Source organism: Leptodactylus fuscus, chromosome 3 (assembly GCF_031893055.1).
Source record: "Leptodactylus fuscus isolate aLepFus1 chromosome 3, aLepFus1.hap2, whole genome shotgun sequence".
Lineage (NCBI taxonomy): Eukaryota > Metazoa > Chordata > Amphibia > Anura > Leptodactylidae > Leptodactylus > Leptodactylus fuscus.
In genome coordinates, this window is record NC_134267.1 from 135,306,432 (window position 1) to 135,594,789 (window position 288,358).

At 41.4% G+C, this 288,358-nt stretch overlaps 1 protein-coding gene across 1 annotated transcript; it reads left to right on the forward strand.

Annotated features, from left to right (window-relative positions):
- The first annotated feature begins 24,759 nt into the window (after positions 1 to 24,759).
- Positions 24,760 to 209,152, forward strand: COL21A1 (collagen type XXI alpha 1 chain). Its single transcript, XM_075268396.1, has 30 exons — positions 24,760 to 24,893; positions 68,137 to 68,245; positions 75,422 to 75,973; positions 124,425 to 124,593; positions 125,695 to 125,911; positions 127,107 to 127,280; positions 139,011 to 139,088; positions 141,721 to 141,729; positions 142,039 to 142,122; positions 147,740 to 147,802; positions 157,623 to 157,676; positions 160,039 to 160,092; positions 163,355 to 163,408; positions 164,217 to 164,270; positions 169,983 to 170,036; positions 170,133 to 170,186; positions 170,993 to 171,046; positions 171,624 to 171,668; positions 171,856 to 171,909; positions 173,539 to 173,592; positions 174,820 to 174,873; positions 183,038 to 183,109; positions 185,511 to 185,546; positions 186,902 to 186,946; positions 202,377 to 202,409; positions 203,560 to 203,706; positions 204,419 to 204,473; positions 205,873 to 206,073; positions 208,251 to 208,328; positions 208,538 to 209,152. The coding sequence occupies exons 2-30, from the start codon at positions 68,158 to 68,160 to the stop codon at positions 208,723 to 208,725; spliced, it is 2,874 nt and encodes a 957-aa protein (XP_075124497.1). The 5' UTR covers positions 24,760 to 24,893; positions 68,137 to 68,157; the 3' UTR covers positions 208,726 to 209,152.
- Positions 209,153 to 288,358: the final 79,206 nt, after the last annotated feature.

A 288,358-nucleotide genomic window follows, 5' to 3' on the forward strand; every position in this document is an offset into this window, starting at 1 on the left:
ACAGTTCCACACGCCGTAGGATTAGATACGCGCCTCATCACACAATACCACACAGGGGAGGATTAGATACGCACATCTGCACATAGTTCCACACAGCAGAGGATTAGATAAGCACGTCTGCACACAGTACCACATGCCGTAGGATTAAATACGCATATCAGCACACAGTTCCACACACCAGAGGATTAGATAAGCACGTCTGCACACAGTACCACACGCCATAGGATTAGATACACGCGTCTACACACAGTTCTCCACGCCATAGGATTAGATACGTGCCTCTTCACACAATACCACACAGGGGAGGATTAGATACATGCCTCTGCACACAGTACCACATGCCAGATAATTAGATACGCGTCTCAGCACACAGTACCACACGCCGGAGAATTAGATACACCTGTCTGCACACAGTACCACATGCCAGAGGATTAGATACGCGCGTCTGCACATAGTGCCACATGCCATAAGATTAGATATGCATGTCTGCACACAGTTTCACTTACCGGAGGATTAGATACGTGCCTCTTCACACAGTACCACATGGGGAGGATTAGATACACACATCTGCACACAGTACCACACGCCGGAGGATTAGATACACACATCTGCACACAGTGCCACACCAACAAGGATTAGATACTTGCGTCTAAACACAGTACTACACGGGGAAGGATTAGATACTGCTTTACTCCAGGTATCCATAACAACTGATCACAGGTTTTTCACTGATATCCAAAATGAGATACACATAATCACATGACGCTTATGGACATACACACTAACCACATACAAAATACACCAGTGCAAAATTGGACATTTCTTATGGGGCCACTACACAAACATAAAATGTAATATACCCGTGCGAAGCCGGGTCCTCCCTCTAGTATATATATATAATCTGTTTCCATGTAAATAAGACCTACCCCCAAATTAAGTCTTGCATGGTGTTTTTTTTTTAATTTTGGTGTATGCTAGAAATAAAAGCCCTAGTTTCAGTTCATTAAAAATAGTGTCCAGGCAGCTATACATATAGAAAAAGTAAATAGCATACAGAAGGACAGATACAGTAGACCTTTCATCAAGGAAAGCCGACAGCCCCAAAAAGAACTGGACATTGACTTTAAGTTCTCTACAACAATAAGGGTTGACTACCAGTAATGTCAGGCTCTCACACACTGATCAGGTAGTCCCCACTCCTAAGTGTTGTGGCTACTTTCAGTTACTAGGAGGAGCCAATCGCAAGACGTTGATGCAGTGGAAAGTGGTAGTTCACTTCAGCAAGTTGAGATACACCCCATCTTTGACACATAACATGAAGCTCCTAGGCCCCAATGCAAAATTTACAAAGGCACCTTCACTTACTGTGTACTGTCTATAATACTATACTTCTATAAAACTTGTAGAGTGAACTTTTGGCGCTCTTAGGCTTCAGGGCCCAGTAATTTTTACCCTCTATCGCTACGCCCCTTGCTTTTGCTGAGCAGATGCCTGCCAGACCATGAATTATCCCCTCCACTCCCCACTAGTGCTATCACTGAGAGGCAGCGGCAGCCAATACAGTTTCTACCATATTACTAACCATTTAATTTTTCATCCACAGCAAACAAACAGGCAGTAGTTCCATTACAGATGCCCTAACCCCTGATCCCATTAACCTAGGAGGCAGCAGATTGGACCATTGTCACGAACTGGCCCAATTGGCTGTGGGTGTAGTGCCTTGTCCAGTCTCCAGTGTAATGTCAAATGCTCATCCCTATTTAAAATCTTTCTTTAAAATAATACCAGATTTGTTGGTACACCCATACATTTTGGAACCCTTATAAAAGCCATTGCTTATTTTGATAGCACCATGTTTAAAAACACCCAGAGGCACCCAAAAAGGGAAACATTTTTCGACTGTTTTTAATTTGAAAAAGCATTGACAAATATAAGATTGTAGTGTGTTGTGAAACAGGCTGTTTGTTACCACTGATTATCATCTGTTACCCATACCTGCATATGTTTCTGTCACTGTGACATTATTAAGTCTGACTTTGTGTTAAAGAACTACAGTAGACTGGGGATAGAAAACTGAAGATGACTTGAGGAACATTAATTCTTATTATTTATTGTTCTATTACAATTATATTACTTAGAGACATTTTAATTTGTGGTACAGGATTGGTAATGTATAAAGATGATAATTCCTATAGATAAAAATACACAGACTGTATATGCGACTTTGTAGCAAGCATGCCTAAAAATTCCACATGGTGGCAGAATCAGACCAGCGAAGTGAAGCAAATGTGAAACCTCTATTTAGTTATAGTTTAAATTATTACAAATGTCCACTGCATTTTGCTTAGTATCAGTTACTTTAAATGAGACCGGTTAAATGATTTTATATATATATATATATATATATATATATATATATATATATATATATATATATATATATATATATATATATATATACTGTATATTGCTCAAAAAAATAAAGGGAACACTCAAATAACACATCCTACATCTGAATGAATGAAATATTCTCATTGAATACTTTTTTCTGTACAAAGTTGAGTGTGATGACAACAAAATCACACAAAAATCATCAATGGAGATCTAGTTTATTAACCAATGGAGGCCTGGATTTGGAGTCACCCCGAAAATTAAAGTGGAAACCACACTACAGGCTGATCCAACTTTGATGTAATGTCCTTAAAATATGTAAAAATGAGGCTCAGTAGTGTGTGTGGCCTCCACGTGCCTGTATGACCTCCCTACAACGCCTGGGCATGCTCCTGATGAAGTTGCAGATGGTCTCCTGAGGGATCTCCTCCCAGACCTGGACTAAAGCATCTGTCAACTCCTGGATAGTCTGTTATGCAACGTGACACGCTGGAGGTGCTACCAGGAGATAGGCCAGTACACCAGAAGTAGCGCAATATCCTGGGTAATATTTTTTTTTCTACGATTGACTGTGGACATGCACCTTCAGGGTGTTCATCAATACTGATTATATAATTTTTGGATTTATTCTGCTTGGGTTATGTCCTAACTAGAAATAATATTTACAATGGCCAATAATAAAAGTGATGTACTGTCCAGAGAGAGATAACATCTGCTTAGCCCTGGAAAGATAGATATGGATACATTCTTTGACAGTTTGTCATAATTTTTCCAGATAATTTTTAGTTGTCATACTTCTATTTGTATGTTTGGCTGGTCCCTGAACAATTTTATCCTAGAACTGAAAATATCATTTCATACTCTTTGCAATTACAGTACATTTCCAACAATTATTGCATATCTATCACATTATACAAATTGTACAATAGAAGTAGGACCTGTAACAGGAGTGTAGTGGAGTCAGGTCAACCCAGGGAACCTCCTAGCACTTTTGCAATGGTCCTCCTCTGTCACCCACATAAAGGGACACACCTTAGACCTCATATTCACCCGCCTCTGCTCCATATGCAGCCTCTCTAACTCTCCGTCCACGCTCTCTGACCACAACCTGCTGACATTTTCTGCCCTCTCCTTTGTTAATCGACCCCCCCAACCCCTAAACCAACACGCCCCCGAAGGAACCTTAACCGCCTTGACATCTGCACACCCTCAGGCTCTCTCCTACCACTCGCTGACACATCCTCACTCCAGGATGCCGCTGCTGCCTTCTACACAGTCCAGTCGTATTAATGTGACCACCGCCTACTTTTGACGTCAATTTTAAATAACCAATCGCAGAAGGCATGTATCATCAGCCATCTGGGTGCACTCATCATTGTGGAAGGCATCTATCCTTGTGGACCATGTTCACCCCTACATGCAAATTGTTTTTCCTCAGGATGATGGCATCTACCAGCAGGACAATGCGACGTGTCATAAAGCTCGCAGTGCACATGCATGGTTTGAGGAGCAGCAGGAGGAGTTTACCGTACTCCCTTGGCCAGCAAATTCCCCGGACTTGAACCGAATCAGGAATCTATGGGACTAACTCGATCGGGTTGTTTGCGCCATGGATGCTCAACCGCATAACCTAGTGCAGCTGGCCACGGTACTGGAGTCGGCATGGCTCAACATCCCAGTAAACATCATCACAACATCCCCTCTCTTCCTGCACGTCTCGCATTAATGCGACTGGACTGTGTATAACACCACCATTACTTCAGCCCTTGAGTCTGTGCACCTCTTCACAAACATCAGAGCTCGACCAACTAACAGGCAACCCTGGCACACCGACCTGACTAAAAAACTGAGACATGCCTCGCGGCTTACAGAATGTCTCTGGAAGAAAAGCCACTCCCAGGAAGACTTCACCAGTTATAAAGAGGCAGTACTTACATACACTCACCTCTGCTAAGCAGATGAATCTCAGCACACTCATATCTGCCCTATCTTGCAACCCCAAACAGCGATTCACTACCTTCAACTCCCTGCTTTGTCCTCCTGTGCCCCCCCTCTGACATCACTTATCTCAGCTGATGACTTTGCCTCTTATTTCAAAACTAAAATTGGCACAGAGACAGTCTCACCCTACACCCCCAGCAACCACTCTACCCAACTGCTCACTGCTCCTCATCCTTAACCTGTATCTCTACCGTCACTGATAAAAAGCTCTCCACCATAATCTCTAAATCCCACCTCACCTCCTGAATGTTTGACCCGATCGATTCACATCTCATACCCAAACTCACCAAAGTCATCACCCCAGCCCTAACCCATCTCTTCAACCTATCCTTAACCAATGGAGCCTTTCCTTCCACCTTTAAACATGCCAGTGTCACTTCTATACTTAAGAAACTGTCCCTCAAGCCGTCCTCTCCAGCCAACTATCGTTCCATCTCACTGCTCCCATACACCTCAAAACTACTTGAGCAACACATCCACTCCAAACTATCCTTCTATCTCTTTTTCAACCTGCTCCTTGACCGACTTCAGCCAGGCTTCAGACCCCGTCACTCCACTGAAACTGCCCTAACCAAAGTCTCTAATGACCTTTTAACTGCCAAAGCCAAACATCATTACTCGGTCCTCTTCCTCCTTGACCTCTCCTCTGCCTTTGACACAGTTGACCACTCCCTCTTGTTAGAAACTCTCTCATCCCTTGGTATCTCAGACCTGTCCCTTTACTGGATCTCCTCACACCTCACCGACCGCACATTCAGCGTCTCCCACTTGCATGCCACCTCCTTACTGCACCCTCTCTCTGTAAGTGTCCCCAAGGCTCCATCCTAGGACCCCTCCTGTTCTCCATTTACACCCTTGGCCTAGGCCAACTCACAGAATCCCATGATTTTCAATACCATTGCTATGCTGATGACACCCAAATATACCACTGTGGACCAGACATTAGCTCTCTGTTGGGCAGAGTTCCAAATTGTTTAGCGGCCGTAGCCTCCTTTCTCTCCTCCTGCTTTCTCAAACTCAACATGGAGAAAATGGAGTTCATCATCTTTGCCCCACCCCGTATGGTCCCTCTACCTGACCCATCTATCAAAGTTAATGGAACCACACTTATCCTTGTCCCATGTATCCGATGCCTTAGGATAACCCTGGACTCCGACCTATCCTTCAAGTCACATGTTCAAACCCTCAGCACTTCCTGCCACCTCCAACTCAAGAACATCCATCGAATCCGCTCCTTCCTCACCCCAGAAACTACTACGATGCTAATCCATGCCCTCATAATCTCCCGCTTAGATTACTGCAACACTCCTCTCCATGGACCGCCAGCAAACACCCTCACCCCCTCCAATCCACCTAAAACTGTGCTGCTTGCTTAATTCACCTTGCCCCCGTTCTTCATCGGCTGCTCCCCTCTGCCAATCTCTTCACTGGCTACCCATTGCCCAGCGAATTGAGTTCAAGTTACTAACGCTGACATACAAAGCCATCCACAACCTGTTCCCTCCATATATCTCTGACCTAATCTCCCGCTATCTGCCCATACGTAAACTCAGATTCTCCAAAGACCCCCTACTCCGCTGTAATCTCATCCACTCCTCACACAACCATCTCCAAGATTTCTCCTGTGCATCACCCATACTCTGGAACTCCTTACCAAGACACATTAGATTGACCCCCACAATCACAGGCTTCAAGAAGGCCCTGAAGACTCACCTATTCAGGAAGGCCTACAACCTCCAATAACACTATCACCACACCGCCATCTGAACTGTCTCTTCCTCTCCTTCTGTCTCTACCCCCCTTCCCTCATAGATTGTAAGCCCTTGCGGGCAGGGCCCTCTGTCCCACTGTGCCAGTTGGTCATTGTTAGTATTATATCTGTTAGTGTATATTGTGTACTGTATGTAAACCCCCAAATGTAAGGCACCATGGAATTAATGGTGCTATATAAATAAATAAAAATAAATAATAATAATAATAATAATAATAATAATAACCCTTAGGAGTAAAGTTGATGACAAAAATTGGTCAGGTGTACTTTGTTTTTCACATGACTTTATAAATGGTATGTGTATGTCTATCTATAAAGCAAAAACATATGTAAATAATGTGTTATTCATTTCTACAGCAAAGACAGAAAACGATAAGCACTTTTCTCCATATTACATATGTCTTTAAAATCCAAGATAGCCCATTTTGCAGCCTTAGAAACCATGAGTCATTAAGGATAAATGTCTGCCAATTTTGCTCGTTGTCTGTGGACATTAGTCTTAAAGTGTTGCCAAAGATTTCCTTTTGGACTACAGTCAGGAGTCTGAGTCGGCCTTTCAAGGACATACATTTATTTCTTGATATGTCTACTATTATTTATTTATATTTATTACATTATGTGCAATATATAGTTCTATTCCTAATGGTCTTTATAGGTCATTGATTAAACAAAATTCAACTCATTTTGTATAGGTCTACAAGAAATCACATTCTGCACTCAGTATAGATAACATGCATGTGAACTTGTAACTGAATTATTTTCATTGTATACTTTAGACAAAAAAATCAAAACAGGCATGTACTGTAGTTTGCATTGAAATAACCCAAAAATGATTATGATAGACCCCTTCAAGTGATAGTATAGGTTTTAATTTTCATGGTGTAATCTTTTGGACACTACAGTACCTGGGACTTATTATTAGGATAGAAATTCATCTTAGCGGGGTATTTTTAGATCATATGGTGGGTAGTCTATACCTGTACATGAGAGCAGAACAACTGAGAAACGGTTTCAATTCAGGACCAACATAAATAAGACTACAGTTTAGTTCTTATTTTGAGATTGGACAGCATTATTTTAATTATTTCAGCCGCAATGGGGTAACTTATCAATCCCCCTAAGTCACTTTTCTGTCGTACAGGGATGATATTGTTGTGCACATTTACTGCAAGGCCCTTTCTTGTGCTAAGTGTTTGCAACAACCTCCGTTCTGTGTCTCTTGCCGCATTGTGCAAGTATGAGTAGAGTGTGGTGGGCTAGGACAAGAATACCTTAACCCGAGATATTCATTATAATTCATGTCAGTTTTCTGATGTGAGTTACAATGGAAATCTATGCCAGTTTTATCATTGATGCTTTAATCAGATCCAATTGCGCGGGACCAAACTTGACTTTTTGGATTTTGTCTACGTCAGAATCCCAGCACCTATTTGCTTGGGCTTTTGATCGCTCCAATAAGGACTGCTATTGTTGAGTTGTTATTAACGTCCTCAATAAATCATTTATGTCCTGCACCTGTCTTGTCCTTTATTAACACAGGCGCACGAAATGCTAGTTTTATAAAATTTGCCCTTTTGTATTTCTTTTCACAACACACTATTTTTACAATAAAATGGAAGTTGTCTCATGAAAACAGACTCTAAACATATGCCCCATTTGGTCACATGGACAACATAAAGGAGGTCCCTCAAATTAGGACCCTCTCTATTAGTCAGACTGGATAGTCATTCTGTATAATAAGGTATAAGTTTTGATCTTTAAAAGGTATATATCAGCATTTTTAATTCATTAAAACCAGATTTTCCTCTGTTCCTCTGTTAACAGAACTTTAGAGCATGTCATGGCCATATGTAGCAATAGACAGAAGCAGACTTATTGAGGTCTATGGGAAAAGAAATCATAAACTTTTGAAATACATTATGAATCGAAATAGAGCAAATTACATTCATGTAAAGCTAAAGCTTCTAAAGCATGCAGAATAAATATTTTAATAGATGGGGATCTTCCAGTAACAGTTTAGTATTAGTGAAAGAGGACCAAGGGCTTGGCCCACAGGTTCAGCAGGTACACGATGCCACACAGACACACGCAGTGTTTTAATTCCCAGGACAAAGTTTACTGAATAAGTCACAGAAAAGAGATCTGGGAAAATATGAAACAAGGTATAAACAGATAAGAAATACAAACTAATATGAACAGAATATTGCAGCAAACACTATACTCCTAGTTCCCACAGTTACTAACAGGTAACAGATACAAGTCCTTTAAGCACATGGTTCTCCTGGATCGGTCCCTCGTTGGGGTGCACCCTAAGTATTGCGCAATACTATTTGTAATCCACAGGGAAATGGTGTCTTCACTTAAAAGTCCAGTTATATCCTATGCTCCAGCTCTCCACTTAACAGACAGTCCAATTTCTCAGATGATAAGGTGTCAGTTTAAGAGTCCCTTATATATCACCATGTGGAACACGTGGACGCGACCAAGCCGTACTTACAAGTCCTTGAGGCCTTTCTCTCATATAGTCTCCTTTACCTTCTGAGCCTCAGAGCTTTCCAGACTCAGTCCCAAAAGTAGAAGCACAAACTCAGACTCAGTCCACAGCCAGCATGGCAGTTCTTCCATCCAGCACAGCACAGGCTGCCATCCAGCATGTTAGGTCTCCATCCAGCACAATTCAGGTCTCCACTCCCCTCAGCACATCGCCTCCTGCTGCTGCCAGGACCCTTCTTCACACAGCCCTCACTTCCTGTTTCCTGGTAAGGGATGATGCAGATGACTATCTCCAGTTTGTAGGAGTCCAAAATGTCCCAGTAATTACCTCTAATCAGACTTTGCATCCTAGAACAATATTTACATTCACAATAATGAATTGCATTAATTCACTATGGGCATTTATCAATTGGCTGCCACCTACTGACCAAAGTTAGTTACTGACTGTTTACTACATCACACCCTTACATTAGCATTCATTTAGTATTAATACTAACATTGTTATTGTGCTCAGTCTCAATATGGTCCAAATGTAAGCAGTGTTTCAGTTACCTACTTGCAGGTTGAAAGTGATTGCTTAAGCCCAAGCTTCTTTTTTTTTTTTTTTTTTTAATGTAGATTGTGAGCCCCATATAGGAATCACAATGTACATTTCTTTCCTATCAGTAGCATACCTCCCAACCGTCCCGATTTCCGCGGGACAGTCACGATTTGGGTGACATGTCCCGCGGTCCCGGTTGGAGTGAGGTATGTCCCGATTTCAACTCAGATCTGCGTCCTCTGCAGATCTGAGTTGAACACATATGCGGCTGAAGCAAGGAGCTGACACAGGTCAGCTCCTCGCTTCGCCGCTGCGCTCCTCTCTCGCTGACACATGCGGCTGAAGGAAGGAGCTGACACAGGTCAGCTCCTCGCTTCGCCGCTGCGTGTCTCTCTCACTGACACATATGCGGGTGAAGCGAGGAGCTGACCTGTGTCAGCTCCTCGCTTCGCCGCTGCCGCCGGCTACTGGCTTGTGTCACATCGCGTCTACAAGCCAGGAACCGGTGTCAGCTCCTTCCTTCAGCTGCATGTGTCAGCGAGAGAGGTGCGCAGAGAGCGGCGAGGGAGCGGAGGAGAAGGTAAGTTTAATGTGGAGGTGGAACGTGAATCTGGGGGCAGATGAAGGAGAGGATGGCATGACACTGGGGGCAGAGATGGAGAGGACGGCATGACACTGGGGGCAGATGAAGGAGGGGACGGCATGACACTGGGGGCAGAGATGGAGAGGACGGCATGACACTGGGGGCAGATGAAGGAGGGGACGGCATGACACTGGGGGCAGAGATGTGGGGACATGAATCTGGGGGCAGAGATGGAGAGGACATGAATCAAGGGGCAGAGATGGGGGACATGAATCTGGGGGCAGAGATGGGGGACATGAATCTGAGGGCAGAGATGGGGGGATATGAATCTGGGGGAAGAGATGGAGGGACATGAATCTGGGGGCAAAGATGGAGGGGACATGAATCTGGGGGCAAAGATGGAGGGACATGAATCTGGGGTCAAAGATGGAGGGACATGAATCTGGGGGGAGAGATGGGGGGACATGAATCTGAGGGCAGAGATGGGGGACATGAATCTGGGGGCAGAGATGGGGGACATGAATCTGGGGGCAGAGATGGAGGGGGGATATGAATCTGGGGGGACATGAATCTGGGGGCAGAAATGTAGGGACATGAATCTGGGGGCAGAGATGGAGGGAACATGAAACTGGGGGCAGAGATGTGGGGATATGAAACTGGGGGCAGATGAAGGGTGTATATGAAACTTGGGGAGATATAGAGGGGGGACATAAAATTTACGGGTGACTGTAGGAGGATTATACTGTGTGCGGGCACATGAAAAATTAATGAGTGGGCGGAGTCAACACAAAAGTGGGTGGGGCTAAATTTGCCGCGGCGCACCGCAAATTTTGTCCCTCTTTCAGTTCTTCAAAAGTTGGGAGGTATGCAGTAGGTCTGTGGAATATGGGAGGAAGTCCATGCAAACACAGGGAGAACATACAAACTCCTTGCACATGTTGTTCCTGGCAGGATTCGAACCCAGGACTCCAGTGCTGCAAGGCTGTAGTGCTAACCACTGAACGGCCATGTTGCCCCTCAGCTTAGAAGTTTCAAAAAAAATAAAAAAATGAAAGTTCTAAAACACTCCTTTCCCTAGAATACATAAAAAAGTAGAAAATTACAGTAAAACACATACAAATTAGGTATCCCTGTGTCTGAAAGTGCCCGGTCTACTGAATATAGGGTATCTGCAGTGCTCCTCTTCCGTTGGAAAGGGGTTAATAGGAGCACTGCAGATACCCTATATTCAGCCAGACTGAATTCCAAGTGGGGGAAAAAAAAAAACAGTCCTCAAGCTCAGGGAATGGGCAGACAGACAACCAAAACAAACCCTCCCCCAGCACCTGACAACTACTAGCTCTCTGAACAAGACCTAACAGACAGGTGGGGTGAGAGCTGAAAAAGGCTAGGGACTGGGATACTAGAGGTGGTCACCCCTAACGAAAGAATAGGTGCAGCTGCAAACAGTAACAACTAGGATGGGATGTGCTAGCGAACAAACAGGCGCAGCACAACCATAAACATACAACAGGAATTGAGGAGAGGAAACGTGGAATAGTGAGGAAAGGGTATCACAGGACAGGGGCAACATAAACCTGAAGCCCTAAACAAAAACTCACTAATACCAAAACAGTGACAGGCAACCAGAAATGCAGGACAGGGGTTGACCAGAGATGTTGAGGGTAAAACAGACTCTCACACAAGACAAAACTCACACCACTTCCCAGACAAATACCACCAGAAAACACACAACAATTTTATAAAACAACTCAGATCCTGACAGTACCGTGGGGCAATTACGTAAACCATAGTACAAATTTTAGAAATTGGTCCAAGAGGCCTAAAAATTATGGTAATTTGTTAATCTGTCTTTCTTCGTGAGGGATGGTGTCAGGTTGAAAGGCATTTATTGTTCTATGTAAAATACACTGTATATGTAGGTATTGCTCCAAGATTTCAGCAGTATGTCCTTCCTCACCAACACCAATCTTTGCATTAGCTTTTCTCCTATTACCTCACTTTCCAGCTGCCAAACACAACCAGCCACATTTGGTGCATAACCTTTTGCAACAGGAAGAAGTTTGAAATGCAATGTCTAAAATGTTTGGAACTTTTGACTTTCAGGGTCCATATCTCACCATCCACTACAGCTTCTCACATGAAACTACAATCATTTTATGGACAACCATCTTGGCGATCTCATACATAAATTTGACTTGCAGCTATTTAGCGTATGATTAGTTATGCAGATTCTTGTCATGTAACTGCATTGTTACTGTTTTGCTCCTGATGGCGGAAAATCTTTTTCTTCTTGTATACTACAGATTACATCCTATTCTCACATTCCCTAATTGCTCAGTGTGTTATTAGGTTAATTCCCAAGTGAGTGGTCATTGTTTCAAATTGAGGATCAGAAAAAGATTTCTCACAAAAAGAGAAACAGCATAATCCAAATGCATAATGTAAGAGGGATTGGAAGAATTCAAAATGAAGTCCATCCATTCAGATGCTAAGAGATGAGCATCAAGGCAAAATATCACAAACACAGCGGTGGAGGTGGCTAATAAGCATCATAATAGTGAGATCACAGAAGTCCATGCATGTACTGTGTAACGCATGTTACACAAGTCTTGAAATGTGGCCTGAAAAAAGGTGAAGAAGCCTCAACCTCAGCATTGTCATAAGAAGCGTCAGCTTCAGTTTGCAAAAATGTATTATAAGTGAAAATGGGTGATTTGGAGCGATGGGGTGAAAGTCAATAGATTGGGTCTGGAAGAAAGGGGGCCTAACTTATTAAGAAATTGATGGAACTGTCATGTTTGGTGGAGGAAGCCAGATGATATAGGATTGTTTCATAACCAAAGACATTGGATACTTGACCAGGATCTCAATGCTGAGGTATATATTAGTATCCTACAAGACCAGTTACCTTGTACTCTTGCAACCAGAGAATCAGTGGGATCAGTGGCAGCTTTCTGTCCTACTTGGAGCAGCTATAAAAAAGCTAAGTATTAAGCGAGTGTGGGAGCTTGCGAGTGTGGTTTGTTCCTAAGTGTGGTTTGGTCTAAGTGTGACTTAATATTAAGTGACTTTAGATTCAGGGACTTTACAGGGAAAACCCTTCTATTTTTTTATTTGAATTTGTGTGTTTTGCTGTAATATTCCCCATCAGGTAAGATGAGCTCCATACTTACCAATGCTGTCCAGTGTGCATCTTGCAACATGTATGCTCTGCTTGAGCAGCCGCTTGAGGGGGCATACTGTTGTGAAAGATGCAATCACATTGCACATTTGGAAGCCCAGATCATGGATCTAAATGGGCGAATTGAAACACTGCGATCCATTGGTAACTTGGAAAGGAGTTTGATGCTCACAGAGCAACATCTCATTGGGGCAAGTGCAGATGGGGATGGTAGCATGGAGGTGCAGGAACTTGAGGCAGCTAGCTGGGTGACAGTTAGAAACCAGCGGGGTAGAGGGAAGAGTGCCAGGGAGGTTAGTCCTGAACTGGCACACCCCAATAAGTTTGCTAAATTGGCAGATGAGGGGGATGTTAGTACAGGGGTAACATTGCTGCAGCATGATACTTCCTCTGAAAGCCAGGGGAATGTCTGCTCCAGTAAGAAGGGGGATAGGAGCGCAGAGAAGACTAGACAGGTGCTGGTAGTGGGAGATTCAATTATTAGGGGAACAGATAGGGCAATCTATTACAAAGACCGGGATCGTCGTACGGTGTGTTGCCTTCCTGGCGCTCGAGTTCGACATATCTCAGATCGGGTTGACAGATTACTGGGTGGGGCTGGTGTGGATCCAGCGGTCATGGTGCACGTTGGCACAAATGACAAAGTTAGCGGTAGGTGGAAGGTCCTTAAAAATGATTTCAGGGATTTAGGGAGCAAGTTGAAGGCAAGGACCTCCAGGGTAGTATTCTCAGAAATACTGCCTGTTCCACGAGCCACACAGGAAAGGCAGCGGGAGATTAGGGAGGTAAACAAGTGGCTCAAGAGTTGGTGTAGGAAGGAGGGGTTTGGGTTCCTGGAGAACTGGGCCGACTTTGCTGTGGGCTACAGGTTCTATGCTAGGGACGGGCTGCATCTCAATGGGGAGGGTGCAGCTGTGCTGGGGGAGAAGATGGCTAGACGGTTGGAGGAGTGTTTAAACTAGGTACTGGGGGGGAGGGTAACAGATGTAGAGGGCAAGATAGTGTAGAAATGGAAAGAGGGCTAGATACTGTAACTGGGGGTGGAGCAGGGGGTCGGGTTAGAGCAGTCAGTAGGCAGTGGAAGAGTAGGGAAGATAAATCTATGAAATGTATGTATACAAATGCCCGAAGTCTTACTAACAAGATGGAGGAACTAGAAGTGATGATGTTGGAAGACAATTATGACACGGTGGGGGTAAGTGAGACATGGCTGGACTCTAGCTATGACTGGGCTGTAACTATACAAGGGTACAGTATGTTTAGAAAGGAGCGTACAAATAAGAAAGGGGGAGGGGTTTGCTTATACGTAAAAACCGGCCTTAAGCCAGTCCTGCGTGAGGACATCTGGGAGGAAAATGATTATGTGGAGTCCTTATGGGTGGAGATTATGGGGGGAACAAAAAATAATAAAATACTGATAGGGGTTTGTTATAAATCTCCAAATATAATGGAAGAAGCTGAAAATATACTAGTAAAACAAATAGATGAGGCCGCAAAGCATAATAAAGTCATTATTATGGGGGATTTCAACTACCCTGATATCAACTGGGAGGCAGAAACCTGCAGATCCAACAAAGGGAACAGGTTCTTGTCAGTAATAAAAGACAATTACCTATCGCAACTAGTGCAGGACCCAACAAGAGGCGAGGCACTTTTAGACCTAATTTTAACAAATGAACCTGACACACTGTCAAAAGTGGAGGTTGGGGGACATCTGGGTAATAGTGACCATAACATAATAAGTTTTCTTGTACACATTAAGAAGACGTTCATTAGAGGGGGTACAAAAACACTAAACTTCAGGAAGGCAAATTTTAACCAGAGGTCTGAGAGAGGCTGAGAGAGGTCACCCTCTACGTATGGAGGAGAGAAGGTTTCACCAGAAACATAGAAGGGGATTCTTCACAGTAAGAACAACGAGGCTCTGGAACTCTCTGCCCCAGGAAGTGGTGATGGCGGATTCATTAAACAAGTTCAAAGTGGGCCTGGATGCCTTTCTTGAAGAGAAAAATATAATGGGTTATGGTCTCTAGATTTTAAGGACACATTGATCCAGGGTTTTATACTGACTGCCAGATTTGGAGTCGGGAATTTTTTCCCCTGAAATAGGGCAATTGGCATGAGCCTCATGGGTTTTTTTTGCCTTCCCCTGGATCAACACTGTAGGGTATTGTAGGGTTATAGGTTGGACTTGATGGACTAATGTCTTTATCCAACCTCATCTACTATGTAACTATGTAACTATGGATATAAAAATGACAACATAGTGTTCCAGAAGGGCAACAACCCGAAGCATGTGTCAAGGTTAACGAAGAAATGGTTCAATGACAAAGAAGTAGAGGTGCTCGATTAGTCCCCAGGCTTCAACCCAATCTTACACTTGTGGATAAAGTTGAATAAAAAGCTGTATTCGTACCCAAGTGAGTCAACCAATATGCACCACGATTGGGAACTTGTAGAAGAGACCTGGGATCAGAATTCGGTCAAGACATGCTTGAGTTTGATCAAGAGCATGCCGAGAAGGCAATGTTTAAAGACAAAGGTGGATTTACAAAATAATAAAAATTAAATTATTTTTTTTAGGATAAAAACAGTAACAATGCAGTAACATGACAATCTGCAAAACTAATCATTTGCAAGTCAAATTTATGTATGAGATAGCCAAGATAGTTGTCTATAAAATGGTGGTACTCACAAACTCAAAGCTGTAGTGGATGATGAGTTATGGAGCATGAAAGTCAAAAAGTCAAAAGTTCAAAAAATTGCTAGCCTTTGCTCACCAGTGTATATCTTGGTGTACAAACACTTATCTGAGGTTTCAGGTTAAGATCCCATAAAAATGTCCTGATGAACCCACTTATCCCCTTGGCATGGATCACCTGTCTGAGCCATTGGGCTTATTTTTACTCCACTAGACCCCATGAAAAGGTTTTGTCATTAGCTTTAAACCATAAAACAGAGAAATAGAACAGACATTTCTGTGAGTTTTGGTTCTCAGGAAAAGATTTGCTAAAATATATGGTAGATTTTGTGGTTAAATTAAAGTTAGCCGCACAATTATTTGAACCAATGAGTCACTGGACAGTTTGTGACATGTCGGCGGCCAGGACAAAAAATGTCATCGTATTGGAACAACTTCTTTCGTATGGTTTTAATGGGAAGAGATGCCTACATTAAAGATGGCATTCATTTCAACACTTTTTTGGATTAGATTTTATGAGGGAAGTAGTGTGGCTGTTGGAAAATTTTGGAATCTTTTCCATGTTTAAGTGTTCTCACATGTCTTACTTACACAACTGCTGTTTCTGGTAGATCTGACAGAGTACAATATAAACCACAGCTGAACTGTCTAAAGTATATTATGTTCTGTTTCAGAAGAATATGCCCACCAAGCTATTTATATTGATTTTCACTAGAATAAAGGAAAATAAAACAGAATAAGCATCTTGACGGGACTTGGTCAGCAGTTTTGTCTCAAGTAACAGTAAACAAGATTTATGACATAATAGGTATACAGGGGGAATTATAGGGAGTAAGAGGAGATATAAAGTATAACCATTTACAGTAAGTACTTCTTACTACATGGGTATTCAATGATGACTTAGTCTAAATATGAAAAATGTCAGCGACATATAATCGGTAAGTTTATAACCTTATGCTCTTGACATTGAATAAAGGAAAGGATTTCTACTTTTTCAATGTTGTTTTGTTTGCAGAGCACTGCATGCAAATGGCATTGTGTCCTCGGATCAGATGTTCCATTTATTTTTATCAATAACATTGAATCCCATTATTTTTTTTATCCCTTTTCAAAACAAATTAACAGGTTTTTTTTTTTTCTTACCCTGGCTTATTACCCCTGACCTTGTCTCTGCTGTGCTATATTTGCTACTTTGGTATTCACCCTTGTACAGTCCTATGAAAAAGTTTGGGTACCCCTATTAATCTTAATCATTTTTAGTTCTAAATATTTTGGTGTTTGCAACAGCCATTTCAGTTTGATATATCTAATAACTGATGGACACAGTAATATTTCAGGATTGAAATGAGGTTTATTGTACTAACAGAAAATGCGCAATATGCATTAAACCAAAATTTGACCGATGCAAAAGTATGGGCACCTCAACAGAAAAGTGACATTAATATTTAGTAGATCCTCCTTTTGCAAAGATAACAGCCTCTAGTCGCTTCCTGTAGCTTTTAATCAGTTCCTGGATCCTGGATGAAGGTATTTTGGACCATTTCTTTCTACAAAACAATTCAAGTTCAGTTAAGTTTGATGGTCGCCGAACATGGACAGCCCGCTCTCAAATGATCTGAAAACAAAGATTGTTCAACATAGTTGTTCAGGGGAAGGATACAAAACGTTGTCTCAGAGATTTAACCTGTCAGTTTCCACTGTGAGGAACATAGTAAGGAGATGGAAGACCACAGGGACAGTTCTTGTTAAGCCCAGAAGTGGCAGGCCAAGAAAAATATCAGAAAGGCAGAGAAGAAGAATGGTGAGAACAGTCAAGGACAATCCACAGACCACCTCCAAAGAGCTGCAGCATCATCTTGCTGCAGATGGTGTCACTGTGCATCAGTCAGCAATACAGCGCACTTTGCACAAGGAGAAGCTGTATGGGAGAGTGATGAGAAAGAAGCCGTTTCTGCACGTACGCCACAAATAGAGTTGCCTGAGGTATGCAAAAGCACATTTGGAGAAACCAACTTCATTTTGGAAACAAAGATTGAGTTGTTTGGTTATAAAAAAAAGCGTTATGCATGGCGTCCAAAAAGAAACAGCATTCCAAGAAAAACACTTGCTACCCACTGTAAAATTTGGTGGAGGTTCCATCATGCTTTGGGGCTGTGTGGCCAATGCCGGCACCAGGAATCTTGTTAAAGTTGAGGGTCGCATGGATTCCACTCAGTATCAGCAGATTCTTGAGAATAATGTTCAAGAATCAGTGACGAAGTTGAAGTTACGCCGGGGATGGATATTTCAGCAAGACAATGATCCAAAACACTGCTCCAAATCGACTCAGGCATTCATGCAGAGGAACAATTACAATGTTCTGGAATGGCCATCCCAGTCCCCAGACCTGAATATCATTGAACATCTGTGGGATGATGTGAAGCGGGCTGTCCATGCTCGGCGACCATCAAACTGAACTGAACTTGAATTGTTTGTCCAAAATACCTTTATCCAGGATCCAGGAACTGATTAAAAGCTACAGGAAGCGACTAGAGGCTGTTATCTTTGCAAAAGGAGGATCTACTAAATATTAATGTCACTTTTCTGTTGAGGTGCCCATACTTTTGCACCGGTCAAATTTTGGTTTAATGCATATTGCGCATTTTCTGTTAGTACAATAAACCTCATTTCAATCCTGAAATATTACTGTGTCCATCAGTTATTAGATATATCAAACTGAAATGGCTGTTGCAAATACCAAAATATTTAGAACTAAAAATGATTAAGATTAATAGGGGTACCCAAACTTTTTCATAGGACTGTATGTACCACCATAAATAAGCAGAAAACAATATGATAAGCACAAAGGAAGAGACAGTGGATGATAGGAGTTAATAGATGTTAAGCATAACTTTATATGTGTTCCATATTTAGTGTATTTAAAATTAGGCAAGATCTAGTCAACCTTACAACTGGGTAGATAAGAGTGGTGATGGTGCACTATTATTGTTCACCATATTAAGTTAGGGATAATAAACAACTCAGGCTATGTTCACATCTGTGTAGTGTCTCAGTGTGTCGAATAATGCTGTACCAAAAAGTCTTGCAAGTCCAACTTTTTCATCCAGCAGTTTAAGTTTAAAAGAACGGATACTCAATGGATTCCATTATAATTAATGGGGTCCATCAGGCTCCGTATGTGATCGCTGTTGTGGCAGTCTGCCTATCCATTGTTACGGTCCTGTTATGGACCAGAACAAAGGACAGAGAGACGCTAGTGTGAACTTAGCGTCAGCTAATCACTGAAAATTCTTGTTGTATCCATTTTCCCAGGTTTAACCTGGTATGAGTTAGAATGGAAATGCCTTGCATTGGTCTCCATTATGGTGTAGGGATGTGCAGCTGAGTTATGGCCTCTTCAGAAATCACTGAGCCAGCTGGAGCCTTTATTAAGACTGGAAAAAGATATGCCCCATTGATTTTAATGTGTTTATTCAAGTGAACATTTTTTTAATGGTCTATTTTAACCCACCATCAAAAAATAGGACACATCCTATTTTTGTCCATTTTCACAGATACCTCAATAGACTTAAGGGATCAGTGAAAAAAGATGTCACATAAATGCAAAAAAGGTGTGAAAAAAACAGACAGTTTGTTTTTAAACAGCAATTTTCTTAGAATGTCATGTGAATGTAGCTTTAGACACTGCAGGCTTGTTTAGCCCACAGCCACATTTTCACAATTTAGGTGGACTTTGAACCACCTACTAACTCATATTACACTGGCTACTCATCCTCCCTTTCACACTGCAGATACTGTTCCATCACTATCAACAGGAGAAAATAAAGGTCTATAGTACTTCAAATCTTATTCTCTACTACAAGGAGGTAACTAGCAAAAACTGGGCCCCATAGCAAACATTTGACCCCAACACAGTATAAAACCCCATTTATACATCCTATAATGTCCCAAACTGATCTCCACACAGAATAATATCCCATTCGACCCCTCCACACAGTATAATGTTCCATAGTGGCCTTTCCACATAGTCTAATAGTGGCTCCTCCACACAGTATAATGTCCCACAGCTGCCTCTCCACACAGTATAATGTTCCATAGTGGCCCCTGTACACAGTAAAATGTTACATAATGGTTCCCCCACACCGTAAAATGTCCCATTAGGGCCCCTCCACACCATATATAATCCCATAGTGGCCCCCTCACATAGTATAACTTCTCATAGTGGCCCCTCAACACTGTAAAATGTCCCATAGCAGTACCTCCACACGGTAAAACATCCCATAACCACCCCTCCACACAATATGATGTCACATAGTATCCTCTCTACTGAGTATAATGTCCCATAGTGGTCTCCACACTGTATAAACTCCCATAGCGGCCTCTCCACACAGTATAATGTCCCATAGTGGCCTCTCCACACAGTATAATGTCCCATAGAGACCTCTCCACACAGTATAATGTCAAATAGTGGCTCCTCCATACAGTATAATGTCCCATAGAGACCTCTCCACACAGTACAATGTCCCATAGTGGCCTCTCCACACAGTATAATGTCCCATAGAGACCTCTCCACACAGTATAATGTCCCATAGTGGCCTCTCCACACAGTATAATGTCCCATAGAGACCTCTCCACACAGTATAATGTCCCATAGTGGCCTCTCCACACAGTATAATGTCCCATAGAGACCTCTCCACACAGTATAATGTCAAATAGTGGCTCCTCCATACAGTATAGTGTCCCATAGTGACCTCTCCACACAGTATAATGTCCCATAGTGGCCCTTCCATGCAGTATAATGTCCCATAGTGGCCCCTGCACACAGTATAATGTCCCATAGAGACTCCTGCACACAGTATAATGTCCCATAGAGACTCCTGCCCACAGTATAATGTCCCATAGTGGCCTCTCCACACAGTATAATGTCCCATAGAGACCTCTCCACACAGTATAATGTCCCATAGTGGCCTCTCCACACAGTATAATGTCCCATAGTGGCCTCTCCACACAGTATAATGTCCCATAGTGGCCTCTCCACACAGTATAATGTCCCATAGAGACCTCTCCACACAGTATAATGTCCCATAGTGGCCTCTCCACACAGTATAATGTCCCATAGAGACCTCTCCACACAGCATAATGTCAAATAGTGGCTCCTCCATACAGTATAGTGTCCCATAGTGACCTCTCCACACAGTATAATGTCCCATAGTGGCCCTTCCATGCAGTATAATGTCCCATAGTGGCCCCTGCACACAGTATAATGTCCCATAGAGACTCCTGCACACAGTATAATGTCCCATAGAGACTCCTGCACACAGTATAATGTCCCATAGTGGCCTCTCCACACAGTATAATGTCCCATAGAGACCTCTCCACACAGTATAATGTCCCATAGTGGCCTCTCCACACAGTATAATGTCCCATAGAGACCTCTCCACACAGTATAATGTCCCATAGTGGCCTCTCCACACAGTATAATGTCCCATAGAGACCTCTCCACACAGTATAATGTCCCATAGTGGCCTCTCCACACAGTATAATGTCCCATAGAGACCTCTCCACACAGCATAATGTCAAATAGTGGCTCCTCCATACAGTATAGTGTCCCATAGTGACCTCTCCACACAGTATAATGTCCCATAGTGGCCCTTCCATGCAGTATAATGTCCCATAGTGGCCCCTGCACGCAGTATAATGTCCCATAGAGACTCCTGCACACAGTATAATGTCCCATAGAGACTCCTGCACACAGTATAATGTCCAATAGCGACCTCTCCACATAGTATAATGTCCCATAGTGGCCTCTCCACACAATATAATGTCACATAATATTTCCTCTACAGAGTATAATGTAGTATAATGTATAATGACAGTATAATGTCCCATAACAGCTCCTCCACGCAGTATAAAAGTAGCAGTTTCAGGTTGGATGTATTCATCCTGCATGGAACCGCCAAAAATATATACAAAAAAATCTGCACTCCTTAACAGAAGAGATATCCAATTTCAAATTGGTGCCAGAAGATATCGGAAGATACCATAGTAAATAGTAGCATAATACTTCAGCACTTCAAGTGTTAGGTGTCAACAAACTTTATTCCGTTATAAAAAGACTTGAACACATGACCAAGAATAATAAAACATCACATGGTGCTTGATATTAGTGTCTGGATGTTTCGGTCTCCATGGACCTTTATCTGCATGATATCTGATATAATGTGGTAGGCAAAGAATCGCTGTGTCTCTGGAACTGATAGGCGAACCTCATGAGCTGAGTCCACCAAGGCTTGTGGCCTTACATACCATTCCCTGCTCCTGGCCACCTCTGCTTCCCCTTCTGTCCTCCAGGTGGCTCTGTTCAGTGTCAGTGACATGATATGGGATGCATAGGCCTCCTTGGAGGGCTGAGGAGGAAGCGAACAGGGATCAGTAACTAAATAGGGCCCATTATCTGCTGGGGTACTCCAGCAGGTAACAACCTTTTTAAAAAAAATAATAAAAAAAAAAACAACAGAGGGCCAGCGGATTTGTAGTTTAGCTGCTGCTCCTTTATACGTAAATTAAGTAAGCTAGGGCATGTAATATTCTATTCTTTAATTCTATGTTAGGAATTTGTACGGCAGGTGTAGCTGTGGATGGTCACCAGGGCATATGCCTTAGTACTGGCTGTCAGGAGGGCGCCGTCAAGCAATTTTTATGCATTTAGAAATAAAAAAAAAGTAGTGAACTGAGCCTTTGCCCCATGTAAAGGAAAGTCTAGCTAAATCACTACATAAATAAGTTAAAGAGGACCTTTCACCACTTTTGGGCACATGCAGTGTTATATACTGCTGGAAAGCTGACAGTGCGCCAATCGCGCTGTGCTGTGGAGCGGGGAGGAACGCCCCCTCCCTCTTCTGATAATGCTCGTCTATGGACGAGCTGTGTGAGCAGAGGGAGGGGGGGCGTTCCTCCCCGCTCCACAGCACAGCGCGATAGGCGCCGCGAGGCAGAAGGACGTCTCTGGCTAATGGTCAGAAACGCCCTTCTGACCATAGAGCACTATGGTACTGGCACCGTAAGCTCTGTACACCGGGCACAGATCGGGAAAGCCGACAGTGCGCTGAATTCAGCGCACTGTCAGCTTTCCAGCAGTATATAACACTGCATGTGCCCAAAAGTGGTGAAAGGTCCTCTTTAACTATAAACCTTCCTCCCTTACACTACATAGGGTGCCATAATTTTAGGATAACGTATTTATAAAAGTTATGACATAAATGTATTATCCATATTTGTGTTATGTTAAATCTTATATTTAAGATTTATCGTTAAGTTAAATAAATTTTTCATTCAAGATAAACCCCCCCAAAAAACATAATGCACATTACTGCTATAACTATTAAGTGAGCAGAAAATAATTTATGGGATAATGCAAACATGCAGTAAAATTGTGATATATTTTTCTTAGCAAATAGTGTTAAATATCTGTTGAGTCGACCATGAAGTATCTTTCCTTGTGTTTTGTTGTAGAAATAATTTCCAGATTGTGACTGTCACTTTTGGGAATTTGTGCAGTGCTGCCGTAAACTGCTCATAGGTCATCGGGTACATGGTAAATGAACTAAACAGATTTTAATGGAAAACTTGAATAGGAGAAAAAACATAAAAGTGTACTTTGTGCTTTTTATATTAGATTATAGATAAGTTTAAAGGGGATCTCTAACCAGATTTCATAATATTAACTGCATATCCTTTCACTGTAGAAAATGACACGGTGTCATGCTCTGTACTGCATACCTGTATGATTTGCGTTTGACCTATGAAAGTGTAAGATGTCTATTATACTCATTACTCTAGCTTGCTTTTACTCTGGCGATACTTGGTTAATTCATCAGATTCAATATGTACACTTGACAGCCAGTCAATCACTGTGAATGTGGAACTCTCCATTAGGTCAATCCATTACACAACAAGATGTCTTCACAGCCTCACCACACTTCTTTTTTAGCACGATCCTATACAGACTTGAACTCAACATACTTCATAAGACATTTGAAATAGGAATAAGCATCATACTCTGAAGTTATAAGTTACAGAAGCTGTTTCATTTGACTTTTCAGGTAAGCTGCTATGTATGTGTACATGAGGTGCACCTTTATTTTTGTTCTGCGGTTTTTAGGAGTTTCCTCTTTTTCATGCTGTGTCTATAATTTTCATTCTTCTCTGAGCTGGTGGGTGGAGACTACCTGCATTCCACTGCTCAGAGTGGTACACAGGTCCTCAAATTGGTGAAGGCCCCGTTTACCAAAATACAGTCTGCTATGGGCATACCTCCCAACTGTTCTGGATTCTATGGGACAGTCGCGGATTGTGGGTCCTATCCCATGGTCCCAGTCAATGGGATGTATGACCCGTGTAATCCTGTCAGTCTTGTGTGGGGTATAAATGAAGTGACTGCTGAAAAGAAAACGCCCAGAGAATTGGCAAGTGTCAGTCTATTATAGACTTAGTCGTTAGAGTGAAAATTTAAGGATTTTGTAGTTTTAAAAAGATGTATAGTGACACGGAAAATTAAAAACAAATCAAATAATTATATTTAACATAAAAACTTGGTTTTAAAAACAGGCCATTTACTTGTAACACATTCCCTTTAAGTAGTTTGATGTTAATGCAGAAGGGTGAAAAGGGAGAAAAGTATTGGGCTCTGATATCCTAGCTCAACATCCACCAATGGTGGATTACTTTTTTTTTTTTTTTTTTTACTGTGAGCCCCTCTCATCTATGTACAGGTTACACACATTGATATAGCAGTCTGTAAGCAGGTAATGATGTATATATAGACAACAGAATGAGCTGCTATGGGAATATAGAGTATTTATAAGAATGAACACAAATTGAAAATATAGCTCATACTAGTGTCATGTAAATGAGTGACATTGATCTGATGATATATTATAGGCCAAGTACACCTTGTTTAAGGAATACCAAAAAAGATGGAGGAAAAGGACTGATTTAGAATACCAGCAGATGGTGCACATGAGTCATGTGTACAGTACATTTATTACTATATATATATGAAAATTTAGAATTGGAGGAAGAGAGCAGATCTGCAGAGCAAGCTGAAGGAAAATAAGGGAAAGACAAGCTCATGAAATTAGTGAGGTATAAAACCTCTTCACTTTCTAGGAAAACAGCTGACAGCACTGCCTGACAAGGGGTCCAAGCTGCCTTCTTCCCATAAATCAAGTAAGTAGCTGCAGTTATTAACATAAGATCTTTTAATAAAAGCAAAGTCAATTGCAGTTCAATGAAAGTAAGGAATAGTCTTGGGTTACATTATAACATTCTTATTGCATGCTATTAAAATCCAGCGAACATTTCTTGATGTTTTAGGCATGTCTGAAACCACTTTGCACTGAGTCACAGGCAGAGACTTCAACAAGATGTGCAGTGCAGAAGCTCTTACTTAGTAACCATGTAAAGTATATAGGGTTCTGTGACAGGTGCTACATTTTTCTGTGCTACAATTTTACAGATCTCTCCAGTTCAGATGATATTTATAATGACATTTACATTCAGAAATATTGTCATGACAGCATAAGCACACTTTATTTCTATGTATGGCTATATCTTGGATGGATGAAGTTCCGGTTCCTTTTTGGAATAGGTTACTGAAAGTAGATTTCTGTAATCTGTGCAAACCTGTAAAGGAATAGAAAAGATAACACTATTGTTTTATATCATTTTAAGTTGTTACTTTTAACTTTGCTGCAGTTTTCACATAAAAGTTGTATTTGTCAGCCAAGAGATTTCTTGTTTCTGGTTTGCAACTCTTACATTCTGAGCCAAAATCTGTACTGAAGGCAGGGGACCCCTCTCTCCCTTGTCTGTTCTCCATTACTTCCATGGAAATAACCGTGTATTCTGTTCCTAAACAATTCCACGTAACTTTCCTACAAGCTTTTTCCTGCTGTATGTTAGGACAATGTTGAAAGCTAAATGTAATATATAATCTTGTACATCTGTACAAGCTTGAAATTGTTACATTTGAGCTTTGGTATTGTGAGAAGGTGGGGAAAAATATTTTTTGTCTGAAAATAGTGGGCACCTTTGCAGTGGCATAAGTAATGATCACCTAAATATTTGGTTTACTGTGTTTGCAACTATATAATGAAATATACTATATCTGAATGAGTTGTATAGTAAAAAGGAAATCTGTACTTTAAAAAGTGACTGCAGTAAATCTCCCTCTCCTCATATCATAGCCATAATGGTCCAGGAATCTGATATACAGTATGGGGAGTTGTTTCATAGGATGACCTACTATACCTATGATATAAAGGCAACCATGTGTTCACTAAGGATCTTCTTAAGTAATTATTGATCACCATGATCTGTCCATGTCAAAGTTACACAGGCAGTCTTTTATGTAAAGACCCAACTGAACTGCTCTCTGTGGTCACCTTTCAAAACTCATCTAAGTTATCAACACATAAATCTTTGAGTAGTTTTAGGTCTTTTTCTATGTTACATAAATTATTTTTACATTATATGTTCTCTGTTATTTTCTATGGCATAATTAAATGGTTAGGGTTTTTAAGCATGTCAATGTAGAAATGTGAGTATGAATGAGTGTAAGTACTCTAGTAGACCAAGTAGTCTAAGATGAACATTGAGATGTCTTCTTGTTCTCTGAGCTATAACATTGGGAAGTTAATACAACGTGCCTTCTCGCGAAGCTGCCAGTAGCAGATAAGGGTATGTCTTTCTATTGTAGACTCATGCTACAGCTTCATTCAAATGGAGGGGCTGGACCAGTTATGTCAATACGCAATAGACCACAACTTTGTAAAACACTTTCCAAAGTATGTGGGATAGGCTTCATCTATGAAATGGAATGGGAAGCTGTAACATACAGTAGCTATTGTTGGAACACTTGCGATAACATAAGTATACCATCAGCATTTCTCCCTATGTGAAAATTTCAAGTTTAATTTTATGCTTTGTTTAGCAAGATAAGTAGGTGTAGTTACAAAATCACTGAAAAACATACTAAAAGTAGTACCAATATAGTACGTCACAATTTTATATAACACATGGTATCTAAATAAATGATGGTGCTCAAGATATGTCACCTACGTATTATGTTTAGAATAGATTTACAGTGTTTGCCTTATGTATTTGTTTCTTAAAAGGAACCTATTATACATAAAATGCATTTGAGTCTTCCATGCTACAGGGCATCAAATTTGCCTTATGGCAGTCCCTTGGCTTAATACCATTCAATAAAAACTTATATATGTCTGAACTGAGTTCTCTTAGAACTCTTGGGTACAAACCAAATGGTCCTGAAGCCTTTATCAAGAGGTTTGTGGATAGACATTGGTTATTTGAGAGTAATAAGTCAGATACACAATAAATGATTCATTTTCTCTATAACGTCTGCTTTGGAGTGACAGCTATAAGGCGCCATACACAGAAGATCATTGTTCAGCATCACTAAAACCAATGGGATTGACCTATATGGGAAATGTTGCAAGAATCGTTTCCGGGTGACATTGAGGGGCTTACACACTGCATTACGGACTACATTAATTTCTGTGTGGACAGCACGGTACCAACTAGAAGGGTGAGGTGATTCTCCAATAACAAACCATGGATCAACTCTGAGATTAAAGCTCTTCTGAAGGAGAAAAAGAGAGTCTTTAGATCCAGTTACAAAAAAGGCCTGGGGGAGTGCAAAGACAGTTGAGATGGCTGATCAGGAGGGGAAAGCCAACTACAGGCGGGAGATGAAACTACATATGGGACAAGGGAGGGTCACCAAAGTGTGGAATAGCCTTATATATATGTCCACAAGCAAAAGGCAGGTCTCCAGATAGAAGGAGGCAGAAAGTGGCTTAACAAACTTAATCTATTCTTCAACAGATTTGACTCCGCCCCAACTTTTTCTCCACCAGCATGTCATGCAACCCCTCTCCCCTCACACACCAAGACCCCACCACCATCGACTTGCAGTCAATTGCCATCTGGCTATCTGATCCTCACTGAGTCTCAAGTGTGTAGGGAAATCAAGAGTATTAAAGCAGCCAAGGCTGGAGGACCCAATAGGATAAGCGCAAGAGTCCTTAAAATGTGCAGAGACCAGCTGTGTGGTGTTATTATGCACATGTACAATATGAGTCTAAAACTGGGAGTGGTACCACAACTGTAGAAAACATCTTGTCTGATACTAGTCTAAAAGAAACCTTGTTGGAGTGGACCATCACCTGTCCAACTGGATCTTAGACTACCTCACAAACCAACTTCAGTATATGAGAGCCCGGGGCTGTGTGTCTGACACTGTGATCTGTAGTACAGGGGCACCACAAGGTACAGTTCTTGCCCCTTTTCTCTTCACACTGTACACTGCTGACTTTAGGCACAACTCATCTAGCTGTTACTTAGAGAAGTACTCCAATGACTCTGCAATAGTAGGCCTCATGACTGATGGTGACAATAGGGAATACAGAGACAAACTAGGATTTTGTAGAATGGTGCCAGCGGAACCACCTCAGGATTAAAGCTGGTAAGACCAAGGAGATGGTGGTGGACTTTAGTAAACCGAGCTGTGCTCCAATCCCGATGGAGATCCAAGGGTCATGCATTGAGATAGTCTAGCCCTATAATTCCATGGATGTACTCCTTAATAATAAAATCGACAGGGTTGATCACCTGCAGGCGCTGCACAGAAAGGGTCACAGCAGACTCTACCTGCTCAGGAGGCTAAGGGCCTTTGGAGTCCAGGGGTCACTTCTTAGGGCCTTTTTCAACTCTGTGGTAGCAGGATCTTTTGATATTGGCCAAAGGGTAGAGATATTTTTTTTTTATTTGGATGTAATAAATCAGTGTTTCTCAACCTGTGGAATGTAGGGGCCACGTTTGGTTATTATACCGTGTGGAGGGCCACTATGGAACATTATACTGTAGGGGAGCGGCTATGGGACATTGTACTATGTGTAGGGGGGCACTGATGGAACATTATACTGTATGGGGTTACTTTTGGGACATTATACTATGTGGGTGCCATTATGGGACAGTTGAGGCCTATGGTACCCTTATTCTATCCTGGTGGTAAGTAATGAATGTAGCTTACCTCTCTCTTCTTAAATATCATATGTGGGGGCAGTGAGCGGGCCATCATACTATATGTGTTGGCACTAAGGAACTATTATACAATTACTAACTAAGGCTCCAAACAAAGTCTTATGTTATTGACATTTATAAGTGATAGCTACTTTGGTGGTTCTTGGTTGGGACATTTTGTCACTAGGGGGTACTTTGCTTGAAAAGATTAAGAAACACTGCAGTATAGAGAGTAAAATGTGTGTGTTCTCCAGGAGAGAGAGTCTGTAGTAATACTAGATAATCAACAGTGTCAGAATCTGGGGGGATGGTGTAGTGAGTCTTAGATTTAATAGTTAGAATATTATTACTGACAGTAAATTAGGATTGAACAATTAGATTAGTGCGGTTGGAACTTCTTCAATGGATAGGATTTTCCTCCACTCACACAGATTCACACAAGGGATGTGGAACCTAACACTATACACTTTATGCTGCTGTGGCTGTCCTTCTATTGGTACTGGAGGGAGAGGTGAGACCTTATGAGTGGTAAGCAGGGCAGGCAGTAGGCTGGAATAGTTAGGTTGCGGGGGAAGGGGTGTCCACTGCACAATTCACTAAATAAATGGTTCTCATTTGGAGGGACTTTTTGCCTAAGTCTCTTGTAAAAGTGATGAGAAGCAGAGAGTATGACACACATATACACACGTGAGATTGAAGGGGTTTTCCAAGGAATACAATTTTCTGCAAGGAGGCCAGGGTAGGTGAACTCCCCCCCACCCCAACCCCCACCCCCCCATACTCACTGAACCCTCCAGTTCAGACCTGCTGCTCCCCAGGTCCTGTTCTGGTGGAAGTCCTCGCTGCAGAGGTCAATGAGTTTTAAAGATTTTTTTCTGACTATCTTAATGGTGATAGTCTTGATTAGTTGTCAATGTATATTCTAGTACTTGTCAAAAACCCATCCATGATTTCCTTATTGTGATTGGCTTATTTTCTCATGTATGTAGTGTCCATTAGAGATGAGCGAACACTAAAATGTTCAAGGTTCGAAATTCGATTCGAACAGCCGCTCACTGTTCGAGTGTTCGAATGGGTTTCGAACCCCATTATAGTCTATGGGGAACATAAACTCGTTAAGGGGGAAACCCAAATTCGTGTCTGGAGGGTCACCAAGTCCACTATGACACCCCAGGAAATGATACCAACACCCTGGAATGACACTGGGACAGCAGGGGAAGCATGTCTGGGGGCATAAAAGTCACTTTATTTCATGGAAATCCCTGTCAGTTTGCGATTTTCGCAAGCTAACTTTTCCCCATAGAAATGCATTGGCCAGTGCTGATTGGCCAGAGTACGGAACTCGACCAATCAGCGCTGGCTCTGCTGGAGGAGGCGGAGTCTAAGATCGCTCCACACCAGTCTCCATTCAGGTCCGACCTTAGACTCCGCCTCCTCCGGCAGAGCCAGCGCTGATTGGCCGAAGGCTGGCCAATGCATTCCTATGCGAATGCAGAGACTTAGCAGTGCTGAGTAAGTTTTGCTCAACTACACATCTGATGCACACTCGGCACTGCTACATCAGATGTAGCAATCTGATGTAGCAGAGCCGAGGGTGCACTAGAACCCCTGTGCAAACTCAGTTCACGCTAATAGAATGCATTGGCCAGCGCTGATTGGCCAATGCATTCTATTAGCCCGATGAAGTAGAGCTGAATGTGTGTGCTAAGCACACACATTCAGCACTGCTTCATCACGCCAATACAATGCATTAGCCAGTGCTGATTGGCCAGAGTACGGAATTCGGCCAATCAGCGCTGGCTCTGCTGGAGGAGGCGGAGTCTAAGGTCGGACCTGAATGGAGACTGGTGTGGAGCGATCTTAGACTCCGCCTCCTCCAGCAGAGCCAGCGCTGATTGGCCGAATTCCGTACTCTGGCCAATCAGCGCTGGCCAATGCATTCTATTAGCCCGATGAAGTAGAGCTGAATGTGTGTGCTAAGCACACACATTCAGCACTGCTTCATCACGCCAATACAATGCATTAGCCAGTGCTGATTGGCCAGAGTACGGAATTCGGCCAATCAGCGCTGGCTCTGCTGGAGGAGGCGGAGGCTAAGGTCGGACCTGAATGGAGACTGGTGTGGAGCGATCTTAGACTCCGCCTCCTCCAGCAGAGCCAGCGCTGATTGGCCGAATTCCGTACTCTGGCCAATCAGCGCTGGCCAATGCATTCTATTAGCCCGATGAAGTAGAGCTGAATGTGTGTGCTTAGCACACACATTCAGCTCTACTTCATCGGGCTAATAGAATGCATTGGCCAATCAGCGCTGGCCAATGCATTCTATTAGCTTGATGAAGCAGAGTGTGCACAAGGGTTCAAGTGCACCCTCGGCTCTGATGTAGCAGAGCCGAGGGTGCACAAGGGTTCAAGTGCACCCTCGGCTCTCCTACATCAGAGCCGAGGGTGCGCTTGAACCCTTGTGCAGCCTCAGCTCTGCTACATCAGAGCCGAGGGTGCGCTTGAACCCTTGTGCACACTCTGCTTCATCAAGCTAATAGAATGCATTGGCCAGCACTGATTGGCCAGAGTACGGAATTCGGCCAATCAGCGCTGGCCAATGCATCCCTATGGGAAAAAGTTTATCTCACAAAAATCACAATTACACACCCGATAGAGCCCCAAAAAGTTATTTTTAATAACATTCCCCCCTAAATAAAGGTTATCCCTAGCTATCCCTGCCTGTACAGCTATCCCTGTCTCATAGTCACAAAGTTCACATTCTCATATGACCCGGATTTGAAATCCACTATTCGTCTAAAATGGAGGTCACCTGATTTCGGCAGCCAATGACTTTTTCCAATTTTTTTCAATGCCCCCAGTGTCGTAGTTCCTGTCCCACCTCCCCTGCGCTGTTATTGGTGCAAAAAAGGCGCCAGGGAAGGTGGGAGGGGAATCGAATTTTGGCGCACTTTACCACGCGGTGTTCGATTCGATTCGAACATGGCGAACACCCTGATATCCGATCGAACATGTGTTCGATAGAACACTGTTCGCTCATCTCTAGTGTCCATGCCTGATATATTGTCCAAAATAAGGAAATCAAGTGCCAGTTGATAATTTTAAGAGATGTGTCACTACAAACAAGCAGGGATTTCCCTGGAAATCTTTAGATTATATAAAATGACTTACAAATGACTAAGTTTTTTTTTTACGGTACTTTCCTTTAAGATACTGTAGTTTTCAATTTTTTCTTCCTAATTTAAAAGACTCAGACAAAGGGTGGTGCACATGTAACATTATGAAACACTTAATATGAGAACATGTGTGGAACAATTTTGTAGCACATCAGTTTTAGACACAACACTTTATAACTCTAGGAAAAAATGTTTAATTCTCTACACTTAAGTATACTTTGAAAACTGAAATTACTTTTCATTTTTACTTTTTCATAAATCCTTTACCTGAAATAAAAAAAGTGGAATATAAATGAAAATATTTGTTAGAATTTGACATTTATTTTTATTCAAAGAATTGGTAAATTCATGCAGGTCAGTTCTGAATTTTTTTATTGTTTCAAAGAAATCAAAGAATTTACCTAGATCTTCTGTACTTTTTATGGATGATTAAACAAATTGTAATGTGTTATCTGAATGATCAAAATACACTAGTAATATATATAAAGTAAAAGGAGCTGCGTCTTACCACTTCCTAAGGCTTCGTTAGAGGTGCAAGACCTTGCCTCTGGACTGAAGAGGAAATCAGCTGATGAAGATATAAATGTGAAGAGATGGTCTGCAGACACTCTTGAGCCTTTAACCCCTTCCTGACATGCGCCGTAATGGTACGGCGCATGTCGGGTCTGTAACTATGGCGACCGCCCGGGAGCCGGGCGGCCGCCATAGCCGCCAGGTGTCTACTGCTTTAAGCAGTAGACAACTGGCTCTAATGCCTCCAATCGGTCCCCGGAGGCGCCATTTTCCCGGCGGCGCATGGGCGCCGCCATTTTGGCCGGGATCGCCGGCTCCTGGAGCATGCTCCAGGGCTGACGTCCCGTTGCCATGACAGCCGGGAGCCTTGTACAGGCTCCCAAGTAGCAAAAAAGTCAATGGTACCGCACACTCTAAAATTATATGTGGTGCTAGCGAAAAAAGGTCCTTCGACCCTGCATGCAGGGTTCTTCTGTCCGCTTGAGAAGTCGGACATCTTCACTTGCGGACAGGGAAGGACGGGCACGAAGTGCAAAAGAACGCACCCGATGCCCATTGAAATGAATAACAGGTGTCACGGACACAGCTAGTATCCGCTCCTAATGTCCGTGACAGATTTTGAGCGGACACTAGGAGCGGACACTACCTGTCGGACACCGACGGTAGTGTGAACGCTCCCTAATTAAAAGGTTTATGTAGGGAAAAATAAAGTCTACCAGTGCAATAACGCTTATGCAGGTCCTTGACACGCAGTAGGATTCTGGATGTCCTTATGTTCTTTCTCTGCTGCTCCCCTGTGATGTCACCGATTCTGCTCTTCTCCTTCTGTAATTATATAGATTACAGTGCTTTAGGTGATGGAGAGTCAGTGCCTCAGCATGGGAGGCAGAGGAATGAAAGTTTCTGGCTAACCCCCGCAGTACTCTGCAAATCTAACCTCCATAACCTCTTTAAGCAAAATGAAAGTTATAGGAAGAGTATTATCAATAATATCATAGTTTGCACATATTTAAGAGTCAACAAAAATGGTGCAACTCATTCAATCAAGGTATGTTTGACATTTCCCTCTGATACTTCGTGGCTGTCAAATACTTTACTGTATGTACAACAATGTTTAGAGCAATGTTGATAAGACATAACTCAGCTCAACACCTTATGGCTATATTCTCTTCCAATATACATACGCTGCATGGAAGAAACTGCCAGTATACTAGTAAACACTATCTTCAAAAAAGCAGGGAACTCCGCAAGGTTGACAACATAACTTTATTTCCAGTGTTAAAACATTATATACATCATCTTCCTATGTGTTTCAGACCATTGGCAGGCCCTCATTCAGGGCATAAACCGATCGAGTGGACTGAAGACATAATAGCATACATGTCTGTAGTTCATCATACATGTACATAATTGCTGGTAATTAAATGAGAGACACCAATACCACAATGTAATGCAAGGACATAGGATATAAGAAATCAACAATGAAGACAGAAAATCTATAAGCCCCCCTCGGCTTATACTCGAGTCAAGCAAAAAAAAAAACCCAAAATGTAAAAAAAAATGTAAAATGTAAAATGTAAAAAAAATTACTATGACCAGCTGCAATAGTAATGCATAGAATCTCCCATAAAATAGTAAAAAAAAGAAGCCTTAAAAAAATAAAATAAATAAAAGTTCTAAATCCCTCCTTTCCCTAGAATACATATACAAGTAGAAACTTACTGTGAGACACATACACATTAGGTATCCCTGTGTCTGAAAGTGCCCGGTCTACTAAATATAGGGTATCTGCAGTGCTCCTCTTCCGTCGGGAAGGGGTTAATAGGAGCACTGCAGATACCCTATATTCAGCCAGGCTGAATTACAAGTGGGGAAAGAAAAAACCCAGTCCTCAAGCTCAGTGAAGGATCAGACAGACAAACAAAACACCCCCTCCCCTTTCCCAGCACCCAAAAACTCAGACCATTTTAATTTTTGAAATTTTCCAATAGCTGCAGCATCCCCCCCCCCCCCCCCCCGGCTTATACTCGAGTCAATAAGTTTTCCCAGTTTTTTGTGGTAAAATTAGGGACCTCGGCTAATATTCGGGTCAGCTTATACTCGAGTATATACGGTATATCTTTCTTATAATTCATACCTGCAGGAAAATAACTGTCTACTTGCATAATCCAATAGACATCAAAAGTGAAGAGTGCTCATTTCTAGTTCCCACCACTAGAGATCCAAGTAGCTCTCTCTCTCTATGGACGTGACTATAACCCCTTCCCGCCGTGGCCATTTTTCATTTTTTACTCCCTACCTTCCAAATTTCATAAATTTAAATTTTTCCGTTCACAGTGCCATATTAGGGCTTTACTTTTTTATATTTTAATCTTTAGACTTCCCCTTGGTGCCTGCAACAGTTTTGACCAAGGTGTTGGGGTGTGGGAGGCTGTGGTGGGGTGTTTAATGCCTGTGATCAGTGCCTGCTGTATATTACAGTGGAGATCCAGTGTTTATGGCAGCAGCTCAGCTCCTCAACTGAGTATGGCAGATGTTGATGTATTGGCGCAAACCACAACTGGTGCATTCACACCTATACATTTACACCTTCACACTTAACCTTTGGATGACACTTATTCGACCCTCCGAAACATACATGAAGGGCAAAACTATATTAGCAATAGTTCTGCCATGTTTAGATACAAATTTTCAACCTGGCTCCAGAAGATACACCAGTTCCATAATCTAGTTGAAGACACTAACTGGTTAATAGGCTTATTAGTTTTTTTGTACTTACATTTAACAATTCCTGTCTGTCCTTCAAGTGAGTCTTACTCAAAGCTTTAATTAAAGTATTTTTATTACATCCATGAGTTCTCATTCTATTGCTAATAGTCCTAGCTTGTTTCTCAAAATCTCTCGTTACTACAACTTCTCCCGGCCCTAATGAATTCCCCTCTTAGCAATTTTTGTAAAACATGTTTCGGAATACAACTGGTAGCGTGCAAAATAGAAATGCCAATAGTGGGCATTCTATATAATGATGCTTTCACCTTACCTATTTGTAAATCACCTTTTAGGAGCAAATTCAAGAAAATTATAGTTGTCTTCATTAGTGTTAATATATTCAATGACAGGATCTACTTCCCACTAAATAAGTAGGACATCATCAATGAAACGTTCATTGAATATATGTAGTTCTTCCCTAAAAGACACAAATACGTTTGCTTAAAGGGGAATTCCTATCTACATAATCATATCTATATTTGTAGATAATTAAAAGTTAAGCATTTTTGCAAATATAAGTAGTTACAAATTTTTCCAGAGTTTTAAAGATTTTCTCTAACTATCTTAGTGGTGATAGTCTGTTGTCTTGATCGGTTGTCAATGGATATGACCACAAATGCATATGGAAAATTATTTTACTATCGAACTCATTGTGCACCAAAAAAATCAATTTGCATATGGAGTAGGCATCATGCACATGGCTGCATTACCTCTAGGGTAGAATATAAAATCAAATCAAACAGGCTTTATTGGCATGTCTGAATAGATATTTGGCATTGCCAAAGCTAGTAAAGTGAAGGGGGGGAGGGAGAGCTGGAGTCGAGGGGGAGAGTATGGGGGGGTGGAGTGGGTGATTTGGGGTATAACAGTCCGTGGAGTCTCATCTTCCTCTTAGTTGGTGACAGCTGTATGGGGGGGGGGTGATTTGGGGTATAACAGTCCGTGGGGTCTCATCTTTCTCTTGTTTAGAATATCTCCATAACACAGTGACATACATAGGCCCCATACCTGCTAAACAGAGTGTCAGTCTATTTATGTCTTATTATAAAGCTATTTTGTGCAATGTTGGCATTTATTTGGATAATCTTCCAAATTTGCTTCACTTCACTTTGCTTTCACTACAGATAATGGATGTGAAACACATTGACACATACTGTATAGTTATTGTTGTTTGTGCAAATTCCTTATGCACACTGTGATTTGATGGTTACATGCCAAGAAGACATTGTGCCAATGAAAATGTTTTAATTCACCCTATAAATCATCTTTTTAAGGCTTCAATATCATTTGAATCTCCCTAGTCTGGAGGCTTGAAAATATTTTTCTTTCTTTGAAGCTAGGGTTTATATTTAGATAAGTATTCATATTATAAAAGTTCTTCAACTTCTTTTACTTTGAGGTACAGATTTTATTGCTACAAAATCAAATATAAATGAGTTGCCCCATAAATAATTATAACATGTCACTAATAAAATTAGATGAGTGGAGGAAGGTTCCAACAACTGGTACCTTTACTAAATTTGTAAATTTTGAAAATTTATTGACAGCAGTTCGGAAAGTCCACTAGTCTCCTGCCTATTATGTTAATGGATAATGCAGAGGTGTGATGATCATTACAACAGACCTTCTGCTTTCTTCATTTGCAACATGTACACCATAAATAGAGTTTGCTTTGTACTGGTGGCACCTGGAGAGCAGCAGCTAAGGGGACTTTGAATTCCCCCAAGTTGCTTTCCATTAGCAACAGGATTTAGTTATAAATGGCTATCTATCTTCTATGGTGAGCTCACAAGTAAAAAATATTATAAAATAAAAAAAAATATTGCTATTGCAGTATATGATAAGCATGAAGGCTGGACATTTTAGAACATGCGATCAGCCTTTATTAAAAATACAAAATTGATTAATGTCAACTGCATACAGCACAATCTGGTAGGTATGTCATTAAAAGACTGAATACATTATAAATGTAATCCTGCCTTCAATAGATGGCAAAGTCTTTTATTCTTGGCAGAAATGAGCTTAACAGCAATAATAGAGATAGAATCTTGGTTCTCTGTTACAGAATGGTCTGTGCACAGATGTCAAAGTAAATAGGCCAACTGGTTACAGATGTTGTCAGAGTTATTTTAGCATTTGGCGAGACACTACAAAGATATTAGGTCCTTTTAATTTCAATTGAAGGCAAAAATGAATGGGTGTGAATTTCTAGCATGTTGTGCTATATTGTATATCAAGCTGCATTTTCAAAGAAGAGATTATATAATAAAGCATGTCAGGTAAAAGCTCAAGAAATAAAAGAAATGAAAGATTTATTATTTATTTGTCACTTAGTAAAATCTGTTCTATCTTGTCATTGTATGTCATATTATTGGGCTACTTGTTATTTTCTTACACTATTATGTGAACCATGGACCTTATGTATTAAAATTATTTAATAAAATAGACTATATAGACAGAAATCAAAAAGAGCCTAAGATTAATTTTTTACTCAATTGCTGAATGTGAATGGATTCTTATGACCAGAATTTAACTTGGGCTTGAATGCAAAATTTGTAACAAGGCACTTAAGGAGGTGGCCCAGAGAGAATATGTCTTTAGAAAACATGGATAGGGGGTTAAAAACTAAATGAAGAGACACTTACTTTTCACTGATCCTCCAACCTGCTGCTATTGCAAAACTGTCCAGGTCCCCTCTGGTTTTTACCTCCTGGTGTTTGTGGACACACCAGAAATACCCTGAAATGCCTGCTCAGCCAGTCACCGCCCAAACAATGACCCAATTGTAAGTGGTAAGCATCTCTGTTCCAGGATATCCATGACAACTAGCAGTTATATTAGTCATATATAGTATAGTTCTTTACTATTTACCAGAATAATATGCACCGTCCCAATCCAATCCATTTTATACACAATTGTTAACATCAACTTAAGTGCACAACTCTCCGAACAATTATCTCACTCCTAGAAAATTGAGCATAATTTGAATTACTGGCAGGCCCAGAAATGTGATATATAAACCACCATGTAAATTAAGACAGCTTGATTGCCTTTGTGGTTATTGCTCTGCTCTGTATTTCATATAATCTTTCTCACAGTATTTCCATTCGCCTCAGTAGCTATCCACGTCACCACCTTTGTGCAAAAAGATAGGTTCCAAATTTCAGTACCACAAAAGATTTACACAAAAAGGAATACAAGAATAAAAACGCTTTGTAAAAACCAATATTAACATTACTATATCTATTATAATAGTAATACATTGGGTTAATTTTTTGATTGAAATCCACATGTAATATTTCATTTTTTTCAAACTGTAAAACTAAAGTAGTAATCTGCAGATGTTTATAGTTGGGAGTATTAGTGCCATTATAAAGTACAATTTGTCCCACAGAATAAGTCATTGCATAACTCTGAACAGAAAATTTAAAAATTTATGACTCTTGGAGTGTGGGGAGAAAAAAGCAGAAGCAAAAATTTGCTCAGTCTTTAAGGGGTTAATATAAAAAAAAGATATAGCGTGGTTATATTCCAACTGTTATTTCAAGGGATCCCATCATCAAAACTCAATTTTTTGTCCTTAACACGTAGCAATAGCCTTAAGAAAGGCTATTCTTCTACTACCTTTAGATGTCTTCTCCGTGCCGCTGTTCTATAGAAATCCCAGTTTTTGTCAGTATGCAAATGAATTCTGTCTTCAGGAACGGGCTCTCTTCACCTCTTCTTCCAGCGGTGGCTTCAAACTTCTAGGCCTCAGGCAAAGCTGAGTGTGCATGCCCGCTAGCCACAAGAAAATGGTTGCTTACACAGTATTGTAAGCGGCCATTTTTTTGTGGCCAGCAGGCATGCACAGTCGGCTGCCCAAGGCCTAGAAGTTTGAAGCCACCGCTGGAAGAAGACACGAAGAAGACCTGTTCCTGAAGAAGATGGAAGCAGCGCAGGAGAGTTCTCTTGCAGCATTGGGGACGCTCCCAGTGCTGTTTGAGTCCTGGGGCCCGCCCTCAGTGCTGCGAGATAACTCATTTGCATACTGACGAAAACCGGGATTTCTACCGAACGGCGGCACGGAGAAGACATCTAAAGGTAGGAGAAGAATAGCCTTTCTTAAGGCTATTCCTACGTGTTAGGTACAAAAAATTGAGTTTTAATGATAGGATCCCTTTCATGGAAAAAATAAGGTCTGACAATGGGCCTACCACCTTTTATAAAAAAAAAAGGGGCATCGAGCTGATATGGACCCTAATGTTTAAAATTTTATTATTATTGTATAACATTAATTACTATAACTAGATAACATTATGTCTTTATAGTGAGCATTGTTACTTTGATGTCTCTTTAAGAAGGATTTTTATTACAACTGTTTTTTAACAATAATGTAATGTGAGAACTTTGTTCCAGCTATGTGACTAATAGATGTTAGTTAATGAATTAATTTAAGTATAAGGTAAGGTAGTTTCCACACAGACTTGCACTCTCAGGGGAGTTGTTCCTCACATCCCAGCGATGACACTAGACTCTAAGGCGGGCCCTTCTGACAACGAAGAGATAATCTGTACTGATATCTCCAACCACAGGGCACATATTGGGAATGCGAAAGTGCGCTGAATTCATCCTGCGATGCCACTAGAATGTAATGAAAACCTGTCTGACAGTGGGGAGATATTGGTGCTCATTTTAACAGCTCTGATATCTCCAGCTGCAGGGCGAACACTGGGAAAGCTGTCAGTGAGCTGAAATCAGTGTACTGTGTGTTTTCTAGCAGTATATAATACGGCACATCCATGAGGACATGAAAGGTCCTCTTTAAAGATTAGTGCACTGTTTTCACAGGGAGAAATTTAGATCAAGACAACTTATGCAGGCACATGATGAGGTCGTACTAAGGAGCTTGTCAGCTTACTGCACCATAGATAGGTAGAAAGCAGGGGCGAGTAGCATGGTGTGTCACCCTGGAGCCTCTACACTTATTCATCACTTCAGTTGTGGGATACCAACTTATTTGTGCCATTAATATAAAGTTTACCTGTGAGTGGCAAAGGGCAGCCATATCAAAGGACTATGGAAACTGCTGCAGGAGTGTGAAGTGGAGTGCCACACCAGAGATGTCTAGGAGATAAGGTTGAGCAATCTGGATTGGAAAAGATTGGATTCCGATCAGCGATCGAGTAAATTTCACGATCGCGATTCTGATCCCGATCTTTTCGGGTGGGATCGAGATTGGAGGTTATTTTCCACAATGCTTGGCTACTGGCCAACCATTGTGGGAAAAGCTTAGCACCCATAGGAATGAATGGAAGCGGCCGGCCGCTTAACCCCCTGCATGCCGGCTGTGTCCATTCATTCCTATGGATTTACCACAGCCTGCCACTCTTCTGCTTCGTCCCTGTTTTACTGTATACTCAGCTGAATATATGGTAAAACAGGGATGAAACAGAAGAGTGGCAGGCTGCGGTAAATCACTGTGTGCTGCGCTGCTGTGAGGATGATGAGGCAAGTTCGCTAGTAGATAGATACTACTGTACATTGACTTGTCTATCTACTAGACAAGTCAATGTACAGTAGTATCTATCTACTGGCGAACTCCGCTCAACTTACCTGCACAGAAGTGCTGCCGCTGCCTTCTTCTGGTCCGGTCCTCTCTCCTTCACATGCCTTCAGAGCTCCCTGCACCCCCCCGCCTCCCTAGCCTAGTATTATCAAGATGCTGGGAGAAGGTGGGGCTTGTGGCTTAGGAGAGTGTGGGCGGGTACTGGGAGGGGAGACGTGAGTGATGCACTCATGTCTCCCCGCCCACACTCTCCTAAGCCACAGCAAGCCCCGCCTACTCCCATAATCTCTAACAAAAGCCTAGGGAGGTGGTGGCACTCTGAAGGCCTGTGAAGAAGAGACGAAGACCGGATCGGACCAACAAGAACTGGGAGTGGCAGCAGATCTGTGCAGGTAAGCGGACACCAGTGGGGATTTTTTTTGATCACTACACAGCGTGGAGTCCAGAAATTGAAACAATTTTTGAACTCCATGCTGTGTAGTGAATAGGATCGTTTTTAAAATCCGATCTTCGATTATTAAAAAAATCCCATTGACTTGCATTGGGAATGGAATTTGTATCGGGATCGAGTTCGAATGGAAAATGATTGAAAATCAGATTTTAAAAACGATTCTGAAATTTCAAGATCGGCTCAACCCTACTAGGAGACTATTGGCTGTAAGTCAATAACTATGCCTTGGTGGCTGAGAAATGCAGTTTATAGAGTACACAACAATGGGGAGAGAGAGTATAAACAGTTGAGTTAAGCCAGGGCTGGCTCCATGTTTGTGTGGGCCCTTGTTCAACAGAACCTCAGTGGGCCCCTTTTGGAGCAACTCATGTATACCACAGCAAAAAAACAACAACTGAAAAACAACTGATATTGGTTGTTTTTTTGCTGAGGCAGACCTATTGGCATGGACTGTAATACAGTCCATTCCATACAAGTAGATAGAACCTGTGTAGATGTTGGCTGAAAGTAAATAGGAATTTGAGGTGGACGTCTACCTTAGATTCTTCTTTATTTTCTGCCCCCTGGCTCATGGTGCAGAGCATCAGCATTCTGTTGTGACTTGCCACCGCTTATTAGCCCCAAATGAATGGGGTTTTAAGCAGTGGCCTCCGAGTCTGCACCAAGATTGAGAAGGACACTTTTTCCATCATCTTGCTCCAATAGTTTTCAATATGAGGCAAAATAAGGGAAAAAATCTGGCTCTCATTTGGGGGTGAAATTCACCACAAAATCAGCACCAGATTCTACCATGTGAATAGGCTTGATACTGTTAACAGTTTAATGAACACTTTCATCTGTATTAATGCTCAATGCATGAATCTTGGACTCGAGCCACCCACACCAAAAAGAAAATGTGTATAAAGAGGTTTGCCCATCTCTAGCTTTAAGGTGTGATTACTAGCACTGTGTTGTAAGTTTCAGTAAAGGAGAACAGACATCATATTCAGTGTCTCAAGTATCAGCACCTTGAGAGTAAAGTTCTACAGTCCTCAAATCCTGATGTTAGGTTCAAACTAGCGATCGGATCTCCGTTGTTTGGATCCGCATGGAAACCCGAAAGACGGAGAACCTGTCCACTTAAAAAGTGGTTACCTTGGGATACCTACATCGTAGACTATAATGGTGTCTGCTGGGTGTCCATTGGGTTTCTGCCAGTTTTATACTGAAACCAATGGAGAGAAAAGTCCTCCTTGCTGCACTTTTCTCTCCAATGGAGACTACAATGCAAATGTGAACCTAGTTTGAGTCCCTCTGCTATGTTCAAGTGGGGAGCCACGCCAACACCAGGGGTCACTAGATCCTAATTAGTTAAAGTGACTACTCCCACCAATGCTTTCATACCTAATTTAACATGCAGACAATAGCAGGGATGAGTACAGCTATTTTTTTTTTTTAACTCATTCTAGTCAATGTATTTGTATCTTTAAGCAAAATGTAAAAGTGTCAATGAACATAATCACCCACACCAATATATACACTCATTGTATACCAATTCTGGGGGTGATCCTTTCACCATACTCACTACACACACGGACATTTGACCAAGGTGCAATCATAAAACGTACTCTGCTTTCTTCCAACTCACCCATCACTCCAGGCTACACAGGAGTGAAGCATTTTTACACTCAAGCACCCACACAAAACTGCCACAACTCACCACTTACAGTATGATGTCACACCATGCACAACTAGCACACAACAGGGTTAGCAATATTCAGCCAAAGGACAATCTTACTAAATTTTAGATTTAATATACATAAAAAGGGTACAGTGACTTACAATAAAAAGATGGAATAACAAAGACAAATGCATGCAAACTGTGTCAAATAAAAGTTGATAGCTTACAGACTCGGTGGTTTAAGTCTTGCTTGCTAATTAGATACACACTAATGACATTATCACCTGGAGACTTGTTTTTCCTCGTTATCCTGCACATTATAATTACTGCACAAATTACACTGAGCTTCCTGGATTGCACATTGTAATTACACTGACTGTGTTAACCCATTGAAACAAGCTCCTCAATGACACTGAACTAAATGGGTTAAATCACATATTTTGTATAATACGATATAACATATTTAATGGCATAAAACCTTAGAAATGTAAGGAAATGTTTCAATCACAGAGTAATAAATTTGATTAAGTATTTCAGATGAAATCTAGACATGCAAAATATAAATTTAATGCATATTGCCATATGTGTTGTCTATTATGCCGTATTGTTGTGCATGTGCAAAGCACACTGCCATGTGTTAGGCATGATCTTCTGGAATTAATCTTGTACTGCTTGTTGACAGTCCAACAATAATACTGATAGACAGAAGGCAATGAATTTGTTCCAGGCTTTGTTATCATGTCACAGTGGTGAAAAAAACATACTGGAATAATCCAGCATAGAATAATACATGGAAACAGTTAATTTCGCTTAGAGTCACTGCACCTCATACCAGACAAAGACATCACCTACAACAGTTCTATCAGTATTAGCATCACATTCACTAGGACTGTGTAAAGGGAACCTGTAAGGTGATTTTTCCATTATAAATTGGCCCCATCATGTGCAACATAAAGTAATTCCCTTTCCATTGGTGCCCTCTATAATCTATATGTTGCAAGAATGGAAAATTATGTAGATAATCTGTTTTCCCTTAGTCCAAACAGCAGCACAACAGATGAGGTATTCCTGCCCCTGTGCAGTTTAGGATGGGTGGAAATTTTAATCAGTCAATTAACACTCTCCTATAAGAGGTCCAGAGAACCTTCCCCAGGTTGTCCCCACTCAGGCTTCATAGATCTTTCTAAGGCAGGGGTTATATGAAAAGACCTGAGCCCTCTCTGAGGAGTTACAGAACCTCCCACTTCATCATCTCGGCCCGAAGCACAGACTAGCTTGAGGAGTTTGGACATCTTATGCAAGGAGAAAATAGGTCCTCCTATGTCCTCAGATTCTTCATCTGAAGAAATCTCATCCAGCACCTGAACCTCTCCTCCAGAGGCAAAGGGCAGGAAAGCGGTTCTAACCAGAGATCTGGTGTTGGTGTGAACCCACCCTTACAGGTTCCCTTTAAACTAAAGCATCATAAGTAGAGATGATCGAGTAGTACTCGATCGAGTAGGTATTCGATCGAATACTACGGTATTTGAAATACTCGTACTTGATCGAGTACCACTCGCTATTCCAATGTAAAAGTTCGATGCAGAACCAGCATTGATTGGCCAAATGCTAAACAGTCGGCCAATCAACGCTGGTTCTTCTCCTGCCTTTAGAAGTCTTCTCTTTGCAGCTTCCCTGCGGCATCTTCCATCTCTTCATTCACTCTGCCCAGGCCCGATGCCTGGCAGAGTGAATTCAGAGCCGGAAGATGCCGCGGGGATGCTGCAAGGAGAAGACTTCTCGGAGGATCCAGCCCGACCCTCACTCGTGGACTTGGTAAGTATAATTTGATCGAATGTTGCCTACCCCTGAAACGAGCATTTTCCCCCCATAGACTATAATAGGGTTCGATATTCGATTTGAGTAGTCGAATATTGAGGGCGTACTCGAAACGAATATCGAACCTTGAACATTTTACTGTCCGTTCATCTCTAATCATAAGTAGATACAGTATGGGCAAGCTTCTAAAGGTTCACTTACTTTCGGTAGCTCCCGATTAGTTTTGGATCAAACAATTTTGGATAGAATCAAAAGTGAAATTACTACAATCTGGGGTCTCAATAGAGGGAAGGTGAGTATAAATGTTTACAATTTTTTTCACCTCCCCTGGGCCTCCATCTATTATCCTCTGGGGTCTCTTTAGACCCCAGAGTATAATAATTTATTGCAATGTATGCTGCTGTGACCATTTTAGTATGTCCGAGAAGAATTTCCGATTGTTCAGTTTTGTTAAAAATTTTAAATATTAAGGTCGAACCTGGCTTGGTGAGAATCGGTTCTCTAATTTTGTACATCCTAAAGAAATATATTGTAGAATAGCAACAGACACAGCAATGCAGGTTTTCTCTCTAAAGCAAGCCTGTGTGCATTTGCAACAGCTCACATTGTTTGTAAAAATAACACCAAGGATGATGACTGAAAGTCTGCATTTTTACAAACTGTTCAGAAATTTGTGGACAAGAGACAACCCTGGAGACATATAGGACAACAAAGAAAATAAAAAAGAAACAAACATGACTCTTACAAGTACATACATTCTTTTAACAAGATGTACCTCCTGGGAAGCACTTGGAGGCATTTACATGTACGGAGCTAGGGGCCATTCACACGGAGGAAAATGGTGAGGAATTTGTTGTGGAATTTCAGTGCTGAAAAAAAAGCCTCCCATTGAGTTCAATGGGTTCCTTTTTCTGCTAGCATTGAAGTCAATGGGAGGCTTTTTTTTCAGCACTGAAATTCTACACCAAATTCCTCACCATTTTCCTCTGTGTGAATGGACCCTAAGGGGTACAATATATTTGGGGCTTGGTGAACTGTGCAGCATGCCATAAATCCTCTAGGAGGACAGGTTGAACCCAAGGTAGGTTATGGCTTTTGCCTTAAGGCCTCATTCACATCTATGTTGGTAATCCGTTCGGGGGAGTCCGCTTTTGTAAGCGGTGTACAGTGAAAGCACACGGATCCCCATAAACTATAATGGGGTCTGTGTGCTTGCCGCAAGATCTCCACATGAGTGATGCGGACAGGAAAGGAGAAAAGTAGATTGTGAAGTACTTTCCTATCTGCATGTTCCCTATGGAGATCTCGCGGCAAGCAAATGGACCCCATTATAGTTTATGAGGATCCATGTGCTTTCACTGTACACCGCTTGCAAATGCGTTCGGTAGTCCGTTCGTGGGGGTTCCCATGCAGACTCCTCCGAACGGATTACCGACGCAGATGTGAACGAGGCCTTACTCTGGGAGGCTCCTATGTCCACAGAATGCCTCTTGGTATTTCAAAGGCTCCTGGTGATTGCTAGGCTGCTACCTTTCTCAGTACCTGAGAGCGTTATACCTATATGTTACCTTTCTCAGTTATTCCTACCAGTGGCATAACAAGACACCCATGGCCCCTTCTCACTAAGTGCATAATTATATTGCAAATTATTACCCCCCTCTTCACACTTTCCCTGTGTCAGAGTATGCAAGATGGTAAATTACAACGCACACCTCCTCCATTAACCCCCCCTCACAATAGCAAACATACATGTCAGACCATAGAAAGTTCCTGCCTTCATGGTCATATACATTGGCAGCTAATCAAGACAAAAAATTGGAGGGTTCGAGAAAATCTTTAAAACTCTGCAAAATATGTGATTATTTATGTTTGCAAAATTTTTTAACTTTTAAAGAGGACCTTTCACCACTTTTGGGCACATGCAGTGTTATATACTGCTGGAAAGCTGACAGTGCGCTGAATTCAGCGCACTGTCGGCTTTCCCGATCTGTGCCTGCTGTAAAGAGCTTACGGTGCCGGTACCGTAGTGCTCTATGGTCAGAAGGGCGTTTCTGACCATTAGCCAGGAACGTCCTTCTGCCTCGCGGCGCCTATCGCGCTGTGCTGTGGAGCGGGGAGGAACGCCCCCTCCCTCTCCTGATAATACTCGTCTATGGACGAGCGCTGTGAGCAGAGGGAGGGGGGCGTTCCTCCCGGCTCCACAGTACAGCGCGATAGGCGCCGCGAAGCAGAAGGACGTTCCTGGCTAATGGTCAGAAACGCCCTTCTGACCATAGAGCACTACGGTACCGGCACCGTAAGCTCTTTACAGCGGGCACAGATCAGGAAAGCCGACAGTGCGCTGAATTCAGCGCACTGTCGGCTTTCTGGCAGTATATAACACTGCATGTGCCCAAAAGTGGTGAAAGGTCCTCTTTAATTGTTTGTAAGTTTGAACAATGCTGCAGAATATGTTGGCGCTATATACCGTATATACTCGAGTATAAGTCGACCCGAATATAAGCCGACCCCCCCTAATTTTACCACAAAAAACGGGGAAAACTTATTGACTCGAGTATAAGCCGAGGGGGAAAATGCATGACATTCTGTTTGTGCTCATGTTAATGCTAGCTGGCTTCAGGCTTCACGTGGTCTGGGATATTACCATATAGGCGCAAAGCCTGTGGTAGTAGTAATAGCCTGTTACTGCTAGCACAGGCTTTGTGCTTGTATAAAAAACTACTGTTGTTTAGCTGTCCCCCGGTTCCTACGTTGTTGGCCTCCGCTGTCGTGCTTCCTCAAAGACGTCGGATGTCACATGACCCGGGACACAGGCCGGGTTCATGTGACGTCAGAGACGTCAGACAACTAGGCCTGAGGCCTGCCCGGATCGTGGAGAGGTAAGTAACAGTGTTTTTTTTATGTTTCTTACCTCTCCCGGGCCTCCTATCATTATACCCGGGGGTCTGCAAAGATCCCTAAGTATAATGATAGTGTTTGTGGGACCCGCAGTGTCACTTACAAATCCCGGCCCAGCCAGGATCGGTAAGTAAATAGGGCTCGTAACGGCCTATTAAACGGCCTATTAAAAAAAAAAAAAACAAAAAAAAAACGCACTGGGCCCTCTAATGTTCCGGGCCCTGTGGCAGCCGCTCAGGGGTGAGCCTTCCCCTTTCGCCGCCCGAGGCGAACGACAGAAAGCCGCCCCCCCCCCCCGGAGGAGGGGGGCGGAGCGGAGGGGGCGTGGCTGAACGGAGGGGGCGGGGCTAATCGAAGGGGGGGCTTAACGGCGTTCACAGGCAGAGAGCAGGCACGGAGAGGACCTGCTCTCTGCCTGAGCGTGAGGGGAGGCTGCTGGAGCAGCGCTGCTCCAGGGGCCTCCCCAGTCCACCGCTCGGTGCTAAGCCAGTCCAGGACAGCTTGTCTTGGACTGGCTTAGGTAATCAAAAATGCCGCCCTCCCTGGGGCCCTGACATAGCGCCGCCTGAAGCGCTCGCTTCAGGTCGCCTCATGGGAGGTGCGGCGCTGCAGCCGCTACCACTGCTACCATGATAGTTACGCCACTGTTGCTGTTTCACCTTGATCATGTAGTGGGACTTCCATGCAGTAAAATTTTCCCTTGTACTCTGTCCTGACAGCTTGGGCTGTGACCATGTGGTGGAAGCGCTGCATATAATACCAGGCTGGTTTCCTCCCCTACCTGTAAATATATAAGGCAAGGTGATCTATACTACTGTCAGTAATTTACCGCAATATAGAACAATGGGAACAGCACAAAACTAGTGAAGCTAGTGCCAGCAACATCCACCTGTGCTGTGCAGTGGCAGTGTGGGCCCCTCTTCACCTCTGAATGTTATACCACTGGTATCTCCTGACTATGCACCACGGTGTACGTACAGTATGTACACTACCAACATTTGCATGATAATTTGGAAACTGTCAGACCTTTAGCAGGCCGATCTTTCTCACCAGAGGCCATGGATTTTAAAACACACACTTTATGGAAACACCTCAATTCTCACCTATATAAGCTGTGGTGCATTGCTTCTGGTGTTACAATGTCTACCATGTTTTTGGTTGTTTGTTTCATCTACTATATGACATTGCTGCAATATTGGTTAGACCTCCAGGATATTACTAGATAAATCTAGATAGGCAGGATAAATGACATATCTGACATGTTCTGTTTCCTTCCACATTACAGAAAATCAAAATATGAAATATGAAAATGACATAATGATACATATGATTTTAGTATCCAGGGTATTGTAAGTTGGTTAATAATTTAGGATATTACCTATATATAACAGTGGCTTCAGAGTGATCACCTGACTAATTTTAGGTTTGGTTTTCAGGCTAACCCCTTCATGAGACCTCACTGACATAAATATAAAATGTTTTATACAGTTAATGTTAGTATGCATCTATGCATGACCCTTGACCTTTTGTCACATGGTTTTGTTTTTATGTACAAAGGATCCATATCTGTGACTATTTGTTATGTCAGTGAGGTATGATGAATTAGGAGTTCTACACTGAGAGGCGTCACCTGTTTTCTAACCAATAAAAACCTTAAAACCAAACCTAAAATGTGTCTGGTCAATACTCTGAAACCACTACTAGGAAAGCACGGATATCTGTTTTTTTTTCTGAGATATGGATCTAAGGCTAGAGAGACCTTGAGTAGATACAACCATCTTTACTAGTCACTGTTTCAGAGTCCTTGCTCCTAGTTGCAGATTAAGTTTCAGATTGGGTTTATGAGGGTAGACACTTATAAGTAGCACTGGGAGAAAAAGTTCACTTTTTCCTATTGAACATTACTCTAAAAACTTCTTACTAGCTGCATGTACACAAGATGAATCAGTATCATATTCTGCACAAATTATCCATCAACATTTGAATGAAATGAAACTCTATGGTAGGAGACCCAGGAGCACCCCACTGCTGACACAGAGACAAAAAAAAAGCTAGACTGCAGTTTGTCAAAATGTACAAGAGAAAGCCAAAATCCTTCTGGGGAAATGTCTTGTGGACAGATGAGACCAAGATAGAGATTTTTGGTAAAGCACATCATTCTACTGTTTACCGAGAACGGAATGAGGACTATAAAGAAAAAAAAAACAGTGCCAACAGTCAAATAGGATGAAGGTTCAGAGATGTTTTGGGGTTGTTTTACTGCCTCTTGCACTGGGTGTCTTGACTGTGTGCTAGGCATCATGAAATCTGAAGATTACCAAAGGATTTTGGGTTTCCATGTAGGGCCCAGTGTCAGAAAGATGGATTTGCGTCCTAGGTCATAATCAGGGTAATAATCCCCATAGCACTTGAGAGTTCTTAAATAGCCAGCAATGAGTCCGGATCTAAATTCCATTGAACACCTGTGGAGAGATCTTAAAATTGCTGTTGGGAGAAGGCACCCTTCAAATATGGAAAACCTGAAGCTGTTTGCAAAAGAAGAGCAGTCCAGAATTCCAGTTGAGAGATATAAGAAGCTTATTGATGGTTATAGTAAGCAGTATAATTACAGAATACTTAATTTACTGGAAACATTTTAAGGGTGCAAACACTTAAGGCCATGATTGTATACACTATTCCTATAAATCCTATAATCTGAATTTTGGGTCCAGGGGTAAACATTTTGCAATTAGTATGATTTAAAGGAAGAATAAGTCTAAATTAAGCAGAAAACAGAGACATTTGGGCTATCTTATAATCTACACTGTAACATGCCTTATCAAACAATAACATTTGTATTGTTAGGCAAAACATTTAATGTACTATAAAAGCAAAGAGTATCTGTAATGAAATCATCATGAATGCCCTAGATTTGATGTCACCCCTAGAGGAAACTCCTTATTTTATTTGGTCTCAGGATGTGTTATATTCTTGGTAACACTGAAGCCAATTAGAATTTTCAACATAGAGTACATTCCTGTAATAATATAAAAGGCGTAGAATTACTTTGGCTAATATAAGGCAGGATTTGGTGACTCTTTCTTTGGCATTTTTACTTTTATATTGTATTCTCTTGAGCCAATGACTGCACAGGATTATTTGGATCTACACGTCAGGCAGCTACAATATCTTTTATAGGAGAACTCCTGGCAGCTTCTGCGGACTGACATTCCTTATATGTGTGAGTTTAGTTCAGTGGACATACTGATCGCTCTGATTCTTCCAAGGTTTTCTTTTTCTCTTCCACCCACTCAATAAGTCTGATTATAATATGAATGTTATAAATATTATGACTGCAGATAAAGTGTTTGTTGCCAAGATTTGTCAACTGTATATTTTATAATGTGCTAGAAGATTAATAAATTGCTAAAACCAATATGTAATATATTGATAAAGGTTACAGAATTGGGGTAATTTTGAAATGGCAGTAAAGTCTTCTATTAGCATTATAACAGAAGGCAAATGAATCTGTTTTTATATGATGCCGTTCCATTTTTTTGTCCTAAACACCTGATACCCCACTGATTGCTGTGACATGAAGGATAACACTAGGTTTCTATATGTCCGCTCCCATTCAATTAAAACCAGTTTAACCAATAGGTCAGTTGGTTACATTGGTATCAAGTATTAACCCTTTCACTGCCAAGGACGTAGCTCTACGTCCTCCCAGGGTGTCACTTGTCTAGCCGAGGACGTAGCTGCTACGTCCTTAATTCTAATGCCCGTATCTCTGGTCTCGTTTGGGATATGAAGATAATTTTAGATTCATTTTAAAGATGAGAATCTCATCTTTAAAGTGATACCAAGTTCTTCACGTTAACCCCTACTGTGCCAAAGTGATTCACTGTTGAAAACGCTATTGGGGATTGAGATCTCATTGAAAATCTCAATTCCCGACAGAGTTTTTAACAGCAATTCGCTAAACATCTGCAAGGGCTATTATGAAGATCTTGCTATCATACTAAAGATGAGATTCTCATCTTTAAAATGAATCTAAAATTATCTTCATAGGCCAAACGAGTTCTGAGATACAGGACTTTAAACTGCCCCCCCTCCTGTCTTGGGAAGCATTAGTGAAACAGGAAGGGTGGAGAAGGAGCAGCCTGCAGAGTGCACAGAGACACAGAGACAGAGAAGCATTTTCTCTGTCCCTGTGCAAAACCTGTATGTGACCCCAGGAGGAGGGAAGAAGGGATTCAGTCCCTATTTCCCCCCTCCTGTCAATCAGAGAGCATGATTGTCACATACAAGTATAATGTAATTTCACCCTGATCCTTGCTAGTGGGGTATTCTTATGTAATATCCTCTAAACATAACCAGGAAGTTTATTGGCACTGTGACCCAGACATTTACCATTGTCCAGGTCGCAGTGCCAAAAAAAAGTCGCACCAAACACTTACACAACATATACACAAAATCATAAATATAGTTTACATTTCACCCAGTCCCTGACCTGTCTATACCTTAGCCTTCTAGAGTAAAATACGCCTCTAGCGTTACGCGCTTAAATAATAGTAATAATGATTATCACTAGAGATGAATGTATGGATTGCTAACATTTTAATTGGGGGATGGAAAATAATATTTTTATGTAAAGTCCTATTTAATTTGCATGTACAAAATGGGATGGCGCATTTCTGCGATTATGGCGTTTCTTTAACACCCGTCCCTGTAAATATATACATGTGTGGTATGTATGAACTCCTCACATCTTGCAGTTTTTTAGAAAGAACATTTTGTTTGCAGAAAGGGATTGCTTGAGTCACACTTTAGTGCCAAATTTTATTTTTTGTGCAATTTTTGCTTGCAATCTCTGTTTGCCGCAACGTTGCATGAAGGTGTTTGTATATATGAACTATTAAATTGTGTTTTTATATACGGTATGCTGTGTAATCTGAAAAAAAGTTAGATTTTGGTATCACAGTCAGTTTGCTAGGTGCAGTATATCTTTTTAACATATTAGTTAATAACAGCAAAATCTTGTCTGTCTTCTGTATTCATGTTTTTGAGAGTCTGAGCTCTTGTTGTAGTTGATGTTTGCGGTACATATAGTATATATACACATTGTATACACCATAAGCTATTATTTTATATGTATTTTGTATATGAATCTGAGATTGAACATGAGTTTTAGGTGCAAATATGTGTCTTAGTGCATTTTTTCAAAAATGTTTTGTGTTTGTCACAAAGTTGCATGAAGGTGGATGTGGCTATTGATGACCCATTAAGACAAATGTAATCTTCAGGTTGTCTACTTTCAAAAAATATATAGGGTTTAGGGGTTCACTTGCTTTTCACTGTGTGTAATCCCTACATTTTATAGGATGATACTTTTTTAACATTTCTAGCTTCAAAGCAGATTTTTGTTCCTTCCAGTTCTGGTGATTTTCTGAAGACATGTGCATGCGGGTATAGGCCTTAGTGATATAAATGAACTCTGCACATGTTGAACTCTTATTTTTAGGAGGTTTTGTGCATATAATTTATTGTTTGGTTTCCACTTTTAACAACTAATATACATTTATTTGCATTTTTTCATAAAACATTCACTTTAAATCAAAATTGCATGAAGGTGCCTGTTCATATACAGTAACAAGTGGCATTGAGACAATGCTGCAGGTGTCTACTTTAAGAAAATATATAGGTATGGGGGGTTGGATGCTTTTTTAATGTTGCAATTTAGCTTTGATTTATCCATCTCAAAACTGTGAAAATTGCTCTGGCTACTGGAGGTGCAAAATTTCCAGAGACTCTTGGCAGTGAAAGGGTTTAAAGGGGCTCTATCATTGGGAAATGTCATTTTTAGATAAGCACATCCTTATATAGTCTTTAGAAAGGCTATTCCACACCTACCTTTAGTATGTAAATTGCCTCAACAGATTTATTCATATGCTAATGAGCTTCGGTCCATGCATCGGAAGTGTCTGTGATCACAGTCTACTCAACTAAAAGTTTTCCCTCTGTGGACATTCTGCTTCAATTATACCTATACAGGTGGGGCAACACGGTGGCTCAGTGGTTAGCACTGCAGTGCTGGAGTCCTGGGTTTGAATCCTGCCAGGAACAACATCTACAAGGAGTTTGTATGTTCTCCCCGTGTTTTCATGGATTTCCTCCCATTCTACAAAGACATACTGATAGGGAGAAAAAAAATGTACATTGTGATCCCTATATGGGGCATAATCTACAAAAAAAAGAAAAAGAAAAAGATACCTATACGGAAACCATTTACAACATGTGGGGCTTCAGCCCGAAGTTCTATTTTGGTTTTCTTTTTCACTATATGTTAATTAAAAATAATTAAATAAATAAATAAATACATAATAATAATAATAGCTTTATTTATATACCACCAACATATTGTAGCACTGTAGCACTTTACAAATCAGAGGACACATAAACAGACAATATGAGACATTACAAAGTGACATAGGTATAAACATATTAAAGAGTAGGAGTGAGGGCTTACATTCTATAAGTCATAATTGACTTATACATTTCGTGTAGGTTATTTCAATAAAATGTTACTATAAACAATATTTTGTGAGATTTTTATAAAGGCTTTGTTTTTTCGTTCACACTCTTTATGGTTGAGCCCCACCTGTTATATTTGACCGTCGCTCACAAACTAGAAGTTGCCAAACACTAGCTGAAAGTGTTGCTAGGTTGTTCTGTCAAAGGCTTTTATAGTTTGCAATGCTTAAATGCTCTTCCATATGGTGCAGATGAAAATCAAGCTGTATGTTTTAGTTGTGCAATTTTTACTGAATTATTACTGGTTGACAATATTAGATTCAATGTGGAAAGTACAGACATAATGAACATTTGCTGTTTTTATTGTGGCACTGCAATGTGGTTTTCTATAGCCTACATTCTAGAAAACCATGGCAAAACCAAACATATCAATCTAGATTTACAAAGTACAGTTTTATAAAACTTCTGAAGCTTTTTTAAAGCCAGACCACTGAGGTAGCCAATAACATGGGGCCAATGTATTTTTATTGCACAGGGGCCCTAAACTGCTTGTGCCTGCTTATTATTCAGTCTGTAGATAGCATGCATTTTGGAAGGAAAGGTTGCTAGTATGCTACATGTTGTATAGTATTGCACAGGTACTTTGAGGGGCAGCTATGGAATTGAGAGGGTTACATCTGACATCAGTTACAGTAGCAGTGAGTACAAGCCACAGCTCAGAGGACTAAGCCAGCTACAGGGCAATGAAGACTACAGAGAGCGCAGAAAGGACAGCAACTAAAAGAGCAGTATGATGCCTACAAATAATGTATGATCAAAATCTATCTGAAAGGGCACACTGCTTATAAAAAATGTAGTAAGTGCCACAACCTTTCTAATGAGTTACAATTGACTTACAGTACATAGTCTATTCCTGCACAAGCATTTTAAAGGGGTGTTCACATCTCAGCTATCCAACCAATGTGCCATGTTATGCAAATTCAAGAGTTTTCCTAAATACATATATTAATAGCCCTAGTGATGTAGAGTGGTTTTGTAGCTAAGTTGGGTTCACACCAGCTCTTGGCTTACATTCAGGGTTTCCGTCACTGAATCTGCTTAAAAAAAAAGGAAAGAGAAAAGTTCTGCAAGTCCGCATTTATCCACATTTTTCGGGTTGAAACCGGTCAGAAACACAGCAGACCTCATTATGGTCTATGGGAAAGCCGACACTCAGCATAGTCAGGAAGTGACCGGTTATAGGTGGCAAATTCCAAATCCCCGAGGGAGTGAATATCTGAGAGCCAAGGTCAAATATAATTTCTTAGATACTCATGTATACAGTAGCGTATTGAAACTATGGTACACTTCTTTGTTCTTCATAGGCTGAGCTAATGTCTATAAATGTATAAATCCCAATCTTTAACAGCCTTGGAAGTAATAACCTGGAACATGATTCTTGCTTGTCTAGTTTATGAGGACATTTTTTATATATTTCACTTTGATGTCTTTAGTCTACATCAAACTGTTCCTTTCCATCTGTTTTTTGGGATGAACTTTTAGTACTTGTACTGTATGTGTAATATATTTTCAGAATGCACTTGCAATCTGATTTTATCATGCAAATTAGACAGTGCCAACTACTCTGGGATGTATGTTTATTTTAATTCATTACATGAAGGGAATCTTTATTTATTACTTTGCTGGCTTCTAGAGAAAACTGCTTGTGAGATTTTATTATTTCTCTAAAGGTGTTTATTTTTGGGCCTGCGTCAGTGCTAGGACTCCAAGCTCCTAAGGGGACCCACTTGGTAGTGGCACAGGTTACAGGGCCTGTGGCCAGCTGGAAATGATAGTGGTCGGGGAATGCCTGGTTCCTCGATCGCATATACATATTGCTTATGGAGAGGGGCCTGGTAATCGGCGGGCCCCTTTCCAATAGATGTCAGTCCAGGGAGGTGATTAAAAATAAAAAAAGATACTTATACTCGTGGGCTCAGCATCCACTCCAGAGCTCATCAGGCCCAGTAACTGAAGTTGTTCAACCCAGGCCTCACTGCTGGGGCCTGTGATTGGGCAGTCACGTGGCACAGCTGAGGCCCAATCACAGATCCAAGCAGTGAGGAAGCAGTGCGGAACAGAACCTCAGTTGCAATGCAGAAGAGGAGCAAGGATGAGAGGTGAGATAAGGTGAGTATAAGTGTTTGTTATTTTTAATCACTTCTACTGGACCTTTGATTATTATACTCGGGGGTATGAGGTGAGCGGAGCATATAATACTGTGTAGGGGCCACTGCAGAGCATATAATACTGTGTGTGGGCCACTCTGGAGCACATGATGCTTAATGGGGGCCACACATATAATACTGTGTGGGGCCAAGGCGTGGTATGCAACACAGTGTAGGGGAGTAACTGCCGAGCATATAATACTGTGTGGGGGCCACTGCGGAGCATATAATGCTGTGCGGGGCCACTGCGGAGCATATAATGGTGTGTGGAGGCCACTGTGGAGCACATAATACTGTGTGGGGGCCACCGCGGAGCATTTAATGCTGTGCTGATTCTCAGAGCCTAATGAAAGAGAGAGAAAGAGAGCCTAATGAAAGGGAGAAAAGTCCTGCAAGAAGCAATTTTCTCTCCACATGTTTCATGCGGAAACCTTAGACCCCATTATAGTCTATGGGGTCCTTAGGTAACTGCTTTTTAATGTATGTAGGTTTCTGTTTGGGGGATCCCCAAGCGGACTCCCTGCAGAAACCATAACGCAGATATGAACTGGACCTTAATTAAGTTTCCAATAAAATTTTGCTACTATCATGTTCAGTATTTTGAGTGCTTATTTTACATAAGTTACATTTTGTCAAAGTGAAAACAGAATACAATGAAAGTATAATAATTTGTTAATTTTAAACTTCTATAATAGTGACAAAACTAAATGTAGTGAATTGCAGAGCCAGTCATATAGTATAACATGTTGGAGTCTGCAGCATCATTGTCAGTGTGTTCGCTTGTACTATAATTAGGTTATTGGAAACATTTAAATTCCTTTTTAGAAATAACAATGGACTTTCATGGTGTTCTTGTGCACACTTGTTGGCTTGTATTCAACAGCATCTGCTTTCCAAGGTCCTTGAGCGGCAGGACCACTTGGGTAACTGCTCTTTTTGTCTTGTAAAGCAAATATTTACAGTATGTCTGAGTATTATAACTTTGTTTTTCTACATGTTTCATTTATTCTATTGTGACAGGTGGTATAACAAGGAACAAGAATTCTGTAGTCATAAAACTTTATTCAACTTTTTTGCTCTTGACATATTTGTAGTAATAGTAATACACATCATTTTTTTTAATAGAAATATTTATACTCTACTTTTCAGAGCATATTATGTAAATGGTTAGTTAACAATTCCAAGATGCAATGTTATTAAAAGCTGAAAAAAAAAAGTCAGGTGACATATCAAATTAAAGGGGCTCTATCATTGGGAAAAGTCATTTTTAACTAATCACATCCTTGCATAGCATTTAGAAAGGCTATTCCTTACCTACCTTTAGTATATAAATTGCTTCAGCAGTTTTTGAATAAGTGCATACGCTAATTACACTGGGTGCACAATGCATTGTGCACCCTCTTTGCTATTGTTTCCTATGGGAGTATACAGCACAGGCTGCTGCTGATGACACAGCTTCCTGTTTGCACACACATAGGAGATAATAGGAGAGACGAGTGCTGCTGTGAACTTCCTGTGCTGGCTGGAAGCTCCTTAGCATATGAATAAAAACGGACTTATTCAGAAACCGCTGAGGTGATTTACATACTAAAAGTAGGTAAGGAATAGCCTTTCTAAAAGCTATGCAAGGATGTGATTAGTTAAAAAAGACTTTTGCCAATGATAGAGCCCCTTTAAAGGAATTTTATGTTGCTACTCAAGTGGTTAAACATTATAGCGCACTTACTAAAAACAGTGGACTTCTATTATATCCATACTCTAACATAGGCAGAATCACATTGACAGGCGGCACCTCTATTTTATGTAGTAGCTGGAGGCAGATAACACATCACACCACTGACAATATAAAGGGCAATGGAGACAGCTCAGCTATTCCCCTTTAATGCCCAGTGATCAGGGTCGGACTGGGATGTCTAGGGCCCACCAGTGGAATTGTTTCTAGGGGCCCACCGCCAGGACCCTGCAGATCAGCGGTACCGAGACAGGGCGGTTAAAGGTAATAACATGTTGGGAGCCATGCTACTCACGCACTATACCATGCGCAATACATATACCTACTGCTACAGCCTGTATGGCAAGTGAACAGCATGGCTCCTAGAAATGTTACCATTACCCGTAGCTGAAGTGTCCTGGAAAAGCTGATCTGCAGAGGTCCTGGCTGTTGTATCATCGCAGATGTAATATTGATGGCCTATCCTAAGGACAGACCATCAATATTAGAAAGATGGATACATCCTTTAAAGTGGTTGTCCAGGAATTGGAGCAACTCATGTGGTGGGAGGGAGGTGTAAAATAAAAAAACAAATAAATAAAAAAAGAATACTCATCTGTCCTTAGCGGTTAAACGGTTTTGCGGCGGAGAGCATAAAACGCACACCGCCGCACCCGGTCTGACAGCTTTCTGTCTTCTACATGCAGAAGACGGAAAGCTGAGAACGGACTGCCGAACGCTAGTGTGAACCTAGCGTCAGCCTAAAGCCCCATGTAGCAAGACAAAGCAAAAAGCGCTGCGGGAAAAACCCCGGCGGCAACACATCAGTTTTTCCTGCAGCGCTTATTGCAGAAACTCGGCAGAGGTTTCCTCTGAGGACTTTGTTTCCTTTAGGGTAAGTTCACGCAGGGATTTTTGGTCAGGATTTTGAGGCCGTATCTGCCTCAAAATCCTGACCAAAAATATGGCTCCCATTGAAATCAATAGGAGCCGGTCAGTTCTTTTTTTTCCGGGAGCCGGTTTGTTCCAGCTCCCAGAAAAAGAAGCGTGGTGCTCATTCTTCAGGTCGTTTCGCCTCGCGATTCAGCCTGAAGACACTCCCTCCTCCCATCTAGGCCCATTTATTGGGCCTAATCTGGAGCAGAGTGCGTGACTGGATGCCGGTGCATCCAGTCGCGGCTACCCGATTTTTGGTCCGGAACCTGAGGCGGACCAAAAAACCCCATGTGAACTTAGCCTTATACCTATAGTGAAACTGCAGGTGTTTCTGTAGATATAAGTGACATGCTGCAATTTCCAAAACCGCAACAGTTTTGGAAATTGCAGTGTGTCCGCCGTGTGTGTTTTTCTGCAATGTGTGGATGGGATTGCACTCACTATATACCTACACACTCAGGCCTGGTTCACATCTGCGTTCAGTAATCCATTTGGGGAGTCCGCATGGGGACCCTCCCAAACAGACTACCGAACGCATTAGCAAGTGGTATGCAGTGAAAGCACACATAGACTATAATGGGGTCCATGTGCTTTCCGTGCGGTGTCTGCATACAACATGCGGACAGAAAAGTACTTTACAATCTACTTTCCTGTCCACATGACTCATGCGGACACCGCGTGGAAAGCACACGGACCCCATTATAGTCTATGCGGTCCGCGTACTTTCACTGCACACCGCTTGCTAATGCGTTTGGTAATCCGTTCGGGGGGAAGGGGGAGGGGGTTCCCATGCAGACTCCCCAAACAGATCACCAAACGCAGATGTGAACCAGGCCTTAAACATATACCATATATACTCACAAATATACAATACAATATACACATACAATACTATAGCACATATACATTTATATACATTCATATACCATATAAGTCATATATATACTTGTATGAATACTATATATACACACACACACACATATATACATACACATTATTATAGCATACAGTATATACTCACACATACCTGTATACAAACATACAGTACTCACACAGTATACAAGACACATACTTTACACAAATGTACATATATACATATTAAACATACAGATTTTACAAAGAGTTTACTCACCTATTCCAGCAGCAGTCGGCTCCCTGTCCTCCCCACACGCTGCGATGTAACAGGACTCAGTGTGAGGAGGAGGGGGGAGGGGGAGGAAGTGCGTGTGTGCAGCAGGGAAGATCTCACAGGACAGCAGCTGCAGGCAAGTGAAGGGAGAAGCCATTAGCTGATGCTGAAGAAAGACACGTTGTCCTTCGATGTGTACTTCTTCAGCATCAGCTAATGGGGGCCCCTGTGTGTGGAGGCAGATGCATTGGCCAGGTGCCCTGTTGGGGCCCCTGGCCATCCCGATCGGGCCCCGACCAATGCATCTGCATTGGTAAAAATCAAAACTTTAAGTCAGGGCTCGGGGGCCCACCGGGGGATTCCCCGGTACACCGGTGGGCCAGTCCGAGCCTGCCAGTGATCTTTTCTCAGGTCACAAAGTATTCCTAGAAAACTCTTCTATACAAGCCAATAAATCATTTTGAGATTATAGGTTCCTAAGCGTATCTCTGAATTGCAGATAACATAAGACAGTAGCAGCTCTTAAAAAATGGCTGCCCTCACAATATTATATAGAAAACATAGAAGAAAATCTTTGATTAGGAAATAAAAGTAGATTATAAAATAAATAAATAAGGCTGAGGCCCCACATTGTGGAAACACAGCTTTTTTCGCTGCAGATTTTGTTGCGTTTTTTTGAGGCAAAGCAAAGAATGGTTACAAAAGGGATGGGAAATATATGGAAAGTTCTTATACTTTTCCCGTCTGCTCAATCTACTCCTGGCTTTGGATAAAAAAAAAAAGCAGCAAAATCTGCAACAAAAAAACTGCGTTTCTGCAACGTGGGGCCTCAGCCTAAGTCGCTACGGGCTGGAACTGCCACGCTAAAGCACTGCGGGAACGGCCGCGGCGTGAACACATTGTGGTTCTTCCCGCAGCGCTTTGAACAGAAAGTTCACTGATTTTTCCTCCGTGGACTTTCTGTTACAATTATATCTATAGGAAAGCCGCCGGCGAGAAAACCGTGACAGTTTTGGAACTCGCAGTGTGTCCGCACTGTGATTTTTTTCCGCAAAGTGGACACGGGATTTGCATGAATCCCATGCACTTTGCAAGTACTGTAAAACATGGCAATTTTTCCTGCAGTGTTTCCATCATGGCCAAATCATGGCGTTTCCGGCCCGTGGGGCCCCCGGCCTAAAAGAGGATTTTGTTGATTTTAGAGATAAGTGAAACTCCTGAGATTTATTGCAGGTCTGTTTTGGCAGTTTCAGATGTCAGCTTCATTTTGGTTTGAACAATAATATTCTGAATTGTGTCTGACACTCTGAGGTCTCCTAGAACTGTATCCAACCAATTTCAAGCTCTTAAATGCTAAGGCAGCATTAGTAATGCCAAAGTGACCACAACATATATGGGTATGGGTAAACAGAGTGTAGCTAGTGATAACAAACAGCTTACTTAAACCTGCACTTTAAAATTTAAAAATGATCCAAAAACTATTAACTTTTGGAGGTAGACGCCTCCTGAGATTTGTACACACACTGTGGTAACGGAAAAGGCAATGGCTTTTACAAGCGGTTGAAAAATTATACCGTTTTATACCGTCGTGAATTAATTTTCACAAATGTAACGTTTTCCACATTTGTAATAGACGCACATTAGGTTCATGGCTGTGGATAAAAATACTGTTCCATCATGTAAAGATCAGCAAACTGTAGTTACATAAAGTAGTATAAAAAAAAAAGAAAAATGAAATGGGAAATGGGAATAAACAGGATACTTACTGCTTGCTGCAGTAGATAGTCCAGGGGCACGCTGAAAGTAATATAGTCCAAGTATCCAGAGAGAAAGAAGACAAACAGGTAGCCTGTAGAAGCGCTTGCTGCGTGAAATGGCACGTCACTGCTGCTCACTTTGCCCCTGGTATGCCTGTTTTTATTTGATCCTAATAAAGCAGCAATGAAGTCTGCTTGTGTCCCGCAGTTCATCTTCTTTCTCTGTGGTGTATTTATATAAAGTTTATGTTACATTGTCACTTGGACAGTTTCCTCATCTTTTATCTACCTACTTTTGTAATTCTGCTTTATATAAAAACTGAAAACATACAGCAAATGTAAATCAGTGTGTTAGGCCTGGTTCACATCTGTGTTTGGTAATCCCTTCAGGGAGTCCACATGGGGACCCCTTGAATGGAATACCAAACGCTTTGGCAAGCAAAGAGCTTATGAAAGCACATGGACCCCATAGATTATACGGATCCGTTTGCTTTCTGCGTGGTCTCCGCACGAAACATGCAGACAAAAAAGTACTTCATGATCTACTTTCCTGTCCACATGACTTGTGTGGACACTGCATGGAAAACACATGGACCCATTATAGTCTATAGGGTCGTCTGCTCTCACTTCTCACCACTTGTCAATGCATTAGGTAATCCGTACAGGGGGTCCCTATGCGGACTCCCCAAATGGATTATTGAACACAGTTGTGAACCAGGCCTTAGTCAATTAAGATTATAGTTGCTTAAACCAGCTAGGAGCTGGAAACAGCAATGAAATATAGTGTCATGGTAGGGTAAGACATGGCTCAGGAAAGATATGCCCTTGGATGGAATCAGGAGATGGCAGGAGCTGTAACCAGACATGGACCCAAAACCCGGAGATGCTGGGAACAGGATCCAAGAGCAACCAGGGTTGGAACCAGGAGATAGCAGGAGCAATATCCATGACTAGGCAAGACACACGGACCCCATAGATTATACGGATCCGTTTGCTTTCTGCGTGGTCTCCGCACGAAACATGCAGACAAAAAAGTACTTCATGATCTACTTTCCTGTCCACATGACTCGTGTGGACACTGCATGGAAAACACATGGACCCATTATAGTCTATAGGGTCGTCTGCTCTCACTTCTCACCACTTGTCAATGCATTAGGTAATCCGTACAGGGGGTCTCTATGCGGACTCCCCAAATGGATTATTGAACACAGTTGTGAACCAGGCCTTAGTTAATTAAGATTATAGTTGCTTAAACCAGCTAGGAGCTGGAAACAGCAATGAAATATAGTGTCATGGTAGGGTAAGACATGGCTCAGGAAAGATATGCCCTTGGATGGAATCAGGAGATGGCAGGAGCTGTAACCAGACATGGACCCAAAACCCGGAGATGCTGGGAACAGGATCCAAGAGCAACCAGGGTTGGAACCAGGAGATAGCAGGAGCAATATCCATGACTAGGCAAGACATATCAGGATAGAACAGAGTGCAAGAAGAAAACATTCTTCAAACAAAGGCTAATGGGACAGGCAGGGTTTAAATAGCAAAATCCATCAATAGGATAGCAGGAGTTACCTAGTAATCTATCACAGAAGAGGTTAAATGACTGTTCAATGCTGCACGGTGTGGCTGAAGCATCAGAATATAACAGTCAAAATATGAAAATGCTTTGCTTGATTGAGGCACTCTTCACTATGGAAATTATTCTGTGATCATCCACCACTGTTGTCTTCCATGGGCTTCCAGGTCTTTTTGCATTGAGGAGTTCACCAGTGCTTGCTTGCTTTCTCAGGATGTGCCAAACTGTAGATTTTGCCACTCCTATTACTGTAGCAATTTTTTGTATTTTTTTTTTTTTGTTTGTTTTCACAGCTTAAGGATGGCTTGTTTCACCTGCATGGAGAGCTCCTTTGACCATGTGTTTTCTTTACAACAAAATCTTCCAAATGCAAGCACCACACCTCAAATCAACTCCAGGTCTTTTACCTGCTTAACTGAGAATGAATTATAGAGAAAAAAATACATGGAATTTTTTGAGATCTGTTCACATTGTGCGATGATACATGGTGTCCGCTGCTTCTGTGGTGCTGTGCCTGTGGGGTGGAGTAGCAAAGAGCCTGGGAGCTGGGGCTGGCGGCAGGGGTGTTGCCGGACAACTGGGTTGCTCCCCCTGTGGGTGCTGCATTGCGGTGGTGGTGGTGGCTGTACAGGACCGCACCCAGTAGAGTAGGGACCCACCATAAAGTGGTCGCCATGAAGTGGCTAGTGGGCTTATGCACCTTTATCAGTATTATACTAAGAATCTTGTGCTCATTTTTGTAGATTTTTATGAGAAGCACTAGATCAATGTATAATATTGGGATGTGCAGGCAATGTCTTTTTTCTCCATTGTATTAATTGAAAATGACATAACAAAGGAATTGCCCCCACCTGCCCACAAAACAACCTTTGCGTCAATTGTACAATTACTATTGGTCTCCTTAAAAACAGGGTGGCGCATGTTAAGGAGCTGAAACTCCTAAACCTTTCATTCAATTTTTATATGGATACCCTCAAATGAAAGCTGAAAGTCTGGACTTTATGTCCATGTCCATTATACAACTATAACTTGAATATGTTTCAGTAAACTGTAGCTCTTTTAATACTGCTGTGCTAGAGGTAAAAGGCTATCACTGTACAAAATGAGGTAATAAATCTATTATTATCTGTGTGGGAGCTGGATACAACTATGGATCACCATGTAAACAAATAGTCTGATGAGGTGGTAAGGAGGAGGAAAGCAGCCTAATAAATGGAAAAGGAAACAAAATTCTCTAATGAAATATATTATAGAGTTTCTTATATTCACCTGTACTATTCATTTTTGAAAAGTTGCTTATGACTGGAGGTATGATTTCCCTCATGAGTGACCAGTAGAGATGAGCGAGTAGTGTTCGATCGAGTAGGTGTTCGATTGAATACTATGGTATTCGAAATACTCGTACTCGATCGAACACTACTAGCTGTTCGAAGTTTAAGGTTTGATGCAGAACCAGCATTGATTGGCAGAATGCTATACATTCTTCTCTTACCTTTAGAAGTCTTCTCTGTGCAGCGTCTCCGCGGCGTCTTCCAGCTGGAATTCACTCTGCCTAGGCATCCGGCCTAGGCAGAGCCGACTGCGCAGAGTGAATTCCAGCTGGAAGAAGACGCGGGGATGCTGCACTGGGAGAAGACTTCAAGGAGAATCCAGCCCGACCGTCACTCGTGGACTTGGTAAGGATAATTTTATCAAATTTTGCCTACCCCTGAAACGAGCATTCCCCCCATAGACTATAATGGGGTTCGAAATCCAGTTGAACAGTGAACTAGTTGAACTACTGACCAGCATATTGACTTTCTACATCAATCACTAATGGGCCTTATTCATAGTCTTGGGCCCTATATACACGTTCTTGTGTTGTTTATGGGTCAGTGAAAAACAGAATGGATGGCACATGGATGGTATTCCTATGCTGTCTTTGTTCTCTGTGGACTCATACATTGAACAAGAATAGGAGCTTCTTTGGGTTTTGCAGCCCATGCTAACAGCCCCCTGACCTTACAAATTTACTACATGCAGTTCATGTTAGAAAACACCCAAACCACCCCCTTACATACCTACTTATGTTGGCCTAGTCTTCTTACAGTTTAACCCAACTACAACTTGGGAACACTATTAGATTTTTTTACAAGGCCATCAAAAGATCCCAATCTAACCCTGGCTGAGATCCTGCAACTTGTGTAAGGGGGAGTTCACACGGTGTAAAGCGGCGCGCAATCTGGCACGTATACGTGTGTCAGCAGTTTGCGCGCTCAAAAAGATCCCATTGATTTCAATGGGAGTTACGATCGTATACGGCGCGTAATTTTGCGGCCGCAAAATTAAGGGCGCAAATTACACGCCGTATACGATCGTAACTCCCATTAAAATCAATGGGATCTTTTTTAGCGCGCAAACTGCTGACACGCGTATACGTGCCAGATTGCACGCCAGTTTACTCCGTGTGAATTCAGCCTAAGATGCAGAAAGAAAACACTTCACAGGATCATTGTCATCAGGGCTTTGCTTCCATAGAAGTTGTTTAGCCACAAAGTAATTAGCACAAATTGCTAAGTTGTAGAAAGGATCAATGGCGAGAGTTAGACTATTTAAACCCTAGGCAATCTTTTTAGCATGAGAGTAGCTGTCATGAGGCAACAGCATTTGCAAACCCTCGTTTCTGTGATACATTCTAGGCTCACTGCTGGTTTGCTTCGAATTGCTGTAATACAGAATTTCTAGGAATTTTTGACCAAAGTCCATTTATGCCAAATTGATTTGCTCATCTCTAGTTGCTTTAATTTTGTTAGTAAAAATAAGTAAAAGTTAGTAAAAATCTAGGTGATAACATTCTCTAAAGTGTATATTTTTAGAAGTTTGTAGACCAGGCATTTTCGGACACAGGGATACCTAATGTGTATGTATTTTACAGTAATATTTTTTTTTTACATTTATATACCTTCTAACACCTAAACCCGGCAGCTAAGGCTCAGCTCCTTTGTGTTTGTAAATACCCGACATCCACCTTACTATTATGTTGGGAAGGGGTTAAAATGCAATAAATGGTTCTTATGGAGGGTACTAGGTAATAGGTTGAATCTTATTGTGAAACCATCATATTGGTTTTTGCATGCATTGGCATTCTTGCACAAACCTGGTTAAGGAATGAAAACTATTTCAAGTATCATTAGAATAAATTACAAAAAAATATTTTAACTATTGTAAATATTACAGTGGGGTAGAAAAATGTTCCCTTGGCGAGCTCTGGCACTGTAATGTTAATATTTGCAGGTGAGGCAAAAATAAAATATGGTATTTCTTAATTTGACTTTAAAGTCTGAGACAAGGTTAAGAAATAAGGCTGCTTTCACACGGAGTTAACACTCCGCTCATTCTGAGACGTAAAAACGTGTTTACGTGTCAGAATGAGCAGAGTGTTAACTCCGTGTGAAAGCAGCCTAATAGTTAAAATAAGGATTTTTCTAGTTTTCTAATACATTTCAATATTAGGAGAAGTGATCAAACATAAAAAAGTAGTTCACTCAATTCTCATGGGCTCCAGTACTGGTCTTTGGGCCTCTGTGGAGGCCAGTGTTTTCTCAAGTCTTTGCTAGTTATGCCTCTATATGCAAGGCGTGATATATCAGGCCCTGTATTAACATGTACACTTCAGCTGCATGCCTCTTGAAAACCAGCCTTACACAGTACAAACATGTCAGAATGTACCATACAGAGCTGGAACCAACCTCACAGAAACACCTACATGAATCTATTTGCCCAAAAAGGGTATATGGGCATAGGTTGTCTTGATGAGACTTCCCCTTGTAACAATTACATTTAAAAGAATATATTTTTTATGTTTATTATCCAAAACACATTATATCAGTATGGTTTATTAGTTTATCTAAAACAAAATCCCAAATAAAATAAAAACATTTTTTTTATTCAATATGTATTAATTAGAAGTGGATACTCGTGAATCCCTGCTCAACTAACTCCAACCTAAGCAACTGCTTGGGAGAAACTATCCCCTCAATATAAAATGCCATCAACCACAGTAAAGTTGAAAACATTGACCATATAGCTGATGGAGATTATGTGTCCTGCTATCTATAATTTGTTTAATCTATCTCCTGTAGAAAGCTACTGACTCTAATAAATGGTAACTGTCTGCATTTGTTTTCTGCATAACCATGAGAATAGACCAGGCTGAACTACAGGTGGCATAACATATTTAGGAAACTTAGCGCTATCAGTAGCCAGTAAGTATCTGTTATTCGCTGTGGTTGGGGGCACTGTATTATTGCAGGGATACATATTCGTTCCCCCAAGGTAGATGTAGGTAAGCATCGAGAGCAGTGCCGCACCTCCCATGAGGCGACCTGAAGCGACCGCTTCGGGTGGCGCTGTGCCAGGGCCCCAGGGAGTGCGGCATTTTTGCTGACCTAAGCCAGTCCAGGACAAGCTGTCCTGGACTGGCTTAGGGTCACCGTCACTGAGCAGTGGATTGGGGAGGCCACTGGATCGAGAGAGAGAGTGATAGAACAGAACTCCCTGTTGTAGTTATAATACAAGGAGATTGCAGCTTGATGACTAAATGAAATAACCAGAGGAATGAACCACTGAAAAGAGTGATTCTCTCTTTTTCTTTTATAGAACTGCTATAAAGTAATAAATCATGCTAACTTGCCTTTTTCATTTTTTTTTATCCCTCCTTTAGGTATCAATATTTAGTCCATAGATGGCATGGGTAGCTTACAAGCTTTCAACTATTCTGATACTACTGGTTCGATATTGTGTTTCATCTGAAGATGGTGAAATAAGATCAAGTAAGCAACATTTTTATCCTGGGGCTCTAACATTAAAGTTGTCAATTTTATGTTCCCTTCTCTGCAGTGCAAAATACAAAAGTTATCAAATGTTTAAGCCAAATATTAATAAAACTTGTTAACAGGGCCGGTTTTAGACAAAGTGGGGCCCCAAATGTTGAAATATTGTACCTACTACATAGTCACATACTGTTAATTTGATATCCTGCTCTGCCTACAGGTATTTACAGGGTTGTTCCTAAGAGCGTTAAAGCTGGGACCCATGTTGTGAAAACGGAGCATTTTGGATTCTAGCTAATCCCATCCACACATTGCATCAAAAAAATCTGCAGCAGAAAAGCAAAAATGTCAGTGTATTTGACAATTGCAGCATGTCAATCATACCTACAGAAACGCGGCCATTTTCCATATACGTATAATAGGTACAGAGGGTCTGCAGAAGAAAACTGAGATCGCAATGAAATTTAAATTGAAATGTTTTTGCATAGCTAAACTAGTTGCTTGAATCCTTTAAAAATCAGGTGCACAAGAAGCAAGGCCTATGTCTATCCCTACACACAAAATATTTATATACATAGAAAGTTATCAAATAGAACCATTATACCAGCACTAAATAATGTCACGTCACCCCCTGACCACTATACCAGGACTAAATACTGTGACATTAGCCACTTATCGATATACCAGGACTAAGTGTTCTTACATAATCCACTGACCACTATACCGGGACTAAATACTGTCATGTCACCCCCTCACTGCTATACCAGCACTAAATACTGTCATGTCACCCGCTGACCACTATACCAGGACTAAATACTGTCACATCAGCCACTTACTGCTATAAAAGGACTAAATACTGTCACGTCATTCACTGACTACTATAGCAGGACTAAATACTGTCACGTCAGCCACTTACCGCTATACCAGGACTAAATACTGTCACTTTATCCACTGACTACTTTACCAGGACCAAATACATTCACATCATCCACTTATCTGCTTTTCCATGAAATTTGTCTTCACTGCTCTTTTCTCTGGTGTTTTTTAGCTGTGTTTCACAGCCTAATCATTAAAGGGTTTGCCTAGGAATTACAGGTTTCTGCAAGGAGGCTGGGGGAAGGTGAAAAATAAAACCCACACTCACTTCTCCCTGTCCTCCCACCCCTGGCCGGTCCAGCGATGCCCCAGGGCTTGCTCCAGTGGCAGTCCTCATCACACATAACCACTGAGGTCAATCATCCAACTGAGCAGCCTAAGGAAAGGAAAGTCATTCACCTATGTCACCTGTGATTTCACTCCCATACGTCACCTGTGATGTCCCGAATGCTTTTCATAGGCTGCTGATTGGCCTCAGAAGTCACGTGCGGCGAAGACTTCTGCCAAACCAAGGAGCAGCCATTCCAGACAGCAGTGGGAGACACCGGGGACAGGTGAGTATGTTTTTTTTTCTTTTTTTTTCCTCCTTGCAGAAAACTGTAATTCCTGGACATCCTCCTTTATTAAATCTCCCCTCAGACTTCTCTTCTGCAAACTAAACAATCCCAGTTCTTTTAGCCGCTCCTCATAGGACATGGTTTGCAGACCTTCCACCATTTTGGTTGCTCTTCTCTGGACTTGCTCCAATAAACTATATATATAAAATATATACTATATATAACAAAGATCGGGTGCTGGTGTGAACCCGCCCTCACCATATATCTGCGCTGTAAGGTACATGCACCACAAAGAACCCTACACCTGATCTGGCGGTTCAGAGTAAGACAAAAGCAGACTACTAGAGCAACTGGGAAACTAAGGACCTGGCAACAAAGATTCAGATTAAACTAAACAATTAATAAAGTGATTAATACAATAGTTGGTAGAGGGAGCAATAAAAAACTATAATAAGGAATTAAAGGCCAGGTTACAAGAAGATTCAATATGCTATGGTCTGAATTAACGTATAGCACACACATAACTGGTTATTACAGTGGTGGCAATCTAATGATGGGAGAAAAAAGCTGTAATGAGGGAATTAAAGGCTGTGCTGCATCGTTCTATGGGTCACATGGACCTTACAGCTGGGGACATGGCTAGATATTTTCATATTAAAGAGGACCTGTCATCTCTCCAAACATGTCTGGTTATTAGAGATGAGCGAACACTGTTCGGATCAGCCGATCCGAACAGCACGCTCCCATAGAAATGAATGGGAGCCACTTCCATTCATTTCTATGGGAGCGTGCTGTGAGCGTGGTTATACTTGTTTTTTTTGTTTTGTTTTTTTTTATGTAGATTGTGAGCCCCACATAGAGCTCACAATGTACATTTTTCCCTATCAGTATGTCTTTGGAATATGGGATGGAAATCCATGCAAACACGGGGAGAACATACAAACTCCTTGCAGATGTTTGTTTTTTTTTTTGCCCTTGGCGGGATTCGAACCAAGGACTCCAGCGCTGCAAGGCTGTAGTGCTAATCACTGAGCCACCGTGTGGCCCCTACGTGGTTATACTTGTGCCCATGCACTGGAACATCTTTTCTTATGACTCTGCATTGTGCCATTCATGATGGAAATGCCTCTTGTCAAAGGTGAGTGTCTCTGCAATAGTTTGACATATCAAAAGTAATTGGACAGTTTGAGAATGTTAAGGCACCCCCTAACTGGTAACACCGAGCTGTCAATTGTTAGTGGGAATAACAGAGGAATACAGATTCAGAATCATTATTGTATGAGAATACAGGTCTTTATAAAAGAGAGATATCAGGAGTGACTGTACTTACATATAGTTGGTGTAATTTGACAAGTGTACTTTGTGTACCATTTCACAAAAGCTTCAGAGCTACAGTTCATAATTTTAACTATTGTCATATACATGTGTAAAACCTGAAGAGAACATTCAGAACAGTTAACAAATAGCACAAAAGCCAAGCAAATAATCCAGTATAAACCTCAAAATCACATTCACAGATGTTGTTAAAATGTGAAAAGAGGTGATATGCTTCAGTTTCCCTTGTGAATTGGACACCTTCTTGTTTTTGAGGGTGTGTTATGATTTTATTTTAGGGCACTTCTTTGTCTGGTTAAATGCATTGGCAATAGCTTTTGATGTTTCAGATTACCTTTCTTTCCATTTCAATTTCTCACTGCAGTTCTAGGAACTTAGATTATTAAATAATTCTTGATGGCAGCAAACCTCATTTTTATGAAAGGCTACAAAGACAAGTGAGAAGTGGTTATTCCATTTTATCTGATAATTACAGGTATGTCGCTGAAACTGAATCCCTGTAAGAGATGAACTGGAAAAATATTTCATCAAACACTGAATATCCTTAAAGCGTTGGTTCATTTTGAAAATAGTTCTTAATAAATACAGTAGCTAGTAAAATAAATAGCATACATACATTACTATGGGTCACTTCATAGAAAAACCAAATATCAGTTAGTTGCTACATAGTGTGACTGTGTAATATATATTGCCCTCTAGAGTAGCAATATGGCGGTGTGGTCTGCACTAGAGATGAGCGAACAGTGAATTGTTCAAAGTTCGAAATTCAATTAGAGTAGCCGCTCAATACTCGACTGTTCGATCAAATATCGAACCCCATTATAGTCTACGGGGAAAAATTACTCGTTAAGGGGGAAACCACTATTCAACTCAGGAGGGTCACCAAGTCCACTATGACACCCCAGGAAATGATGCCAACACCCTGAAATGTAACTGGGACAGCAGGGGAAGCATGTCTGGGGGCATCTAACATGCCCAAGTCACTGTATTACGTCGGGATCCCTGTCAGCTTGAGATATGACTTTTTCCCATAGGAATGCATTGACCAGCGTTGATTGGCCAAATGCCATACAGACCGGAGATGCAGCCAAGCTGAGCACACGGCCAGCACTGCTACACCAGAGATGTGAACCCTACTGCACACTCAGCTCTGCTGCATCAGAGATGGGCTGAACCCTGCTGCACACTTGTCAGAAACAGGGCCATTTTGTGGTCCCCTGTTCAGCAGCTAACCTGTGAGTGACTATTGTTGGCCAAATTCAAAAACTAAGTGCTCTCAATGAAATCCCACACCACACAAGGAAAGTTGGTATAAGATTCTCTTTCTTAGTCTGAGCAGTGCACAGAGAGAGAGAGAGAGAGCTTTATTATGCATCAAGGTTTTTATAGCCACATACAGGAAGTAAACAAACAGCAAGTTCTGATTGGTTGGTCAACAGCTCCAGGGCACTACCTTCAGGAAGTGATGTAGCTTCTTGCCGTGTGGCATCTCCAATGCCATTTCCTGTGGGAGTGACTTCCTGTCATTTGATTCTGTGATGTAGTTCCTGTGGGCGTAGCTTCTGAACATGTGACTCTGTGATGTAGTTCCTGTGGGTGTGGCTTCTGAACATGTGACTCTCCACATAGTTGAAAGCTACACCTGAGCACCCCCCAGAGGCCATCTTGTTATGTATCCAGTCTCAAATGTAAATAATTATACTGCATTTAATTTTAAGGATAACAATGTTTTTGCGATCATATATTTACAACCTTCACACACTCAGCTCTGCTGCATCTCAGTTACTACATTTGCACTATTTTATCACATTATTTACTGCCACAGCTGTAATATAAAATGTATGATGTGATGATTAATGATATAGTGTAACAATATTACTTGATAATATGCATTGATATTTGCAGAAAGTACACTGATTAAAAAGATACAAACACCACACACACACACACACACTTACACACACACACACTCAAACACGCACACATAAGCACACACACACACACACACACACACACACAAACACACCCAACAGAAAATAAGACATTGCCACAGGATATTTTACAGTTATACAGGCAGAAGACAGGATTAGGATCTTAGCAACTATATGAAATGAGGTTAGATCCAAAAGTTAAGGAACACAATGTGATAAAATGATCGGCAAATTACTTTGTAAATGTGTGGCAGACATAAATCATGTTTTAATTATTGCTCAGTTTTTTTTTGCCTGTGATAACATTCCTTCTTACCCAACAAAACAAGAATCTTTTTTAATATACTCATGACCTCCAGCAGGTCTGTATATTAAATCTGTGCATTAAACACAGTATAAAGCCTCACACAGACAAGCAGACGCATGATGACTGGATAATAATGAATGTAATGAGGTTACAGCCCAGGCTCATGGGAGCACAGCCCTATACCTGAAAGTAATATTTGATTTAACAAAATGAATATACAAATCAAAGAACATAGGAAAATGATTTATTAGATGACTTAAGAAATCCATTATATGCAATGTTTTATTGCAGAACCACTAAACATATTTTAGCAAATAGTATAAATAATGGACCTTTTCTGAAAAGCACATGAAAAAGTACTTTTTGTCTGTGATTTTGAGTGTTCATATTAATAGCAATGCTGAAATACGAAAGTACTTTCTGCAACCAAGAGAAGCATATCATCAAAAGCCCAGCAGTTCTGGATCATCCACACATGCAAATAATCTATCAGTAACAGAATCCTTTATAGTTACAATCCAGAAGACAGATGACTGGTCTTTCTGCTTTAGGTGCTGTTACACAAATGCGTTTTCTGCTCATGTTAATGCATGCGTTTTTAGAAATTATATAGGTGTTTTAAAATTTTTTGATGAAGAAAAAACAAACAAACATGTGTTAACACTAAGGCTAAAGCCTTACATAGCAAAACACAGCAAAAAAAAAAGCTAAAGAAAAAAATGCAGCAGAAATGCAACACATTTGTTTTTCTGCAATATTTTTCATTGCATTTTTGCTGAGTATTTAACTCTGAGGTCTCTCTGCCATTATTATACGAAGTGAATCCCAACCACAGATTGCAAAAAATATACATGCAGTGGTCAAGCTGCAATTTCCAAAACTATTGTAGTTTTGGAAATCGCAGAAAGTCAGTTATACCTGGCAGTTTTCCTATAGGTATAATGCAAACAGAAAGTTCACACTCTGTGGACATTCTGTGAAAAGCACTGTAGGAAACAGCGAAATGCATTGCCGCCGTGTTTTTTCCTGCAGCACTTTTGTGCTGTGGCCACTACGTGGGGCCTTAGCCTCAAAGTGTTTTCCTTATAAATATCTGTAAATCTTAGATTTAAAGGGACATTCCTGAAATTTAATATTGATGTCATCATTATTAAATCATTATTATCTTGGTGTGAGATTTTCAGAACAGATCTGGTCCCCTAAGCTGGTCAGTGAGGCATCCAGGAGTCAGACCTCCACTGATATGATATTGATGACCTATCCTAAGTGTAGGTGATAAATACTAAAGTCACAGAAAACTATTTAGGTCAGGGCCCCATTGCAGACTCTTTGAAAAGTGCTGCAGAAAAAAAGTGATACATTTCCGCTGAAGTCTTTTCTGCATGGGGTCGGCTGTGCTTGCTATGTGGGGTGTTATCCTAAAGCTAATGCCACATGTTGTGGAAGTACAGCTTTTTCTGCTGTAGATGTTACTGTGATTAGCAGACTGTTGGCCTGCAGACACTGTGGTGGAGATTAGGAGCAGACACAATGGGGAGATTAGGAGTTTACTGTGTACTATACTAGACTTTACTGGGATGATTTCTTGTGGACAGCTTCTTTTGATCATGTATTGGGCTGGATGACCAATGACTTATACTTCTCTGCAGTGTCTTCTTTTGGAGAGTCTGAGATTTCAGTAGCAGCCAGTGAATCTACACTCCAATATGGAGTCGGCTTACTAACTTGTTAGTGTCCTGTAATTCTTATGACTTTCCACATACAAGACATGTGCATTGAGTACGAATCATAACTGTACACTCTATTTCCACGGTCCCTGCCATCTTTTCATGCAACTACTTTTATATACTTCTGGTGAGTTTTCTGGGCTGGAGGAGTATAGGGGCTTAAAGATAAACATAAAATATCTGGGATATCTATACCAGACATATTAGACTTTTTATTCTTAGAGTAAATTGCCTTTTCAGTGTATTGTAAGATTTGTAAATTCCCTATGGTGCCAACTGAACTGAAGGTCCTTACATGTAGGACATGAGTGACACAAACATAGGTGTTTCACAGACTAAGTTTACACTCAGATGAATGTGGTTGAAAACTGTCCATTTTTCAAGCTGTATTTTTATAGTCATTTGGATATGTTTTAATATTGCAATATTTGCTCTTTCAACAGGTTGCAGAACTGCACCAAATGACTTGGTTTTCATACTAGATGGTTCCTGGAGTGTCGGTCCTGAAAATTTTGAAATACTTAAAAAATGGGTTGTTAACATTACAAGCAATTTTGATATTGGACCAAAGTTTACTCAAGTTGGAGTGGTGCAGTATAGTGACTATCCTGTTCTCGAAATCTCTCTTGGCCGCCATGAGTCAAGTGATGATCTCATCAAAAGAATGCAAGCAATTGAATACCTAGGAGGGAACACACGGACTGGAAATGCAATTCAATTTGCAGTAGACAATCTTTTTGCTAGGTCTTTGCGACCACTAACCAAGATTGCCATTGTTTTAACTGATGGCAAATCTCAAGATGATGTTAAATACATTGCAGAGGAAGCAAGAAGGAATAAAATTACACTATTTGCCATTGGTGTAGGCTCAGAAATTGAAGAAAGTGAGCTTAGAGCAATAGCTAATAAGCCATCATCCACATATGTGTTCTATGTTGAAGACTACATTGCAATATCCAGAATACGGGAAATTATGAAGCAAAAACTCTGTGAAGGTAATTTGTTTCGGTTAAAAAAATATTGTAGAGCTCAATGTTTTAATAATAAATTAGTAAGAGCAACTTTTTGTTTATATATAAACTTTTGTATACATAATTAGAATGGAAAGTAGTACATTATATATTATCAAATATTTATTTATGAATATTATTTATTTAGCTTACTTATTCTGCAGCGTTTTATAGACATTGTTAGTTAATGTCCTATATAGGGCTCACAATATAAATTCCCTATCAATATGGCTTTGGCATGTAGGAAGAAAGAGTATCTAAAGGAAACCAATGCAAACACGGGGAGAACATACGAAGTCTTTGCAGATGTTGTCCTTGATCAACTGAGTACTCCAGCGCTACAAAGTTACAGTGTTAACCAATAGGCCATCAAACTGCCCAATAACATATTACTGCTCATCAATTTAAATAATTATCAAACCTATCACTAAAATTGTCACAAATATTACAAAAGATTGGGGCTAGTGACCTAGACCACTTCTCTGGTTGTCAATGTTAATTTTGGGTATTTGGTGACCGAAATGTTATGGTGGTACTCCTGTGTTGTTTAAAAGATCAAGCAAATCTGCATATATACATGTGTTTGGGTATATATATATATATATATATATATATATATATATATATATATATATATATATATATATACATGGCTGCTCTTTATGACATTTAGGTGATTCATTTATGCACAAGAGATGAGAATTATATTTTTTGTTTGCTCTTAAGGGATCTTATCACATTTTAGCCATTTCAGTCAACTTCCACGTCTATTGGATGTGTTTTTAAAACGTATTTGGTGTGGTTTAACTAAACTACCTGCATGGAGCCACCAACTCAACAGCATTAAACCTCTTTATGTGAAATTGAAACAATGATATCACAAATTCTCTTTTAGCTGTATCAACACAAATTCCCACATGCATACTCCAGAATCTCATAGAATTCCTTTTCAGAGGAGTGAAAGCTGTAATAACCTACAAAGATGTTCTGTCTTCACATTTATGTTCAGAGTGGGATGTCCAACAAGCATGTCATGGTTAGCTGTCCACATACTTTTGACCATATAGTATAGTTATATGAGTTTTCTTTCATTAATATATCCACTCTTGTACTTTCAAGTATACCACCAATTATGAAACAACTTTACATATATGCGTAAAGCATAGTGACATAGTAGGTGAAGTTGGATGAAGACTCAGTCTAATCTATAACCCTACAGATTTGATCCAGAGGAGGCAAAAAACCCCAATGAGGCTTATGCCAATCGCTCCATGTCAGAGGAAAAAATTCATTTTCTACTCCAAATCAGTGTAAAACTTTGGATTTTCTTGCCTTTACCAAAAATCTAAAGTCCATAACCTGTAATATTTTTCAGTTCAAGAAAGGCATCCAAACCCTTTTTGGACTTGCACATTTAATTCACTATTACAACATCCTATGACAGTGAGTTCCATAGCCTATGATGCTGGTAAAATGTTCTTACCTGTCACTGACCTAGGAGTAAAGAGATCATTGGAAAGTTCTTCGTGCTGTCCCTTCATGTATTTGTAAACTTTGGTTAGATCTCCTTCTAGATGCTTTTTTCTAAACTGAATTATCCAAAATTTGTTAATCTGTCTCTGTACTCTAATACACTTACCTAGTTATCTTGATCACCCATCTCTGCATTCTCTCTGGTTCAGTTATGTCTTTCTTGTATACTGGAGCGCATAATAGTCTATGTGTGGCTGTACCTGTTATTTCTATAGAGGCATAACTATGTTCTTGTCATGAGTATCTATGACTCTTTTGATGCATCCCATAATTTTATTTGCCAATTAAGTACATAATCATACATTTTATTTCTTCCCAAAACACAAAACCTTACATTTGTCAACACCAAACTTCATTCGCCAAGTCTCCGCCCATGCTTCCAGTTTCCTTAGATCCCCTTGTAATATTCTGCTATCCTCCTCATTTTTTATTACCTTACAAAGTTTAGTGTCATCTGCAAATATGGACACCCTGCTTTGTAAACCCTCTACCAGATCATTAATAAAGATATTAAACAAGAGAGGACCTAATACTGACCCTTGCGGCACCCCACTGGTGACTATGGCCTAGTCTGAATATTTACCATTAAAAAGTACCCTCTCCTTTCACTGAACCAGCTTTGAATCCAAATGCCTATTCTTTCCCCTGTTTCCAACATTCTCATTTTGTATATCAACTTTCTATGTGGTAAAGTATTAAAAGTCTTGGATACACAACGTTCACCGCTTTACCCATGTCCAGTCTGGAACTGATCTTTTCATAGGAACTGATCAGATTAGTGTGACAGGACTGAATCCTCATAAACCTATGCTGAATGGGTGTTATAAAGTTATCTTCATTGAGACACTCTGTTAGAAAGCCTTGAAATATTTTACCTGCTACAGAGGATAGGCTTACCAGCCTGTAGTTTCCAGAATCAGTTTTTGACCCCTTTTTGTATATTAGCACAGCATTTGCTATGTGCCAGTCTTGTGGGACATAGCCTTTACATATAGACTAGACTAGATATTAGATACAGGGGTCTTCCTGTGTTTAATTCCTTCAGGACATGAGGTGAGTATCACCCTGGGATTTGTCTCTTTTGGGTGTTTTAAAACACCTTTGCACTTCCTCCTGACTTAAACATGTGGCATTTAATGGATAATTTCTATTATCTCTAGTCATGTCTCCTGTCAGTGCATTTTCTTGTGTAAACACAGTAGAGAAGAAGGCAATAGATTTCATTTAATAGATTTGCCTTTTCCTCACTCTCCTGCACCATTATAACAGATTATTTTTGAGGGTACTCACAATTTAAGTTTGTTTCCTGTTTAATTCAAGAATATTTTGGGGTTATTTATACTTTCCCTGATATTGAACCTTTTTGTGTCATTCTTTGCCGCCTTCATCTGTAATGCAATCAATAAATGTAAAAAAAATATACAAATATATTATCCTCGAACCACACTCCAGTGATATCTTTTAGAAGGTAGTCTGCTATAGAATAATGCATGGCTTTCTAGGAAACCTAGAGACATTGCCTGAGTATAAAGCCAGATCAGAACATCTCTTTCAAAGGGAAGACAGCTTTTTATTTTTTAGATTATTGCCCCTTATCACTATGAAGCCTCGGACTGGTTTGGCAGGGTGAGAGGTCATCAACATGGGTCAAAAGGGGTCCTTTGCAGGCCACCTGATGATATGTGAAGTTGACAGAGCATGCATACTCTGTGAGGAATTTTAGGAAAGTAATTTGCAATAATCTTTCCTTGCATAGTCCGTTTGGCTATACACACAATAATGTGGCCTGCAAAGTTGATGTCTCTCTAAGGAGATATAACACCCCTTCTGAATATAATGTAAGACACTTTGCAGTATATATTTGTCTGCTTCTCAGGCCTGGTTCACATGTGCGTTCGGTATTCAGTTCGGAGAGTTCGCTAGGGAACCCCTCGAATGGAATACCGAATGCATTGACAAGTGGTGAGCTTATGAAAGCACAAGGACCCCATAGACTATAATGGGGTCTGTGTCTTTTCTGCGCAGTGTCCACATGTAACATGCAGAGAGAAAAGTATTTCATGAACTACTTTCCTCTCCCCATGACTTGTGCGAAAAACACACGGACCCCATTATGGTCAAAAGCTTACTGCTTGCCAATGCATTCGGTATTCCATTTGGGGGGTCCCCAAGCGGACTCACCGAATGTAATGCCAAATGCTGATATGAACCAAGCCTCAGACTGTTTTCCTTCCCCTTCCCTTCAGTCAATGTCTTATCATCACTAATAGAATCTATATGTGGCTTCATGTATAAACGTTTATGGAGGAAGGAAGAAGCTGCTGCTGGTTAGTGATTTATTGTATCACTCTATACCAGGGGTGGGCAATTAATTTTCCCATGGGGCCACATGAGAAATAGTAACGGTTCTAGAGGGCCATGTGCACCATGGCAAATTTAGCTCCACCCACTTCTTAGCTTACTCCGCCCATTCTCAATCATTTTTCCATGTGCCCCGCAAAGTAAAATCCTCCTACAGTCACCCTAACATTATACCCCCCCCACATTATAACGTTTCCCTCCAAATGCCCCGCAGTATTAAGTCCCTCTCCTGGTGCCCCAGTATAGTATAGACAAATGCTGCTGCACACCGTACTGGTGCCCCAGTATAAACTAGCAGAAACTAGAGGGGACTTTAAACTGGGGCAGCTGGAGGGGGACATTAAACTGGTGGAAACTAGAGGCAGACCTGTCCCCTTCCAGCTACGCCCATGGTTTAATATCCTCCTCCAGCTGCCCCAGTTTAATGTCACCCTCCATCTGCCCACTAGTTTAATGTCCCCCCTCCATGTGCATTCAGTTTAACTGCCCCCCTACATCTGCTCCTAGTTCCCCCCTGTTGCTCACACATGCTGTCTCTTCTCTCTTTATCATCCAGCAGCCCCCATTGCCGGCAGCTTTCAGGAAGCACACAGTCCCGTGTGGCTCCACCCACTAACGAGTCATAGCCTATCCTGGTGAAAGGCTGTGATGACATCATCACAGGTCCTTGAAAAAACTTCCACTAGCTATGCGGGTCGCATAGAAGCAGTCAGAGGGCTGGATGTGGCCCCCGTGCTGGACATTGCCCAGGTCTGCTCTATACTGTGGCAGAGGGTTATCGTACTAGACATAGCAGAGCTATAAGAGCTACCTTACCAAATATAACAGCACTACAACTAGTGTGTGCATGTGAATATTCTTCTTCTTTTAGAGGCCTCCTCCTCCGCTCTCAATGGAATTCTATGCTAGAAGTAACTCCAAAAACAGGAAGAGGAAAAAAGTTGATAAGTGGAGAAAAAGTTTATTTAATATTATTATATTACAAAGTTTATTATATTCGTCTGTTCAATCCCGAAAAGTTGTTTTATAAATTGAGGTAAGCTTTTACTTACTTTACTTTTCAAGTAAATATCAGAACTAAGTAAACATTAAAATAATTAAAACCAGGCGGACTGGCATCTCCCCAAGCCTGGCCAGGTGCTGACGCCAGTCCTGAATCCACTATTACAATTGATACAGTTGTTATAGTTTTGTCATCAGTTTTTCTACTATGATGAATAATGTTAGGAGAGCTGAATATATGTGAAAGAGGCCTTACAGTTTTATAAAATTGTTCATGTGTATAAAACACGACACAGACATTTACTTGATGGTCACTGCCATCCTTTGTTCTATTTATCTAAAAGTGTGTTTTTCAGCAGATCTACGGCAAATTGTTTACATTTTACAGTTAGTAAATCTATATAAATCTGCAGCAGTACCATAAAAATGTGTGTTACAAGCATCTGCCATTTTATATACGTGTGCTTTTCTACGTAGCGTGTCTATGTATTAGTGATGTAACCGATTTGTCTGCAGTAATTAATATAATAACTACATTACATACTACAGACTCAACACTTCAAAAAGCAGAGAAGACTTTGTACATTAATCAGTTTCTGCAAATAGTTCCCTATATACTAAAGTCAGTGGATGGATTACATCATATTCCAGAAGTTTTGACCTTGTAGTAAACTATAAAAAGATGGGTCTTCTCTAAGGTTGAAATTTTCCAAGCATATGCACCAAATCATCGAACGTGTTTACCTTTGCAAATATATATACATCTTGTACTCTGTGAAAAAATGTAAAACGATTTAACATGTTACCATTATAGTGGATCAGGTAATATCAGAACAATGCTAATAGATACAGAGGATTAATGCAGTGTATTATGAAAGCAGTACTCTACTTGTACTATGTAGGGTCGCTCAGTGTTATTTCTCATCAGTAATAAGTGATCCCAGGCACTGTAATACAAGTTTATATACTATACCCTGATGTGGAAAAATGCTGCAACGTAAGAATGATTTCAATGTTAGAAGTGTCAATATAATAATTTTTTAGAGACATAGAGGGGTAAATGGAGTGTGGGGGGAAGGGGTACAGGCACAGCATCCATCAGAGTCTGGCTTTAGTTCAAAATGTATGAAGAGATGGCAGCATGGATGAAGGCCATCCTGAACCTTTCACTAAGGCAGTCGAGCTGTACTACCCTTGCACTGAAGGTACTTTGATGACAGATTATCCAACAGCGCAGAGGATTGTATGGGTTACATAACCTTACAGCCTTCTAGCTGGGTCCTAATCACCAACCTTGTCCAACTTCCTCACATCGTACAACCCAGCTTCCCCCCCATGCTATCACAACAAAGAATAGGGCACCAGTCACTAAAAAATGGTAGAAGACATTAAGTAGTCTACTGCAAATACCAAAAGACCATAACTGACACAGGTAGAATAATCTGCTGGCACTCTTTCTGTACTCCTTGTCAGCATGTATGCCCCATTCCAGTTACTTGTAGACAAGGAACTTTTAAGTTTCATGTCTGGCAATATCTAGGGTGGGTGGACCATTGCCTTTACTTCTGAAGTCAACTACCATCCCTTGGCTTTGCTTAAGTATTTGCTATTCACTATTCATGCCACTCCACTCTTGTACAAGAACCTTTCCACCACATTTTGAAACTCCTTGTAATAAGACCAACGACAACAGAATCAGAGAATTTTTGAAAGAAATGGTGTCCTGATTTGTACTGGAAATCAGTGGATACAACAAGGAAAAGGAAGGGAGCCAACATTGTACCTTGCAGAACTCCCCTACGACTGACGAGTATGTCAAAGAAGCATTATCTTGGGTGGGAGCAACGCAGCTTCTCAGGGATGACAGTTCAATCCTCTCAAAGACCTACATATACCTACATACATGTGAGGGCAGAGCAATCAAGTGATAGTTGGTCATTCAGCTGATTGCAGGCTTCTTGGGTATAGAAATTATTCCCAAGTTCTTCTAAGGATGGGTAGTGACTGCAATCTGAGACTCAAATTGAAGATACTCGCCAACGCCTACCGTAGTTGAGCTGCATAGTATCTCAGCACCATGGGGGCTACTCCGTCCAGCCAGGCAGACTTGTTTGCCCTTACACATCGCAGTTCTTCATCAGTCGAGATTATCCATAAATTGCAGCTGTCACCAACATATGTCTTACCCTGATCTGTATAAGTTACCTCCTCATCCACAGTAGATTCACCAAAACAATTGAAAAACATTTAATTATTTGGAAATGCACTTTTAAGTTTAGCAGGGGTTTTAAATCTCTAGTGACCCACAGTTTATTGTTTTAGAAGCATTTAACCCTCTTCAGGGTTCAGGACATGATGTAGTCTGTTAGTCTGTGAAAACTTCAATCACCTCGCCCATTGACATTGGTCTGATCTAGTAGCATTTCCCATAGTTGAGCTTCATCTGCAACCTCAGTGGGCCATGACTTGATTGGCCTGGTCGTAGCAAGACGTTGTACTTACGGATTGAAGATACTATTTCTGAGAGACCTTATTAGTATCTGACTCTTCCTTTAAGGTATTCTTGTGGCCTCTTCCAACCTCATGGTAACATCACAAATCATGGTGTCATTGATGAGAACTAATATCTGGTCTTCTGGGTGAATATACAGTGCCTTGTGAAAGTATTCGGCCCCCTTGAACTTTTCAATCTTTTGCCACAATTCAGGCTTCAAACATAAAGGTATAAAATTTTAATTTGTTGGGGAAGAATCAACAACAAGTGGGACACAGTTGTGAAGTGGAACAAAATTTATTGGATATTTTAAACTTTTTTAACAAAGAAAAAACTGAAAAGTGGGGTGTGCAACATTATTCGGCCCCTTTACTTTTAGTGCAGCAAACTCACTCCGTTCAGTTCAGTGAGGATCTCTGAATGATCCAATGTTGTCCTAAATGACTGATGATGATAAATAGAATCCCCCTGTGTGTAACAAGTCTCCATATAAATGTACCTGCTCTGTGATAGTCTCAGGGTTCTGTTTAAAGTGTAGAGAGAATCATGAAGACCAAGGAACACACCAGGCAGGTCTGAGATACTGTTGTGGAAAAGTTTGAATCCATTCCAAGGAGCACTGTGTAAACAAGCATATTGAAATGGAAGGAGTATCAGACCACTGCAAATCTACGAAGACCCTGCCATCCCATCCCAGTCATACACTTCACAAATCTGATCATATTAATCTAATAATTTTATAATAAAAATCTAAAGAATATTAGATTGTGTATGCTCGAAATGATAGTACCAATGACACCCAAAAAGCCTTAGAGTACAAAATTCTGGGAACACTAAAGTGGGTGTACGGTAAAGTAATTAGAAATGAATAAACCAATTCAGCTCAAACTTAACAAGATTTGACACAAATTTCAAAACCTTCAGCTGCTGTGCAGCTGCTGAAACGGGGAGCTGCCTGTAACTACAGCTTACTACCATCTCTGTCTTCCCAATCACTGTGTACACAGCGCTCAATGAGCTCTGTATACAAAGCTATGAGCGCCGCTCCTCTCTAACCTGACAGTCATGTGATCCGCATGTATCAGAGCTGCTGGGTATAGATCAGCTCTATAATTATGGGCAGTAGCAGTGGCGTAACTACCGAGGTAGCAGCGGCTGCCACCGGTCTCGGGACATTAAGTGGCCTGGTGACAGCTGCACTTTTTTTTTTTTTTAATAGGCTGTTACCAGCCTTTTTTTTTTAAATAGGCCCCATAATGGCCCCGTTACTGTATGTACAGGGGCCATTATGGGGCATAACACTCTGTGCAGGGGCAGGGGCTCCACCATTCCTAGTTACGCCACTGGGCAGTAGACCGTATTCCTCCTGCAACTGGGCTAAATGTACCAGCACCAGTTACAGGGGAAATCAGCTTTCCCCATCAAAGAAAAAGAGACCACATATCCCAAAAGCTCTATTATGATCTTATGAGGACACAATGTAAAAAAACAAAAAACAAAAAATGAGTAGAAGAGTAAAAAAGAAAAATTAAATGAAATAATTAAAAAAATAAATAAAATAATACGTCATAACATGCCCTTTGACGGGTTCTATCCTCACCTCCGACAACACCATAAAAAATAAAAATTACCTTAACAGAGAGGAAAAATTATTTTAAAAAGTTTTTTTAGAAGAACTTTGTGCTATTAAATGAACAAATGAAAAGGGAATAAAGACGTTTTCTCTACTCTTTTGTTTATATTTTCCCAGATATAAAAGAAATTAAACACCTACAAAGATAAAAACAACAAAACAATAAAACTAAAGCCCTATGGGTCACTGAAACAAGATGCAGAAATTACTTGAATAACCCAAATGATAAAAATATTATAGCTTTCAAAACGGAACATGCAAAAAACCCGAAAATGTGTCTGGTCCTAAACCACAAATTGGCCCGATACTGACCTGGTTATACATGGTCTCTTAAGACCCCAGAGTATAAGTGGATGCCCAGGGGAAGTGTGAAAACATAGGTTATACTCTCCAGGGTATTCTTGTGGTGTCTGACTCTTTTTTTAGGGTATTCTTCTGGCTTCTTCCAACTAGACATCATGCACCCTGGGGTCACTGGTGAGGCCTAATCTCAGGCCTGGAGAATGGAATAGGCCTGAAGAGAACCACAAGGGAGCATTGGATGCCACAAGGAAGCCCTGGAAAGGTGAGGAAAGGTAAGTATAATTGTTTTATATTTTTCCACACCTCCCTGGGCATCCACTTATTTTAATTTGTGTTTTGAAGAGGACTGATAGGACATCAACCTTACATTTATGGAGGACTTTAACAAATTGCTTTGCTTGACTACATTAAAGAGAAGAAGTGTATAGACTAGTGAATATCTCTGGCAACTGGCGTTCCAAGTAGATCTTCCAAGTTGCAGCTATCAGGGAAAGTCTGTAAGCAACCAAACTTTCAATGAATAACACTGTAGAAATGGAATTGGGGAATCTATATAGTTTAGGAAAATATGCTCTAAATATTACGTGTTATAACAGAACCAGAAATTACTTGCAAAGGCATGGTGGTGGTAGACTCCCATTTAAATTACAATAAAAGTCACAGCACCTTGCTCTCAAAAGCACTAATGCGTAAATGTTTTCCTTTCCATATTTACATGCATCTGTCATATGGTATTTGTCATCATATTTTACAAAAATATTTTATTTCAATTGAAAGAACAGTATTTCCTCTACCATATGCCAAAAACTTAAATGGGACATAGATGTTTAGTTCCAATTGAGATTGCCAAATATTTCTTTACAAGATTTTTCTTAGAGATTTTCTGAATATATTTGGCACTGATAGTTTTGTACATAAAACATTCTTGACATTTTGAAGTTTTCATTTAATATAACGTAATGTGACACAAAAGAAATTTTATGAGAACTGAGACTTTCCTGAATTGAAGAGATTGATACAAGGAGCCAAGTATGTAAGACAGGTGAAATATTTTCTTTGACTATTTTCTAGTTTACAAAATTTCTGAGATATCAGTAGCTGTTACAAGAATGTTTTAAAAGACTTACACACATGGCAAAGACAAGTGGACAAAATTGTTGGTACCTCTTGTTTAAACTTTTTGCTGCCAAGGGTCTCTGGAAATTTTGCACCTCCAGTAGCCAGAGCAATTTCCACAGTTTTGAGATGGACAAATCAAACCTAAATTGCAACATTAAAAAAGCATCCAACCCCCCCATACCTATATATTTTCTTAAAGTAGACACCTGCAGCATTGTCAGAATGCCACTTGGTACTGTATACGAACAGGCACCTTCATGCAATTTTGATTTAAAGTGAATGTTTTATGAAAAAATGCAAATAAATGTATATTAGTTGTTAAAAGCGGAAACCAAACAAAAAATTAAATGCACCAAACCTCCTAAAAATAAGAGTTCAACATGTGAAGAGTTCATACATATCACTATGGCCTGAACCCGCATGCACGTGTCTTCAGAAAATCGCTAGAACTGGAAGGAACAAAATTCTGCTTTGAAGCTGGAAATGTTAAAAAAGTATCATCCTATAAAATGTAGGGATTACACACCATGAAAAGTAAGTGAACCCCTAAACCCTATATATTTTTTGAAAGTAGACAACCTGAAGATTACAAATGTCTTAATGGGTCATCGATAGCCACATCCACCTTCATGCAACTTTGCGACCAACACAAATAATTTTTTGAAAAAATACGCTAAAACACATATTTGCACCTAAAACTCATGTTCAATCTCACATTCATATACAAAATACTTTTAAAATAATAGCTTATGGTGTATACAATGTGTATATATACTATATGTACCGCAAACATCAACTACAACAAGAGCTCGGACTCCCAAAAACACGAATACAGAAGACGAGCAGGATTTTGCTGTTGTTCACTAACGTGTTAAAAAGCTATACTGCACCTACCAAACTGTGACTGTGATACCAAAATCTAACTTTTTTCAGAGTACACAGAATACCGTATATAAAAACACAATTTAATAGTTTATATATACAACCACCTTCATTCAACTTTGCCGCAAACAGAGATTGCTAGCAAAAATTGTGCAAAAATTCAAATTTGCCACTAAAGTGCGGCTCAAGAAATCCCTTTCTGCAAACATAATGTACTGTCCATAAAACTGCAATATGTGAGGAGTTCATACATACCACACATGTATATATTTACAGGGGCGGGTGTTAAAGAATCGCCAAAATCGCAGAAATGCGCCATCCCATTTTGTGCATGCAAATTAAATAGGACTTTACATAAAGATGTTATTTTCCATCCCCCTATAATAATTTTAGCAATCTATACGTTCATCTCTAGTGATAATCGTTATTACTATTATTTTAGCATGTAACAGACATCACTAGAGACGTATTTTACTGTAGAAAGCTCAGGTATAGACAGGACAGGGATTGGGTGAAATGTAAACTTTATTTGCGACTTTATGTATATGTTGTGTAAGTGTTTGGTGCGACTTTTTTTTTTTTGGCTCTGCGACCTGCCATCCCCTTCCTGCTGTCACATACAAGTTATGCAGAGAGTCAGATCGTTTCTCTGTCTCTCTCTCTCTGCTGCACTGCTCCGTGTCCCTCTTCCTTTCTTGTTAGATCGCAAATTGCTTGCTTAGACAGGAGGGGGGGACACTTTGGAGCTCTATATCTTTGAACTGCATCAACATATCTTGATGCTTTCAATTGCTTTTTAAAGAGGAGAATTCCATCTTTAAAATGATATCAAGAACTCGATGATTGGATGTAAAGTTTTGGAGCAATTCACTGTTGAAATGCTGTCGGGAATTGAGATCTGCAGTTGGATCTCAATGCCAAATAGTGCTTTCAACAGTGAATCACTACAAAACTGTAAGTAAAATCATCAAGTCCCTGGTGTAATTTTAAAGATGAGAGTCTCTTCTTTAAAATGCATTTTAAAGCATCAAGATATGTTGATGCAGTCCAGAGATATCGGCATTAGTAGGGAGGACGTAGTAACTATGTCCTCCGCTACTGAAGTGCCACCTTGGGCGCACGTACAGTGTACGTGCCTGGCAGCGAAAGGGTTAATGAAAGAAAAACCCACAATATTCACAGAAATAAATTAAATCTAACAAAAGAAATAATACATAAAAATTCCATGAAAATGGACAAATGAAACTCAAGCATTGCTTTTCAACTATGATTCAACAGAATTTAAAACAAAATAAAACTCATGAAACAGGCCTGGAAAGAATTGATGGTACCCCTGAAAATAATGTGACCAAAGGGACATATTAAATCTCGGTGCATCCACTAATTGGAATCACAGGTGTCTACAATCTTGTAATCAGTCAGTGAGCCTGTATATAGGGCTACAGATATTCCATGTGCTGTTGGGTGACATGGTGTGTACCACACTCAACATGACCCAGAGGAAGCAAAGGAAAGAGTTCTCTCAGGAGCTTAGAAAGAAAATTTTAGACAAGTATGTTAAAGGTAAAGGTTATAAGACCATCTCCAAGCCGCTTGATGTTCCTGTGACTACAGATGCACATATTATTCAGAGAGTTAAGATCCATTGGACTGTAGCCAACCTCCCTGTACGTGGCCGCAGGACGAAAATTGATGACAAATCAAAGAGATGGATAATATGAATGGTAATAAAATAGCCCAGAAAAACTTCTAAAGCGATTAAAGGTGAACTTCAAGCTCAAGGAACATCAGTGTCAAATTACACCATCCATCGGTGTTTGAGTCAAAGTGAACTTCATGTGCGACGACTAAGGAGGACACCATTGTTGAAAACAAATCCTAAAAAAGCCAGACTGGAATTTGCCAAACTACATGTTGATAAGCCACAAAGCTTCTGGGAGAATGTCCTATGGACAGATGAGACAAAAATCAAACTTTTTGGCAAGGCACATCAGCTCTATGTTCCCAGATGGAAAAGAGAAGCATATCTTGAAAATAACACTAACTACTGTGAAACATGGAGGAAGCTCTGTTATGTTCTGTGGCTGCTTGCTATATATGACACAGGGTGTCTTGAGTCGGTGCAGGGTACAATGAAATCTCAATACTATCAAAGGATTCTAGAGAGAAATATGCTGCCCAGTGTCAGAAAGCTTGGTCTCAGTTGCAAGTAATGGGTCTTGCAACAGGATAATGACCCAAAACACACAGCTAAAAACACCCAAGAATGGCTACGCTGAAGTGGCCTTCTATGAGCCCTGACCTAAATCCTATTGAGCATCTTAGTAAGGAGCTGAAACATGCTGTCTGGAAAAGGCCCCCTTCAAACCCAAGACAACTGGAGCAGTTTGCTCATGAGGAGTGGGCCAAAATACCTGTTGAGAGGTGCAGAAGTCTCATTGACAGTTACAGGAATTGTCTGATTGCAGTGATTGCCTCAAAAGATTGTGCAACAAAATATTAAGTTATAGGAACCATCATTTCTGTCCAGGCCTGTGTCATGAGTTTTATTTTTTTATAAAAAATTCTGCTGAATTGAAAAGCGATGTCTGACTTTCATTTGTTCATTTTCATAGAATTTTTATTTATTATTACTTTTGTCAGATTCAAGTTATTTCTGTGACTATTGTGGATTTTTCTTTCACTAAATGAGGGCTACCAACAATTTTGTCCACATGTACTGTATATGTATATTATTTTTATTGGTCTGCCCATATGCTTTAGGCAAGTGTGAAATAGCCAAAAAACACAGATGCTTTCAAAATAGAAGTGAACAAAATTTACTGAATGAAAAAAAAGGGAAATCAAAGACAAATTAATATTTGGTGTGATCACCCTTTGGCTTTAAAGCATCATCACATTTTCTTTGTACACTTACTCAGTTGTTGAAGGAACTTGGCAAGGCAGTTGTTCCAAATATCTTGGAGAACTACCCAAATGTAGGCTTACCCAAATCCTTCTGTCTCTTCATGAAATCCCAGACAGACGCAATGAAGTTAAGATCAGAGCTTTGCGGGGCTACATCATCACTTTCAGGACTTGATTGAAGATTTCTCTTGTATTCATTCACTTCATTTTGTTAATTGATCAACAATAAACTGTAACCTCTAACAATATAACACTATATTCAACATTCAACCTTCATACAGCACTGTATACGTCTATCTATATGAGGTGATACAAAGTGAACAAATAATGCATTTTCTGTAAAATTATGCAGCATCATTTGTTTTTTGGGTAATAATACAGTTTACTGCAGTATTATTGTATATATTGCTGATGAACGTTTGACTTACAGTTGTTGTTCATGTTTAAGCAATGTTGAAACATCTTTTTGTGATTTTGATGTTGACAGCCATATGGTATGAATGTACTGTATGAAAAGGCAGCACTGTGTAACTAGTAGGGATTGCTGAAATAATTCATTATGAATCTAGGTCAACCCGAAAATTCCAAATTGTTAGGTTATTAATGAAACTGAATAAATGGCAATTCATCTCAGACAAACACATATGGCCACTGCCACATGTATTGTGAAGGAAAAATGAATGTACTATGTACACTTTTAATTATACTTTTTTATCTGTCCCATAAGGGGAAACGTCTCCATATTATTCATTTTACACACGCTTTATATCCGGTTTCTGGTAGGACCTACCTACCCTATATGAAGGCCTATAGCTCATTGTCAGGCGTCCTGGCATTCATGACATACTTCAGAAATCCATGATCTCATTCTAGGGACGAAGGAACGGGAATAAGATAAAAGGCTCCCTTTATCTCTAAACAATTAGATACTGTGATCGCTATTAGAGATGAGCGAACACTAAAATGTTCGAGGTTCGAAATTCGATTCGAACAGCCGCTCACTGTTCGAGTGTTCGAATGGGTTTCGAACCCCATTATAGTCTATGGGGAACATAAACTCGTTAAGGGGGAAACCCAAATTCGTGTCTGGAGGGTCACCAAGTCCACTATGACACCCCAGGAAATGATACCAACACCCTGGAATGACACTGGGACAGCAGGGGAAGCATGTCTGGGGGCATAAAAGTCACTTTATTTCATGGAAATCCCTGTCAGTTTGCGATTTTCGCAAGCTAACTTTTCCCCATAGAAATGCATTGGCCAGTGCTGATTGGCCAGAGTACGGAACTCGACCAATCAGCGCTGGCTCTGCTGGAGGAGGCGGAGTCTAAGATAGCTCCACACCAGTCTCCATTCAGGTCCGACCTTAGACTCCGCCTCCTCCGGCAGAGCCAGCGCTGATTGGCCGAAGGCTGGCCAATGCATTCCTATGCGAATGCAGACTTAGCAGTGCTGAGTCAGTTTTGCTCAACTACACATCTGATGCACACTCGGCACTGCTACATCAGATGTAGCAATCTGATGTAGCAGAGCCGAGGGTGCACTAGAACCCCTGTGCAAACTCAGTTCACGCTAATAGAATGCATTGGCCAGCGCTGATTGGCCAATGCATTCTATTAGCCCGATGAAGTAGAGCTGAATGTGTGTGCTAAGCACACACATTCAGCACTGCTTCATCAAGCCAATACAATGCATTAGCCAGTGCTGATTGGCCAGAGTACGGAATTCGGCCAATCAGCGCTGGCTCTGCTGGAGGAGGCGGAGTCTAAGATCGCTCCACACCAGTCTCCATTCAGGTCCGACCTTAGACTCCGCCTCCTCCGGCAGAGCCAGCGCTGATTGGCCGAAGGCTGGCCAATGCATTCCTATGCGAATGCAGACTTAGCAGTGCTGAGTCAGTTTTGCTCAACTACACATCTGATGCACACTCGGCACTGCTACATCAGATGTAGCAATCTGATGTAGCAGAGCCGAGGGTGCACTAGAACCCCTGTGCAAACTCAGTTCACGCTAATAGAATGCATTGGCCAGCGCTGATTGGCCAATGCATTCTATTAGCCCGATGAAGTAGAGCTGAATGTGTGTGCTAAGCACACACATTCAGCACTGCTTCATCAAGCCAATACAATGCATTAGCCAGTGCTGATTGGCCAGAGTACGGAATTCGGCCAATCAGCGCTGGCCAATGCATTCTATTAGCCCGATGAAGTAGAGCTGAATGTGTGTGCTAAGCACACACATTCAGCACTGCTTCATCAAGCCAATACAATGCATTAGCCAGTGCTGATTGGCCAGAGTACGGAATTCGGCCAATCAGCGCTGGCTCTGCTGGAGGAGGCGGAGTCTAAGGTCGGACCTGAATGGAGACTGGTGTGGAGCGATCTTAGACTCCGCCTCCTCCAGCAGAGCCAGCGCTGATTGGCCGAATTCCGTACTCTGGCCAATCATCACTGGCTAATGCATTGTATTGGCGTGATGAAGCAGTGCTGAATGTGTGTGCTTAGCACACACATTCAGCTCTACTTCATCGGGCTAATAGAATGCATTGGCCAGCGCTGATTGGCCGAATTCCGTACTCTGGCCAATCAGTGCTGGCCAATGCATTCTATTAGCTTGATGAAGCAGAGTGTGCACAAGGGTTCAAGCGCACCCTCGGCTCTGATGTAGCAGAGCCGAGGCTGCACAAGGGTTCAAGCGCACCCTCGGCTCTGATGTAGGAGAGCCGAGGGTGCACTTGAACCCTTGTGCAGCCTCGGCTCTGCTACATCAGAGCCGAGGGTGCGCTTGAACCCTTGTGCACACTCTGCTTCATCAAGCTAATAGAATGCATTGGCCAGCGCTGATTGGCCAATGTATTCTATTAGCCTGATGAAGTAGAGCTGAATGTGTGTGCTAAGCACACACATTCAGCTCTACTTCATCGGGCTAATAGAATGCATTGGCCAGCGCTGATTGGCCAGAGTACGGAACTCGACCAATCAGCGCTGGCTCTGCTGGAGGAGGCGGAGTCTAAGATCGCTCCACACCAGTCTCCATTCAGGTCCGACCTTAGACTCCGCCTCCTCCAGCAGAGCCAGCGCTGATTGGCCGAATTCCGTACTCTGGCCAATCAGCACTGGCTAATGCATTGTATTGGCGTGATGAAGCAGTGCTGAATGTGTGTGCTTAGCACACACATTCAGCTCTACTTCATCGGGCTAATAGAATGCATTGGCCAATCAGCGCTGGCCAATGCATTCTATTAGCGTGAACTGAGTTTGCACAGGGGTTCTAGTGCACCTTCGGCTCTGCTACATCAGATTGCTACATCTGATGTAGCAGTGCCGAGTGTGCATCAGATGTGTAGTTGAGCAAAACTGACTCAGCACTGCTAAGTCTCTGCATTCGCATAGGAATGCATTGGCCAGCCTTCGGCCAATCAGCGCTGGCTCTGCCGGAGGAGGCGGAGTCTAAGGTCGGACCTGAATGGAGACTGGTGTGGAGCGATCTTAGACTCCGCCTCCTCCAGCAGAGCCAGCGCTGATTGGTCGAGTTCCGTACTCTGGCCAATCAGCGCTGGCCAATGCATTCTATTAGCCCGATGAAGTAGAGCTGAATGTGTGTGCTTAGCACACACATTCAGCTCTACTTCATCAGGCTAATAGAATACATTGGCCAATCAGCGCTGGCCAATGCATTCTATTAGCTTGATGAAGCAGAGTGTGCACAAGGGTTCAAGCGCACCCTCGGCTCTGATGTAGCAGAGCTGAGGGTGCACAAGGGTTCAAGTGCACCCTCGGCTCTCCTACATCAGAGCCGAGGGTGCGCTTGAACCCTTGTGCAGCCTCGGCTCTGCTACATCAGAGCCGAGGGTGCGCTTGAACCCTTGTGCACACTCTGCTTCATCAAGCTAATAGAATGCATTGGCCAGCACTGATTGGCCAGAGTACGGAATTCGGCCAATCAGCGCTGGCCAATGCATCCCTATGGGAAAAAGTTTATCTCACAAAAATCACAATTACACACCCGATAGAGCCCCAAAAAGTTATTTTTAATAACATTCCCCCCTAAATAAAGGTTATCCCTAGCTATCCCTGCCTGTACAGCTATCCCTGTCTCATAGTCACAAAGTTCACATTCTCATATGACCCGGATTTGAAATCCACTATTCGTCTAAAATGGAGGTCACCTGATTTCGGCAGCCAATGACTTTTTCCAATTTTTTTCAATGCCCCCAGTGTCGTAGTTCCTGTCCCACCTCCCCTGCGCTGTTATTGGTGCAAAAAAGGCGCCAGGGAAGGTGGGAGGGGAATCGAATTTTGGCGCACTTTACCACGTGGTGTTCGATTCGATTCGAACATGGCGAACACCCTGATATCCGATCGAACATGTGTTCGATAGAACACTGTTCGCTCATCTCTAATCGCTATTAATCATGACATCTAAGGAGTTAAAATGTCAGAATGAGTACTATCTACGACTCTAGCATCAAGAGCCAGGATCTTGTAATATAATTGATCAGGAGTGATATAGCAGCGGTTAACTACTGTATATGCTAAACTTAAAAGTATTGGTACTGAAGGGGTTAATAAAGCAGGAAAATATTATTTAGAAATAAATAATACAATTATTAGACCAGGGGTGTGCACTCTTTTGGCATATTAGGGCCACACTGGAACTAAAAGAGTTGTCTTGGACGTCTCCTTAACAACAAAAGTACTAATGAAAGTGGATCATATTCATGATATGTGTCACCAAATGTGTGAGACACCAAGGTATCCTTAATAGTCAGATAAAATACTTCCCTAATGTAAGGATTGGAGTCAGGGTCAGGCAGTGCAAAGTGATACAGCTGGGAAAGCAACACTGTGCAACTAATCACAAAAGGGGTCGCAGGCCCTGCAGCTATAACTATGCTGTAATATCTGAGATGAGGCAGACCAATGCACTTCCTAATTGAAGTGCGCCTACCACGGCTCCTAACCTTCTATCCGGCGGCTAGGATAAGGGGAGAGGAGGCCCTGAAAGTCCTAGGGACTGGAGTCACGGGGTCACACCTAAACAGAAAGCACAGTGTAAATGCAATGCAAAACAAAAGACTAAACAGCATGGAACCAGGGAGGACCACAAGTCCCAGCAAGACACAGAAGAGAAGGCGAGGTCAGACGAGCAAGAGGTCAAGCCAGGAGATATAATAAAGGTACCGAATCAAAAGACAAGGGATAGTCAAAAATACAAGCCAGGTCTAAATACCAAAAAACATATGGAATACAAACAGACAGGGAATCAGACTGAGCAGGGGGACCAGGAAACACAAAGTGAATGGCTGGCAAGGATCCATGCCTGGGTGGGGACCAAACAGCAGCAGAAAAACACACCTGATGGCTAATGACATGGAGACTGAAAGCAAGGAAAAGATTAACCCTTAATGACCTAAGCACACCCAATAGAACTCCTAACACGTCTCCCAGGGAGACACCGCGCAGCAAGGAGACCGCAGCGACTCCGTATCCTGACACCTAACTTCTAAAAAGCATTGGACACTTGTTGCAATGGTAGGTTGAAATGTAATTCATAACCGCTGCCTCGCCAGATCCCCACGAATACATGAAATGTCTAGTGGTGTAAATTTTACTTGAATTTAACACACCAGCTAAAACCTTAAGTCATTCATCTGTACACATGTGTAGTCACGTGTGCTTATAGTTATACTGTACATACGTCGATCTTAAGTAATATTGTGACACATTATCATGAAAAAACTCACAATGTTTTAAGTCAGTTTATGATTTTGTTTTGAGCCACATTCATAGCCATCCTGGGCTACATGCGGCCCTTGGACTAGACACCCATGTATTAGACAATAGAGAGAAAAGGAACACTACCACATATGCTTACATCCATGGTGTAGAGGGGCCATGCAAAATAAGATGGCAGTAGAATGCTCGGTAATAATAAGTCATTTCAAGATACCATACAGGGGAGAAGAAAAACGCAACACTCATCAGTATTGTCCATCTTTATTCCATCTTGTTAAAAACGGCAGGGAAAAGGTGCATAGAAGTTATGGGATATCTTGAAATTAATTCAAGTATTTTAAGTGTTCTTTTCTAAAGTCAAATAAACTGTTTAAAGCATTTCTCCTTCAAGGTACTTGGAAAACTTTCACGACTGCAAAAATATCTATAGAATGAAAACTGGAACTGGAATGCTAAATATTAACAGAAAACTCTGGCAACATTGATGGTTGAGTTTGAGTGCAGTCAATATCTCAAAGTAGCTAGAATTTAAAGGGGTATTCTTCTGAACATAACCATGTTCTTTCTAGACAATTTAAAGTTAAGCATTTTTGCAAATATAAGTGGCTACAAATTATTCAGATCTTTAAAGAATTTCCTTGACCATATTAGTGGTTGGCAATGCCCATTAATACGACCATAAATGCAGGAACTTTCTATGGTCTGACACTGGTCAGAAATTTCAGCCATGATTTCCTTATTATGTATTGGCTATCAGGCAGGGACATTAAATGCATGAGCAGATGTGTCCAGAATAAGGGAACCATAATTTGTTTTCTGGCAAATGCCAGACTATAGAAATTACTTGTATTTGCAAGTAATCTGTCACCAAGGTGAAGTATATTAGATTAGTAACATGGTTAGGCTCACCTGAATATAATGCCTATTTCTGCACCCATTGGTGAGCTAATAATTTGCTTAACAAAATGCAAATGAGCAGTTTGCGGGCAGCTTTTTTGCTGCAAACTGCTATACCCCACATTATTCAAATACGCCGCTGCAAGAACATAGAGTCAGGTGAGATTTTAACTTAGCTCCTTGCCCTAGTCAGTCAAAGATGGAAGGAGGGCATATTAGAGTGTAAGCCGTGTACCGAGGTGGGCTCCCCAGGATACAGCGAAGTCACGAACAAAGGAAGTGAGTCCAATTCAATTTAACCAAGATAGGACTTTACTTAGTTTAGATAACCTCTTTTTGTCCAAAAGAACACTCCCAGGTATTACATTTACACAGCCTAGAGGCTGGGACCCTGGTGTTATACAGCACGGTGCCCACTAGTGTGGCCTTCAATATACTCCAAGCTTTTACCTACCTGAAGGCTGCGCCTATGCAGCTGCCTGTTACCTGTTATTACCCTATTACACAGGAACAATTCAGTGTGTGTGACACAGGCATCCAGCGGTGTAACACCAGGGTTTACAATCTTATCACAATACTACTAAATTCCCCCCAAACCAAGTACAACTAAGCAAGTATAATAGTTGGTTAGCTTGCAAGCCAAACAGTGTAAAGTTAAACTAAATGTTGCTCCCAGACTTCCTTACAAGTCCCTCTCTGGGAGATATAACTCTGTAGAAATCCTCTGTGACTTAGTCCTTTTACCAGACAGGTAGATAGTTCACCAGTATTGCAGCCTGGGGTGATGATTATACCTAACTAACTAACTACAGGCTTTTTACTCAGTCCCAGCAATATGGTGCAAAACTTGCAGTGTGGTGCGTGCACGCTTACTTCTGTTGGGTACCTTTTAGCCTCTGTTAGCATCAGGGTGAAGAGGAGCTCCTCGGACAGCATGCGGTCTCACTGGCAGTCTCACTTCTCAGCCAAGTCTCTGACAGTAATCTTCTCCTTAGGATGGTGTCTGGACAGACTCTGAAAGTCTCAAATCCTCAGCTATTCTTGCTGTGGCTTCTCCCTCCAAGGACCCTCTCTGCACAGTGATGTCTCCACAGCTCTCTCTTCTCCTCTAGAGTCCAGCACACTCTGACTCAAAATGGCTCCTAGAACCTTCCTCCAATGATCAGGGTCTCCACATCAATCTTCCAGGGGCATGCAGCCTTTTTCCTTTTACTTGTTATCTCGCAACAGCGACCTCTTGTGGTCAAACAACAAAATGTCAGGTTATGAAAACACCAACTCAATTACACATTGCACATTCACTACACAGGGGCTGTTTCACCCTCTTACAAGAGCACTGTGGAGCGTAGCAGTTACAATAAAAAGATATAAAATTTTCCAATATACTTTCTGTATCAATTCCTCATGGTTTTCTAGATCTCGTCTTGCTGTCAATCATTCTGTTACTTCTAGTGGATAAAAGCCTGACCATGGTCATGTGATTTTGTCTGTGAAGTCAAGTCATCAGGGCTGGCATCAGCACCTATCTTACTTGGGCAAGTGTCGGGGTCCAAAGCTCCTGAGGGGTCCCACTTAGCAGTAGTGTAGGGTAAGGGGCCAGCTGGAAATGGCTGGTGCCCCAGACCACCATAATAGTGGTCAGGGAAACCTAGCTCCTCAACTGCTATACATAAGCTAATGGAAAGGGGCCTAGCGATTGCTGGGCCTCTTTCCAATAGATGTCAGCCCAGGGGAGGTGATTAAAAATAATAATAAAAAAAACCCCACTTATACTCACCTGTCCTGCGCTCAGCATTTTCTCTGGAGTTCTGCCAGCTGGTGACTGAAGTCCTGTTCCCTAGGCATCACTGCTGGGAATATATATCATATAGAAAATGCTGAAAAAGGAACAATGGAGTTCCAAAATGCGTTGGTGGTTTTTTAGGGGTTTTTCTTTTTTTGTTATTTCATTTGAAATTATCATGATTTGGTCATTTTTATGATATTTATTAAAAGATAAATTTTATCTACTATCGTAAGAGTTGCCAGACTACACATTTTTCTATATGATATATATTTCCAGCACTTTTGGAGTGAAGTGCAAGCCGTGGACCCCAAAGAGACCTTTTCATCATCAGAGGTGAGCAGGAACAAACCTTGACTTTTTTATACATCACTGCTGGGGCCTGTGATTGAGCCTCAGTGGTCACATAGGGTGCCCTGGCATAATGACGTCATTGTGCCCCACATGACCTTTGAAGCCCCATCACAGGCCCCAGCAGTGAGGAGCAGGACCTCAGTCGCAAGGAAGAAGAGGAGCACGGAAGGAGTGAGGAGGCCCAGGAGAGGTGAGGTAAGGTGAATATAAGGGTTTGTTATTTTTAATCACTTCTCCTGGGCCTATGATAATTATACTCTTGGGTCTGAGGTGACTCTAGAGTATAATAATAACATCTGTTCTGGGGGGAAGGGGGGCTCTTGGGAGAATATAATTGTAACATCTCTGCCTGTTCGGGTCACTGCACCACCCTCTGCTTGCATGCTGCGGCGCAGGAGGCGTGTGCAGTTTGAGAATCTGCTTAAAGTTTTTAGTTGCACTGTGTGAACACGGCTCTAGTCCTTAATTGGATTTGCACCACACCCGTCTTCTGCCAAGGTTGCCTCTGTCCATTAAGTGGTTAATCTGGCCTTGCCCTGTGATTGACAGCTGCCTTTCTGTGAACTCCATGGGCGGGTTCTTCCTCCCTATTTAGCCTTGGTTCCCATTCACACCAGTGCTTGTTATTGCCGTGCGCATACCTGCTCTTACGGTCCCTGTTTGCTTATACTATTATACCTGACCTTTGGCTTTTCTCATTGACTATTCTCTTGACTCCGATTTGGCACTGCATCGCTCTCCTGTTACCGAACCCTGGCTAGCTGACCTCCCTTTGTTGTTGTTCGTCTTGTCTGTGTTTTGTGTTTCAAGTATTCAGGGAGGGATTGTCCTCGTGGTTGTCGCCTATTACCTAGGATAGGGCCTGGCAATAGGAAGGGAAAGCGGGGGGCTTCAGCTTAGGGCTCACTGTCTCTTGTGCCCCTCCCAGGGTTTAACAGTTCTGGGAATTGCTGTCTTAGCAATTCCCTTACAATAATACTTTGTGTGAGCCACTGTGAAATATATAATACTGTGTGTGGGTCACTTTGCAGCATATTATACCACTGTGGGGAATATAAAACTATGTGATGGCCACTGCGGAGCCTATAATACTTTGTGGAGACCACTGTAGAGCCTATAATACTGTGTGGGGGCCACTTCAGAAACTATAATATTGTGTGGGGGCCACTACGTAGCGTATAATACAGCTTGGGACCTCTGCAGAGCCTATAATACTGTGTAAAGGTCACTGCAGAGCCTATAATACTGCACAGAGGCCACTGTGGAGCATATAATACTGCATGGGGGCCACTATGGAGCATATAATACTGTGTGTTGGCCACTGTGGAGCATATAATACTTTGTAGGGGGTCACTGCCACTGCTGTATGGGGGACACTGCAGAGCACATAATGCTGTGTGGGGGACACTGGAGTGCATATAATACTGTGTGGGGGCCACTGTGGACCATATGATACTGTGTGGGGGCCACTGTGGACCATATGATACTGTGTAGGGCCACTGTGGAGTATATTAAACTATGTGGGTACACTGTGGAGTATATTATACTGTGTGGGGCCACTGTGGAGCATATGATACTGTGTGGAGGCCACTGTAGATTGGCAATATTAACAGTGTCAGGCCCTGTTCAAACAGTGGAATCTGGCATTGATTTTGCAGTGGATTTCACACCTAAATCAGCAGCAGATTCCTCTTCATTCTGCCTCCTATTGAAACTAATTCAAGAATTGCTGGATCTTGCCGCAGATTCTGCAGCTGATTCAGAGGCCATGCCTTGAGACTCTCCACTGGTTACCACAAAAAGAAAAAAAGTTACCTGGCGCCCGTATGTAAAAAACCCAGAGAGGGGCTGAAGATAAACAGTTGCAGCTCGTACCCGGACACCAACCAGTGAGGTGGTGGAGGTTAATGAACAAGAAAATAAAAAATAAAAACCCGGGATATCTATAGAGCCCTACTGTGTGACAGTAAAGCAGAAGCCATTGCATGCAAAAGTAAAACCAAATAATTGAGTCTTTATTGATTCCAATTAACAGTAGAAAAATAGGCGAAATGTAAGCTACGCGTTTCGACGCCGAACGGGCGTCTTCCTCAGGCCACTAAAACAATAGTAGTAGAAAATACACAGATCAGCAGATTGCCAAAACTAAAAAATATTACAAATATAAAAACAGTCTATTGTATGTTCAGAGCAGGAAACAAGTTGTAATGTCACAAACATGTTATATACAAAGTTAAAAACTGAGACAGTAGTCTTATCTTACATTCAGTCAATCAAAGGTTTACATGTAGGGTAAGTCTGTAATAGGTTATATCAGAGGATGTTACTCACAGATGTCCTGAACTGTCAGAGCATGGGAATCAGCTAACCTGCGCTCCAGACAGCCAGAACTAAATAGACTACCTGGGCGACGCCTAGGCCACGTGCATCACAGGAAGCGGGCGTTTACAGGTGGATATGATTACGAGGAGGTGTATACGGGTGTGGAGGTGTATACAAGTGAGGAGGTGCGCCATATATATATATATATATATATATATATATATATATATATATATATATACAGACGCTTACATATACATACACATATACATACACACACATACACACGCACACCCACACAAAACCTCACAATTAACGAATGATTATAAGGAGGTGTATACAGGGGTAAAGGTGTATACAGGTGAGGAGGTGCGCCACATACACATACACCTACAGACGCACATATATATACACATATACATATATATATATATATATATATATATATATATATATATATATATACACACACACTCGCGCACACACACAAACACTCATAATTAGCGATGATACTCATCAATGCTTCATATAATGGTGGTCATGTTTTGATAATATTCGAGCATATATATTAAAAATAACATTAGATCATATCACAAAGACATGGCTATGGTTATGTGAAACAATACTAAATAAATTGGATCTATGAATCAAGCAATTTAACTAAGCTAAAAAATACAAGTGTACGCATATATGAACACACACATATAAATAGTGGCATATGACAATAATAAATGCAAGAAGGAGAGACAAAAATGAATTAATTATAAAGGTAGAAAAGGTTGAGTACCAAGGATTAACCTAATACCTAAAGCCCAGATAAGGGGATATGGAGGTCTTCTTTACAAAATAAATGGACTAACAAATGTATGATGCAGGCTTATATATATATACATATATAAAAAAATCGTAATTGATGTTAGAATGAAGATTCCACCACATCATTCAGACCTAGTGGATAAAGGGTGTTCAATTTATAGATCCAATAGGATTCACGTTGTCTAAGTCTTTGAAAACGGTCCGGGATGGAATCAGGTATATGTTCTATGGGCATAATTACTGTGTTGCTAAAATTGCAATTATGCATTACTCTGTAGTGGGCAGATACAGTATGTTTCTGATACCCTTTATTGATGTTAGCCCTATGCCCGTTTACCCTACAATGGAATGGTTGGATGGTGCGTCCAATATATTGGAGATTGCACGGGCATTCGAGTAAATAGATTACATATTTGGTGGTACAGTTAAGTATAGTCTGTATCTGAAATGTTTCTTGGGTTATGTTAGATTTGAATGATATTGCTTTATGGTGTATGTTCTTGCAGCATAAGCACCGGGTGTGTCTGCATTTGTACACTCCTGGTGCTGTTAGGGAAAATGTTATATTCAGAGATTTAGGGTTGCGGAGCCTGCTGGGAGCAAGAATGTTCCGCAAGGTGGTCGACCTTCTGAAGGTGACCCTGGGATGAGTGGGAAGGGCTCAATTGAGGAATGGGTCACTACGCAAGATATTCCAATGTTTGGATAATATTGCTTTGATCTGTTTGTGGTCTGAATTAAAGGTTGTAATGAAGTTATTACATACTTCAGAAGGTGTGTTATTTATCAAATGAGAAGTTTTGTCTTTATTTTTATCAGTAAGACAGGTAGATTGACTTAGCTGCGAAGCCCTCCGGTAAGCGTTATCCACTAGAGGTTTAGGGTATTTTTTCTCCCTGAATCTATATTTGAGAATGTTTGCTTGTTGATGGTATGTGGTGTCAATATCACAGTTTTTTTGCACCCGTTTGAATTGGCTATATGGAATGTTACGCAGCCAAGGGCCGTAATGAGCACTGTTGAATTCTAAATAGCTATTGACATCTACTTTTTTAAAATGAGTGGCCATAGATAGGGTCCCATCTGAAGTGATGGAAATAAGTAGATCAAGGAATTCAATAGTGGTGGTGGAAAACTGATGCGTGAAAGAAAGGCCTAAATTGTTGTCATTAATAGAGATGAGCGAACACTAAAATGTTCGAGGTTCGAAATTCTATTCGAACAGCCGCTCAATGTTCGTGTGTTCGAACGGGTTTCGAACCCCATTATAGTCTATGGGGAACAGATACTCGTTAAGGGGGAAACCCAAATCCGTGTCTGGAGGGTCACCAAGTCCACTATGACACCCCAGGAAATGATGCCAACACCTCTGGAATGACACTGGGACAGCAGGGGAAGCATGTCTGGGGGCATCTAACACACCAAAGACCCTCTATTACCCCAACATCACAGCCTAACAACTACACACTTTACACACTCAATACCACCTCTCTGACAGTAGGAAAACACCTTGAAACATGTGTATTTGGCACTTGCAGTGAGGAGAGCTTGTCACCAGCAGTGAATTTGGCCCTTGTAGTAAGTTGAGGTTGGCACCAACATTTGTTTTGAAAATCAGGGTGGATTGAGCCTCTAACCAGCAGAGTTTGGGCAAATTCATGGTGGAGGGAGCCTCTAAACACCCCAGTTTGGGCAAATTCATGGTGGAGGGAGCCTCTAAAAACCCCAGTTTGGACCAATTCATGGTGGAGGGAGCCTCTAACCAGCCCAGTGTGGGCAAATTCATGGTGGAGGGAGCCTCTAAAAAACCCAGTTTGGACCAATTCATGGTGGAGGGAGCCTCTAACCAGCCCAGTTTGGGCAAATTCATGGTGGAGGGAGCCTCTAAAAAACCCAGTTTGGACCAATTCATGGTGGAGGGAGCCTCTAACCAGCCCAGTTTGGGCAAATTCATGGTGGAGGGAGCCTCTAAAAAACCCAGTTTGGGCAAATTCATGGTGGAGGGAGCCTCTAAACAGCCCAGTTTGGGCAAATTCATGGTGGAGGGAGCCTCTAACCAGCCCAGTTTGGACCAATTAATGGTGGAGGGAGCCTCTAACCAGCCCAGTTTGGGCAAATTCATGGTGGAGGGAGCCTCTAAACAGCCCAGTTTGGACCAATTCATGGTGGAGGGAGCCTCTAAAAAACCCAGTTTGGACCAATTCATGGTGGAGGGAGCCTCTAAACAGCCCAGTTTGGGCAAATTCATGGTGGAGGGAGCCTCTAACCAGCCCAGTTTGGACCAATTCATGGTGGAGGGAGCCTCTAACCAGCCCAGTTTGGGCAAATTCATGGTGGAGGGAGCCTCTAAACAGCCCAGTTTGGACCAATTCATGGTGGAGGGAGCCTCTAAAAAACCCAGTTTGGACCAATTCATGGTGGAGGGAGCCTCTAAACAGCCCAGTTTGGGCAAATTCATGGTGGAGGGAGCCTCTAACCAGCCCAGTTTGGACCAATTAATGGTGGAGGGAGCCTCTAAACAGCCAAGTTTTGGGAAATTCATGGTGGAGGGAGCCTCTAACCAGCCCAGTTTGGACCAATTCATGGTGGAGGGAGCCTCTAAACAGCCCAGTTTGGGCAAATTCATGGTGGAGGGAGCCTCTAACCAGCCCAGTTTGGGCAAATTCATGGTGGAGGGAGCCTCTAACCAGCCCAGTTTGGACCAATTAATGGTGGAGGGAGCCTCTAAACAGCCAAGTTTGGACCAATTCATGGTGGAGGGAGCCTCTAAAAACCCCAGTTTGGACCAATTCATGGTGGAGGGAGCCTCTAACCAGCCCAGTTTGGGCAAATTCATGGTGGAGGGAGCCTCTAAACAGCCCAGTTTGGGCACATTCATGGTGGAGGGAGCCTCTAACCAGCCCAGTTTGGACCAATTAATGGTGGAGGGAGCCGCTAAACAGCCCAGTTTGGACCAATTCATGGTGGAGGGAGCCTCTAAAAACCCCAGTTTGGACCAATTCATGGTGGAGGGAGCCTCTAAAAAACCCAGTTTGGACCAATTCATGGTGGAGGGAGCCTCTAACCAGCCCAGTTTGGACCAATTAATGGTGGAGGGAGCCTCTAACCAGCCCAGTTTGGACCAATTAATGGTGGAGGGAGCCGCTAAACAGCCCAGTTTGGACCAATTCATGGTGGAGGGAGCCTCTAACCAGCCCAGTTTGGACCAATTCATGGTGGAGGGAGCCTCTAACCAGCCCAGTTTGGACCAATTAATGGTGGAGGGAGCCTCTAAACAGCCAAGTTTGGACCAATTCATGGTGGAGGGAGCCTCTAAAAACCCCAGTTTGGACCAATTCATGGTGGAGGGAGCCTCTAACCAGCCCAGTTTGGGCAAATTCATGGTGGAGGGAGCCTCTAAACAGCCCAGTTTGGGCACATTCATGGTGGAGGGAGCCTCTAACCAGCCCAGTTTGGACCAATTAATGGTGGAGGGAGCCTCTAACCAGCCCAGTTTGGACCAATTAATGGTGGAGGGAGCCTCTAAACAGCCAAGTTTGGACCAATTAATGGTGGAGGGAGCCTCTAACCAGCCCAGTTTGGACCAATTAATGGTGGAGGGAGCCTCTAAACAGCCAAGTTTGGACCAATTAATGGTGGAGGGAGCCGCTAAACAGCCCAGTTTGGACCAATTCATGGTGGAGGGAGCCTCTAACCAGCCCAGTTTGGACCAATTAATGGTGGAGGGAGCCTCTAAACAGCCAAGTTTGGACCAATTAATGGTGGAGGGAGCCTCTAACCAGCCCAGTTTGGACCAATTAATGGTGGAGGGAGCCTCTAAACAGCCAAGTTTGGACCAATTAATGGTGGAGGGAGCCGCTAAACAGCCCAGTTTGGACCAATTCATGGTGGAGGGAGCCTCTAAAAACCCCAGTTTGGACCAATTCATGGTGGAGGGAGCCTCTAAACAGCCCAGTTTGGGCAAATTCATGGTGGAGGGAGCCTCTAACCAGCAGAGTTGGTGGAAATCAGGGTGGAGGGAGCCTCTAACCAGCAGAGTTGGGGGAAATCAGGGTGGAGGGAGCCTAGTATTAGCAGAATTGTGCAACGCTTATGGTGGATGAGTATGAGGATGCGGAGGAATTGGAGAGGTTGAGTACAGACATGGAGTTTCATGTTGGGGTGCTTTACACAGGTGGGCACAAAAATGACGGCTCTACCCAGTGGTGGTTCATTTTTATCAAAGTGAGCCGGTCGGCACTCTCAGCTGACAGACGGGTGCGCTTGTCAGTGATGATGCCACCGGCTGCACTGAACACCCTCTCAGATAGGACGCTGGCGGCAGGACAGGACAGCACCTCCAAGGCATATAGGGCAAGTTCAAGCCACAGGTCCAACTTCGACACCCAATACGTGTAGGGTGCAGAGGGGTCGGAGAGGACAGGGCTGTGGTCGGAAAGGTATTCCCGCAACATGCGCCTATACTTCTCACGCCTGGTGACACTAGGACCCTCCGTGGCGGCACTTTGGCGAGGGGGTGCCATCAAGGTGTCCCAGACCTTAGACAGTGTGCCCCTCGTTTGTGTGGACCGGTGAGAACTTGGTTGCCTACTGGAGGAACTGCCCTCCCTGCCGCCAACGTCACATGCTGGAAACATCTCCATCATATTCTGCACCAATTGCCTGTGGCAAGCATTGATGCGATTGGCCCTCCCCTCTACCGGAATAAAAGACGAGATGTTGTTTTTATACCGGGGGTCAAGGATAGCAAAGATCCAGTACTGGTTGTCCTCCATGATTTTGACAATACGCTTGTCGGTTGTAAAGCACCCCAACATGAACTCAGCCATGTCTGCCACAGTGTTAGTTGGCATGACTCCTCTGGCCCCACCGGAAAGTTCAATCTCCATTTCCTCCTCATCCTCCATGTCTACCCATCCGCGCTGCAACAATGGGACGATTCGAAGTTGCCCGGAAGCCTCCTGTATCACCATCACATCATCGGACAACTCTTCTTCCTCCTCCTCCTCCTCCTCCTCCTCCTCCATTAAACGCAGTGAAGCGGACAGATGTGTGGACCTACTCTCCAGCTGTGACGGATCGGATGCTATCCCTAACTCCTCTGTGTGATCTGAGTTATCCCTGATGTCAATCAGGGATTCTCTCAGAACACACAAGAGCGGGATTGTAAGGCTCACCATCGCATCCTCAGAGCTCACCCTCCTTGTGGACTCCTCAAAGACCCGTAGGATGTCACAAAGGTCTCTCATCCATGGCCACTCATGGATGTGAAACTGAGGCAGCTGACTTTGTGGCACCCTAGGGTTTTGTAGCTGGTATTCCATCAAAGGTCTCTGCTGCTCAACCACTCTATTCAACATCTGAAACGTTGAGTTCCAGCATGTGGGGACGTCGCACAAAAGCCGGTGTTGTGGCACATGCAGGCGTTGCTGGAGAGATTTTAAGCTAGCAGCGGCTACTGTCGACTTGCGAAAGTGGGCGCACATGCGCCGCACTTTCACCAGTAGCTCTGGAACATTGGGGTAGCTCTTTAGGAAACGTTGCACCACTAGGTTGAAGACGTGGGCCAGGCATGGAACATGTTGGAGTCCGGCAAGCTCCAGAGCTGCTACCAGGTTCCGGCCGTTATCACAAACGACCATGCCTGGGCCCAGGTGCAGCGGCTCAAACCATATTGCCGTCTCATCGAGGAGGGCATCCCTCACCTCGGAGGCAGTGTGCTGTCTGTCCCCCAAGCTGATCAGCTTCAGCACAGCCTGCTGACGTCTACCAACGCCAGTGCTGCAACGTTTCCAACTCGTAGCTGGGGTCAATCTAACAGCGGAGGAGGAGGCGGTGGCGGAGGAGGAGGCGGTGGCGGAGGAGGAGGCGGTAGAGGAGGAGGAGGAGGGGGGTGTTCTTCTCGTGTCCCTGCCAGGAATGTTAGGCGGGGAGACGAGGTACACCGGGCCAGTTTGGGAAGCAGTCCCAGCCTCAACTACATTCACCCAGTGTGCCGTCAGTGAAATGTAGCGTCCCTGTCCGCATGCACTTGTCCACGCGTCGGTGGTCAAGTGGACCTTTGTGCAAAGCGCGGAACTAAGGGCCCGCCTGATGTTGAGTGACACGTGCTGGTGCAAGGCGGGGACGGCACACCGGGAGAAGTAGTGACGGCTAGGGACGGCATAGCGAGGTGCCGCAGTTGCCATCAGGTCCAGGAAGGCGGGAGTTTCAACAAGCCGGAACGCCAACATCTCCTGGGCCAGCAGTTTAGCGATGTTGGCGTTCAAGGCTTGCGCGTGTGGGTGGTTAGCAGTGTATTTCTGCCGCCGCTCCAATGTCTGAGAGATGGTGGGTTGTTGTAAAGAAACGCCTGATGGTGCCTTTGATGGTGCAGGAGAAGGAGATAAGACAGGACCAGGGGAGGATGAGGTAGAAGTCAACAAAGTGGCGGAGGCAGATGAAGTGGTGTCCTGGCTCGTCCTCTGGAGTGCATCGCCAGCACAGTCAGCAGTGGCAGTGGCAGAGGCAGAGGCAGTGGCAGAGGCAGTGGCAGTGGCGTGAACGGCAGGCGGCCTTTGTCCTGCCGTTGCTGCCTGCCACTGATTCCAGTGCTTGGATTCCAAATGACGGCGCATTGAAGTGGTGGACAGGTTGCTCTTCTCAGAGCCCCTAATCAATTTCGAGAGGCAAATTGTGCAGACAACACTATATCTGTCCTCGGCGCATTCCTTGAAAAAACTCCACACCTTCGAGAAACGTGCCCTCGAGGTGGGAGTTTTTCGGGGCTGGGTACGAACTGGAACATCTTGGGAGATTCCGGGTGTGGCCTGGCTTCGCCTAAGCTGCTGACCTCTGCCTCTGCCTCTAGCTACCCTTTTTGGTGCTGCACCTGCCTCAACATCCACACTACTTTCCCCGCTTGACATCCCCCCTGTCCAGGTCGGGTCAGTGTCCTCATCATCCACCACTTCCTCTTCCAACTCCTGTCTCATCTCCTCCTCCCGCACAATGCGCCGGTCAACTGGATGCCCTGACGGCAACTGCGTCACATCATCGTCGATGAGGGTGGGTTGCTGGTCATCCACCACCAAATCGAACGGAGATGGAGGAGACTCTAGTGTTTGAGCATCTGGACACAGATGCTCCTCTGTTAGGTTCATGGAATCGTGACGTGGAGAGGCAGGTTGAGGGACAATGAAAGGAGCGGAGAACAGCTCTGGGGAGCAGGGACAGTTTGGGTTATTGTTCTGTAAAGCTTCGGAATTTTGGGAGGAAGGAAGACAAGACTGTTGGGTAATAGGAGGAGAGGAGGCAGAGTCTGACTGGCTGCTGGACAATGTGCTGTAAGCGTTCTCTGACAGCCATTGCAAGACCTGTTCCTGGTTCTCGGGCCTACTAAGGTTTGTACCCTGCAGTTTAGTTAATGTGGCAAGCAACCCTGGCACTGTGGAGTGGCGCAATGCTTGCTGCCCCACAGGAGTAGGCACGGGACGCCCTGTGGCTTCACTGCTACCTTGCTCCCCAGAACCATTCCCCCGACCTCGCCCACGGCCTCGTCCACGTCCCTTTCCGGGAGCCTTGCGCATTTTGAATTCCTAGTTAGAAATTGGCACTGTATACCAGTAGTAAAAATTGTGGGTGCACGTAACCCCAATATATTCTTTGAATTACCAGTCAGAAACTGGCACTATATGGCAGTAGCAAGAAATGAGGGTATTTGTATTCCCAATATATTCTTTGAATTCCCAGTCAGACAATGGCACTGTATACCAGTAGTAAAAATTGTGGGTGCACGTAACCCCAATATATTCTTTGAATTCCCAGTCAGACACTGGCACTATATGGCAGTAGCAAGAAATGAGGGTATTTGTATTCCCAATATATTCTTTGAATTCCCAGTCAGACAATGGCACTGTATACCAGTAGTAAAAATTGTGGGTGCACGTAACCACAATATATTCTTTGAATTACCAGTCAGAAACTGGCACTATATGGCAGTAGCAAGAAATGAGGGTATTTGTATTCCCAATATATTCTTTGAATTCCCAGTCAGACAATGGCACTGTATACCAGTAGTAAAAATTGTGGGTGCACGTAACCACAATATATTCTTTGAATTACCAGTCAGAAACTGGCACTATATGGCAGTAGCAAGAAATGAGGGTATTTGTATTCCCAATATATTCTTTGAATTCCCAGTCAGACAATGGCACTGTATACCAGTAGTAAAAATTGTGGGTGCACGTAACCACAATATATTCTTTGAATTACCAGTCAGAAACTGGCACTATATGGCAGTAGCAAGAAATGAGGGTATTTATAACCCCAATATATTCTTTGAATTCCCAGTCAGACAATGGCACTGTATACCAGTAGTAAAAATTGTGGGTGCACGTAACCCCAATATATTCTTTGAATTCCCAGTCAGACACTGGCACTATATGGCAGTAGCAAGAAATGAGGGTATTTGTATTCCCAATATATTCTTTGAATTCCCAGTCAGACAATGGCACTGTATACCAGTAGTAAAAATTGTGGGTGCACGTAACCACAATATATTCTTTGAATTACCAGTCAGAAACTGGCACTATATGGCAGTAGCAAGAAATGAGGGTATTTGTATTCCCAATATATTCTTTGAATTCCCAGTCAGACAATGGCACTGTATACCAGTAGTAAAAATTGTGGGTGCACGTAACCCCAATATATTCTTTGAATTCCCAGTCAGACACTGGCACTATATGGCAGTAGCAAGAAATGAGGGTATTTGTATTCCCAATATATTCTTTGAATTCCCAGTCAGACAATGGCACTGTATACCAGTAGTAAAAATTGTGGGTGCACGTAACCACAATATATTCTTTGAATTACCAGTCAGAAACTGGCACTATATGGCAGTAGCAAGAAATGAGGGTATTTGTATTCCCAATATATTCTTTGAATTCCCAGTCAGACAATGGCACTGTATACCAGTAGTAAAAATTGTGGGTGCACGTAACCACAATATATTCTTTGAATTACCAGTCAGAAACTGGCACTATATGGCAGTAGCAAGAAATGAGGGTATTTATAACCCCAATATATTCTTTGAATTCCCAGTCAGACAATGGCACTGTATACCAGTAGTAAAAATTGTGGGTGCACGTAACCCCAATATATTCTTTGAATTCCCAGTCAGACACTGGCACTATATGGCAGTAGCAAGAAATGAGGGTATTTGTATTCCCAATATATTCTTTGAATTCCCAGTCAGACAATGGCACTGTATACCAGTAGTAAAAATTGTGGGTGCACGTAACCACAATATATTCTTTGAATTACCAGTCAGAAACTGGCACTATATGGCAGTAGCAAGAAATGAGGGTATTTATAACCCCAATATATTCTTTGAATTCCCAGTCAGACAATGGCACTGTATACCAGTAGTAAAAATTGTGGGTGCACGTAACCCCAATATATTCTTTGAATTCCCAGTCAGACACTGGCACTATATGGCAGTAGCAAGAAATGAGGGTATTTGTATTCCCAATATATTCTTTGAATTCCCAGTCAGACAATGGCACTGTATACCAGTAGTAAAAATTGTGGGTGCACGTAACCCCAATATATTCTTTGAATTCCCAGTCAGAAACTGGCACTATATGGCAGTAGCAAGAAATGAGGGTATTTGTATTCCCAATATATTCTTTGAATTCCCAGTCAGACAATGGCACTGTATACCAGTAGTAAAAATTGTGGGTGCACGTAACCCCAATATATTCTTTGAATTCCCAGTCAGACACTGGCACTATATGGCAGTAGCAAGAAATGAGGGTATTTATAACCCCAATATATTCTTTGAATTCCCAGTCAGACAATGGCACTGTATACCAGTAGTAAAAATTGTGGGTGCACGTAACCACAATATATTCTTTGAATTACCAGTCAGAAACTGGCACTATATGGCAGTAGCAAGAAATGAGGGTATTTGTATTCCCAATATATTCTTTGAATTCCCAGTCAGACAATGGCACTGTATACCAGTAGTAAAAATTGTGGGTGCACGTAACCCCAATATATTCTTTGAATTCCCAGTCAGACACTGGCACTATATGGCAGTAGCAAGAAATGAGGGTATTTGTATTCCCAATATATTCTTTGAATTCCCAGTCAGACAATGGCACTGTATACCAGTAGTAAAAATTGTGGGTGCACGTAACCCCAATATATTCTTTGAATTCCCAGTCAGACACTGGCACTATATGGCAGTAGCAAGAAATGAGGGTATTTGTATTCCCAATATATTCTTTGAATTCCCAGTCAGACAATGGCACTGTATACCAGTAGTAAAAATTGTGGGTGCACGTAACCACAATATATTCTTTGAATTACCAGTCAGAAACTGGCACTATATGGCAGTAGCAAGAAATGAGGGTATTTGTATTCCCAATATATTCTTTGAATTCCCAGTCAGACAATGGCACTGTATACCAGTAGTAAAAATTGTGGGTGCACGTAACCACAATATATTCTTTGAATTACCAGTCAGAAACTGGCACTATATGGCAGTAGCAAGAAATGAGGGTATTTATAACCCCAATATATTCTTTGAATTCCCAGTCAGACAATGGCACTGTATACCAGTAGTAAAAATTGTGGGTGCACGTAACCCCAATATATTCTTTGAATTCCCAGTCAGACACTGGCACTATATGGCAGTAGCAAGAAATGAGGGTATTTGTATTCCCAATATATTCTTTGAATTCCCAGTCAGACAATGGCACTGTATACCAGTAGTAAAAATTGTGGGTGCACGTAACCACAATATATTCTTTGAATTACCAGTCAGAAACTGGCACTATATGGCAGTAGCAAAAATAGTGGGTGTATATAGCCCCAATTCTATTGCAGACTTGCAGGGTATTTCTGGGGTGAAGGTGGGGGGGCACACCGTTGGAACGGGTATCGGGGGTATATATCGGGTATACGGGAATACACTGACAGTGTATTCCATTCAGGATCCTGGGAAAGCTGGGTTGCGGCGATTGAGCCCGTCAGTGCCACGTTACACTGACAAGCTTCTCCCTGGAATTTAGCTCTTATAAGAGCTGTTGGTTGTCTTCTCCTTCCTATCCTAGCCTGTCCCTGCCTACCCAGAATCTAAGCCCTAGCTAGCTGGACGGAAACCTCCGTCCTCGGTGAATTGCAAGCTCAGAATGACGCGAACCTGGGCGGCGCTGTTCTTTTAAATTAGAGGTCACATGTTTTCGGCAGCCAATGGGTTTTGCCTACTTTTCTCAACGTCACCGGTGTCGTAGTTCCTGTCCCACCTACCCTGCGCTGTTATTGGAGCAAAAAAGGCGCCAGGGAAGGTGGGAGGGGAATCGAGTAATGGCGCACTTTACCACGCGGTGTTCGATTCGATTCGAACATGCCGAACAGCCTAATATCCGATCGAACATGAGTTCGATAGAACACTGTTCGCTCATCTCTAGTCATTAAGTGTAGAAATGAATTGATGTGCTGATGATTCATCTCCCTTCCAAATGAAGATGAGATCATCGATATATCTCCTAAATAGGGCTATGTGGGTATGAAAGTAATGTGAATGGTAAACATAGGTCTCCTCAAACAGTCCCATAAAGAGGTTTGCGTAGGATGGAGCGAATCCCGTCCCCATGGCACAGCCCCTAGTTTGTCTATATACCTTGTCCTGAAATGAAAAAATATTATGATTCAAAATAAAATCTATACCCGCCAGTATAAACTGTTTTTGGTGTGCAGGCATAGATGGATTGGATGATAAAAAAATGATCAATCTCCACTGGTTAGTCTCATTCATTTAGTCTCATTCATGTATGGATTAGACTGTATTTCATTCCACTCCAGTAGGTCTCCCTCAGCCCCCCCCCCCCCCCCCCCCCAAATTTCAATAGTTTTTCTTTTTTTTTGCTGCGGTGCACATGAGTTACTCTAAAAAGAGCTCACTGGGGCTTTGTTGCCCAAGGGTCCACACAAACATAGAGCCGGCCCTGCAGATGATGGTCTTATCAAAGCATAGCATTGTCGCACGGATGGAATTTTAGCTCCCTGTTGGCCTAAATCTTTTGTTATCTCTGCAACGAGTCATGCCTTCTTTTTTCTCCCTGTGATCCTACACTGTGTCCCAGTGACTACAGTACAAAACGCACTAGGAGGTGAGTAATGCTCTTACATAAATAGTTGCAGGTATCTTTCTCTATGTTATGCTTTGAATTACTGAAATACCCATGACTTGACCCTTTACTGACAAACGTCTACTAGTTATTGCTGATGTGAAGAATGAAAAGCTAACTACCACTGTAGCCTGTTTGTTCTTCCAATGTGCCTTACATTTTAGTTTAGGGGGAGTTGATAACAGTGTAGTTTATATCAAATGAGACATGATTAGAATAAAAAAACGGATCGGGAAAGTATACAGCACTGGCAAGGTCACATAACCATGACTGGATGACTGGAAATGTGCCTTAAAAGTAAATTTGATTCAATATTTTTCATTTTGAAAGGCTCAATAACCCCTTTAATGGTTTGCCATATTGTTTAATTTAACACATAAAAATTTTGCAAATGTATGTGTTATCTGACCTGCGTTACTTAGGGTAAAGAGAGACTGTAGTTTTACTTTGATTGGTTGAGGTTTTTTTTTTTTTAGCTGTAATGTGGACTTCAAAAAACAGAACCAAATATAGCTATTTATGACTCACTACCCTGTTACCACTGCTGGTAGTCAATAAAGACATATTACTGAATGAAGACAATCCACAAGTAAGCCTCCGCTGATTATTATTGAGTTTGGCATGGGAGATATTATTTAATAGAGGCCACTGTTGGAACATTGGACAAGTAATTTAGTTGCTGGATTAAAGTATTCATTATATTGCTGTTTATTTAAGTAAATAAGCTAAAAGGGAGATGGCTTACAACCAATGAGTGTCAACATTTGCTCCGTACAGTGATCCAAAAATTTTGACAACATGAGAATATATCAATGCAATTGTGTAGGAGAGGAAAGTTAATACAAATCCTTAAACACTGCGAAGGCTTGCAATGATTTCTTTGAGTGAAAAATGTGTTGTTTGCTTTTTCCCTAATGTAATAGGTTATCAAGATCCTCCCTTTTCGGAAGCAGTATATGGCAACAGTGTGATCCGTAAAGGTATATTGCACAACCTGGCTTGGTTTGCTGGAACGTGCATGCTGTGTTGGCATAATATGGCTTATTTAATTATGTTTTCTTGATGCAAGTTTGGTACTAAAATATAACTGCAGATTTCATATATTGTATATAGGATGAAAAGTGATTAACTTATAGGCAAGTTTGATTTCTATCTGTAGACCTTTGGCAGATTCAGATACATTTGGTGAAATCTAAGAATCCAATATTTGTGGTAGTCACACACATAAGATTAAAAGCAGATGCTACTAAGATAATTTGTATCTGCCAATGATCTGCAGAGAAGTATCTCATGTGTATTGCCAGCTTAAGGACTCTTGTACATAGAGAAATATGAGCTATTAAATCTGTTTTATATATCGACCGAATTTCCTGGCCTTAACCCAGACCTGCACTGCAATCATCACAGTGATCTATGACACTGGCCTCCCTGTAACTCTAATGTCCCATATTATATATAGCATGGGACTGTACAGGGCTTACTCTGTTGCTTGGAGTCCAGGCCTCCCTGTAACTATGTCCCGCATTACATATAGTACAGGACTGTATGTGGCTTACTCTGTTGTTTGGAGTCCAGGCCTCCTGACTGTTCTTGGGCCTGTAATCCACTGTACAGGAGGTCTTATGTGTAATAGACATCATTCAGCAGACAGCTGCAGATTCCCCATATACATGCTGTAGATGCAGCAAATAGGAATAGGTGCAGGAAAAGTAACCATGTTAGATGTGAAACACTGGTTGTAAGCAATGACCTTTGAAATAAAACTGTACAACCAATACCTGTAGTCAGTGTTTAAGTTTCCTAGTACAGCCATCTCCAGCCAGGTGAAAAATTTAAATGATGAAAGCATCAAATTGTCTTCACTACTGGGTCAATTCAGATGTGGACAATAGGTCTATTTTTAGACATTAACTATAGAAGAACATATAAGATTAAAAAATATTCCTTTTCCTTGACGTACATATACATTGTGTTAATAATATGCCATATGTTTCTAAGATGAGAATAATCATTTAATTAAACTTTCTAAATGATTTTTTAATCAATTTTTAAAATAATATTAGTATGAAATCTGTATAATATTGTACCGTATTTGCATCAAATATAACATGTTAAATAAGCCTCAAGTTATAAAGAAAGCTTCCTATTTGCTTTTACTGGATATTACTCAGCTAGTTGAATTCTATTTTCATTAAAAGGTTGCACAAATATTACTTTTAATGAATATCATAAAAATTCCCTACTATATTTATTTGCATTGCATGGAAATGAGATGTTGCCAGTAATTTTGTAACCAAACCATGCATTGGTAAAATAGGCGCAACATCACATAGCTTATATGGTGAAAAGCTGACTATAAAATTCTGCTTGTGCTTTCAAATGTTTTGAAAAAGAGTAGAAGTAAATGAGCCATCTATATTATTTAATCCTTAAGTACTATCGTGGTGTCTATCATAATGATATGTGTATGATAGTGGTGTATGATAGACACCATGATAGTACTTAAAGGGGCTCTATCACTGGATTTCCGCTATTTTAGATAAACATATGCCTGAATAGACTTTAAAAGGGCTATTCAAGTCCTGCTAATCGTTTGTTAAAAGACACTTGGTTTAATGGATTTCCTTTTAAACGTATATGTAAATGAGCCCTCCGTGCACCGTGGGCGTTCCTGTGCACCCCTCACGTCATACTCTGTTCACACTCTCCTGTCTTGGTTCTTCTATGTAAGTCCCTCCTCCTCCTTTTGATTCACCAGCTCTAACTGTCTCTTCCCTGCTTCTGGAAAAGGACCTGTGATGACGTCATTACTGCCCTGTGATTGGCTTGTCCCTGTGATGACGTCACTACAAGGTCCTTCGTCGTCATCTAAGTAGTGATCTATAGACTGCAGGGGCTGCAGCTCCCTGTGTCTATCATAGCATAGATCTACTGTGCACATGGAGATCTATGATAGACACAGGGAGCTGCAGCCCCTGCTCTGCATAGATCACTACTTAGAAGTTTATCTAAAATAGCGAAAATCCAGTGAAAGAGCTCCTTTAAGGGTTAGAATAGGTTCACATCTACGTTCTGCGTTCATCCCCAAATCGAACCCTAAACCACATACAAAAGAGGTTATGTTAGGAAACCCGTGGACCCCATAGACTAAAATGGGGGCCATGTGATTTCCATTTGGTTTCTGTTTGCAGCTCCTTTCTCTCCACAATTTTCGTGTGGAGAGGGGAATGGAATCCCCAAATGCGGATGTGAATCGAGCCTTAAATGTGGTTCTATGAAGTCAAGTAATAAAATTGATTGCTACAAAATTCACACTTAAGCCGGATCCCCATGGTACAAGCACGCAGCGTTTTGACTAGTGCAGAAAACGTTGCAGCAAAAAACGCTGTGTTTTACATTACCTGCAAAGTGGAGGGGATTCTGGCTATTCATATCGACACATTGCAGAAAAAAGTCTGCACCAGAAATGCTGTGATTTTAAATACAAATCACAGCATGTCAATTATGCCTACGGAAATGCTGGTGTTCTCCGTATAGGTATAATAGAGGCAGAAAGTTTTCCTCTGAGGACTTACTGTAAAAAACGCTACATAAAAAACACAATGTGTTTCTGCTGCAGTCTTTTGTTCAGTGTTTTTTGGCAGCGATTTGCTACGTGGAGCCTTAACTTTAAACTGTATTTTATAATTATGACCCATAATGTATTGTTACTATGCTCCTCAACATGGAATTTGCAACACCAAGAAGGAATATCTTGAAACTGGGGAAGTCACAGGATTGATAGACATTATAATGATATGTAAATATTAAAAAACTGACACAAAATGCTCATAACAACTCAATTTATCTGGTATCAAGTGTGAGTACCACATGCATAAATACACACACTTACACTCCTTTATATGCTATCCATGTGGTTTTAATGGTTGTCTGAGGAATGTCCACTCTGAATATACCTTGACATACAAATAATAAAGCTTACCTTCTGGCAGCTCCCTTTGTAATTGGTGACCAGTGACATCCCAGATGTGCTTGATGGGACAAGTCCAGAGTCACTGCAGGTATCGGTAGCACATTTAGGCCACACAGGCTGCTCACAGTAGCATGAGCAATATATTGCCTAGCGTTGTCCTGTTGAAAAATGACTTCTAGGACATTTAAAAAAAATAAAGTACAAATGGTTCCAAGACAAAATCAATGAAACGATGAGTGGTTAATGTACCTGAAACAAAGAGAAGAGGAGTCCAGCTACTGTATATTTGTCCAACCCCACCCCATAATGGCAGGCGTAGGACAGGGGTGATGTTCCATTGAAAAGGCCTCTTTATGGGGTTCTTCAAATGGCGTCACATGCTAGATTGGTGAGTGTCTGACCACATGGACCAAAATAGTCATCATATCTCATCTTAATATTGGAATCACATTTTAATAATCCTTAATTTATTTTGGATGTTCGGGTTTATAAGTCTAACAGCAAGTTTCTAAATTTACAAGAAAATTTCCTAAACCCATTTTATATGAACCATTTCAGCTTTGAAGGGGTTTTTAAAGGCTTGAATATTAGAAACCCCCACAAATCACCCAATTTTTAAAACTGCACCCTTCAAAATAGAATGGAGAGAAAAAAATCATCAAATTTATATATATATATATATATATATATATATATATATATTTCTTTTTTTTCGCTAAGTTTCATTTAGCCCTAAAATTTATACATTCACAAGGGGTTATAGAAGAAGATGCATCTCACAATTTGTTATGCAATTTCTCTAGGGCGTTGACATACCTGACATATGGATGCAACCTACTGTTTGAGCACACTGCAGGTCCCTGAAGGGAAGGAATTTCACAAGATTTTTTATAAATTACATTTTTTTCCAGACATATGCTATTTCAATGCTCAGTATATTGTGCCCAGCTTGTGAAAGGAGAGACATATACTACACCATGTTGGGTTATACTGTGTACAACAGCTTTTGGAGTTTTTGTCTCTGACACAAGCTGGCCAGAACATATTAGGCAATGAAATGGAAAACTTACAATACAGCTGCTTATTCATTTCTGTAAAATAATTTCATGCAAATCTTGAGAAGTAAATTCCTTGAAGCATGCAGTTTTTTAAATGGGGTCAGAGGATTACACTTCATTCCACTACAGGCATTTCAGGGGCTCCTGGCATTATATTGGTGTCTGAAAACCAAACCTTCTAAATCTGTGCTGTGTGCCCAAACAGCACTTAATATCCACATATATGACATTATTAGTTGGGTTTTCCTGGTTACAACAATGTTGTTTATGTGGGGATAAACTGCTGTTGGGGCACATAGCAAGGCACAGAAAAGATGGAATTTCATTTGGCTTTCAGAGGACAAATTAGATGGCTTTTCGGCACCATGTCACATTTGCAGAGCCTCTGACATGCCAGTAAAGTGGAGCCGCCTGTTAATTGACCCTATTTTGAAAACTTTACCCCTCAAAACATTTATCAAGGAGTACAGTGAGAACTAGTTTTTTTGGATGTGAGTGCACAGCGGATGATGAAAAGTGAATATGTAAGCATGCAAAGTACATTAGGTACACCAAATTCCCCACTATTCTACTAGCTCTTATGATTGGTGAGCAGTTATGGTGTATCCTGATGTATGCTCGCACAGCTTATACATCTGATTTCCTGCCCTAAAGATGTTATGATTTGTGTGGGCTTTTTGTAGTCACATTGCACCAGCTGTAATTTTTTATTTTTCTTGTGATGTGGTCAATTGAAGGCTTGTTTTGTTCAGGATGAGTTGAATTTTTAATAACAATATTTTGGAATGCCTATAACTTAAGACATACATTTTATTAACCATTTCTGGAAGAAGACATTTATAACTTCGAAAGCCACCAGAGAGTATTCAAAGACTAGATATCTTTGGTCCCACACTAGCTGTAGGGGTGGTCCCTGATCAGCAGAGCAAATCCAAGATAGATTTATAGGACAATGGTAAAGTGTAAATCTAAAGGTACATTTACTCCTGCAGATACAGGTCAGGGCTCGTGCAATATTTATACAGGCCAATGTAAAGTGAATGAAGGATAAATGATCTAATGCAGTTATTACTCTTCCATTTACTTGCTGATAAGCTGCATCTTTAATACTGCTTAAGCTATCTTCCACTCAGTGGTCTGAAAGCAGTCATAGCAGCATTCAGTGCTGGGGACACAGATGCTTTTAAAAGGCATTCACATATATGAGTGTCATGTTTTCACTGTTACCCTTATAACCTGGAATTATTGTTGAGTGATTTGTTGACAGACAGTAAAGACAGCAGAAAGAATGGAATAAGAACAAGGAGAAGATACCTGGTAGACTAAGCAGATCAGTATAGCCTACTGAGGAGGCTGATAGGGAATACATCATGTGACTTGTAAAATAACTAAAGTGAATACATTAATAAGTTAGGATAACAAGTCATGAGGTCTAGTTCAATCAGATGCATGTGGCTGAGTACAGTAGTAACATCTAAGGTAGGTTATTGGTACTGATTCAAAAGCGATTCATCAGCGCCTAGCATGTTCATCACAGAGTTGGGTTGGGGGTGGCAAGACTGGACCTCAAGACTGACAAAACAGGTGAGTTGCATGTATGCTACGCACAGACTTTTACTGACAAATGAGCTGATAGTGTGCCAGTGAGTGAGCCCTCTAGAAGTACTGTACCATATTTCTACCTACTTAACTCTTTCAACTTACTTTAGTTTCTGATTGACTAATCTATGCCAGGAATGGGAACTAAATGAGTTAGTTAACTTTGAATATGAGTTTATTTAGTCCTAATCATTAATGAACTACCCATCACCAGCTCCTTGGTAATATACAATGCCCATACATTGTAGTAATGACCTAACACACAGTAAGGTAAAATGAAGATTATGTAGGTAAACAGTGAAATGTAATAGTATTGGTCTTACATTTCTATGGGGCAAATTGATGCCAAAGTGCATGAGCTGCAATTCGTCTATAGTCAACATGACATATACACAGGGTCGGACTGGGGTGACTAGGGCCCACCAGTGGGATTATTTCCAGGGGCCCACCCTACTGCCATATGTAATATCGCCCGTCCAGTTTTTGCCATTATACACGTTTAAAGTGCATTTTCACGCACAATACAGTGTGCAAAACAGCTATGGCTACACTACTACTTCCTTCATGCAACCAAAGATCACAGTGTCCCTTTGGGACTCTTTCACATTAGTGAATGGAGCCGCATTGGGTCCCTCAGGTTGCAATGTGACTCCATTCACTAACATGAGTGAAAGAATCACAGGGCGACATCTTTGGTTGTATGACAGAAGTTATAGTGTAGAGATAGCCTTATGCTAGGTTCACAACAGCGGCAAGCTCTCCGTCATACAGGTCCACAATGGGACCAGAATGACGGAGAGGTGGACTATTAAAATGGCGGTTACACACAGACAGTGGCAGACCTCATTAACATAATGAAGTCCGCCAGGTGTCAGCCATTTTCAGGCAGATAAGGGTATGTTCACACATCAGTATGCCATCCGTCCGTTTGAATTCAGTTTGACACTTCAAAACGGACTGAGGCACATACTGATTGTATACTGACACCTTTTTATGCTGATAGCAAACGCTCTCCGTCCCCTAGAGGACAGATAAGGGGATTAAAAGTAGCAATTGTAACCAGAGTAGAGATCAGTATGTGTATCAGTCCATTTTGAAGTGTCAAACTGAATTCAAACGGACGGATGGCATACTGATGTGTGAACATACCCTAAGTCCTCAGCGTTTCTGAAACTTGGATATTGTTATGCTGGAGCTCTAGAAAAGGGCACCAGCATAACAATAGAGAGGGACATTATCTATGGGGTGGGTGGACTACAACTCTCAACAGTTCCAGGGCATCTGGAGCTGCTGGGAGTTGTAGTAATTGAAAGATTTGGGGGCATCTTTCGATTGTCCACCTCAGACAGCGGGGGGATTGGGGGTGCTAGCAGTACCATTACAATAAATCACAACATTACAATAAATACAATGCAGTAATATTTTGTGCAGTAATACTCACAGGAGACGTCTTCCCACATTTCCCATCTCTTCCCTTTGGACCGCCATGACCACTTCTTCCAGCTGTGACTTGACTCTGTAAAGTTTGAAACACAGACATCTTTGACTCCTCACTTCTCCACACATCCAGACCATATATATATATATATATATATATATATATATATATATATATATATATACAGTAATATATATATATATATACAGTAATATATATATATATATATATATATATATATATATATATATATATATCACAGCAGCCCCTGCAGCCTATATTATGCCCCACAGTGGCACAATAGACTGTGGGGCATAATAGAGGTTGCAGGGGGGCTGCTGTGGGGCATAATAGAGGTTACAGGGGCCACAGTGGACCTTTCAAGCTCCATTATGCCCCACAGTTGCACACCCATGAACTATTATTATACTCGGGGGTCTTTTCAGACTCTGAGTATAATAATCGGAGCCCCAGGGGAGGTGAGAGAACATAATAAACACTGTTACTCACCTCGCCGGGATCTGATTTTACTCCTAGCAGGCTTTGGGCCTATATGGTAATGTGTCAGACGTCACGTGGTCTGGGATATTACCATATAGGCCCAAAGCCTGAGCTAGCAGTAACATATAGGCCCAAAGCCTGTGGTAGCAGTAACAGCCTGTTACCATACAGGCCCAAAGCCTGTGCTCGCAGTAACAGGTTATTACTACTACCACAGGCTTCAGGCCTATATGTTACTGCTAGAACAGGCTTTGGGCCTATATGGTAATATCCCAGACCACGTGACGTCTGGGCATTACCATATAGCCCCGAAGCCAGCTAGGAGTAACACCGGATCCCGGAGAGGTGAGTAACACTGTTTATTATGTTCCCTCACCTCCCCTGGGGCTCCGATTATTATACTCGGGGGTCTGAAAAGACCCCTGAGTATAATATTAGCGGCAGTGGGATCGCGGCCTGGCCCGGGCCTATTCACTACCGCCCGCCGCGGCCTAAAGTACAAGGGGAAGCGGGGGCGGCAGTGAGCAGGTCCGGGTTGGTAAATAGGCCGCTGCCTGCTGGTAGATACTCCAGCAGGCAGCGGCCTATTATAAAACAAAACAAAAAAGTTATTATACTTACCGTCCGACCGCGCGCTGCTGCTGCTCCCGCTGCTGCCGCATCCTCTTCTGTCAGACGTCTGTGTATCAGCGTAGGCGGCGTGATGACGCCGCCTACGCTGATACGTAGATGGCTGAACAAGCACAAGGAGAGCGGTAGCTCTCCTTGCGCTGGTTCTTAGGATTAGGGGAGGGGCCCTAAGCGCCTCCCCTAATCCTCCTCTGACATGGGCAGGGGCCCGATTGAAATCATTTTAGCATAGGCAGGGGCCCGATCGGGCCCCTGCCTATGCTAAAATTATTAGTAGTATAGTCCGGGCCCGGGGGCCCACCGGGGGATCCCCCGGTGCTCCGGCGGGCCAGTCCGACCCTGCATATACAACACAAAATGAAATAAAATGTGTGAATATTGTCATAAGGTACTGTAGTCATACAGATAGTTTCCTATATACAGATATGTCCAACCTTATCTTAATTAAACTTTGGTCAATCATTTCAATTTCCCATTAAATTAATCCAATACAAATTTGGTTATTTTGTATCACACATACTAAATTTGGACATGTCCAGTCAAGAAAGGTAAAGTTAAAAAGGACACATCTCTATTTCATATTTGTAATACTATATTAATGTTCATTTGATAGTGAAATACAGTTGTTGCACATATATATATATGTGTGTGTGTGTTTTAAGATGATAAAGATGAACTAAAGTAAGTTTGTCTAGACAAGAAAAGGAAAATGAATATTATGTTGCAATGAATGACTCATATTCTTGTGTGTGGATTTCATCTTGGTACAATCTGAATTTGTAGTAAGTACAATAAACATCACAGCTCTAAGAAGTTAGAACACTCTTACATTTAATCTTAAACTAAAGCATAAAGCCATTTTTGATTATTTATCAACATTACAATTTACTATAAATGGCTTTCTGTTTCCGCTACAGAATCTGTATGTCCAACAAGAATTCCAGTGGCAGCTCGAGATGAGAAAGGTTTTGACATACTTCTAGGTTTGGGGATGAATAAGAAAAATGCCAAGAAAGTTGAGGGTTCCATCCCCACAATGAAAGCTTATGAAGTGACCTCACAAATTGATCTTTCAGAGTTCACAAGGTAATGTAAATCTCCATATCTACCTATCTATCTATTCCTAACTGAATACTACTATTAAAGAGGACCTTTCACCTCCTGGGGCACATGCGGTGTAATACACCATTAGAAAGCTGATAGTGTGCTGAATTAAGAGCACTATTGGCTTTCATGTTCTGTGCCCCCGGAGAAGAGCTATTGGTGCCGGTATCGTAGCTCTTCACTGTCAGAAGGGCGTTTCTGACAGTCAGTCAGGAACGCCCCTCCTCACAGCTGCATCTATTGCGCTGTACTGTGAGAGGGGCCATTGCTTACTGCCCAGCGATGACACTGAGCGGTGAAGAACGCCCCCCCCCCAGTACTTGTCTATGGACAAGTACTATCAGGAGGGGAGGGAGGTGTTCCTCACCGCTCTCACAGTACAGTGCTATAGACACTACTGTGAGGAAGGGCATTACTGACTGACTGTCAGAAACACCCTTCTGACAGTGAAGAACTACAGTACCGTCACCGATAGCTCTTCACCCGGGGCACAAAATAGGAAAGCCAATAGTGCGCTGAATTTCTAGCAGTATATAAAACCACATGTACCCCAGGAGGTGAAAGATCCTCTTTAAATATTTTATTAATATATACAATATATTATTTTAGAGTAATAATTGCTGCATTTGTTCCTTTAGCCGAATTCTGGCTTTCCTGACTTTTTTCAGTATTTTATATCTGTGTATTCCACAAATTATACCTCTTTTATTTTTCCAACAACAGCATACAGAAGTTTTGTAAAATGTTTCTGGCAGGGCTTCATTAAAAAAATTTTTGTGACATTTACTCTCTGTTTCACATGACACTTTGTTTCAGATGGTAACTATTTCCAGCATATTATTATGGTTATGCCAGTACCATATTTATGAAGGTTTTGCTACATTTTATCACGGTTTATAAATAAAATTATTTTTGTGAAAAACAGAATTTGCCTGGGGACACTATTCTGACATTCATCACTTTATTTTTTATCATTTTGTCGATGGAAAATATAATCAGAGCTAAATTGAACCAGTTGATCTCCTTTGTATTCCACTACCTTATATTGGATGTGTTGAAATCTTTTATTTTATTATTTTGTAGAAATGTTTTTCCAGAAGGTCTTCCTCCATCATACGTCTTCGTGTCTACTCAGAGATTTAAAGTCAAGAAGAAATGGGATTTGTGGAGAATTGTTGCACTTGATGGCTCAGTACAAACAGCTGTTTCACTGAATGGAGAAGACAAAACCTTGTCCTTCACTACAACAAGCCCAACAAACGATACTCAAATTGTTACATTCGTTAGACCTGGAGTAAAGGTAACAAATACTAATAGATGTGTTCTTATAAATTAATTAATGTACACTTGGAATTATCTGCTGCAAATCTGATTCATGTGGATACGGCATATTCGATGTGTAAGGGCTAGTTCACATGTTGTCAGGTGTTGAGGAATTTGATTAGGAAAAATTCCGCTTTAGAAATTAAGAGGCTGGGGCCCCACGTACTGGAAACGCCTGATTTGCCCACAGTGGAGACGCTGTGGAAAAAAATCGTGGCATTGTACACTGCAGGCAAAGTAGATGGGATTCATGCAAATCCCATCCCCGCTTTGCGGAAAAGATCGCAGCGCGTACACGTACACACTGTGATTTGCAAAGCCGTTGCGGCTTTGCAAATTGCAGCATGTCAATTATATCTACGGAAACACCGGCGGCTTTCACGTAGATATAATGTTAAGAGAAAGTCCACAGAGGAAAACTCCGTGGACTTTCTCTTAAAAGTGCTGTGTAAAGAGCCACAATGCGTTCACGTAGCGGTTCTTCCCGCAGCGCTTTAGTGCTGCGGATACAGCCTGTGGGGCCTTAGCTTAGAAATGGCTTTTTGAAGCGTTTTTTGACATGAGGCGTTTTTGGGAGCGCTTTTTGGAGTGTTTTCCGAGGAGCTTTTGTTTTTTTCCTCCTGCAGAGTGCATTGACCTTGAAAAAACCGTTAACAATTTTTGAAGCGGTTTTTGGCACGCGGTTTTTCCTCCTCTCATTAACTCTTATTGTTTTTTTCAGGCAGAATTCGGTTGAAGAAAGGTCATGTTGCTTCTTTTTTCCGCTAGAGGGAAAAAAAGCTAGCGGGTTACATAGGACTCTATTTTGAGGCCTTTTTTGGTGAAGGATTTTGAGGCAGATTCCGTCTCAAATTCCTGACCAAAAAACTCCAAGTGAACTTATCCTTAGGCTGAGGCCCCACATTGTGGAAATACAGCTGATTTTGGCTGCAGTTTTTGGAGATCTTCTTATATATTCCTCATTCCTTTTGTAGCTATTCTTGGATTTGTCTCTAAAAAGTTTAAGATATAAACAGGAGAGAAATATTCATATTAAATAAATATTAATAATAACAAATAATAATATAAAATAATAACATAAATATTCCTAAGAAGCTCAGTTAGATATAATAAACAAGTTCTCACATTCAAATGCATAGTTGACAATAATGTATTTTTTTGTTCTGTAATAGAAATTATTTGATGAAGATTGGCACCAAATAAGACTTTTAGTGTCAGAGGAGGATGCAACATTGTATATTGATGACCAAGAAATTGAGACAAAACGACTACTACCTGTTATAGGCATTTATGTCAGTGGGCAAACACAAATTGGGAAGTACTCTGGAAGAGAAGAAACTGTTCAGGTAAGTGTGGGGATATTAGTGAACTTATTCTGAAATAGAGCAAGTTTACAAAAATATATCTTTAGTTAGATTTGGTTAAAGGGGATCTATCATTGAGGAAAGTCATTTTTAACTAAACATATACTTTCATAGCCTTTAGAAAGGCTATTTCACACATACCTTTTGTATGCTAATCACCTCAGTAGTTTTTGAATGAGCCTGTTTTTATTCATATGCTAATTAGCCTCCAGTGAGCACAGGAAGTTCTCAGCGACCACTGTCTCTCCTGCTGCTGACTCATCTCCTTGCTCTCACACAGCACACAGCAGAGAGGAGTGCTTGCTGAGAACTTACTGTGCGCCCTGGAAGCTAATTAGCATATGAATAAAAACAGGCTCATTCAAAAACTACTGAGACAATTTACATACAAAAGGTATGTGTGGAATAGCCTTTCTAAAGGCTATGCAAGTATGTGCTTAGTTAAAAATGACTTTTCCCAATAATAGAGCCTCTTTAACGAATTTTCATGAAACTGATTCAATGCAATACAGAAATGTTGAAGGAAGCTTAGTACATTCCACAAGCATATTCAACTGTAACACCAACAGAATGGAACATCTATACATAAAAGAAAAGTGAAAGAGGAATCAACACTGCAGTGCCTAGGGATACTGTTTGTCTTATGTCATAAGAAAGTGCATTGTAGTAAATGATCCATAATTTTCAATCTCGTCAAGCAGCTTTTTATTGAGGAGCCAAAGTTTTCATTTTACCAACAGTTGAACACAAATTTTGATGCTGTATGATAAGAGTAACTAAACGTAGCAGAATTAACTTGTTTTTGTTGAAATTTTAAAGGGAATCTACCACATTACACAGCATACTACAGATTTTACAGGAGTAAAATACATACCTTTGTAATTTTTTTAGATTTGGGAAAAACAACTTTGAAGTCTTATGCAAATGAGGCGGTTCGTGCACTAGGGGAGGGCCTTTAGCTCTTAGAGAACTGGTCTTGCTGCTCAAGTAGAATGGGTAATGGGGTAGATCAAGTCCGATTGCACAGGTTTGGTGCAGGCGGTAGATGGTAGTAGTCTGAATGGTAAAAGCAGTGCTCCATGGAGCTCAATGCCCACCCCAAGTGTACAAACTGCCTCATTTTGTTTCTTCAAATCTCCAAAAATGACATACATAATAAATGTATGCGGTTTATCACTGTGACATGGGGTGGCAATTACATATGCTTGGAAGAGGTGGTAGATTCCCTTTAAGAAAAATTGTGCCATGAGAATTTCTTAGTACCTAAATTGTATCCACAACAAACAGATGATTTTTCATCCGTGTTGGTTGTTCTGAATGTCTGCTGACAAGACGATTTGAAGACCATTAAAGAATATTGTCTCCAACAGTTTACAAGTCTGTGTCCTCCACTATGAACTGAAATGGAGCATAATGATATTTTCCTTTATACTGACTGGGGGTTTGTATGGAAAAAGAACTATAGGAAATATTCAAGAAGGTACAAACAGTGAGTGGGGTCTGTAAGCTTAGATTTTATAATGCTAGTGTTCTCATCCTCAAGCCATAACACAGATTTATATTTGGTGATTTACAAAGTAGAATGACATATACTGCTGTGTAACCGTTCCTACATTCTCTGGGACCACTGAGAACACTTGAGGAAGCTTGAGTTATTGTTCGGTGCTGCTGCCTGGCAGTTGGAGTGAGCATGGAATTATACATGAATATATTAGGGCCTGTGGGACATTATGAGCTTCCATAATGCATCTGTTTTACAGATGTCAAATGTACCTACACTTGGATGTATTTGATTGTTTTATTAGAATCAAAGAAATCCCAATATTTACTGTACGGATGTCTCGGAATGGAAGGTTTACAAACCACTCTAGCTATTGCTAAGCCTTCTTGTTGCCACAAAACCCCCCAGACTGATTTAACTGCATACAAGTTTTAGAATAGTGGCTTTGTGGATGCTTTTATATTAGCAGCCAAATGTTATCAAATGAAATTATATTCAGTCGTCCCTGAACAATTTCCAGAAAAATACTGATTTGTAATGTAAGTAGCCTGAAGGTTACTACAACCAATCTCAAACATATTATTTTTAAACATGTGTGAATACTTTAACATGCCCCTAAAACCACAATTCTGAATATGATATCCTGTGGGTTCCATTTAAAGGATTTGCAGGGTTGTAAAATATTCACTTTTAAGTGCCATTTTTCTTTTTGGAATATCCTGTTAAGTTTAATATTATGCTAAAAGCGATGCGTGGTGAAGGTCTTATGTTGTGGTTAGCAAGCATATTCTTATGTAACCAAGTTATTGGCTTAGGAAGCAAAGTAAAAAACAGACATATATTTAATTCTATGGTGGATTTAATAAAGTTTCCATTCACTGAAATTGTAAACAAGAATGATATATCTATACACACACGTGTATATACTATGTACAATGTGTACAGTAGGTAGCATACACAGAGTTTTGTTTAGTGACTATTCAGCATTGATATTAGTCTATGGGGAAAATTTATTAAGCCTTCTATACTTCTATGCCAGATTTTTTGTGTAGATGGGTGTTAATGTGGCACATCTTTGGTGTACAGACATTTTTTTGTGCCAAAGATGTGTCACATCCCTTGCCCTGTGCCTCACTCGCCCCTTTTTGTGAAAGTGGGCAGTATGGGACATAAAGAGGGATGGGCCAGATACACCTCAGCCTGATAAATTTATTGTAAGGGCTCGTTCACATCTGCGCCCAGGACTCCATTATGCAGGTTTCAGTTTCCTGCATAAAACAGAGCAGGAAACAGAAACCTGCAGGAGTCTCTCACCCATTCATTTGAATGGGTGAAAAAGATGTCCGGCCGTGAGCGGCGGTGAGCGTTTTATGCTCACTGCCACAAAACCGGGTTTTTTAATCCGGACACAGAGTCGGACATGCAGTACTCTGTGTCCGGATTAAAAAAAAACAGTTTAGCGGCGGAAAGCATAAAACGCTCACCGCCGCTCAAGGCCGGACCCAGTCTGTGCTTTCCGTCTTCTTGCATGTAGAAGACGTAAAGCACAGAACGGAGACCCGAATGCAGGTGTGAACCTAACGTAACTTAGGCAAGAAAACTGGAATGAGTTAAGTATAAAATTTAAGCCAATTTCAGATTTCCATTCTGACAGACTGAAGTGCGCCTGATTTATTAAAGAGGACTTATCATGTCCTCTGACATTGGCAGTATTATATACTGGCAAAGCTAACAGTGCACTAAATTCAGCACACTGTCAGCTTAATGATGGTATATAAGGGCTAGTTCACACATGATTACGTGTGTAACGTGATTACGGCTGCCACGACGGGATGCCGTTGCAGTGCACAGCATCCCGTCGGGGCTTTCCGCTCCGGATTAGGCCTAAATGAATGGTCCTAGAACCCTAGCGGTCTACATAGACCATCATTATAAGAGGGCGGATTATGATGTGGATTCCATGCCAAAATCTGCTCCCTCTTGCCCTGTGTGAACGGGGCCTAATACCACTGAGTGATGCAGATCACATGACCCAGGGTTCCATCATCTGCGATCTTCACTATTAGGTCAGTAAATTTCTCCTCCCTGGACAAATTAGTTTGTATCTTGGTCTAATTCAGTGTATTAAACAGGATCCTCAAGAAATAAAGACACAATCACTCATGGGTTGGATGGGATGAGTAAACTGAAGCACTTCTCCTTTAGGCCTATGGTAACACTTATCCACTTCCACCTGTGCTGAGTCAGGAGAGCCCTTGAAGCATCAGTGTTCCACTAATACTATTCTACACAATCTCCCTGTCTGGTTCCCAGTAGCCTAGATTGGGCACATCTTTTCTGAGGTACATACTTCATTAAATTCTGTAAGGCTAAAACTAGTGCTACTTCTCCACTGCCCACTTTTTCTGCAGTTCCGGGCCCCACACAAACCCAATGTTCTCTTGCTCAGATATTTTGCCCCTAAACACATCCAATTCTCACATGCCTTACTGTCTCAACACTGCATCATTACAGTGGACTGAATCCTATCACAGAAGATGCCCATTCAATCCAGTCATATTCTGAACAATCTTTTTGCGGTAACCAGTCTTGGCATATTCCTACAAGCTCTTTCAGTCCCACCTACCCAAGGTTGTGGTGCATGCTTCAGCACCTCACATTCTAAATGTGGAGGAGAGTGAGCAATTGGAAGAGGAGTTGGTGGCCGACGAGGCCACCGACCTGACATGGACAGGGTGATGTCTAGCGGTTAAAACAGTGTTGATGTGGAGGCAAGTTAAGCAGGAATAAAGGGGGCTAGAGGCAGAGGCATAGACAGGGGTTATGTCTATGGGGGGAAAGCAGTGTAGATATGGAGGGAAGTGCAGCACCAAAGAGAGTGGCTGGAGGCAGAGGCATGTCCAGAGGCACAGGACAGCTGAATCCCAGAAGCCAGGCCAGAGGCAGCAAGGCCCAAGATGTTCCCTTTTCTAGCCACCCGAGAGAAACCACCAGCCTGGACACCTCAAAATCTGCCTCTGACACTTTGGGGAGTTCATCCTCATCTACACCTTTTCCTGCCTCTGCTCCTCTCGCATGCACCATCAGGCGCCTCTTCCCAGCAACTTCCCATCTCCCAAGGCCTGTAATCACAGGCAGAAGTACAGCGCAACCCACCCACATGCCCAAGGCTTCAACGGCCTCATCTTAAAACTGCTGGCTGAGGAGATATAGCTGTCCTGGCTTGTGGAGACTCAGGCCTTCTGTGACTTCTACGACTTGCTGGCAGGTGCGGCACCTCGCTATGATGCCTCTAGCCGTCACTACCTCTGTTGGTGTGCCAACACCACCACGTGTCCCCTAACATAAGTCGGGCCCTGAGTTCCGCGCTTTACTGTAAGGTCCACTTGACCACCGACGCATGGCCAAACGCCTGCGGTCAGAGACACAGCTTCTCTGTAATGACAGGCCGGGTGAATGTAGTTGTAGATGGACCCGGGGTGCAAACTGGGGTGGCCTATCTCCTCTCCCAGCCCAAAATTCATGGCAGGGGTTGACTTAAAGCCTTCTCCTACACTGCAACCTCGACCACACCTGCGATCTGTACATGCTTCAGCACTGGGGTGTGGAGCCGACAGCAGGTCGTGCTGAAGCTCCTCAGCTTGGCCGACACACTTCCCCCAAGGTTAGGGGTGCCATCCTCAATGCGACGGCAATGTGGTTTTCGCCGCCGCACTTGGTCCCAGGCATGTTTGTGTATGTGATAATGGCCGGAACCTGGTAGAAGATCTGGAGCTTACCAGACTCAAACATGGTTCATACATGGTCCCCTTTTTCAACTAGTTGGTGCAATGGTTCTTTGAAACCTACACCATTGTGCCTGATATACTGGTGAAAGTGCGGCCATTTTCCTAAGTGAAAAGTAGCCTCTGCTAGGCTGAAAACATTCAGAGCACACTCCTGTCATCTTCGCACCGTTGGCTGACAAAGGAAGACGAGGGGGATGAAGTGGCATTTCATGACACTGTCCCACCCGAGGCTTGAGGGGGAAGTTCAGGGTATCTCATTGCTTCAGCACGGATGGTGTGAAGGGTAGTGGGAAGTGGAGGAAATGGAGAGTGACCCTTCTAGTTGGGGGCAGAAAAGTCATGCCAAGTAACACTCTGGCACACATGGCTGACTTCATGTTTGGTTGCTTTTCAAAAGACAAAGGCATACTTCACATCATGGAGAGCAAATAATACTGGATTTTTGCAAGCCTCGACCCCCGGTATAAGTAAAATATCTGTTCCTTTGTTCTGGTAGGGGAGAGGAAAAAAAAAACGCAAATGTTTCCGTAATCCCTCTTGGGCAGCAGAGAGGATATTTCCTCCATGAGGCTCACAACTGCCATCCGGTGCACAACCACCAGGGGAACACTGTACAAGGTCTGATACACGTTAATGACCCCCCCCAAACTACTGCCAGTTAGGGGCCTAGTGTCATCATGAGGGAAAAGTATAGGCACATGTTGCGTGAGTACCTGGCCAACCACAGCCCTCTCCTCTCCGATCCCTCTGCGAATTACACTTATTGGTTGTAGAAGTTGGACCTGTAGCCCTTGGGTTGAGCGTACATAGCATGACAATTAATGTGTATCCCTGCACCACACTGTAGCTCAGTGGTTAGCACTGCAGCCTTGCAGCGCTGGAGTCCTGGTTTACAAATCCCGCCAAGGGCAAAAACCATCTGCAAGGAGTTTGTATGTTATCCCCGTGTTTGCATGGTTTCCATCCCATATTTTTTTTAAAAAACATACTGACAGGAAAAAATGTACATTGGGAGCTCTATGTGGGGCTCACAATCTACATAAAAAAAAGAAAAAAAATATTAATGTGTATATCACTAATTTATGGTGGGTACACACCCTTAAAACCTGGATTAAGCGTATATAGCCTGACAATTGCTGTGTATCCCAGTTAGGTTTTGTGGGTACACACTGTGGAATGCTGGGTTTTAGCGTACATAGGCCGACTATTGCTGTGTGTCCCACTTTTGCATTTGTGGGTACACACCGTGGTAGGTTGTTTTGGTTGTATATGGCCTGACAATTGGTGTGTATCCCAGTTAGGTTTTGTGGGTACACACCGTGGAATGCTGTGTTTAGCGTACATAGGCTGACTATTTCTGTGTGTCCCACTTTTGCGTTTGTGGGTACACACCGTGGCAGGCTGTGTTGGGCGTATATGGCCTGACAATTGGTGTGTATCCCAGTTAGGTTTTGTGGGTATACACCGTAGAATGCTGGGTTTAGTGTACATTGGCTGACTATTGCTGTGTATACCACTTAGTTTTGGGGGGTTAAACACTGTGCAAAGCTGTGTTTGGTGTATATAGCCTGACAATTGCTGTGTATCCCAGATAGGTTTTGTGGGTACACACCGTGGAATGCTGGGTTTAGCGTACATAGCCTGACTATTGCTGTGTGTCCCACTTTTGCGTTTGTGGGTACACACCATGGCAGGCTGTGTTGGTCGTATATGGCCTGACAATTAGTGTGTATCCCAGTTAGGTTTTGTGGGTACACACCATGGAATGCTGGGTTTAGCTTACATAGCCTGACTATTGCTGTGTATAGCACTTAGTTTTGGGGGGTTAAACACCGTGCAAAGCTGTGTTTGGCGTATATAGCCTGACAATTGCTGTGTATCCCAGATAGGTTTTGTGGGTACACACCGTGGAATGCTGGGTATAGCGTACATAGCCTGACAATTAATATGTATCCCACTTAGTGTTGGTGGGGAACACACCGTGACAACCTGGATTATGCGTATATAGCCTGAGAATTATAATGTATATCCCACTGATTTTTTGTGGGTACACACTGTTACAACCTGGATTAAGCGTATATAGTGTATATGGGCTGAGAATTTCAGTGTATACCCCTTAGTTCCGGGGGGGGGGGGGGGGACGACACCCTGTTGAAACCTGGATTAAGCGTATATAGGGTATATGGGCATACAATTTCAGTGTATCCCACTTAGTATAATCCCCACCGCAGAAAGCTGTGTTGCGCGGATACAGCCTGGCTTAATTGCTGTGAATCCCACTTTGGTGTTTGTGGGTAGACACTGTGCCAAACTTGTTTGAGCTTCTCCCTTTAGTGTAGCTCTTCAAAGAGCTGCTGTGGTTCTTCTTCTTTGCTATTCCTGCCTAGCAGAATGTAAAAGCTATGTAGCCTCAGCAGATCTCTGACCCTAACTAAGTGAAAGTCAAGAATGAATCGAAGATGGCCGCCGCTGTTCTTATGAATCAGAGGTCACATGTCCTCGGCACCCAATGGCTTTTTTCTATTTTTTTTCATGGCCTCCATATCGTAGTTCCTGTCCCACCTCCCCTGTGCTGTTATTGGTGCAGAAAAAGCGCCAGGGAAGGTGGGAGGGGAATAGGATTTTAAGTGCATTTGCCACACGGTGTTCGTATTGAATCAAACATTGCGAACAGCGTGATGTCCGATCAGACGTACTCGATAGAAGGCTGTTCGCTCATCTCTAGTTATCACCATGATAAATTACCCACTAGGATAACATATAATTCTGACTTGTCTACTTCTAAGTATTTGTTCTTTTAGACCCCATACATATAGCTGTACCTCCCCTTATATCTTCACTCCTGCAAGATTTGAGTATTCCATTACTTACACATCCATTCTACTTATCACCAAGATTATAGCACTGTCTGGGAAATAGGATTCTTACCAGATACAGCGTGCAAAACACGAAAATAAAAAACAGCTGCCACACAATATTTGTCAAATTCACTTATATTATCTGTAAATGCATGCTGTATGATGACAGATACCTTAAAACATCACGAGAGGATTATACATTATATCTTTCAAATAGAAAATTTAGCTTGAATAATCACATTGTTCAGCTCAGCTTTCTCTATCAGCAGAGCACTGGATTTAACCTTATCAAGACAGAGGCCCCAAGTAATGCAGGGAAAATGGCTTGGCAAACTAGAGTGTGCTCTAAATGCATCCCTATGTTTATGAGCATGTTACAAACTTTACAGACTACAAGAGCCAAATTATTCCTAGTATTACTGTGCTGAAACACTTTCTCATGTATATCTGATATTTGCTATTGTTTAGAGACAATGCAGTATTAGGAATATATCATAGCATTGTGTAGTAAGACACTTTACTTCTTAAAGGGGTTATTAAGGAATTGGACAAATCACGTTAGATGTAGGTTCTTTTATATTCCAACATCTGACATGAATTAGGCCTATCAGCTGTAAAACATTTTTTTGTTTCAGGGGTCAATTGGCTACAGAACAAATTAATTTTCTCCTTAGGGGTATTATGTTTATTCTCACCCTTAATATTTCTACATTTGATGGTGATATCTATAGACAGGAAAGAGGCTTTGCCATAGGGATTCGTTTTGCACTCAGTTATACAAGTTTGCTGATGGGGTGACTTATTATGGTGCAGTCATGGCTCTTTAGACACATATTATTTTATATAAGATTAATTGACAATCTGTTTTTAATTTGGTCAAGGAATGGAGATCAGACTCAAGTCTTTGTAAATGAATTGAATCTGAGCCCACATGGGGTTTCAATTTCACCTTCTGAGATTCTGAATGATTGATGATAGATAGATAGATAGATAGATAGATAGATGATAGATAGATAGAAAGATAGATAGATAGATAGATAGAAAGATAAAGAGATAGATAAATAGATAGAAAGATAGTAGATAGATAGCTAGATAGATAGATTCAGATAGAAAGGTTCAGATAAGAACCGAAACGTCGCTGCTTGGAATAAACCCACACTTTTTCTAAATATTGGAGTGCTGCCATTTTTTCCATTTTCTATATAAAGTTGAAGATTAGCCACCTTCCAGTTTGGCTTTGCACCCGGTTTGTATGCTGTGCTGCTTCTGCATTTTTTTCTACTAGATAGATAGATAGATAGATAGATAGATAGATGATAGATAGAAAGATAGATAGTAGATAGAAAGATAGACAGATAGAAAGATAGATAGATAGATAGATAGATAGATAGACAGAAAGATAGATAAATAAATAGCAAAAAAATAGGCAGCACTCTAGAGGTAAAGAGAAAGCTAGTGAGTAATTTATGGCCTCTTAAAGCAATGTTTCAGCTCATCTTTCATGAGTCTTTCATAGAAGCAGTATACAAAGTCTTATAATATTCAAATAATCATATCACAATAATAAGCAATTATATAATTGTCATACAAAATCCACGCAAATTACAATGTGTTATACAATGGTATATATCATAATACAGTATACCCTAATTTGCCTATTAAATTACAGTTGATGGTATAGAAAATAAAAGTTTCAAGTTTTTCTTTGCGGACTTTCTGTCTTCATTATGCCTATACGGAAAACACCAGGTATACAGGTATAGCCTTAAAATGGGTTGTCCCACCTCAAGGATCCTATCTATACTGGTAGCTTATGTAAATTGAAGCCTTTTTCTAAATATATTGCTTTAGAAATTCTGCTTTGCTTGCCTGGTATGTGACCTTATTCCTCCCATTGTTTACACTGTGTTGCTATAACCATGGATCTGAAAGATAGGACAAGTGATGTCACATACTCAGTGTCGGCAGGACAGTCCATTCAGCTAATTGCACTTTGCTGATAAAACAGAGTCTGTTATTGTTATGGTCAGCAGGGTTTATTAAAAAAACTAAACAACTGAAAAACCCTGCGGAGCCCTCTGGGCTACTGACTGCTAAAAACCTGGTGTGAACAGTGTCTGACAGTTGATGTCACTGCCAGCTATATTAAACAACCAGGTTTGCTCTGTTACCAATCACAGAGTACTGTGCAGTCAGAGCAGTCGCACAAATAAACAAACTGGCTAGCCTGAACTCCAGGACAAGCCAGAGACCAAGTAATCCCTGTGTGTAGTTGTTCCACCCAACCACCCAGGCAACTACTGCCAAGCCCACTCCCAATCACCCTGTCTGAGAAGTAATGCTAGCTGAACCTACTCAGTTCTACCACAAACACACAAGGCAGCATGCTGCCTGACTAACAGTGGCATTGCTACCTCAGGGATAAATTACTAGCTAGGGCAATTAATGTTTACAGGCTGGAACCCATATATATATATATATATATATATATATATATATATATATATACACACATACACACATTATTTCAGGTTTCAGAATGTGATCATAGAGCGCCAGGTGTCCAGACCAGCCCTCTTATATAGGCAAGGGGCGGTCACCAGCAAATAGCCCAGCTGCCAAATCCGAGCATCCATAGGTTGACACTCCAGTCCATCAAAGACTCGACCACACCCGGCTGTTGCAAGGCAGGTTAACCCCTGCAACCCTGGACTGTACAGAAGAACAGGCAGCGACGCCCATCTCATGGCCACAGCTTCTGCACAATCCTAACAGTTATCTATCTATTTAAACACACATATAACACTGAGTATGGTCTGTACAAGAATCTGCACATTATCTGACCTGCAGAAGTGTTGTTTACCCTGTTAAGCAGGAGGGGGAGGGAGAGAAATACAGGAAGTAAGAAGCAGACACTGCATACAGCCTGGCTGAAAGGCTGAGATGCGAGAACCCCTTTAAGAAAAGGGATTCGCCCAAAATGTGTTGCCTTATCTATTCTATTAATAGTAATGTATGTTTGTATACTATGAATAAATTGGTTTTATAGTATTCTATAATAGCGCCCTTGGAAACCTGTTTTTTCATTTACATTTTTCTCAGCTATTGTATAATGAGGCACAAAAAGTGTCTTTAAACACCTGAAAATTTGGGGTTTGGCACGTCCTTCTCATCTTGAACCAGAATTCTGTCACTTAGATGCATTAGTCATCTGCCCCTAGGTTTTGTTTATTGAATTTTCATTTTTGGGTTTTTGCCTTTTAGGTTCAGAGTGTGACAAAAAGTCTAAATGAACTGTAACTTATAATGTTGTACAGATGGATTTGCATTAGGACCAGGGCTTTGGACACATTGGTAGATAGCATCTATCTCAGTAATCACATGACCGCAGGGACCAATAAAACATTGCTATGTATACAGAGATCTATTAGGGCAGCATCAAGAAGACTTACTATACTTAGAATCTTTCCCGTAACCTAATAGTTCACAGATTCATTTTTATTGTTTGGCCAGTCAAACGTCAGATTTCCAAGTAAAAACACATTTCACTAATTTTATTTTGCAGTTTACACTCCAAAAGCTAAGAATATATTGTGATCCAGAACAGAACAAACGGGAAACAGCTTGTGAGATTTCTGGGATGGTAAGTACTTTTAATGTTGCAGATGTAAAATTACTATTTTTCAGAATTTTTTTGCCACTAAAGAGATACCCTTGCTAAAAGTGAATCCAATGTTATTTGTAATGGATGTTTGGCAAAGTATTTTATTATTAATTATTTTATGTAGTATAAATGTGCAAGTACATGATTTTTCCTCACTTACACTAGTATTACAAAAAACAATAGAAATATCTAAAATATTCTAAAACGTTTTTTGCACATATATATTAATGGCCGTCTCCTTCTTTACATTATGTATTGAGCTTCTTATTGATAGAAACCAAAAGCTATACATTTGTTAACAAACAATATAAACTCTCACAGCCAGAAACAAACCCAGTACTGTCAGTATGAGAACGCCCCTATAAGCAGTGACTATGAGAGTATGCCCCATAAACAGTGACTATGAGAATATGCCCCATAAGCAGTGACTATGAGAATATGCCCCATAAGCAGTGACTATGAGAGTATGCCTCCATAAAGGGTCCATTCACACGGAGGAAAATGGTGAGGAATTTGGTGTGGAATTTCAGCATTGAAAAATAAGTCTCCAGTTGACTTTAATTGGTTCCTTTTTCTGCTGCAGAAGTCAATGGGAGGCTTTTTTTTTCAGCGTTGAAATTCCACACCAAATTCCTCACCATTTTCCTCTGTGTGAATGGACCCAAACAGTGCATCACTAGTTACAATCTACAGCCATGTGGTCAACAAACATTTTATAGTATATTTTAGTTTGTACTCTGCTTGCTACTCCATGATCTGAATTGTTTTGATTCATTTCTACATAAAGTAGTAAGACATATGTGTAACATACATTTGACATGACCTTTATACCAACAAAACAGGAAACAGGTGCTTGCATGCTCAATAAGCCTGCACACTGCAGCTACAGCATATGCTATGACTGCTGGTATTGTAGAAGATATGAGTGTCATATATAGGAAATTACTAAGTTACCATTCACCTAGCCATGCATTCCATGGAAGAGAATGTGGATACAGCATTTTTCCTCATTGTCTGTTGCTGCTGAAGATCAATTAAAAATCATCACATTGTATGTTAACCCCTTAATGATGCATAGTAGTTTTTTGTACTTGAATGCTTGGCTCTTCATCTTCCAAAATTCTTAACTTTTTATATTTTTCTGTCCACATAGCTATGTAAGGGCTTATTCTTTGCATGACGAGTTGTACTTTCATTTACCACCATTTTGGGGTACATGTAATGTTTTTATTAGCTTTTATTTATGTTTTTTTGAGGTCCATGTGAAATAACACACAGTTCTATCATAGTTTTTTACATTTTGTTTTTACGGCGTTCACTCTGCATTAAAAATAACATGACAGCTTTGGGTCATTACGATTACGGTGATACCATATTTATATTGGATTTATTGCATTTTACTGCTTTTACAAAAACTTTTTGAAAATTAATGATTTTCCTGAGGTCACCGTATTCTGACACCTATAACTTTCTTTACTGTACTGTTGATAGGTATATGTCAGGGCTCTTTATTTGTGAGCCAAATTGGACTTTCTATTAGTATTAACTTTTATTGTTTTTTTTTTGGGGAAAGCAAATTGCCCAAAATACCAGATGCTGATACAGGGAGTCGGCATTCCATTGTGGCTTCCCACTGCTGATTTGGCCCAAATGAAAGGACCTAATCAGAAAGGAGTTTCGAGCTGAGGATTTGTGGCTGAATCATCCAGCAGGACGCTTCTTTTGTCCACATCCTGCTGTGATCTCTTCCTCCCATTTAAAACAATGGGAAGCAGATTCTGGGCCGAATCTGTCCCATATAGGGGCTAAATCCACAGCAAATCTGCAGCAGATTTCCCTGTGTGAATATACCCTAAAGGGGAAAGAACAGTGCCTTGAGGGACCCCAGTGTAACTCACAAATACTTCCAAAATACAAGAACCATTACACACAAACTTGTCTTCCTGTAAGATAATCACAAATTCATTTGATCAACTATGCATTCAACTCCATGGTATGCATCTTATCACATACTAGTGGTGGCATGATATTGAATGCATTAAAAAAGAAACCAAAAACATAATTTAATTATACAGTATATATAATTTTGCCAGGGAATATTGTGTAGTGTAACTTTTTTTTGTATAATATAGAATGTAAGTATACATGTATATATTTACAGTTTTCAGTTCTTAAAGGGTGTCTGTCACCAGTCCTAGTTAAATCAATCCAGCAGATAGGCTAGGGTTACATGAATCAAGTGGCATTTTCCCCTTGTAAATCAGCCCCCTCATTAGATATCACCTTTTTTCAATAAGCAGATGTGCTCAAAGACATTGCCATTGCTCCTAAGAAGTAAGCACCCTTATTGCTCCAAAGTGCTAATTTACATATTGAGAAAAATGGAGATAACCCAGCAATGAAACCACTGACTCACAAAGGAAAAATGCAGTTTGATTCCACTGAGCCTAGCCTATGTATCTATCTGCGGGGCTGGGTTGATATGCTGGATTTTGGTAACAGAGTCCCTTTAAACTGGAGTGTTGAAGCTGAAAAAATGTTGTTACTCATTCTTCTTCCAATTTCTTTCTGCATTACCCCTAAGAAGTATCTAAATATTTTTATCTTTCAGAATGGAGAGGTATGTTAAAGTTTATTTTACAAAGAGCAAAAGGTAATATTTTTTTTATTGAATTTAATAATATGGAAAAACCGTAATCCACAGTAATAACAATTTGTACAAATATCTTTTAAATATATTATAATTGAAACTTATCAGACATATAAATTTACATATTTAAGGTATTTATATGAAATAAAATATATAATATATATATAGAATAATCTAATATAATAAAATGTTAAATGCAATATGTTAGAAATAAAAAAATCTTAATAAGCTGAAATATTCATTTGGAAAAACTATATATTTTCCTTGCTCATTCCCCAGTGTTTAAATGGTCCAAGTGATGTTGGCTCAACCACAGCTCCGTGCATTTGTCCGCCTGGAGAAATAGGACCTCCTGGCCCCAAGGTAAGTATGGCTAGGACATGTTACCATTATCTAGATAAAAATCTGTAACCATTAAATGTGTAGATATATCTATAAGTATTGGGAAACTGACTTTTTACAGGCACATTCAGTAACTTCTATAATTTACTACACATGGAAATTGTGAGGCTTAAGAGGTCTAAATCAAAACCATTACATATTGTACCTAATATGGCTTTCAAGAGAACTTTTTACTTGATATCAGTGGTCTCTGATAAAATTTGTCTTAATATTTGTCTCACAGACCAAGAAATATGGTTAACCAAAATATTGCATGAATAGCCTAAAACAAACCATAATAAAAACAGAATCATACGCCAATCTTAATACATGGCCCGAGTGGCCCAGGTAAAGAGAGATTTATGAAGAAGCTACAGTCTCTCTGTAAATCAGTCTGACATCCCTGAGACAGAATCGAAATCTACACCAGTTAGCAACTTGCATAGATTTCACACCGGAAAATTGGCGTGAGTTATAATAAATTTGTCAGCGTTCCCACGGACAGCGACTCGTGGCAGGGTGTGAAAAAGGCTTGAGGCACAAGAAAGGCCCTGGTGCCAAAAAACTACCATAGAGGTAATGACTAGAGATGAGTGAACAGTAAAATGTTCTAGGTTCGATATTCGTTTCGAGTAGCCCCTCAATATTTGACTACTCGAATCGAATATCAAACCCTATTATAGTCTATGGGGGAAAATGTTCATTTCAGGGGTAGGCAACGTTCGATCAAATTATACTTACCAAGTCCATGAGTGAGGGTCGGGCTGGATCCAAATCCAAGGATGCAAATACAGATTCCTCAGAATAAATATTGTAGCAAATTTGCTAACAAAGTTAAAGGGAGTCTATCACCACAAGCCAAAATATCACCCCAGCTCCACAGTTATGTAGGTTAGGGTCAGGTTGTGCTCAGCAACATACATCATACAATCCTGATTGGTTTTTGGTTATCAATCCACTCCCCAGTGCTTAACTGCAAGCTAGCATTTTATATCACTGTTTGGCATGTTGCAAGATATCATGAGTTCTGATGTTCTGATATTAAAATAGAATAAACAACATCTCAAAAGCAGAACTAGATGCAGACATTATTGCAACATGGTATCTTTCCATAAGCTTGAAGACAAAATATATTTCTCCGTCTCAAAGACATCATATCCCCCCTAGGTCGATCGAACAGTGTCTTGTCCCCCTGAGGTTGATCCCACAGTGTCATATTCCCTGACGGTTGCCCCCACAGCTTCAAGTCCCCCTCCTGGTTGCCCCCACAGTTTCATGCCCCCCTTCAGTTGCCCCCACTATGTATATCAAATTGTTCACACCTGTAACACAATGGACACTGGACAACCCAATTAAGACTGTTTACAGTTGTTTTTACCTTAACATGTAAATAATTAAATATCTAAAATAAGAAAATCTATCCAAAGGCTTTTTTGTATGAACAGAAATTTCAACTTACCCAGCTTCTTCACCAGATCATGCAGTGAATATTCACCTTCACTTGGCAGCCAGCTTTCTTAGAATTCACTGCACTGTGACATGAGGAGCTTGGAGCTTGCCAAACATCAAATTTAAAGTTTTTCTTCTTTTAAACACATGTACAATAATGTAATGGCATATGGACATATACCTCTATATACAAATACATTAGGCATGGAAAGCAAACTAGTGAATTGATTCTTTTGGAAAATGTTTGTAACTTGTATAGTTAGTAATTTAACCAAATAGTAAAAATTATCAAATTGGGTGAAGAGATCTATGTTTTAGATATAATTAGTAATTCTGCCTCAATATTTATAGTGATCATTAAATGATGGAAATGAAAATGGCATAATTGCTTATTTTATTTAATGAGCAGCAATTGCTTATTTTATTTAAACATATGTCTTAAAACCTTAAACTATCACTCCATGAGGGTGAACACCACTGATCTATTGATATCAAAGCTTTTCACAGTGTGTCTGTCCATCATGTAATAACATTTGTACACCATCATGATTATTGATGATAATGTAGTTAGAAATGTGTAGGGTCTTATTCTTTTGGGTAGTATTGGGTAGTTCAGTGGGATATTTTCTGGGTAAGAATCCACCTTTGAATGCTAGACATACACCTTTGTATGGCAGGTTATTACATAAAAGGTTACATTTTAAACGCCCTTATTGCACACCACTTTGCAACCACAGTGAATTATATGGGTCTGATATGTGGTCTGAGTATATTTAGCTGTTCCCTTTTATAAAGGACATTCCCCTTGACAAGGCCAATCCCACTTTCTGTATTTAAGGTATTGATGATTCTGTATTAAATACTCTCATTTATATTTTAATATAACTTCATAGCTCAACTGGTAAACCAAAATTTGTTTTAAATTGCTGACATTCAGTAAATAAATACATATTATTAATTAATAGTAGTAAGGAACATTAATAGTATCAAGCTATCATAGTATTAAAGTATAAATTAGCATATCCATGTAGAATTTAATGTTTTTAATTGTACATATTTATTATTTCCACAAAGCATAACACTGTCTTGAAAATCAGTACAAGGTTTCAATTACTGCAGACTTTTACCATTGCAATTATTGGTTGCTTCACAACCAGTATGAGGAGAACCTTTTTGGAACTGCTTCTTCTAAATGGGTAGCAAAGAGCTACTTGGAAAAGCCACACAGTACAGTTATTTTCCAAGCATCCTTTATTGGAAAAGTTTTCAAGCAGAAAAGATTTATTTACATGCCAAAAATAAAGTTGCAACATTTCACACAATAAAACCGAGTGATTTCTAAAAATTATCAAGCTAAAATTGTTGCATTGGTAATCAAGCACACACAATCCTTAAGATATATATATATATATATATATATATATATATATATATATATATATATATATATATATATATATATGAATTCCATTGGTTAAAAAAGAGTCTGGGAGTCTATAAATAAGGTAAAGGTAAAGGGAGTCTGTCAGTCAGGTAAATAATATTAAAGATAAGTCAGATGCCTTTTTTTCCCCATGAAAATCCTTGCCTCTATTATCAAGGCACTCCATTCATTCACTTAGCAATATGCAAGTTAAGAGTCTGGAGCATGAAAGACAGTTCCATACTTCTATGGCCCACAATGCTCTAATATGGCAGGCGAATGCGAGAACACAGGGCCAAGCGGGATTTCAGCATTGCTCCCTGGCACTATCACTCAAAAATGGGGAGGGAAGGATTATTTGAGCAGTGTGGAGCATATCAGTTTGGAGCAATGGAGCTGTCCTCAGTGCTCCAGATTGCTCATCTACATATTGTGAAATAAATGAATATCTTGGCTACAAAGGAACACATTTTTGGCAATAATGGCATTTCATTCAGTAGGGCCTGACCTATATATTTTTGTTTCAGTTTAAATATACTTCCTTTTGTTGACAGACTCTCTTTAAAGGGAGTCTATCATTGTTTTTTTTTAAATTGTTGATGACAGCAGTGATAGAGGAGGAGGTGTCCACAATGGAAGAAATGGTGATATGGAATGGATGTTGGTGATGATGCGGTGTGCTCGGAGCACAGGGTTAATGTCCCCTGTGCTCAGAGAAGATTGAATTACAAATACAAAAAAATGTTGTTGTTTTTTTTGGCAAAACGTCAGAATTGATTTCTTCACCATAGGTATGCTGAAAATAGCCTCTCTAAAATCTATATAATAGTGGGGTTAGTTCGAAGTTGAAAAAAATAAAATTGATAGATTCTCTTAAAACAAATATTATGTTTTAAGTAGACATTTAGACATAGTATACTCACAGAATAATGACAAAAATACTTGTATTTAATATAATATTATTTCTCCTACAGTATTAACTCCTTAAGGACACAGCCTAAAACTACATTAAGGACACAGCCTCATTTTTTACTTGTCCTTATATGTGGACTTTGGAACACTTTAATATATCAAAGTGATTCTGAGATAGTTTTTTCGTGACACATTGTACTTTTTGTTAGTGGTAAACAATGAAGTTTTATAAACTATACTAACTAAATTACTCCATAAATATAATTTACCATATCTCTGCTTTATATTGACATTAAATGTTAATCACCCTTTAATTTTCTAATTTTACAAAGTTTACAAGTGAAACAACAATTTTTCAAAGTTTCAATAACATTTTTAAAACCCATTTTTCAAGGAACCAGTTCAGTTCTGAAGGGGCGTTAAAAGGCCTCTGTAATAAAAACCCCTTAATTAACTATTCTTTGTCTGACTTTAACCTCTTCCTCTCTTTCTGAGCACTATACATGTTAATAGAAATCCTCCAAAGCATTAGAAAGATCTTTGACCACAGTATCTGAGGGGTTAATGTTGACAATGGAGTGGTTCTACAGTAAAAAGGTCAGGTAATATTTAGAAAAGGCAATAGCATCAAGAATATTTTAAAAGTAAAAAAACTCAGTGTGAATAGACCCTAAGGCTTCTATACCTGTCTACGCTTCCATGTTACATTAAAATGCTCCTACCTGCATTACTTCTTAGATTATTGCCACTTTAACTGGTTTGTGGTGATTCAGCTACACCTGCTGAGAACCGCCATATCTTGCCTGATCATTAGGATTCCTTAGTGTTTCTTTCTGAAGGAATCTTTTATTTGCTATTTTGAATTTCACCTGGAGTATTATCGAACTGCTTTTGGGTTTCTGCCTGCCTTGATCTATCTTATCCTGTTGCATAAGCTCTAAAGATTCTATTTATTGATTCTAGTACCTTACTTTGAAATAATGTCTGGTCCCAAGTCTCCATCAGTAACCTATTAACATAGATTAAAGAGGAGCTTTCACCACCTCCAACAAGTCCAACTCTCTTCATTCATTAATAGGCTCTGCTGATTCTGGAACAGTTGAATTCTTTTTTCTAGCCCTCACCATTTTCAGCACTCAGTGCTTCTAGTTTTGGTACCTAATATGCTATTTAGTCTCTGTACTGTCAGGAGGGCGGTGTCAGGCAGGAGGAGGCAAGGGCTTTAATTCTGAGCTCTGACACTGGCTGCCTCTGATTGGAGCTCTGAATCAAGCCCCCCTATCTGACACTGCCATGCTGATATAACAGAGCTTAAATAGCACATTAGGCACCAAAACTAAATGCGCTTTTTGCTCGGGCATAGTGGAGGGTGTCTATATTGGATAGGGTTACAATATATATAATTTTCTTAAGTACTAAAATGATATAATTAAGCTAACAAAATACATTTAAGATAACCTGAGCCAATATAAATCACACCTTCCAACACATACAATCTGAACCATTCTATATGATGTACATGATTATAGGAACAAAAGTGAATAGTCAAATATATTAATTATTAAAAATAAGTAAACAAAATGAATTATGGATTGAAATTACCAATCTATCTAGGCATAAATATTACATATTTCATCTAGATAGATTTAGAACCTGGGCTTGGAGGTAAGAGAAAAGTAATCATTGAAAGTCTATAGAGAATCCACATAAAGTTCTTGGTGAAGAGTATACAAGCTTTGTATTCTTAGTAATCTTTACTTTGTAAAATTGAAGTTTTGCATATAGCATTATAAAATAATATATCTCTTTTGATAGGGCGATGCTGGGCAGCCTGGTATACCTGGATCCCCTGGACAACCTGGTCCAGATGGTAAGCCTGTGAGTACTAAAACATTGTTATAACTACATACTGTAAATGTTCTGATTTTCTCTTGTTTTTTTCACGTATACTGTGCATGCACATATTGTATAGGTTAAAAGATACCATTGCTTTATTCTCAGTAGTATTGTAAAAAGGAATATGTGATTGAAATGAAAGCATGTAAATCTCATTGCATAAATGTGATGGCATTCTTCTCTGTAGAATTTTTTTTCCTTATATCATTGAGAATTGTTGGCATATTATCAAAAGGACATATCTTACATATCTGTCTTTTTATTTAGTAGTTATCAGCTGCATCCATGTAAGTTATATGTAAGTCATTATTTAGAATGACGGCTATAACACAATCCCTGCATTGCTTGCTAAAGTGTCATCAAAAGTCTTTCTGCTTGTAATATTTCTTGAACTCTAAACATCTTGAGACGCATCACTATTTCTTCATCTGTGGGCAAAAGATACTCTCGATCCAAAAATCTAAATTTCCCACATAAGCTTTAGTTAGTATTATTTCTTTATGAGTGTTTCAAGCTGCAGTTACAGTTAATCCACTCTGGATATAAAAAGACCTGCAAAGGAAAGTATTAGGCTCTTTTTTATAACTGGAAATAAAATGTCTATTTAGATCGATGTGTTTTGCCAGCTCCAAAAAGGAAAGCCCCTTTTGCACTTGAGGAACAATTCACTGTTGCATAATTGGTAGCTAGGATACTGGACATTTTGGCAAAATCATTGGAAATGTTTCTGTTCCCCAGACTATGTTTAGTTTACTAACATGCTTTAGTGGTGTAACTAATGCTGGTTATCATGGACGCCATTCTCCTGTTTTATCTTGATAATGTTTGGGTATTTTTTCCTATATTACAGAATGCTGTTTATTTATTATGAAATGTATCTGATACATATTGAAAACATGTTATTAAAGTTGTGGTGGGCAAATAATATTTTACAGTAAGCAGACCTCATTGCAGCTACCATTGGATCTTGTAAGGCCATATATGAAAAGAGTACTTTTTTCTCCACATGATTCATGTGGACACCGCACGGAAAACACACAGACCCCATTACAGTCTATGGGGTCCGTGTGGTTTCTTAGCTAGCCGCTTTTTAATGCATTCACTATTCCGTTCGGGGAGTCCCCGAATGCAGATGTGAACCAGGCCTGACATTGACATGTATCAAATCTAAATCGTCAAGTCAACATTTGTATTTTACAGAAATAGTTGTCAAGTTAAAATTTGGTAAATTTTTACAATATCGATAAGCAGGCACCACTCTAGGTTGTAAAGCCTAAGGCAACTACTTAGTATACAACACGGCTTGCTGTGAGGTAGGATGTATTGACTTCTAGGGAAGTCAACTCCGGAAAATGAAGTTGAGAGAAAAACGGGTGAATTCACAGGCTACAGATCAAAATCAGATGACAGGTAGGGAAAATGTAGTCAAAATAACCAAAGTCAAAACCAGGAGGGTATACAGCCAAACCAGAAAGCAAGGGAATAATACGTGGAATACTAGCACACTAATATCAAAGCCGAGTTTACTTCCCATGCCTCTGCCTTTGATTGGATGCTGAGCCAGAAAACCAATTAGCTGTATGTCCCAAATATCTGACTGGCCAAACAGCCCTAACCAGAGTTTGGCTGGTAGGAGTCGTTCACAATCTCATTCACCACCTCTGCACCTACCAAAGTCATGCCTGCTGTGTATAGAAGAAAGCGTTGCCAGAGTGTGGCCTGTTAGAATTTTAAGAGCTATTGTGTCATGGATGAGAATTGACTTTAATGATTTTGTTAAAGGGGTATTCTGATGAAGATAACTATTTTTAAATTTGTAGATACCATATTTTCCGGACTATAAGGCGCACATAAAAACCTACGATTTCCTCAGAAATCGTAAGTGCGGCTTATAGTCCGGTGCGCCTTATATATGGATGGAAGCGGCGGCAAAGTCTGCGTGCCGCTTCCATACATACATAAAAGGCACCGTAAGGGTGCATTCACACTACGGAACGCCGGCGTGTATCACAGCCGTACACGCCAGCGTTACAGCAGGGCTGCCGGACACTTCCCATTCATTTCTATGGGAGCCAGCATGCGAGCGCTCCCCATAGAAATGAATGGACAGACACTTCCCATTCATTTCTATGGGAGCCGGCATGCGAGCGCTCCCTATAGAAATGAATGGAAAAAAGCAGTCCATTCATTTCTATGGGGAGCGCTCGCATGCCGGCTCCCATAGAAATGAATGGGAAGTGTCTGTCCATTCATTTCTATGGGGAGCGCTCGCATGCCGGCTCCCATAGAAATGAATGGGAAGTGTCTGTCCATTCATTTCTATGGGGAGCGCTCGCATGCTGGCTCCCATAGAAATGAATGGGAAGTGTCCGGCAGCCCTGCTGTCACGCCGGCCTGATTCAGAACGTGAAACTTACCGAGCGGTGCAGGGCGGGCGGGCATTCAGGCTTCCTCTTCCTACGATGTTCCGTCCTCCGGCGCTCGCTGATAATGGCCTGGGCGCATGCGCAATATCATAATGCTTCTACTACGGCTACTGCGCATGCGCCCAGGCCATTATCAGTTCGCGGCGCCGGAGGAGGAGGACAGAACATCGGAGGAAGAGGAGGCCTGAATGCCCGCTTACCCTGCACCGCTCGGTAAGTTTCACATTCTGTTTCAGGCTTTTATATTAAAACGGGGGGGGGGGGGTAGTTTAATCTAACTTTTACGGTTGGGCTCTATCAGCATGATTTTGCTGATAGAGCCCCTCCTCGCCTGCCGAGCGCTTCCAATAGAAGCGGCTGGCACGCGGGGGGTTAAGCGGCCGCTGGCAAAGTCTGCCTGCCGCCGCTTTCAATAACATATAATGCGCACCGGACTGCGGCTTATAGTCCGGTGCGCCTTATATATGAACCGAGACGGACTATAAGGCGCTCATGGGCAATGCGGCTTATAGTCCAGTGCGCCTTATAGTCCGTAAAATACGGTAATTAAAAGTTAAACATATTTGCAAATTTAAGTAATTAAACATTTTGCAGAGTTTTAAAGATTTTCCCTAAATAGCTTGTGGTCACAGTCTTCTTGTCTTGATCGGTTGCCAGTGGATACGACTATAAAAGCAGGAACAGTTATGGTCAGAAAATCAGCCATGATTTCCTTATTGTGGCCGGGATATCTTCTGATACATGTAGTGTCCCTGCCTGAAAACCCAGCTACAATAGGAAAATTATGGCTGGGTTCCCGACAAGTCCCAGACCGGACAGAAATGACCCCTAAGATCACAGTGAGTAGGTATAGAGTCATATGTAACAGCAATGACTGAGTGCGCATATTGACCTAGATACAGTAGACTTAATGAGCAGAGCAATAAGGACTCTCCGACCAAACATACCAAATATCTTTGCTTAACTTTTAAATGTCTACATATATAGATATGATTATGTTCATGGGAATACCCCTTTAATTTCTAATAGCTTAACAATTATAGAAACCCAGCCCCAACTCTATACAAAACCCCGGAAAAAAGTCATCTTTGTTGCATTCTCTGAATAGTAAACTTAATCAATACCGTGAGCAGAATTCTTGCTCTTGCCTTTGTTCAGAAGACCTTTATATTTCTCTCTAGAAATTCCAATTGTGTCCTCCCTTAGGTGTCCTCTTCTCTATACATATCCAGATATATAACAAACCATGGTTTATTCACTGTTATATTTCCACTACATGTGACTATCCAATGGATGGTAAACTGTAGCCTTTCAAGGTATTTATTAACATACCATGATATTGTATTGAATTGGTTTAAAGACGAATTGGAATTCTTAACCAGTGTTTGAAATCTTTTAAGTGTGGACACATTTGTAAGTGAGCCCCATGGCTTTACTTGCGCTTTGATGCATTCATTTGTAGCGATTCTTCTGTACAGACCACTCCTTACAAGACATTTCTGGACTGCAGGTGACTAAGCTGGATTTCTAATTTTTATTTTTATTGTCATTTTATGTATTATTGTACATATATTTTAACCTATAAAGTCCATTTCTGTTGATTGTATGGAGATGTTGCTTTTACGGGAAATGTCTTCACTATGCTACTATCTTCACTTGAACCTTTGTTCAAGATTTGGAATGAAGTAGTACAACACTTAGGACAAGTAATAAGTATGCTTGTCAGCTTCAGTTATTGTGTACATTCAGCATCAAAATGCATTATAAACCCAGTCATGTTCAGGGAAATGCTATACAAAAGCTGGAGACAGCTCTGCATTAGCTTTCACATAAGCCTTGAGTCATGGAATATCTGTGAAAGTGAAGCTGTTCCAGAACCACAAAAAAGGAGTCTGAATGAAGCCACAAATTAACGTTTATTTCTGTACAAATAACAGCCCATTAGTCTATGCATATTCTGTATAACATTTGGTATCGAGATAACTGTTCCTAGCCTTATAGTGGTAATTGGTTTATTATACAGATTAGAAGACTTATCCCAAATGAAACTGTATAGTCATAAAATAAAAAAAGTAATTTTAGTTATAAATGAATGAGATATTCCCAATTCAGGATCATATTCTAAATTGTAGCTTAAGCTAACTTAAAGGGGTTTTCCGGGCAAAAATTCTTTTTTTTTTTTTTTTTTTTTTTAAAAAAAAAAAAGGTCTGCTGGTGCTACTAATAGGTTAATAAGTGCACCCAAATACCTTTAGCAGTGTTTTGAGTGATTTCTAGGTATCTCTGGGAGCTACTGGCATCTTCTGCATTTGTTTAGATAGCTAGCCCGCCTACTACTAGCCCTTCCCAACTAATTAACTTTATCCTGGACAAAACCTTTAAGTGTTTTATCCATTTGTCAGAAACAGCTCATTGCCCCACCACCTCTCTGGTGGGGGTGATCACTTATCCCTGTTCCCAGCCACATACAGTTAGGTCCATAAATATTTGGACAGAGACAGCATTTTTCTAATTTTGGTTCTGTACATTACCACAATGATTTCCAATGCAGTTGAAGTTCAGACTTTCAACTTTAATTCAGTGGGTTGAATAAAATGATTGCATAAAAATGTGAGAAACAAAAGCCTATAGACAAACACAATCCCTTCATTTCAGGGACTCAAAAGTAATTGAACAAATTAAATAATTGTAAATATAATATTAAATTCTAATACTTGGTTGTTCATCCTTTGTTGGCAATGACTGCCTGAAGTCTTGAACTCATGGACATCACCAGACGCTGCTGTGTTTTGTCATTTATAATGCTCTGCCAGGCCTTTACTGCAGTTGCCAGACCTTTCAGTTGCTGTTTGTTTGTGGCCTTTGTCTTAAAGGGGTTGGCCACTTTCAGACCAATATTGAGAGACAAATGTTATTGTTTGTATAATAAAAAGTTGTACAATTTTGCAATATACTTTCTGTATCAATTCCTCACAGTTTTATAGATTTCAGCTTGCTGTCATTCATTCTGTTACTTCTAGGGGATACAAGTCTGACCATGGTCATGTGACTTACGGTCCATGGTCATGTGATTAGCATACAGGTGCACAGCTAATTACCAGGCAGATGTCTGATTGCTGTGTGGTGACTATAACGAGGGGCACCTGTGGTATGCTTTGGATCATGAGCTGTAACCCTGTTAAGCACCAGAACATTGGGCTTTGATCAGTGCCTCTGTTATCTGTAGACATAAATTCAAAGATAACTGTGCAGTTTACAAGAACCACAAGCATGCTGCTGGTCTGAGCTGAAATCCAGAAAGTGGTGGGGAGAGGAGATAGAAGGTCAGGTGAAACCCTGAGATGGGAAACCTCTTCAAGTGTGAATGTGTAATATCAACCTCTGAATACTAGCAGCAATATAGATAATATTTTATGCTCACTACTTGGGGAAGATTTAATAATTCTGTCTAAGACTAAAATGTAATAACATGTTAGCCATATAGTGTGGAGGAAAACCTTGTCTATTATTAGTTGTCTGTGGGCCCCTGGGGGACATTATTACTTGTCAGGGGGTCACTGGGGAACATTATTGGTCATCAGAGAGCCACTGGAGGATAATATTAGTTGTCAAGGGACCACTGAGGGATATTATTGATTGTCAGGGGGCCACTGGGGGACATTATTACTTCTCTGGGGACCACTGGGGGAACATTATTACTTGTCTGAAGGTTACATTTTTAATTGCTTGGGGGCTACTGAATAACATTACTACTTCCCTGGGGGCCATTGGGGAGCATTATTAGGTATCCGGGGGAAACATTGTTAGGTGTCTGAGGTCACTAAGAAGTATTAGGTGTCTGGGTACACAGGAGATCATAATTAGGTATCTGGAGTCAGCGGAAGCATTATTAGGTTCTGGAGGGCAATGGCAAACATTATTATGTGTCACTAGGGCCACTATAGGGAACATGTACTGCTTGATAGGCCAACATAAGCAGGATACTATGAAGCTTGGTGATGGTTAAAGGTGATTTTTTTTTTTAATGTGCTGGGTATAAAATATAGGATGGTGTAGTTTTTTTTTTTTTTAAATGTAGATTGTGAGCCCCACATAGAGCTCACAATGTACATTTTTTCCCTATCAGTATGTCTTTTTTAGAATATGGGATGGAAAATCCATGCAAACACGGGGAGAACATACAAACTCCTTGCAGATGGTTTTTTGCCCTTGGTGGGATTTGAACACCAGGACTCCAGTGCTTCAAGGCTGCAGTGCTAACCACTGAGCCACCGTGTGGCCCCCAGGATGGTGTAGTTTGAAGATGCATTTACATGGGGCAGTTGTGATGCAGTTACAATTGCATTAAAACAGCAACAGAAAAATTCACATCAGTTTTGATGTGGTTCCAGATGTGATATGAAAAACACATAAAAACTGTAGTTTTTTTTCTCTTTTGGTAAAAATGATTTGATAGGGGTGCCCCAAGGAATTTTTTTTCCAGGGGCTCACTGAGCCTGAAAAGGTTGGTAAGTACTAGTCTAAGCACACAGTGGCATCCGTCAATTTTTTTTATTTTGAATAACTTTGCTATTATTTTTATTAGAAGAGTTACATACATTATGGGGAATTTATCAATGCTTTATGCCACTTTACATGTATTCATGTATAATTTGGTGCTCCCATTCTGCACCTTGCTCCCCACTTTTTGTAAATGTGGGCAGAGCAGGGTGTGCCAAAGATGTCTAAACCAGAGATATTTAACATAACTTATGCCAGTTTTCTGGTGTGAATTATACAAGAAATCTATGCCAGTTCCTGACTGGCATAAACTTCCATTGTGGCGCATGAGCGTGTGCCTGATTTATTAAGACTCCAGAGTCCCTGGTTAATTTAGGTGCACCTTGCGCCAGTCGGGCCTTTATTAAAACTGGCATTTGAAATGCCAGTCTCAATAAATCCGTCTCATTGTATTTATATTATGAGCCTGTGGAGTAAGGAATTGACATTGTGTTTTGCATTGTAAAAGCGACTTTGATTTGTGAACTTTCCATTGGACTAGTGCCATTGAATTAGAATGGATCGAAGTCTGAGCTTATCTGAAAATAAAGGTTGTGAATGAATATTCTGGGCACTCTTGTTTCTATTTAAAATGATAATCACTTACTCTGTGTGGTCTCATGGCGGGAGATTATGCAGTAATACATACCCCTGAGCCAGCTGGAAGCATAAACTGCCAATGTGGGCAAAATTGTTATCCAAGTCTAATGTTTTGGAATGTATAATGAAATCAGTGGTAAAGCTGACACATGCACAATATGTGGGTTTTTTTTTTTGTCTGTGACTTATTTTTGTAGTTTCGGAATATTTTTGCTGCATTTTTTTAGTATTATCAGAACTGCAAAGTGTGAACATAACTTAAAGGGGCATTACCATATCACTATATGTGATGGTATATTGCTAGTATAAGCTACTGTATTGCAGTTCTCTGCACAATGGGTGAGCAGTTTTGCGTCTTTGAAAACTATGAAGAATCCATAGTATTAAGTTAGTGCTACAGCTACAAGTTACTTCTTAAAAATAATTTGCGTGAGTGGAGACGCAATCAATTGCAGAAAATATTGGCAGTTTTTCATCTGAGAAAAGAAAAGCCAGAAACTGTATCACAGAAACCACTATGTGACTGTTCCTCCAACCCATGACTAATATATAAAAAAACAGAAGTTTTCAATTTAATAGGTACTAGGTTAGATCTTAAATGTACAGTAAAATACAGGTAACCTGTCAAGTCCTCCTTGATACTCTAGGAAACGAGGAAATGATTGTGGCCTGGAAAGAGGTTAGGGAAAATTATGGACCATCACACCTTGTTTCTAAACACATGCCTCTATGGAGTCGTTCAGAATTCCCCCTAGGGTAACTCAGATGAAGGATTGATAAGTTGGAGACAGAAGGGAATCTCGATTTATGCACATCTACTCCATCTAGAGGAGGTCAGACTGTTCACCTTTCAAGAACTGAAAAACAAATACCACATTCCCTCAACTCACTTTTTCAGTATTTCTAAATCATAGACTTCTGTTTACACCGTCTGCAGGAAACCTGAAGGGAAGCAATCACTAACTTGATGGACAGCTTGATTGGTCCGGCTCAGGAGACAACACCCTTTCTTCGCTCAATACCACTATGAAATCAGCCCTGATTTTGGGAAAAAATATTTAGAAGTTGGGCCAAAGTCCTCCAGGAAAAAGGCCTTACTGACAGAAGTTTGAGGGGTGGACAAGGATCACAAAAGCTGTCTCTTTTGAATCTTGGAGGGAGATACATTATCGACTGCTGCACTGAGTTATCATGGCTTGTGATATACCCATGCACCCAAATATACCAAAAGGATTAATGCACTGCCCCAAGCGTGCAATGTTTTTGCTGGTATTATTCCATTCTTACCCCACAAGTTTTCCTATACCTTTAGTGATAGATGAAGCACTACTGGTGGCATTAGGCTGGTTGAAGACAAACTGTCTCTTTCAACGGTGAAAACCAGGTTAGAAGCAAATTCCCAAATGTGTCATGAACTACATATGGACAGGATTGATACAGAATGTTCCAAAGACAGACAAACTAAATCCTTGTTTTAAGGAATGAGGAGATAAAATCCTTGATGTTAACCTTTAGATACATGTCATGGTACCTATTCAAAACTTTGAAAGGCACGTTAGGAAGTCTCAACATCAGCTAACCATACGTTGTAAGATGTACTCTAATGGTGCCCTTATTATACAGCTATCAAGGGAGGCACATGGGGGAGTTTTTCTTGTTGTGTACAGTTCTTTTATCTCCTTTACTTGCTATTTCCTTTCAGATGGTACTCCATAAATTTACATAGGAAATGTTCAAATGATCTTTTGCATGAGCAGACTAACCTGTATATTCTGTAAACTGTACCATTACTCTGATGTAACTGAGCATACATTCATCCATTTGTATTTGTTGACTTATTAAAACATTTTATAAAAAAAAACCCTGAAAAACTGAGCTTCCATACCAGACACAGTCTATGAGTACAGAGATTTTTTTTTTTTTGTACAGTCAGTTCTTGTATTAATTGTTAGCAGGTATGTTCTCGGAAGCAGAATTTAACATGAGAAGATGATAATACAATTGAGATGCTCATGCTGGGTTACATACAGCTCATGTAGATTTCAACAGGTCATATATTGTAATAATTTAAAACATAACATCACTGGAAGGAATGCAAACTGCTGTAATAAAAGCATGATAGGACAGGAGAAAAGCAGAAACTATTGTGCTATTTGATACATTGTTTTGTATTTTAGCAATTTGTATGTCTAGATGATGTCAAGTAGCTAATGATAATACATTTTCTTATATAACAGGGAGGTCCAGGAACCATAGGGAATTCAGGTATGCCTGGTTCACCTGGAGTGCAGGTAATGTTTGCACATGATCATGGATCCAATCATTCTAATTCACTAATACTACTACTAATAATGTAAAGGAAACAGCAAAGCTGTGCTTGGGTTTTTATAAACATTTGATTGGCTTATATATTCAGTGAAACTTCTTGAGTTGACCAACAAAATTTGGAAATGGGTGGCCCTCTCAAAGTGAAGAACAAGTTAAAGTGTTTAATGGATTTAGCAAGCATGTATTTGTCCCCCTAAACAATGATGAATTACCAAAAATCATGAATTTTATGATTCAGCATTTAACACAGTACAAGGTATCACATCAGTATATAATGCAGAACAAGGCCTAGACTGAGACCAATACAGTAGCCATGGTATTGTACACTGGTCACCCCATCCCACATATATAACCATAGCAGGCCTGATCATTCTTGGCATGGTATATTTCAAAAATGGCTTTTCTCTTGTTCTTAGCCATCACTTTAAATCATGGTCCTTAGCATGGCTCTTGTCTCATTCATGGTTCCAAATATGATATCCCTTTAAATCTTGGTCCTCAGCATGGTCCCCCTCCTGGACCCAGTATAGCCACCCCACTCATTCCTTGATTACAAATTCGCCCCAGTCACTGCTAACCTTGATGATACTTGCTGTCTTTTCATAGGCCAAAATCTGAATTTTAAAGGTCACCTGGAAGTTCCCCAAAAATGGCCATTTTGATGTGGGGTATGCATAAAATGTGTCCCATTTCTGAAATTGTTCAGAGACGATTGGCATATATGCCCTGCCCTTAAGTGGTAGATTGCATTCTCTATGACATGGACTCTTTGCTCCAGCGTGATGCTGGCAAATTCTCCATTAACAAGTGATGAGGCATATCACAGAGATGCATCCATATTGATTTCACAGTGTATGTAGATCCAATGTCTAGTCTTTTTTAAAGGGGTTTCCACTGATTAATTTATTTAAAAAATAGGTCTTTGGTTAGATAAGAGAGTAGTCTGCTTATAGAGAGTTAACTTCTAGAAGGCATATTATGTCTTATATTCACATAAAAATGAGCACGCAAGATTGAAAATCTACAACATTCATTTTACCAGAAATAAAATGATAAATAATTGCTCTTTTGACAGATCTGTGAATATTGGGGGACTCTAGCTTATAATTGCATTGGGGTCAGCCAGTTGTACTGTTCATACTTGTATTGTCCACATAAGATCTTTGTGTAGGTAGATGTTGGAGGTGTGTGACTACATAGTTTCACACTGTCTGATACGTACCACCACTTTGACAAATACAATAATGTAGATCTTTTTATTCTTTTTTAATTTAGATTGTGAGCCCCATATAGGGATCACAATGTACATTTATTTTCCTATCAGTATGTCTTTGTAGAATATGAGGAAATCCACGCAAACACGGGGAGAATATACAAACTCCTTGCAGATGTTGTTCCTGGGGGGTTTCAAACCCACAAACCCAGGACTCCAGCGCTGCAAGGCTAAAGTGCTCACCACTGAGCCACCGTGTTGTCCCTAGATCTTTTTATTCTTAACGTTGGATATGCTCCCAGAAGACAACATGATATTTTGACATGTATCTCTATTACGTCAGGAGATCATTTTGACTTGTCTAAACTGTTACATGAATTGGACAGTATGCGTTGGAAAGTCCCTTTTTGTTAAAAGGGATACTTTAAAATAGGTTACTCACAAAATGTCCTGCTTCACGGAAACACTGACAGCAATGATACACTTGTCACATGTCAAATCAATGGCCTGTCCATGAAGTACATGGATATGCTACATCTTCCAATGTAAAACTCTCTCTATCATTGTTCCCATGTTGGCTAGTAGGTGATGGTGTGAAATGGCATGCCACCTCTTACATTATATAATACAGTTAATATAACTTTTCTAATGCCATTTAATAAATAAACCAATTTTTGAAGCCTAACTTCTAATCTTTTGGTGGGTGTTGAATAGTAATGTCTAGACTTCCCTTGCCTATGGGTATAACATATCGCTGGAATAATAAAATTCGTACTATGGGTGCTCTTTTGGCACGACTGTCCCTGATGCTAGTAATAGGCGCTATATGCTAATGCTAATTTGACTGGATGACAAAATAGACATAATCTAATAGCGTTTAGCCCTGCAGATTTCAGTTGGGTGAATGAAATCAGTTCTCATATTTTACATGTTATTTGAGTTAGATCATAGCATGGTGCAATGTAATTTTTGTGAGACATTCCTATTATGTAACTACTAACTCTGAATTATTTGCAGGCTAATGGTGTATTTCCTATGGCATATTATCTCACTCAATGTTTAAAAGATGTTTTTACAAGCTTAAAAGCTAACACTTTCATAACATATTTTAGGGACCTCGTGGGATGCCAGGTTTGAAAGGCAACTCTGGCCGGGACGGTGAAAAGGTTTAGTATTTCTCTTAAATAGTAAAATATAATACAGTATGTCACCATTAACCTACTACCAACATACACTCTGTGAGACTCTATATTTCTTCTTCATCAGGATTGTAACACAAGTTTGTCAGAAATGGCATCATCTTAATCAAATTCAGAATTTTTCACATTATTTTAGACAAGATAAGTTTAAGTAAAGTTATATAGTCAGAGTATTCTCCTCGTCTGGAAAAAAGCAAAGTTTTTTTTCCAGCACATTACTTGTAAAACAAATTTGTGTATCCTCAAGTGTTTTCCCTAAATCAAGAACATTTTCTACTTCATCTTTCACATCTCTCAGCTGCCAGAACTAAATAATGATCCAGATGTAGTCGGTTACAACATATGGGGATGAATACCAGCAGGTGAAAAAAGAAACTCTTCCCCAGCAAAAGATATACTGCTCTAGACCTCCAACTAGGTTTCATATGTGGCAATGCAAAGAATTGTGGAAAGGGTCCCCTTTAGGCAACATGTGCAAGAAATGTGAAAGATGTAACATAATATTCCATCATAGCCCATAGCCAAAGCATTACATTGCATGCATCTACAAACATGGCTAAGGGAAACTGTTCTGAATTGGCTGAGCAACTTTGGTCAATAAACGGTACTTTTTACTACATCAGCCAAACTGACCAAACACATACATGCAGAGATTTTATCAGGATATTCAATTTTTTCTTTAATTTTTTTTTTAAGTAAAAGTTTCTCACCCAGAGAATTAATGGCAGATCATTGTTGTCTCCTTTACAAGTCAGTGCAAGTGATCCCGTTTGCCTGACCAGTTTTCTGTCTGATGCCACAGGTTGCCTCTAAATCCTACTGTACACTTTAGGATTATGTGCCTATAATGGATGTCCAGCATGTGGTATAAACAATATAAATCCTATATACATAACCCATAGTACTTAGGCCACATGCACGGATTCATGTATGCATGCACGGATTCATAAGAAAACGGAACAACGACATATGGGTGCCCTCAACAGACCCAAACCATTTCAATCAATAAGCCCAGACTGCAAATCACACAGGAATAGGAGCTATCCTGAGTGTTACCTCTAGGCTCATGGCTTCCACATACATTTTTTTTTTTTTTCTTATTTTTTTTTTCTTATGGTAGAGTTGGAAGGGACCTCAAGGGCCATCGGGTCCAACCCCCTGCAAGTGCAGGTTTTCCTAAATCATCCCAGCTATATGTTTATCCAGATTCCGCTTGAAGATTTCCATTGATGGAGCGCCCACCACCTCCCGTGGCAGCCTATTCCACTCTCTCACTACCCTCACTGTCAGAAAGTTTTTCCTAATGTCTAATCTGTATCTCTTTCCCTTTAGTTTCATCCCATTGCTTCTTGTACTTCCTTGTGCTAATGAGAATAGGGGAGATCCCTCTGCACTGTGACTACCTTTCAGATATTTGTAGACTGCTATTAAATCTCCCCTCAGCCTTCTCTTCTGCAAACTAAACAATCCCAGTTCTTTTAGCCGCTCCTCATAGGACATGGTTTGCAGACCTTCCACCATTTTGGTTGCTCTTCTCTGGACTTGCTCCAATATATCGATGTCTTTCTTGAATTGAGGCGCCCAGAACTGTACACAGTATTCCAGGTGTGGTCTGACCAGGGAAGAGTACAGCGGAATAATGACCTCTCTTGATCTAGATTCAATGCTTGTCTTAATACATCCCAGAATTTTATTAGCCTTTTTTGCAGCAGCACCGCACTGTTGGCTCATGTTGAATTTGTGATCTACTATTATGCCCAAGTCCTTTTCCCCTATGCTATCACTTAGTTCTATTCCTCCCATACTATATATGTTTTTTACATTTCTGTTACCCAGATGTAGAACTTTGCATTTGTCCCTGTTAAATACCATTTTGTTCGCCTCAGCCCATTGTTCCAGTGTGTCCAAGTCCTTTTGAATATACTCTCTCTCCTCTCTAGTGTTGGCTATTCCTCCTATCTTCGTATCATCTGCAAATTTTATGAGTTCCCCAATAATTCCATTGTCCAGATCATTTATAAAGATATTAAAAAGTACTGGGCCCAGAACAGAGCCCTGCGGCACCCCGCTTTTGACTTTCTTCCAGTTCGATGTGTAGCCATTTAGTATTACTCGTTGTGCCCGATCATTAAGCCAGTTGTGAATCCACCTAACTGATTTTTTGTCAAAGCCATACTTAATCATTTTTTCAATAAGAAGGTTATGTGATACTTTATCAAATGCCTTACTGAAGTCAAGATATACTATGTCCACGGCATTCCCTTGGTCCAACCATTCAGTGATTTTGTTGTAGAAGGAAATCAGGTTAGTCTGACAAGATTTATTGGTCCTAAAGCCGTGCTGGCTCTGGTTAATTAATGCCTTCCCATCCAAGTACCGAAGTAAATGTTCCTTGACAATTTGCTCAAAGATTTTTCCTGCTATCGAGGTCAGACTTACCGGCCTGTAATTTCCTGGATCGTCCCTTTTCCCCTTTTTGTAGATGGGGACAACATTTGCCCTTTTCCAATCTAAAGGGACCACTCCTGTTTCCCATGACTTACTGAAGATTATAGCAAGGGGTTCTGTTATTTCCTCTGCTATCTCTTTCAGGACTCTAGGGTGTAAATCATCTGGTCCTGGGGACTTGGTTTCCTGTAACTTGGCTAAGTGCTCTCTTACCAGACCTTTGCTTATAGTCAGCTTGGAGTCCTCCTTCCCCTCATCTCCATCACCATTAATGTCGATATTTCCATTAGTTTCTTGGGAGAAGACGGATACAAAATATGAATTTAGTAGCTCCACCTGCTGTTCCACCATGTTAACTGTTTCTCCTTTGTCATTCTTCAGGACTCCAATGGTCTCCTTCACTTTTCTTTTGCTTTTAACATATCCCGAAAATCCTTTTACCTTACTCTTTGCCTCTTTTGCAAGCTTCAATTCGTGTTCAGCCTTAGCTCCTTTGATGCTTGTCTTGCAGAGTCTGCAGACTGCTGTGTACTCTTCCTTAGGTATAGTTCCCATCTTCCACTTTTTGTATGTTTCCTTTTTCCTTTTTAGCAGGTTATGTAAGGTAATAATAATACACACGATAATAGACACTTGTGAAAAGCATGGATCAGTATGCTAGCCATTACGTACGTGTATAGTACACTTACAAAGCACACAGTCATGTGCATGGAGCCTTACAGTCGATTTCATTTTGCAAATTGTACCGTGTATTATTCATGATTCTCTTTTTTTTTTATAGGGTGAACGTGGAAGTCCTGGTTTTTCAGGACAGCATGGACAGCCAGGTTTAAAGGTTAGAACATAAAAATTTCTCTTCTTAAAGGAAAACTGTCACCAGTTTTGGAGGCCATTATCTACCAACATGTTCTTATGTCCATTCCAGTCTGCGGCTCCATTCAGCAGTTTTTTTTAAGTTTTACTCTGCTTAATTTAGGAAACAATAAGAAGCATTTTTCATTGAGTTTTGCTTTGTTTTTCTCTGCGGTTTTTCTTCCCTTATTAGGGAAAATCGGAGCATTTCCACGGGTAAAACTGACATCTGTTTTTGAAGGCGCAGCTTTTCAGCAGCATTTTTTTCTTCAATGTGTGGATGAGATTAGCCCAGGGGTCCTCAAACTGCGGCCCGTGGGCCACATGCGGCCTGCCAAGCACTTCTGTCTGGCCCGGCCGACAACGCCGGCAGGCGTGCATTTATAATGAAGCTCCTGGGGAGCTCGGGCCAGGCCATGGAGCGCACTTCACTTTACCTATTGGAGGGCACCGCTCCCGATGTCTGTGCAACCTGCTCTGCCTCCGGCCCACTGTTTAAAAAGTTTGAGGACCCCTGGATTAGCCACTCTCATTCACTTTGATGGTACTCTTAAGTGCAACTTTTTTTTCTACTGCATTTCTGCAATAGACAAAATGCTGCATTTCCACAACGTGGGGCCTTAGCCTAGCTTAGTTTATATAGTATATATACAGTCGTACTGTTTCTGATTTAGAAATAGCGTTTACACTGTTTAATGGAGTGAATTCTGGTAAGGGGATACTTTAGTTAGAATAATACCAAAGATGTTTCATTTGTTTCCAACTGATTTAAATCTCATGTATTAACCTAGGGTGAGAGAGGACAAAAAGGAGAAAAGGGGAATGGTGGAGTAGATGGAAAAAAGGTAAATATTATTTTGTAATGCACTTTTATAATTTAGTGTAATAAATTATTCTTTTCGGTTATTTGAGTAACATCTGCTAGGTTTCATTTCATTCACATGGTCATATTATGCTTCATATGGAATCAGAGGGAATAAAAAGTCTGAATCATTCCGTCTTATGCCATATCTTGCATTATGGGAGAGTGCAAGGCCATACTGAGACACCATACTGATACAACAGAACTTCTAGTATCTATAGTATGTCCCTGCATTATCCATTCATTTAAATGTACAAAAAGGTGATGTTCTGATTTGATTTAAGTTTGTAAATCATACCATTAAGAAAAGATTCATGCTCTTGCTCTTCAGTGATTTCACTTTGGACGCCAAATACCACCGGCAATAGACAGGTGGTTTCTGTAGGTTCATGACAGCCATGATTATATATCAACAGGAATTAATCTAATTTATCCCACACTAACTGCATATCATCAGGAGTGCGGATGGTGATTTGACAACCTTCATACATTGTCACTAGTCCAAATGGGTAGAGCCATCTGACTGGTATCTTCTTTGAGTGAAGGACATTAGTGAGTGGTTTCAGTAAGCAACATTTCGCTAGTGCACCAGCAGCAAATCTTGAAATAAATAAATGTTAGTACCTTTACAAATTATATCTTCTGCCTTTCTTGCAGCCTGTAAATTAATTTATTAGGCCACAAGTAATATCATGGGGCATCAATGTTGGCAGATTAGGGGCTAAATGCCCTATGGACCCTTTCAACAGTCAGTCCATTAAGCGTAGTCCTCTGCTACCAAAACAAGCAAAAATCTAGAAGGGCTTCAGGAGTCACTGATTCTGGAAGGCCTATAATGTTCACATATTTTTTTTTTCTCCTACTTCATTTCTCCCTGTTCTCCAAATGAAGATACAAGTGGTTTGGGTGAATGTGATGGTCTGCGAGTTCTGCAAAGAAGCAGCATGAGTGGTAATGGATCCCTATTAGAGATGAGCGAACACTAAAATGTTCTGGGTTCGAAATCCGATTCGAACAGCTGCACACTAGAGATGAGCGAACACTAAAATGTTCGAGGTTCGAAATTCGATTCGAACAGCCGCTCACTGTTCGAGTGTTCGAATGGGTTTCGAACCCCATTATAGTCTATGGGGAACATAAACTCGTTAAGGGGGAAACCCAAATTCGTGTCTGGAGGGTCACCAAGTCCACTATGACACCCCAGGAAATGATACCAACACCCTGGAATGACACTGGGACAGCAGGGGAAGCATGTCTGGGGGCATAAAAGTCACTTTATTTCATGGAAATCCCTGTCAGTTTGCGATTTTCGCAAGCTAACTTTTCCCCATAGAAATGCATTGGCCAGTGCTGATTGGCCAGAGTACGGAACTCGACCAATCAGCGCTGGCTCTGCTGGAGGAGGCGGAGTCTAAGATCGCTCCACACCAGTCTCCATTCAGGTCCGACCTTAGACTCCGCCTCCTCCGGCAGAGCCAGCGCTGATTGGCCGAAGGCTGGCCAATGCATTCCTATGCGAATGCAGAGACTTAGCAGTGCTGAGTCAGTTTTGCTCAACTACACATCTGATGCACACTCGGCACTGCTACATCAGATGTAGCAATCTGATGTAGCAGAGCCGAGGGTGCACTAGAACCCCTGTGCAAACTCAGTTCACGCTAATAGAATGCATTGGCCAGCGCTGATTGGCCAATGCATTCTATTAGCCCGATGAAGTAGAGCTGAATGTGTGTGCTAAGCACACTCATTCAGCACTGCTTCATCACGCCAATACAATGCATTAGCCAGTGCTGATTGGCCAGAGTACGGAATTCGGCCAATCAGCGCTGGCCAATGCATTCTATTAGCCCGATGAAGTAGAGCTGAATGTGTGTGCTAAGCACACACATTCAGCACTGCTTCATCACGCCAATACAATGCATTAGCCAGTGCTGATTGGCCAGAGTACGGAATTCGGCCAATCAGCGCTGGCCAATGCATTCTATTAGCCCGATGAAGTAGAGCTGAATGTGTGTGCTAAGCACACACATTCAGCACTGCTTCATCACGCCAATACAATGCATTAGCCAGTGCTGATTGGCCAGAGTACGGAATTCGGCCAATCAGCGCTGGCCAATGCATTCTATTAGCCCGATGAAGTAGAGCTGAATGTGTGTGCTAAGCACACACATTCAGCACTGCTTCATCACGCCAATACAATGCATTAGCCAGTGCTGATTGGCCAGAGTACGGAATTCGGCCAATCAGCGTTGGCTCTGCTGGAGGAGGCGGAGTCTAAGGTCGGACCTGAATGGAGACTGGTGTGGAGCGATCTTAGACTCCGCCTCCTCCAGCAGAGCCAGCGCTGATTGGCCGAATTCCGTACTCTGGCCAATCAGCGCTGGCCAATGCATTCTATTAGCCCGATGAAGTAGAGCTGAATGTGTGTGCTAAGCACACACATTCAGCACTGCTTCATCACGCCAATACAATGCATTAGCCAGTGCTGATTGGCCAGAGTACGGAATTCGGCCAATCAGCGCTGGCCAATGCATTCTATTAGCCCGATGAAGCAGAGCTGAATGTGTGTGCTAAGCACACACATTCAGCACTGCTTCATCACGCCAATACAATGCATTAGCCAGTGCTGATTGGCCAGAGTACGGAATTCGGCCAATCAGCGCTGGCCAATGCATTCTATTAGCCCGATGAAGTAGAGCTGAATGTGTGTGCTAAGCACACACATTCAGCACTGCTTCATCACGCCAATACAATGCATTAGCCAGTGCTGATTGGCCAGAGTACGGAATTCGGCCAATCAGCGCTGGCCAATGCATTCTATTAGCCCGATGAAGTAGAGCTGAATGTGTGTGCTAAGCACACACATTCAGCACTGCTTCATCACGCCAATACAATGCATTAGCCAGTGCTGATTGGCCAGAGTACGGAATTCGGCCAATCAGCGCTGGCTCTGCTGGAGGAGGCGGAGTCTAAGATCGCTCCACACCAGTCTCCATTCAGGTCCGACCTTAGACTCCGCCTCCTCCAGCAGAGCCAGCGCTGATTGGCCGAATTCCGTACTCTGGCCAATCAGCACTGGCTAATGCATTGTATTGGCGTGATGAAGCAGTGCTGAATGTGTGTGCGCTTGAACCCTTGTGCAGCCTCGGCTCTGCTACATCAGAGCCGAGGGTGCGCTTGAACCCTTGTGCACACTCTGCTTCATCAAGCTAATAGAATGCATTGGCCAGCACTGATTGGCCAGAGTACGGAATTCGGCCAATCAGCGCTGGCCAATGCATCCCTATGGGAAAAAGTTTATCTCACAAAAATCACAATTACACACCCGATAGAGCCCCAAAAAGTTATTTTTAATAACATTCCCCCCTAAATAAAGGTTATCCCTAGCTATGCCTGCCTGTACAGCTATCCCTGTCTCATAGTCACAAAGTTCACATTCTCATATGACCTAAAATCCACTATTCGTCTAAAATGGAGGTCACCTGATTTCGGCAGCCAATGACTTTTTCCAATTTTTTTCAATGCCCCCGGTGTCGCAGTTCCTGTCCCACCTCCCCTGCGCTGTTATTGGTGCAAAAAAGGCGCCAGGGAAGGTGGGAGGGGAATCGAATTTTGGCGCACTTTACCACGCGGTGTTCGATTCGATTCGAACATAGCGAACACCCTGATATCCGATCGAACATGTGTTCGATAGAACACTGTTCGCTCATCTCTACTGCACACCATTCGACTGTTCGAACGGGTTTCGAACCCCATTATAGTCTATGGGGGAAAATGCTCGTTTCAGGGGTACGAAACATTCGATCAAATTCTACTTACCAAGTCCATGAGTGAGGGTCGGGCTGGATTCTTCTCGCTGCGCAGCGTCCCCGCGTCCTCTTCCGGCCTTGAATTCACTCTGCTAGGCATCGGGCCTGGGCAGAGCCGACTGTGCATGCCCGCACTACAAGCGGACATGCGTAGTCGGGTCTGCCCAGGCCCGATGCCTAGCAGAGTGAATTCAGAGTCGGAAGAGGACGCGGGGACGCTGCGCAGGGAGAAGACTTCTAAAGGTAAGAGAAGAACCAGCGTTGATTGGCAATGTATAGCATTCTGCCAATCAATGCTGGTTCTGCATTGAATCTTAACTTCGAACAGCTAGTAGTACTCGCTGGAGTACAAGTATTTCGAATACCGTAGTATTCGATCGAATACCTACTCGATCAAGTACTACTCGCTCATCTCTAATCCCTATGTCTCCTCCAGTCTCCACAACTCTCTGACCAAAATGCTTAACATTCATACTTGTATCTCTCATTTTTTTCATGAGGGGAGATTTATGTGCTTTATGTAGTATCCTTTTGAAAAAAGCTCTCAACAGAGGAATGGAGTCTCTGGGTATGTCTAATGGACCATAGGAGCACTCATTGTCTGAGTCTTCATCCTACTGTGTCTCATAAGTTTCCACTGGTGCCATCTTAGGTCATCTGGCTTGAGAAGCAAGCTTCTTCTTGACGTATTTATCAGATAGAGTTGATTTCTAGCACAAATATTACAAGATTGGGGTCTTATAATAATTCAGGTGCATCTTGCAGGGGATTAAGACAGGTTTAGGAAATGGCAGTTTTTCATTGGGGGAGTCTGCATGGGAACCCCCAAATGGAATACCAAATGTATTGACAAGCGGTGAGCAATGAAAGCACAGACCCGATAGACTATAATGGGGTCTGTGTGTTTTTCGCGGGGTGTCCGCACTGAACATGTGGAGAGGAAAGTACTTCATGAACTACTTTCCTCTCCGCATGAGTCATGCGGAGAGCATGCAGAAAACACACAGACATCATTATAGTCTATGGGGTCGGTGTGCTTTCATAAGCTCACTGCTTGTCAATGTATTGGGTATTCCTTTAGGGGGGGTTCCCATGCAGACTTCCAGAATGGAATACCGAACACAGATGTGAACCAGGCCTTAATTAATTATCTCCAATATGTTTACTTGACAAATTGTTACAATTATGGCAATATGAAATGTGTGTACTTTTATGGTTTGCTGTTCAAAATAAATAAAATTATTCGTTTTAAGGAAATTATTTTTTAAATTAAGGGACCCATAATTTAATTTTCAAAACATTTTTATGCCACATGTATAGCAAAAGAAGAATGACATAATGAAAAAAGTTGCCATGGAATTTTTCACTAATAATGTTTACATGATGATGGTCATGGTGCATTTATCATGACATAAAAAGTGGTACTATGATAGTAGTTTGGTTGTAAAGCGAAGTCCTCAGAACTTTTGTTCCATGTGCCTTCCCTTTAGGGAGCCTTCACACGGAGTAAACACGCGTGTATTTTTACAAAATGCGTGTGTAAAAATACACGTGTAAAAATAAGTCTCCCATTGACTTCAATGACATTGTACAGGCGTATTTTTACACATGTAAAAAATATCATTGAAGTCAATGGGAGTCTATTTTGCAAACATACACGCGCGTTTACTCCGTGTGACACTGGCAAAACACAAAACACAAGCAAGTCTTGGTTTCTACAGTTTTCATCTAAATATATTTAATTATGCAGAAATATAAATAATATTTTATAAAATCAGGAATTCTTCTTGTTAGAAACTTGTGATTCTCTTTAAATTATCATACCAATTTATTTTACTTCAATGTTAAATGTGGATACCATTTTCTATTAAACATTTACCATTTAGGGAGCTAAAGGAGACAAAGGAAGTAGTGGGACAGTGGGAAAGCCTGGAAGACCTGTAAGTAATTTTTTGAGGATAAAATTTTAAAATATCTTTACAGAACTACAAATTGCATCAGTATGATTTTGATAACTCAGTTTTGCAACCAAACAGGGAGAGCCAGGAGTACATGGAAAAGATGGTATATCAGGATATCCTGGAGAAAAGGTACGTTTCCGTGAAGTCTTTCACGGAAGTGAACAAGTCAGAACTGGAAGCTTACAGTATTGAGGAACATTGTAAGCTTTTGTTTCCAGCGACGCCTTTATCTTCATCTAGAACGCCTCTCCCCGTGTCTTCTTCCGACCAGGGGTTAAAACGTCTAGGCATGTGCAGTCAGCTCTTCCATTGGGCCTCGGGTAGAGCCGACTGCGCATGCCCGCAGCCAATTTCTTGTGGCTGCTTACACAGTTAGCTGATGTTTATTGTTCTTGTACTGAAGTGTGTGAAAAGGTATTTTTATTTAGATAGGCATACACAAAAACTTGTTGCAGCACAAAAACGGTAGCATGAAACAGCAACTTAATTAGTAAATATCATTACACCTTCCTGTTTTTTATTTTTGTTTTTGACTCTCCGCCTTCCAAACTCCATAACTTTTTTTATTTTTTAAAAGCGGTTGTTTTTATGAGAGTTTAATGTTTGGGGGACAAATCATACTTTGTAATGGTACCATTTATTATTCTGGACAATGTACTGGTAAAATGGAAAAAAATTCAGGATGGGGTGGATTTGGAGAAAACTTGTTTATGTGACTTTCTTATGAGCTTTGTTTTTTCAGCATTCATTGTGCTACCAAAATGACATGTATTGTCACTTGTATGCTATGGGCTGGTATATGTGCTTTACTTTGAAACACCTTTTGTACAAAGTCAACTCAGACTAACTCAGCGAGTCTACGTAGATAATTCATTTATTTTCAGTTATCCTAATAATAATGACAAGTAATGATATTACGTTTCTTGTATTTAAAGGGAGAAGAAGGAAAACCAGGCCCACCAGGAATGGAAGGTCAACGAGGACTATCTGTAAATATAACAAACCATCATTCTAATTATTAAGGGTATCTGCAGTGTCTCTACAATAGCAGAGACATTGGCGTGAATAAAAAGGTGGTCAGGAGTCAAAAGACCCTCAGAACTGTTTGGTATTCTACATATTCTAGTTTTTATTCCCCTCTTCAGGTCAGGGGAGCAGTATTTGTGACGAAGGGCACCATGGTGTCCGTTGTAGCCAATCTGTATTGCCAGGCACAGACACATGGTAGAAGTTACTACAACAATTTTCATAAAGTATACTTTTCAATCTTAGGGCTGGACAAATATTTCAGCGTCTTTGACCTATAACTTCTATAATGCAGGGTCTTAATGCTGAATTTTGAAGACTTTTGTTCTTTATTATATCTGCCTTCCATCTAATTTTGTCTGATACTACAGCCCTTTGGGACCCTCACTCATCCCAAGTATGAAAGGGCTAAAGTACTGATTTAGAGTTTTTTCATGTTACAAACTGAACTTCACTAGTATATGCTATAAGCGTGTGATTGGTAGGGGTCAATCTGGAAATTAACCTAGAATTTTTGTGTGTTCTTAATTTTATAATCAGGGAATACCAGGGATTCCTGGAAATGATGGCGCCAGTGGTTTAAAGGTATGGCGTTACATTGCTTTTTATTTATATTTTATATTTTTAGATGATAAACTCTAAAGTACACAGTGTGTATATATGTAATATACCACTAAAGATTGATAAAATAAACTTTATATTTATGTTATTTTCTGATATGCTGTAACATCTCAGCATCTTACATTTTTTATTTCTTTTTTTTGCTACACAGGGTGAAGCAGGACCTTCTGGGGAGCCTGGTGTTAGAGGGCCTCCTGGGATTCCAGTATGTGTATAAAATGATACACTTGACATAACACACATTTGGATATGTTTAGAACAAGATATATTATATCATCATCCAGAAGTACGCTGACAGTTTAGCTTCACAGTATATAAAAATATATAAAATATAAATAATAGACTGGCTACATGCTATATGACTTTATATCATCTCTTTACTTTGATCTTCAGATGGATATGTTTATTCCATGCACGTTTGCATTTCCTTAATGCTGATTTTATAATTTGATCTCTGATATAATATAATACAGTACTTAGAGTAGAATAGTGACTGTATGTGTAACACTGACATGCATCCTATTAGGCCCTTCCCTTATTAGGATCTAATAGTATTTCAAAGATGGCATAATTTGTGACCTTCATTAGGCCCCTGACTGCTAATGAAACCCATTGAAACCCTGTGATCACTTAATGTTGCACAAATATGGTAACAAAAGGAACCTCTTTCTCTGACTAATCATTTAGATGCTGCAGTCTCTATTGACAGTCATCGAAGGGGTGAAATGGCAAAGACATGATGTTGACTGTTATTTATAATGGATACCCTCTATTGATGTAGAAACCTCTCCTACACTTGTACGCTTTTCACCTGCACAGAACATACAATGTGAAATTTAGCAGGCATTAAGTTAGGCTTTGTGCAAAAAATTGTGACTTTTTTCTCTTTTATGTTGCCCTTTCCTGAAAGGAACATGCCAAGGGGATGTAGTGGGGGACAAGTCATCAGATTGGTCATTTATGCCAGTTTACAGGCCTAAATGATGCCATAAACGTACACCAGCTATGAAATGGCATAGATTTCAGTACAGTTGTACTATCATAAAGTACATTAAAAAGGCCTTTACAGTTTTCTTCTGATAGGTCTCCTCCTATTAAGTGACAATTAATCACATGCCTGGCAGTTCTGAAACTTCTCTCCAGGGCTGACATTGTCAATGTTAACTTCATCTACTACAGGATGTTTGCATTGTTGGGTAGCATATGCTTTCCTTCTGTATTCCCTTGATATTCTTATTCTAATACCTTAATTCAGATATCTCTAACTACAGTAGTTTATAACATGTTTAACAGCTTTAGATATTGTTGGATGGGAAATAGTAGGTTGAAATAGAAATAAGAACCACATTAACTCCAGATGGAGCAAGACTTTGGGAATTCCCTTTTGGAAAATTTGACTTTGGAATAACTGATTTCTATTCCAAATTTTTCTTGGAAATAAGAGTCTCTGAAGGCGAAAAACCAACACTCTAATAGATATCTTAATAATGCTGCTCTGGGAAATCCATTAGACACAATCTAAAAATACATAGAAAAAAGTGACATGTTCACATGTATATGTGGACAGTATATGAAACATAGGCAGATTTTGTAACTTCATCTAAATCAGGTTGATTTGCAAACTACTAAAATTGGCATTTCCAGAATTTTCTATATTGCAATATAGTATACTGCAATATTTGTTATATAGTACCTATATATGTCAGTGCTTCTGGAGGAAAGTACCTTCAGTTCTCCAAAATATATCCATTTTTATTTCTGTTGAATTGAACAGTATATTTGTAAACCTGCTGTTATCTAAGAATTTTAATACATTTTATTTGTTACACATTAGGGAATAACAGGAGCAGAAGGGTTACCTGGTTCACCTGGAATATCTGGACCTAAGGTAACAATATTCCTGAGATATTGTAAGAAAGTATCTCCTGTAGCCTGTTGGTATTCCTTGATTTAATAACACATTGTTGGTGCATTTTGACATACAATAACATCTTTGTGTCTTTTCAGTCACTTGAAGAACTCAACGACCTCTGCACTTATCTCGTAATCCAAAATGTTATCATAAATGAGTTAAAGGTAGTCCACCACCCTAGTAATTTCTGAATCACTTGTACACTGTTATAGGTTCTGTTAGTGGCATAGTGATCATACCATTTTGTGGCAAGTGCAATCTTTCTCCAAATAAAATTCAGCTTTTAGCTTATATACAAATGGGTATAATAGGGCACCTAAAGTGTGGACATTTCTAGGAGAGCCCCCGATTTTGTCTGTGATTGCCACCTAGCATCACCCCATGACAGCAGACATGGCTCCAAGTGCACTAGACAGCTAATTTGCATATGTATTCAAGGCTGATTTTTTTTTTTTTTTTTTTCTTTTTGTTCGCTATGTCACTACCAGGCCTTAGAACAGCACACATGTACTTTAGAATCAAGTTTGGTGGTAGACTAGTTTTATCATGAAGCAATACTATTTTTGCAGAACATGAACATTGTTTTCCATCTGCCACAGAGGGGATAAAATGTCTTACTGAGCAATACTAGAGATTAAGGTCCAGAAGAATCAAACTATCCAAGCTCTGAAAAAAAGTATATTGCTTCTTTAGGCCGGGGCCCCATGTAGTGTAAAGCTGCAGCAAAACCACAGCGTTTTACAGTCCCTGCAAAGTGGAATACATAGAATACATACATTGCAGAAAAATACGCGGAGTGGAAATGCTGTGATTTCCAAAACCGTTACGTTTTTGTAAATTTCAGCATGTCAATTATACTAATGTAAATATTTGCAATTTCCCTATAGGTATAATTGAAGCAGAAAGTCGACAGAGGAAAACTCGGTGGACATTCTGTGAAAAGCGCTGTGGGAAAAAACTCAATGGGTTTCCCAATGCTTTTTCGCTGAGGCCCGCTACGTGAGATATTTGGATTATGAAATAAGTGCATTGCAAATACTTCAATGCTGTTGACATTTTCTAAATATCTAAAACTATGTTTATGAACTTGCACAAAGCTGTCCATGAAAAAAAGAATATGAATTAGTTTAATTTTCCTTTTTCATATGACTGTAAATGAATATTCTGCTGAAAAAATGTATAAAGAAAACCCATTCATTACAGGGAAACAAAGGCGATCCCGGTATACCAGGAAAAACTGGTTTATTAGGCACAAAGGTATGTAGAACATTGTGAATCCTTTCAAGCTGTGTTTTTAAGTGTAAATATATGTCTTTATTAGAGATGAGTGAATAGTGAAATATTCGAGAATCGATATTCGTTTCGACTACTCGATCAAATATCAAATCCCATTATAGTCTATGGCAGGGGTAGGGAACCTTTGGCTCTCCAGCTGCTGTGAAACTACAACTCCCAGCATGCTCCATTCACTTCCATGGGAGTTCCCAGAACAGCAGAGCCAGTATGCATGCTGGGAGTTGTAGTTTTGCAACAGCTGGAGAGCCGTACGTTCCCTACCCCTGGTCTATGGAGAAAAATGCTCGTTTCAGGGGAAACCACTATTCGACTAAAGGAGAGTCACAAAGTCCACAAGTAGCAGGAAGAGAGTGTTTAGGAGGAGCGCTGTGCAGTTAAAGCGCACAGACCCCATTATAGTCTATGGGGTCTGTGCGATTTAACTGCACAGCGCTTGCAGTTGCGCTGATAAAAAGTAAGCTTCCTCGTAACAGCAAGCTGCTCGCTCTCCCGACTAGCAAAGATGAGCCTGCGGCAAATCAATGCTGGAGACTACCCTGGTCCGATCTTAGACTCCGCCTCCTCACAGACGAGCCTCCGGCAGAACCAACTTTGATTGGCCGAATGCTGTACACTGGCCAATCAACTCTGGTTAATTCATTACTATGAGAAAATGTCAGCTCCCTCATAACAGCAAGCTGCCAAGCTCTCCCAACTAGCAAGGATGAGCCTGCTGCAGAACCAGAGTTGATTTGACTAATGCTATACACTGTATAGCATTCGGCCAATCAATGCTGGTTCTGAATCGAATATTTACTGCGAATAGCTAGTAGTATTTGATCGAGTACGAATATTTCGAATACCATAGTATTCTATCGAATACCTACTCGATCAAATACTACTCACGCATCTCTAGTATTTATGCATTTTTAATAAAAAAGAGTTATTGATTTAATGTCACGAATGAAATTATTAGTATAATTATAATCTTTCACTTACATGCCTATTGGAAAGATAACACCTGAAGCATTCCTATTCTTGAACATACAACTTACCATTTAAATATATATATACTGTATATATATCTATATATATATATATATATATATATATATATATATATATATATTTAAAAGAAACATAGGGAATGGACATTTAAATTTTCTCCACATGGAAGGAACCAATGAATGAAATTCTACAGTCAGTAGTCAAAACTCACACTATGTATCAATGATAGTATGTCATTGGTCAACTCAAATAAGAAAGCACATACATTTGTCTTCTATATAGATGTTTATGAGTAATAGAACAGCTCAAACTATTAGGCCTACTGATATAACGTATATAACTTCAGTATATTTTGGAGTCTCTAAAGCACTAATCCCGTGATGAACATTGATAGAGGATCTAGTCTGCAAGAGCCTATAAGAACCTATAAGAATCTACTTGAGATAACATTGCTAATATAAAAATCAGGGCTAACCCCCCCCAATATGTCTTGCATGTTAACATTTCAGCAGTCAGTGTGCCCGAGTGATGCAAGCGCATCTTGGAAAATTATAGACTTAACCTCTGGCAAACAGTAAGCAAGTGCATACCATCCGACACGTAGATCCCAGGCATGTGCACTAATGACAAAATCACAGAGTCTGAAACTATGAAAAATATCTGATGGCACAAGCACCGGTCCTTTGTTCAATCACTGTATATATGGTCAATAGATTATTTATTATAAAGATACAATTATGACATAAATTATTGACCATATATGTGTGAAATCATAGCTAGAGAAGGAAAAGGTTCCATATAAAGCATGGCTCTAAAATGATAATTAGTAAATTACTGAGGCGCCATATCAGTGGCGATATATCATAAAGTAAAGACACCAGAATAATTTTCCAACATAGGAAAATCCAAACTATAGTATATATTATAGTATATATTTACAAATGTAAGGAATTGCATACATATAGATATATGAAACAAAAATGAGAACATTAACCCCTTATGGACACAGCCTTAAAGTTCCTTAAAGACTCGGCCTCATTTTTCAAAATGGATATGTGTCACTTTATAAGGCAATAACTTTGAAACACTATAACTTACATAAGGGATTTTGAGAATGTTTTTTTGTGTGACACATTTCACTTCATGTAATCTACCTTATCTCTGCTTTATATTGGCATCATCTTTTAATTGTCCTTTAATTTATTTTGGATGTTAGAAGGCTTAGTGCTTCATATCTGCGCCCGGTCTCCGTTCAACAGGTTTCCGTTTCCTGCACAAAACAGGAGATGGAAACCTGCAGGACTCTTTCATACCCATTCATTTGAATGGGTTTGAAAGATGTCCGGCCATGAGCGGCGGTGAGCGTTTTATGCTCTCTGCCGCGAAACCGTTTTTTAAAAAAATCGGATACAGAGTCGGACATGCAGTACTCTGTGTCCGATTTTAAAAAAACGGTTTTGCGGCGGAGAGCATAAAACGCTCACCGCCGCTCATGGCCAAACCCGCTCTGACAGCTTTCCGTCTTCTGCATGTAGAAGACGGAAAGCTGAGAACGGAGACCAGAACACTAGTGTGAACCTAGCGTCACAAGTGTAACAATGATTTTCCAGATTTACAAGAACATTTCTCAAACTCTTTTTTTAAGGACCACTTCAGTTCTGAAAAGAATTATAAAGGCCTGTATTTTAGAAACCCCATAAATCACCCCGTTTTCAAAACTTAACCTCTCAAATACTTCAAAACAGTATTTTGGAAGTTTAATAACCCTTTAAGCATTTCATAGGAATTAAAATAATATGGAGGTGAAATTTAGACATTTCATTTTTTTCAATAATATATTCATTTAGCCCTGAAATTAAAACATTCACAAGGGGTTAATGGAAAAAAATACATCTCATAGTTTATCATGAATTAACCCACAAGTATTTGCATGTAAACTTATGTTTGGGCACACGGCAGCACATGGAAGGGCAGGAGCGACATTGGGTTTTTTGAAAAGCAGATTATGCTGGAATAATTTTTAGTGCCATGTCTCATTTGAAGGGCCCACAGAGTACCAATACAATGGAAACCCTGTAAAAGTGGGAAACTATACCACTCATAGAATTCATCAAGTGGTATACAGTAGTGAGCATTTTTACCCCACAGCTCTTTCACAGATATTAGTAACATTAGTATGTATAAATGAAAAATTACTAAAACATCCCTTTAACCCCAAATTTTTCATTTTCACAAGGGGTTAATTTAGAAAAAGCACCCCTCAGATTTGTTACACAATTTCTCCTGAACATGGCAATACCCCATATTGTAATCTGCTGTATGGGTATATGGTGGGACTTGGAATGGAAAGGGTGTTATTTAGCTTTTGGAGGGCAGATTTTGGAATAGTTTTCAGGTGCGATGTCTCATTTGCAGAGCCCCTAGAGTACCAATACAATGGAAACCCCACAAAATGACTCCATTTTGGAAATCATATCCCTCACAAAAACATAGTGGTAAAGTGAGCTATTTGACCCTACAGCCATCTTTCAGATTTTATTAACATTGAGAAGTGAAAATAAAAAATGACTTTTATTTCCTATAAACCATAAACTTAGCCCCACATTTTCATTTTCACAAGAGGATAAAGGAGAAGAAAAAACACCACAGTGTGTTACACAATTTCTTCTAAACATAGAAATGCCCCATACGTGGCCATAAACTGCTGTATGGGAACATGGTGGGGCTCAGAATAGAAAGGCATGTTTTGCTGGTGTAGTTTTCACATTTGCAGAGCCCATAAAGTACCAGTAAAATGGAAACCCCACGAAAATGAACCCATTTTAGAAACTACACCCTTAACGAATTTCTCAGGGGGTATTATCATTTTGAGCTGTTTCCTAAAAATGAATGTGCAAGTGAAAGTTGAAATTTATACAGAAGAAAAAATAAGTGAGTATACTATCCAAGGGACATTTTAAACGTCCCTTGGATAGTATACTCACCTATTTTTCTTTTGTTCTAAATTATTTTGGGCACGTTAAACTTTCCAATTTTTGTTAGTTTTAATTGAAATTTATACAGAACTACTGTACAATATGCCATTTGAGTGCCCAACTTTTTGTGCCCACTTTGTGACATCAGAGACATGCACTCTTAAAATTATTAAGTGGACTATCCTGGGTACAAAATAGTTGCATATGTGGCATAAACTGCTACTTAGATGCACAGCAGGGCTCAGAAGGGATGGAGCACTGCATGTTTTAGCTTTTGGGGTATAGATTTAGAGGGACTCTCTGGATGCCATGCTGTTTTGCAGAGCCTTGGAGGTACCAGTAAATTGTGATTTCCCAAGAAGTGAATACATTTTGTGGGGAGCAATTTTAGGTTCTCACAAACATTAGAACAAACGTGTCCAAATACCAACACTCTAACTTTCCACTCCAAAAGCATATAGCGCTCCTTCACATTTGCACCCCGCTATGTACCCTAAAACCAGTTTATTCCCACATGTATGACATTGTTTTACCCAGGATAATAAGCTTAACAATGCCTTATGGGTATAAACTGCTGTTTGGGCACAGCTGGACACTGAGGAGAAGGAGTGCTATTTTAGTTTGGTTTGGTTTTTGGACACCATGCCACTCTTGCAGAGCCGCTGAGTTGTAAGTAAAGTGAAATCAGCAGACACATAAACACATTTGGAAACTACACCACTGAAGAGTGTAGCGAGCATTTTTAACCCTTGAGCATTGCATTATTTTAATTTCCAGAAATTAATGCTCAGTTGATAATGAAAAGTGAAAATAGCAATTTTACCAGAGATACTTCATTTCAGTTCCTGATATGTTGTGCCCAGCTTGTGTCAGCAGAGAAACACACTCCAAAAACTGTTAAGCGGGTATAACCGTGCACAACAACTTTTGGAGCATTCATCTTTGATACAAGCTGGAAATAACATACTGTACACTGAAATAACATATTCCTGGAAAAATTTCCATTTTCACCTTTCACCATCTGCATATTCATTTTGGAAAAATAAAGTATAGCAACCGTTTGGGAATAAAAATGCTCATTGTACCTCTAGATAAATTCCTTCATGGGTGTAGTTTCCAAAATGGGGTCAAATGTCAGGGTATTCCACTCTACTGGCATTTTAGAGTTCTATAAAAGTGTCATGGCATCCTAAAACTAAATTGTCCAATATACTCTGAAAACCAAATAGTGTTCCTTTCCTTCTGTGCCTGGCTGTGTGCCCAAATATCAGTTTATACCCACATATGACTAGTTAAAGGGGTTGGCCACTTTCAGACCAATTTTGATAAACAAATGTACAATAAAAAGATATACAATTTTCCAATATACTTTCTGTATCAATTCCTCATGGTTTTCTAGATTTCAGCTTGCTGTCATTCATTCTGTTACTTCTAGAGGATAAAAGTCTGACCATGGTCATGTGATTTACGGTCCATGGTCATGTGATGAGCACACAGGTGCACAGCTGATTACCAGGCAGATGTCTGATTATTGTGCTATGACTATAATGAGCTGTGCACCTGTGTACTCATCACATGACCATGGACCGTAAATCACATGACCATGGTCAGACTTTTATCCTCTATAGCAGGGGTCCTCAAACTGCAGCCCGCGGGCCACATGCGGCCCGCCAAGCACTTCTGTCTGGCCCCGCCGACAACGCCGGCAGGCGTGCATTTATAATGAAGCTCCTGGGGAGCTCGGGCCAGGCCATGGAGCGCACTTCACTTTACCTATTGGAGGGCACCGCTCCCGATGTCTGTGCGACCTGCTCTGCCTCCGACCCACTATTTAAAAAGTTTGAGGACCTCTGCTCTAGAAGTAACAGAATGAATGACACCAAGCCGAAATCTAGAAAACTGTGAGGAATTGATACAGAAAGTATATTGGAAAATTGTCTATCTTTTTATTGTACATTTGTTTGTCAATATTGTTCTGAAAGTAGCCAACCTCTTTAAGTACGTAATCAGGGTGTAAAACAGTGTCATATGTAAGCTTTTCAGAGTACATTGGGAACACCAAATTCCCTACTTTTTCCCCAGTAGCTCCTATCATTGGGAGTCATTCTGAGCATCACTTCTGGTGTCTTTTGCCTCTCAAGCACTAAATATAGGGTATACCCTGGTATGTGCTTGCAAAGCGGGCTAATTCAAAAGCAGCTGGGAGGATTAACAAATAAAAGGTATGTCTGGAATAGCCAGATATCATAAATATATGATTAGTTAAAAATGAGTTTTCCCAATAATAGAATCCCATTAAGTGCATCCTTCACCGATGCAAAAGAACATCAAGACCAGCATACAATATGCTGGTCTTGAAGAATTTTCCTAATATGTAAATGTATGTAAATATGGTTTACAATTCTCTTTGTTGTTACAGAAACAAACTGCAAACTTGGTAATAATTTGCAGTCTGTTGAAATGAGCAAGTGATTAGCAACTAATTGATTTTTTTTCAGCTGCCTAGGTCCTACAAGTAACCTTCCAAACAGAGCTACAATCACTGTAAGGTCACATCTGCATTGGTCTGTCCATTGATCTGGTCCATCTGAGGTCCAGCGGAATGGACAAGCATAGCAATGAAATAGTGGATACATACACTGATTGTCCACTGATTTCAAGCAAACCCGTATGGACACTTTGATGTAGATATGAACTTAGCTTTCCTTGCTGCACGTGTTATATTAGTATACAATAGTATAATTATATATATATATATATATATATATATATATATATATATATATATATATGAAGAGCTCAACGGAAAAATGGCCTAAGTCCAAAAATCAATATTGTGAGAAAAACGAAATTTAAAGTTTTAGCCTAAAGCAAACGGGCATTATTGTGGAATATATCTATCCAATGTAATCAGCTAATGAACACCGTTAATATATATACACGTATCTTTATGGTTGCCGCAGCAGTCGGCTTAAGTGCAATCTTATGCTAATATCGTCAAATATACCGTAAAAATTATTAAACGATGAAGAATAATAATTACCTGCCTCCCTTTTCGGCGCTAAATATGTGCAAAAGTCGATTTAGAGCCTTTTAAACAATAAGACAAAGTTTTTACACTAATATAAACAACAGACCGGAAGTCACGATTTCAATGAAAAAATGACCAACGAGAGTGAAGTAAGTAAGTTTGTATTGGACTTAGGCCATTATTCCATTGAATGTAAATTCTTCTGCATTGAAATATATGGACTTAGGTCATTAATCCTAGGTACCTTGTAAACCCAATGCATAGAACGAGGTACAAAGAAGCTTTCTAGGTAATAATTTGAAATATGACAAAATGTGGACTTAGGCCATTTTTCCATTGAGCTCTTCATATATATATATATATATATATATATATATATATATATATATATAGTTAGTATATAAGTAATTTTTATACTAAATTACTGATTATGATGAATATTCATCAATATTTTATCTAAATTAAATAAAATCTGCAGCCTCGCTTTAAGTTTAAAAATGTTTTCTATTCAAGAAATTTCTACTAATAATTGAATCCAAACAAAATATAAATGTGTTATATATTTCATTGTTATTAGGTCTGCTTATTCAGTAAGTGAATTTTACTTTAATACTGTGTGGTCCTAATTCTTGGCCGGAGAGTGGGTTAATAGTTGCTGGTTCTCATTTTTAATGCTTGACACAATAAGGATCATGAACTAAAGTAAAACTAAACTATTTTAATCTATGCACCTTGCGGTTTGGCTGCCAAGTATCTAAAATGCAATGATCAAAATACCCACCACTTCCACTTTTGTAATTTTTTACACATGTGAGGCTCATTTTATGTATTTTATAATTTAGAAAAGCAGCTTATTTCCAATGTTTTATTAAGAGAATGTTTGTTATCTAACCTTATGCTCGCAAAATATGATGTCCTGTGGCCTAAGATCAGGATGTATCTTTCCCACATGTCCGTAATGAAGACAAATGGAATGCATAATGAAATAAATAAGTGGATGCCAAAGTTTTTGGACTGGGCATAACCAGTTCTTTGTTGCTTATTTTGGTAACAGTGTCTCCATTTTATAACTATGAAATATATTATGCATGTTTAATTACGCCTGTATTTATCTACTAAACCTACCCACCAGGGAGAAAAAGGGGAAAGTGGCCTCCCAGGCCCACAAGGATATAGAGGGGTTCCTGGACTTGCAGGTGCCAAGGTAATGCAAAATATTATTTTCCAAAATAAAAAGTTTTCATTTTTCAGATTCACTAAAATCCAATATTTTAACCATCACCAAATTTAAAGAGGACCTGACAAAGCATTTATATTAAGCACTTCACTAAAGGGTCCATTCACACGGAGGAAGATGGTGAGGAATTTGGTGTGGAATTTCAGCGCTGAAAAAAACTAGCAGAAAAAGGAACCCATTGAAGTCAATGGGAGGCTTTTTTTTCAGCGCTGAAATTTCACACCAAATTCCTCACCATTTTCTTCCATGTGAATGGACCCTAAGAAACCCTGATGAAATTATACCTGTGCGTTCACCTCACTAAAAAGTCCCCCTAAAATGTAAGACAAGGAGGCTGCAATGAAAGATTTCCCAGTTTTGTACAGTCACTTGCTGTATTTCAGGTTCCCTCTTAAGCTATTAAACGTGTTTTAATTAATTCCTGTTCTTTAAAGGCAAATATTAACCTTTCCAGTGCAGTAATAGCTTATAGGGATCATGTCATAATCATGTATAATGTTTAATTGAAATATAAGTTACAAATATGACAGGTACTTAAAGATGGAAGACATGTCTGCAGTTTCTTACATTAAGAGAATATAGACTCTCTACTTAAACAATATGCAACTGAGCTGAGCTAGAAGGACATTATTACCTTGTTATGACATGTTGTGTAGTGCTAATAATACCTGTTGCAATATAATTTTCTTGTTATACTTTTTTAGGCTACAGTACTTAATTTTAATGAACACATTTTACTAGCAGAGACTATAAGTTGTCACTGTGATATATCTTAGGTGATCTACTTTTCTGTTCCCCTCAGCCTCCTATTAACACTTTCTGTTGCCTCTTACTCTATCTCAGTGGCTCCCAATCTTTTCAAGTAAAGTACCCCCTAGTGAGAAAACGACCCAACTGAGTAACTCCAAAGTAGCAATCACATATAAATGTTAATAAAATAAGACTTTATTTCGAGCCTTTGTGAACAATTATGTAATAGCTCCTCAGTGCCCCCCCCATTTAGTATAATGGCCTTCACACTCTGTAGAATGTCCCCATCAGTTCTCTACATGGAATATAACGTATTCCACAGTGTGCAAACATGTAATATTATGGTCTCCACAGTTCCACCACATATAGTATAACTAGCCTCTGCCTGTGACTTCGTCTGTGTGTTGTTGGCATCGATGTTCTGCCTATATTCAGCAAATTGCTGTCGTCAATAATTCACCTGCTCCAGCATTTCGGCAGCTCTCAAGATGTCCTGCTGCTGAACTTGTTACTCGCACCGTGCCCGTGATTGTTCCAGCATCTCAGCAGCTCGCTGGGACACCAAATAATGAGTGTGATATTGTTGTCGATGATCCGCCTGCTCCGGTGTTTCGGCTGCTCTAAGAGTTGCTTTGCGCCTAGCTTGCTCAATCCTCCTCAACTTCGCTTGAGGAGAAGTTTGTTGACTTCTGGCTACCGTCATAGCTCTCGTTGATTTAGAATTTTTGCAACAAATTATAAATTATATAATGTCCCATAGCAACCCTACATACAGTATAATGTCCTATAGTCACCCCCATACAGTATAATGTTCCATAGTGGCCTCATACAGTATAATGTCTTGTTGTAGCCCTCAACATGGTATAATGTCCCATAGTGACCTCCCTATGTTTGCATTATGTCCTATAGTAGCCCACCATACAATATAATGTCCCAGAGTAGCCTCTACATAAATAAAATTTTACAAAATTGGTATAAGGATTTCATAACAATTTTGGGTTTGCTGGACCCACTTTTTCTGGGGTTTGAAACTTGAAAATTTTGCAGTTTGCCACCAATGACCAAGTATTATACTCTGATGTTTTTTCAAACCCACAGAGTATAACTAACAATGGCCCCAGAGAGGTGAGTAGACATAACAAACAGTGTTACTCATCTCCTTTGAGCTTAAGCGTGGGTCTTGGCCCTCTTCGGCGAAATCCAGTCTTTTGAGTGATATCAGGGACTCCTGATGCTGATGATTGGGCCTCAGAGGTCATATGGGTCAATGAAGCTATAATGCTATGCCAGAAGAGTCGTGAAAAGGACAGGGGTCTGTGTCAAAGCTCAGGGGAGGTAAGTAGCATTGTTTGTTAGGTTTACTCACCTCCACTGGGATGCCACCTAATATATTCTGAGAGTCTGAAGATATCCCAGAGTATAATCAGGGGCGTAACTACCGGGGTAGCAGTGGTAGCAGCTGCCACAGGGCCTGGGACATTAGGGGCCCGGCGACAGCTGAATTTTTTTTTTTTTTGTCGTTAGAAAGTATTTTAGTATTTCCAAACTCCTCTCTCTGCATTGCAGTGAAAATGAAATACTTACTTAATCTTTTGATGTTTCGGTTATTTTACTATAGGGTGACAAGGGAAATCAAGGTGAACGTGGCATACAGGTATACACATTCAGTATTGTAACTATAATTACAGTTCTTAGATGTAATATCTCAATCTTACCATCAAGCATCCAGTGGAAAAACTATAACAATGTGAAACTTGGTAAAGAATACATAGACAACAAGTTTTCTGGCTATTAAGATATTTGTCAATGCCTATTTGTGATGCTTCTACTATGTAACTTGTCTTGTTATGGCCTCTTCAGGCTTATAGCTGATGGAATAGCATTGCCAAACTCTTGTTGGCTAAGTAGAAAGATAGTCTACATTATAGTTTGGTTTTGTTTAAAGATATATTTTTTCAGTTTCCTGTTTTTGTGTTGTCATTAACTTTTACAATATGATTGATAAAGATTTAGTTTTGTAATAAAAACATACATTTCATGAAGAATTTTCAGTTATAAAAATAAGTCTATATTTTAATGAGACACTCCATTACCATATACTATTTTAGAGTAGATTCTCATCCCATCACAGAATGGGAGCATAAAGGACTTTTTCTTCTATTACAAAAGTAAACAAACATGACCAACGAAAATGTCCATCATGTTATTTACATTATTGTCAATGGGAATGGATACAGATGGATGGGGCTCTGCCTGTGTCCGTTACTTTGGTACAGTTAATGTCCGTTGTTGTCATCCTATGATGGATGGCAGCAATGAACATTAAACATGGTAGTGTGGACACACTCTAGGGCAGACATCAAAAGTGGATGTTTGCATTTGCATGACATAGCCTTCTATTATAGAACCTACATCCAAAGACTCCAAAGGATGCTGGATATGTTAGAACAAAATTTTTCCAAGCTATGGGGATATGGGGCCCTCTACTTAGTTCTTTTTTCTGCTAGAAGACAACCTATTTTCATATGTCCTATTAGAACATATAGTTGTGACAACGGGAAAGCATGTACCCAGTACTCTTTCTCAATTAGCTACATCAGGTAGGGCAACATGGTGGCTCAGTGGTTAGCACTGCAGCCTTGCAGCGCTGGAGTCCTGTTTTTTTTTTAATCCTGCCAGGAACAACATCTGCAAGGAGTTTGTATGTTCTCCCTGTGTTTGCGTGGATTTCCTTCCATTCTACAAAGACATACTGATAGAAAAAAAAGGACATTGTGATCCCTATATGGGGCTCACAATCTACATAAATAAAGAATATTAGCTAGAGAAGGAAGCCAATATAATAGAGCACTGGCTCTGTCACTGTATTACATAGTTTGCCATACATTTGCATGACCCGCATGTGATACATTTTCGCTTCAGTATTTATCACAGCTTTGTAATTTACAAGTAAAATGACATAATTGGTCCAGAAATTAACATTTATTTTTCCTCATTCTTTTCTGACAGGGTCTAAAAGGAACGAATGGTTCTCCGGGTATTCAAGGAATAAAGGTATAAAATACTGTATGTATAATATACTGTATATGTATCCAAACTAGCACATTCTTAAGGAATAGTCCAGTTTAAGACAAATATTGAGAGAAAAAAATATTTATTGCATATTCAAAAGTTGTGCAATTTTCTAATATACTTCCTGTATGAATTCCTCACAGTTGCTATATCTCTGCTTGCTGTCACTCATTCTGCTTACTTCTAGTGGATAAAAATTAGTCCATGGTCATGTGATGGACATATGTTATTGTCTCGGGGTGGAGAAGGTATCGATGAACATTTTTGTAATATACTTAAAGAGGACCTTTCGCCACCTCCACCAACTCAAGTTCGTACCATCTGTTAATAGGTGCTTCTCCACTGATTTTAGTGCAGTTGGATTTTTTTCTCTAGCCCAACCATTTCTGAGCAACAAGCACAGTTAGTTTTGGTGCCATATGTGCTATTTAAGCTCTGCAATGTCAGAAGGTCAGTGTCAGGCAGGGGTAAATGATTCAGAGCGCCAATTAGAGGCAGCCAGTGTCAGAGCTAAGAATCTCACCCCTTGTCTTCTCCTGCCTGACACCGCCATACTGACAGTACAGAAACTAAATAGCATAAGGCACCTAAACTACCAGCATTGATTGCTTGGGAATAGTGGGGGCTAGAGAAAAAAATCCAACTTCAGAATCAGTGGAGCATCGCCTATTAACAAATGCTAAGAAGTAGAGTTGGTATAAGTGGTGAAAGATCCTCTTTAATTAACCTATCTAACTTTATGTTAAAAGAAAACCATCTCTAAAAGTGACCTACCCTGGGCTGGCATTAACTGGAAAAGGGGCCTCTTTGTTAACATGTATAGCGGTCAGGGAAAGCCTGGTTCTCCAACCACTATCACGGTGGTCCAGGGCCCTGGCCATTTCCAGCTGGCTGCGGGCCCCATACCCATCTGGGCTTGGTTGCGGTTGAATGCCCTGCAACCACAATCATTATTAGAGATGAGCGAACACTAAAATGTTCGAGGTTCGAAATTCGATTCGAACAGCCGCTCAATGTTTGTGTGTTCGAACGGGTTTCGAACCCCATTATAGTCTATGGGGAACAGATACTCGTTAAGGGGGAAACCCAAATCCGTGTCTGGAGGGTCACCAAGTCCACTAAGACAACCCAGGAAATGATGCCAACACCTCTGGAATGACACTGGGACAGCAGGGGAAGCATGTCTGGGGGCATCTAACACACCAAAAACCCTCTATTACCCCAACATCACAGCCTAACAACTACACACTTTACACACTCAATACCACATCTCTGACAGTAGGAAAACACCTTGAAACATGTGTATTTGGCACTTGCAGTGAGGAGAGCTTGTCACCAGCAGTGAATTTGGCCCTTGTAGTAAGTTGAGGTTGGCACCAACATTTGTTTTGAAAATCAGGATGGATTGAGCCTCTAACCAGCAGAGTTTGGGCCAATTCATGGTGGAGGGAGCCTCTAAAAACCCCAGTTTGGACCAATTCATGGTGGAGGGAGCCTCTAAAAACCCCAGTTTGGACCAATTCATGGTGGAGGGAGCCTCTAAAAAACCCAGTTTGGACCAATTCATGGTGGAGGGAGCCTCTAAACAGCCCAGTTTGGACCAATTCATGGTGGAGGGAGCCTCTAAAAACCCCAGTTTGGACCAATTCATGGTGGAGGGAGCCTCTAAAAACCCCAGTTTGGACCAATTCATGATGGAGGGAGCCTCTAAACAGCCCAGTTTGGGCAAATTCATGGTGGAGGGAGCCTCTAAAAACCCCCAGTTTGGACCAATTCATGGTGGAGGGAGCCTCTAAAAACCCCAGTTTGGACCAATTCATGGTGGAGGGAGCCTCTAAAAACCCCAGTTTGGACCAATTCATGGTGGAGGGAGCCTCTAAACAGCCCAGTTTGGGCAAATTCATGGTGGAGGGAGCCTCTAAAAAACCCCAGTTTGGACCAATTCATGGTGGAGGGAGCCTCTAAAAACCCCAGTTTGGACCAATTCATGGTGGAGGGAGCCTCTAAACAGCCCAGTTTGGGCAAATTCATGGTGGAGGGAGCCTCTAAAAACCCCCAGTTTGGACCAATTCATGGTGGAGGGAGCCTCTAAAAACCCCAGTTTGGACCCATTCATGGTGGAGGGAGCCTCTAAACAGCCCAGTTTGGGCAAATTCATGGTGGAGGGAGCCTCTAAACAGCCCAGTTTGGGCAAATTCATGGTGGAGGGAGCCTCTAAAAACCCCCAGTTTGGACCAATTCATGGTGGAGGGAGCCTCTAAAACCCCCAGTTTGGACCAATTCATGGTGGAGGGAGCCTCTAAACAGCCCAGTTTGGGCAAATTCATGGTGGAGGGAGCCTCTAAACAGGCCAGTTTGGGCAAATTCATGGTGGAGGGAGCCTCTAACCAGCCCAGTTTGGACCAATTCATGGTGGAGGGAGCCTCTAAAAACCCCAGTTTGGACCAATTCATGGTGGAGGGAGCCTCTAAACAGCCCAGTTTGGACCAATTCATGGTGGAGGGAGCCTCTAAAAACCCCAGTTTGGACCAATTCATGGTGGAGGGAGCCTCTAAACAGCCCAGTTTGGACCAATTCATGGTGGAGGGAGCCTTAAAAACCCCAGTTTGGACCAATTCATGGTGGAGGGAGCCTCTAAAAACCCCAGTTTGGACCAATTCATGGTGGAGGGAGCCTCTAAACAGCCCAGTTTGGGCAAATTCATGGTGGAGGGAGCCTCTAAACAGCCCAGTTTGGGCAAATTCATGGTGGAGGGAGCCTCTAAAAACCCCAGTTTGGACCAATTCATGGTGGAGGGAGCCTCTAAAAACCCCAGTTTGGACCAATTCATGGTGGAGGGAGCCTCTAAAAACCCCAGTTTGGACCAATTCATGATGGAGGGAGCCTCTAAACAGCCCAGTTTGGACCAATTCATGGTGGAGAGAGCCTCTAAAAACCCCAGTTTGGACCAATTCATGGTGGAGGGAGCCTCTAAACAGCCCAGTTTGGGCAAATTCATGGTGGAGGGAGCCTCTAAACAGGCCAGTTTGGGCAAATTCATGGTGGAGGGAGCCTCTAAACAGGCCAGTTTGGGCAAATTCATGGTGGAGGGAGCCTCTAACCAGCCCAGTTTGGACCAATTCATGGTGGAGGGAGCCTCTAAAAACCCCAGTTTGGACCAATTCATGGTGGAGGGAGCCTCTAAACAGCCCAGTTTGGGCAAATTCATGGTGGAGGGAGCCTCTAAAAACCCCCAGTTTGGACCAATTCATGGTGGAGGGAGCCTCTAAAAACCCCAGTTTGGACCAATTCATGGTGGAGGGAGCCTCTAAACAGCTCAGTTTGGGCAAATTCATGGTGGAGGGAGCCTCTAAAAACCCCAGTTTGGACCAATTCATGGTGGAGGGAGCCTCTAAACAGCCCAGTTTGGACCAATTCATGGTGGAGGGAGCCTCTAAAAACCCCAGTTTGGACCAATTCATGGTGGAGGGAGCCTCTAAACAGCCCAGTTTGGACCAATTCATGGTGGAGGGAGCCTCTAAAAACCCCAGTTTGGACCAATTCATGGTGGAGGGAGCCTCTAAAAACCCCAGTTTGGACCAATTCATGGTGGAGGGAGCCTCTAAACAGCCCAGTTTGGGCAAATTCATGGTGGAGGGAGCCTCTAAACAGCCCAGTTTGGGCAAATTCATGGTGGAGGGAGCCTCTAAAAACCCCAGTTTGGACCAATTCATGGTGGAGGGAGCCTCTAAAAACCCCAGTTTGGACCAATTCATGGTGGAGGGAGCCTCTAAAAACCCCAGTTTGGACCAATTCATGATGGAGGGAGCCTCTAAACAGCCCAGTTTGGACCAATTCATGGTGGAGAGAGCCTCTAAAAACCCCAGTTTGGACCAATTCATGGTGGAGGGAGCCTCTAAACAGGCCAGTTTGGGCAAATTCATGGTGGAGGGAGCCTCTAAACAGGCCAGTTTGGGCAAATTCATGGTGGAGGGAGCCTCTAACCAGCCCAGTTTGGACCAATTCATGGTGGAGGGAGCCTCTAAAAACCCCAGTTTGGACCAATTCATGGTGGAGGGAGCCTCTAAACAGCCCAGTTTGGACAAATTCATGGTGGAGGGAGCCTCTAAAAACCCCCAGTTTGGACCAATTCATGGTGGAGGGAGCCTCTAAAAACCCCAGTTTGGACCAATTCATGGTGGAGGGAGCCTCTAAACAGCTCAGTTTGGGCAAATTCATGGTGGAGGGAGCCTCTAAAAACCCCAGTTTGGGCAAATTCATGGTGGAGGGAGCCTCTAAAAACCCCAGTTTGGACCAATTCATGGTGGAGGGAGCCTCTAAAACCCCCAGTTTGGACCAATTCATGGTGGAGGGAGCCTCTAAACAGCCCAGTTTGGGCAAATTCATGGTGGAGGGAGCCTCTAAACAGCCCAGTTTGGGCAAATTCATGGTGGAGGGAGCCTCTAAAAACCCCAGTTTGGACCAATTCATGGTGGAGGGAGCCTCTAAAAACCCCAGTTTGGACCAATTCATGGTGGAGGGAGCCTCTAAACAGCCCAGTTTGGACCAATTCATGGTGGAGGGAGCCTCTAAAAACCCCAGTTTGGACCAATTCATGGTGGAGGGAGCCTCTAAACAGCCCAGTTTGGACCAATTCATGGTGGAGGGAGCCTCTAAAAACCCCAGTTTGGACCAATTCATGGTGGAGGGAGCCTCTAAAAACCCCAGTTTGGACCAATTCATGGTGGAGGGAGCCTCTAAACAGCCCAGTTTGGGCAAATTCATGGTGGAGGGAGCCTCTAAACAGCCCAGTTTGGGCAAATTCATGGTGGAGGGAGCCTCTAAAAACCCCAGTTTGGACCAATTCATGGTGGAGGGAGCCTCTAAAAACCCCAGTTTGGACCAATTCATGGTGGAGGGAGCCTCTAAAAACCCCAGTTTGGACCAATTCATGATGGAGGGAGCCTCTAAACAGCCCAGTTTGGACCAATTCATGGTGGAGAGAGCCTCTAAAAACCCCAGTTTGGACCAATTCATGGTGGAGGGAGCCTCTAAACAGGCCAGTTTGGGCAAATTCATGGTGGAGGGAGCCTCTAAACAGGCCAGTTTGGGCAAATTCATGGTGGAGGGAGCCTCTAACCAGCCCAGTTTGGACCAATTCATGGTGGAGGGAGCCTCTAAAAACCCCAGTTTGGACCAATTCATGGTGGAGGGAGACTCTAAACAGCCCAGTTTGGGCAAATTCATGGTGGAGGGAGCCTCTAAAAACCCCCAGTTTGGACCAATTCATGGTGGAGGGAGCCTCTAAAAACCCCAGTTTGGACCAATTCATGGTGGAGGGAGCCTCTAAACAGCTCAGTTTGGGCAAATTCATGGTGGAGGGAGCCTCTAAAAACCCCAGTTTGGACCAATTCATGGTGGAGGGAGCCTCTAAAAACCCCAGTTTGGACCAATTCATTGTGGAGGGAGCCTCTAAAAACCCCAGTTTGGACCAATTCATGGTGGAGGGAGCCTCTAAACAGCCCAGTTTGGGCAAATTCATGGTGGAGGGAGCCTCTAAAAACCCCCAGTTTGGACCAATTCATGGTGGAGGGAGCCTCTAAAAACCCCAGTTTGGACCAATTCATGGTGGAGGGAGCCTCTAAACAGCCCAGTTTGGGCAAATTCATGGTGGAGGGAGCCTCTAAACAGCCCAGTTTGGGCAAATTCATGGTGGAGGGAGCCTCTAAAAACCCCAGTTTGGACCAATTCATGGTGGAGGGAGCCTCTAAAAACCCCAGTTTGGACCAATTCATGGTGGAGGGAGCCTCTAAAAACCCCAGTTTGGACCAATTCATGGTGGAGGGAGCCTCTAAACAGCCCAGTTTGGGCAAATTCATGGTGGAGGGAGCCTCTAAACAGGCCAGTTTGGGCAAATTCATGGTGGAGGGAGCCTCTAACCAGCCCAGTTTGGACCAATTCATGGTGGAGGGAGCCTCTAAAAACCCCAGTTTGGACCAATTCATGGTGGAGGGAGCCTCTAAACAGCCCAGTTTGGACCAATTCATGGTGGAGGGAGCCTCTAAAAACCCCAGTTTGGACCAATTCATGGTGGAGGGAGCCGCTAAACAGCCCAGTTTGGACCAATTCATGGTGGAGGGAGCCTCTAACCAGCAGAGTTGGTGGAAATCAGGGTGGAGGGAGCCTCTAACCAGCAGAGTTGTGGGAAAGCAGGGTGGAGGGAGCCTCTAACCAGCAGAGTTGGGGGAAATCAGGGTGGAGGGAGCCTAGTATTAGCAGAATTGTGCAACGCTTATGGTGGATGAGTATGAGGATGCGGAGGAATTGGAGAGGTTGAGTACAGACATGGAGTTTCATGTTGGGGTGCTTTACACAGGTGGGCCCAAAAATGAAGGCTCTATCCAGTGGTGGTTCATTTTTATCAAAGTGAGCCGGTCGGCACTCTCAGCTGACAGACGGGTGCGCTTGTCAGTGATGATGCCACCGGCTGCACTGAACACCCTCTCAGATAGGACGCTGGCGGCAGGACAGGACAGCACCTCCAAGGCATATAGGGCAAGTTCAAGCCACAGGTCCAACTTCGACACCCAATACGTGTAGGGCGCAGAGGGGTCGGAGAGGACAGGGCTGTGGTCAGAAAGGTATTCCCGCAACATGCGCCTATACTTCTCACGCCTGGTGACACTAGGACCCTCCGTGGCGGCACTTTGGCGAGGGGGTGCCATCAAGGTGTCCCAGACCTTAGACAGTGTGCCCCTCGTTTGTGTGGACCGGTGAGAACTTGGTTGCCTACTGGAGGAACTGCCCTCCCTGCCGCCAACGTCACATGCTGGAAACATCTCCATCATATTCTGCACCAATTGCCTGTGGCAAGCATTGATGCGATTGGCCCTCCCCTCTACCGGAATAAAAGACGAGATGTTGTTTTTATACCGGGGGTCAAGGATAGCAAAGATCCAGTACTGGTTGTCCTCCATGATTTTGACAATACGCTTGTCGGTTGTAAAGCACCCCAACATGAACTCAGCCATGTCTGCCACAGTGTTAGTTGGCATGACTCCTCTGGCCCCACCGGAAAGTTCAATCTCCATTTCCTCCTCATCCTCCATGTCTACCCATCCGCGCTGCAACAATGGGACGATTCGAAGTTGCCCGGAAGCCTCCTGTATCACCATCACATCATCGGACAACTCTTCTTCCTCCTCCTCCTCCTCCTCCTCCTCCTCCATTAAACGCAGTGAAGCGGACAGATGTGTGGACCTACTCTCCAGCTGTGACGGATCGGATGCTATCCCTAACTCCTCTGTGTGATCTGAGTTATCCCTGATGTCAATCAGGGATTCTCTCAGAACACACAAGAGCGGGATTGTAAGGCTCACCATCGCATCCTCAGAGCTCACCCTCCTTGTGGACTCCTCAAACACCCGTAGGATGTCACAAAGGTCTCTCATCCATGGCCACTCATGGATGAGAAACTGAGGCAGTTGACTTTGTGGCACCCTAGGGTTTTGTAGCTGGTATTCCATCAAAGGTCTCTGCTGCTCAACCACTCTATTCAACATCTGAAACGTTGCGTTCCAGCGTGTGGGGACGTCGCACAAAAGCCGGTGTTGTGGCACATGCAGGCGTTGCTGGAGAGATTTTAAGCTAGCAGCGGCTACTGTCGACTTGCGAAAGTGGGCGCACATGCGCCGCACTTTCACCAGTAGCTCTGGAACATTGGGGTAGCTCTTTAGGAAACGTTGCACCACTAGGTTGAAGACGTGGGCCAGGCATGGAACATGTTGGAGTCCGGCAAGCTCCAGAGCTGCTACCAGGTTCCGGCCGTTATCACAAACGACCATGCCTGGGCCCAGGTGCAGCGGCTCAAACCATATTGCCGTCTCATCGAGGAGGGCATCCCTCACCTCGGAGGCAGTGTGCTGTCTGTCCCCCAAGCTGATCAGCTTCAGCACAGCCTGCTGACGTCTACCAACGCCAGTGCTGCAACGTTTCCAACTCGTAGCTGGGGTCAATCTAACAGCGGAGGAGGAGGCGGTGGCGGAGGAGGAGGCGGTGGCGGAGGAGGAGGCGGTAGAGGAGGAGGAGGAGGGGGGTGTTCTTCTCGTGTCCCTGCCAGGAATGTTAGGCGGGGAGACGAGGTACACCGGGCCAGTTTGGGAAGCAGTCCCAGCCTCAACTACATTCACCCAGTGTGCCGTCAGTGAAATGTAGCGTCCCTGTCCGCATGCACTTGTCCACGCGTCGGTGGTCAAGTGGACCTTTGTGCAAAGCGCGGAACTAAGGGCCCGCCTGATGTTGAGTGACACGTGCTGGTGCAAGGCGGGGACGGCACACCGGGAGAAGTAGTGACGGCTAGGGACGGCATAGCGAGGTGCCGCAGTTGCCATCAGGTCCAGGAAGGCGGGAGTTTCAACAAGCCGGAACGCCAACATCTCCTGGGCCAGCAGTTTAGCGATGTTGGCGTTCAAGGCTTGCGCGTGTGGGTGGTTAGCAGTGTATTTCTGCCGCCGCTCCAATGTCTGAGAGATGGTGGGTTGTTGTAAAGAAGCGCCTGATGGTGCCTTTGATGGTGCAGGAGAAGGAGATAAGACAGGAACAGGGGAGGATGAGGGAGAAGTCAACAAAGTGGCGGAGGCAGATGAAGTGGTGTCCTGGCTCGTCCTCTGGAGTGCATCGCCAGCACAGTCAGCAGTGGCAGTGGCAGAGGCAGAGGCAGTGGCAGAGGCAGTGGCAGTGGCGTGAACGGCAGGCGGCCTTTGTCCTGCCGTTGCTGCCTGCCACTGATTCCAGTGCTTGGATTCCAAATGACGGCGCATTGAAGTGGTGGACAGGTTGCTCTTCTCAGAGCCCCTAATCAATTTCGAGAGGCAAATTGTGCAGACAACACTATATCTGTCCTCGGCGCATTCCTTGAAAAAACTCCACACCTTCGAGAAACGTGCCCTCGAGGTGGGAGTTTTTCGGGGCTGGGTACGAACTGGAACATCTTGGGAGATTCCGGGTGTGGCCTGGCTTCGCCTAAGCTGCTGACCTCTGCCTCTGCCTCTGCCTCTAGCTACCCTTTTTGGTGCTGCACTTGCCTCAACATCCACACTACTTTCCCCGCTTGACATCCCCCCTGTCCAGGTCGGGTCAGTGTCCTCATCATCCACCACTTCCTCTTCCAACTCCTGTCTCATCTCCTCCTCCCGCACAATGCGCCGGTCAACTGGATGCCCTGACGGCAACTGCGTCACATCATCGTCGATGAGGGTGGGTTGCTGGTCATCCACCACCAAATCGAACGGAGATGGAGGAGACTCTAGTGTTTGAGCATCTGGACACAGATGCTCCTCTGTTAGGTTCGTGGAATCGTGACGTGGAGAGGCAGGTTGAGGGACAATGAAAGGAGCGGAGAACAGCTCTGGGGAGCAGGGACAGTTGGGGTTATTGTTCTGTGAAGCTTGGGAATTTTGGGAGGAAGGAGGACAAGACTGTTGGGTAATAGGAGGAGAGGAGGCAGAGTCTGACTGGCTGCTGGACAATGTGCTGTAAGCGTTCTCTGACAGCCATTGCAAGACCTGTTCCTGGTTCTCGGGCCTACTAAGGTTTGTACCCTGCAGTTTAGTTAATGTGGCAAGCAACCCTGGCACTGTGGAGTGGCGCAATGCTTGCTGCCCCACAGGAGTAGGCACGGGACGCCCTGTGGCTTCACTGCTACCTTGCTCCCCAGAACCATTCCCCCGACCTCGCCCACGGCCTCGTCCACGTCCCTTTCCGGGAGCCTTGCGCATTTTGAATTCCCAGTTAGAAATTGGCACTATATACCAGTAGCAAAAATTGTGGGTGCACGTAACCCCAATATATTCTTTGAATTCCCAGTCAGACAATGGCACTATATACCAGTAGTAAAAATTGTGGGTGCATGTAACCCCAATATATTCTTTGAATTACCAGTCAGAAACTGGCACTATATGGCAGTAGCAAGAAATGAGGGTATTTATAACCCCAATATATTCTTTGAATTCCCAGTCAGACAATGGCACTATATACCAGTAGTAAAAATTGTGGGTGCACGTAACCCCAATATATTCTTTGAATTCCCAGTCAGACAATGGCACTGTATACCAGTAGTAAAAATTGTGGGTGCACGTAACCCCAATATATTCTTTGAATTCCCAGTCAGACAATGGCACTATATACCAGTAGCAAGAAATGAGGGTATTTATAACCCCAATATATTCTTTGAATTCCCAGTCAGACAATGGCACTGTATACCAGTAGTAAAAATTGTGGGTGCACGTAACCCCAATATATTCTTTGAATTACCAGTCAGAAACTGGCACTATATGGCAGTAGCAAGAAATGAGGGTATTTATAACCCCAATATATTCTTTGAATTCCCAGTCAGACAATGGCACTGTATACCAGTAGTAAAAATTGTGGGTGCACGTAACCCCAATATATTCTTTGAATTCCCAGTCAGAAACTGGCACTATATGGCAGTAGCAAGAAATGAGGGTATTTGTAACCCCAATGTATTCTTTGAATTCCCAGTCAGAAACTGGCACTGTATACCAGTAGTAAAAATTGTGGGTGCACGTAACCCCAATATATTCTTTGAATTCCCAGTCAGACAATGGCACTATATACCAGTAGCAAGAAATGAGGGTATTTATAACCCCAATATATTCTTTGAATTCCCAGTCAGACAATGGCACTGTATACCAGTAGTAAAAATTGTGGGTGCACGTAACCCCAATATATTCTTTGAATTACCAGTCAGAAACTGGCACTATATGGCAGTAGCAAGAAATGAGGGTATTTGTAACCCCAATATATTCTTTGAATTCCCAGTCAGAAACTGGCACTGTATACCAGTAGTAAAAATTGTGGGTGCACGTAACCCCAATATATTCTTTGAATTCCCAGTCAGACAATGGCACTATATACCAGTAGTAAAAATTGTGGGTGCACGTAACCCCAATATATTCTTTGAATTCCCAGTCAGACAATGGCACTGTATACCAGTAGTAAAAATTGTGGGTGCACGTAACCCCAATATATTCTTTGAATTCCCAGTCAGACAATGGCACTATATACCAGTAGCAAGAAATGAGGGTATTTATAACCCCAATATATTCTTTGAATTCCCAGTCAGACAATGGCACTGTATACCAGTAGTAAAAATTGTGGGTGCACGTAACCCCAATATATTCTTTGAATTACCAGTCAGAAACTGGCACTATATGGCAGTAGCAAGAAATGAGGGTATTTATAACCCCAATATATTCTTTGAATTCCCAGTCAGACAATGGCACTATATACCAGTAGTAAAAATTGTGGGTGCACGTAACCCCAATATATTCTTTGAATTCCCAGTCAGACAATGGCACTATATACCAGTAGTAAAAATTGTGGGTGCACGTAACCCCAATATATTCTTTGAATTCCCAGTCAGACAATGGCACTGTATACCAGTAGTAAAAATTGTGGGTGCACGTAACCCCAATATATTCTTTGAATTACCAGTCAGAAACTGGCACTATATGGCAGTAGCAAGAAATGAGGGTATTTGTAACCCCAATATATTCTTTGAATTCCCAGTCAGAAACTGGCACTGTATACCAGTAGTAAAAATTGTGGGTGCACGTAACCCCAATATATTCTTTGAATTCCCAGTCAGACAATGGCACTATATACCAGTAGTAAAAATTGTGGGTGCACGTAACCCCAATATATTCTTTGAATTCCCAGTCAGACAATGGCACTGTATACCAGTAGTAAAAATTGTGGGTGCACGTAACCCCAATATATTCTTTGAATTCCCATTCAGACAATGGCACTGTATACCAGTAGTAAAAATTGTGGGTGCACGTAACCCCAATATATTCTTTGAATTCCCAGTCAGACAATGGCACTATATACCAGTAGCAAGAAATGAGGGTATTTATAACCCCAATATATTCTTTGAATTCCCAGTCAGACAATGGCACTGTATACCAGTAGTAAAAATTGTGGGTGCACGTAACCCCAATATATTCTTTGAATTCCCAGTCAGACAATGGCACTGTATACCAGTAGTAAAAATTGTGGGTGCACGTAACCCCAATATATTCTTTGAATTCCCAGTCAGACAATGGCACTATATACCAGTAGCAAGAAATGAGGGTATTTATAACCCCAATATATTCTTTGAATTCCCAGTCAGACAATGGCACTGTATACCAGTAGTAAAAATTGTGGGTGCACGTAACCCCAATATATTCTTTGAATTACCAGTCAGAAACTGGCACTATATGGCAGTAGCAAGAAATGAGGGTATTTGTAACCCCAATATATTCTTTGAATTCCCAGTCAGACAATGGCACTGTATACCAGTAGTAAAAATTGTGGGTGCACGTAACCCCAATATATTCTTTGAATGCCCAGTCAGAAACTGGCACTATATGGCAGTAGCAAGAAATGAGGGTATTTATAACCCCAATATATTCTTTGAATTCCCAGTCAGACAATGGCACTGTATACCAGTAGTAAAAATTGTGGGTGCACGTAACCCCAATATATTCTTTGAATTACCAGTCAGAAACTGGCACTATATGGCAGTAGCAAGAAATGAGGGTATTTATAACCCCAATATATTCTTTGAATTCCCAGTCAGACAATGGCACTGTATACCAGTAGTAAAAATTGTGGGTGCACGTAACCCCAATATATTCTTTGAATTCCCAGTCAGACAATGGCACTATATACCAGTAGCAAGAAATGAGGGTATTTATGACCCCAATATATTCTTTGAATTCCCAGTCAGACAATGGCACTGTATACCAGTAGTAAAAATTGTGGGTGCACGTAACCCCAATATATTCTTTGAATTCCCAGTCAGACAATGGCACTGTATACCAGTAGTAAAAATTGTGGGTGCACGTAACCCCAATATATTCTTTGAATTCCCAGTCAGACAATGGCACTGTATACCAGTAGTAAAAATTGTGGGTGCACGTAACCCCAATATATTCTTTGAATTCCCAGTCAGAAACTGGCACTATATGGCAGTAGCAAGAAATGAGGGTATTTATAACCCCAATATATTCTTTGAATTCCCAGTCAGACAATGGCACTGTATACCAGTAGTAAAAATTGTGGGTGCACGTAACCCCAATATATTCTTTGAATTACCAGTCAGAAACTGGCACTATATGGCAGTAGCAAGAAATGAGGGTATTTGTAACCCCAATATATTCTTTGAATTCCCAGTCAGAAACTGGCACTGTATACCAGTAGTAAAAATTGTGGGTGCACGTAACCCCAATATATTCTTTGAATTACCAGTCAGAAACTGGCACTATATGGCAGTAGCAAGAAATGAGGGTATTTGTAACCCCAATATATTCTTTGAATTCCCAGTCAGAAACTGGCACTGTATACCAGTAGTAAAAATTGTGGGTGCACGTAACCCCAATATATTCTTTGAATTCCCAGTCAGAAACTGGCACTATATGGCAGTAGCAAGAAATGAGGGTATTTATAACCCCAATATATTCTTTGAATTCCCAGTCAGACAATGGCACTGTATACCAGTAGTAAAAATTGTGGGTGCACGTAACCCCAATATATTCTTTGAATTACCAGTCAGAAACTGGCACTATATGGCAGTAGCAAGAAATGAGGGTATTTGTAACCCCAATATATTCTTTGAATTCCCAGTCAGAAACTGGCACTGTATACCAGTAGTAAAAATTGTGGGTGCACGTAACCCCAATATATTCTTTGAATTACCAGTCAGAAACTGGCACTATATGGCAGTAGCAAGAAATGAGGGTATTTGTAACCCCAATATATTCTTTGAATTCCCAGTCAGAAACTGGCACTGTATACCAGTAGTAAAAATTGTGGGTGCACGTAACCCCAATATATTCTTTGAATTACCAGTCAGAAACTGGCGCTATATGGCAGTAGCAAGAAATGAGGGTATTTGTAACCCCAATATATTCTTTGAATTCCCAGTCAGAAACTGGCACTGTATACCAGTAGTAAAAATTGTGGGTGCACGTAACCCCAATATATTCTTTGAATTCCCAGTCAGACAATGGCACTATATACCAGTAGCAAAAATTGTGGGTGTATATAGCCCCAATTCTATTGCTAGGGGACTTGCAGGGTATTTCTGAGGTGAAGGTGGGGGGGCACACCGTTGGAACGGTGATTTGGGGTGTATATATGGGGTATACGGGAATACACTGTCAGTGTGTTCCATTCAGGATCCTGGGAAAGCTGGGTTGCGGCGATTGAGCCCGTCAGTGCCACGTTACACTGACAAGCTTCTCCCTGGAATTGAAGTTATATGTAACCCCAATATATTCTTTGAATTCCCAGTCAGACAATGGCACTATATGGCAGTAGCAAAAATAGTGGGTGTATATAGCCCCAATCCTATTGCTAGGGGACTTGCAGGGTATTTCTGGGGTGAAGGTGGGGGGGCACACCGTTGGAACGGGTATCGGGGGTATATATCGGGTATACGGGAATACACTGACAGTGTATTCCATTCAGGATCCTGGGAAAGCTGGGTTGTGGCGATTGAGCCCGTCAGTGCCACGTTACACTGACAAGCTTCTCCCTGGAATTGAAGTTATATGTAAGCCCAATATATTCTTTGAATTCCCAGTGAGACAATGGCACTATATGGCAGTAGCAAAAATAGTGGGTGTATATAGCCCCAATTCTATTGCTAGGGGACTTGCAGGGTATTTCTGGGGTGAAGGTGGGGGGGCACACCGTTGGAACGGGTATCGGGGGTATATATCGGGTATACGGGAATACACTGACAGTGTATTCCATTCAGGATCCTGGGAAAGCTGGGTTGCGGCGATTGAGCCCGTCAGTGCCACGTTACACTGACAAGCTTCTCCCTGGAATTTAGCTCTTATAAGAGCTGTTGGTTGTCTTCTCCTTCCTATCCTAGCCTGTCCCTGCCTACCCAGAATCTAAGCCCTAGCTAGCTGGACGGAAACCTCCGTCCTCGGTGAATTGCAAGCTCAGAATGACGCGAACCTGGGCGGCGCTGTTCTTTTAAATTAGAGGTCACATGTTTTCGGCAGCCAATGGGTTTTGCCTACTTTTTTCAACGTCACCGGTGTCGTAGTTCCTGTCCCACCTACCCTGCGCTGTTATTGGAGCAAAAAAGGCGCCAGGGAAGGTGGGAGGGGAATCGAGTAATGGCGCACTTTACCACGCGGTGTTCGATTCGATTCGAACATGCCGAACAGCCTAATATCCGATCGAACATGAGTTCGATAGAACACTGTTCGCTCATCTCTAATCATTATGCTACTGTCTACATGTAGAAATAAAGATGGAATGATTTCAGTATGTAATGCATTTTCTCATTCTTCCCCTGTCATAACAGAAATCATTTGAAATTTTAAATGTATGTTGATATTTTTTCCAGGGAGAGTCTGGGGATGTTGGTTCAAAAGGAGAGGTATGTAACAATGAGAAAATCTGTCATTGCTTGTGGTCAGCAATTAAAAGCTAGATATAAATACTATATTTCCATAAGGGTAATTGCTTTTACCAATGTACAACTATCACATATGTATAGTAAATTCTTAGATTTTTTGCTTGCTTAGCATTGTTACCACTGCATATGGTATACCAGGACAAATATATGGAATTTTGCACAAATGGATTAGGCAGTGGCATAGCTATAGGTGGTGTAGAGGTTTCATAGGACACATTCATTTCATGTTTTAGCTAATGGGAAGAATATGTAAATCTGTCTTCCATGATGTAAATAGGAAGACAGTGCCTCAGTCATGCTGCCCACAAGGGGGAGCTGCCTTTAACATCATACCTGACCTTCCCAGAGGCCTTTGCTGCAACGATGTGGGATTTTACCAAGTCAGTCTCTCAGCCGAGGACAGCTGTTTCGATCTATTTGGATCTCTTCAGCCCGGCGCAGAGAAGATTAACTTGGCAGAGGTGAGAGGCTTCTAGACAGGGTTAAGGAGATATCGTCACTCCATCGTCACTGGAGTCTTATTAAGCCATTTGCTTAATAAGCCATTAGCTATTCAAACAAACTTGAGTCTGGCAGATTAAACATACATACTGAAGCCTGTTTGACCTAAAATATACCGTATGTAAAATACACATCTAAATCACTAGCATAAGACAAAATGAGTCGCTAGTAGTTTGTTGTAAGCAACATTTATAAATATTATTCATAAATGTCTTAACTTTTTAAGAATTCCTAGTTTGAAAGACAAAGCTACCACTATGGAGTACTTATAATGTCTGTTTATACTTTTATTAATGGGTTTAGGGGTACTTGAAAAGAATGCAAAAACAAAATTTTGTGTATAATTTTTATGATGTTAGTTCTCCATTAAAATGACATTGTAACTTTTTAAAATGGGTAATGGGGGGGAGCTCTTTTTGCAAAGGGACCTGTAGTTTTTCTTTTACTATATATATATATATATATAAATATATATATATATATATAAATATATATATATATATATATATATATATATATATATATATATATTGTATGAAAGCTCACTAGAGAATGAAGTCAAAGCATAGAGATTTGTTGATTGCATTCACTTATGTTGTTAACTTTTCAGAAAGGAGAAGTTGGAGAACCAGGACATGTAGGACCTAATGGACAAAGAGGAGAGCCTGGTCCTCCAGGATTAATTGGTACCCCAGGTCCCAGGGGTATGGGAGGGGACAGAGGTCTACCTGGGCTTCCTGGACAAGATGGACGACCTGTACGTAGCTTTCATCTTTTCATGTCATGTTACTTTCAAATGCATTTTAACTTTGTATTGTAAAAACTGATTTGAAGCTATATAGACCAATGCCTGTTTGCCATCGGTTTTTGGTGGATCCAAGTTAGTGGAACCAGGAATGGATTTTTCCTCACCCCCACTTTTCCAGAGCAATCATGTCTGTTAGTTTCAGCACAATTGTCCACTCCACTGTCAAGTGGATGGTCTGTGTCCTTCCGCTCCAGCCTAGGATTGGCAGTCTGATGTAATATATATGTTAAAACTAATAGATGTGATTACTCTGGAATCAATGGAGCAGCACTTATTGGAGAATGTGGGGTTTTAGGGATATGGAGAAAGGCCCTCTTTAACCCATATATTGACAACCCTTTTGTTAGAGTATTACTTTAGATGAATATACAAATAATACATGATTACAAATAACTTTAAAGTCATGTTTGTAATTGTAAATACAAATTATACAATTATACTATAGTAAAACTTTTTTTAAAAAGACCTCTTCTTTGAACAGACCACACCAGATTTTCTGGGAGATTTTGAGTTCTACTCTATATTATACATATTGACAGACTTCTATGAAAATATCTTTGCACCCACACAGAAGGCAACTTCTGAATGCAATATTGGGTAGCTGTCTCAAACAGGTTTTACTGTACAGTTTATTCATCTGAATATTTTTACTCTTTTAAAGGGTAAAGAACAATCTGAACAATTTATACGGGAAATCTGCATGGATGTTTTAAAAGGTATGTTGCAATACGAGGACAAGTATAACAATAAATGATAAATTGCTTCCAATGGAATATAAGTCTTGATACTATGAGCGGTACAAGTTGACAATCAGATCTTTTTAAACTAACTTACACTGTACTCTCTAATTAGTAAATAGTGTAATCTTCCCCTGGTTAAGGGAACAAATGGAAAGATTAAGACTTAGGGTATGTTCACACGGCAGAATATAGAGAGAAATTTGAAGTTGTCACCCTCCTCAGAATCCTCTCCAAAACAGTAACCCACAGCAGAAAGTGGGCATTGGATTTCTCCCATTGGTTAGCATGTGCCATTATCTGCAATACAATGGGGCTAAGCAAACAGGAGACATTGCGCCACAGTTTCTACAATAATTCAGCCTTGGAAACTGTGTCAAGATCAAAGAGTAAAATTCTTTTTTCAGCGCTCTGAAAAAGAAGTGTCATCATTGCCTCCCATTTAAAACTATGGCAGCAGACTTGGTACAGTTTTTGTAGAGAATTATTAGTTGGAATACTGTCACAAATTCCACTACAAATGCTATCCTATGAACATACTCGAAATGTTTTCTGTAGCTCCCTTGACAGCTTTGCTGGATACTGTATATTGAGGCAGAATCAGACACCTCATTGTCATTACGGGGCTGGTGGATGGCATCACACAGATAAGGCTCTGTATGCTCTCCCCTATAACCTTCTGGTCTCTTGGGGAGGGGGCTGTATTCTATTATTTCCTAAATACTATAGTAATGTGGGATATTTTCTCTTTGAAATAATTTCAGTTCAGCTCAGCTGTCATAAATCTCACACAGCCTGTTGTATTGTCTACACAAGCAATTCAAGGGAGTGTCTGTCTTGAAACTTAAAACTATTTACTGAAAGTAAAAATACAGTAAATACATTAAAATGAGTAAATCATTATTAAACGCAGTACCTTATAGTGATCAGAGCTATGAGAGCACTGCTATAATTTATGTATACAAAGGTTGATTGATTTTGGAAAAAAATGCTTTTTATCCCAGTGCAAATGAAGTAAGAGTACATCAGGGGAGTGTTATGGGGTGACTGAGCATCACAGCAAATCTTCCTCTCACTCAATACCCCTCCCAACAACACTGACTTTGTTCTTCCTCCTCCTGAGTGAAAGGAAGATTATGCTGCAATGTTCAACAAACCCAGGTCACTCCCTGCTGCACCAGTAGCTCATTAGAGCAGATTAGAGCAGTGTGCTCACGATTCTGACTGGGGCTGGTTTAATATATATATATATATATATATATATATATATATATATATATATATATATATATATTATTTTTTTTGTGCTGAGAGACTCCCTTTAAATGCATTGCTTACTATAAAAACAAACAATAATTTATTTTATTTCATCCAATAGCCCATTTACCCTCCATACTTCATTCTGAAAGGATGCAAAGTTGTGATCAGTGTAAAACTCAACAAGGACCTCCTGGAGTTCCAGGGCCCCCTGGTCCACTTGGCTTGGAAGGCCCAAGGGGGAATCCTGGATCACCTGGAAGAAATGGCTTTCCAGGCCCTGTAGGACATCCAGGACGACCAGGCATTCCAGGATCCAGAGGTATAAAGTGTGAGACTGAGAGTTTCCTTTATCATTCATACATTACGGAATTATTCAAACTACAATATTTAGGATTCTTAAAGAATGTCTACTGCTGTGAAGTAATGAACACATCTCCAATATTCTAAGTAAATATGCTAATCAACCCCATGGAGAACCCTGGGCGTTCCACAGGGCCTCTGTGCATCCTCCCCCCCCCCCCCCACATCATACCTCTGTTCTAGCAAATTGAGTACCCAAGTCCACCATCAGGGTGTGGGAAATGGTGGGTTTGACCCCCAGTATAACGTTCAGTCAGTGCAGCGTCTTAACCTAATTATCTATAGGGCGGATTGGAGCTATGCTGTATTTGACCTTGCACAACATTATCTGCAGTTATGTTGGTTAGCTGCGGGGTTAATTAACTATCTGAGCCCCTCTTCATTATCTTGCATAACACTATCTGCAGTTATGTTGGTTAGTTGTAGGGTTAATTAACTATCTAAGCCTGTCTTTAGTATTTAGTCTCCTGAGGATCCTCCTGAATAGGGATGTGAAACGCGTAAAGACAAGAGAGACATCACTGAATAGTTTATTCGTAGTGTCTGTATGACCATTAACCAGGAATTTGACGTATACCTTTGAGATAAGCATATTTCATTTTGGATAGCTACAGCTTTTTTTATCATTACCACACTATCTGTTCATACCTGGTCACAATTATTTGATTAACTCATGGTGTTGGTGTTAGACACAATGAGTTCTCACATTAAGCTTATGGTCGGACACTATTGTTGCCACATTGTTACATACTTAGTTTGCTGTATTACACTGCACAGAGTGTGTTTTAAAAGACTCTCAGTTTATATATTACGTGAACTGGGCAGTTTATATCTAATAAGTCCTTCAGTTTTCCAGTATTTCACTGCTGGACTCTATAGGTTTACACACCGTAATGAGCATCAGGACTTTTGACACTTTGGAGTCCCTGTACAAATACTAAGTCATAGTCAGGGGTCTACTTATGTAGAGTTGACTTTCTAGTTAATACTCTCACCCCATCTATTGAGGATGTGTAGAATATAGGTTTTTAATCACCTTTACCCAGGATTTTGTATCGTTTAGAGTATATCACTAAAATTCAGTTTTATTCTTATGCCATTTGTTTTTAGGTATTAGTTATCGTAGTATATAGTTCACAGCGGATTTACATATATAAAGACAAACTTGCAATATGACATTGTAATAGTATGACTCCTCTCCAACAAGTTTGTCAAATACATGCCCTACGTAAGGTCAAGGAAATGATGTATAGTACACCACCAAATGTAAAGAAAATGAAAATACATTTTTTGAGTGATAAATGCTTTTTTACCATATTGAAGGTTATTGAGCAAGTCTGAGTTTGGCAAATTCCCAAAGATTGCTTTTTTCCCAAAAGCGTATGACTAATTTGTAATTTGGAAAAAAAACCAAAAAACTTAATTAAACCTCATTACACATGTTTAGGATAAAGTTTTTGACATCAATCACACCTTTGTGACTAAATGAACATGACTCTTGAGTGAAGTTTGTTTTTGTAAACAATTTTCGGAGGCGTTCACACTTGCTCCTGCTGTCCACACAGGGGTTTCCATTCTAATCCCCAGAGATACTGGATAAGGGACGGCTTGCCACCGGGCATTTTTAAAAACCCATTGATTTGAATGGGTTTTTAAAGCAAACTCCGGTGTCCATATGCAGCTTCTCCGTGGGGAAACCAGGTTTTTTGGATGGACACAAAGTCCTGCATGACTGACTTTGTGTCTGTATGAAAAAAAAACAGTTTCCTCACAGAGAGGCTGCATACAGACATCAGCGGTTTGCTTTAAAAACCCATTCAAATGAATGGGTTTTAAAACTGACCGACGGCAAGCCGTCCCTTATGCAGTTTTTCCCGGGCTTAGGATGGAAACCCCATGTGCGGACACGGGCGCAAGTGTGAACGCTATGTTATCAGAATATAGTTTGAAATGAATTTGAAATAATGCCAAAGGCTACTGTAAAATGGGCTCCAAGTGGTTGAGCTTTTTTTTTTTTTTTTTTTTTAAAGAAAAGATGTCTTTAGCCAACCCCATTCAATGCTGATTAAGCATTTTGTTTAGAAAAGGTGCTTTTTTAAAAAAAAAAAATACTTAAATAAATGTTGATGCCTACAGGACATCCTGGAAAGCCTGGCTTAAAAGGACATAAAGGAGATGCAGAGCAAGGAATACAAGGACCACCAGGAATTCCAGGTATTCTAGATGCGACTTGTCACGACCAAGACCAGAGGGAAAAGCTGCTTTATCTTCTGTCTTGGCATCACAGTAATTAAAATGAAAAACTTGCATTGTTAAATTGCTTAAATCTTAGATTTCTTCAGATGTAAAAAACTATGACCAAAGCTAAGAGGATTTTCTTACATTTACTTTTCTCCTTCAATTCATTTTATTCACTAATTTAGGACCTATGGGACCACCAGGAATGAGCAAAGAGGGTCGGCCTGGATTTCCAGGGCCCACAGGTCGAGATGGAGACCGAGGACCTCCCGGAGCACCAGGCTCTCCAGGTCAACCAGGAATTTGTGATCCCTCTGTTTGTTTCAGTGCAATTGTTGGAAGAGATCCATTTAGAAAAGGACCAAACTATTAACAGTGATTTTGGAAGTTTTTTTTTGTCTTTGCGTCTTTCATGTCTCAGGAAGATTTCTAATGGTTAGCTTCACACAAGTACCTCTTTTTAAATAATAAAAAAAATATTTATCTTCAGAAAAAAACTGAAGATAAATGAATCCGAAGGCTGAATGTGGTGACATACAGTATATTTGAAGTAAGCTCTACTTAAATTGTATATTTATCTATCTGTAAAGTAAGCAGATCTAAAACTGTGAAATTGCTTCACATCAAGTCCTGTTACATAAAATGTGTAATTAGAATATCATATTTTTGTGTTAAAACTACATCATATGTCAAAAGAGAATATGAAAACTGGTGCATGTTATTTAAAAGAAGATTCTTTATCCGAGAATGTCCAATTTATATGTTAAATGATGTACCGTACATGAAAGACAATGATCATCATTTGTACCAGAATTAAAACTTTTTTTTACCAACAATCCATATTGTTTTTCCTTTTTACAGTTTATGTACATCTCACATTTATTGGTGGAAATACCAGTTCAAGTATGTGGTATTTAAAGAGGACCTTTCATGTCCTCGGGCACATGCGGTTTTATATACCACTAGAAAGCGACAGTGCGCTGAATTCAGCGTACTGTTGGCTTTCCGTTATGTGCCCCAGGTGAACAGCTATCAGTGCCGTTAACAATAGCTCTTCACTATCAGAAGGGTGTTCCTGACAGTCTAACTGGGAACTCCCGTCATGACAGTACTGTGTGTAGAGCTATACTGTGAGGGGGTGTCCCTTACAGCTCAGCAATGATGCTGAGTGGTGAGGACCCCCCCCCCCAGTACAGTCAGGAGGGGGGAATCGGGGAGAATTGCACTGAATTCAGTGCAATGTTGGCTTTCTAGTGGTATATAAAACCACATGTGATTAAGGACATAAAAGGTCCTCTTTAAAATGACTCTCCAATAGGAAGATTAAATATTATATGTAAGTGTCATCCAGGAAGGCCACATTACCACTGAGACTTACATCAGTTTACAAAAGCTTTTCTTTATTATTTTATCAAACAAAGCCTTTTTTACCTGATGTAAGCCTGTGTGGTGCTATGACGTTCATGTAAGACATTTGGACTTAATCTTTGCACTGGTGCTCTATACAGAGGGTGGAGTTGTAATCTGTTATTACAGTTTAGTTACTGTACTGTAGTCTGTGACAGTCTGAGACACAAGTGTTAAACTGGGTGTCTCAGGCCCCCCAGTAAAATTAATTCTGGAGCCCACTATACAGCTACATGAAAACTTTATCTGACACTTGTTGCAAATTCCTAAACAATTGCCAACGTATATTTTTTCAGTAGTGGCTTGCTGTCTAGCTCTTGCCTCTCATTGTTTCAATCATAGGGTTCTCTCATAGCCTGCTGCATGTCTCTTACAGTGAACTAAGCCCCCTTAATTCTGTGAGCCTGAGATATGGCCTCACAAAGACTCAGGAATCAACAAGATTCTGCTTAAGGATTGGTGATTGAGGCCCCTGCAGTGTGATTAAGAAGATGGGGTCCCAGGGAGGAAGGATATTGGTTAGCATGACCTACAATTAGATGTCATCTTAGCTACCTAATATGTCTACAGCACATAAACATAAATTTGGTAGCTTCTTAAATAATCTACCCAATATAATATACTGTTGCATAGTCCGTTGGGATGCATATCAGTAACTGAATGAAGTACAATGAGTGATCTGGGGTTTTACCTGTTCATCTGTGGGCCCGTCCAAGCTTAGACACCCCTGCCTTATTATTAGTTAGGAATACATCTCTTCCTTTCCTACAACTTTGCCTCTTTACATTGTTTGCTGTATATAAACATAGACCTATCACAAGATCACCAGGAAGTCAGTACATGATGGTAGATTTCCATTGCAGTAAAATATAGATTGCTATTTATGATTCTATATGAATTCCAATTTGTAAAAAATGGGGCAATATAAATACAATTGTACCCACTGACTGGCCCAGGACAACCATCAAGAATTCTAACAATGGAGTTTCCAACATAAAAGAAACATACAATAAAAATTATTTTACTTCTGTTCTTGTGATTTGTCAGCTATTATAGTATAGGTGTCAGGTATCTGTTTCTAACACAGACCCAGTGCCGTACCTCCCATGAGGCGACCTGAAGCGACCGCTTCAGGCGGCGCTATGTCAGGGCCCCAGGGAGGGCGGCATTTTTCCTTTCCTAAGCCAGTCCAGGACACGCTGTCCTGTACTGGCTTAGCACCGAGCGGTGGATTGGGGAGGCCACTGGAGCAGTGCTGCTCCAGCAGCCTCCCCTCACGCTCAGGCAGAGAACAAGTCCTCTCCGTGCCTGCTCTCTGCCTGCGAATGGTGCTAAGCCCCGCCCCTCATTTCGTCACGCCCCCTCCGCTCAGCCACGCCCCCTCCTCCCCCTCCTCCCGGGGGGGGGAGGCTTTCTGTCATTCGCCTCGGGCGGCGAAAGGGGTAGGTTCACCCCTGCACAGACCTGCTGATGACAAGAGATCAAATGTCTTAGGAAAATGGAAAATGGAAATGAGAGACTAAAGTGATTTACATATTTATTTAATTGCTTTGGCATGTCAGGAGGTGGGATATATTGGACAGCAAGCAAACAGTCAGTTTTATGATGTCATAGGAACACAAAGAATGAGCAAATGTAAAAACCTGAGTGACTTTGACATGAATTAAATTGGAATGCCTAGATCTAGGTCACAGCATTTCCAAAAACTGCATGTCTTGTGGTGTGTTTATGGTATGTAGTGGTTAGTACCTACCTGCCAAGTGTCCCATAGAAGTACAACTGGTAAAATACTGCCAGGTTCATGGACACCAAAGTTTCTTGAAGCATTTGTGGAGCTAAGACTAGCCTATCTTGAATAAATAGAAGAGCTACTGGAGAAGAAATTGCTGAAAAATTTAGAGGGGTTTTCCAGCCTAGATGTCGAAATTAACCAAGGACAGGGAAGGGTTAAAATAACAAAATAAGTCAAACGGACTTGTCTTAATTCCTACCACCACAACTTCTTTTTTTTTTTTTTTTAATGTAGATTGTGAGCCCCACATAGAGCTCACAATATACATTTTTTCCCTATCAGTATGTCTTTGGAATATGGGATGGAAATCCATGCAAACAAGGGGAGAACATACAAACTCCTTGCAGATGGTTTTCTGCCCTTGGTGGGCACAACTTCTGTCAATGATCTGTCTCATCCCTCACATGGTTATTACTGGTGTGCAAGGTCACATGCACATGTTAGGGTACATCATTGTTGCAGGGATTTCAGTTCCGGTTCTTTTGCCATGAATATCTACTCAATCATGTAAATGTCATCACTGAGACCAGTGATTGGTTGCAGCAGTCATTTTGGGGGATGAGACCCATCATCAATAGAGGGTTTGAACACAAGGCCAGTGTCTTAATGCTCACTGTGATAGAAATGTTTTAGTGCATTGGAGATTGCTGTGTGTGGAACTGTGTAGCCACAGACCATTTAAAGAGTCACTTCCACTATAATCAATTATACAAGTTATTATACAAAACATTGAGAAAAGGGTGTTTTTATCTGTATATCAGGCTCCTTTCCTGCCCCTGCGTGTCTGCTAAACTGCTTACTATAATTCACTGCTTAAACCTTTCTTCAGTGAAGACATCCTGTAGTTTATACCGGTCTATGGATCAGAGAATGCTTAAAAGGGTTTACCCATTGCTTTGTTTCATTAGCTTTGCTTGATGTTTCTTCTCACTTCTTCTATCCCCCCCTCCCAGCTTGCAGAACAGGACACTATGAAGTATCACAATAGTTATGATTACTAAAAATCTAATATAAATGCAGATTAGATAATATGCACATGCTTGTAGAGAATGAACTCAGTGTTATCTGTGTGTTTACATAGAGAGATAACAGACAGGACTTTATTAGCAAACTGCAATTAGCTGAATTGTCCTACTGGCAGAGCTGTAGATAACAGCAGAGCAGTGAGTGATGTCATCTGTCCTGTCTTATCTCACAGGTCTGGTGCCATGAAAACACTGTGTAAACAATGGGAGGAATAATTTCACATTGCAAGAAAACAAAGTAGCATTGAAAAAGCAATATATTTAGGAAATACTCCTTTAGCTTAGTGACATATTCAACAATGTTGAACCAGAGTCAGGTAAAAACCCCAAGAAGATTAAAACAATTCTCCTTATTTTAGGTAAAAATTTCCAATTCCAACTCCAATCTGGCAAACATATTTTTATGTGTATTTCGGCTGTGTGTCTCTTTTATAGGGAATTTATGATAATTTATGGAATCTATAGAATGCACTGAAGGAAGAAAGTCAGCCAATGGAGGCAGTGGGATAGGCAATGTTCTAACAGGAAATTTAGGGTGCTAGAATTAATTTTGATATTTCTTTAAAAAACACCACCTATCTAAACATTAAGACTAAATTTTATGGCTTTTTCAGCAGGATGCAGTGTGTGCCATGCAACACTGCAGTATTTGTTCAGGAATTGGTTGAGGAACATGACAAAGAGTACAAGGTGTTTATTTGGCCTCCGATTTCACCAGATTATAATCTGATCTAATTGACCTTCTCTAGGATTTCTGGAAAAAGCTTGATCCATGGCGCACCTCACAATTTAAAGGATCTACTGTTAACATCTTGGTGCCAATTACGACAGGACACCTCAGAGGTCTTGTAGAGTTCATTCACAACAAATCAGAGCTGTTATGGCAGCTTGCAATAGCCCTAAACATTATTCGGTAGTTTATTCTAGTTGCTATGTATACTATATATACAGTATAGTCCAATATAGACTACCAGCTAATGAGTTATAATTCTATATACCATATATGCATTATGTATTACAGTGTTGGCCAAAAGTATTGTCACCCCTGCAATTCTGTCAGATAATACTCAGTTTCTTCCAGAAAATGATTGCAAGCACAAACTCTTTGGTATTAATATCTTCATTTATTTTGCTTGCAATGAAAAAACATAAAAGAGAATGAAAAAAAAAAAGTCAAATCATTGATCATTTTACACAAACTCCAAAAATGGGCCAGACAAAAGTATTGGCACCCTCAGCCTAATACTTGGTAGCACAACCTTTAGACAAAATAATTGCGAACAACCGCTTCCGGTAACCATCAATGAGTTTCTTACAATGCTCTGCTGGAATTTTAGACCATTCTTCTTTGGCAAACTACTCCAGGTCCCTGAGATTTGAAGGGTGCCTTCTCCAAACTGCCATTTTGAGATCTCTCCACAGGTGTTCTATGGGATTCAGGTCTGGACTCATTGCTGGCCACTTTAGAAGTCTCCAGTGCTTTCTCTCAAACCATTTTCTAGTGCTTTTTGAAGTGTGTTTTGGGTCATTGTCCTGCTGGAAGACCCATGACCTCTGAGGGAGACCCAGCTTTCTCACAATGGGCCCTACATTATGTTGCAAAATTTGTTGGTAGTCTTCAGACTTCATAATGCCATGCACACGGTCAAGCAGTCCAGTGCCAGAGACAGCAAAGCAACCCCAAAACATCAGGGAACCTCCGCCATGTTTGACTGTAGGGACCGTGTTCTTTTCTTTGAAGGCCTTTTTTTTTCTGTAAACTCTATGTTGATGCCTTTTCCCAAAAAGCTCTACTTTTGTCTCATCTGACCAGAGAACATTCTTCCAAAACATTTTTGGCTTTCTCAGGTAAGTTTTGGCAAACTCCAGCCTGGCTTTTTTATGTCTCTGGGTAAGAAGTGGGGTCTTCCTGGATATCTTACCATACAGTCCCGTTTCATTCAGACGCCGACGGATAGTACGGGGTTCACACTGTTGTACCCTCAGACTGCATGGCAGCTTGAACTTGTTTGGATGTTAGTCGAGGTTCTTTATCCACCATCCGCATAATCTTGCGTTGAAATCTTTCGTCAATTTTTCTTTTTCGTCCACATCTAGGGTGGTTAGCCACAGTGCCATTTTTATTTTATATGGTGTCGTCGGGGGTGGGCCTATAACCTTTAATAACGGCGTTTTATTAACGTATTATTATTTTTTTTATTATTATTTTATTTACATTTTTTTAAAAACTTTTTAATTATATTTTTATTTTATTTTATTTTTTTCAGATTGTGTCCCCATAAGGTGATAAGAGACATTTGGGCACATCTGATCACTTTTTTTTTGTATTGGAGGCTGATTTCCCCTATAACTGGGGCTGTTACATTTAGCCTCAGTTGAAGGAGAAATCCAGCCTACTGCACACTGTATATACAGCTTACTGAGCTGATCTGGGTCCTGTAGGACCCAGCAGCTCTGGTAAGACACTGCTCCCGGCGGATCATGTGATCGCTGGGTCAGAGGGCAGCTGAATTATGGCAGCGTCCATAGCTGTGTATACAGCGCTCATTGAGCGCTGTATACATAGCGATAGAGAAGGCAGGGGAGGTAATAAATCTTCCCTGCCATCTCTCTGGGAGCTCCGGCTGAAGTTACAACTGGCTCCCAGCTTCAGTTGTTACAACTGGCTCCCAGCTTGTGTTCTGACTGGACGTACCGGTACATCCTGTCAGAACAAGGCAACTACTATCCGAACGTATATAGTCTATGGCCGGTCCGGATGTGGTTAAGGACTACTGAACAAAAACAAAAGATGGGGGGGGGGGGGTTAAGCTGTGCAGCTGTTTGGTCTAAAGAAAAAGCATTTATGGTAAAATGTCAATTACACTTACCTTGACATCCATGGCAGTAGTTCCTATGGGGATTTAGCAATTAAACCAGAATGAATTACTATTGACAGCAAAGTGCAACACCACTTTACAAAAGCTGCCTTTGATGCATAGTCTGTAATGGTCTATAAAATCTGAGATGCTCTCCTTGAGGCTGTCCTAGAGATCTGATCAAGGGAGAGAGCTTACTAGCAAAGCTGTACATAAAAGCAGTTGAATAGCCACACGTGCACACATCCCCTCAGAAATTCTGTCCCTCACCTTCCTACACAATAAGAGAATTTTCACAAAGTAAGGGCCCCTTCACACGGCTGATACGCTGGCTGCTTTAGAACGTGTAAACGTTCCGTAGCAGTGGCGTCTAAAGCAGTTCCCATTGTTTTCTATGGGAGCCGGCATACGTGCGCTCCCCATAGAAATGAATGGAAAAAGCAGCCCATTCATTTCTATGGCGAGTGCGCGTCTGCCGGCTCCCATAGAAAACAATGCGATCTGCTTTAGACGCCGCTGCTACGGAACGTTTACACGTTCTAAAGCAGCCAGCGTATCAGCCATGTGAAGGGGCCCTAAAACCGACCCTGAAAAACAATATGAAAATGGAAGTATATTTTAATTGATAAACATTTCAGGTGCTGTTCTCCTTCTCCCCCCCCAGAGACGAGCTTCTCTTTGCTACTCTCTATCCTAAGGACTGCATGTACAGCCCTGAAGACTGAGTATACTGCATTCTTCTGGACATTGTGTTTCCCAGGACAACAGTAAACTTGCTATACTAGAGGGCCATAGCTGAAGGTCTGAGAACCCTTGCTCTGTCTGCACTATTGATGTGAGCCTCCCTCCCCCTCCCTTTACATCTGGCACACATAGACAGTGTCCCTTGGGACTAACTGACAACACTTCCACTGGTGAAGGGGTTAATGCAGTGTGTAAGGGAACTCTTCTGCTCTCTGAACCCCTTGCTCTACCTGCTGCCTGGCATCCCTGCATTGCCTGAAGTGGAGACACCTCACCCCCCCTGCTGTTTGGCTCCCATCCTGACACTTTCTGCTGGGACATTCTGCTAACTCTGTGAGTACTCCCTACTGTTTTTTGGACTTTCTTACCCTCTTCAGAGACCTTTCTAGCAGGGAAATTTTTTTTTTTGTTGTCGTGCACTGCAGTGGTGTGAAGGGAGTGCTGAGCCCCTACTCCACCATCAGGGGGGGCTCCTCACCTTCCTCCACTTGCTGTGTGTTCCACGTTCTGCAGTATATCCCCACGGAACTAGCACTTCTCCCATTGCTCCTTTTGCACCTCATGGGTACCAGGTTTGACTATGGAACTGTGTGACCGCCTCATGTAAGGCCTGGTGATACTGCGAGTGTACCTTCATTACCTTCTATGGTCGCTTCTCATTGTGATATGTCCAGAAGACGTCCTAACACCTCTACTGCTCCTTCCCGCATGCCGAGTCGCTCTCTTACTCACTCACCGTCAATCTCTACCTTCCTGTCCCGATCTGGAACCTCGGCTACTGGGTCTGCCACTGATGACATGGCTCCTCCATCTCCTCCGCTTCGCCAATCGCAGCCACCTCCTTCACTGTCTGCCACCCTCCCTGGACATGACGTGCAATCCATGGATTCAGCCTCCCTGCCCTGCTCGGCAGCCCATATTGCCTCTGCGGACTTTCAGCTACTTCGGGACCTTATTCAAGCTCTGCCCACTAAACAGGACCTGGATGCTGTAGTTTCCCGAATGGAACAATCCCAGGCACAGGCCCTCGGTGCGATCCAGTCTGATGTGTCTCAACTTACTACTAGGGCTGACGCTACTGATCAAACACTGTCCTCTTTGGAACAACGCCTGTCTGCAGTGGAGAGCAATCAAACCCACTCTGAGGCCCGCCTTCAACAAATTGCTTTGCTCCTGGATGACCAGGAGAACCGGGGTCGCAGAAATAATATTCGATTACGAGGAGTGCCAGAAAAAGGCCCTCAGGATGATCTGATCAGCCGTATTAATACCATTTTCAATATGGCGACTCAACGCCCGCTGGATGCTACCTTCATGATGGACCGTGTGCATAGAGTCCAACGTTCTGGCCCGCTTGACCCTGCTAATCCTAGAGATGTTCTGTGTAGACTACATTACTTCACGGACAAGGAACATATCCTGAGGTGTGCCTGGGATATGGGATCGGTGCCTTTTGAGAATGCCTCTGTCAAGCTCTACCCAGACGTCTCATCCCGCACATTGGCTATGCGCCGTGCCCTTCAGCCGGTGTTGACTCTGATTAAGGACTGTGGAGGTTCCTATAGGTGGGGTCATCCCTTCCATTTGATTGTTCGTGTTGGCTCGTCTTCGATTGTTGTCCGTTCCCCGGTGGACTTGCCTGATTTGTTTGCCTCCCTGGATGTGCGCCCTGTCTCAGTCCCGAACTGGCTTGCTCTGGATTCCTCCCGCCCTACTATATCCAGGCGCGGCCGCGGTTCCAGGCGTTCTTCTTCGGCTGCTTCCAGAGAGAGACCTCGGCGAAACTCATCTCCACGACGTCTTCCAATACCGGATCCGCCTGGGTCTCCGCTCCGCCAACCAGATCTCTCAGCTCAGCTTCCCATTGAAGCATGAGCCCTCATGCTGCCGGTCTTTGATCTGCCCACAGGACAGTGTTAATATCCTTTTATGTTGAGTGGTCTTGGACTTGTTTCGCGGTTGGTGGACATTTTCACTATGTTTATTTTATTTTGTTCTGTGACTACTCTGTTCCTCTTGATCCTGTGCCTGCTGGGCTTTATAGATGGCCCTTGTTGATATTGCTGTGTTTTTATACAATGTTGTTATTTGGACCTTAGAGTCAGTTTGTAGCCCTGTGCTTCCTATCCCTTTACACTTTGTTGGGGGTGGGGGCATAGGGTCTTCCTTACCAGGTACACTCGTGGTGCTTGCGGGCCCACTTCTCCCCCATCTTTTCTTACTCCCTCACTCCTTCCTGTCTGTTGTTGTGCCCCTGGCCCATTTGTCTAGGGGTAGTTAGATTTGTTCTACTCTTGGTTCTTTTTCCCTTTCCTTTCTCCCCCCCCCCTCATTCTTTACTGCTCTCCTTCCTCTACTCTGTTACTTTTCTCTCTTTTTTTTTTCTTTCCCTCCCCTTTACCCTCTTCAATTCTTCGCCCTCTCCCCTCCCTCTCCCCCCTTTTTTTTTTTTTTTTTTTTTTTTTTTTTTCCCCTCTGCTCCTAGGGTGTGAGCTGGGAAAGCCCGTCTCCCTCCATGCCTCCGCTTGATCGCCTTTCCTCCATCACAGTGGGCTCCCTCAATGTGAGAGGCCTTCATAGTCCAGAGAAGCGCTCCGTACTCTTCAATCTGCTCAAAGGTAAGCGCCTTCATGTTGTGTTTTTGCAGGAAACTCACCATTGCTCTACCAAGCCATACAAGTTGACTAATGCTTGGTTTCCTCATGCATATCATAGCTCTTCTCCTGACCCGAAATCCAGAGGGACTAGTATCTTGATTTCTCGCTCCCTGCCTTGGGAACATTTGGAGACTCGCACTGATTCTGAGGGGAGACTTGTTATGGTCAAGGGTCGTATCTCCTCTCAGCTTTTTACTTTTGCCTCTTTGTATTTGCCTAACTCGGGACAGGGTCGTGCCCTTAGTTCTTACTTAGGGCTGTTGGACGGCTTTGTGGAGGGCTTCCTGGTGGCGGGGGGTGATCTTAATCTGGTCCTAGACCCTTCATTGGACTCTTCTGCTGGCGTCTCTTCTCACCCTTACTCGCTCATCAGGAGGATTAAGAGGGACCTTCATTCCCACCAGCTTGTGGACTCCTGGAGGTTACTCCACCCATTAGATAGGGATTACTCCTATTACTCTCCGGTCCATCACCGATACTCTCGTATCGACTACCTCTTTATCCGTCACCAACATCTCCACTCTTTGTTGGCTGCGGAAGTCGATAACATTACTTTCTCCGACCATGCTTTGGTTACTTTGTCTGTTTCCTTGTCCTCTCCTATTCCCTTCCAGCGTCAGTGGAAACTTAACGCATCACTTCTTGATGATGTAACCATCCTGGATGACATTAAGACCCGTTTGGGGGAATACTTTGAGAGGGAGGAATTGTCGGGGATTGCTCCTCCGATGGTGTGGGAGGCTCACAAATGTTTTATCCGGGGTATCCTGTTGCAACATGGTTCCCGCTTAAACAAGGAACGCCGGGCTTGTATTGAATCTCTGCTGCAGCGGATCCGCTCATTGGAACTTCTTCATAAACGCCAAATCACTCCTGATGTTTATTCCCAGCTTGCCAGCGCCCGAGAAGAATTGCATACGCTCGTCACTGATAGGGTGAAAGGTACTCTAGCTAAATGCAGACGTCATTTTTATGAGTTTGGAAATAAGAGCGGGCGTTCCCTAGCTAGGGCCCTTCGGGTTCAGCAGTCCTCCACCTACGTTCCATGCATCAATTCCGCCCAGGGTACTCGATTACACATGCCCCTTGATATTGCAGCTGCCTTTCGGGACTACTATGCCTCTTTGTATTCTGTAAACTCTGGCCCTTCTCCTCTCCCTGAAGCGGAGTTCCGAGATCGCATTCGTTCTTATCTCTCCTCCTCTGGTCTCCCGTCGTTGTCTCTAGAGGAATTGACGGCCTTGGAATCTCCTATTGTTGAAGAGGAAATTTCTTTAGCTATCTCCAGTATGGCAACGGGTAAGGCCCCAGGCCCAGACGGCCTTACCTTGGTATACTATAAGAAACTTGGCCATGAACTCCGCCCCAGACTGTTGAAAGTTTTCAATTCTCTCACCGATGGCTCGGCCCTTTGTCGTGACTCCCTGTGTGCTCACATAGCGGTTATCCCCAAACCCGGAAAGGACCCTCTTCTGTGCTCTAACTACCGCCCCATTTCGCTAATCAATGTTGACCTAAAAATTTTAGCCAAGATCCTTGCGACGCGTTTATCGCCCTTGTTAGGAAATATTGTTCACCCAGATCAAGCTGGATTTTTACCCGGCCGTGAGGCTCGAGATAATACTACCAAAGCTATCAACCTCATGTATGGGGCTAAACAATCGGGCTCTCCTCTCATGCTTCTTTCAACTGACGCTGAGAAAGCCTTCGACAGGGTCAACTGGCGGTTCATGGAAGAGACCCTGTTACATATTGGTCTTGGAAATCGCATGATGAGTTGGATCATGGCTCTATACTCTCTCCCTACAGCGATGGTTAGGGTGAACGGTTTATTGTCCCAGTCCTTCCCTATCCGAAATGGCACTAGGCAAGGATGCCCCCTCTCGCCTCTCATTTTCGTCCTGACTCTTGAACCCTTCCTCCGCCAGGTTCGAGCCGACCCGAACATCTCAGGCGCTTCTCATTCTTCCTGTTTATACAAAGTGGCGGCTTATGCAGACGACTTGCTATTTTTTCTCTCCTCCCCTCATGTTTCTCTTCCATCTCTGATATCTGCCTTTCAGGTTTACTCGACCCTTTCGAATTTTAAAATCAACTTTTCGAAGTCGGAAGCCCTTAATGTGACCCTTTCCTCCTCGGCGGCCACCTCATTGAGTCAATCTTTCCCTTTTCATTGGGCCCCCACTTCTCTCAAATATTTGGGGGTTTATCTTACTCCGGACCCGAAAGATCTCTTTCGTTGCAACTTCCCCCCACTTCTGGTGTCTATCAGGGCTGATTGTACTCGATGGTCCACTGGAGCCTTTACTTGGTTCGGGAGATGCGCGATTTTTAAAATGAACATTCTCCCTCGTCTTCTCTACTTGATGCAGGCGCTTCCCATTCACATCCCTCTGTCTTTTCTTAGATCCCTCACTTCCGTCCAACTGAAGTTCATCTGGTCGGGCAGACCCGCCCGAGTGAGCAAGGCTTTTCTCTTTCGTCCCAAGAGTTGCGGTGGTTTATCGCTTCCGGACCTGAAGTCCTATTACTTGGCTACCCACCTGACTCGTGTCGTGGACTGGTGTAGGCATGCTGTTTCTAAACCTTGGGTCTACATTGAACAGGCATTCTCTCCGATCCCTTTGCAGGTTGCCCCATGGCTGGACTCCTCCTCATTGTCATCTCTCTTTTCTCACCCTACCCTTGGTCCCACGCTTCGGATTTGCTCCAGGGGCCTTGTTCGCTCCACTCTCCTCCCTAAGGATTCCGCTCTTTTCCCAGTGCTGGGCAATCCTGCCTTTCCACCTGGAATGTTTGACCGAGTTTTTCGTAATTGGCGCCGTCATGGGATTTTCCGTGCCTGTCACTTCCAGGATGCTGGGGGATGGACTACACTTCTGAATTCCCAGGCCCCTCCTGAGCTGCCCCCTTTGGATGCTTGGCGGGGGATGCAACTTCGTCACTTTTTACATTCTCTCCCTGCTCCTGCAGAGTTCCGCGTCGAACCTACCCCCTTGGAGAAGATTTGTGTTGGTGCTGGCCCCCTTCGCCACTCCCTCTCGCTCACTTACCGGATCCTGGTTGAACCTCCGGAGGACTTTGTTCCGCCGTTCTTGTTGAAATGGGAATCTGACTTATCCCTTTCCCTCTCTCAGGAGCAGCGTAGGCGCATTTTTCGCCTTTCTCATACTGCTTCCATCAGCTCTCGCCACCAGGAGGCCAGCTACAAAATCTTGTCCCGATGGTATAGGGTTCCTACGAGACTCCATGCTATGTTTCCTCAGGTGTCCCCATTATGTTGGCGCTGTGGCGACGAGGAAGGCACGCTGCTACACATTTTTTGGTCCTGTCCTGCCCTTTCGTCCTTCTGGGAGGGGGTCAAGCGGATAACCCTCCAGCTTACTGAAACTTCTCACCATTTGGGCCCTGCCCTGTTCCTCCTTAATCATTGTGAGTCTTCTGTTAAGGTCTTTAAGCTTTCCCTACTTAGATTCCTGATCCTCGCTGCCCGGGCTTGTATCCCCCTTTTTTGGAAACGAGTGGATCCTCCTCCTCTCTCCCTCTGGATTTCGAAGGTCAACAAGATAATGCGCATGGAAAATCTCACGTCTTTCCTGCATGGCACGACTGAGGCGTACATCAAAACCTGGTTCTACTGGTTCAGATTTCAACAGTCTGCAGAGTACCGGACGCTTCTGGGCTCTGACCCCTCCTCTGATTGATACTCTTGTTGTTCGTCTCAGGTATTTGACCAGTGGTCGCTCGCGAGCCCTTCCCAACTGGCTGTGGTATGGATGACCTGGCGAGCGCTCTCACTGGTTTCCTGACTGCTCACACTCACCCCTACCTACCCTTTCACCCCCCACATTTAGTCCTCTCCCCCACTCATCTGTCCCACTAACCCCTCCCTCCTCCTCCCCCCCCCCTTTTTTCCTTTTTCTTTTTTTTTTTCTATGGTGCTTTCTTTGTCTTTAATTTTTTTTTTTTTTTTTTTTTTAATTCTTCTATGATTGTATTTTGTGTTGCACTGTGTGCTTTTTCTGTTCGCAGGGCGGGTGTTCGCCTTGTAACTTGTAATTGTTTTTTCTTTTCTTATTGTTTAAAAAAAAATTTTCAATAAAAATTTGAGTTACAAAAAAAAAAAAAACATTTCAGGTCAATTTCATTCAATGGTTCAAAGAGGAGAAAGCATAGCCTGTCTAGATCAACACAAAAATCCCATTTATGGACTGGATCAGAGATAGTTCACCAGATTATCTTGATTGCTGTAATAAAACTTAAGTCCTTAGTCATACAGTTCTTGTAGAAAATCCAAATTGCTCTGGGCAAAAGGGTTTTTAGAGATACCTGCTTCCATTTGTACCATCTTACAAAAACCATCTTGATCCTAAGGGTAAATTCCTCTTCATTTTCTGTGTCTGTTTTCCAGCCATGGTCTACCCATAGCGGGATTCTGATGCAGGACATCAATATTCAGTTGCAGCTCGTGGCTGCTGATTAGGCCTAGATGAATGGGAGCAAGGAGTCTCTAGCCACGGAATCCATAACTGAATCAGCTGTGGCATCCACAGCAAAATCGAGCAGGGTAATTATTAGAGATGAGCGAACAGTGTTCTATCGAACACATGTTCGATCGGATATCAGGCTGTTCGATGTGTTCGATTCGAATCGAACATCACGTGGCAAACTCCAAAAAAATTTGATTCCCCTCCCACCTTCCCTGGCGTTTTTTTTGCACCAATAACAGCGCAGGGGAGGTGGGACAGGAACTACGACACCGGAGGCATCGAAAAAATCGGAAAAAGTCATTGGCTGCCGAAATCAGGTGACCTCCATTCTAGACGAATAGTGGATTTCAAATCCGGGTCATATGAGAATGTGAACTTTGTGACTATGAGACAGGGATAGCTATACAGGCAGGGATAGCTAGGGATAACCTTTATTTAGGTAGGAATGTTATTAAAAATAACTTTTTGGGGCTCTATCGGGTGTGTAATTGTGATTTTTGTGACATAAACTTTTTCCAATAGGAATGCATTGGACAGCGCTGATTGGCCAGAGTACGGAACTCGACCAATCAGCGCTGGCTCTGCTGGAGGAGGCGGAGTCTAAGATCGCTCCACACCAGTCTCCATTCAGGTCCGACCTTAGACTCCGCCTCCTCCGGCAGAGCCAGTGCTGATTGGCCGAAGGCTGGCCAATGCATTCCTATGCGAATGCAGAGACTTAGTAGTGCTGAGCCAGTTCTGCTCAACTACACATCTGATGCACACTCGGCTCTGCTATATCTGATGCACACTCGGCTCTGCTACATCAGATGTAGCAGAGCCGAGTGTGCATCAGATGTAGCATCATGTGTGTATCAGATGTAGCAGTGTGTACACTCGGCTCTGCTACATCTGATGCAGCAGAGCCAAGTGTGCACCCTCGGCTCTGCTACATCAGATGTAGCAGAGCCGAGTGTGCATCAGATGTAGCAGAGCCGAGTGTGCATCAGATGTAGCAGAGCCGAGTGTGCACACTCGGCTCTGCTACATCTGATGCAGCAGAGCCGAGTGTGCACACTCGGCTCTGCTACATCTGATGTAGCAGAGCCGAGGGTGCACTAGAACCCCTGTGCAAACTCAGCTCACGCTAATAGAATGCATTGGCCAGCGCTGATTGGCCAATGCATTCTATTAGCCTGATGAAGTAGAGCTGAATGTGTGTGCTAAGCACACACATTCAGCTCTACTTCATCGGGCTAATAGAATGCATTGGCCAGCGCTGATTGGCCAGAGTACGGAATTCGACCAATCAGCGCTGGCTCTGCTGGAGGAGGCGGAGTCTAAGATCGCTCCACACCAGTCTCCATTCAGGTCCGACCTTAGACTCCGCCTCCTCCGGCAGAGCCAGTGCTGATTGGCCGAAGGCTGGCCAATGCATTCCTATGCGAATGCAGAGACTTAGCAGTGCTGAGCCAGTTCTGCTCAACTACACATCTGATGCACACTCAGGTCTGCTACATCTGATGCACACTCAGCTCTGCAACATCAGATGTAGCAGAGCCGAGTGTGCACACTCGGCTCTGCTGCATCAGATGTAGCAGAGCCGAGTGTGCATCAGATGTAGCAGAGCCGAGGGTGCACTAGAACCCCTGTGCAAACTCAGCTCACGCTAATAGAATGCATTGGCCAGCGCTGATTGGCCAATGCATTCTATTAGCCCGATGAAGTAGAGCTGAATGTGTGTGCTAAGCACACACATTCAGCTCTACTTCATCGGGCTAATAGAATGCATTGGCCAGCGCTGATTGGCCAGAGTACGGAATTCGACCAATAAGCGCTGGCTCTGCTGGAGGAGGCGGAGTCTAAGATCGCTCCACACCAGTCTCCATTCAGGTCCGACCTTAGACTCCGCCTCCTCTGGCAGAGCCAGCGCTGATTGGCCGAAGGCTGGCCAATGCATTCCTATGCGAATGCAGAGACTTTGAGCCAGTTCTGCTCAACTACACCGTGTGCCGGTCAGCCCATCTGATATAGCAGAGCCAGGTGTGCACACTCAGCTTTGCTATATCAGATGGGCTGACCGGCACACGGTGTAGTTGAGCAGAACTGGCTCAGCACTGCTACCAATAGGAATGCAATGGCCAGCCTTCGGCCAATCAGCGCTGGCTCTGCCGGAGGAATTGCGAGTCTTCAGTAGTTGATACCTTTTCAATGACTAACAAAAATGATGACAGATTGCAAGCTATTGAGACTACTCAGGTCTCTTCATCAGGCATATAACACAATTTCTGAAGGGATGCATATTTATACATAAGGACACAGAAATAAAGTGTTTGATGTGACAGGTGATGGAAAGCAATACACACACATAAATAGATGAGTTAAAAAATAAATTATCAGTTCAAAGGATGGCCTTCTGATTTTTATGGTCCCTTTGATTAGTGATGAGATCCCTAAGTCTTGTAGGACATAAATCCACTCATGTCAGATTGCCAGTGAAAACAAAGTAAGGCACTCTGTGGACAGTCACAGACCACAATGTAACAAGATACAGTAACAGTAATGGATAATGGCAAATCTGACAATGCATTACAAAAATGCTCTATTTCAACCCCCCCCCCCCCAAAAAAAAAAAAAAAGACAAAAAACAAAAAACAAAAAACCCACAAACCTTTATCTACATTGACACTACAGCACAGTGCATAAGTCCCCCCCACTCCTATGATTTCCTTGCCTGTCTGCGTAAAATTAATTAAGGGTTTGTTTTTTTTTAATTTCTCTTTCCAGGAGCTTCGCTGCTATGTATTCTCTCACTTCCTGTATTCTTTCACAAGTTGGTAGATAGGCTTCAGCTGTTTGATGTACAGGACACCATCAAGAACCTCATTGGATATATACATTGCCCTTACCATATGTAATTATTTATTATCATTATTAGATATCTAAAATAAATGCAGATCACATAATGTACACAGATTATGTATATTACATTATACAGAATTACATAGTCACAATAGAAAAACCCTATCAATTTAATGAACCACAGGGTCACAGAAATTTGATTAATCTCCGCTAGGAACCAATGTGTAGAATTTAGCAATGGCTCATCCTCATTGGGTATTTGTCCCACTCTTTTTTCTGATCTTCTAGAATAACAAACATGATCTTATAGAAAACTTGTCACTAGGTTTCAGCCATAATCTTACCTGTAAATTATTTTGCTATTTGGGTTTCATTTTGTAAACATGACCATGCTAAAAGCACCCATTTCAGCATTCAGTAGTAAAAATCCTATATATTTCTCCTGTTGGCAGAAGGGTTCACTAAATTTTGCAAGGGAAGCACTAACAAAATGCTTTATTAATAACAGTGTTTTCCTGTTGGATATGGGATAGTACTCTAAGGGGAATTCATTAGCCCTGCAGTCAGTGCGCAAAAAGTACTACCATCTGGCAGCAGGATGTCACATGCTCTGCAGGTTAACTGTCTTTCCTTTGCAGAAGCCTTTCTCTCAGTGGAGCCTGTATCCTCAGAGCCCTACCTAGACATATGTGAATAAAACAGGGGAAGGAATACATAATCCCTTGTCATAGTAACATTATGAAACACAGCCACATACAACTGAAAGGAGGGAACCAGAGGATGGGTATAATACTAAAAGTGTGAAGGCAGTGGATTAACTAAAGTCTTGTGGGTCCTGGTGCAATCTTTTGTGCAGGCCCCCTACCACATCCCTACAGTGAAAACTTGATAGTAATGGCTATGGGTGCTAAGGAGTTTAATCAACTTTAGTGTGGTTAGGGTAATATGTGGGTCTCCATGGCTTATGGGCTAGATGGAAGCTGTAATCTCAATACTGAGGCCAGTGCTTATTTGGCCCCTTAAGGGTCCATTCACACAGAGGAAAATGGTGAGGGATTTGTTGTGGAATTTCAGTGCTGAAAAAAAAGCCTCCCATTGACTTCAATGGGTTCCTTTTTCTGCTACCATTGAAGTCAATGGGAGGCTTTTTTTTCAGCGCTGAAATTCCACACGAAATTCCTCACCACTTTCCTCCGTGTGAATAGACTCTAAGGCTTCTGAGCCCTGGTGTTACTGCACCCTCTGCACTCCCTCAAGTTACGACCCTGTGTGAATGTGTGAAGAGTCCTCTGTTTTTTTGAGCCTGGTTATGGTGATTGGAAAGGCCCTAATGGTAAGCACAGGAAAGACTCAGAGAAAGCAGTGCAGTACAAAGAGCTCAATTTTTGTCTTATCTCACCAATCTGGATGATTCTGAGAGTGAATAGGAGAAGGTGCTGTGGTCAGATGAGATAAAAATTGAGCTCTTCGGCATTAACTCAACTCGCCGTGTTTGGAGGAAGAGAAATGCTGCCTATGACCCAAAGAAAATCTTCCCCACTGTCAAGCATGGAGGTGGAAACATTATGTTTTAGGGGTGTTTCTCTGCTAAGGGCTCAGGACTACTTCACCGCCGATGTGAGGAGACACCAGAGAATTATCACTAGACAGTGATAGCCTGGACTCCTCACATTTGGTTTTTCTGGTTGCCCATAAATTACGATCCTCTGATGATACTGTTAGAGTAGAAATGCGTAGGATGGGAAAGGGTTATTAAGCAGTGACAGGGCAAGATAGACCCTTTGCTCTGTATGAGAAAGCAGCCAGCAGTGTCAGTATGGTCCTGTAGACAGGCATTAATGTTTGGTGTTAGGTGGGTTAGGTAGTACTGGTTCCCTGTCTTTACCCAGTTATGTCAAGCAACTGGTGAGTTATAAGTTGCAATTATTATCATAAACAGTAGGGAGAACTGTGGTATCACCTCTATAGTATAATACACTTAGTTAACTAAACGGTGTTATTACCATCAGATGTCTGAATAGACTGGTGCGAGTATCCCCTGGATGGCAGTAATGGCTATGAAGTATATATCTATCTCCATGTAACATAGTAGTTACAAGTTGCTATATTAACCGTATGATATTACTTGGTGAGTGACACCGATAACACTTATTGAAAGAGACTAGTTATGAATTTTGTTAACTGTTGTGTCTGGTTATGCTGTTCATTTATTTTATTGATTATGTCTTGTGTGTCTAATGTATATTTTGATTCCAATTCACTGTCCCCAGCTCAAATATTTTTTCAATGACAAAAGTAGCTTAATGGAATAAAAATATTAATGTATGACATGTAATGAATCTCGATTAATAAAAAAAAGTTATTTATCTCTACAGAGGCTCATGCTGTATTCTTTCTACAAGCTGTTACAATCTTCAGAGAGAGTTTTGCTGTATCTCCAAAGCATATGTATATGTATTTCTTCCTATTAATTCCAATATAAGTTGTTTAAAGTCTAAAAAGCTTTTACTAATTTCTGTAGAGCATACAGTGCAGATCACAAAAGGAGCCTCAGGCTGCTGTATCTTTGGAAAACAGCAAAATCCAGAAATAAAGTAAAAGTACATGGTAAATGCTTAATAATTTTATTTTTTAGTCTAAATGGTGACTTATTTTTTTTATAATGTTTTATTAGTTTATTTTCCTTTGTCAATCATTAAAATTGTCTTCAAAAGCATTATAATTCTACAGTCTATGAAAACCAGTCCATCAGAACATGAACATTATAATAAAAGGGTCAGCAACCCCAGATACATGTGAGCCTCCTCTATAGTATCCCACTAAACTACAAACTAGTCACATGGTCCTCCATTCTCTGTTAAACTATTGACTGCATCAATGTTTATAGGTGTCTGAGGCTGACATAAGTAATAAAGCTCAAGGGAAAAGGTGGGAAATGCTATGTGGGGCACTATTGGGGCAGTAAACTATATGGGGCCACTAATGTGCTTTATACTCTAGAGCAGTGGTTCTTAACCAGGGTTTGATCGAACCCTAGGCCATATGCACGGTTCATTTTGTGTACCAGTAAAAAAACATATACCTATGTCTCGGATTTGGAAGTAAATCATATTTGATTTATCACTAAAGAAGGGTTTGGTGAATGTGCATATGAAACTGGTAGGTTCGGTACCTCAAACAAGGATAAGAACCACTGCTCTGGAGGAAGGGACCCAAATGGGACATCCAACTGTGTGGGGAATTTATACTGGGAATTAAATCCACGAAGGGAAGAAGAGAGTGCGGTTTGTAGTCTATTATATCTGTAAATCAAATATAATCCAAGGTAAGTCCAGGGGGATACTGAGGATAGAAGACAAAAGCAGTTAATAAATACAGAAAGGAATGAGAAGAGGAGAGTGGAAAGCGGCAGCACAGACTTGCCAAATATCCTATGTCAGTGCCATCGGGCATAGAATTGTACTAGAGAGCGAGTGATAGGAAATTATATTTCCATGGGATTTGGAGTAGGCTGGCAGAGATGACCAAGCCGGGGCCTCCGAAGTGGGACAGCCCAATAGTAAAGAGTCAGATTGAGGAGGGACAGGCTACCTTATTCTCCGTGATCATCATAATCAGAGATCCTGTGTCTCCCTCCAGCTTAAACAAAATGCAAAATGGAAATCTGTAAAGATAAAGGTTCTTAAAGGGGTTGGCCACTTTCAGACCAATATTGACAAACAAATATACAATAAAAAGATATACAATTTTCCAATATACTTTCTGTATCAATTCCTCACAGTTTTCTAGATCTCTGCTTTCTGTCATTCATTCTGTTACTTCTAGAGGATAAAAGTCTGACCATGGTCATGTGATTTACGGTCCATGGTCATGTGATGAGCACACAGGTGCCCCTCGTTATAGTCACAGCACAGTAATCAGACATCTGCCTGGTAATCAGCTGCGCACCTGAATATCATCGTCTCCCCACAGTTCAGAAAAATAAATCTCACAGTGTATTAGGCTCCCCACATTTCCCCCCAGTATGTCTCCACAGTGGCCCCACACAGTATAATGCTCCACAGTGGCCCCACACAGTACAATGCTCCACAGCTGCCTCACACAACATAATATTCTCCCCACAATGCCCCCCCCCAGTTTAAAGCTCCACAGTGGCTCCACACAGTATTATGCTCCACAGTGGCCTCACACAGTATAACACTCCACAGTGTCTCCACAAAATATAATATGCTCCCCAGAGGCCCCACCAGTCTAATGCTCCACAGTGGCTCCACACAATATAATATGCTGTCCAGAGGCACCTCTAGTATAATTTGCTCTCCACAGTGGGCCTACAAAGTATATTATGCTCTCCAGAGGGCTCCCCCTAGTATAATGTTGCTCAGTGCTCAGTAATAGAAGAAAGCTCCCCCTGTGCTCCAAGATCCTCATTTGAATAAAGACTAAAAGTGCTTCATCTAGTCACCTCTTAGGCTTTGAAACATTCTGCTAACAGCATCTACAGCACTATGGCAGCAGTTTAAAGTAGTTGGGGGCAGTGATAGACGTCCTTTAATCGGTGGCTTGAGGAACGCTTTTTCAAATTCTTTTCTTGCACTAAAAGTGATGGTTGATTTGCCTGCTGGCTCTTAATCTTTATCACTACACTGTTGATTTTCTTCTCTATTCATGTGTGTTGGATACTAAATAGATATATCAAGCTTCTCAAAAATACCTGCAGCTTTACATTCTGCTTCTTTGAAACCTGACAGCAAATATTCTGTGAATCCAGTAGTAACAGATTCATCAAGTGGAATAACGTCATAATGGTTAACCTGCGACAGAATGTCATGGTATACACATACTGAAACAAGGATATGTGCATATAGAATCCAGCCTAGTCTATGTCTCTCTGTAGGTGTCACTGGAATATTTAGTATCCTGTATACATGCTTCTAAATCTTTGACATGATAGAAAAATAGTAGTAAAATGGTTCTCACTGATTCAAGATGAGCACGTCAACATGTCTGAGACAGAGCCTTATTAGTCAAATGTGAGAAATGCTCTTAGGCACTTCCCAGATCTTAGTTGCTCCAGAAAAACATGTATAAATGCGATTTAAGAGGTCATAAAACTGTTTTGCATGACTGGAACGCTCTGTAGTTTGTACAATTACAAGGTTCCAACTATGTGGAGAACATGGTACAAAGAAGACACATAAGGATTTATTCTGAAAACAATGGCCTGCACTCATTTGCATTGTTCTGTCATATTAGCAACATTATCATAGCGCTGACCTCGAATGCCTGACACACATAATCCATGTTGTTCTGGCAATCTTTTCAACTCTTGAAAGACTTCTTCCAGTTTTGTTTGTGATACGTAGAGATGAGAAAATTTTTCTAAATTTCGAATTGGTAGCTTTGTCGAATTTTCCAATATAATTTGATTCGATCTGAATTAATTTGTGTTAAAATCCAGCTATTCCCTGGATGCAGAGAGGCTGTATAGTGGTGTGGAACACTGTGCCTTGCAGTGATGTCTCACTAGGGAACATAAACCAGCTGCTCGCTGGTTCAGCTCTATAGACTGTAATACAAGTGTATTGAAGTCTATAGAGGAAGTTAGCCTATGCAGACGCATAGGCTGACTTCTTCACTTCTGTGCAGGATCAACCAGCTACTGGGGACTACTAACAGACAAGGGTCACTGACCAGATCCAATGCTGCAGAAGATGCATATTGGCACCTACCGATCTCGCCACGGGGAGGGGGGTTTGCCGAGAGGGACATGTAGCATGGCAGAACCTATAGATTATGTGTGTCAGACATTCGAGGTCAGCGCGGTCTTCTTTGTACCATGTTTGACTGTGACATCCAAGGGGTTAAAAACCCCAATCGGAGCTGTGCTCTAGCCATGGGTTATGGAGTACAGTGTTAGCTGTCAGTTACAGCTAACACCCGCTCTCGATGCTGTGGACAGTTGCAAAGGTGTTAAAGGGCTGTGGCATCACAGGGCTGGCTGCTGATTGCTGCTGGTTGCACGCATGGCATTGTGGATGATCCCCCATTCCCAGATTCCCCCATTCCTTGCCCCATGTTTCCTAACGTGCAGCAGCCATTTTAGAAAAAATGTGATTTGCTACCACGAAGCATGAGGAAATCCGGATTTGATGCGAATGGAATATTTCTCGAAATTCGGATCAAATTCCATTTCATCAGCTTCAGTGCATTTCTAGTGATATACAACAATTCCAAAAAGTTTTCCTTTATCAATGTCCACATATCACAGCACAAGTAACAACTACTCTTATTTGGAAATGTTTGTTGTATAGTCAACTATAGCTAAGAATTTTGCTTGTTTAACCTTTTTAATGATTATATCAGTCACACCATCTGCGATCAAACACAGAAATTTTTTTTGTGCATTCTTTTGCAAGTATTTCTTCAGAACCAGATCTAATTTAGAGATCAGCTCCAGTAACTGGAGAAAAAATACTATTATGTTCTGTGAACACTGAATCTAATGAACTTCTGAATGGCAAATTATTTTTCACCCTCCATCAAATCACTTTTAGTAACCGCAATAATATTCCCTGCCACTGTTGTCAGCACTACTCATTTGTTCTTTCCGAATTCATGCCATTCACACCAAGTAAGAAGGTTGTATATGGCAGTGAGAGCAGAGGCCACTATAAAATGCATCAGATTACAAAAGTTGAATTTACGTATCAGATTTGCTTGTTCTCTTTTTAAAGACTGGCCCTGAAGATTATATTCTTAGGTCTTGGCTTTTCATGCACTTCCAAAAATAAACAGGTACTGGGTCACAGACTGACAACTTATAATTAAAAGAGAATGGATTATTTGAGCAGATTTTTGTTTGACCCATTGCCAGATGACAAAAAGAAATCACATAACGGACAGCTGGCCAACAAAAAGAAGGAAAAAACAAAGCAACATCAAAGATAGAACCAATTGGGATAAATATGAATTTTCCAAGAATAGTGGTTGGAAGTAAGTCGGGAAGGGCAAAGAAAAAATATGGAAGGGAAGTCCCCAAATGTTCTGAAACCCTGAAAAGATCAGTAGTTGGGAATAGATCAAGATCACATTAACTAAAGATAAATACAACCCCCATAACAGAGGCTCCTATAAAATAACAAAAAGTTATTGACTAAAAGTTATTGACTACTGTAGCCATGAGACAGCCTTAAGCAAAGGCCCCACGTTGCAGAAACGCAGCATTTTTTGTTGCAGATTTTGCTGCGTTTTTTGAGCCATAGTTAGGAGTGGGTTTAACCACTTCAGTACCAGGCCAACTTGTGGTCCAGGACCAGACACATTTTGGGTTTATTTTGTATGTGCGGTTTTGAGATCTGTAACATTTTTCCCGTATGTCTCAGTCAACTAATTTTTGCGTCTTTTTTCGGGGACACATAGGGCTTTATTTTTATGTTATCTTTATTTTCGAATGTGCTTTAATTTTTTTTTATGTCCAGGAAAATATAAACAAAATAGGAGGGAAATTGTGTCTGGTTTTCAATTTATTATTTTTTTAAATTTAATAACACAAAGTGTCACTGAAAAACTTTATAATATAGTTTTTCCTCTCCATTACAGTAATTTTTATTTTGTATGGTGTCGTCGGGGGTGGGGCTATAACCTTTAATTACAGTGTTTTATTAGTGTATTATTTATTTATTTTTTATTATTATTTTATTTACATTTTTTTAAAACTTTATTATATTTTTATTTTATTTTTTTTCCAGATTGTGTCCTCATAAGGTGATAAGAGACCTTTGGGGACATCTGATCACTTATTTTTTCTTATTTTTTTGTATTGGAGGCTGATTTCTCCTATAACTGGGGCTGCTACATTTAACCCCAGTTGCAGGAGAAATCCAGCCTCCTGCACACTGTATATACAGCTTACAGAGCTGATCTGGGGTCCTGTAGGACCCAGCAGCTCTTGTAAGACTCTGCTCCCGGCGGATCACGTGTCCGCAGGGTCAGAGGGCAGCTGATTTATGGCAGCGTCCATAGCTGTGTATACAGCGCTCATTGAGCGCTGTATACACAGCGATGGAGAAGGCAGGGGAGGTAATAAATCTGCCCTGTTTTCTCTCGGGGAGCTCCAGCTGAAGTTACAGCCAGCTCCTATTGAAAGCAGCTGCACGATCTCCGTGCAGCTGCTGTGTTCTGACTGGACATACAGGTACGTCCTGTCAGAACAAGGCAACCACTTCCCGGACGTATAAAGTCTATGGGCGGTCCGGAAGTGGTTAATAGAAGTGAAACATCTAAGAGCTTCCTTTATATTTTTTGTTCCTTTTCAAGGCACTCTTGACTTTGGCTAAAAAAAAAAGCAGCAAAATCTGCAAGAAAAAAACACTGCGTTTTGCAACTGACATTATTGTGGAGGGTGTGGGGTCGTCGACTAAGGCCATTTAAAGTACACCCTGCTTGAGCACTGGACAGACAGGACCATCAAGAGAATATTCAGAATAGTCAGAGACAGTTTGAGAATTTGGAGTTATTGGCTGAATATATGATTTGAGCATAGGTTGCTGGAAACCATCACTTGTCTCTCCCTTTGTTCACAGTGAAACTAGCACCAAAGCTGTACCATAATATAATTGAATAATAAATGATACCATTACTAAGAACAATTTGTCCCACAAACATTAAGCCCATTAACTTTAGTAGTGTTTTGAGCGATTTCTGGGTTTCTCTGGGAAGGCCTAGCATCTTCTGCATTTGTTTACTTTGGTGTGTGGCTTCCTGCTGCAATGTATTATGGTAGTTGTGGGCTCTCACACTATCTCCAGCTCACTCCTCCCCCCTCCCTCTCTAACACAGTATAATATGCTCCACAATAGCCCCACACAATATAATATTCTCCAACAGAGCCCCCCCCCATATAATGCTCCACTGTGGCCCCACACAATATAATATGTTCTCCACTGGACCCCCCAGTATAAATGTCCACAGTGATTCCACACAGTATATTCTATTCCCCAGAGACTCAAGTTGCTCCAGACAAACCCCTTGAAAATCATTTTCACAAATATTCATGAGATTTGCCTATTCGTTTCAGTTCTATTATTATATATTAGAGTCTAATAATTGGAGGCTCAAGGGAGATGAGGCAAAACAACATACAGTTATACTCACCTTCCCTTACGTCTCTTGGGCATCTTTGCATTGCTCCGTTGTCTCCGGCTGGCTTCTTCAGTTCTGCGGCTGATGTCACGCATTCCAATTGTCAACGCTGTGGGCTGTGATTAGGAGATGTGAGTAAAAACGTTTGCTAGTTTTACAAGCCTCCTCTGAGCTTCTATTGGAAAGGTGCCCTGTGGCATATAAGACAGGCACCATTCTATTATTCATGTGGGCAGGTCTGACTCCGTGATCTGGAATCATCAGGCTCCAGATTCTGCAGATGTCTTTAGGGACGGAGGCCCTGGTAAATTGACAAGTCTGCCCATCCCTCCCTCCTCTTCAGCCACCCGACACCGGTCCTTCCTCAAGACACGGGGTCTGTCAGTGGATTCAACGGTACTCCAGTGGGACAGTCTGAGCCTGGCTGCTGCTGCTAAGTGCTGGGAGCTTTATAAGAAGCCATTAGCAGAAACTGCAAGTGCCAATGGTGTCATCTTCTCCCGGTCTTTATTCCCCATGGTAGTTAAAGTACAGTGCCTACAAGTAGTATTCAATCCCCTGCAGATTTAGCAGGTTTACACATTCTGAATTAACTTGGCATTGTGACATTTGGACTGTAGATCAGCCTGGAAGTGTGAAATGCACTGCAGCAAAAAAGAATGTTATTTCTTTGTTTAATTTTTTTTTAAATTGTGAAAAGTTTATTCAGAGGGTCATTTATTATTCAACCCCTCAAACCACCAGAATTCTGTTTGGTTCCCCTAAAGTATTAAGAAGTAGTTCAGGCACAAAGAACAATGAGCTCCACATGTTTGGATTAATTATCTCTTTTTCCAGCCTTTTCTGACTATTTAAGACCCTCCCCAAACTTGTGAACAGCACTCATACATGGTCAACATGGGAAAGACAAAGGAGCATTCCAAGGCCATCAGAGACAAGATCATGGAGGGTCACAAGGCTGGCAAGGGGTACAAAACCCTTTCCAAGGAGTTGGGCCTACTGGTCTCCACTGTTGGGAGCATCATCCGGAAGTGGAAGGCTTATGGAACTACTGTTAGCCTTCCACGGCCTGGACAGCCTTTGAAAGTTTCGTCCCGTGCCAAGGCCAGGCTTGTCCGAAGAGTCAAGGCTAACCCAAGGACAACAAGGAAGGAGCTCCAGGAAGATCTCATGGCAGTGGGGACATTGGTTTCAGTCAATAGCATAAGTAACATACTCCACCGCAATGGTCTCCATTCCAGACGAGCCCGTAAGGTACCTTTACTTTCAAAGCGTCATGTCAAGGCTCGTCTACAGTTTGCTCATGATCACTTGGAGGACTCTGAGACAGACTGGTTCAAGGTTCTCTGGTCTGATGAGACCAAGATCGAGATCTTTGGTGCCAACCACACACGTGACGTTTGGAGACTGGATGGCACTGCATACGACCCCAAGAATACCATCCCTACAGTCAAGCATGGTGGTGGCAGCATCATGCTGTGGGGCTGCTTCTCAGCCAAGGAGCCTGGCCATCTGGTCCGCATTCATGGGAAGATGGATAGCACGGTCTACCTGGAAATTTTGGCCAAGAACCTCTGCTCCTCCATCAAGGATCTTAAGATGGGTCGTCATTTCATCTTCCAACAAGACAACAATCCAAAGCACACAGCCAAGAAAACCAAGGCCTGGTTCAAGAGGGAAAAAATCAAGGTGTTGCAGTGGCCTAGTCAGTCTCCTGACCTTAACCCAATTGAAAACTTGTGGAAGGAGCTCAAGATTAAAGTCCACATGAGACACCCAAAGAACCTAGATAACTTGGAGAAGATCTGCATGGAGGAGTGGGCCAAGATAACTCCAGAGACCTGTGCTGGCCTGATCAGGTCTTATAAAAGATGATTATTAGCTGTAATTGCAAACAAGGGTTATTCCACAAAATATTAAACCTATGGGTTGAATAATAATTGACCCACACTTTTATGTTTAAAATTTATTAAAATTTAACTGAGCAACATAACTTTTTGTTTTGTAAGATTTGTGCATCTGTTAATAAATCCTGCTCTTGTTTGAAGTTTGAAGGCTCTAACTTATTTGCATCTTATCAAACCTGCTAAATCTGCAGGGGGTTGAATACTACTTGTAGGCACTGTATGTCGCTGGCAGGAGGCACCTATGGGTGTGGTGGCCCTCGGCAATTGCTAAGTTTACCCCCACCCCCAACTCTGGCCCTGCTTATCTCTATCATAAAAAGCTAAAAGCATATCAGATGAGTTTATTTTCTGTGTGTGTCTATTCCACTGTCCTGAGATATGTTGCAGATGGTCCTGAAAATCTGAAACAAATGAAACAAATTACAGTCATAAATACTTTTTAATACTTTATGGTCATTCATTTTCTTCATTATTCTATTATCATAATTGGATTAATGGAGAATTCATATGATCAGTCTTAAAGAAGAACTGGAATTAGAATACAAAATATTTCAACTGCTTTTATTTTTTTTTCTTTAACACACACACATTCACATTTTAAGTAGCATTGTTTTTCCATGGAATAGTTGGGATCAAAATGAAATTTGGGCCAGATCATAATAAAACAAAAAAAAAACTAAACTTGAACACAAAATATGTACTCGTAACAAATGAAGTGGGATTAAGGTTATGCCAAGAAACACAATGATCTTTCCCAAGAGGTTCATCCCAGGACAAAGGTAGATATTTTCTCTGGGGAATATTCCTTAGGATAGCCTACAAATTCATAACACGCTGGCAGTCAATACAATTTTTATGTTACATTTCAAGTATGTACTACATTAGATTTGTTTAAAAAAACATGCTGATACCAAACACTTTCTATATACACTTTTCCTGTATATCATATTAAAATTGGAATGCTATGTATCAGTGTAAACTTAAATGACAAACTAGACTGCCTAGATTTAACTGTCTATCTGCTAGACTGAATACTTATTTTCTTTGCCAGGGACTTGGATGAGACTTTGCATGGCACAATGCTGTTTGTCTCAGTGAGTAAGTCACCAGATGTGCCACAGATGTTTTTCACATGTGCAGTACTTGTTTCTTATATTTGAAGCCTTTAACTACCAGGAATAAGAATGCTAAATGATGAAAATATAGTAGGTACAATGCAAAAAATGTAATAAACTGTGTATATATTATAAAAAGAGAATAAAACAGATTCCCTGCTGTCTTTTTTTCCTTTTACATAGCTAGTATGCCATGGAGAAAGTAACACACTGAGTAATCCTATATAATTACTCTATGGCCCATTTACCCTTCAAAGCAACATTGGCAACGCAAATTCAGATAAATATTTAGGTATTGCAAAATTTCAAATGAGTTGCATTTATCCATGGAAACCATGTCAGTGTCCATCAGTTTTCAAAGATGTTGAAGTTACTCCTTTAGTTAACAAACTGGTCTGCCAACTATAATGCCTTACACTATAATCTGGCTTGTCTTCAAGAATGGTAATTCTTAGGAATGTTTTTCTGACTAAATGTAACAATTTTAAGTAATTAGGTTTATAGAAAAGGTTTGCTCACTTGACACTTTACATATGTTTTTTATGATTGGTCAAAATTCATAGCATGGGCCTTTCTTAGTTACTACAAATGACTTAACATAGTATTCACATTTTAAATGCAATCTCCCATTACATTTGTATAAGAGGGTGAACAAGAGTGTAACAAGTTCACATGAAACTTGGAATTGGGCTTTGCTATAGTGTAACAACCAGCACATGAGATTAGGAAACAGAAAAACTATGTTCATTATAGGCTTATCTGTGTCCCCTGGGTCTTTCCGGCCATCAGTGTAACTTCTACTTTACGTGCTCTTGAATCATTCAGATTCTTTCCTTTTCTGTTTACGGTGACAGTAAACCTCAGAGATTATTAACTGACTTCTTTGATTCACAAAAAATCCCAAGGATTCAGCAACAAATCAGTCTCTGCATACATGTCACATGATTTTAGTTATGTTATATGTCCCATGGCCAAACATCTTTAAATACACAACAATCTTAATACTGGTAGAATTTATACCTTACCAGCTGAATTCTGGTTTTTATTTCCATCCATTTCTATTTTTTCCTCTTCTGTTTTCCCTGACACTTTTTTTTGCCTTCTATCCTTTATATCAACCCTTTCTAGTGGTGCGACATCTTCCCTTCTTTATTAAAACATGCTGTTATAGCACTAGTAATATGACACTATCTCTGGACCAATACTTACCATTCCACTATATCCTTCCTCTTCTTTTCATTCATCCAAAATACTTCAGTAACATATACATAAAATGTTGAATCTATGTCTTAAAGCAAACTTGTCCAGTGATCGCTGCTATCCTATCTGAAAGCAGTATGCGACAGATGGAAGAAGACTCAGCTCTGTGATATGTAGGTGTATATTATTTGGAGCAGGATTTATGAGTAAAATGCAAGTAAATTTTGCCGGGACTCTTAGGAGAGACAGTGTCACGGTACTAGTGGCACAGGATCAGGAGTCTAGTCGTCGGGTAATGGAGAGGAGGTTGGAGACAGAACGTGGGTAGCCCATAGGGGGGCAGAGGTAGTAGTCCAAGAGCAGATGAGTAAAGACCAGGTAGGAGTCTGTAGTAATTCAGGCGCTGTATAAAAGCTATGGTGAGCTTGCAGCCAGCAGGTGAAGTTCCAAGTAACTAAAGCAGATCTCCAGCAAAGAGGTCTCCTGGGTGTTCAGGGTGTATTCAGATTAACGAAACACAATACCAACAACAACAGGAAGTGTCAGAGTCACCTATATATAGGCAGCCCAATCAGGGTTAATACAGGGCGAGTTCTAATAATTAGAAACAGCTAATGAGCCTCAGGAGTAGGTTCCACACAGAAGTCCAAAAGACATCTATTCAACAAGATGAATAGCAAAGAGACACTGGGCAAGCCAGCAGGCCACAGGTTCAAATCCTGACAGACAGTAAGATTTCTGTTAACCCCTCCCGCACAGTGATTAACAGCTTCCCCTATATCAATATGTACTGTATATAGAGAAGGCTGTCTGTCACTGGGTGTGGGCAGTGTAAGCAGGACTCTCATTGTCTTCTAGGAGTCCTGTTGCAAATCATATAAACAAACAGTACATATCATGCAGCTCAGCTTATCTCTCTCTATTGTGTTCTGCTCCAAGATTATATCTATATTTAGGTTTCACAAAATATAACTGCAACTTGAAATCAACTAGTAAAATTTTATTAGTCTGGAGGTTATCTAGTGTATTATAAATTCCTTCTGGTAAGAAAAAATAGAATATTATTAATTTTGCAAATAGGGTAACGTGGAAAGGTTGATAGATACATGAAGGTAATGGTAGTGTATATAATAAAAATAAGTGATGTACAATTAACAGACTATTAGGTTAACCCCCTTAACAACCAATGATGTACCTGTACATCATTGGTCACATGGGGATGTATGGAGAGAGCTTGGGAGCACCAAACAGGCATATGTTACTTCTAGCCAAAATGGCTGGATAATTAGACAATGCCACCACACATGTCAGTAGGTACTATGTTCCCCTAGGCACCTCTACCAGTCAACCCATTTCCCTGAAATTGCCTCAAGATTATTATGTGCAACATGCTAGACTTAGCAGTTTTTCTGCAATGAGAATTATGAAGATTCTCATTACCTACAAATTTCAGTATGGTTATGTTTATGGATGTTTATGGGAAATCTCCTTGAACTGGAACACCTGAGCTCCGTGTAAGCTGCCCACACCAGGTTGATGGCAATATGACTGCTGTACTCCGTCCAGTACCATACTCCTCCATAGCTAATACTGCTTTTCCTGGTTTGCACTATCTCTCAGTTGCTGCCCAGACACTGACTGTTTCAACTGTATCTGCTCACTGGCAATGAAGAAAACACAGGACATTCAGTTTTCACTGTGGAGCTCTTTACGGTAGTAGATACTGAGATACAGCGTACAGAACTCTTCAGTGAAGTAACAGCTGATAGTAGAGATGAGCGAATACTATTTGAAACTCTAGTATGGAATACCCCGCTCCCATAGGAATGAATGGGAGGGGTTAAGCGCCGGCCGCCGGCCGGCATGCGGCCACTCCCATTCATTCCTATGGAGTGAGGTATTCGAAATTGCAGTTTTGAATACTATTCACTCATCTCTAGTTGATAGATAGCAGTTGATTGTTAGGCCTAGCTTCATAAGATCCCAGAACAGCTCAGTTCTGCACATGATACACTATCTGCCACAGTACAACTCAACCTCTTACTTGTAAGTTTCTTGATGTGTGTTTGTTTGTATAACCAATGGTGTCTCTACACTTTTAACTGTACTCCATTCTCCCTTGGAGTACTATGAATACTATGTCGGATTGTTCAAGAAGTGGTTGTCCATTGACAGAAGCCACTGTAGGGATCTGATTATGATCAACTAGTGCTTGATGTATGAAACTGCTAGCAGAACCTGTGTTATGGTTGAGAGAGTGAACTACTCTTCCTAAAGTAGAGACTCCCACCCCTGTAGGCTTAATAAATCCTAGCTTGAGAGGACAACTGTAGACATAGTATTCCTTACCATCAAAATAGAGACAGCGATTATCTTGGTACCTCTGCTGACGTTCCTCAGTAGAGAGTGTCAGGTGATCAACCTGCCTGGGTTCCTCAGGGATTTCAGGAACTGAATGAAAACTGGAGTCTTGCAATGAGGATGCCATCTGTGCAGTTCTGTGCGATTCTGTTTCCCTCAATCGCTGATCAATACGTGTAGCTAAACTGACATCTAGAGTAGAAAGCAGATATCTTCCTGTGAGTTCACCTTTGATACGACCAGACAGACCTTCCCTTAATGCTGCTACTAGAGTTTCATTGTTCCAGGCCAGTTCAGAAGTTAATGTGGAGAACTTTATGGCATACTTACCCATGGACATCTCTCTTTCACGAAGACTAAGTAGAGAAGAAGCTGCAGAAAACACATGACCAGGTTCTCCAAATACAGTGCCTTGTGAAAGTATTCAGTCCCTTTGAACTTTTAAACCTGTTAGCACATTTCAGGCTTCAAACATAAAGGTATCAAATTTTAATTTTGGGGGGGGAAGAATCAACAACAAGTGGGACACAATTGTGAAGTTGTACAAAATTTATTGGATATTTTAAACTTTTTTAACAAATAAAAAACTGAAAAGTGGGACGTGCAATATTACTTGGCCCCTTTACTTTCAGTGCAGCAAACTCACTCTGTTTAGTTCAGTGAGGATCTCTGAATGATCCAATGTTGTCCTAAATGACTGATGATGATAAATAGAATCCACCTATGTGTAATCAAGTCTCCATATAAATGCACCTGCTCTGTGATAGTCTCAGGGTTCTGTTTAAAGCGCAGAGAGCATCATGAAGACCAAGGAACACACCAGGCAGGTCCGAGATACTGTTGTGGAAAAGTTTAAATCCAGATTTGGATACAAAAAGATTTTCCAAGCTTTAAACATCCCAAGGAGCACTGTGCAAGCAATCATATTGAAATGGAAGTAGCATGAGAACACTGCAAATCTACCTCTAAACTTTCATCTCAAATAAGGAAAAGACTGATCAGAGATGCAGCCAAGAGGCCCATGATCACTCTGGATGAACTGCAGAAATCTACAGCTGAGGTGGGAGAGTTTGTCCATAGGACAACAATCAGTCGTGCACTGCACAAATCTGGCCTTTATGGAAGAGTGGCAAGAAGAAAGCCATTTCTCAAAGATATCCATAAAAATTCTTATTTAAAGGGGCTCTATCAGCAAAATCATGCTGCTAGAGCCCCACATATGCGTGAATAGCCTTTAAAAAGGCTATTCAGGCACCGGTAAAGTTATATTAAACTACTCCCCAGTTTTAAAATAAAACCCTAAAAAAGAATGTGATCTACTTACAGATTGTGCACGCTGGACGGGCATTCAGGGTGCGCCATCTTCTTCATCCACGCCTCTTCTTCCTCCGATGTCCTCCTGGCCTGGGCGCCTGCGCAGTAGCCGTAGTAGAAGCCGCATGCTACTGCGCATGCGCCCAGGCCATTTTTTTATATCAGTGTCAATTCGCGAGCGCAGGAGGAGGACGGGACCGGAGGACATCGGAGGAAGAGGAGGCGTGGATGAAGAAGAAGACACACCCTGAATAACCGCCCAGTGTGCACGATGCGTAAGTAGATCACATTCTTTTTTATGGTATTATTTTAAAACTAGGGGGTAGTTTAATATAACTTTTGCTGATAGAGCCCCTTTAAAGTTTGGCACAAGGAGACACACCAAACATGTGGAAGAAGGTGCTCTGGTCAGATGAAACCAAAATCCAACTTTTGGCCACAATGCAAAATGATACGTTTGGCATAAAAGCAACACAGCTCATCACTCTGAACACACCATCCCCACTGTCAAACACAGTGATAGCAGCATCATGGTTTGGGCCTGCTTTTCTTCAGCAGGGACAGGGAAGATGGTAAAATAGATGGGAAGATGGATGGAGCCACATACAGGACCATTCTGGAAGAAAACCTGTTGGAGTCTGCAAAAGACCTGAGACTGGGACGCAGACTTATCTCCCAACAAGACAATAATCCAAAACATAAAGCAAAGTCTACAATGGAATGGCTGACAAATAAACGTATCCAGGTGTTAGAATGGCCAAATCAAAGTCCAGACCTGAATCCAATCAAGAATCTGTGGAAAGAGCTGAAAACTGCTGCTCACAAAAGCTCTCCATCCAACCTCACTGAGCTCCAGCTGTTTTGCAAGGAAGAATGTGCGAAACTGATAAAGACTTACCCCAAGCGACTTACAGCTGTAATTGCAGCAAAAGTTGGCGATACAAAGCATTAACTCAAGGGGGCCGAATAATTTTGCACGCTCAATTTTTCAGTTTTTTTATTTGTTAAAAAAGTTTAAAATATCCAATAAATTTTGTTCCACTTCATAATTGTATCCCACTTGTTATTGATTCTTCCCCCAAAATTTTTTTTACATTTTATACCTTTATGTTTGAAGCCTGAAATGTGGCAAAAGGTTGAAAAGTTCAAGGGGGCCTAATACTTTTGCAAGGCACTGTATGTCATGAAAGGAGGCCAAAAAAGTCTTCAGGTTTGTAGTTAATGAGTCATCACATTCACACAAGGGATTAATCCAGTCCAAGGTTTCACCAAACAGCAGGGATACAATGAAAGCTGCATTAGCTCTTTCTGAAGGGAACAGGTGAGCTCAAAGTGTATTAGAGACTGGTTCGATTAATCGCTGGTTTTAGGGTTCCCATCATAACAAGATGGCAGAAGTAGCTGAATAGCAGAACTGCTGCAGTATGAACAGGGTGCATCTAGTTGCACTGACTGAGATGCTGCTGTAACTTGTGGTGCACTTGTTTGAAATTGTATTAATAGTTCACATCAGAACTTGTGGAGTCTCTGGCAAGAGTTTGGCCATAATGTCCAGACGATCTGTAATCATACTGGGGACTTGCATCAGCTGACAATCTCTACAGTTGCTTATAGCATCATATAAAATGTGTACATTTGGCATCTGATGGCCAGTGCAAACTGTAACAGACAGCGGATTGTGGACTCACTGTGCCACCTAACTGGTTTGACTTGTGCCACTCCCAAAGGCATTATCCCCAGTTTTCACCCCTTAACCAATGTATGGGCATCTGGTATACAAAGCGGGGAGAGTAATAGGTTGCTACTACTCTGAGTCATCCTGATGTAGGTGGCAGCTGACCCAAAGGCCACAGACATGTCAATGCAAAGCACTAGAGGGTCAGGCAAAAGTATAGTCAAATCTGGTCCAAAAGTCAAAGACAGGCAGCGGAAAAGCAGGGTAGACAAGGTCACAAAAAAACAGAATATTAGTAAGGCGTAAACACAAAACCTCTCAGGTACTTGAACTCCAAGAAACTTGTTGCTCAGGCACAGTGTAAAGAGCTGAGTAGATTAAATTAGACATGAGCTGCTTGGTATTGGCTGGGCAGTACTTACTGGTGCATTTGTAATCTTTCAAATCTAACCCCATGGGCTGGACCAGCAGAAGGAGAAAATACACAGCAGCCTGGAGGGTCAAGAACTGCACAGTGTGAATTTAGAGGTAAGCAGAAGCAGAGAATGTTGGGAGAGAGCAGAGCGCTGGCATTACACAGGTCAGGTACCCTGTCATTTGTTTTATTTTTTTTTTATATTTCACCCTATTCTCAGAGCTATGCTGGTTAATATCTAGCTTTCCCAATAAACACCTACCACTAAGGTCTAACAATAACAGCCCCCTACATATGACAGCAAAAAGTTCATACCATGCACTTTTCACATCCAAGCTAAATTACTACAACTCTTCTCTTAGTTTAACTTAATTCCTGGACAGAAATTAGACATACAGGAGAAAAATATACAGAGTGGCAATGAATGAACACCCGGATGGGAAAGGTAACTTATCTACTGTAGACAGAGAATCTTGCTGTTTTCAAATATATATATATATATATATATATATATATATATATATATATATATATATATTATACATATGTATCTGTGAACATTTACTGATTTGAGTTTCCATGTCAATTCTATACCTGACAGTTCGCAGTTCTCACAACTTAGCAGCAGTTCTGTTTTTCCTGACTGCATGTTGGGGTCAGATGTTACGGTAAAAGGTAAACTTTTTTACAACCTTGTTTAAACATGCCCTAATATCTTTAGTACAATTTCCCATCATATGGAAGCATGTTGCCTGTTAAGCCAATTGCATTAGCAGATTGTTAGGTTTCTATAGATACTCTTATTATTCAGGTGTGGGCTTGGATTTATGTTCTATTTTTAAAGATGGAAAATTATTTTAGTACACGGAATCTGAATTTTGGCTAACCTTGACATGTTTTCTATGACTTGCTACAGTGGAAACTGGTTACTTTTTTCCAAATATAATTTTAGGATTACATTCATGTAAAAAACTGATTTATTGTGTAAATGTTAAAAACATTATAAAAACATTATATATTTTTTTTTAATAAAATGTACTTTCCTTCTTTTTGGACTTCAATAACCTTGTGAAGATAATCTGCTTAAAGAACTTGATTATTCCAATCCATTCTGTTCTGGCCTCCTTTCAGACCTCATATGGACAAACATATAATTTCCATGAATGCCTTGAAGATTATAAACACATGCCGTTTTCTTTTGTTATCTGGCTGAAATCGTGTCATATCATCTTCTTTAAATTATTGAAATTGCCATAGACAGAGTGTCTGTCAAGATAGTTCTAAATTGTTGCAATGTAAGCACTTCAGCAGTTTCCCAGATAATATGACAAATGAATATCAGAATCACATAATATTTTATATTGTATTTGTAGGTCTATATGTAACACGTATATCTTATTGATCTTGCAATGCTTTAAAGCAAGCAATATATAACTTGATGCCCACAGGCCACATGCAGCCCATATTTCTGCTATTTGCAGCCCATGCCTTGCTACATAGAATACAGCTGATCAAAGAAGCAGGTGACATACTATGTTCCTGTATGAAGATTACTCAGTCAGCAACTGCATGACTACAATAAGTGTTGGATCAGCTGGTGCAGCTCTATCAAACATGGGTCAATGTTAGTGCCATTAATAGACAGTCCATGGCAGACAGAGCACCCCAGGCAGGGTTTCCTAGTTGTAGGTATTTGTAATTGTATGTTCCTGCTGGTTGCAAGGGCATGAACATGCTACTTAATTGCTTTAATAAACCTGAGCCCTGAGGAAAGAACAGCTGTGAGCCCCACTGCAGGAATAGAGAGTGATCCAGCATACCATTTGTGTGTTGCATAACCATCAAAAATTTGTCAGCCAAGTGAAAATATTGGTTGGGTCCAAACAGCTGACACACAAAGTCAGTATTGCTGCCCAGGTATTGAGACCATGTTATGGTATAGGCTAGGTCAGAACTGTCTGGCAAAGATTACCAAGCCTTGTTTGAGCCAGTCTTGGAAGAGGGAAGAATGATTGGATGTTATTCATAGTCTAGTGACTTTAACTAGGGATAGGGTGCCCATACTCTGTGACCAAGCTGTTGATCTGCTAAATTATAACTAAGTTGCTAAATTTTCCCAGGTTTCATGACATCCTGAGAATGCAAGCCAAAACCTTGCAGCAAGTTACACAGCATAAACCTGCTTTGAGAAGACCTAAGACAAACTTTGGTTGGTGAAGATTCAATTTGGTGACACCATGTGAATGGAAAGAAGTGGTCCTGACAGATGCCAAAGAATCCCAGCAAACCTTCAGCGCTCAAACCCCCTAAACCTCAGGAAGGTTAACAACAACCAGTATACCATTTGAGTTGGCTCCCATTCACCAATTAGAGAGATGCGGTCCAAGCCCTCCATCTTTGTATCAACTGGTAAAGAAGATGATTCCAGTGATCGCTGCTAATACTTGTACAGTCCTATGAAAAAGTTTGGGCACCCCTATTAATCTTAATCATTTTTAGTTCTAAATATTTTGGTGTTTGCAACAGCCATTTCAGTTTGATATATCTAATAACTGATGGACACAGTAATATTTCAGGAGTGAAATGAGGTTTATTGTACTAACAGAAAATGTGCAACATGCATTAAACCAAAATTTGACTGGTGCAAATGAGTTTTCTCACAGCACTGGGGTGGGCCCAGCGCTCAAACAGCACTGAGAGCATCCCCAATGCCGCCAGAGAACTCTCCAGCGCCGCCTCCATCTTCTTCAGGAAAGTCCTCTTCCTGTGTCTTCTTCCGGCGCAGGCTTTTAAAATTGTAGGCCTCGGGCAGAGCCTACTGCGCATGCTCACAGCCAGAAGAAAAATGGCCGCTTACACAGTAAGTAAATCTGCCCCATTAACTTCTGTTGGAGAGGGTTCTTAAACGGGTTGGCCACTTTCAGATCAATATTGAGAGACAAATGTTATTGTTTGTATAATAAAAAGATATTCAATTTTTCAATATATTTTCTGTATCAATTCCTCATAGTTTTCTAGATCTCTGCTTGCTGTCATGGTGTTACAAAGGCCCATGTGCACATCAACATAAAATATAAAATATTATTATTATACCTGAAATCAACACAAAACACACCAGTTTCTTTTGGAATAAATTGGCCCGTGATGCCTTTATTAAGGGGTTACATAAAGCAATTTAAAATTAACCATTACATAACCAAATTAATTTAAATATAATTAAAAACTGTAAATATATAATTAATTAAATAATCACCATCTTAAAACAAATATATAACCAGTCCCCTCAGCATTAGCTGGTGGACAAATCCCCACTAACAAAGCATCGCGATGGAAAAGGGGTAGTGGATTTAATAAAGGGAGGGAGGGGGGCGGAGCCTGACCGCGCATGGCGAAGGAAGCAAGACACTGAGCTCCTCTGCAAGGTGCCCTAACTTTCCCTGTATACAGCGGTTTATAGCGGCCTAACATGGGCAAGAACGGCAGAGATAGATCTCTAGAAGGTCATAGTACCCCTAAAACGCGCAAACAAGGCGACATGCAACGCTTTCTAAGGAAGAAAACACCCCGCCGAGAAGCGCGTGCAAGATGGCGCCAGAACATAGACCGGACCCGGAGTACATGGAAGACTCTGAAGAAGATGGCGCGGTAGACACTGAAGTAAGTGACAGCAGACTAGTCCAAATGTCTAAATCCTTTCTGCAAAAGGCTCTGGCAAACGCTGTGGCGGAGATAAAAAATGAAATTAAATCTGTTGAACAGAGAGTTCAAGTCTTAGAGCAAGCATATACGGCGGTGCAGTCACATACTGAAGCTGTAGCAGACCAACTTCAGGGTCACAAAGACCTCATAGATAAATCCTTATTATGGGTCAAAGACCAAGAAAATCGCTCCTGAAGGAGAAATATTAGACTCAAAGGCCTACCAGAAACAATACTGCCAGAGGAACTTCCTAAAATGGCCGCCAGCCTTTTTGCACATTTGCTAGGACAGGAGAGGGCAGCTCCTATAGTTATTGAAAGAATCCACAGAGCCCTGAGAGCTAAACCCAAACAGGGTGAACCGCCAAGAGACGTTATATGCGGTCTCTTATCATATGTGGACACTGCAGCAATCTTGACAGCAGCAAGAGACAAGGACAAGATTACCTATGAGGGGACTGACATATCTCTATATCAGGACATAGCTCCCTCCATCTTAGCAAAGCACAGGCTTTTGAAACCACTACTGGAAATCCTCAGATCCAGAAATATCTAATATGCGTGGTTATATCCCTTTGGACTAGCAATCCTCCTAAGGGGCAAAAGATTTGTTATCCACTCACCAGAAGATCTGCCTCCTATTTGGCAAATTTTGGATATTGATCTGATTCCTATCCAGTCGTGGCTACCCACAGCGGATATTGCAGCAATCCCAGATTTGCCTTCTCTCTCATCCTGGTCGGAGGAAAATATTAGATCTCCAAGAATGAGAAAGGCCATGTCGAAATTGCGCCAAGTGACCTCCTGAACAAACTTGTCCTTGAGGATTATGATCACTTTGCTCCCTCTTTGTGGCTTATTTAGTCTCAAGGACCGTGACTCTACATGGTATGATAATGCTTTTGTTCCAGGGGAAATTTTGGTCCCGTTTAATGTTTATGGTTGGACCTTTTTTCTCATACCAGGTTATGTTTTTCACTCTGCCGAATACCCATTAACATAAGTTACTGCTTATTATAATGTATATTTCTGAAGATGTTATCTGAATTTTAGTCAGGGAAAGGGGGGCACGTTACCGATCAGGAAACTTTCTCCTCTCCCCACCTAGTTCACTTGATATTGTATTGTGAATATAGCAGATCCCTGGGGGGGCCCTGAAGGCCTTCTGCTCGTGTTTATAACCCGAGAGGTGGGCCAAGTGTGGGCAACCCGTAGGGATCGCCTCTCTCATTTCTTAGCCCTAGTTCCCGTCCTACCCATCCCCTTTCCTTGCTCCATCTCTTTCCCCTTCCCCTAATTACAGCATTATTCTGCACCCTAGTAGCTCGGACCAATTGTAGTTGTCTGCCTCTAACTCTCTCTACCCTGTCCCCAACTATCTTATTTAGCCTTTTAGTTCTCCCAAGTCTAATCTTAAGTTATTTTAATAGCTCTTAGAACTAACAATCAACATGCCCCCGCCCTCTAAGCAGGTAGATACCCCTAAGAACCTAACAATCTCGTCTTTTAACATGAAAGGTCTACACTCTCCTCAGAAAAGGAGGTGGGTCATTGATGTATGCAAAAGACTAGCCTCTGACATCTTGTTGCTACAAGAGACTCACTATACCCAAGAAAAAAAAACCAAGCCGCCAAAATCTATGTTTACTCAATGGTTCTATTCTCATAGTCCATCCTCCAATTCTAAAGGAGTTGCAATTGCTATTAATAATTCTTGCCCTTTTTCTGTCACTAGTCAACTTTCGGACTCAGAGGGGATATTCTTGTTCTTAAAAGGATTTTTGGCTTCTAAGAAAATCACGATTGCCACGATCTATGCTCCCAACAAACAACAAATCTCCTGGCTCATTGATACTCTCCAAACATTGTCATCCTTTTCCAAAGGGGACATAATTTTGGGAAGCGATTTCAATGTAGCCCTAGACCCACTGATGGACACTTCAACTGGGAAATCAGCAATTTCTCAAAGTGCCTTGAGACGCCTCCAAATAGCTATACAAGATCTCCACTTAAGAGACTCATGGAGATTTTACAATCCATCTGATAAAGATTTTATTTTTTTCTCCCCTCCTAACAACTCATATCAGAGATTGGTTCACATTTTCTGTTCTATATCCCTACTCCCACAAGTCATTAACTCCAAAATAGGATGTATAAGCATCTCCGACCACGCCCCTGTAACTACATCCTTTTCTCTTCCGGAACTTCCAAATAAACAATGGACCTGGAGATTAAACGAATCTCTCTTGGATAACCCAGAAACAGTTAAACAGGTTGCAGACTCCTTGACTACCTATTTTGAAATTAATAACACTCCAGGAATTTCTCCGTCCCTTCTCTGGGAAACGCATAAATGCTCTATCAGAGGTTTATTAATAGCCAAGGCCTCAGCTTTGAAAAAACAGAAGCAGAAAGAAGTTGACTCAGTTTTAGCACAGATTTCCTCATTGGAAAAGCTTCATAAGCAACAGTCCCTTAAGGATGCCCAAAAAGAGTTGTCTAAATTGCGTGAAAAGTTAAAGCACCTTTTGAACACTAAAGCAATGAAAAGCCTTTTATATTCCAAAATGCATTTCTATGAGCATGGGAACAAAGGCGGAAAACTTATGTCCGCAATGGTTAAGAAAGAGAGAGCGAAATCTCATATAGCTGCTATAAAAAATACCTCTGGTACTCTGGAAAGAGAAACAAAACATATTGCGAATGCTTTTCACGCCTTTTACACAAATCTCTATAATTTGGACCCTTCCACTGAAGGCCTTGTTCCCCCAGATATAAACAAAGCGACATCAGATTTCTTAAATAGTCTACATCTCCCCAAGATTCCCTCCTCTTCTCATGCTGAACTTGTAACTCTGGTGACAGCAGATGAGATACAGAAAGTAATAGACACGTTCCCAATAGGAAAGACACCAGGCCCAGATGGATTCCCACTGATCTATTATAAAAAATTTAAACACCAACTACTTCCTTACTTAGTTAATTTTTGCAACTCTCTTTTACAGGGAGCCCCCATGCAAAGGCAAACGCAAGAAGCTCATATAGTACTTATCCCAAAAGAGGGTAAAGATCCGCAAGACTGCGGAAGCTATAGACCAATATCTCTGTTAAACTTAGATCTCAAGATATGGTCAAAACTGTTAGCACTTAGAATGAGGGATAGCCTACCAGGAATTCTTTGTGACGAACAATCGGGCTTTGTCAAAAATCGCGAAGGTAAGGACAACACGATAAGGCTCTTACATGCTATGACAAAAGCCAAAAAGAAAAAATCTCCATTGGTTCTCCTTAGTGTTGATGCTGAAAAAGCATTCGACAGAGTGAAAAGGGAGGGAGGGCGGGTGCTGCTCCATGAAGATTTGGACGAAGCTTGACCACAAAGACCTCTGGATGGTTTCTTTTAAACTCTCATTCTCCCGCCACTGCGGTCATGAACCAATCAGATGATGAAACAGCTGCTAGGCAGATTACCTCAGGACCTAACTCGTAGACATCTGTACAGCTGACACTTGGATTTCCCGCCACAACTGACCAATTAGCTGTTAACCTTGCTACTGGGCAGACTACAGAAATCTTCTAGAACCTGCTCATCTCTAGAGACACAGCATGACCCAAGAATGACCTCAAACCAGGTAGGCCACTGTGAACATAGAAAACCAAATTAGTCATCACCAAATTTATAATCACATTTAATTAAACTCCATTAAATTAATTGTGCCAGGGCCTGTAACACCATGGGGCCCCTTCGCTTATACTCCAGGGCCATTACATTCATTCTGTTACTTCTATTGGATAACATCTGAGGATTAATATGAAATATAGCTAATCACATTAAAAAAAACAATAAATCACTAATATTATATAGTTAACACAAAAACTTCATTCAAACCAATAAATAAATTTACGGCTTGGACTGCGAGGCAAAACTGTCATTTTAAAAGGGTTGTCCCACGAAGACCTCTTCAAGACCTTTGTCCTGCTCCAAATTCAACCTGAGTGCAGCCAGGCTGAGTGGTGGCAGTACTGGTGATGGTGGCATATAGGGTTATACTTCGGCTATCTTCAGAGCTCCTATTGAAGTGAATGAGAGTGCCGACCACCCCTATCTGCTTCCACATTCAGCAGAGCTGCGCTCCGGTTGAATGTAGAGTGGGACAAAGATTCTGAAGACTTTACTTTGTGGGACAACCCCCTTAAGGACTAAGATACAAGTTTCCTTTAGGCCGAGGCCCCGTGTGGCGTAAACACTGTGGTTGTCCCGTAGCAGAGAAGTTGAGGAAATGTGGGAATGCCATCCACACATTACAGGAAATACACGGAGCAGAAACACTGCGATTTCCAAAACCATCACGGATTTGGAAATCACAACATGTCAATTGTACCTACGGAACTGCTAGAGCTTTTCCCATAGGTATAATTGAAGCAGAAAGTCCACAGAGGAAACCTCTGTGAACTTTCTGTCAAAAGCACTGTGGTGCATTGTAGCCACGTTTTTTTCCCGCAGTGCTTTTTTGCTGCAACCTGCTAAGTGGAGCCTTAGCCTTAGTGACATTATGTAGTAAGTAGGGTTGAGACGATCTTGAGATTTCAGGATCGATTTTAAAATCTGATTTCTGATCATTTTCCTGTCGATCCCAATCCCAATTCCGATCCTAATGCAAGTCAATGGGATTTTTTTTTTCTAAGATCGTTTTCAAAAGCTATGAAAAGTTACCAAAAAATACATACAAGTTCTTAGAATGCATAGAAAGAGCAAGGGAACACTTAAATTGTCATAAAAAATTGTTTTTTAATGATAAAGAAAAAGTTAGGTTTGCACTCCTTCAGCTCAGCTTAAAATTCAACCTTTAATTATTCTTCCATAAAACATCTTCTGCACTGTTCACATTGTTGCATGTTTTTTGGACATGAAAAAGATGTTTTATGGAAGAATAATTAAAGGTTGAATTTTAAACTGAGCTGAAGGAGTGCGGACCTAACTTTTTCTTTATCATCATGTATTGAATTCTTCTCTTACAAGTCCGGAGAAACCTAAGGTCGTGCACCCTTGTTGGTCTCAGCTTTATGGTGAGTAACAGCAGCCATTTTTTTCTTTTTAGGAGTTGTATTGTTTTTTAATCACTACACAGCGTGGAGTCAAAAAATTGAAGCACATGAGCCTCAGTCATATGAGTGACAAAAGTAAGCATAGCTGGTAAAATATAGTATTTTCATTAGCGTGGAGTCTAAAAATGTAAGCATATGAGCCTCAGTCACGATTGACCTCTTCAAATGTAAGAATAGCCGGTAAAATATGGTATTTTCATGACTACACAGAGTGGAGTCCACAAATTGAAGTACATGAGCCTCTGAAAAATTGTAACCTATACAAAAAAAAATTTTATGTGCAGAAGGAGCTACAAAAATCGATGAGACATTTTGTAACAACATCGATTTCTTTACGTTATAATGCCATATCTGCCAATGGTGTGTTATAGCCCTTCTCAATCCAGGACTCGTTCATCTTTATGAAACTCAGGCGATCGACATTGTCAGCAGAGAGTCTTGTCCGAAGCTCTGTGACAACACCACCTGCAGTGCTGAACAGTCGTTCTGAGAAGACACTAGTTGCTGGACAGGAATGTAACTCCAGGGAATACTGGGCAAGTTCAGGCCACATTTCCATCTTTGACACCCAGTAATCCAGCAGGAAAGACTCTTGTGGTAAGATATCTATGTGCGTTTTCGCATAAGGGGATATTGTCACTCCTTAGGGAGAGACCACCATATAGGTGTGTGGAGACTTATTAAGCCTTTAGCACTCCACTTTGCAAGGAACTATGGGAAGAATATGCAAATCTGCCTTCCATGATGTAATTAGGAAGACAGTTGCTGCCTCAGGATTGCAAACCAATAGAGGGCGCTCACTAGAATGTGCAAGCCTGTCTTATGACAGGATTCCAGTCATAAGTATAGTCATCCACCTGCAACAAAAAATGCTGTCTCCGGTCTGATACCTCTACGTTTAATGTTGGTGTAGTAGGCCTCAACAAAGACAGCCAAGCACTAGGCATTATGCCCACATTTCCCTTGCAACAGGCTGTGCTTCTGTCTCTGGGACCACCACGGCGTTGTGAAAGGTGTGCAGGAGTTGGAGATGATCTTGACCCACTGCTTTCTGTAGGAATTGTGTCCATTAAGTCGTCCAACAGTTTTTGATGGTACATATCAATATCCCTATAAGCCTGTGGTGTGATGGAAATGAAGCCCAGATCTTTATCCCAGAAGCGAGGATCAAGTAGGGTTGCCACCCAGTATTCAGGATCTGCAAACATGTTTTTGATACATTTACAGTTAGGGCCAGAAATATTTGGACAGTGACACAATTTTCGCAAGTTGGGCTCTGCATACCACCACATTGGTTTTGAAATGAAACCTCTACAACAGAATTCAAGTGCAGATTGTAACGTTTAATTTGAAGGGTTGAACAAAAATATCTGATAGAAAATGTAGGAATTGTACACATTTCTTTAGAAACACTCCACATTTTAGGAGCTCAAAAGTAATTGGACAAATAAACATAACCCAAACAAAATATTTTTATTTTCAATATTTTGTTGCGAATCCTTTGGAGGCAATCACTGCCTTAAGTCTGGAACCCATGGACATCACCAAACGCTGGGTTTCCTCCTTCTTAATGCTTTGCCAGGCCTTTACAGCCGCAGCCTTCAGGTCTTGCTTGTTTGTGGGTCTTTCCGCCTTAAGTCTGGATTTGAGCAAGTGAAATGCATGCTCAATTGGGTTAAGATCTGGTGATTGACTTGGCCATTGCAGAATGTTCCACTTTTTTGCACTCATGAACTCCTGAGTAGCTTTGGCTGTATGCTTGGGGTCATTGTCCATCTGTACTATGAAGCGCCGTCCGATCAACTTGGCAGCATTTGGCTGAATCTGGGCTGAAAGTATATCCCGGTACACTTCAGAATTCATCCGGCTACTCTTGTCTGCTGTTATGTCATCAATAAACACAAGTGACCCAGTGCCATTGAAAGCCATGCATGCCCATGCCATCACGTTGCCTCCACCATGTTTTACAGAGGATGTGGTGTGCCTTGGATCATGTGCCATTCCCTTTCTTCTCCAAACTTTTTTCTTCCCATCATTCTGGTACAGGTTGATCTTTGTCTCATCTGTCCGTAGAATACTTTTCCAGAACTGAGCTGGCTTCTTGAGGTGTTTTTCAGCAAATTTAACTCTGGCCTGTCTATTTTTGGAATTGATGAATGGTTTGCATCTAGATGTGAACCCTTTGTATTTACTTTCATGGAGTCTTCTCTTTACTATTGACTTAGAGACAGATACACCTACTTCACTGAGAGTGTTCTGGACTTCAGTTGATGTTGTGAACGGGTTCTTCTTGACCAAAGAAAGTATGCGGCGATCATCCACCACTGTTGTTATCCGTGGACACCCAGGCATTTTTGAGTTCCCAAGCTCACCAGTCAATTCCTTTTTTCTTAGAATGTACCCGACTGTTGATTTTGCTACTCCAAGCATGTCTGCTATCTCTCTGGTGGATTTTTTTCTTTTTTTTCAGCCTCAGGATGTTCTGCTTCACCTCAATTGAGAGTTCCTTTGACCGCATGTTGTCTGGTCACAGCAACAGCTTCCAAATGCAAAACCACACACCTGGAATCAACCCCAGACCTTTTAACTACTTCATTGATTACAGTTTTATGAGGGAGACGCCTTCAGAGTTAATTGCAGCCCTTAGAGTCCATTGTCCAATTACTTTTGGTCCCTTGAAAAAGAGGAGGCTATGCATTACAGAGCTATGATTCCTAAACCCTTTCTCCGATTTGGATGTGAAAACTCTCATATTGCAGCTGGGAGTGTGCACTTTCAGCCCATATTATATATATAATTGTATTTCTGAACATGTTTTAGTAAACAGCTAAAATAACAAAACTTGTGTCACTGTCCAAATATTTCTGGCCCTAACTGTATCTTACAGAGCATAATTTAGCACAAAATGACACGTGTGCCAATTTACCTGGTGGCGATTCATCACTGTACAACTCATCTAATCTGACTATAGTCTCTTCTGCATCCCCCATCCATGCACAATGGATCCTCATGACTGGGACTCCTGGAATGACTCCTTCTCAGTGACATCAATCTCCTGATCCAAATCGTCCTCCTCCTCCACCTCCTGTGAATAAGTACCCACAGTGCTATTCGAGTCTGTGACCCAGTCTCCAACCGTTGCATGATCCATTCAGCCCTGGAGTCATGGTTGCCATGGTGGTCTTCCAAGTCCTGGCAGTCTTCAAAGAAAATCTCCTCTTCCTCCTCTGTTGCACATGCCTGATCCCTCAAAGTTATGAGGCTGTCCTTCAATGTGCACAAAAGTGGCACAGTTATGCTGACGCTGGTGTTGTTTGCGCTGACCACAAGTTGTATATACTTTGAGAGCACAGCAATGTTATGGATGGGTATAGCTGCTGTTTCTCAGAAAAAAAGGTGTAGGTTTTTCTGAAAGGTGTATATACAGTACTTTGAGAACACAGCTCCCTTCTTGACAAAAGAAGCTTTTTCTTAGTTTTAGTTTGAAATTGAGACAATCATTAGAACAGCTAAGCACCTGCCTACACTGACTCTAGCTACAACTGAGCTCCTCTCCCTAGCCAGAATGTCAGGAAAATGTTGGCATCAGCATCATCACGGCCCTTATATAGAGTGGTGTGATGATGCTGCCGACAACCAATTACGTTATTGCCCACAGCTAACATGGTGCCTGAGTTTCAGGCATCATCTTAGCTTTTCCCACAATGATTGGCCAGTAGCAAAGCATTGTGGGAACTAACCTCCGACCTCGATCCCGCCGGAAAAGATCGGGATCGGAAGTCCGAACGCGATCGTGAAATTTACTCGAACACCGATCAGAATCCGATCTTTTCAAATCCCGATTTCTCAACCCTAGTAGTAAGGCCTAGTTCACATTTGCTTTCGGTATTCCGTTCAGGAAGTCCGCATGGGGACCCCCCGAATGGGATACTGAACGCATTGACAAGTGGTTAGCTTATGAAAGCACACGGACCCCATAGACTATAATGGGGTCTGTGTGTTTTCCGTACGGTGTCCGCACAAGTCATGTGGAGAGGAAAGTAGTTCATGAAGTACTTTCCTCTCTGCATGATTCGTGCAGACACTGTGTGGAAAACACACGAACCCCATTATAGTCTATGGGGTCTGTGTGCCTTCATGAGCTCAATGCTTGTCAATGCGTTTGGTATTCCGTTCAGGGGAATCCCCATATGGACTCCCTGTACGGAATACCAAACACAGATGTGAACCAGGCCTAACACTGCTAAACATTCCATAGAAAAGTATTAGGTCACATGTTTGAGCAACAGGGATGCACCTTCTGAATACACTAGGTAAAAATGTAGCTCAATGTAATTCTTCTGTTTATTGAGCTGAGAAACATAATTTTTATGTCATGTGATAGAAATGTATCAACGTGATTTATCAATATATATTTACTGACATAAGATGGCAAGGTTTGTAATACAGTCATGTGCATGAACCCTTATCCTAAGGTTACATAGTTAAAGACCAATCCTATTAGTGAAGTGATCTGCTATAAATTTACAATACATGTGTGTGCAGAACATGGTATTCTTTCAGTTTGTACCACAAGCCTTTACAGTACATTGTCTGAATGATGGCGTTCTGTCAGGAGTACAACTTACGACATGAAGACTTTTTGATCTAAATTGGATGCACACTACAACTTGTCAGCTTGTTTTCGTTCTGCAAAAAAATAATTTTCCTTTGTCATAGACGGAGAGATGAAAGCAGAGAAGCTCGCAACACTGCAAATTACACTTAGGACCATTATTAAGTCTGAGACAATGGATGTGCAAGGGATTTAATGGAAGTTCAAACAAGATCAAGCTGTAGAAACATCAGACACATCGCTGGCAGAAGAAATGTGTGGCTACAACTATAAATAACTATACATACAGATGTAGCAAAGTGGAACTTGACACTGATAACGCTGTAGTGTGATGTAGTGTCAATTATTATGAAACACAACACAAGCTGTTAAAAAAGTTGATTGAGGCTCCATGGGGCGTAAACAGCGCGAAGAAAGTGGCGTTTTGCAATCCCATCCATACATTGCAAAAAAAAATTGCAGCAAAAAAGTTGTGTTTTCAAATCGCAGCATGTCAATTATAGCTATGTTTTCAGTATAAGTGTAATAGGGGCAAAAAGTCCAGAGAGGGTAACCATGCAGACCTTATCTGAAAAATACTGTGGAAAAAAACGCAATGTGTTTCTTTCGTCTTTTTTACCACAGAGTTCTTTTTGCTGCAGCTCACTATGTGGTGCCTTAGCCTAAGAAGGGCATTTCACATTATTAAGCAGGCCACAGGTTTCAAGCAGTATGGAAAAGGAAAAGGATTGTTTTGCTGCTGAAAAGCATCAAATAATGCAATGGCTTGGACAAGGTATGAACACATTAAATGTTTCACAAAAAGTAAGTGTAGTTATTGTACTGTGAAGAGATTTGTGGCTGATTTAGAGCACAGATGGGTTCGTGCAGATAAAGGCATAAAGAGGAAGGTTTCTTCCAGACAAATTCATAAGATTAGGAGAGCAGCTGCTAAAATTCCATTATACAACAGTAAACAGGTATAAGAAGCTGCTTGTGCCCCTGGAGTCCCACTAATCTCAAGGTGTAGGAGGCCTGCAGTTATACAGAAACCTATTATACGGCCACTCCAAACAGTGCACACAAGCAGAAAGAGTGCGCCGTAGGCCCAGACATACATGACGACTAATTTTAAAACAGTCCTTTTTGTTTGCTTGATTGCCAGGGGAATAAATGAGTTTCTGAACCTTTTCTTACCACAACGCTGCTTCTTGAAGACCTTTTCAGAATTCAGTCTTCAATCTACAGTAGTTTATTATCAAAGTACATACTCAAGTATTTGTATGAATTAACCATTCCTACCTCTGCCCTTTGATGCTGACCAATATAATATCAGTGCAAGCCTTTCCAAAGTCTTTTATCATCTCCTGTGTCAAGAAACATCTAGGTCACATTTTTGTCCCAGGCAAACAAGTTGTGGCCTCTCCATGAGAGACTCACTAATCCTGTTCACTAAAAATTCAGTGACTGATAGGGTTGAGCGATCGGGATCAGAAATGTTCAGATTCCGATCGGAGATTGAGTAAATTTCACGATCTCGATCGGAATTCCGATCCCGATCGGAATTCCGATCCCGATCTTTTCCGGCGGGATCGAGGTCAGAGGTTATTTCCCACAATGCTTGGCTATTGGCCAATCATTGTGGGAAAAGCTATAGTATCAGATGAGTGACTACTATTCGAAACTCCCATTTCGAATAGCACGCACCCATAGAATGGCTGCGTCCGTTCATTCCTATGGGAGCATACTACTCTTCTGTTTCCTCCCTGCTGTGCTGTGTTGAGATGTAGCAGAGCTGAGTATACGGTAAAACAGGGACGAAGCAGAAGAGTGGCAGGCTGTGGTAAATCACTCTGTGCTGTGCTGCTGTGAGGACAATGAGGCACTCGCCATATAATAAGCCATGGCTGAAGTTCATGAGTAGATAAATACTACTGTACATTGACTTGTCTATCTACTCTTCTGCTTCGTCCCTGCTTTACCATATACTCAGCTCTGGAGCCAGCCCTACTGACCATAGATCCTTTATGCCAATTCCTGCATAATTTATTTTCCATTTTGCAATTGTATGCTAATTTGTATTCCCTAACCATAACCCTAAGGTCTATCAGTACCTCTATGACTGCCTCCCTGCCTTTCTTTGGAAATGCCTTCCTTTTCTTGTTTAGGAGGCTTTTCAGATCTTTTGTAACCCATGACTTGTTATTAAGGAAGCACCTAACCTCTTTGGGAGGGACAATATTGTCAACACAATAGTTAATGTAATCAGTTATGACCCCAGTGTCCAGGTCAATCTCATCCCCAACCAGGTCAAAAACCACATCCCACATCTCAAAGCAGTCCTGCAGTTCTTATTCAACCTCTTTAGACTAATGTCTCACTGTTTCCTAACAAAAGGGCAATAAGAGACTAGAGACCTGTAAACATCTGACCTACCTAGATGAGGCATAACTGCACACCTATAAGTACCTTGGACATTCACAAATAGTCAGTCAATGGTTGCGTTTTCCTGGTTGCATACTGCACAAGATGATACAAATTTTGGAGCGAAGTCAAGTCACAAGCGTGGTTGAAATCATCTGTTGCTACCATAAGGGTATTGGAATACCTATTCTGTAGCCCTGCTACCGCCCCAAAGAGAATTTCACTTCTATATTACGTGATGCAGATGGCAGAATATACAGTACAGTGCTACCAAAGGTGACAGAACAGAATTCTATGTGGAGAAAAAAAGTGCTTAGGGTCACTGCTAGGATTTCAATGTCCCTACAACAGTGGCGAATCCTAGCAGTCACATGTGTCCCTGGGCACTATCCTTCATTGACACCACCTTTTTTTTTTTGCCAGTGGTGCCAATATCTCTGTTAACCCTAATGGAGCTAAAACCTGGGACAGTAACAAATGAGTCAGAGAGATATCATTGTGTCAACATGAGTGTGTGAAACAGAATAAACTACACTGGTGAAACTCTCGCTATTATAAGACTAATGCATGCAATTTGTTCATGTTCTTAAAGAAGACCTTTCATGTCATTAAATATGACCTTTCATGTAATTAAAAATGACATTAGCATTTCTAACGGTTAGAAAGCTATCAGCTTTGCCACTATGTGCCCTAGAGATATCGGTGCCATTTCAGCACAATATCCGTGCACTGAGAGGGTTTATCCTTACATCTAAAAGTCAGCACAGGAATTCTCCATTGATAGTACTCTTCCATAAACCGTACTGTCAGGAGGGGCATTTCTGACAGACCACAAAGGACAGTGTGCTGTGAAGCCAGTCCTTCTGACAGTGCAGGGATATCAGTGCTGGAACTAACAGCACTGATATCTCTACAATCGGGCTAGACACCAGTAAAGCTGACTGCGCACTGAATTCAGAGCACTGTCAGCTTTCTAACAGTATATAACACCACTAATGTCCTCTTTAACAATGGAAAACATATTTTCTGTGATAATCGAGGGAACTAAACTTTTAATTCCCCTTCCTTTCTATTTAATCTTAAAGCCTGATTTGCAGCCCCTAAATGACCTCATAACCTCCTTAGGAAAGCAAGGCCTAGTACTTACTCCACATGGTGCTGCCTTCATGATAAATAACTGATGTCTAGTATAGGTAATACAGGGGTCACCGCTCATCCTTTCCTTATCCACTCTTGTTTCCTTATAGTGAAACCCATATCCCACTATGGTACAGGAGATAATACGCTCTATCGGGATAGACCTCTTCATCTTGGTGTTAATGGCAATAGGTCCCTGTGCCCAAATGATAGCAAGCCCCTGTCTAACAGAAGCCAAACATTGGAATTCCATTAATTTAATATCCAAACATAGAGGATCTGTGAGGAGCTCCCATCATCCACAACAGGCTTATGACATTTACAAAACATTACAGCTATATCAGTGTCAGCACTTTTCTTGCATTATTCCATTTTGACCTATGGATAATTAAAAAATTGAATAAGCTCTAATATCGTAGAGCTCTTTAAAACATCTACCTGCAGTACTTTATTTCAGATTTTTACTAACTACATCTATTTTATTGTTTTATGTGAACAGCATACGAGAACCCTTTACCTTTTGTGGACTGCTTTTTCCTTTGAAACAGAAGTCCTATAACATTTGATACTTTTACGTCAAAAAGGCAAACGTACTGTAAGCATTATATCTTTATTGGCTAAATCACATTGGCAAGCTTTCAAAGCATAGAGACTCTTTGGAACAAAAAAAAAATCAGTCATTACATGAATTTTTTCTTGCTAACATGGTACTACACTATTTTTTCCTATACCTTTTTAAAAGAAAAGAATTCCTGAAAAAAAAAATTATTTCTTGAAAAAGTAAGGTTTTACTGCCATCTGGTGGTGACTAAACACATTCTTTTTTACCTTACATATGATACAGAACACCATAAATGTTTGAGTCAGAGAATACATACCGTATGTGTAGTGCATGGATGTATTGTGTATAATATACCAAATGACAGATAAAAAAAAATGAAAATTAAGCTTTCTTTTGTGAATTCAGTTACACTGTAAGTATTGAACGTCTAAACCCAATTACAAAAAGGATGGGAAATGTAAAGACAATAAGAACGTAGTGATCTGAAAATGTCATATAACCATATTTCATTCACAATAGAACACATATCATAAGGTGAAAGTTAGGCATTTTTCCATTTTATTAAAAAAAAAAAAAAGTCATTTAGAAATTTGTTGTGATGGATACGATATGTGGTTTAGCAGGGTCTTTCTGAAATATACAAGGTCTTCACGGATAAAGATATTGTCTGGATGGGAGCGTGGGCAAAATAAAAAACTGGGCCCCAAATGCTGATATACAAACAACACCATCGTCTTCCAGGGCAACCCCTTTAATAATGCTTCCTTTCTGCCCCCAAAGCAGTAATAACAACCCCCATTTTCCGACATAATTCAAATGACCACCTTTGTATTGCCTAAAAGATTTTTAGATCCAGTCATCAGTTATTATAGCACCTTCTTATAAATAATAGCCCCTGCTTATAAGTAATACTAGTAGAATACCCGCGGCTGGTTATGCTAAAGTAAAATTTCCAGTGTCACACTGACGCTGGGTTCAAACTAGCGCCCGGACTCCGTTTTCAGGTTTCCGTCTTCAGTTGTTAGTTTCAATAGGCTTTATAGATTCCCACTGGCAGAGCCAAGGAATCCTAACTAAATCCCTAGACTACTCCTGCCTTTCACTAGAACCTAGCCCTGACCTCCTGTCTCAAAATATTATAATCAAAGTGTGAGCACCGGGCAGGTATTGGCTCACACTATATAAAGGCAAGTCCCCGCCCACAGGGGCGATGGCATAACTTCACCGGACATGCTCAGTATGGGCAGAATGGGACTTAGCCTCTGAGCGTCTCCAAAAGGTCTGAGCACGCTCAGTAGGAGATGAATGGGACTTAGCCTCTGAGCGCCTCCAAAAGGTCCGAGCATGCTCAGTAGGCAGAAAGCTGGACTTAGAGTCCATACAGCTCACTGCACGTCTCCGAGGGCAAGGGTTGGATTGGCTCGCAGGTGGCGCTGTGCCCTGCACACAGTATTATCCCCCATAGTGGCCCCTGCACACAGTATTATGTCCGTTACTGGCCCCTGCACACAGTATTATCCCCCATAGTGTCCCCTGCAAACATTATTATCCCCCATAGTGGACACCCATAAACAATTATTATACTCTGGGGTCTTTTCAGACCCCAGAGTATAATAATCGAAGACCCGGGGGAATAAAAACATAAAAAATTACTGTTTCTTACCTGTCCCTGGCTCTTACGCGGTCTTCTCCGCTGGCGTCCTTATGAAATGACGTCAGAAAGGAGGCCTGGCAGGATCGTGGAGAGGTAAGTAACACTGTTTGTTATGTTCCCTTACCTCTCCCGATCCGCTGATCATTATACTCGGAGGTCTGCAAAGACCCCTGAGTATAATTATATCATTTGTGGGGCCCGCGGTGTTACTTGCCGATCCCGGCCCAGCCAGGATCGGCAAGTGAATAGGGCCTGTAATGGCCTATTAAAAAAAAAAAAAAAAAAGCGGTAGCGGCTGTCACTGGGCCCCCTAATGGCCCGGGCCCTGTGGCAGCCGCCTCCGCTGCCTCTATGGTAGTTACGCCCCTGATCCATGGGTATGTATGCGTGTGTGCATGCACCTGTGTGCTCCATCTATATGTATGCATGTATGTGCGCGTGTGATCCATGTGTTTGTGCATGTGCAGTGCAAGTGTCTATGCGTGCAGTAGTTGTGTGTGCTCTGTTCGTTCGTGTGTATAGTGTGCATCCATCCAAGTGTGTTTGCATGCGTGTGTGTGGTGTGCATGTGGTATTTATGGGGTGGTGCTGTGCTATTTGTGGGGTGGTGTTTGTGTTGTGTGTGTCTAGAGTGGACTTGTGTTTGTGTGGTGTTGTGGCATTTGTGTGGTGTTTTGCTTGTGAGTTGGTGTATGTGTGCTGTCTTTGTGATGTTTATATGGTGTTTGTGTGTGGTGGTGTGGCTCCTTCAGCAGCGACTCTTTGGCGGCAGCGCTATAATCCGTCCCTGTCAGTCACAACTGTTGTGATGTAACATGCGCAGTATTCTGCTCCTGTGGGTGGAGAAGGGTCGTGCCAAATTTCACCCAAATCAGGCTAGAACTGTGGATTTGTTTAGAGCAGACTACTACAGAATTTGAGTTTTCTATACAGTATATAGATTGCACCCTTATCAGTAATAGCTCCCTTATAAATGATAGTTACTGCTTATAAATAGTGCCCTATATCAGTAATACTCCCCCTTATCTGTATAGTTCCCCTATCAATAACAGTCACCTCCTTATTAATAATATCCCTCTCATAAATAATAGTTACCCTTATAAATAATAGTCCCCATTATCACTAATAAACCCCTTTATAGGACCACTTAATTATACCCCCTTATAAATAGTTCCCTTTTTATAAATAATAGCTCCCTCCTTATAATAGATGCCTTATATATAATAGTTTCCCCATTTTTATAGGCCACTTATAAAGAGTTCCTCCCTTATAAATAATTATTCACCCTAATAATACGCCGCATATAAATTTCCCGTTATAATAGCCCCCTTATATATAATTGTTCTCCCTTATACAGTGTTAGACTGAAGGACCTAGGGTCCACCAGAGGAACTGGTTCTGGGGGCCTACCCAATAGCTTTCTGCTAATGGCCTATACCACAGCTCCTTCACAGAAGTCTTACATATGTCCTAACTATCTAGCATTACTGAGTATGTTCCCTATATCATCATCCCCTATAGTACTGTGAAGGCTCCAACAGTTCCATGGCCAGTTCATGCACAGAACAGTGTGGGGCATGATAAAGTCATGGAGCACTACAAGCATGTGCAACATTATATTGAGGGAGCTGTGATGCAAGCACAGCACAGAGGACTGCCATAAGGAATTTTGAGCCTGCCCCCAATAATATAATGTTCTACTTGGTATATAATGATGCACAGTATAAAATTCCCCCCTGAGCCTCGCATAGTGGTCCCCATGCGCCCACTTTCGCAAGTCTACAGTAGCCGCTGCTAGCCTCAAAAAACTCCAGCAATGCCTACATCTGCCTGAACACAGGCTGTTGTGCGACATCCCCACATGCTGGAACTCAACATATCATATGTTGAGCAGAGTGGTTGAGCAGCAGAGACCTTTGATGGAGTACCATCTCCAAAACCCTAGGGTGTCACAAAGTCAGCTCCCTCAGTTTCTCAACCATGAGTGGCCATGGATGGAAGACCTATGTGAAATCCTACGGGTGTTTGAGGAGTCCACCAAGAGGGTCAGCTGTGACGACGCACTAGTGAGTGTAAAAATCCTGCTCTTGTGTGTGATGCGAGAATCCCTCATTGCCATCAGGGATAACGCAGATCACACTGAGGCGTTAGGGATAGCAGGAGAACCGTCACAGCAGGAGAGTAGGTCCACACATCTGTCCGCTTCTCAGCGTTTAATGACGGAGGAGGAGGAGGAGGATGATGAAGACGTTGCAGATGATATGATTGTGACACAGGAGGCTACCGGGGAAGTTCAATGCGTCCCATTCTTGCAGCGCGGATGGGGCGAAAGGGAGGAGGAGGAAGAGGAGGAGGAAATGTAGAGTGACCTTTCCGGTGGGGGCCGCAAAGTCATGTCAAGTAACACTCTGGCACACATGGCTGACTTCATGTTGGGGTGCGTTTCAAGTGACAAGCGCGTAGTCAAAATAATGGAGAGCCCTGGTATAAAAATAACATCTCGTCTTTTATTCCGGTAGAGGGGAGGGCCAATCGCATTAATGACTGCCACAAGCAATTGGTGCAGAACATGATGGAGATGTTTCCATCAAATGTCTTGGGGCAGAGAGGACAGTTCCTCCATGAGGCGAACAAGTGCCGTCCGGTCCACACCCACAAAGGCGTACACTGTCTAAGCTCTGGGACACGTTAATGGCTCCCCCTTGCCAAACTCCCACCACTGAGGGGTCTAGTGTCACCAGGCGAGAAAAGTATAGGCACATGTTGCGGGAATACCTGTCCGACCACAGCCCTCTCCTCTCTGATCACTCTGCGCCCTACACGTCTTGGGTGTCATAGTTGGACCTGTGGTTTGAACTTGCCCTATACGCCTTGGAGGTGCTGTCCTGTCCTGCCGCCAGCGTGCTATCTGAAAGGGTTTTCAGCGCAGCCGTTGGTATCATCACGGATAAGCGCAGCCGGCTGTCAGCTGAGAGTGCCGACCAGCTGACTTTCATCAAAATGAACAGCCACTGGATAGACCCATCATTTTCGTGCCCACCAGTGTCAAGCACCTCAACATGACATTGTCATGTCTGCACTCAACCTCTACAATTCCTCCTCTTATTCCTCCACCATCTGCGTTGCACAATTCTGATCCTTCTAGGCTCAATCCACCCTGATTTCCCTAAACTCTGCTGGTTAGAGGTTGAAACCGTCCTGAGTTGAACATTGGTTTCCCCCTAAACGAGTATTTTTCCCCATAGACTATAATGGGGTTTGATGTTTGATCGCACAGTCGATTATTGAGTGGCTACTTGAATTGAACTTCAAACTTCGAACATTTCACTGTTGGCCCATCTCTAGCTTTAACCCCTTAAAATTCAAAACTGCAAAAAAAAAAAATTCTTGGAGTAGTCATGTTCTGACACCCATAACTTTTTATATTTCCAAGTACAGGGATATATAAGCAGTCTTTTTTGAGGCCCAAATGTACTTTTTTGTTTATGTTATTTTGGGAATCGAAACACAGAAACTATTTTGGGAATCGCGAAACAGCGAGAAAAGCAGCTTCTCAGCTCAATTGATTTTTTTTCCACTATGGCGTTCACCATGTGGGAAAAATATATTTTCATAAGTTTGTATATCAGGTGTTTTCAGATACAGTGACACCTATTGTGTATGTGTTATACTATATTTTTGTTTGTTTATATGTGTTCTAGGGAAAGGAAGTGATTACATTTTTAATTTTTTAATTTTTTTTTTAAGCTTTTATTTTTAAACTCCCTAGGGTTTCTGATCACTAATACAATCCACTGTAATGCTAATAAATTTTAATGCATTGTAAAATTGCAGTGCTTTTATTACAGGCTCCCTAATGCAGCTTGTAACAGAACTATATGCCAGACAAGCCTGAAAGTCTTCAATAAGTTCCCAGCTGTCATGGTAATGAATTGACATTTTTGGATCTTGTTCAAAATGGAGGTGCCCGTGCCCCACTGAGACAAGGGTACCTTGGTCATACTTGGCCAAGGCTCCATGGGGGTTAATGGCTGCGATCAATGCGGGCACTTTGACATAACTTGTGTTTGCTTTAGAGAACTAGAAAATTGTATAGATGGGTTCCCAGGAGCCATAACAGTGTTATACACTATTTTAAGACAAGTTAAGTTGTGGTTTGCACTGAAGTTGTTTGACCCAAAACAAATCTGGGACCCGAGCCCCCCGAACCCTAAACAAAACTAATCTTGAGAGCCTCATCCATCTCTACTCATGTATCAGTAATATTTGCATATATAATGGGCCTCCAGAATGAATTTACAGTTGGCCCTATACATCTCAGTCTGACACTGCTGACATTACTAAGCTTATTCTTTAGAAGCCACATGTTGTGAAAACTCTGCATTTTTGCTGCTACAGAATTGCTGCGTTTTCCATCCATCCTTTTCCACACACACATTTCAGAAAAAAATCTGCTGTGGAAATCTGGGTTTTTTGAAAAATTGCAGTCTGTCAATTATACCAGCGGAAATGCTTGCGTTTTTCACTACAGGTTTAATTAGGGAATTAAATCCATTTAGTAAAACTCAGCAAAAACACAATGAAAAACTCTGTGAAAAAACCAATGCATTTCCCCTGTGTTTTTTTCTGCAGTATTTTTTGGCCTCATTTTGCTACGTGGAGCCTCAGGCTAAAAACAGTATGTTACTATATGTTTCCTGATTCATTATTTTCTCTAGAAAGATGAATATTTAAACAGTTATTTTTTCACTTCAAGACATTTTGATTGGTGACAGAATTGGAAATATGACTGATGTTTGGTGGAACAAAAATAAATCTTGTTCAGTTAAGTTCACATGTAATAATAAATTCCAAAGTGATGACCATGAACAGGATGCCTAGCAAAAGGAATCAATATAATGTGAAGGATACAGTATATAAGTGGTATGTTTGTAAAATGAAATGCATGAACTAATAGAGCAGTAAACACATTATAGATTATTTTAGTCAAACATTCTTCATGTTCCAATATGACTAATATGAACAGGAATGCAGGAGCCAAAAATTACATAAAAAGGTCATGAGAAAAACATGAGAATGTGGTTTAAACCACCTAGATAACATATTACTGGTACATGTGTACAGATGGATGAACCTTACAAGATTAGTTTTGTTTCAAATTCAGGTGGCTTGGGTCCCAGATTTGTTTGGGGTCGAACAAGTTCCGAACAATCCACAACTTAAACTGGCTTAAAACATAGTATATAATACTGCCAAAGCTCCTAACCCATTATTTCTTCGACACGCGTAGTGACTATATTGAAAAAAGCTATGGTTTTGTAGAAAAATTAGCCTGTTTTGATGACTTGTAAGTACTAGAGGCTTGTTATTTGGGAGACGACGTGGTACCTGATCCCAGTTGAAAAAAAAAAATTGTCCCTTTACAGTAGCAGATGTAACACCAATGAGTGACAATTGCAAGATTTGAAGAAAAATATGTGAGACTACCAGTATGCCTGGCCTAACACCTGAAAAAGCTATAATACACTCTAAAATAGTATGGATTCTATAACTATGAGAACAGCACTTTGGAGGCAGAGAAGAACCTGGATTATCCTACTGGTTATCCCTGTATGGTAGCCCATGCCACATCAAAATTTAGTTTGTAGAGTGACAATTAACAGAATTTCAAGAAAATATTGGTGCACATATTAGTGTGGAGGAACTGTAGGAGGCCACATCAACCTCTAATTGGCAGAATGAACAGTTGTATAATTTCAAGAATTTTTTTTTAGCACATCAGTGTACCTGGCCGGCAGCAGAAAAAGCAATACTATCTCCTAGCCATTTTAAAAAGTAATAAAGAAAAATAAAAGTGTACAAAAAAAGTCACCAAAAAAAGACCTCTTTATGGGTACACAAGCAGAACTAGCTTTCAAAAGTTCTGATACATCACCAAAGATAGACCCCAATTAATTGGCATCTATCTTTGGTGGTGTATCAGCAGGTGAATGTGAAACACAAGATATAAGGGAACTTAAATCCAAAGTTCTCAATCTTATGATTAGAAGAACCAGGATGTGGTGGAACAAGGCAGCCCTCGAAAATTATCTATAGCGTAACATCATACCGAGAGGGCTATGCATACAAGTGTTCCCTGCCCTTGAGTGAGAGGATAGGACTTTTGCGGGTAAATGGGAGGAAGTACACTCCAAATGTTCGCAAACTCTCATTGAAAATTGGGTTCTATCTTTCGAAAGTGATCATGAAGTAGTTGTTTTTTTTCTTCCTTTCAGTCATCTACTTCATTGTTTCTGTGGTTTGCTGCATACAGTAATCATTCACCAAGTGATGCTGAAATCGATGCTCCAGCATGTGCCACAGTGTCACCCAATATGTGATTCACCGTACAACCATGAAATGAGGGGGGGGGGGTGTAAGCAACGGCTTACCCCGGTGAGGTTGGGAACGGGAAGTTGTCCAGCCTAAAGGAACTGGAAGAGATGGATTGACCTCACTTGGTGTTTAAACTGCACCTGTACTAAAAGGTACTTGGCCTTGCTATGTTTCTAGACTGTGGCCTCTGATGCTCAAGATGCCATTTCTTGTGAGTACAGAGACCTAGTTTCTACATCTTTAGTTTAATACTCATGACTAATACTTAACCAGTGGGGTAAGTTTGTCCTTGCCCATTTTTGATGCTCCACGTATGGACAGTGGTGTGCACCATTCCCCTCATGAACATTTACAGGGAAAGGACCAACTGGCAATATCAAGCAGTATCAGCTTTCCTAGAGAAATAATGGTGTCTAGGATTTCTGCATTGAGAATCAGTGCTGCCATCAGTTGGCAGTGGATTCTACTAAGTACCTTGGCAGCAGTGGCATAACTAGGAATGGCGGGGCCCCGTGGTGAACTTTTGAAAGGGGACCCCCCCGACCAATGCCAAAGACCCCGACCAACTGACATCTTCCCCCGCACGATTATGCCCCATAATGGCCCCTACACACAGTATTATGCCCCATAATGGCCTCTGTACGCATAGTATGATGCCCCCTTAGTGGCCTCTGCACACACAGTATTATGACCCCATAGTGGCCCATGCACATTATTATGTCCCATTGTGGACACCCATGTGGACACCCATGAACGATTATTATACTCTGGGGTCTTTTCAGACCCCAGAGCATAATAATTGGAGTCCCAAGAGGGGATACAAACATAAAAAACACTGTTACTTACCTATCCTCGGCTTCGATACACTACCCGCTGATGTCGGCCATCTTCAATGATTTATGGGATGTCACATGACTCGGGCCTGTGTCACAATCCATATGTAAGCAGGCCCCGGTCATTTGACGTTAGGGACGTCACAATAGTAGGCTCGAAGCCTGCCTGGAGAGGTAAGTAAATGGGTCCCGTTACTGGCTGGAGTTACTCCAGCCGGTAACGACCTATTTAAAAAAAACAAATGCAGCGGTAGCGGCTGTCACCGGGCCAATGCCAAAGACCCCGACTGACTGACATCTTCCCCCGCCCGATTATGCCCCGTAATGGCCCCTGCTTAATGTCCTGGGGCCTGAGGAAGCTGCTACCCCGGTAGTTAAGCCACTGCTTGGCAGTGACTGCACTGACAGTAACTTAGCCACATGGGAGTTAAATTTACAGACCAGTCGGAAGACTGGATGCAAATTCCTGTTTACTGGACACACATTCCTTTATAGGATGATGACTGATGATGAGGAGGACAAGCAGTTGGAGATGATAATGATAATGATGGTGACCATGTGCTAGCTGTGGATGTGGCTTACATACACAGACAATCATGGGTAGAAAGAATAAAATGATCTTGCTCATCTGCCACTGCCAATTCCATTTTGCCAAATAAGCTGGTGACGCCATTTCATGTGAGTACAGACACCTAGTTCCTACATGTTTGGCTGAATACTCATGACTAATTATATCTGCTTGCACCTTGCCATCAATTTAAATACAGAAAAGTTCTGATATTCGAAATGACCATTTTTTTGTAGTGCTATTAATTGATTTTTCACTAATACTGAGCGTTAATTTTTTGGCTAATTGATTTTAAAGATTAAACTATTACGTAGATATTAAACTATAGCTTTGGTTTAAAGGGATTCTATCATTAAAATGCTATTTTTTGTCCCTAACATGTAGCAATAGCCTTATTAAAGGCTATTCTTCTCCTACTTTTAGATGTCTTCTCTGCGCCGCTATTCGGTAGAAATCCCAGTTTTCTTCTGTGTGCAAATGAGTTCTCTCGCAGCACTGGGGGTGGGCCCCACAGCTCAAACAGTACATTCCCAATGCTGCAAGAGAAATCTCCAGCACCGCCTCTATGTTCGCCTGCAACGGCCTCTCCCTGTGTCTTCTTCCAGCGCTGGCTTCAAACCTCTAGTCATGCGCAGTTGGCTTTGCCATCGGGCCTCGAGCAGAGCTGACTGCGCATGCCCGTGGTAATAATTTCCAACATTAAGCCCAGATTGCAAAATGGACAGGAATAGGACCTGTCCTGAGTTTTGCTCTGGGCTCATGGCCCTCTACACAGACCGGTAATAATACATGGGGCATGTATAGAACCATAGAAAATCATGGATCAGTGTGCTAGTTGTGAAAAAAGCAGCCCACTAACATAGCAGAAGGTCATATGTATGGAGAATAAGTTGTCTGAAAAGTTAATGGTCATTTAAATTCAACAGCTGCCAAAACAAGTAAGGGAATTGTGATGGATCTGTCCCCTACATAATAAAGACAATGGCGGGTTATCAAGACTGATGTTTTTTGGCAGGGGTTACATGTATAGTGAGCATATCTAGTTTTTGATAAAGTACAATCTTTCTGCCAAGAAAAAATAAAGGTTTCATCTACGTGAGCTCTTCAGTACATCTGACGAATAGTCGAGACTCCCAGAGTACCCGTTTTGCCTGTGGTTGACACCCAGCGCTGCCACTAATGTAAAGATTTACAGGGTCCAATTTCTGATGCCTCTGGGGCCATATTGCATTGTATGGGGTCACTGTGGAGCATTAAACTCTGGGGGGCTCTGGAGGCATATTTTACTATCTGGGCTGCTGTGGAGCACTATACTATTGGGGGCACTGGGGAAAATATTATACTGTATGGGCCACTGCGGAGCATTGTACTTGGTGGAGGATCAGGGGATTATATTATACTCTATGGATCCACTGTAGAGCATTATACTATAGAGTATATTATACTGTGTGAGGCATTATATGGGGGGGCACTGGGGAGCAAATTAAGATGTGGGGGCTAAAAGTAGTATATAATACTGTTTGGAGCCATTGCGGAGCATTGTACTGTAGATGACCTCTGGGGATTATAGTATATTGTGTGGGTAATTGTGGAACATTATACTGTGGTGCCTCTAGGGAGTATATTATACTGTGTGGGGCCACTGTGAAGCATTATACTGGGGAGACTTTTGGGAATATATTTTACTGTGTGCGGCCACTCTGCAGTATGATAATGCAGATGGTGGGCTCTGGGAAGAATACTATACTGTGTGCAGCCGCTGTAGAGCATTATACTGGAGTGAACTCTGGGGAGAATATTATACTTTATGGGGCAACTATGGAGAATTACACTGTGTGGGGCCACTTTTGAACATTATACTTTGTGGAGGACGCAGTGGAGCTTTTTATACCATGTAGGGCCAATGAGGAGTCTTATACTGTGGGGGGCCACTGTGGAGCTTTATACAATGGGAGATACTGCTAGCGTTATACTGCATGGGGAGCACTGGGGAGCATTATATATACTGTGTGGGGGCCACCGGACAGGAAACTGTAAGATTTATCGCAGAGGAGAAGGCCCACAAGTTTTGCCAGTATGGAGTCCCAAAATTCATAATAGCAGCATTGTGTGCTATGTCTATTCAAGGTTTCAGTGAAGGAGGCTATTAAGAGAAAGCTGAACAAGTTCTTCTGATGGGCCCTATGCACCTCAGCAGTGGCGTAACTAGGAATGGCGGGGCCCCGTGGCGAACTTTTGACATGGGGCCCCCCCGACACCGAAGATCTCGACCGAGTCCCTCCTACGCATTCCTGCGCGCTCTATTATGTCCCATAGTGGCCCCTGCACACAGTATTATGTCCCTTAGTGGCCCCTGCACACAGTATTATGTCCCTTAGTGGCCCCTGCACACAGTATTATGTCCCTTAGTGGCCCCTGCATACAGTACTATGTCCCTTAGTGGCCCCTGCACACAGTATTATGTCCCTTAGTGGCCCCTGCACACAGTATTATACCCAATAGTGGCCCCCTGCACACAGTATTATGTCCCTTAGTGGCCCCTACAGGACTAAATACTGTCACCGCTGACCGCTATACCAGAACAAATTGTGGATAAAAAAAAATCTGGTCCTGTGCATTACAATTTAGTAACTCCATGTGCCTCATATTAATAGCAGTTAACCCCATCATCTCCCTCACATTAACCCCTGTGTGCCTCACCATTAGAGTTACTGATATGTGAGAGACATGGAGGTAATAATAAAGTATCTTCATTACTATTACCCCCAAATGTCTCACATATCAGTAACTCTTATGGTGAGACAAACAGGGGTTAATGTGAGGGAGATGATGGGGTTAACTGCTATTACTATGAGGCACATGGAGTTACTAAAACACAAGTAATCCCCCCAAATGCCTGATAGTAATAAGTAACCCCAGTACGTACCTGTGTAGCTTCAGTTTCATTTTCCTAGAGCAGCTTCTTCCTCTTCTCTTCTGTGCTGGACGGCAGGGATAAGCCCCGCCTCCTCCTCTCATTGGTGGGCAGAGGACAGCAGAGAAAGGGAGGGGGGAGAGAGGGGGAACGTCCTGCAGCGCTGACAGGAGCCAGAGCTGCAGCTCCTGTGTCTCAGCCGTTGCTGCAGCTTCGGGGCCCCCTGTTGGTGGAAAGTATTCCACCAACAGGGGGCCCCGATCATTATACTCGGGAGTCCGAAAAGACCTTCGAGCATAATGATAGCAGCGGTAGCAGCTGTCACCGGGCCCCTAATGTCCCGGGCCCTGTGGCAGCTGCTACCGCTGCTATGGTGGTAGTTACGCCACTGTACCTCAGTCTACCACTGACTTCAATACACTTATGACAACAATATAACAAAACCTTTTAAAGACTGCAAATCACAATACAACCACTAGGTGGGTGTACAAAGACACATATAGGATTATGTAAAGCAGTATTGTGAACAATATTGGGGGAGCTATATCATGCATTTTACAATGGTTTCTCGGGTGAAAAGGATTTTAAAAAGTAATTTTTAGTGCACACCTGTATTTTTGTTAAAAATTGTAATTTTATATATTTTTATATTTTTTTTTCCATTGTTCATGACACTTTTTAAAAAAAGTATGCATGATATGGATAAGGCTTTGTAGCCCAACAATTTTAACACTTTTAGAACCAGGGAACTGATGTAAATAATGCCTGAAATCTATGCCAGCCCCTAGATGGCATAGGTTTCAGCTTCTATCACACAGACCATCCATTATGATCAGAGACCCTAATAAATTCCCACCATTATCTTGAAAAGCTAATCATTTCATCACACACATATCATATCCAGTTAAGAAGTAAGGAAGAGCATCTTTAGCTAAACTGCCTACATATGCTTTCAGTACCAACAATATTCGGTTATAATGCCAGCCATCATTCACCCGTTAGGTGATATCCACAGTTCACCCATGATATAGCAAATGTCCAGCTTCATTCCTGACAACTTATGCATCATTAGAAAAGCAAATAGTAAGATTAATTAAATCTAGTAGTGACTACTAGTTTATGCTAGGTTATACCTGCATTTGGGTTTCAATGTTGCTGAGTCCGCTTAGGAACCCCCCTGAACAAAAACCTAATCTGCTTAATAAAGTATTTATAATTATTAGAGGTAATCCTCCATAAGTAATCCTCCATTTTGTAGCTGTCATTAGAGATGAGTGAACAGTGAAATATTCGAGATTCGATATTACTTTCGTGTAGAGCCTCAATATTCGACTACTCGATCGAATATCGAATCCCATTATAGTCTATGGGAAAAAATGCTAATTTCAGGGGAAACCACTATTTGACTAAAGGAGAGTCACCAAGTCCATGAATAGCAGGAGGAGAGTGTTTAGGAGGAGCGCTGTGCAGTTAAAGTGCACGGATCTCATTATAGTCTATGGGGTCCGTGTGCTTTAACTGCATAGTACTTGCAGTTGCACTGATAAAAAGTAAGCTCCCTCGTATCCGCAAGCTGCCAGCTCTCCCGACTAGCAAAGACAAGCCTGCGGCAAATCAACGCTGGTTCTGCAGCAGGCTCGTCCTTGCTAGTCAGGAGAGCTGGCAGCTTGCTGTTACGAGGGAGCTTACTTTTTCTCATAGGAATGAATTGACCAGCGTTGATTGGCCAGTGTACAGCATTCAGCCAATCAACGCTGGTTCTGCCGGAGGCTCATCTGTGAGGAGGCGGGGTCTAATATTGGATCACAGCAGTCTCCATTGTGGTCCAAGACTTAGACTCCGCCTCCTCACAGACGAGCCTTCGGTAGAACCAGCGTTGACTGGCCGAATGCTGTACACTGGCCAATCAAGGCTGGTCAATTCATTCCCATGAGAAAAAGTAAGCTCCCTCGTAACAGCAAGCTGCCAGCTCTCTCTACTAGTAAAGACAAGCCTGCTGCAGAACCAGCGTTGATTTGCCGAATGCTATACACTGTATAGCATTCGGCCAATAAATGCTGGTTCTGAATCGAATATTTACTGTGAATATATACGAATATTTCGACTACCATAGTATTCAATCGAATACCTACTCGTCGAATACTACTCGCTCATCTCTAGCTGTCATCCATTTTGTATTCCAACATATATACTAACAATTATAAATGCTATAGGAGGCGAAGTCACTCTGAGTGTGAAAGGATGTAGACATAGACATGTCTGTAAGTTGCTGATTCTTATCTCGGAGGCTTCATTGTGAGAGGATATATCTGTGTCCTGTGTATATTTCTTATCTTTATCTGTCAATGAAACCCACATTTATTAACCTTGTAATGTCTAGACACGTTCCCAGGAAAACCCTATAAGAATTGGACATACTGATACAATAAACAGAATTCATCTGATTCACGAGCAGAGCTGTGTGTGTGAGATGTTTTTTCCTCGGGCCTGTGTAACATGCATCAATTTGGAACCCTACAAACATACTACAAGAGAGAAACCATTGTTGTCCCTAACATAATGGAATCCGTCTAGTTTCCACCCAGTTTCCATATGAAAAGAGCGGAAAATCTGGAGAGAGAAGCGCTGCTTGCTGCGCTTTTCTCTCTGCATTTTTTAAGTGGAATCCCCAAACTGAGAGCCAACACTGGTGTGAACCCAACCTTAGGAGGCTCAAACCTTGTACTAGCTTCCTACAAACAAAGTTTATTTATTTTAAAAATATACCAAAAACTTTATATATTTCAGATAAATTAATTAATAAAACAATGATAAAACATACTACACTATCATTTTACCATAATGCACTATAATAATGAAAATATCCTCATATTCCTAAAACTTTGTGTTGTAACTATTTATATTCCACATTATGCAAATATAGCACATACATTTGATAGGTGCTTTAGGACTGTATGTACTGGATATACACATGTGTTAATACACTCTTGCATGTATTTATTTTCTAGTTATTTCTCTATGAAAACTTAACACTGTGGGTTTATTCTTTTGCCTAAGCAATTGGTTGTAATCCATGAATTATAAAATCATAAACTCCCCAGGATCTGGGTGGGATCGGAATATGTTATTATTTTAAACACCCTTACTTAAACTAAATTGTTTCTATGAGGTAACATGATGATAGTTAGTGTACATTTCAGATAATTTGGGGGAAAGTAATGCTCAATATGCTGAAAATTCCAATTTAAACAAGAGATTTTTCAAAACCTGAATGAGCCCCATAGGAAGAGCTGTCAAGCGGAAGATTATATAATCTCATTTTATATCTAATGAACAGGCTGCTCATTTTGCAAAACATGAAGTAGAATATAAATCAAACCTTTTCTTAGCATCTCTCAAAGGACAGTAACTTTACTGGCAGAAAACTAATCTGCTTTAAGAGTTACCATAGTGAACACATATCATCAAAGCTGTTTCTCTAGGCTGTTACCATGACTTAAGAAATGTTTTGTCTTTGGATAAAAACACATGGCAAGAATTACACTACCACAAATTTCTATGTAAAGGTTAAAAATGAAATAAAAAACTTTATTATGAGTACTATATGGAACAAAAATAAGTAGATAGATAGATAAATAGACAGGTGATAGATAGATAGATAGATAGATAGATAGATAGATAGATAGATAGATAGATAGATAGATAGATAGAGTCCCTAATCAGTTACTTATTAGTTACAAAGGATGCTAGTGCAGGCACAGTCTCTGGTGTTATCTCTCACATTGAGTATTAGAAGTAATATGTTTTTTGTGCACCCAATGAGTGTCAAACACATTGAAACATTCGTTTGCAAATGGATATACAGTGGGGAAAAAAGTATTTAGTCAGCCATCAATTGTGCAAGTTCTCCCACTTAAAATATGAGAGAGGCCTGAAATTGACATCATAGGTTTATAACTGAGGTATGCTTTAAGTTATTTTCCCAACATATTATAGGTTCTGGGGGTAATATCATTCCTTAAGGAGAGAGCACCTTTACAGGCGTATGGAGACTTACAAAGCCATTTTCGCTCCACTGGAGGATTATGCAAATTTGTTTCCCAGGATGTAAAAACGATGCCTCTGCTTGCTGCCCTCTGGGAACAGCCCCCTTAAACATCATGCATGACTTTTTCAACAAGCCTATTGCTATGATGCGAGGTTTAGCCAAACCAGTAGATCTATTCCAAAAGGAACAGAATCCCAGCTGTGGACAGCAATGTTTCCATCTGTTGGATCTCATCAGAACAGCATAGGAAAAACTGGTTTGGCAGAGATGAGAGACTAGATCAGTTTCTGGGGATAATATCAGTCCTTAAGGTTGAGAGCACCTTTACAGGCGTATGTAGACTTACAATTCCTATTTACATCCTGGAAAACAGATTTTCAAATTTCCCAACATATTGTAATCATATTACCTAGAACTCTATTATATTCAAGTGTAAATGTCCCTATTTACAAACTCTATTATAGAAATATAAACAATGCTTCATTTTATTTGCAACAACCATTTCCCTCTGCCTTTTTGTATATACCTACAGTATAGTTATTGCTTTCGTAGCATTTCCCAGTCAGGAAAGTTTTGTATTATGGAGAAAAACTTCACTAACATAAGGTAATGTAGACTTAAAGGAGATATTCACCTTTAAGGCCCCTTCACACGGAGGATACTCTGGATGATTCGGAACGTGTAAACGTTCCGAATCAGCAGCGTTTAAAGCAGGTCCCATTGCTTTCTATGGGAGCCGGCATACACGCGCTCGCCATAGAAATGAATGGGAAAAAGCAGCCCATTCATTTCTATGGGGAGCACTCATATGCTGGCTCCCATAGAAAGCCATGGGACCTGCTTTAAACGCTGCTGATTCGGAACGGAGGCGGCTGTTATCAATGCTGACGGGGGCTGGGGGCTATACTGAATATACAAAGCATACTCCAGTGTCAGAAAGAAACAATAGAAATGACACCTCTGATGATGTGTCCGATAGTAAAGGGACATTGAAACCGGTCAAGGTGACAGATTGAGGTGGTAGAATGGGCGAGATAAGTGTCTAGCCTGCCCTATTGTTAGCTGAATGATTCCCTGATATATGTGAGTCAGTAAACTTCTCCCTACTCAGCTATACAAACAAGTTACTTAGTGCACTATTAGCATGAGAAAAGGGTTAATACAATAGTGGTTAAGAAGGAGGAATTAGCTATCAGAAAGCAAAGACTAGCCTAGCAGTACACCGATACCAGTGAACAGCAAAGTGTTAATGATATGGACACAAGTGCAGGAGTGTTGTGAGATTCCATACAAGTAAATCAGATTGCTCACTGTGGTTCTCTAGTAGCTGCTAGGTGTGAATGCTGTCCAATTGACATAGCAATTTCAGAGACACACTACTCTGTCCATTCTCCTTTCCTTTCTTTCTTTTTAATGGGGAATTTTTTGTTTGTTTGTTCCTTTGGGTATTTTAACTGAACCAATAAAGGCTATATTTTAATACGTCCCATTTTGGGTAGGTTATACTCCCCTACTCTGAGTTTATATGATTCGGAACGTTAACACGTTTCAAATCAGCCAGAGTATCCTCCATGTGAAGGGGCCCTTACAAATGTATTGCCTGTCCTTAATGCTTAGCATGTAATTGCTGCATTCTCTTCAATGTTTCCCTTGCCGGGACAAACACATCACTGCTACTAAAAGTACATTGTTTGGCAGTACAAGCTGAGACCACAGTGATGTAAACACTAAAGAAGATGCAATGCTTGCATGAGTGGCGTAACCCTTCAAACAAATGATTAGCATGGGTACTATAAGTTGGACCCTCTTTGATTTAATATTGTTGGACTAATCCATAAGCCATCAAAATGGCTGCACCTTTAAACTCACTGGGGGCTTTGCAAACTGACAACTAAGTGACCTGTTATTTCATTCCCACTTTATGTTGACACATTTGTCCTTCTACCTATATTCATGCTTTGATACATTTGTCCTTCTGTTATGTATGGTTACTCTTTGGTTTTCTACCATGCATGCCTCTTTGCTATTGTGTGGGCATATATCTCCTTAATATTAGATTTATATTTAGACAAAGACACGTCCCTTACACTTATTAGCTGGAGCTGGGGGTCACAAATAAAGTCTATGTTGCTGATGAATATAGTCGAGTAGAGTACTTGGCTATCTTCATCTGGCCCATATACATTTAATGGAGTGGCAGGTCACATGTGATCACAAGGAGTGGTTACATCCAGTGTCAGGTCACAGGTGATCATTGGTGCCCCCAGTATTCATCTTGTGTCTTTGAGAAAGGATTGCAGTGTAGCATTTATTGTAACTAATACTGCATATATAGGTAGATGTTTTTCCACCCTGATAGCCAGCATGAGAACATTCATTGCTTATATTGCTGGATTTGCATAGAATAGAAAAAAATGTAAAACCGATATAAAGTGCACAGTATATTATAAAAGAAAGTAAGTCACAGAAACTAAAATAATGTCTGTGTGACAGTATATTTTTTCCTTTGATGTATTCAATGTACAGCATTGTACAAAGCCTTTCTTTATCATTGTCAATTGCTTGTCAAGTATCAATGAAATTACTGGAACATTGCATTACTTGTAAAGTGCTAAAGTGTAAGGCTCTAGATGCACATCCTTGAATCACAGGTGCAATCCGTTCTTAAAATAAATAAATCCCAATATATGTCTTGGGTTGAGCTTGTTGAGAATAGATATTGATACATTTATTGTGTCAGATTTTTATATCCACAACTCAGGATATGGAAAATAAATGGAAGACTCCAGAGTTATCAAACAACATGTTTAGGAATGTTAATAACTATTTTGAAGAAGCCATGATATCGGAGAGTCAGCATAGATGGATGCATTCACACAGGAATGGGAACAGTGAATAAACTCTCCCTATGAGCTGCCCTCTAAATGAGATAGAAACTGATATAACAATCCTAATAACTATGAAAGATTTGGGATCTGCACAATTCATAAACATTCGTTTCTGATTCACTGAATTTCCTAAATAAAGTGTATTATATTAGAGCTACTGTCTCCTCTAAATATCTAAAGATTGCCCATAGGCATGATAATATTTTCCTGATATATACATGAATATACTTGTACTATGGCATATTTACATTTCTATTGTTTTGAAGGTTACTTATTTGAATATTTTTCATCCTCTTTAAAGCTAAACAATAAAAAAATATTGAAATATGTGTTGAAATTGTTTATATAATTAACCAAACATTGACAAAACATGTTTTACGAAGACCTATGCAGATACAAAATTCGCTTACAAAATGGTCCTTGGTTTGCAGTTGCAAAAGAGCAACAGACAGGCAGGGTAAATGGTACCATGGACTGCAGGCTGTTTAGAAAGTGTGCCCCCCATTCACGCCAAAAATCCCTGTGACGGTATAATGTTCTCCCATAGAGGCCTCCTATTCAGTTTATTGTCCTATAGTAGCCTCGGCACATAGTATAATGTCTCCCTTATGCTAATAAAATGGGAAAAAGTACATAGGAATGTCCGGGTTCTTGTTACAAATTTTCCAAATATTTTGGGTTCAACCAAACCCAAAATCTTTGGGGTTTGCTATCCATAAACTACTAGAAATGGGGTTTCTTCAGATCCAAAAATATAATGATCAGAGACCCACAGGAGGTGTTTAAACAAACAGTGTTACTTACCTCCTCTGGGCTCCAGTGTGGGTTCCTATGCTCTTTGGCCTCCTGAACAATGTCTGGGACTGTTGAGGCCAGTGACTGGGTACTTCAAACGTATAGCGCACAAACGCAAACATCTTGAAGCTGCTTGTCCCACGTGACCACTGATTTCCCAACACAGGCCTCAGTGATCTCTGACGTAATTCAGGAGGCCAGAAAAAGTCTGATGGGGACAGAACCTACCTCAGAGCCCAAGGGAGGTAAGTAACACTGTATACCACTGTTCGTTATGGCTATTTTCCTTCCCTGGGTCTCCAGTTATTATATTCTGGGTTCTGAAAAGATCAGATCTGGTTTGAATGTGTTTGTTCCAATTGAAACCACATGGCGAGGTAGGATTATAAGGGGGGGGGGGGCAAATGGTCAATTCCTTGCTGTTAGACCCTTTAGCAGCCTCAGGTCCCAGGCAATTACACCTTTATTTTATTCCTAGTGTGGCCAAAGACAGGACTGCTTTATTTTTAGGACAAATGGTGCACCAGGCATCATTAGTGGGAGTTCTTCGCCTGTCCCAGTCCCTCATTTCAGGTGCTGTCCCAATAATCTGGGCAGCAGGTAGTGATTTCAACTCTGTCCTGTAGAAAGAGTTCAATACGATGGTGGAGCATGGAGCTATCAGCTAGGTGCTCCAATATTCAGACTTCAGCTGATGCTGAAGCTTGCATGCAGCTTATTGAGAATGAGGTTAGGTGAGAATAACTTTGGGGCCTTTTTTTAATTTGTATGTAATGTGGGAGCTACTTAAATTGTGTGTATGTTGGGATCACACAAATTCTGTCTTAACTGTGGGTCCAATGACCTGAAATAGCTGCATTATACAGATATTTGGGTCATTAGACCCACGGTCAGGACTGGAATTGTGACCTTAATATGACCCATATAGTATGCCCTTTCTGAAGCCATCTGAATGAGCTTTAGGGGTATAGTTACATGCAGCAACTAGGAATGTCTCCAATTGAAAAAAAAAAACCAACTTCTTAGTGTGAATTGTTTTAGTAAGCAGTGGATAAAATCCATGATAATCCATGACAATGAGAATCTAATTATTATAGATTTTATATAAAAAGGAAATGGCTAATGGAGTGGATTGTATTAAATTGTAGGCTGCAGCAATGTTTTGTTATCTACAGTACAGCGTTCCTGTTCCTGCAGAAGTTACATGTGTTTTGTATTAGAGATGAGCGAACAGTGAAATGTTCGAAGTTCGATATTCGATTCAAGTAGCCCCTCAAAACTCGACTGTTCGAACGAATATTGAACCCCATTATAGTATATGGGGAAAAAATACTTGTTTAGGGGGAAACCAATATTTGACTCAGGAGGGTCACCAAGTCCACTATGACACCTCAGCAAATGATGATAACACCTCGGGAATGCAACTGGGACAGCAGGGGAAGCATGCCTGGGGGCATCTAACACGCCAAAGTCCCTGTATTATGCCACTAATAATGTGGGAGCTGACTTTTCCCCATAGGAAAGCATTGGCCAGCATTGATTGGCCTAATGCCGTACAGTGTACAGCATTTAGCCAATCAACGCTGATTCTGCCGGAGGAGGCAGAGTCTAAGATCGGTCTACAGCAGTCTCCATTTTGATCCGATCTCAGATGTAGCAGAGTTGACAGAGCTCTGTACATCTCAGATGTAGCAGTGTTGACCACACAGCACTGCTACATCTCCGGAATAGCAGAGTTGAGTGGGAGCTGACTTTTCCCCATAGGAAAGCATTGGCCAGTGTACAGCATTCGGCCAATCAACGCTGATTCTGCCGAGGAGGTGGAGTCTAAGGGGGCATTCACACTACGTAACGCCAGCGTGTATCACAGCCGTACACGCCGGCGTTACAGCAGGGCTGCCGAACACTTCCCATTCATTTCTATGGGAGCCGGCATATGAGCGCTCCCCATAGAAATGAATGGGCTGCTTCTTTCACTGCGAGCAGTCCCATTGAAGTGTATGGGAAGTGCCGGCGTGTACGGCACGGCATGAGCAGAGCTTGCCGTATACGCTGGCACTTCCCATTCACTTCAATGGGACTGCTCGCAGTGAAAGAAGCAGCCCATTCATTTCTATGGGGAGCGCTCGCATGCAGGCTCCCATAGAAATGAATTGGAAGTGTCCGGCAGCCCTGCTGTAACGCCGGCATGTACGGCTGTGATACACGCTGGCGTTATGTAGTGTGAATGCCCCCTAAGATTGGACAACTGCAGTCTCCATTGTGGTCCGATCTCAGATATAGCAGAGTTGACAGAGCTCTGCTATATCTCAGATGTAGCAGCTACATCTGAATTGGAAAGACAAGGACTTAATAGATAAGTACATTTTGTTTTTTACTATTTTCCACAGTTTCCCTTTGTATGTAGGTATGTAAAAAAGGAAACCTGTAATTTCTAAACTAGAAAACGAATGGTTAATATACTGTATCTTGTACATTCACAATGGTTTTATGCTTTCTTAGTATTATAGACACCCACATGTCTGCCTGTCTGTCTATATATCTATCAATTTATCCCCTTATCTATCTGCAAAAGCAAATGTAATGACTTCTATATGATAATATCCCTGTCACACATGATGTGAATTTTTCTGACTGTAGAATATTAACTTGGCATATTTATAATTTTAGACAAATATTAATACAGGCTGTATGAAATTTGCTCTCATCCAAGGACATGTCTCGAAATTCTCTGCAGATAAGAGAACAATAGAGTTAGTCTGTAATTTTGCAGATGGATTATTATACTGTAGTTACTGCATATACTTTAAGTATCTTCCCATAGAGAAGGAGATGCGGTAGTCTTGACTAAAGCCACTAAGTGGCACTAGTGCACTAATATTAAATACACACAGGAAAAAAAGGATATTTCTTTTTTTTTTCTATTTAATGGAAATGGTTATTATAGCATTCAAATCCTTTCTATACTTTTTTTCTCCTGAACAAAACTTTGATACATTTTGAAAAGTTGTCATTGTATTATAAATACTTGATTTCTGGCATTAAATTATACACTACCGTTTAAAAGTTTAGGGTCACTTAGAAATTTCCTTACAGTTTTTTTCAATGAAGATAACATTAAATAAATCAGAAATACACTCTATACATTGTTAATGTGGTAAATGGCTTAGCTACAAACGTCAGGTTTCTAATGCAATATCTACATAAGTGTATAGAGGCCCATTTAAAGCAACCATCTCACCAGTGTTCTAATGGTACATTTTGTTTGCCAATTGTGTAAGAAGGCTAATGGATGTTTTGAAAACCCTTGTCCACGTATGTTAGCACAGCTGAAGACAGTTTTGCTGGTTAGAGAAGCTATAAGACTGACCTTCCTTTGAGCTAGTTGAGAATCTAGAGCATTACATTTGTTGGTTTGATTAAACTCTCAAAATGGCCAGAAAAAGAGAACCTTCATGTAAAACTCAGCTGTCTATTCTTGTTCCTAGAAATTATGTCTATTCCATGTGAGAAATTGCCAAGAAACTGAAGATTTCCTCCAATGGTGTGTACTACTCCCTTCAGAGGACAGCACAATCAGTCTCTAACCAGAGTAGAAAGAGAAGTGGGAGGCCCCGCTGCACAACTGAGCAACAAGACAAGTGCATTACAGTCTCTAGTTTTAGAAATCGACCCCTCACAGGTCCTCAACTGGCAGCTTCATTAAAAAAGTACCCGCAAAATGCCAGTGTCAACGTCTACAGTGAAGAGGCAACTCCGGGATGCTGACCTTCAGGGCAGAGTGGCAAAGAAAAAGCCATATCAGAGACTGGCTAATAAAAGAAAAAGATTAATATGGCAAAAGAATACAGACATTGGACAGAGGAAGATTGGAAAAAAGTGTTATGGACAGACAAATTGACGTTTGAGGTGTTTGGATCATGAAGAAGAACATTTGTGAGACACAGAACAACTGAAAAGATGCTGAAAGAGCCTGATGCCATCTGTCAAGCATGGTGGAGGTAATGTGATGGTCTGGGGTTTCTTTGGTGCTGGTAAAGTGGAAGATTTGTACAAGGTAAAAGGGATTTTGAATAAGGAAGGTTATCACTCCATTTTGTAATACCATGCCATACCCTGTGGACAGCGCTTGATTGGAGCCAAGTTCATCTTACAACAGGAGAGGACCCAAAACCACCTCCAAATTATACAAGAACTATTTAGGGAAGAAGTGGCAACTGCTATTCTATCTGTAATGGAGTGGCCAGCACAGTCACCAGATCTCAACCCCATTGAGCTGTTGTGGGAGCAGCTTGACCATATGGTCCGCAAAAAGTGCCCATCAAGCCAATTCAACTTGTGGGAGGAGCTTCTGGAAGCATATGGGAAAATTTCTCCAGATTACCTCAGCAAATTAACAGCTAGATGCCAAAGCCAAAGGTCTGCAAGGCTGGAATTGCTGAAAATGGAGCATTCTTTGATAAGCAAAAATTTGAAGGAGAAAATTATTATTATTTTTTCTAACCTTATCAATATATTGCCTATATTTTCTATTCATTTTGCAACTCATTTGATAAATAAAAGCTTGAGTTTTCATGGAAAACACAAAATTGTCTGGGTGACCCCAAACTTTTGAACAGTAGTATACATCTTGCATTGCCACAATCAGCAAAGTTGTCACTGACCAGATACCGTATAAATGGGATTCTAGAAAAGGACAATGATTTGTCCTGTGTAGTGGACAACCAAATCTCCATTGTCACTTATCACCCTCCTTATCACTCTAGGGATAGTTACTACTTGATTCTTGCCATTACTCCTCTTGACATACCAGTGTCTATCCCCACAGTCACAGCCCATGGCCACAGTGAAAAATGGCCATATAAGGGGGCGTTCCTACTGGCATCCCTGTGCGCCCAGTGTCATTCTGCCAGATTTCTGTATTAAGCCCTGGAGAAACTGCATAGGGGATGGCTTCCCAGCAGTCAGTTTTAAAACCCATTCATTTGAATGAGTTTTAAGAGCAAACCACTGATGTCCATATACAGCCTTTGGGAAACAATTTTTTTTGGCCTGACACAAAGTCCTGCATGTTCAACTTTGTGTCCGGCAAAAAAAAAAAAAAAACAGTGGAAAGACACAGGACGCGCAAAGTCGCAAGTGTGTCAGTTATACTGTCAGTTAAAGAATAGGATATGTCTTAATCTTACTCATTTTTCCAGCCAGATGGACCCAATACAATTTGTGGGCAGTATCCAGGATTGGTATGTAAATAGGGCCAGTTACCGGCTGGAATTACTCCAGCCGGTAACGGCCTATTTAAAAAAAATTAAAAAACGCAGCGGTAGCGGCTGTCGCCAGGCCCCCTAATGTCCCAGGCCTAGTGGCAGCCACTACTCCTGCTATCCCTGTTACATATGCCACTGGTGAGGATGTTGTCCAGATGGTGGTGTGATGGCGACAGGGTTATTGAGGATTGTAAGCTT

Bases quoted from the DNA above. Each gene is read 5' to 3' on its own strand.
- COL21A1 (XM_075268396.1), top strand. From the start codon at position 68,158: ATGGCATGGGTAGCTTACAAGCTTTCAACTATTCTGATACTACTGGTT. The intron at 68,246-75,421 runs GTAAGCAACATT...CTCTTTCAACAG, and splicing joins AGATGGTGAAATAAGATCAA to GTTGCAGAACTGCACCAAAT. The intron at 186,947-202,376 runs GTATAAAATACT...TATTTTTTCCAG, and splicing joins CGGGTATTCAAGGAATAAAG to GGAGAGTCTGGGGATGTTGG.